This window comes from Phacochoerus africanus, chromosome 13 (assembly GCF_016906955.1).
Source record: "Phacochoerus africanus isolate WHEZ1 chromosome 13, ROS_Pafr_v1, whole genome shotgun sequence".
Taxonomy (NCBI): Eukaryota; Metazoa; Chordata; class Mammalia; order Artiodactyla; family Suidae; genus Phacochoerus; species Phacochoerus africanus.
The window spans coordinates 23,892,301-24,180,658 of record NC_062556.1 but is presented as its reverse complement, the minus strand read 5'-3'; the positions used below and the strand labels follow the sequence as shown (position 1 = coordinate 24,180,658).

Here is a 288,358-nt window from a genome sequence, read left to right as displayed (position 1 = left end):
AAGGTAATCTTTTTGGTTCTGCTTTAGTTAACCGGGATGGCTAGGAACCCGTTATACTGGAAAATTGCTGGATGTTTATGTATTCACTGATAAAACTTAAATTCCAACTATATTTTATTAAGAGCCTTCTAAAATTTACTATGCTTCTCTTCAGTCTTCCATATAGTATATTCATAATTTGAAATATTCTCCAGGGCTCAGCTTCATCATTCTAAGCCCCAGTTATGGTACTTTGCTATAATCCAGTGATGCTAGCCTCAGGAGCCGCTGGAATTTGCAAGCCATCTTGTCCCTAAACTCAATGCTCACCTGCAATTCACTCCTTTTTTTTTTTTTTTCTTTTTAGGGCCACATCCTTGGCACATGGAGGTTCCTAGGCTAAGGGTCCCATAGGAGCTACCACTGTCAGCCTATGCCACAGCTAAAGCAACGCCAGATGCGAGTCGCATCTTTGTCCTACCGGATCTGCCAGATCCTTAACTCACTGAGCAAGGCCAGGGATCAAACCCACAACCTCATGGTTCCTAGTTGGATTCGTTTCCACTGAGCCACAACTGGAACTCCTATAATTTACTCTTTTTCCTTATTTTGTTGTGATCTCCAACTTGGAATGTCTTCCTGCTCCTCCTGGTCTCTGGTCTCTTCTGTCACTGGTTCTGCGTCTTATGACCCATTCCTAATGCTCTGGCCCTATTCCACTTCCTTTGTCCATATCATTCCCATCTTAACCTTGCTCTCTCCCATTGTCTCCACTAATTCTACTTTCCCAGGACTTCTTGGAATGGGCACGCTCAGAGCTTAATTATAACTTTTGAGAATCTATGAGCGTATTCTTCTGCTCTGCTGACTCATCCATCTTATTATTCAATCTTTTTAACTTCATCTCTTCTTAGGTCCTCTTCTGAGTTTGCCATTGTTCTGGATGGTTGAGAGGTGCTGAATATATATCTAATGGTGGCCGTGTCACCCCTGGGATAACTTTCAAGCTGTTTCTGCTGTGATATCTCTCCACATAGGGGATGGTGGGCAGAGGTTAAGAAAGAATTCTAACCTCAAGCATCTGAGGGACTTGACATCCTCTGTCCTTGCCTTCCATCTCTGTGCTCAGCGAACTCCAGCCTGAATTTTTTGGGTGGGGCAGGATGAAGAGATATGGAAAATTAACATGTGCAACCGAAGTGTGTGATTCCTGAAGGGAATATTGAGCCGATGTATCTTTGAGCAGGACTCTGTGGTGCTCCTGGACACAAAAGCCTTTCTGTGTCTCCCCCTTGCCTTTAGGATTTAGGCCTCATCCAGCCTCCATGACCTCCCCTGAGTTCCAAACAGCAGGTTCAAAAACAGTTACTAATCTGGGAAGGGAGGAGCAGTGAAGAAACAATAGTGCAGCCTTGGGGCAGGGTCCTGGTTTCTCCTTGAGCAATATACATAACAGTATCTTTGAGTCCTTCTGCAGAACTAAAAGCCCCAACAAAGGAAAGATGTTAACCACTTGATGAAGCATTCTTCGTTTCAGAAAGAAGCGGGACCACCAGAACCAGTCCGGGGTCACCAAACACCAACTCTGAAGAAGAATGAAAACATGCATCTACCCTGATCCTTATCTGTGGCCCTATTTTCCACTCCCCAAAACTATAAGACAACCTCCTAATCTCTCCTAAAGGAGGGCACAGTCTTTAGGGCATTAGCTGATACGGCCTCCTTTGTCTGGCAAAGCAAAAAATCTATTTTTTTTTCTCCTTTGTGCAAAACTCTGTCTTTGCCTTTCTATTTGGCACCAGTAAAAAGAGGCCAAGTTTTGGCAACAGAAGTATAAAATACAGAAAGTATCCATACTAAATGAACAGAGAATGGAAACACTGAGAATCCAGAAAGTTCCTCAACAATTTGTACTGAGACAGAAACTAGGCAGAGCAAGATCCTTTTCTAATGACTGAGATATGTAAAAAAACACGCATGGAGTAGAACCTGGATGTTTCTGATTGCTCATCTTTCTGGTCACTATGATACCAGAAAGATGGTACCGGAATCCGGGTTCACATTCATGGCAGTCAAAGAATGAGCTCTGCGAACACACAGGCAGCAAGCAAGCAAAGTCTTTATTAAAGTAAAGCAAATGGCTCCCAGGACAGCTGGGAGCAGGGAGAAGAGCCTCCCTTTTTCTATTATCCTTCAGGGATTTTTATCTCTTAAAGGTGGTGAGGGGTACCAACGTGGGGTCCAGAAAGATGTGGTTTTCTCCCACTGGCCTTGTTTAATTACCTCTACCAGTCCTTGTCCAACAGAGCTTTTAGAGTTGGAAATATCCTGTTTAAGTTTTATGGTTTTTGTGTCCTTTTCTTTCCTTAGATTAAGTCACCATTCCTCTTCATTCCTTACTTCTCAGTTGAGGACTGGGCTAGAGATTCACATTTCCTACAGTTAAACAAAGCCTGTGGGGAATGTGCATTTCCTATAATAAAGCAAGGCCTGTGGAGGTGTTACTCCCTGGAGCCCTTAAGCCACAAAGGTTAATCAATACCCATATCAAAAGAATGTATCCAAGCCCATGCTCCTACACTAACTACCTGAGTTAATGTTCGGCCTCAATTATCCTTTTAAAAAAATAAATAAATAAAGCAGGGCCAATGAAGAAGGTATAGTATTTCTTGGATACTGAACACACACAAAAAAGGTCTTTTTTGTTTGTTACCATAATATTCTCCGTCCCTGCTCTCTATGTCCTTGAAAAGAAACAATGGAAACAACAAGGACTTAGGAGCCAGACAGAGCCAGCGTGACCTTAGCACCACCATCTGCTCTCTGAGTGATCTTAGGCATGTCACCTTAACAAAGTAAGCTCAACAAGGCGTTCCTAAAGTGCATCAGGTAAGATGCCTTTGAGGACTGAACCAGAGAAGGTGTACAGGACTGTACAGGACCTTGAGCTCCATGCCTGGCTCATGGTGGGAACTCAGAGAACACAGAGGCCCTCGCATCTCACTCCTCTTCACTTGCACATCATCTATGTCAGGGACCAGAACCTGGCGTCGAGCTCTTTACCTCCATCCTGTACCGACACTTACTCTCAAGAATGGAGCTATAGAAACCTTTCTTCACAACATGAAAATAATAGCCCAGGAGTTCCCATCATGGCTCAGCAATTAACGATCCTGACTAGGATCCATGAGGACACAGGTTCGATCCCTGGCCTCGCTCAGTGGATCAAGGATTGTGTTGCCATGAGCTGCGGTGTAGGTCGCAGACATGGCTCTGATCTGGCGTTGCTGTGGCTGTGGGATAGGTTGGCAGCTACAGCTGCAATTAGACCCCTAGCCTGGGAACTTCAATTTGCCACATATGTGGCCTTGAAAAGCAAAAAAAAAGAAAGGAAAAAAAAGAAAATAATACCCCTGTGAGAGTTCCTGCTGTGGCACAGGGGGTTAAGAACCTGACTGAAGTGGTTTGGGCCACTGAAGAGGCATGGGTTTGATCCCAGGCTAGTGCAGGGAGTTAAAGGATCTTATATTGCTGCAGCTGAGGCTCAGATTCAATCCCTGACCCAGGAACTTCCACATGCCGTGATTACGGTCATTAGATGATAATAATTACAATAATGATAGTCCAGTGAAAAAAGCAAGTACTAAGAGCTCAATTTTATGGAATGACTGAGGCCCAGATTCTTGGGGTGGCTTCTTTTGTAAACGTCACTTGTTAACAGCTTCTTTCCCTTGCTGTTAGTTTCAGAAGGAAATGGAACGAGGATGATTTGGGGGAGCAGTGAGGAATTTAGTTCGGATAGGCTGCCAAGTGTCTATGGGGACATAGGGAAATGTCAGATGGAGATGCTGACGGAGGCCATTTGGAAGAGGATCTGAAACGCTGGGCAGAGGAATTCGTTATAATTTAGTACTTGAGAAGGAGGCAGCCACGTGTGTAAGAAGGAGAGGGTGAGTCTGGAGCTGCACCGCAGGGCAGTTTCTTTCACTCTGACATGTGTACAATGGGGAGCTTTGGCCAACCCTAGCCTAAATGTTTCTGAAAGCTTGGAGCAGGAACAAACCAACAAGGACATGGTGGCTAGCTGGATGCAGAGGAACAAATAATACAATAGGGGCAGCTTCCACGTAAAAACAAAATATACCTGCAGCTTTGAAACCTTCTAGTGCTTCTGATCAGCCTCTTCAACCAAGCAGTGGACTTGGCACTGTGCAGAGCTCAGTGCTCTCCCTCTGGGCACGAGGTCTGGGATCCAGGGTGACTGGGGGCAGGGGCAGGGAGGAGGCAGTCATGGCATTCATTAATCTACTCTCAGATCAGGATCTAGGTCCTGACACTTCCTTCCTCCTGTGATTGTCTAAGGGTAGAACTGGAAGGAAGGAGCAGGAGGTGTCTGTGGCAAAAGGACAGACAAACCCTCACTGAGAAAAACCACACAGCAAACGTGAACATGCCTTGCACTGCTATTGATGCCGGAAAGATGGTACCAGAATCCAGGTTCTTGTTCACGGCAGTTGAAGAATGAACTCCGTGAACACCAGGCAGCAAGCAAGCAAAGTCTTTATTAAAGGAAAGCAGATAACTCCCAGGGTTGCTGGGAAGGGGGAGAAGTGCCCCCCTTCTCTATTGTCCTATAGGGGTTTTTATTCCTTAAAGTTGGGGGGGTACCAATGTGGGGTCCAGAGAGATGTAGTCTTCTCCCATTGGCCTTGTTCAGTTACCTATATCAGTCATTGTCCAACAGGGTCCTAGGGATGGAAATGTCCCATAAGTCTCATAGTTTCTTTGACCTTTTCCTCCTGTAAACTGAGTCACAGGGGGTTAGAGATTAATGTCCATCTGGGCGGAGGTACACTCCCCATAGTAAACAAGGCCTGTGGGGATGTTACTCCCTGGAGGCCTTAAGCCACAAATGTTAATCAATGGCCATATCGAAGAATGTATCGAAGGCCTTGGTCCTCCATTGACTATCTGAGTTAACAGTCCGCCTCACTATTCTCCAAAGGCAGGCTGGCCAGGGGATGAATAATGGTCTGGGCCCCTGGATGGGATGGAGAGGGTCTCAGCACCCAGTAGGGTGGCTTTCCCAGCAAGGGCCTACTCAGCAGCGCTGCTGTCTTAGGCATTTGGCCCACTTCTGCAAGGCAGGCCCTAAGCGTCTTATTATCCTTCTTTGAATCTTTTCCAGTACTTTGATGTCCTTGAAGTTAAAAAGCTAACAGCTGCACATAGTGCAGCATCCCACACAAAGCACCTTTAGAAATGTCTAGTTTCGCAGGAACACAGGCAAACCCAAATCTCTCTATTTGATTCTGTTTATGTTCCTTTCTTAGGACATGTCTTGGGCACATGACTGTATAAATAACTACTATTATCATCACCACCTCAGTTTTAAGAATTATAATAGCTATAAAGGTAGATTATAATCTTTTTGAGACAAGAAGCTTTTTTTTTCTTTTTGCTTTTTCATTTTTTAGGGCCAGAGGTACAGCATAATGGAAGTTTCCTCTAGCGAATGAGAACTGCAGCTGCTGCTGGCCTACAACGTAGCCACAGAAACACAGGATCTGAGGAGCATCTGTGACCTACACCACAGCCCACCGCGACACCAGATCCTTAACCCACTGAGCAAGGCCAGGGATCAGACCCGCATCCTCATGGATACTAGTCGGGTTCGTTTCTGCTAAGCCACGATGGGAATTCCCAGAAGTTCTCTTATCTAAAGTAAATTGTGAAAAAATTAATCTGCTTATTAAAAAGTATAAACAAAGCCAATAGTACTAAACCATTGACTCAAGGAGTTTTTTGTTGTTTTTTTTTTTCAATTTATCTTTTTGAGCCAGGGTCCTTTTTTGAGCATGCACAGATTCCACAGGGCATACGTGACATGCAGACCAGATGGTCCCTCCCCGGGACTGCTACTACAACAGCCCTCAAAGTACAGTGGTTGTAGGCAGCTGAAAAATTGGAGAGGGTGGCCATGTCTTTGAAAGGTAGACAGGTCAACATTTTTAATTTAGTAAGTCAATGTGATTTAGGTCCCCACTGAGCACAGCTTGTTCTATTACGGGACAAAGTTCTGGAATTTCTTGCTTCAGCTCGGCCACTACCGCAGAGGTAGCTACAAATATTAGTGAGATAAACCAAAGTCAGATCCTTCAAATTGGGACATCAAGTAGGTGCTGGAGAGTATCACAGGCAGTCCCTTGAGGACAGGGTTCATATCTACAGGAGTCCTGAATTTAATTTTTTAAACGACTTTCTTAAAAATATGACAAAAGGATACCAAAACAACAAGCATGCATTACTGATTGAAATATGTAATGCATCTAGAGATAAATTTACAGAAATATATATGCACACACATACATGTTTTCATGATCACGCCCGCATCTGTCGTATTCCCAATGATGATCAAACATTTCGGGGGAGAACATCTGACAGCCTTCCTCTAACTGCCTTTTGCTTCACAAAATTCTCCTCACACCTTTGTTCCAGCTATGATTCATTTTTCAGTTACCAAAGAGGTCACACTCTCTTTCCATCCCAAACCTGGCTTGAGCTGCTTCCATGACCTAGAATGCCTGCTCTGCCCTGACTCTTTCTTAACCAGGCTAACTCCTCCCATCTGGTGAGCTCTCGCGACTTCTTCCAGGAAGGCTTCTCCCTCTCTACCCCCACCTTTCTCTCCTCCCCCCCACCCCCAAAATCTACAGACTTGACTAGTACCTCACGCTACTTCTCCCATAGCTTTTAATTCCCTGCAGTGAAAAATTGGACTAATTCTCTGTCCCCCAACCCCCGCCCTGTAATCAACCAGGACCCTATGGGGCCTTCTCAGGACAGGCCCCCTCCCTCACCACATCCTCAGTTTGCCTCTTGTTTGTAGAAAAACTTTAGGCCTCCCTAGGCCTTCCCCAAGTGCCAAAGAATAATTTAACTGGAGAAGTGAAAATGCAGGGAATAAAAAAAAAAAACAGTCAAGCAAGACAAGATAATAATAGTTTAGCCACTAAACAGAGTCGAGGACTTTCAGGTCATCCTCATGGGCTACAGATAATATCTGAGCCATGTCCTTTGAGCTCTTTTACAGATACTGAAACCCCCACCAAGTGGAAGAAGGTAACTATATCCTGACGACACGCACACAGATCCCAGTCCTGCTGGAGCCAGAAGTGGGTCCATCCCAGTTACCTCATGACCGACCAGTCAGAAGGGATGTCCACGAGCTGATCACACACTCCACAGCCCGATTCCTCACTCTGTCTTTAAAAACCTTTCCCTGAAAGCCCCCAGGGAGTTTGAGTCTTTTGAGCACTAGCTACCCGGACTCCTTGCTTGGAGTCCTGCCATAAAGGCTGCACTTTCCTTCACCACAGCCTGGTGTCAGTAGATTGGCCTTATGGTGCACGGGCAACCAGACCCAAATTCGGGTCAGTAACACCACCCCGCCCCTGAGAGCATCAACTCCAACAGGAGAGAGCTGGTGTCTTTTTCACCATGTGCTCCCATTCTTCACCTGGTGTCTGGAAAAGTGGTAAATAAATACTGAGTGAATGTGTGAATGGAATGAATGAGTGAATGAATTCTTACTCTAACCATCTGGTGATGAGGAACTTCATACACTACCTCCAATTCCACTCCCACCCTGAAGTCTAGGCTTGAACTGTAGGCTGGTGGGTGGAAAATTGGGGATCCATGCTCTCTAGGCAACATGCAGCTACTTGACACAACCATCCACAGTCCACCTGGATGAGGAAAAACACCTCTGTGAGTAGTTTTTCTTTTCCTGGAGATTTTCATCACAGTTTGTGGCTCATTTTATCAAGTCCTGACACTTTGTGTGTGTGTGTGTGTGTGTGTGTGTGCTATGAGGTCTCAGTCTCTGTAACACAAACCTCTTTAATCATTAGTCTTTCTGGTGGAATTTGATAGGGGTCATATAAAATCCCTCTCTTCATCTGCTAATGGCAATTTATGGACACTTACTATGAGCAATATACATTGCAAAAGACTAGAAAACTCAGCCTCTGGTTATGATTCAGCACTATAATGCCATAGCTGGGAAACTAGACTGATAGTTTAATCAGTGGGATGTGATCCTTATTTGTGGTTGGCTGCCTCATCAATTTTCATTTGGGAGTTGAAATGGACTCTCAGGCAGATATGGCATTAATTATGGGGGAAATTGGTTGCAATATGCCTCGAGGTAAAACCCTTCTGATGGGAATCTGAGATTGAAAGCAAGCCAAATTATAAAAGGATGATTTACTGGAAAAGGCAAATGTATGCATTACCATCACCGCTTAGCAAAGAAAAAGGAGCTGATAAACCAGAAAGACTGTGGAATGACTGAAAAGTGAAAAAAATCCCTGGGTCTAACTCACTCAAAAAAGATTTATTCTTATGCTGAATGCATTATATTTCCCCAGATACATACGACATTTTCCAAGAGTGCACTTCAATTAAAAGGCAAGCGAGCATTAATAACCGTTGGCAGGGTCCCTATTTTCTTCTAGAGTGAAATATATTTTTACTAAGAACTGAACAGAGAGTATCTAGGGAACCAAAGTTAAAATTCGTTTTACCACTTATGGTATCTGCCGTGTATCAATTTTCTTCTTATAATATCACATGGGGTTTTTTAATCCTGACGATTTCAAACACCTTCTTAGAGAGTACCTTCTTTCTCCCATCTCCGAATGTTAGCAAAGTAAAATGTAGATGCAAAACAATCCTTGAATGACTATCCCCAGTTTAATATGAGAACACTAAGACACAGGGAGCTAGAATGAAATCAGTTTTCTTTAAAACCATATTCCTTTTCACTAGATATATAACAGCGAATTATTAAGAAAAATTCTGAGGATTAGTACCTCTTCCCTCCATGTCCTGAAGCAAAGAAGAGCAGCACAGTAATTTTTAGAGCTGGGACATGTTTCCGTCTACCCAGGAGTGAGCAGAAGAGGGGAGCCTGTGTGTTACAGGCAGTGCAGCAGAGTGGTTCGGGGCAGAGACGGAAGCCAGGCTATCAGCACCCAAATTCTGCCTCCGATTCTCACCAGCTGGCCGACTTGAGCCCTGGCCTCTAGGCCTCTGTCACTTCATCTATATGACTGGGATCACACACAAGAGTTTCTTACTATCTTAACAATTAAAAGCTGGGTCCCTTCTTTAAAGGGAGGAGTTGCAAGAACCCCTGAATTGGACAACACTGACATTTCTGAACCCCAGAGAAGGTTAAGAGTTCTGAGACCAAGGGTCGGGGTTGGGTTTGACAGGACTCCATCGAGCAGGGGGCGAGCGGGTAGTGCCCAGATGGGAGACTAAAGGACACATGAACTCTGCGCCTTGGTCAGTAGACCAGGGACCAAGAATTCTGTGGGCAGGTCTGCAGACATGGTGGGTATCTCTAAGTCAGCCTGGAGCTGAATGCCCACCATGTTGGTAGCTAAATACATTTTTATAGTGTGTTCCCTTTCCTCAACCAGAGCCTGGAAAATAGGTAAATAAGGGCTGAGTGAGATGGACCACTGCCCTAAGTGCTTGAAGTGTTGAAATAGAATGGAAAAAAAAAATTTTAATAGAATGTAGCATAGCAAGAAAAGGAGAGAGAAATAGGGAGGATAAGAGTGGGTCCGAAATATGGAGCGCAGATTGAAAACATGCCTACAAAATACCTGGCATTTCAAAAGAAGCAAAAAAAGGGGTTTGAAAGAGGCAAGAGATGAAGAAATATAGTGGGTGAGAACTTTCTAGAATTAATGAAAGCTATAGATCCTCAAGTTCAGGAAATATTACTAATCCTATACAGAATAGAAAAAAAGAAATCTATACCTAGACTCATCAGTTAGCATCAGATTATCAAAGACAAAGTAAACATTTAAAAAAGTAGCCGAGAGAAGACAAATCATCTACACAGGTGCAATGGTCCATCTGACAGCTGATCTCTCAACACCAAGAATGGAAACCAGAAGATAAAATGATAATGTCATCAAAATACAAAGAAAAAAAATCTGTCAGCCAAATAGGGTACCAGCTAAGCAAGTATTTTTTAAAAATCAAAATAAATTGGAGTTCCTGTCGTGGTGCAGCGGAAACAAATCCGACTAGGAACCATGAGGTTGTGGGTTCAATTCCTGGCTTCACTCAGTGGGTTAAGGATCCAGCATTGCGGTGAGCTGTGGTGTAGGTCAAAGATGCAGCTCGGATCTGGCACTGCTGTGGCTCTGGCGGAGGCTGGCGGCAATAGCTCCGATTAGACCCCTAGTCTGGAACCTCCATATGCTGCAGGTGTGGCCCTAAAAGGACAAGACAAAAAAGAAAAATCATTTCTAGACCCCCCAAAAAATTGAGAGAGAGAAAACTTACTATCCTAGACGAAAGGTCTCCTGTATAAAAGAAGTGTTGGCAGAATATCATGTATAACTGAATCTTAACAATCATTAATTATGTTAAATCATAAGAAAATGGCTAACAAAGGATTAAAAATTAAAATTAAGGATTGGAAAATAGTAAGTTTTAAGAGGAGAAACATCAGCTTGACTACCTCTGAAGATCCCCTATTATCATTTCATTGAGCTTGTACTATATGTAAAGTATAGCTTGGCAACTACTAACTGCTTTATGATATATTTTCCTCTCTAAGAATACTGCATACCTTTTCATCTGTTCAAGTCACCATTTTTATGTCCCTCAGGAGTCTTATAAAGTTTTCTTTTTATAGACATTGTACATTTCTTCTTGTGTTCATTCTAGGAAATTTATCTCATTATTACTATTTTAAATGGGATCTTCTATTATTATCTAACTGGCTTCTTCTGTATGTGTGTGTATATATATATATATAAATTATTTACACATATTAATTTTGTAGTAGTCATCTTCTTGAATTTTTTTTTCTGTCTTTTTAGGGGCACACCAGGCAGCATATGGAGGTTCCCAGGCTAGGGCTCGAATTGGAGCTGTAGCCACTGGCCTACACCACAGCCCAGCCACGCAGGATCCAGGCCACCTCTGTGACCTACACCACAGCTCATGGCAATGCTGGATCCTTAATCCACTGAGCAAGGCCAGGGATCGAACCTGCATCCTCATGGATGCTAGTCAGATTCGTTTCTGCTGAGCCACAATGGGAACTCTGAATTATCTTATTCTTAATAGTAGTTTTTCCATTGATCATTGGTATCACAGGTTCAAAAATAATGTCATGGGAGTTCCTGTTTCATGGCTCAGTGGGTCAAGAATCCAACACAGTCTCCATGAGGATATAGGTTGGATCCTTGGCCTCTCTCAGTAGGTGAAGGATACAGTGTTTCCACAAGCTTCAGGGTAGGTCACAGATGCTGCTCGGATCCAGGCTGCCATGACTGTGGCATAGGTCTGCAGCTGCAGCTCGGATTCCTGGTCTGGGAACCTCCATAAGCCGCAGGTGTGGTTGTTAAAAGAAAAAAATTATGTTATATGCAGAGATTTTACTTCCTCTTTTTCCATGTGTATTTCTCTTGCCTATTAACACCATCTAGTACATTAGTCTAAACAATGTTAAATAACACTGGTGTTAGTGGACATTCTCTTGTTTCTTTTTTTTAATTTAATTTTTATTTTTTTACAGAAAAAAATACATATATTTAAACACAATTACATTCACACAGATTATTATATCATGGATCTTAAGAAAGAGATTAAGTGACTCCCTCTGGAGAAGTGGAATGGAAAATATGCTGAGACAAATAGGAAATTTATTCTATACTTTATCCCATTTTGTATGGCTTGCGTCTTTGCTATTTAGTATTATCTATTACATTTCAATTTTTCTTTAAACATTAGCACTGTATTAAAATTGTGTATATCATGCAACTAAAATTTATAAGGAAGAAAGCCTTATATACCATTAAATATTTTATATAGCATAATAAAAAGAATAACTTAACTGGTAAGAATAACAAAAATAATGCACCCTCTGAAAATAAGTAAAATATAAAATGCATAAATTGGTTAAAAAGCAGTGTAACTACATAAATATGTCCTCAGAATTTGTTACATCTTATTGATTCTTCAATATAGGCATTACACCATTCTAGGGGATGTGATAAACAAGACACATTATGGACCTTATGTTGTACCACGGAGAGAAATGGTTATTAGTGATACAGTTGTAGAACTGTATTATTTAATTGTACCGTTGCCTTATTTAATTATAATTATCATAAATTCTTTGATGGGGAGGAAATCAGAATCAGATGTAAGAAGACTTCAGCATTCCAAGAATGATGTCAAATGACCCCCTTCATGGTGGATTATGCACGTATTTACTATGAGATATAGTTCTTCTCCAGAGATTCCTTGTTTGTGTATCAATTGTAGATTTTTGGTTTGCAGTTATTCTGAAGTTTTGATGTGAGAGTCTATATGTACATGAGATTGTTTTAAGTTGTTGTTCTCTTAATTGCAAGTTCATCTCCAGTGTCCTGCATTTGTAGCCACCTCTTCTCACGATTTCTGATTTTGGTGGTATAATTGTGCATGGATGATTTCGTATCTTTACTGTGTTTATACCTTTACTGGGGAGCCTTGTCATTTGTGGCATTTTTTTTGTTTGCTGTTGCTGTCTTGTCTTTTCTGCCTAGAGAAGTTCCTTTAGTATCTGTTGTAAGGCTGGCTCAGTGTTGCCGAATTCTCTCAACTTTTGCTTATCTGTGAAGGTTTTGCTTTCCCCTTCAAATCTGAATGAGAGCCTTGCTGGGTAGAGTAATCTTGGTTGGAGGTTTTTTCCTTTCATCACGTTAAGTATATCATGCATGCCACTCCCTTCTGGCCTGCAGAGTTTCTGCTGAAAAATCTGCCAATACCCTTATTGGGGTTCCCTTGTATGCTACTTGTTTCTTTTCCCCAGCCGCTTTCAAGATTTTCTCTTTGTCTTTAATTTTGGTTAGTTTGATTAGTATGTGTCTCAGTGTATTCCTCCTTGGGGTTTATTTTATATGGTACGGGTTGTGCTTCCTGGATTTGAGTGAGTGGTTCCTTTCCCATGTTAGGGAAGTTTTTGGCTATTATCTCTTGGAATATTTTTTCTGTCTCCTTCTCTCTCTCTTCTCCTTCTGGCACCCCTATAATATGGATGTTGGTGCGTTTCACGTTGTCCCAGAGTTCTCTGAGACTCCCTTCATTTGTTTTCAATCTTTTTTCTGTTTTCTGTTCTGCATCCATAATTTCCACTAATCTGTCCTCCACCTCGCTTATTTGTTCTTCTGCATCCTGTATTCTGCTGTTAGCTGCTTCTAGGGAATTTTTTATTTCAGTTATTGTATTTTGCATCTCTTCTTGTTTAAGTTTGATATCTTGTATCTCTTTGGTCAGTGTTTTCCTGTAAGTTATCCATCTTTGCCTCCAGTTTATTTCCAGTGTCTTGCATCATCTTCAGCATCAACAGTCTAAAGTCATTTTCCTGGAGGCTAAGAATCTCCTCCTCGCTTAGCTGATTTTCTGGGGTTTCTCCTTTCTCCCTCATCGGAGTTATAGTTCTCTGTCTTTTCATTTTTGTAGGTTTTTGGTGTTGGTGGCCTTTTACAGATACTAGAGTTGTAGCCTCTCTTACTTCTGGTATCTGTCTGCCCCCCTTGTGGCTGAAGTCAGTATGGGGGCTTGCTGTAGGCTTCCTGATGGGAGGGGCTGATGCCTGCCCACTGGTAGGTGGAGCCGATTCTGATCCCTCTGGTGGGTGGGCTTAGTCTCTGGGTGGGATTAGAGGCAGCTGTGTGCTTGAGGGGTCTTTAGGTAGCCTGTTTCCTGAGGGGCGGGGCTGTGATCCCAGCTGGGTTGTTGTTTGCCCTGGGGCTTCTCAGCAGCTGACTGACAGGTGGGGCCAGATTGTCCCAAAATGGCCACCTCTAGAGAAAGCCACACTGCTGAATATTCCTGAGAGCTTTGCTCTCAATGTCCCTCCCTCACACCAAGCCATATTCACCCCAGTTTTCCCAGGATGTCCTCCAAGAACTGCAGTCAGGTTTGACCCAGATTCCTATGGAGACCTTGCTCTGCCCTGGGACCCAGTGCATGTGAAGGTCTGTGTGCGCCTTTTAAGAATGGGGTCTCCGTTTCCCCCAGTCCTGTGGAGCTCCTGAGCACAAGCCCCACTGGCCTTCAATGTCAGATTCTCCAAGGGCTCTTTCTCCCAGTGCCAGATCCCTGCACTAGGAGATCTGGCTCATAACTCTCACTCCTGTAGGTGAGTCTCTGTGAAGCAGTTAGTTTTCGGTCTGTGGAGCTTCCCACCCGGGTGGTATGGGGTTGTTTATATCGTGAAATTGCCCCTCCTACCTCTTGATGTGGCCTCCTCTTTTTCTTCTGGAGTAGGGTATATTTTTTAAGGTTTCTAGTCCATCTGGGTGTAGATTGCTCAGCCTTTAGTTGTGAATTTTGTTGTTTATAGGAGAAAAGTTGAGCTCCAGTCCTTTTATTCCACCATCTTAATCCTCTCTCTCTTGTTTCTGACTTTAATGGACATATTATTTCTACAGTTTGTCCACTCAGTATGATGATGTTTTTCAGATTGAGATGAGCATTTTTTATCACATTAAAGAAGAATCTACATATTTTTGTTTAACTTTTGAATATTTGTCAAACTTTATCAAATGTCTTTTTTAGTATCTATAAAAATTATTATATTTTTCCAATGTACAATTAGTAATATGATTAAATACATTATGATGTACTTTTTTATATCAAATCACCCAAATACATTTCACATAGTCATGGTGTAGTACCTTCTAAGGTATTGCTGGATTCTATTTAATTTCCATTTTATTTACGATAATCCTTTCAGTATTAAAATGAAAATCTGTACCTTTGTTTTTGCCCAACCTTTTTCAGTATTTGGCAACAATATTATATTCACTTCACAAACAAACAAAAAAGATCTTTGGAGAATTTTTTTTCTTTTTTTTACAGCCTTACCTGTGGCATATGGAAGTTCCTGGGCCAAAGGTCAAATCAGAACTGCAGCTGCCAGACTATCCCAGAGCCATAGCAACACCATTTCTGAGCCACATCTGCAACCTACACTGCAGTTTGGGGCAATACTGGATCTTTAACCCACGGAGTGAGACCAGGGATCAAACCTGCATCCTCTCAGACACTATGTCAGGTTCTTAACTCCCTGAGCCAAATGGGAACTCTTTTTTTTTTTTCATTCTTTCTTTCTTGGCCACCCTATGGCATACAGAGTTCCAGGCCAGGGATCAGATTCAAGCCACAGCTGCAACCTATGCCACTGTGGCAGCAATGCCAAATCCTTAACCCACTGTGCTGGGCCAGGGACTGAACCTGCATACCAGTGCTCCAAACACACCAAGGATCCCCTTGTGCCACAGTCAGTATTCTCAGAATTTTTTTTATTTCTATGTCCTGTAAATTTGAAATGTCATGGGGATTATCTTCAATGCCAGATAACATCTTTTTCTCTGAAGGAAGAACTTCCTATCTCTTCTTTTTCATGCCCCCAGCATCAACCCTGGAGTAGACAAAGGCAACTAAGTGGGGTGGAGTGAAGGGCATGCATGACGATTCAGCACAAAGTGCAAAATATAGAAACTGACATGCCCTCCTCCCGACTCTCCTTAGCTTTGCAGCCTAAAGCAGCAGTAATGAGTTGGGGGAGGGGAGACTCTCAAACGTTAAATGAAGTTCGGACTTTTTTTTTTTTTTTTGTCTTTTTTCGCTATTTCTTTGGGCCGCTCCTGCGGCATATGGAGGTTCCCAGCCTAGGGGTTGAATCGGAGCTGTAGCCACCGGCCTAGGCCAGAGCCACGGCAACGCGGGATCCCAGCCGCGTCTGCAACCTACACCACAGCTCATGGCAACGCCGGATCGTTAACCCACTGAGCAAGGGCAGGGACCGAACCCGAAACCTCATGGTTCCTAGTCGGATTTGTTAACCACTGCGCCATGACGGGAACTCCTTTTTTTTTTTTTTCCTTGTCTTTTTTAGTTCGGACTTTTTATTATGAAAACGGGCTATACCTTAAACTGCTGAACTGAGATGATTATTATGACTTGAAGTGATTGAGGACTTTCGATAATCTAAGAGTTACTGGAAAAATCTGTGAGACAAATTAGCACAGTGAGTTGAAGGGTCACAGGAAGAAACAAAGTTATTTTATGTTGACACCCCGTGGAGGCCATCTTTTGCTGGGCGGCAGTAACATGCACCTAGGACACTCTAAAGAGTGATGACTAAAAGCAGCCCAGGCAGCTTAAAGGAGTCCAAAAATGAAAAAAATAAAAATTTCAGCTTCCTCACAGTGACTATCCAACACAGGGCTCTTTCCCCCATTTCCATTTAAAATTGTTTAATCCTACCTAGAAGAGACTCCTCCATTTCAGAAAGATTTTGGGCCAATACTACATCATCTCTCTCAGAACAGACGACCATCTAGGCTCCCAGGAGACAGAGAGAAATGGCTGGTAGAGAGAACATGTTGGTCAAAGTGATGTCACCATATGATCTACGAGTGAAGACATCCTTCCTAGAGAGGCACGATGTAAAAGCAAAATAGCTTGGCTCCTTCTTCCAGGGCTCGCTGATATTTATAATTCAGCTACATCTCCTGAGGAGTAACCATAACCACCAAGCAATAATTCTCTCATCATTTCAATTACTAAGGAGGAGACATTTGATAATTCAATATCTACAGGATCCAGGAGAGTCAGCAGCGCTAAATTTTTTAACAGAGCAACTATGCTAACAAAAGCATTGGCACGAGTTGGCATGGCTGTTGGGGGGAGGACGCTTAATCTATTTTGCAACATTTCAAATTTTTATTATTCATGCACTCCTTCGCATGCTCACTTCCCACACCTTCTTCCTTCAATGTGCAATATTTAAAGAGCATTCCTTCAAGTGCATGTGAAGAGAGGTGTGGACTACTTTATGATGATATATTCTAAACTTCCATAAATGGTATTGGCCGTATGGTTCATTCCACTCTTTTTGTTTTTTAGCTTTTCCTTTACCCAAAAGGAACCGTTATCTTCATGTCTGCTCTATCAAATCGCTGCATCGTAATCCACAGTGAGGGTCTATCACACCCACAGTGACAAACAACAATGTTTTGCCCCTTCCCTGCTCAAAACCTTTCGAGAACTTTCCAACCCAAATCTTTATACCAAAGACCCCTAAGATCTCTGTCATCCAACAGCCTGTTCCTCTTTAGCATGATCTTCTACCACAGTCCCCTTATTCATCCTCTCCAACCACTCTGGACCCCTGGCTGCTCCTCAAAGCCTCTGCTCTTTTTTTTTTTTTTGTCTTTTTGTCTTTTTAGGGCCGCACATGTGGCATATGGAGGTTCCCAGGCTAGGAGTCCAATCAGAGCTACAGGTGCCGGCCTACACCAGAGCCACGGGAAGCAGGACCGGAGCCACATCTGTGACCTACACCACAGCCACAGCAATGCCAGATCCTTAACCCACTGAGCAAGGCCAGGGATCGAACCCATGTCCTCACGGATGCTAGTCGGGTTTGTTCACCACTGAGTCATGACAGGTACTCCAAAGTCTCCGCTCCTCTTGTTCCCTCTGCCTTGAATATTCTTCTCGTAGATTCTGATGAAGCTAATGCTCTTGCTTACCTCCTTCAGGTGTTTGCTCAAATATTACCTTCTCAAAAAGGCCTTACCTGAACACCCTATTTAAAATTCCTACTCTCAGGGTTCCCATAGCAGCTCAGTGGTAATGAACCCAACAAGATCCATGAGGATTCCAGTAAGATCCCTGGCCTCACTCAGTGGGTTAAGGATCTGGCAGTTGCTGCAAGCTTCAGCATAGGTCACAGATGCAGCTCGGATCCCACAATGCTGTGGCTGTGGTGTAGGCAGGCAACTGCAGCTCTGATTTGACCCCTAGCCTAGAAACTTCCATATGCCACAGGTGTGGCCCTAAAAAGAAAAAAAAGAGTGCCCACCCCTTAGGTTTGGAATAACTAATAATGAGATAATCATGTTAAATGCTTAGCACAGTTCTTAACATACAACAAATACTTAAATAATGTTAACCATTATTATTCAATGGAATACTATGCAACCATTAAAAGCATGAAGCTAATTTATGTATGTGGACACACCAAGATTGATCATAGATGTTAAAGAAAAAAAGATACCCTGAAACAAATATTATAGTATGACCTTACTTATGTGTTTTTTAAAAATCCCTGTATGTGTTATGTGTGTGTAGATTTAAAAAATATGCATGAAATCAAACCAGACTTCTATAAATGGTTGCTTATAATGAAAGTGATTTGCCAGACAAATTTCATTCAAAAAGATACAGGTACCATATATTCATTGCAGCACTATTCACAATAGCCAAGACATGGAAACAACCTAAACACCCATTGACAGATGAATGGACTAAGAAGATGTGGTATGTACACACAGTGGAATATTGCTCAGCCTCAAAAAAGAACAAAATAATGCCACCTGCAGCAAGATGGATGCAACTAGAGATTCTCATACTAAATGAAGTAAGTCAGAAAGAAAAAGACAAATACCATATGATATCACTTATATGTGGAATCTAAGTCACAGATGACCCTATCTACATGAACAGAAACAGACTCTCAGAGGTGGAGAGCAGACTGGTGGCTGCCAAGGAAGAGGGGGAGGGAGTAGGAATGGACTGGGAGTTTGGGGTTGGTAAATGAAAACTGTTACATTTAGAATGGATAAGAAATGAAGAATGGACAGAAATTGCTGTGTAGCACAGGGAACTATGTCCAATCACCTGGTAGAATATGATGGAAGATAATATGAGAAAAAATAAGTGGGGGTTACTTTGCTGTATAGTAGAAATTGACAGAACACTGTAAATCAACTATAACAAAAACATTTAAAAAAATAAAGTGATATGGATGTCTGTGAAAGGCACTTTCAAGGGGGCAAACATTTCTACATTGTTTGTATTGTGTGATTGAATTATTTACAGTGGATACCAATTTATTCAGAGTTTTTGGTGTGCGACACTTAAAAAATGGGGTGAAAGATTCCTTCTCAGCCTTCCTGCTGAGAAGATTGTCTAGTAAAGTATGATTTTAAAGGTGTTAGAAAGGATCTCTAGCCTTTGTCAAAGTGTATTTATCTTTTAAAATTAATTCCCCTGTTGAGAAGCAAATATTTAAGTTCCTTTCTATAATTTGTATTTTTCCCAAGTCTAAAATCAGGTTGTGAGAGCAAAGAATAGGCTTTTTCAAACTATATTCCTTATCCCCCTCCTACCCAAGATTCTGAAACACTCTCTTAGAAAGCATGCCCCTTTGTTTCTCTTCCTAAAATGTTGTCTAGAAACTTAAATCAGTCCTAATGTCTCATTTTCACCTCAATGTCACAAATGCCCAATCAATAAGAGCAGCACAGCTCTGCTGTGACTATCTCTTTTCCTATTGACAATGAATAAGCCTCCCCTGTTCTGAGAATTTGAGTCTTTTCCATTCTTCTCATTGCTCATGTTCAATCCATTTTTTATTTATTTTTTGGTCTTTTGTCTTTTTAGGGCTGCACCCATGGCATATGGAAGTTACCAGGCTAGGGGTCGAATCGGAGCTACAGCTGCCAGCCTACACCACAGCCACAGCCACGCAGGATCTGAGCCACGTCTGTGACCTACACCACAGCTTACGGCGACGCTGGATCCTTAACCCACTGAGTGAGGCCAGGGATCAAACCCACAACCTCATGGTTCCTAGTTGGATTTGTTTCTGCTGTGCCACGACGGGAACTCCTCAATCCATTTTTAATCATCAGAAAGTCAACATAAGTTTGTTGAGAACTTACCAGGCACAGACCTTGGGGCTGTAAAGACACAGTAAGCAACCTTTGTTGAGGTGCTCAGTCTAGTAGGGAAGAGATGTGTCAGCAAGCAACACTTTTCTGCAAAGTGTTAGGGAAACACAGAAGAACAGCCAGTCTTCCCCAGTAATATCTCTTGTATTCACTCCTTCTGCTACCTCTTATCTAAGTCCCTCCCATGCAACTGTTCCCTAACTCTTCTCTCTATTTTCAATATCTCCCATTCCAGCCACCTCTCTTAAGGTACCCAAAGGAATCTTCTCAGGTCATGATTTTCAGTTCACTCCATGATTTTACATGATTTTACTTTACTGCAATGCTCGAAAAATCTTATTAGTTTCTCATTACCAACACTGCAACATACAAAATCCATTACTCTGTCAAGGGTAGTCCACAGCATATTCTCAATAAGTAGCTGATGAATGAATGAATGAATCACTCTAGACTGAACCTCCCCATCCAGACTTTTATTTCACAATCATGTGGCTCTAATAATACTACTTTATCCACATGGATAGTGTATAAATCCTGTCCCCAAAGCACATCAGCACATTCCTGCCTCTGTCCCTCGCTAGTACCACTCTTTCTGTCTCTAGGAAGCCCTTTCCAAATCCCTCCTAACTGCCAACACTCACAAGTTCAGCTCTGGACCAACCTCTTCAGTGGAGTCTTCCCCCAATACCAAGCCTCTTCCAAAACTCCTTGCATGAGCTCTTCATTTGCTGCTTTGGAATATGCTACTGGGAATTGTTATCTTTTGATAAATATGCCCTGTCTCTCCAAATAGGATCCCTATAATTTATCAGCTTCTCTAAAACTGGAACTACAATTGTTAGCTCTCATATAGTAATTACTTAGAGCGCCGGAACAATACATTTGGAAGAGAAGACAACATTTATTCCCAATAGGTGCAAATGACACATCCCCACGTCTCCCTCCACTGCAGACTGAACAAGGGATCGGACAGGAAATCACGAGGCAGCAGCCCTCACGAGCATGATAATGAATTGGGAACACACTGATCAACATCTTCTTTCCCATCAGCACGACAGAATTACAAATCTATTTTCAGGGCCAGCTCCATCAAACCCACCAGCTGTCACGGGGCATTTCATCATTTATTTTGTTTGACTATTAAATATTCAGGCATGTTTCAATTGGGAAGTGGGAGGAAAAGACTAAAGTCCTCCTGGGCTCTGTGCTAAACTGAAAAGCATCTCCCTGATACAATTCTCAGCGACCTTAAGCTTAGGAGAAGTGTTAAAGCAGCAAAATCCACGTTTTTAACTCATTCCACAACATCGTCATCTATTTCACTCCACAGGGCATAGCAATGACCTGTTGAACTTGTAACAACAAAGCAAGTGAGAAGGGTCAGACCCACAAGCAAGTAGAGCTTCCCCAACGCCACCACCATGCAGATGCGAAGCCTTCCCTGGCCGCCTCCACACCCACCCTGCAGCCCAGCGCCCTCGGCTCATCCCAGGAGGACATCCATTGTCACTTTATGTGCCTGTGCACCCTAAATGGAACAGATCAGGAATGGAATTCCTCAGGATCCAGGCTTTTTTTTTTTCCCCTTACAATCTCTGTCCCCAGAAGAGTGTCTAGCAAAGAGCAGGCCTGTAATATGTGAACTGAACAGAAACAAATGACTTTTTATGTTTTTCTACTTCAAGCTATCCTAACCCCATTTCAGAAAACAGGGTGCACACTGCACCTGGCCACAGGATGCACATTAGCAATATTAGTCTAAACAGAATTTTGAAGAGCTCTTATCAACTACTGCATAGCATATTAGTAAAGCATTTTTGCATACCTTATTGAATTAATCTTCACAGTAACCTGTGAGTTAGGCATTATTATTCCCATTTTACAAGCGAAATAACTGGGGCTAAAATAAATCCGGTGTCGTAGGCCAAATAATATTATAATATTATAATGATATTATATTATTATATATTATTACTAATATATATTATAATATTAAGTCCTAATCCTTGGAACCCATACATGTTACCTTATAAGGAAAAAGGATCTTTGCAGGGATCATTAAATTAAGGATTTTGAGATTGATTATACTGGGTTATCCAGTGACCCCTAAATGTAATCACAAGGGTCCTCGTAACAGGAAAGCAGAGGGAGATTTCACATGAGCACACACACACCCACACACCCACACACACAGAGACACACGTGTGCGCGCGAGCACACACACACACACGAGGAAGCATGTGACCAGAGAGACAGAGATTACAGTGACGAAGCCATAAGCCAAGAAATACCAGCAGCCATCAGAAGCCAAAAGGGCAAGGAACAGATAATTCCTTAGAGTTCCCAGGGGAGTCCAGTCCTGTTGACGCCTTGATGTGGAGCCAGTGGAACTGATTCTGGACGTTTAGCCTGCAGAACTTTAGAAGAATAAATTTTGGTTGCTTTCAACCACAGAGCCTATGGTATGCTGTTACAGCACAAGAAACATACATATTGAATAACTGGCCTAAAGTCAAATAATAGTAAGAGGTTCGGCCAAGACTCAAATCAAGGGCCTCTACTTTAAAGCCCAAAGCTGTTTCCCTGTATCACTTGTCAGGGATGCTCAGAACATGACCCCATCTCAGACTACAACCAGGAGCTTGAGGAAGCATCATTAGATTTTCAGCCCTCCAGTGTGGTAAGAGTGGTTGACTTCTTTATGTGGAACATTTCTTTATATGGCTTGCATATTGAAATACACATACACATACACACACTTTCAATACTCACAACCTTAGGAATTAGATGCAATTGTTATACCCATTCCAAATGAAAAACACGAAGGTACAGAGAGGAGGGTAAATAACTTACCCAAGGTTATTTGCATATCTAATAATAAATTGGGCAGAATGATATTTTTGAAGTTTTAATTGTGTTCATTCCTCTTCCCATATCAACTCTGCCCCTCCCCAGAATTTCTTTGACTGTTCCACAAGGTGTCTCTCCTGACTCAAGCAGGGCGCTATGAATCACCTGCTGCCTTAGACGGGAGTATGAAAGCAGAGGAATAATGCCATTCGCAGCAACCATGGACGGAATGAGAGATGATCCTACTAAGTAAAGTAAGGCAAAAAGAGAAAGACAAATACCATATGACATCACTTATATGTCGACTCTACAATGACACAAATGAACCTACCTATGAAACAGAAACAGACTCACAGATACGAAGGAGAGACTTGTGGTTGCCAAGGAGGAGGGGAGGCAGGGGAAGAAGGGATGAGTGTGAAGTTAGGAGATGCAAACTAGTAAACACAGGATGGGTAAGCAGCAGGGTCTTCCTGTACAGCATGGAGAACTAGATTCAATATCCGAAGAGGGACCATGATAGAAAAGAATATAAAAAAGAATATATAGGAGTTCCCGTCGTGGCTCAGTGGTTAACAAATCCGACTAGGAACCATGAGGTTGTGGGTTCGATCCCTGGCCTTGCTCAATGGGTTAAGGATCTGGCGTTGCTGTGAACTGTGGTGTAGTTTGCAGACGCGGCTCAGATCCTGCGTTGCTGTGGCTGTGGTGTAGGCTGGCGGCTACAGCTCCGGTAGACCCCTAGCCTGGGAACCTCCATATGCCATGGGAGCAGCCCTAGAAAAGGCAAAAAGACAAAAAAGAAAAAAAAAAGAATATACATATATATGTATAACTGAATCATTGTGCTGTACATCAGAAATAATACAACATTGTAAATCAACTACATCTAAATAAATAGAGGGGAAAAAAAAAGAAGCAAAGGAGAGAGGAAAATGGAGTCAAATATTTTTGTCCTGTTTGACAAGCTGAAGTGCAGGTACCCAATAATACAAATTTGGAAAAATAGAGGATCTTTGGTCTCCTATGTCATTCAGTCCAAGAAACAATTTCACAGCTGGGAAGGAGTGAGGAGAGACTAGGGATGGGAACGGAGGACGATCGAGGGTCCTTTGCTCCCTGGGAGCTTGGCAGAGCCAGCCCTCAGGCCAAGCAGTCTGGGTGCTCCCCACGGGCTGCCGAGCAGCAGTTAAACTAGTTTGACATTTTCTCCGTTCCCTTAAGCCCATCTCACGTGGACAGCCACCTCCTCTCCCCTTCTTTCGATGGCTTGGGTCACTCACAACAGGTAACCACAAACACCTGGAAAGGCTGGGGCCCTGACATCTGGAAGGAGAGGGCAATGGGGTAGGGAGAGCCCAAGGACCAAAGCCAAGCGCTCTGTGCTCTCCCCTGAAATTCCCCGACTCCTCTCACTCCTGCCCCCTCCATTATGGCAATCAGCAGCCAATCCATCAAACTAAGAGTGTGTCCATCACACACCAGAGGCTATGGAAGAACCCGACCCAGTGGGGGTCCTCTGTGGGGAATCTGTCACAGAAAGTGATGCTGATTTGTGGACAGCATCTTCTATTTCTCCGAAGTACCCTGAGATTTTGATATCCAGTGTGTTATTTAATCATACATCACACTGTGGGGCTTCTAACATCACATTACAGCTACTTCTCTTACACCTCATCCCTCTCTGACAAATGATTCATTAGAAAACAAATCACAGGCAGGGAGCAATGCGTGCGTTTAGCCTCCCTTCCATTTACTCTGCCAATGACAAGGGTCCCTTCCACTTAACCCAGCGCCAGGCCTGGCAACACCTAAGAGCTGGAAAGGGCAAAGCACCAATTATAGTACATAAGGTTTGGTCTGCTGGGTGAGGCAGCAACAGCAAGGCTGACCTTTTAGACTTATGCTAACGTGTAGGTCACCAGGGCCTACTTAGTCAAAGACCTTTTCTGAACCATCTCAAAGAATTAACAATATCTCCTACCATAAGTAAACTCAGGTATTTTTTTTTTCCCAATCTACAAAGCCAAGACTCAAAGCATTTATATATTTATTTCTAAAATGTTAAAAAAAATGTAATGGAGATATTTAAGAGACAAAAAAAAAGGTAAATGGCATAACACTTTAGAGAGGGAAAACACTGAGAAACCAATAGAGAGATATAGATACAGATAGATATGTTTATATTTATATATGTTTATGCTTATATTTATATGTATATATAAATGTGTGTGTGTGTATATATACATATATATATATGCACACACATAACTGAGCCCTCTATTTGGCTGGTATGGCATCGTGTTTACAATATATTCTTTTACTTATCACCATTCCACAAATATATTAGCCAGTTTTCTATTGTATAATATATGCTCAACCCCAGACCAGGTACGAAGGAGAATAAAATTTGAGTCAATGACTTTCTAGAAGGAACTCGTTCTCACTCTAATATAAGCCTAAGGGGAATGTGCTCTGCCACAGTCATGGGTTCTCATTAGATATTCCTGGAATACTAGATCATTCTGGCTCACAGCCAAGGCCCCTAAAAGGACCCAGCTCTGCCCTTTGGGATAGCACAGCTTACACCGGGAATCACTGAGTTAATCTGTAGGAATGTCCTTGAGAAGAAACCTTGAGCAGCAAAGAGCAATGTCCATCTTGACGTTACTACTCTGCCACTCTCACCATGTGAATGTTCTTGCTCCTTCTCTTTAAAACCCTCCCAGCAAGCTTTGAAGAAGCTCCTTCTACAGTCCTCTGGGTGAATCACTCTTATAACACTTATCATTATTTAATATTTACTAAGCGTCCATACCATACGAGATCAGGCAGCTGCTTGACGTGTATATTTTTGGCAGCAATGTTCCAAGTGTCTTTAGTCATTGCCAGTGTTCTTCTAGAATTGGAAATACCACAGAGGAAATGTGTACTTGACCTGAACTCTTGAGTGTCGATTCTTTTAAGTAAGTGTAAACAGAGCAGAAACCTTCCATCAGAAGCTTTTGCAAAAGGGAGGCCAAGAAAGAACATGAGCAGCAGATGGGGCTTGAGAGCCATGAATGAAAAACCCGGGATGCGTCAACTCTGTAAATCATTATTGACTGAGCTCCATGCCGTCTTAATGACTTTTACTACCTCTTGGTTCCCATTCGAAGTGCATATTAAAGCAAGCAACACTGCAAAGACCAGAGGGGCTAGAATAGTAAACTACCCGTAGCTTAGTAATCGTTATGCATTAATTATTCAGGAGCTGGAGCTACTCTTTGCAAACATTAAAACCAGCGACAGCAAAGAAATATGCCTTCCGTTTGGAGGATGGGAAAGAGTAGTGCTATTTGGGGTTGATGCTGGCATGATATTTAGCAGAGAATGACAGGTTTAGTAGATAAATAACGTGATGTAGTATCATGCAAACTGTTAGCAATGTATTGGAAGGCTCAAGTATTCCCTGGAGGGCATTTACATTGGATTTGCTATGATTGCAATATCTGCACAGTGATGCATTACGTGTTTTATTCTCTTTATTATATGTTTTCATTACTTGGTGTGTTAGGATGCAATAAAGAAAGCTGAAGCAATAAAGGCTGATTGATAATAATAATTCTGCAAAGATGCAACTTCCTTTCTAAAGCAGTTCCAGAATCAGAAGAACCAACAGCATCCAATCGTCTGTCCCTTTGTTAAGATTTTATCCTTCTTTCCGATAAAGGAATGGTAATTGGTTTGGAAACAGCTTTGGTGACAGCTGGCCTTGTGTGGTAGAGGAGGAGGAAGGTAGGGGAGACTGTTCCATTTGGATGCTAAATCTCACATGCGGTTCAATTCTCCACTTCTCTCTTCGCTTTCAGATTCTACAAATTAAATATCAGATGTCCTTTTTGAAAAAACAAAGAATTTTTCAGTAATCTGTACTGTTGCATTCTCTCACTCTGTCATAGCTTAGCCTACATTTTAAAGTTTGTTTCAACCTCTTCCCAAGGGATTCTCTTTAGTAACTCTAAAACTGGAATCACTCGAGTCAGGAACTTAACAGCTGTGAGTGCTGAGAGAGAAGAATTTCCACCTAAGCTTACAAGAGCTTCAGAGACTCAGATATGGAAGAGCACGTGAGATGAACTGGTGAAGGGATAGGTAAGGTGCAGATCTTTCACAGTGGTTTTGTTTAAGGGATACAGTTTATTTGTGGGCATCTAAGGAAGTGATCAGACTGGAAATTCAGAGACTAGTATTTGGGATGTTGGAAAAACAGAATGAAAAGGACTTTGGAGACCTAGGGGAGTGGTAGTGTTGCTCAGCTGGAAGAAATACAACACAGAGTCAGAGCCAAGAGCATCCTCACGCTTCTACGCCGAACACAGAATGACTCCCACCCGGTCACAATGGCATTACCCTCAGTTCCCCGAGCGTTTGCAGCTCTGAAGTTACAGAGAGAGAGCACCTAGTCCTGGTCTTTGGAGATCAGGGAGCCCATCAGCCTTGGACTGATGGGTGAGGCATAGCCTAAATGTCTCCAAAAGTGACACACATCAAGCAGCTGCATGGCACACAGAAGCAAGGTTGACGGCACCTGGGAGGCCCCTCCCAGGACTTTCCAGAAACACTCAGGGAAAATTCCACAGGAAATGGAGGGCCTGTATTATGACAGAATGGGCATGAGTCAGTGAAATTTGGGTTATAAACATTAAGTGGCTTTATCTGTACCCACAAAGAGATGAGGCTTTGGGGAAACAGGTTATATATGAAGTAAAGGGAAAATTACATTTCTGATTGCAAAAGGCAGGCAATCACTCCCAGGATATGATTTTCTAAAAGGCCTAAGCAATATAAACAACCCACAGTTAACCACACTCATGGAAGAGAGCAACGGTAAAGTCACGTCAGGCCAGGGAGCCCTTACATGCAAGGACGTCAATGCGGAGGATGACAGCAAGGACAGGAATCCCTAGGGATCACATTCAACCTAGGAAAGCACCTATAGAATACTGGTCCCCAAAAATCAAAGAAAAAGCTTGTTAAAGTGCAGACTGCAGGGCCCCAGACCCCAGAGGTCCTGATTCGGTCCCCTCAGATATTTCACAAGCTTCCCTCCCAATGCAATCTTCACAGACGTGGTCTTCAAACCACTCTTGGATAAACACCATGATGGGAGCATCTGTCAAGGCCATAGGGTCTGCCTCGCCAACCTAGAGGCTATACCCCTGTCAACAGAATCACACAGACTGTTTGCAGCAGAGAGAGAATCCCGGGTAAGGCAGAGAGTAAAGTGAAGAAGACAGCATGGAATGCTGTGAGCAGACACAGGGTCAGAAACAGAGAGCCAAAATACAGCAGTGGAAACGAATCTGACTAGGAAACATGAGGTTGCGGGTTTGACCCCTGGCCTCGCTCAGTGGATTAAGGATCAGGCATTGCCGTGAGCTGTGGTGTAGGTTGCACACCCGACTCAGATCTGGCGTCGCTGTGGCTGTGATGTAGGCTGGCAGCGACAGCTCCGATTGGACCCCTAGCCTGGGAACCTCCATATGCCGCAGGTGCAGCCCCAATAAGACAGAAAAGAAAAGAAAAGAAAAAAGAAAAGAAAAGAAAAAAGAAGAGAAAAGGAAAGAAGAGAGGAAGCCGAGAGAAGCAGAGAGAAGAATGAAGTGTGGGACAGGGCCACAGACAGACAAGGTTGTATGTAGGTCACAAGTCTTACGTGGTGCCCTTGGCCCAGTGGCACAGCACCTCATGTTGGGCTGGGCAGTGATAGAAAACTCGAAGATAACTATATTTGATCATTTTGAATGTTTTCATAAGTCACTGCATGTGGTAGGCATGTTTGTAGGGACGCCAAATTAATTTAAGTACATTTCTCTTAACTAGTAGATTTTGTTGTTGAGCTATAGGTGTTAGTTTGCAGGTCTGGTTTCTGAGAAGCTCTTTATTTCCTCGAAGATGTTAATCTTCAGAAATTATTTTGGGAGGCAATGTGGTATGTGACAGAAAAGGCATGTGCTTTGGGGGCAGAAAGATGGGAATTCTAATTCAGCAGACACAGCCACAAACTGGGTAACACTGAGCAGGTTATCGGATCTCTTGGGGCATTAGTTGTCTGTTCTATAAAATGGCAATGCTGATACTTAGCTTTGTATAGATTAAATAAAACAAAACATATAAAATAAAATACAGTTGTGAGGCATTCTCACAGTTCTTGGGATTTAACAGACACTGAATAAATGGCTACTGGTACTGTTGTTACTAGACTAGTCTAGAGCCTTGAATAGCTCCTTCTAAAATTATGGTTAGCAGATTATTACACTTTTCCAAATTTTAAGTAAAAACTGAACTTTTTAAAAATAATACTTTAGCATAAACATTTACTTGTGTTTCCAACGGTTATATTAAAATGGGATAAATGATAAATATGAGTTTTATAGAAATGTTAACACTTGAGGAAAGTTCTTCTTTTTTCACATGTTTAAACTAATCCGGGTCTGATTTAGGCAGAATATGTTCTTTATACTGGCAATCTCCGATTTACATACACCTGTTTTCGGTGCACCCCCTAGATCCAGATGACTTGAAAACAGCAGGCCCAGAGAGACCACCTTCGGGTTGTAGAAACTCCCTGTCTCCTTGCTGTTATTTACTACTGGTCCTCTTCATCTTCTCCATTATTTACTTAAATCTAAGACCCACGAACAGCAAGTCCATTCTTTTTCCACCCAAGAACTAATCAGAAGCAAGGTAGGAAATGACGAAAGCATGATAGTAAACCTGAGGGGCGGGGGCAGTTAATCCCTGTGCAGTTGCTCTTTGAGGGTTTTCACTGTATTGCAACGTGTTGTTTATGGATTACTAGACTGTAATTGGTAAATTCCATAAAATAATGAATTTATCATGTGCTTTGAAAGCACAGAGGAAGGAGCAACTATAGGAAGTAGGTTTGATATAGCTTTAAAGACAAAGTGATATTTAATCTGGATCTTGAGATTACAGAGGTAGAAAAGAGAGTTAAGAGCATATGTAAAGAAAGGAATAGCAAATACTAGGTAAGCGGGTGCACGCGTACGTGCGTGTGCGTGCGTGCGTGTGTGTGTGTGTGTGTGTGTGTGTTTGTGTTTGAAGGTGGTGATGTAAGATCAAAATGGCTGGTTGGGATTGGACTGGGAATAGCTTTTAGTCCAAGCTACAGAATTAGCACTTTTTCTTTAAGATTCAAATGGCTTAAACAAATTCTTCCAATGGCAATGTGTGTATAAACTGTACAGAACAAAAAGAGAAGTGAGGAGACAGTTAAAAGCCTACTGCAAAATCCTCTGACTATTAATACGTCTCAGAGACCTCCCCATCTTTCCATAATAATACAAAGTAGAGGTGATCCTACAACAGAAACAAAACAACATTAACAATCAGCATCCTGTTTTGGTAACTTAGATTATCAGTGAATCAGAGTGAAATTCAGCCTTTGTTTATGCCCAAATTTCATTTAAGATCTAGAGCTGAAGATTCTGCTTGTTTAAAAGGCATTTCACTTTTAAAATAAGTACATTTCACTTTTAAATGGGTTTTTCAGCTTACTCTATCAAAGATGTTATTCATCTAGACCTACAAAACTAGGACTCTGAAGCCAGCGCCAATGTGATTCTTACCATATGTTCAAGTTACTTAGAGCTCTTATCAGAAACTCCACATCACCATGAAGGGGTTACAATTTGGACAAGGGGACATAACACGGGGTCCACAAAGCTGCTTATGGTCCTTAGGTCAAAAGAAGAATGACTACCTTGAAATTTCATAGAATCCACAAAGAAAATCAGACTGTTTGCATTTATACATTCTTTGATTCCCCCCAAATAATTGCAATTGCCCCCTACTCCTTAATCACACTCACTCTATAGTTACAAAAAATTAACAACCAAAGTTTCATTTAACCATACCTTGCTTGCCCTCATATACCAAAACTAGCTTCAGTAACCCTGAGAAAATTCTCAAGAAATTCTTGCCAAGTGGAGTTCCCGTCGTGGTGCAGTGGTTAACGAATACGACTAGGAACCATGAGGTTGTGGGTTCGGTCCCTGCCCTTGCTCAGTGGGTTAAGGATCTGGCATTGCCTCGAGCTGTGGTGTAGGTTGCAGATGCAGCTCGGATCCCGAGTTGCTGTGGATGTGGTGTAGGCCGGCAGCTACAGCTCCGATTAGACCCCTAGCCTGGGAACCCCCATATGCCGTGGGAGCGGCCCAAAGAAATAGCAAAAAGACAAAAAAAAAAAGAAATTCTTGCCAAGTGAATTATTAAACAATAAAACAGACCCCTGAAATAGAGATAAATTTTATACTTTGATCTCTTTTGTGAATCACTGAAATCGACAGGCACATAGGACTTCTCATGGTTGGATATGTTCAATAATATTTTTCACATCTCTCTACTTAAATGAGAAAACTGACAAAATTACTGCCCACTTCTGTTCCAAATTATGGTTTTATGAAACTTTCATTTCATCATGGGTGAAATACCATGATAACAAAAAAAAGACTGTGTTTAAATGCCCCTTATACTACAGCAAACATCATTACCTTCTGATAAGTAAATTCCATTGAAGAAACAAGAACAACATAAAAAGTTGTTTACTTTCAAAACCCTATTCAACCCTTTGTTAAAGACAATAAAAATTCTGATCTCAACATACCTTATAGCTCCTCCTGGAAGTTCTCTTCCTCCTTTGATCTTTTCCATCATCTTCAGTTCTACCACAGACGACAAAACCTCCGTATCCTAAAGACAAGATAGTAGTATGAAAGGACAATGGACTTGGACTCCAATCCAGAAGACCTTGGTTCAAATCTGGTCTTTGCCACATAATAGCGTTGTGACCTAAAGCCAAACAACCACTCTGGCCCAGTTTCCTTGGATAAAAATGAAGGTAAAAATAACCTACTTCCTAAGAGTGTGTGTATCTGGGTATTAACATGTGTATAATAAGCATCTTGATGACTTCCAGTTACCTTAGGGGGAAAAGCTCAAACTTATTGCACAAAAGGAGTCTGGTTAACAAAAATTAAAAAGAAGATGGAAGAAGTAGATCCAAATGTTATGTAAATAGACTCCACCGCCCAAGACAAAGAATGTCAAATCACATATTTTTTTAAATAATTACATGAAAAACAAAACTTACAAAAGAAATATCTAAAGAAAAAAGCCATGGAATGATTAAAAGTATAGAAAAATTAAATATTAAGCATGTACTAACCAAAAGAAATATGGTATAATCAAAACAATATCAGACAAAAATAAGCTTTAAGGGGAAATCATTACATTAATAAGGGGCTTTTACATATGAATAAAAGTTAATTCTCCAGAAAGATGTAAGAATTCTAAACCCATATGCACACAATACCTTCAAATATGAATGACCAAAAGTTTTAGAATGAAAAGAAAAAGCTGATAAATCAACCATCATAGTGAAATATTTTAACACACCTCTCAGAAATTTAGGGATCAAGCAAGCAAATATTAAGCCTACAGACTATATGAAGAACAAATAACCCATATATTAACATATATTTATAGAACATAGAGAACAAACATTATATTGAAGTATGTATGGACCATCTATAAAAACTGACCATATAAGTCTCACTATATTTCAGAGAATCCTATCATAATCTGCATTCTCTGATCTCTATAATCAATGATAGAAAGATTTTTACAAAGCCCACGTCTTTGGAAAGTTAAAAAATACACTTCTAAATAATTCATGGATCAATGGAGAAATCATCCTAAAAATTTAGAACAATAACAAAAACACTACATAATAATGTTTACTATTATACACAGCAAAATTTGCAAAATTCTGTTAGGTTTTTATCTTTTTTATTTCTGTCTTTTTGCCTTTGCTAGGGCTGCACCCACGGCATATGGAGGTTTCCAGGCCAGGGGCTGAATCAGAGCTATAGCCACTGGCCCACCTCACAGCCACAGCAACGCGAGATCTGAGCCACATCTGCAACCCACACCACAGCTCACAGCAATGCCGGATCCTTAACCCACTGAGCAAGGCCAGGGATCAAACCCGAAACCTCATGGTTCCTAGTCGGATTGGTTAACCACTGAGCCACGACGGGAACTCCCAAGAATACTGTTAGGTTTTTATGGCAGCTTTATTCACAGTTTGCCAAAACCTGGAAGCAACCAAGACATTCTTCAGCAGGTAAATGGACAAATAAACTGTGGTACATCCAGACACTAGAATATGTTTTGGCACTAAAAAGAAATCAAGCCATTGAGAGACATGAAGGCGTCTTGAATGCATATTACTAAATGGATGCAGCCAATCTGAAAAGGCTATATACGATGTGATCCCAACTCTATGATATTCTGACAAAAGCAAAACTGTGGACACGGTAAAAAGATCCGTTGTTGCCAGGGGTGGCAAGGAGGGAAGTGTGGAGAGATAACGGCAGATTAAAGAGGATTTTCGGGGCAGTGAAAATACTATGTATGATACCGTGGTAATGGACACATGTATGTATTATACATTGGTTCAAACCCACAGAACGTTCACCCAAGAGTGAACCCTACTGGAAACTATGGACTTGGAGTGCTAGCGATGCATCAATGTAGATTTATCACAAATGTACCCATCTGGAGGCGGATGTTGACAATGTGCAGGGATGGGGGGGTAGGTAATATAGGGCAATCTCTGTATCTTTTTTTCAATTTTCCTGGGAACCTAAAAGCAAATAAAGGTTTCCTACTGATGTTTTTTTTAAAGTCATGGTTTCACTAATCATGGCATAAGACTGGATTTTTGTCACAGAAAGGAAAGTTGTCTCTCTTATCAAAATAGAGATGTGATGAGAAGAATCAGTTGTATGAACTTGGATAAGCCACTTACTCTCTCTAATCCTCTGTTCTCTACTACTTAAAATGAGGGTAGTAAGTCATAAAATTTAATTATGTTCACACCTCATGCATTTTTCTTAGTTGGAGCCTAGTAAAGTGAGCCAAATTCAATTAAATGAAGGTGAAGTTGTCGCCAGCACACACAAGACCAGAGTCATCCAAACATCATGTTGGGTTGGCCCTTTAGGTTCAGGGTCTTAAGGCAAGGTTCCTTGTACTCTGGGACACACGGTACACAAACACCGTGGCTAGATTCGTTCTGTGTCAAGATCAGCCACTATCAAATGCCTCTGCATGTTCAGAAAAGCTGGTTCTCCGTAAAGAATCTTTCAGAGCCTTGTAACCCAGTCTTTGAAATCTGCCCACCCCCAGTGCTCAGTGCAAAAGCTCCATCCCCACCACCACTTCCTTAGGGGAGACCAGCTCATAGGAACTTCCAGACCAAATGAGAATCTAGCCTATCATGAAACATTTCCAAGACAAAGAGTCTTCGTGATCATATATGAACAAACAACAATAACAAAAAAGGGAGGGGAGGGGAACAGAATCAAAAAGAAAATACATGAGAAATATGGTTTACACATACACAGAAAAACCATTTGGGATTTAGTCACCTTCTGGGCTGCAAAGGCTATTTCTGAATTGAGTGCTTCCTCTGATGATTATCAGAGGCAGATAGTATGTCTTCTATTCTGCATATGCCAAGGGCAATGTCAGTACTCGAAAATAAGAAAGAAAAATGATGATTAAAAACGTGAGGCTAACACTCCATGCAACCCTTTGCTAGCTTCTGCTTTTGAAAGTCTAAACCGCAGGCTGAACCATATGGTTCCACACACCTTGCTGACTAGTGGCTCCTCTCTTGGGAAATGACTCAATCAGGCATTTGTCTTTCTGGGGACAGCTGAGTTTTCTAAAAGGCCCTCTGTCCTCACAAGCCTACACACTTTTTGTTGAAGGGAAATCTTGTGAAAAGCAGAACATCCAAGAGTCATTAATAGTCACACTCATAAGCTTTCATACTTACCCACAACCTTCCAAGCAGGCCTCCCTGTGGTTATTGAATTTTTCCTCTTGCTGAGATTTCCCAGCATGCTCTGGGATTATCAAGCAAAGCTAAATATTAAGAGGAAAATCTTGAAAATCCTTCAGTGCCCGGGGAGGAATCAAATCAGACGTGCCTTCCACTCTGGCAACGACCAGCTGAGCTACAAACACTGACCCAGCCCACGCTGAGAAGACTCATCATAAACAGAAATCCATAATGTTGCTGGAATACAGTGTAGACTCAAAGTAGGGGAAATGAAGTATATAAAACAGTGGGAAAGTTTGCAGAAATAGCAGTTAATATTTATTTCAGGAGTTCATCTGGACATGGCAGTTCTGAAATGTTTTTCCCTCATCATATCTTTCTGCCCTCAAGGCTTTATATTGGATAAGATTCTGAGTTCCTTAATCACAGCAGCTCTGAACCATGTCTCAATTTGCAACTAAATGTAACTTTTGCCAAAGTGCGCGCTAGACTCAGAAATCAGTGGACATTAAAAATGAAAAAGAAAAGAAAAAAAAGCTGGCCTAGAGACAAAAACATGGAAGCCCATATTCCTGGTCAAATGAGTTTTATTATGCCACATTTTAGTGTCTTCTTTATGTATTCTACTTGGTTGCTCAGATTGTGAAAATTACAAAATAAAAATTAAGTGGCTGTGGAAGACCTGACTTGTCAGTTTTTCCACCTGGCATTTCTTTCTCTCACAGCATTAACTCTGACTCAAGGAGAGGATTCATGAAATATGGAAAGCCACCTGTCTCATCTAGTGAAATGGGAAGGGTAGCGGGTTGGAAGTAAGGGGCCTGGTTTCTAAACCCATGTCTGATACTTTATGCTCTGTGTCCTTCAGCAAGTCCCTGTAACTCCCCGGGCTTTACCTGTGTGTAAGCTTTTACATGAAATATCACTCTCAGTAAAAAAAGGAAAAAAAAATCTATTAAGACGGTTGTTGTCCCCAAAGGAGAATCTCTGCACATGAGGGGCTTGTCTGCCAAATACCCAAGTCTGATTAATCTGAAGAAAAAAATAAAAAATAATAATTAAAAAAAATATATATAAATAAATATGTATTTAAAGATACTGAAAAAAATCTGAATAACTAGAGCCTGCCTAATAAAAATGGTGTTTATGAAAAGAGCTGCTAGTTCAGCTCAAAACTCAATCACACAAGCGCTGTTTATTGTACTTTTCTATGTAACAGAAGGACTTTATTTGTACTCCCCATATCATCTCATAGACTGTTAAAAAGACATGTACACCCAAAAATCAAGATTTAATAAAACTGGGAGTCCCTGTCATGGCTCGGTGAACAGTAAAGTACCTGACTAGTATCCATGAGGATGCAGGTTCGATTCCTGTACGCGCTCAGTGAATTAAGGATCCTGGCATTGCCGTGAGCTGTGGTGAAGGTCGCAGAAGCGGCTCAGATCTGGCGTTGCTGTGGCTGTAGTATAGGCCAGCAGCTACTGCTCTGATTCGACCCTTAGCTTGGAAACCTCTGTATGCCATGGGTGCAGCTGTAAAAAAGACAAAAAAAAATTAATAAAATTAATAATTCTGCTGCTTCGTCAAGGTCATTCCTAAGTGAAACTTTTTGTTTTGTTTTCTGCCAGTGCATGCCGATGAAGAATAAAACCTCTACTCCTGCAGTTGGAGGTTCTGTCTTGATTTGTGCTAAGACGTCAGCAGTTTTTCCTACTACTGCTTTTGTACTATCACTATAAATGTCAACACAGTGAAAAAAGCAAAACTGAGAACACTTTTGACCCCACAGACTCCCTGGAAGAGTCTCAGGGATCACCAGGCATTCAGAAACAATGCTTTGATAATCACTGTGTTAGTATGCGAACATACAGATGGGCTGGTAACACGGGTGGCTTCTGGAGAGAGGGCAGAAACAAGAGAGAACAAAGGGACATTTATTTTATAAAATACAAAGTTTCATCATACATGAAATAACTAGTCATCTAGCTCTATAGCATAGATATTATGTGTTTTTCCCTTGGTATTATAATCAACTTTGTTTAAAATTAGAGTATACTAGGAGTTCCCATCGTGGCGCAGGGGAAACGAATCTGAGTGGGAACCATGAGGTTGTGGGTGTGATCCCTGGCCTCACTCAGTGGGTTAAGGATCTGGCATTGTTGTGAGCTGTGGTGTAGGTTGCAGATGTGGCTCGGATCCTGTGTTGCTGTGGCTGTGGTGTAGGTCGGCAGCTGCAGCTCCCTAGCCTGGGAACCTCCATGTGCTGCAGGTGCAGCCCTAAAAAAAAAAAAAAAAAAAAAAATTCAAATAAATAAATGAAATTAGAGTATACTAGCTAATAAAAGTATATTGACCTAAGTATTAGTTTCTAGGGGCTGATGTAATAAATGACCACTTCCACTAATTTCAAAACAACAGCAATGTATTCTCTCACAGTGCTGGAGTCTAGAAGTCTGAAATCAAGGTGCAAGCAGAGCCACGTATCCTCTGCAAGCTCTAGAGAAAGGTTCTTCCTTGCCTCTTCCCGGCTTCTGGCAGCTCCAAACACCCCTTGGGGTCCAGGCATTCAGAGAATCAAGACAGAACCTCCAACTGCAGTAGTAGAGGTTTTATTCTTCAGTCCAATCTCTGCCTCCATCTACACATGATGCTCTCTCTGTGCGCCTGTCTGTGCATCACCTTCTCTCATAAGAACACCAATCATTAGACTTGAGGCCCACCCTAACCCAATATGACTATGTCTTCATCTTAACTTGACTGCCTTTGCAAAGTCTCTGTTTCCAAATAAAATCACATCCCTAGATACCGGGGCTTAGGACTTGAGCATAATTTGGGGGGAGACACACAACTGTGTTCCTTAAACCCACGATATTACATAATGATAATGAACAAACAACAATTCATGCTCCTCACATGCTTATGATCTGCAAAGAGTTGGAAATACTGAGCAACAAGTTTTTTGAGACAAGTTGATTGAGATAAAATTAATAGGCATAAATTGCATATATTTACAGTGTACAATTTGATAAGGTTGGATATATGAATATAGTTGTCCCTCCGTATCTGCAGAAGATTGGTTCTAAGACCTCCATGGATAACAAAATCCAGAGATGCTCAATTCCCTTATATAAAATGGGGTAGTATTTGTATATAACCTCTCTTGTGTACCTTAAATTATCTCTATATTATGTGTAATACCTAATATAGTATAAATGCTATGTAAATAATTTTAAATACAATAAAGCACTATGTAAATAATTGCTAAAGGGTCAAAAATTCAAGTTTTGCTGTTTGGTACATTCTTGAATTTTTTTTCCTGAATATTTTTGATCTGCTGTTGGCTAAATTTACTAATATAGAATCTGCAGATATGGAGGACAGACTCCACACCCATGAAACTATTTTCATAATCAAATAAACATATCCATCACCCCCAAATTTTCCACATGCTCCCTTGTAATGTGTCTTTCTTGCCCCTTTCCACCCTCACTCATATCTCCAGGCAACCATGGATCTGCTTTCTGTCACTATGACTAGTCCACAGGTTTTAGAATTTATATAATGGAATTATACAATATGGACTCTTTCTTGTCTAGCTTCTTTTGCTGAGTATAATTATTTTATGATTCATCCATGCTATCACATGTATCAGTGACTCCTTCCTTTTAAGTGTTAAATAGTATTCCATTGTATAGATGTACCACAATTTGTGTATCTATTAGTGGTAATATGTGTTGTTTCCAGATTTGACTATTACAAAGAAAGGAAGAACTTTTAAATCTTCCAAATGCAAGGAACTCACATTTATAATATGCTGTACCTTTTATTTGCTCATGAATCTAACAAAATATGTGTGCTATAAAACTACGCTCTTGTGGTTTCTAAGAAGACTGGATTCCACTGGTATAAATTATGGGCAGCCTTTTGGAAAAAAAGCTACATGACAAATTGAGAGCCAAAAAAAATAATTATTTTCTACTCATTAATCCCATTCTTAGGAATTTAGCCTAAAGAATTAATTTAAAAAAAAGAAAAGGTAGGCTGGTGATGACATTTTCTATAGATCTCTCTAGTAAGACTTTGGAAGCAATCTAAATTTATGATAAGGACAGAAACAACATGACAGAGTGCTTCAGATAAAATGTCAGCTCAAAAAAGCATAATATGACATTATGTCTAGGTTATGGCTACAATGATATACAACTCAGATACATTTGTGGATGAAGGAACTCAAATATCAATGTGTTATTGTTACGGAATTATGAATGAGATTTCTTTTACCGTTTTGTTTTGTCATAAAATTATATAATAATAAACATCTAAAGGAAACAGCTGACGGCTCTCTAAAGTCACTAAACCCATAGGCTTCTTCTTAATGATATGCAAAAGATGTCTGTATCCATCTGACCCATCCTTTATCATCCATGAGATAAATTACGGTGTTGTCAGAGGCCCAGTCTGAACTACCCCATGCACAGAACTACACTTTAAACAGACCCTAGAGGCTGGTATCAGAAAGTCTTCTTGCTCCCACTGTGGTGCAATGGGTTAATGATTCAACTTGTCTCTGTGGGGGCACCAGTTTGATCCCCAGCCTGGCAAAGTGGTTTAAGGATCTGGTGTTGCTGCAGCTGTAGGTCGTGGGTCTAGTTCAAATTCATCCCTGGCCCAAGAACTTCCACATGCCATGGAGGTGGCTGAAAAAAGAAGTTGTTTCTACTCTGGGAATCTTCTTTCAACTCAAAAGTATAGACATATAAGTGAAGGTTTCTCAAAAAAACTAAAAATAGAGCTACCATATAACCCAACAATTTCACTCCTGGTTATATACCTGAAAAAAAAAAAGTAATTCAAAAAGATACATGCAGTCCCAATGCTCATAGAAGCATTATTTACATTTGCCAAAGTATGGAAGCAAACCAAATGTCTATCAGCAGATGAATGGATAAAGAAGATGTGATATATGGAATAGAATATTACTCAGCCTTTAAAAAAGAATGAAATTTTGCCATTTTCAGAAACACGGATGGAGTTGGAGGGCATTGTGCTAAGTGAAATAAGTCAGACAGAGAAAGATAAATATTGTACTATATCGCTTACATATAAAATCTAAAAAATACAACAAATTAATGAATAAAACAAAAAAGAAGTAGACTCATAGATAGAGAGAACAAACTAGTGGTTACCAGCAGGGAAGGGCAAGATAGGGGTAGGGGGGAAAAGGGGTTATTATGGGATCATATGAAATCCTATGTGTGAAAACCTTGAAGAGTATAAAGGACTGTAGAATTTAAAGAATGTTTCATTCAATAAAAATAAAATTTAAAAAGTACATAGGTATAATGAAAAAAATGGAAAATATCAAGTTTTGATGAAGTCTCACACATCACGGGTGTTTGACTTGGTCCAACCACTTTGGAAAACAATTTGGTATTATCTAACAAAGCAAAGCATACTGTATGAACTCTACCCATAAATTCCCCTTCTAGGGGTAGACGCAACAGCAATGCACATGTATGTTCAGCAAAGGCATGAACTAGAATATTGACAGCAACATTATTTTAATAGCCCTCAACTGGAAACTACCCAAATGCTCATCGGTAGAAGATAGATGCATAAACTGTAGTAGAGACACATAATAGAGTCCCATACAACAATTAGAATGAATGATCTAAAATTATAAATATTCATATGGTTGAATCTCACAAATGTTGAGAGAACTAAGCCAGATGCAAAAGAGTTTATGCTGTCCTATTCCATTTACATAAATACCAAACCAGGCAAAAGTAATCTATACTTTTAGGGATCAGGATAATAGTTGTCCTTGGAAGTAGAAAGGGAGATATTGAAAGGAACATAACAAGGCTTCTGGTGTGCTCATAATGAACTATTTATTGACCCGAAAGCTGATGACATGAGTGTGTTCAGTCTGTATAATTTGATAAGCTATGTGTGTTTTTCTGTTATGTATATTATACTACAATAAAAGTTTTTTGTAAAGTCGATAAGCATTATCAAAAGCTTTAAGAGTGTTACCAAGAGCCTTCTTTTTATGTAGATACTGAAAAGAGGGCCAGTTGGCAGAGTTAGCACAGTGCTGTGAATTTACAATGAACTAGAAAGTCAGGGTTATATAGCATGGTGCATCTGGGGAACTTTGTAACCAGCCAGGAATGGTTATTGCTAGTCACAGAGCCGAAAGCTCTCAATAAATTTTGTTTCCTCCATTGCACACTGTCTGATGATTGGCAAAGAAATAAAATATAGATTCAAGAAAGCCAGAATGCCCTCTGCAAGAATAAAATGCACTGCCAATATGGCACACAGCTGCACTTCCATCCAAAGTTGTATGAAGCTGACGAGAGGTCCAAGCTGCTTCATGACTTGGAGAGCTAGTGTGCATCCCTTTGCCAGAAGCACAGTTAGAAAAAAAAACAAACAGAAAATATGTTTCCACTAAGATCCCTGAGGGAAGGAAGAAAAATTCTTCTCCCACCAAGGGAGGAAAGGAGAAAAGGCTATCGGCTTCTCATCTTATTAAAAATCAGCTCCAGGAAGCAGCAGAGAAATTCTCTATTTACCTGAAGAAGTGTAATTCTCCTTCAGTCCTCACACAATGCCAAGAACTGTTTGGTTATCAGAGTTTCTACGAAGAATTTCAGCTCTCCTAGTATTGGTTTTCAATCTTATAATTTCTATTAATAACACAAGGACAGTAGCAAGTTTCTTGAACAGTTTTCGCATGTCTTCTATATAAGACTTCTGGATGGCTTTGCATTTGAAAGGCAGAACCTGGCAAAACTGAAGGAAAAGTGAATGCCAGCAATGGAGAATGGTTAAATATATCATGGTACGTCATGCACTATTATAGAGCCAAAGCCATTAAAAAAAAAAAAGAGTAAATTAACTTCCAGAACAAAGATCATGGCCTATAAATATCATTTCCCACTAAAAGGGAGTATTTCCTTGGAGAAATGACTCAACTGAGAACTGGTGTAGAAAATGCACTAAGTCTCATACATCTTATTTGTCAGAAAGCACTGAATACACCAGGAATTACTGGGGTTTTATTAAAAGAAGACAAAAGGAGAAAATCTGAGAAGCCTTCATTGGCCAAGGATGGAAACATTTGGACACTGAATAGAATAATAGTTTCGATGAACTAATACATAGGTATGAAAATCTGTGAGTCCTAAAATGTAACTGACCACCACTGGGGGATGTTAAAGCACCAACTCATTTTTGAGAAAACTGACAAATAAAAGGAAAGAATCAAGCCTTTATTCTTCCTCTCCTATATAAACGGCTTTTCAGGATTACCACTGACTGACAAGGGAGAGTTCTTCATAACAAATAAAGGCAGAAAAATATTAATAGATTTAGAAATCCTTTTGCAACTCTGAGTAAAAAACCGGATGTAACTAATGTTCAATTGTGAATGCAAAAACCACTGGGAAAGGCTAATGGGGAAATTTATATTGGGGGAAAGAAACTGAACTCACCCAAACCCATTGATCAATTTCAATGTCACTTAAAATGGACCAACCCACATTCTATTCTTCTCCATGTCCAGGCAAGAGGAAGCGCACAGCACCAGCTATTAAGTATTCTTGCTAAAAGAACTGAACTTGAATTAGTCTATTCTCTATACTCAACTAAGTACATAAAGGAAAGACAGGGTAGAAGAATGTGTTAAATAACACCATAAGGATACAATAAGCCAAATCTAAAAAGTGGGAAATTCTACAAGGAAGATAAACTGCTTTCTTCAATAACTGGGGCATTAAAGATGGAAGAGAGGGGAAACTATAGTAAATTTAAAAGAGATTCATAAGACATATAAGGAAAATGCAATGTCTAGCTTTTAATCCTCATTTAAATAAGCCAACCATAAAAAAAAAAAAAAAACTTTTTGGAAGCAATCAGGGATTTGAACATAAACTAAATACCAGATGATTTTAAAGAACTATTATAAACTTTAAGTGATAATGGTATTATGGTTATTTTTAAAAAACATTCCTATTGGTGATAAAACTAAAGTGTTTACTGGATAAAATAACTAACAAAGTCTAGGTTTGCTTAAAAATGTTCCAGCAAAACATAAACGAAAAAAATCTTTAAGTAGATGGAATAGATGAAATAAGATTAACAAAATGCCAACAGTTGTTGAAGCCAGCTGATGGACAATGGAGATTCATCATATTATTTTCTCCATCTTCCATATATGTCTTAAATTTTCCAATTTTAATTTAAAAATAATGAAAGAATAACCTAGAGCTCTGACAGCTGAGCTGAAGCATTCTATGATTTCTTTTTAAGGAAAAAAAAAAGTAAGATGATATAAAGTGAATATAAAAATAATAATATGAGAGAGTTCCCGTCGTGGCAGAGTGGAAACGAATTCAACTAAGAACCATGAGGTTGAGGGCTTGATCCCTGGCCTCACTCAGTGGGTTAAGGATCTGGTGTTGCTGTGAGCTGTGGTGTAGGTCTCAGACGCAGCTTGGATCTGGTGTTGCTGTGGCTGTAGCATAGGCCAGCAGTTACAGCACCAATTCAACCCCTAACTTGGGAACCTCCATATGCCGCAGGAGCGGCCCTAAAAAAAGGATAAAAAGACAATTAATTAATTAATTAATATGAACTGGAATTATTTCTTTAACACAATGACCTGTTTTTATAAAACATACGTATATGTACATATACACGCGTTTACACATGACTTTATAAACTGAGCACTGAGAATTATTTGGAAAGGCACATGCTAAGATCATATACATGGACCAGCTGGGAGTGGAGGCCAATATTGGTCAAGAAAGAACAGGTAAGGTGCAAACAAATAAAAAGTATTTCACTTAAAAAAAAAAAAAAGGCATTATACGGAGTTCCAGTCATGGCTCAGTGGTTGGCGAACCCGACTAGTAACCATGAGGTTACGGGTTCGATCCTTGGCCTTGCTCAGTCGGCTAAGGATCTGGTGTTTCTGTGGCTGTGGGGTAGGCTGGCAGCTACAGCTCCGATTAGACCTAGCCTGGGAACCTCCATGTACCATGGGTGCAGCCCTAAAAAGCCAAAAAAAAAGGCATGTGATATGACCCTATATATGGATTTATATGAAATGATACAAATGCATGTATGTCTATGTGTAAAAAGAAGATTGTTTTTAACTATTAAAAATATAGCAAAATCTGCTCACATTTCTGAAACCAGCTGTTTTCCTGGCACTAAAGCCCTGGCAGCTGCAACAAACCTCCACAAGTCTACATGTAAACAACGAAGCAAGCATAAACCAGGAGCTCATAGTAACAAGGTGCAAAGAGCTGAGGTGAGACAAATAGAGATGAGGTGTGGCCAGCTCTTTGGGAGGGGGGCTGGCTGAAAAATCAATGCTGCAAAAATGCACTGAAACACTCAACACTGGTGTAGTCATGGATGTCAAGGAAACAAAATGACATGTCAGCTGAGCATACAAAAGAGAATAAATATCTTCTTCAGAGCCCAAGTGTCAGGTAAAATCTGCACTAGCACCAGACTGTCATGGAGCAGAGGAACAGCACTGACCCAGGAATCAGAGGTCTGTGGTTTACTTACTTATTTTTTTTTGCTATTTTAGGGCCACACCTCTTCATGTGGAGGTTCCCAGGCTAGGGGTCAAATCGTAGCTATGCTACCAGCCTACACCACAGCCACAGCAACACCAAATCCCCAACCCACCAAGCGAGGCCAGGGATAGAACCCACAACCTCATGGATACCAGTCAGGTTTGTTAACCACTGAGCCACGATGGGAACTCCTGGTCTGTGGTTTATGCCTTACCTTGGCTTGCCCATATACCATCTACATGACCTTAAAAAAGAAAGTTGACCTCCTGGCCTCAATTTCTACACATTTTAATATGGCCATAAAAATAACACCTGATCACTTGCGATGATCAGGTAAGATAAAATACATCTACTTTTCAAAGTGCTTTAAAAACCTCTTTAAAGAATACTGCACATACAAAAATGATTACTGACCACCCTATACATACACAAGCACACATGCACACCTTTCTATTCAATATATATTCATATATAGAAATACATACCATTCACAGAAAGAAATGGTGTATATACATAAGTATACAGCTCTCCTCCCAAATTATAGATGAGAAAAACCAAGGCTTAAGGGCATTAAAAAGCTAATGATTGCATAGTAATTCATTACAATGCTTTTGTGATCTAGCAGAGATAGAGATTTTTAAAACAGTCTTATCCACAGCTGCTAAACATTATTTCTGACCTAGAGACAGGTCTATCATCCTTGACCTGGAAAACTTCTAAAACCAGGTCCTATGGGCTGAATTATGTCCCGCCCACATTCATGTGTTGAAGCCCTAACATCCAATGGGCTGGTATTTGGAGATGGAGCCTTTGGGAGGTAATAAGTTTAGACAGGCCATGAGCCCTCATGATGGGATTAGTGCCCTTAACAGAGGAGACACTGGAGAGCTTGCTCTCTGTCTCCTATGATGTTTAACCCACCCAGCCTACAGTATTTCTGTTACAGCCACCTAGACACCAGGTCAGGAGCCTCTACATCACGTCTTCACAATACCCTAACCTTCTACATTGTAATACTCATCCTATTGTATTGTTAGTGCCCCTTCTGGCTGTGTGAATTTGATTCCTTAAAACTTCCCTGTGTCTCTGATTCCTTTTCCCTAAAATGGGATAATAATGGAACCTATCTCATGGGACTTGCCCACATTTTAGTGTAATGATAAAGTGATTTAACACACTACCTCACCTAGAATAGTATCTGGCATGTAGTAAACATTAATAAGCATGAGAAGTTGTTTTGGTAGCTGTGGGGTTTGTTGTCATGTGACTACCTGGACTAAATTATAAACTCCCTAAGGCAACCTGAATGTCCCCAAGAATAAATACAGTGACATGGCCCAAAAATAAATATTTGGTAAATGAACCACTAGATGATGAGAAAGGAGAAAGGGATTGGGCAAGATGGGAAATACTTTCTGGAAGTACATATTGCATCTATAAATAGAAACAAAAGCAATTTCTCAGAGATTTTAAGCAGAAATTTATAAGTTGCAATTTAATTGATTCAACACACAGCCAAAAAGATGAGGAAAGAATACTATAATATTCTTGGAACAACTGTCTTGTGCATAATAAAATATCCACCATAGAATTGTCGGGGGTGTGCTCCATCCTAAAACCCATTAAAGCTGCTGGAAAAAACATTGTATGGGTTTTGGTATTTCATTTAATTTTAATAAAATATTTTACTGGAGGAAAGTTTGGGAGTGTAATAGCAATGACGTATGTCTACTGCTTTAGGAGTCATTTCATTTCATTTCTGGACACCTGTGGAGATGAATATACTAAGCCCAGTGCCTGGGAATTTTGGTTTCTGGTTGTCCAAAAATGAAATGTCATGTACAAAAACTTATTTTTTATTGTTTAATATCTAACTGTCTGCCCAGCAAATCAGAATGACAAAAACAATAGCTATTTCAGGACAGGGCACCACATGCATTATAGAAAAATGCATCTCATTTGGAACTTCAGTCCTATTCTTAACAAAAGAGCTATGAAAATGTGAACTTTAAAATATTCCTTATTAGTTTCTGAACAAAGGTGACTATGATCCTTTAATCTGGTTTTGACGGAAATCATAAAACAAAGGTATGAATATACTGCACAGTTGCAGCCACACCATCTGCATAAACAATCCACATCTCTAGGCAAACCCGTTATGGCCTAAATAAGTCTAGAAGACAATGAGAGCAGTAAGTTAGACTTAAAAGAAGATGTTGTTCTGTAGCTCAAGGAAATCAGAGCAGACAGAGAGGCTGTTCATTCTATTACCAGGACCACAGTTGACAATTTTTCAACCTTTCTCAAAATAACAGAGTATAATTTCCACCTTGGCCTAAATTGTCTGAAGAAATTTAGTATTGCCCTGCTCCTTGAAAGTCCAAATAAGTTGCTCAATTGGACAATTTAGTCTCCCCAAAATAAGGAGAGAAGAAAATCCTTTCCTGGTCCACTCTTGGCTACCGGCAAGATGAAGCTTCTTAGAGGTTTCTAACATAACTGGGTGTGTTGCACAAACTAACATAACTGGGTGTGTTGGAACAAACCATCCCTGTCAGAACCTCCCACACCAATTCCTATGGAAAAGGAGGAAAGAATCAATATTCATGAACTCCTTCTCTACATTTGTTTGGGAAGGTTTGGTCATGTTGGAGAGAGAGTCAACAAAGTTTATTCTTCTCCTTTGGAAATTCACAGTGACCGTCACTGGAGATTCCATGCATCAAACTTCCCAACTGACAGAGCAAGAGGTAAGAAGCTAATTAAATAAAGTTTGGAACATGCTACTTAATTCCTCATGAAAAGGCCCTCCCTCATTTTGTGTATTTTTGCTCAGTGTCAGTACCTTGCAACTGTGACTCTGCCACATCGGTGACTGCTTCGAAAGATGCACTACTGTCTTTTTTCTAAGGACTCTACACTCTCCCTGCATACCACCATCTAGCCATATGGCTTTAAATATTATCTGCATGCTGATAATACCCATCCCTGTCTTCTGCTCGAGTTCCAGACTTTCATAGGCAATGACCCACTTGGTGCGTCCATTAGGAGGAAGAACAGAAATCACAAACATAAGCCTTTTAAAAACAGAACTCCTGATTTTTCATCCCATACCTATTTCTCTCACAGGCATCTGCTCACTTGCTCAATCCCCAGACCTAGGATTCATCCATGATTATTTCTTTCCTTCTCTATCAGCAACCCCTATCAGACTGGCCTCCAAAAATAAATAACGAACAAGTAAAAACTTAAATGAATTTTAATCAACATAGTAATTAGTGTCATGCAAACTATGGTTGATATGAGAGGAAGGAGTGGGGTCCTACTTTCATAGGGTTGTTAGGGAAAGCCTTTTTAGGAAGGCTGGATGTCCAGATGGAGATGTCCATTCCTTGTAGAAGCAACAATGACTCAAGGGAAAAAAATGTGGCTACTTTGAATGAAGGAGGAAGTATCAGGAGCTCTGGCTGCAAAGGGAGATGTGAGCCAACTCACATAGGACATTTTAAGCCAAAATAAGGAGTTTGGAGTCTATTTATCCAGGTGCAATAGCAAGTCATCAGCAGGAAGAGACAAGATCTAAGTTATTTTTAGATCACTGAAGATCCTCAAGCAACATGGACTGAACTCATTTCCACTACTATCACTACCACACACAGATACTACTGATCCAACTAAAAAACACATAAGGATGCTGGGTAAAAGCATAGAGCAATAATAGAGAATCCATAATCAACTCTGAAGAAAGAAGGAAGGGAGGGGGGGAGAGAAAGAAGGAAAGAAGAAGAGAGTAGGAAGAAGAAAAAACCTTAAGAAATCAAGATAAAAACAGAACTCAAAACCTGAGTGCTAAATCTAACAACTGTTGAGAGAGAAGCTCAAGATGGCATGAGTATCAATATCAGCCCTGGATGCTAAGGTTGGGGGCTTTACTGTGCATATAAGAAAAGGAGATATGGCCCAGGGACAGTGTGAGACAGGAATCTGAAAATAAGAATCCTGAATGGAACAAAGTTCCTGAAAGGATTTCCATCTGGATAAAGAGGACTAGAAAAACTCTACCATCAGCTCAAGGAAGGGAAAACAAAGCTTGTAAATTTCTGAGAATCTGAATGGGAAAAAATAAATCTTTCTTAAAATTGAAATCCCACACCAGAAATGGCATCAGAAGTTACAATGCCCAGGGAATATAATAAACTCAATCCAAGAGGATATCATAAAAATTCTCTATTACTGTGCACCCCTGAAGCCCAAGCAAAAGCAAATGCAAAACTGAGCCACAAAGGAGTGCATGACTTACATGGCAAACAGCCCCAGTTTAACAGGAGCTCACAATAAAAAATTACAAACTATACAAGAAATTAAACCATTTGAAGGAAAATAGCAGACACAACCATTAGCAGATTTAACACCATATGCCCTAGAGGAGTCAACAAAATCTAAAAGAAATGATAAGATAAGAATGGAAACTAAAATGAAAGAGCTGGACACTAGGAAAAAAGAAGAGACAAGTTGAGAACAAAACCAACACACATATTGCTCTAAACATTAAGAAAAAATTGCTTATTCCAAAACAATCTTAAGAAAGAAGAACAAGGCTGAAAGCCTCACACTTCCTGACTTCAGAACATAGTCCAAGGCTATAGCAGTCAAAACAGTATGGTTCATGGCATAAAGACAGACATACAAATCAATGGAATAGAACAGCTCAGGAGTTCCTGTCATGGCGCAGTGGTTAACAAATTTGACTAGGAACCATGAGGTTGCAGGTTTGATCCCTGCCCTTGCTCAGTGGGTTAATGATCTGGCATTGCCGTGAGCTGTGGTGTAGGTTGCAGACGCGACTCGGATCCCGCACTGCTGCGGCTCTGGTGTTGCTGTGGCTCTGGTGTAGGCCAGTGGCCACAGCTCTGATTAGACCCCTAGCCTGGGAACCTCCATATGCCACAGGAGTGGTCCTAGAAAAGGCAAAAAGACAAAAAAAAAAAAAAAAGCTCAGAAATAAACTCATGCATACACAGTCAAATGATCTTTGACAAGAGTGCTAAGACTATGCAATGGGGAAAGGATGGTCTCTTCAACAAATGTGCTGGAAAAACTAGATATCCACATGCAAAAGAATGGACTTGGACACTTATTCTAGACATACACAAAATTAAGTTCAAAATGGATTAAAGATTTAAATGCAAGACTTGAAACTGTAACACTCCTAGAATAAAACATAGGGAAGTTTCATAACATTGGTCTTGGCAATGATTTCTTGGCTATAGTAACAAAAGGAAAAACAGACAAATGGGACTACATAACTAAAAAGTTTTTCTGCAGCAAGAGACACTATTGACAGAGTAAAAAAAAAAAATCCACAGAATTAGAGAAAATATTTGTAAACCATGTATCTGATAAGGAGTTAATATCTGAAATGTAAGAACTCCTACAAGTCAATAGCAAAAAAAAAAAAAATTTAATGGGCAAAGGACGTGAATAGATATTTCTCCAAAAAAGACAAATATACATAAATAGCCACATGAAAAGATTCTCAACATCACTGATCATCAGGGAAATGCAAATCAAAACTACAATGCAACAGCACCTCACACCTGTTCAGATGACCACTCTCAAAAAACAAAACAAAACAAAAATAACAAGCATTGGTGAAAATGTAGAGAAATTGGAATCTTGTGTACTGTTGGAGGGAACATAAATTAGTGCAGCCACTATGGAAAACAGAACGGAATTTTCTCAAAAAATTAAAAACATGTTAGAGCACATCAATGAATTTGGCAAAGTCGCAGGATAAAAAATTAATACACAGAAATCAACTACATTTCTATATACTAACAATGAAAGATCAGAAAGAGAAATTAGGGAAGCAATCCCATTTAGCATCGCATCCAAGAGAATAAAATATCTAGGAGTGGAGTTCCCGTTGTGGTGCAGTGGTTAACGAATACGACTAGGAACCATGAGGTTGCGGGTTCGGTCCCTGCCCTTGCTCAGTGGGTTAATGATCCGGCGTTGCCATGAGCTGTGGTGTAGGTTGCAGACGCGGCTCAGATCCCGCGTTGCTGTGGCTCTGGTGTAGGCCGGTGGCTACAGCTTCGATTCGACCCCTAGCCTGGGAACCTCCATATGCCGCGGAAGCGGCCCAAAGAAATAGCAAAAAGACAAAAAAAAAAAAAATACCTAGGAGTAAACCTACCTAGAGAGACAAAAGACCTATACTCTGAAAACTATAAGACACTGATGAAAGAAATAAAAGATGACACAAATAGATGGAAAGACATACTATGCTCCTGGACTGGAAGAGTCAATACTATCAAAATGATTATACTACCCAAGGCAAGCTACAGATTCAATGCAATCCCTATCAAATTACCAAGGATGTTTCTCACAGAACTTGAACAAAATATTAAAGTTTGTTTGGAAGCACAAAAGACCCAGAATAGCCAAAGACATCCTGACAAAGAAAAATGGAGCTGGAGGAGTCAGGCTCCCTGAATTCAAACTATACTACAAAGCAACAGTCATCAGAACCATATGGTACTGGCACAAAGACAGAAATATATAGTGGAACAGGATAGAAAGCCCAGAATCAAACCCATGCACCCACAGTCAACTAATATATGACAAAGGAGGCAAGAATATTCAATGGAGAAAAGACAGCCTGTTCAATAAGTGGTGCTGGGAAAACTGGACAGCCACATGGAAAAGAATGAAATTAGAACACTCCCTAACTCCATACACAAAAATAAACTCAAAATGGATTAAAGACCTAGATATAAGACCAGATACTATAAAACTCTTAGAGGAAAACACAGGCCAAACACTCTCTGACATAAATGATAATACCACCTCAAATCCACCTCCTAGAGTAATGACAGTAAAAACAAAAATAAACAAATGGGACTTAGTTAAACTTAAAAGTTTCTGCACAGCAAAGGAAACCCTAAACAAAACGAAAAGACAACCCACAGAATGGGAGGAAATATTTGCAAATGAATGGACTGACACGGGATTAATCTCCAAAATTTATAAACACCTCCTACAGCTCAATACCAAAATAAAAAACAACCCCATCGAAAAATGGGCAGAAGATCTAAACAGACAATTCTCCAAAGAAGACATATGGATGGCCAAAAAACACATGAAAAGATGTTCTATATCACTCATCATTAGGGAAATGCAAATCAAAACCACTCTGAGGTACCACCTTACACCGGCCAGAATGGTCATCATCAAAAAGTCTACAGACAATAAGTGCTGGAGAGAGTGTAGAGAAAAGGGAACCCTATTACACTGTTGGTGGGAATGTAAATTGGTGCAACCCCTGTGGAAAACAGTATGGAGATTCCTCAGAAAACTAAAAATAGAACTCCCATTTGATCCAGCAATCCCACTCCTGGGCATCTATCCAGAGAAAACCATGACTCAAGAAGACACATGTACTCCAACGTTCACTGCAGCATTATTTGCAACAGCCAAGACATGGAAAAAACCTAAATGTCCATCAACAGAGGAGTGGATCAAGAAGATGTGGTCCACATATACAATGGAATATTACTCAGCCATTAAAAGGAATGAAATACCAACATTTTTAGCAACGTGGATGGACCTAGAAATTATCATTCTAAGTGAAGTCAGTCAGACACTGAGACACCAACATCAAATGCTATCACTGACATGTGGAATCTGAAAAAAGGACACAATGAACTTCTTTGCAGAGCAGATACTGACTCAGACTTCGAAAAACTTACAGTTTCCAAAGGAGACAGTTTGCAGGGTAGGGGGATGCACTGGGGGTATGGGATGGAAATACTATAAAACTGGACGGAAAAAGTATAAAATTGTGACGATCATTGTACAACTATAAATGTAATAAATTCATTGAGTAATTTAAAAAATTAAAAATAGAACTATCATATGATCAAGCAACCCCACTTCAGGGTATTTATCCATAAAAAAATGAAATCAGGATCTCAATCTGCACTCCCATGGTCACAACAGCATTACTCACAATAGCCTAGAGGTGGAAACAACCTAAGCATCCAGGGACAAATGAATGGATTAAAAAAATTTGGTATATGCATACAATGGATTATTATTCAGCCTTTAAAAAGAAAGAAATTCTGTGCTACAACATGGATGAACTTTGAGGACATAATCTAGGTAAAATAAGCCAGTTAACAAGAAAGGCAAATAACGTGTGAATCCAATGTAGTCAAACTCATGGAAGCAAAAGGTAGTCAAATTCATGGGGGCAGAAAGTAGGATGGTGCTTGCCAGTGGATGTAGGAAAGGATAAATGGGGAGTTCCTGTTCAGTGGGTATAGAGTTTCAGTCTATGAAAAAGCTGATGAAAGATGAAAAACTTCTAGAGATCTACAGTATATTATTATGCATATAACTAACAATACCATGCTATATACTTAAAAATGTGCTAGGAGACTAGAATTCATGTTACGTGCTTTTTAAGCTCAATAAAAATATTCGGGACACATCTAAATTTGAATAAACTATTTTATATCCAAAAAAATTATTCATTAAATATTTTAACCTCAATGAATAGGCCATAGCAGATGAGAACCAGCTCAAGATAAAATTAGTAAACTCCAAATACATTTGAGGAAATTACACAAAATGCAGCACAAACACAGAGGAAGATATAATTTGTAGGAGGGAATAAGAAACATGAAGATGAGAAGAAAAGGATCAACATACATCCAATAGGATTACAAGAAGAGAAGATGGTGAGAAAGCAATATCTAGGTCTAACCCCAGGACTTTATTCTCCTGGACATAAAGTTTGGTCTGAAGGTGAGCCTATTTCCAAACAAGTACAAAGAGAATATTTTTTCCAGTACATATACGACGTTGGGGGGTGGAAGAACTTTTTACTGGGTTGCAAGATACCATGTCAAGAGCAGGGTACTGTGCTTGGGTGGTGGATTCAGGAGAGGAAAAACTCAAAAAACAGAAGCACACACTTCTGAGCACCCACTGTGAAACCGCCACCTTTCTAGGCAGGGGGAATAAGATGAGTAAGACCCGATCCACGGAGAACCAGAGCATGAGGGTCTGAAAGGAACCTGGAGGCAGCCTCCTGATGTCTCCTGCAGAGCTCCTTCAGCTGTGTCTTCCTTCCACACAATTCTAGAGCACTGCATGCCAGACATGACAATGATGGAGAGTGAAACAAAGGTATTTTAACCTCCTCTCGACCCTGGCTTGAGTTTATAATGAATTGAAATGCACCGGCCTCCCTCCAGTAGCCAGAGTCACTCTCGCAGTGCTCTTTTGCCAGAAGCATCTCATTTGGAACAGCCTGGGCTCCCTGGGCTCTTTATAAGGATTGGTGGGGATGAGTTTCGCTTTTTTATGATTGTTGTGAAAAATCCTTTGCTCACAGCCTAAGGGAGGGTGAGGCCATGTACAGAGTAGGAGCCAAGTCACACTGGAAACTGCAGCTATAGGACCCTGAATGGCAGTGGGGTCTGCTGAGTGATCAGGATGGGACGGCTGATACAATGAATCAGGGACTGCTGAATATGAAAGAAGACATGGCAAAATAAAACAAAGTACAGCCATTCTACACGCTAGACGGAACGGATTCAATAATCCACTAAAATCCTTTTGCATTTGAGTAAAACCCAAGTGAAAATTCAAGTAAGTCAGCTCAAAAGATTTCTGGATCAGAAATACATTATTCATAGGGTGACTTTTTTTTTTTTTTATCTGTGTCAAGTTTATCTCTTCGAGCATTTGTTCAGGATTTTTTTTAACAAAGTATTATTATTATTATTTGCATTAAAGCTAGCCAATGCTTGGTAGACTTCCTATGCAACACTGTAATGTGCCTCTCAGAACCTCCATCAGAACTGAAAGATCGTTCTCCCGGCTGCCAGGAGGGCTACCGGCAGAGCCCCAGAGACCATGGCCACACCGCTTTGCCAGGGCCACACCCACGCCCAGGGACTGGTTCATGTGCAAGTATAAAGGTCTGGCTGGCCTCCTTGACCAACTTCAGAGCTCCCCACAGGGCTGGCCTGTGTTGAGGCTGCCTCACAAGCCAGCTTCTTCTTCTGCCCAATCCTCCTCTTTTTTCCCTTCCAGAGCCGTGACCCCAATAAATTCTACACAACAGGCTCCATCTCAGTGGCCACAGTCTCTGGCAATTGCCACTGGGTGCTTTCACTTTCTATCATGGACTTGTCCAGGAGTATATGAGACACAGATAGTGTGTTCTCACTGGTGAGGTCTCCAGTCAAAGGATGACCTATCTCACTTTCCGCAGTCTTACTTAGCCACAACATGTGGAGGACAAGGTGATGCCCAGAAGCCTCTTCAAAGAAGAGGCTGCAACCCAGCTGTGGGCAGTGCAGTGAACAAGACAACGTCTAACTGTCAGCTTCTTTAGTGTCTGCCTCAGCTGCAGAAAGTAGCCCCGCCAAACACCATGCCCTTCCAGGACGGCCCCTGTAAGTGTGTAAAAGTCCAGCTACTTGGACCCAAAGTGGGACAATTCTCATGGGCCACACTTGCTCCAGAACTCCCAGCCAGGTTAGCCAAGGCTTCGTCAAGCCTGCATCACAGCTGGACAACTCCCTCTGCCTGGTCCTGCTCCTCCCTCTTCCTTTCATGGGTGTGCATCTGAAATAAATATCTCGAATCCCAAACTTCATCTCAGCATCTGCTTCTGGATAATTCAACCCGAAACACACCTTAAGACCTCTCTTTCCAGGATAACTTTTGGGGTGCTCACTTAACAAAGAAAGCATGTTAGGAAACTAGTGCCTAGGAACAGCTCCTTCCCATCTGAGAAATGGGGAAAGATTTGGTGTTGCTGCCTTCACTGGCCCCTTGGGATACCAGACAGTTGTGGAGTGACTCTTGTCTTTTGTTTTTTAATTTTTTGAATCAAAGCACCATTGATTTACAATGTTGTGCTAATTTCTACTGTACAACAAAGTGACTCTTATTATTTTTTTTTTTTTTAGGGCCGCACCTATGGTATATGGAAGTTCCCAGGCTAGGGGTTGAATCCGAGCTACAGCTACCAGCCACAGCCACAGTCACAGCAATGCAGGATCGGAGCCACCTCTGCAACCTACACCACAGCTCACGGTAACTCCAGATCCTTAACTCACTGAGTGAAGCCAGGGACTGAAGCCACATCCTCATGGATACTACTCGGATTCCTTTCTCCTGAGGCACAAGGGGAACTCCCAAATAAAGTGACTCTTGTGCTAATTGGTGCTATACAACAAAATGACTCACAATGACATTCTTTTTATACTCTTTTCCATCATGGTCTATCCCAGGAGACTGGATATAGTTCCCTGTGCTATACAGTAGGACCTCATTGCTTATCCATTCTAAATGGAATAGTTTTCATCTACTAACCCCAAACTCCCCATCCATCCCACTCCCTCATCTCTGGCAATCACAAGTCTGTTCTCTACCTTTTCTTAATTTAAGAGATGCCTGCTGTCAGCAAGCCACCATTTGTGCAATCAATGGAAAACAAGTCTAGGTGTATGTAGAATATTTATGGGCAATAAAGACTGAGCAGTCCTCCATCACATAGAATATAAAAAGGAATAAAAATGCTCCTGCTACAGTGGTTTAACATTAATAATGATTTGCCATATGAATCTACAACTAGTATATCATTATTTGCTCACACTTTTAAAATTTGCAACAAATACTTTGGCATTAATAGGCACAAAAAATGAAAGGGATTATTTAATGAAAAATCAAATACTCCATGAGAAATTTGACCTATAAATTCCAAAATGTTTATCAATACTGACCATCCACCATGAGGCCCATATGATATCCCCGATCCTACAGAAATCAAAAGACACAAACATGCTAGAGCATCAATATCAACTCCCAAAGACTGTGCCCAAAGAGAATGACCCAATACATACAGTTGTGGAAAGTAGGCAGCAAAGCAAGACGTTTCATTTAGATCAAATAACTGCTCCTCTCAATTAATCTTATTCTAAAAATGAATTTTATTCCATTCTTCTCGTGCACATATTAAAAGTAAAGATAGTTGTTAATGCACTGGCGCTAATGCAGAAAAATGTTTCAAACAATTAAATGATGCTACTTTTATCTAAGACACTGAATTGAGAAATGACTATTCTCAACAATGATTTAATCTGCTAAAAATTCAATTCATGGTACCAAAGTAAAGCACTGGGAATTTCATCCTGTTGAAGGTAAAACATCTGACATTACTGGAGGGAGATGTCATCATAAAGTCAAGTGAATCAGTACTACTGTAAATTCGGTGTTTAAAAAGTTCAAGCTAAGGTTATCCTTGCAAAATTCATAAATAAAATTATCCTTGCCTAATAATATAAATACAGTTTTGATGGAGCACAGTGCCATGGTAAAACCACGTTCTTTCTAAAGAAATTTATGGAGTACAAATGTGCTTGAAATTAGTTGTGGTGCAACATAATTTGTACTTCCACTCAAGTTATCAAAATAGTAGCAGTAGCTCTAAGAATTTATAAATGTTGGACTTCCCATCATGGCTCGGTGGTTAACAAACCTGACTAGTATCCATGAGGATGCAGGTTCAATTCCTGGCCTTGCTCAATGGGTTAAGGATGCCCACGACTGTGAGCTGTGGTGTAGGTTGCAGACACAGCTCAGATCCCAAGTTGTTGTGCTTGTGGCATGGGCCAGCAGCTACAGTTCTGATTCAACTCCTAGCCTGGGAACCTCCATATGCCATGGGTGTGGCCCTAAAAAGACAAAAGACCAAAAAAAAAAAAGAATTTATAAATATTACATATACACAGTTAGAATAACTGAACTACACATTTTTTTGTGAAAAATTCGATTTTGAAAACAAAGCAATATGTGTTTTTCTCTCTAGGTGTCCTAAAATGGTGCTAGACTCTTTATAAATGAGCCTTCTACATTTAGGCCATATTTTTCCATACTAGTTTTGGAAAAATTTTTATCAACATTTTCAATGCATAGATGATCAAAAAGCTTCAGTCTTTCAGACTTTCAGAAAATCAAGACTATCGGTAACAAGGTATAAAAAACAGCAAGACACTAAAATTTGCCCCCAAAAAAGCAAGAAAGGAGCTGAACAAATTAAATGGTGACAACTAGAATGATGTGCAAAATTTAACTTTTAAATTCTATAATTGCACTTTGGGAACTGTACCAGACTAGGGTAAAATTGAGAACTAAACTTTGCAAAATATAAACTCAGCAAAATAGAGAAATTTGACAAGCTCTTCCTTGTAAAAATAGTTTTTGAAGGGCTCCCATGGTGGCTCAGCAGAAATATATCTGACTAATATTCACAAAGATTCAGGGTTTGATCCCTGGCCTTGCTCAGTGTGTTAAGGATCTGGTGTTGCCGTGAGCTATGGTGTAGGTCACAGACTCGGCTTGGATCTGGCGTGGCTGCGGCTGTGGCTGTGGCGTAGGCCAGCGGCTACAGCTCTGATTAGACCCCTAGCCTGGGAACCTCCAATATGCCCTGGGTGTGGCCCTAAAAAGACAAAAAAATAAAAATAGTTTTGAAGAAAGGCATTCTGAATGGCGGCAAAAAGTACCCTTGTGGAGTTCCCGTCTTGGCTCAGAGGAAACGAATCTGACTAGCATCCATGAGGACGCAGGATCGATCCCTGGCTTCGCTCAGTGGGTTAAGGATCTGGCGTTTCTATGGCTGTGGTGTAGGCCAGCAGCTACAGCTGCGATTCAACACCTAGCCTGGGAACTTCCATATGCCGTGGGTGCGGCCCTAAAGAGACAAAAAAACTAAAAAAAAAAAAAAAAAAGTACCCTTGAAAATACATGAGAACTGAAAATACCATCCCCTTAGAATTTGTTTGGATCCTATTAAGTACGCCGGAGAGATGACTCTCCAACATAACATGATCTACAGAGAAGGTCAATTAGAGGTTCATTTCAAATGTAACAGCCATAAAACGCAACTTTAAAGAAAACGTCAGGTAATTTCCTTTAAAAATTTAACACAGCAAGCCCACATTGCAGGAGACACATTCTTCAGAAAACTACAGTAGCATGGTATTCGAGATAGAAGTGTTTTCAGAAACTAATTAAAAGGGGTGCATAATTATTCTGAAGTGTTTAATGTTTACTTTGTAATATAAAGTAGTTTTAAATGTTTACTTTGATGTCGAACGATCCCGGGGGTGACGTCGTCCTCTCCCTGAGGCCGGGCCCCGGCTGCCCCAGACGAGGGACCCACACACACGGAGATGGGGGCGCTCTTCCCGATCGGCCCCGCTGGCCCCTCTGCTCCCGCGGGTGGTATGTTGAAGGCCGGCTGACACATCAGACCCCTTCGTAGGCCCCATCCTCGTCTCCTGCCTCCGGCCTCCTGCCTCACGCTGTGGGCAGGTGAGGTCCTGGGAGCAGCAAGCGCACTCTCGCCTCGCTGCCTCAGCGTGGGTCTCGCGAGAATCCCTCTCGGAGGTTGGGGGGAAGGGGGTGGGGAGAAGGCGTCCTGTGCTTGAGTGCTTCTAGCCGGGCCCTGGGCGGTGCCCCTCCTGGAGTGCTTGGGGTCTTCCTTCAGCTACAGGAGGCCAAGTAGTGGCTTCGTTTCCCTTTCCCAGCGAGCCCTTGGGGTCCCCACTGTGGTGGTATGTGTCCCCGTGAGCACCTCTCAAGGCGGGGTAAAGAGGGAAGGGCTGTCGTGGTCATCCTCACTGGGTTCCATGGGGAACTGACCTTGGCTCAGCGAACACGGTGAATTCCGCCTTTGCAGGAGTTGCTGGGGGGGTCTGGGAGATATCGTGATGGGCAGAGCAAACTAGCCATGCAAAGCGGGCCGTTGGGCTTTTCAGAAGAGACTCTTCATGAGGCCACAGGATAAACTAGTATGTATAGGATGGATAAATGACACGGTCCTACTGTATAACACAGGGAGCAATAGTCACTGTCCTATGATAAACCATAATGGGAAAGAACATTTCTTTTCTTTTCTTAACAGCTGCACCTGCTGCACGTGGAAGTTGCCAGGCTAGGGGTTCAGTTGGAGCTGCCAGTCTATGCCACAGCCACCACAATGCGGATCTTTAACCCACTGAGCGAGGCCAGGGATGGAACCCACATCCTCATGGATACCGGTCAGATTTTTAACCCACTGAGCCACAACTGGAACTCCAGAAAAGAATATTTTTAAAGAGTGTATGTGTTGTGTTTGTGTAACTGAATCAGTTTGCTCTATAGCAGAAATTAACACATGGTAGACAAACTATACTTCCATTAAATATTAAATAAAGTTTACTTTGATGTACACAGATATATGTTGTTATACATTTTAGGGGAAACTTTATTTTTGAAATAGTCCTTTTATGGGCCCACCAATATAGTAAAACTAATTTGTTAAATGAATATTTTCAAAAAATGTACAGTTTATTTGTTTGTGCCTTCTTTCACTCTCAAAAGTGTCCTGGTTTGAACGATAATGTCTATGCTCATTCTAATTATAGGCTCATCTGGCTTACAAGAAAATGAATGTTCTCCAGTTTCCCTTTTTAGATCTTCTTCTAGGATCAAAGTTCCCAAGATTGGAAGGGCTCTCAAATAAAAGCTGATTAACTCTCTTCCCTAAAATTTTCAGTGTGCATAAGGATTTCTTAGGAAGCTTGTTATAATGCAGATTCCCAGCCCCTGCTCTCAAAGTTCAGGATGGGGCCCTGGAATCTGTATTTCCCCCATGGATCACTCCTCCCTGCCCTTGACATACACACACTCTCCAAGAGATTCCTGGAGACCCAACCCACACTGTGAGAAATATACCCGGACAATTCTCAAATCAACTTCTAGAAGCTTTCCCTGTTCTGAAGTTGAAATCTCCATCACTGAAGTCCCACCTACCAGTAATACCAGCCACAAAGAAGACAAATGGAGCTCTCTTCCCCATGATAGATCTTCAAATATGGGCGATACAAGTGTCATCCATTTCCAGAGTTTTCTCTTCTCCAACCCATTGACAAGTTACTTCAACTCTTCTTCAAAACATAATACACACACACATTCATTTAGGATTATTGAGAATAAAAATTTTTCTTACAAATAAAGTTTAGGGTGATACTGTTCAGAAATAATGTGTGTGAAAAGGCTAAATATTTTAGCTCATGGTAAACTCCATAGGAGTCAATGGTATTACTCAAGAAGAAGGAAAAAGAGCAGGAGGATGGGATAGGAAAAAGAAAGAGACAAGAACTAGAAAACAATGAAAATAAAAAATCCCTACTTCTGGCTGCTGGTATCTAATTAAATGGTATGTGATTACTTAGATTCCTGCAATATACTCCTGTGTTTCCATAGTCTTTGATCTAATATTTCCCACTTCATGGAATGCCAGCTCCATTCCTCCCCTAAAGCAACCAGCTAATTTCAAAATTATCATCTTTCAAGATTCAGCTCAACCATCACATCCTCAAGCACCCCTAGAATTAATTCCTCTTTTCTTTGTGTACCCCCCGTTCCCATAGAGTCTTACATTTAAACGTCATCATCAGTTGACACATCTCTTAATAGCAATTGTACCTTCAAGTATGCCATTTAATTTTTTGGATACTATGTTTATGACCAGTTGTCTATCTCTCCTCTAATATAAGCTTCACAAGGGCGGGACTTATCTCTGGTACCTGGAAGAGCATCCAGCACATATGTGTTGAACATGCAATTAACAAAATGCTTATCTTTTCCCTTAATTGACTAGAAGTACCTAAGGGCAAGCTCCGTGTCAAATTTACCCTCCTAGACAAAACCACATAGGGTGCACTCAGCAAGTGTTTGTGGAAAGAGAAAAGAAAAAAGGGAAAAAGGAATGGATGATTTGACAATTATAAAATGACCATATTATAAGTTCCTGTTGTGATGCAGCAGAAACAAATCCACCTAGTATCCATGAGGACACATGTTCAAATCCCTGGCCTCACTCAGTGGGTCAGGGATCCAGTGTTGCCATGAGCTAAGGTGTAGGTTGCAGAGGCAGCTCGGATCCTCTGTTGCTGAGGCTGTGGTGTAGGTCGGCAGCTACAGCTCCGATTCAACCCCTAGCCTAAGAACTTCCATATGCCCCAGGTAGCACCCCAAAAAGCAAAACAAAATAAAATTTAAATTTAAAAAAACGACCGTAATGAGCTTAGAATGGCATTAAAGAAAGGGATCAAAAACTAGACAAGCTGAGCCTAGCAAAAGGGTTCTTGAATATCTATAAAACATCTCTGCACATGCATGTAATTATGCATCAGATAAGGGTTGAACTAGATCTCTAGGGCCCTTTCCAAATCTAGATTCTATACTCTCCAAGTGGTAGAATTTACTTATCTCTGCAATTGGCCTGCTTTTCCCGCTTCTCTACCATCAGAGCTCTCCCTGCTTGGGCGAGTAAACTTATTTGCACATTTTTCTCAGAACTCTGCACTGTAATTCCTTTAGAGCCAAAAACTTGAGCTCATTTACAGCCACTGCACGCTCTCAAAAAATCTCTTCATCCATCTTGGGCTTCAATTTCTCTTAACAATATTCATTCTACTCTATTCAGCCTGAAGACGGCTCCCTCCTCGACAGGAAAGGCAGGAGTGAACTGGAGGACAGGAATTCTGTTTTCTCTGCTTCTCGTTCAACACCACTCCAAGGAGTTCCCGTTGTGGCTCAGCGGTAATGAACCCCCGACTAGGATCCCACGAGGACTTGGTTTTGATCCTTGGCCCTGCTCAGTGGGTTAAGGATCCGGAGTTGCTGTGAGCTGTGGTGTAGGTCACAGACATGGCTCAGATCATGCGTGGATGTGGCTGTGGCTGTGGTGTAGACCAGCAGCTATAGCTCTGATTGGACCCCTAGCCTGGGAACCTCCATATGCCAAGGGTGCGGCCCTAAAAAGCAAAAAAAAAAAAAAAAAAGAAAGACTGTTTCTCTTCTAATTCTGATTTTCCCCCTCCTTCCACACTGAGCAATAGCCATTTTCAGTTCCCTAACTCCTCTCTCTCTCTTTCTCCCTCCTCCCTTCCCCCCTACCCCCCCCCCCGCCCCGCCGCATCTCCCACACACTTTTCCCACAACTACTTCCTTGCTGTGTGGTTGACTTTTCCCTGCCCTCAACCCTCTACCAACCACCATCATACTTATTCCTCATCTATGAAAATCGTACTCCTCCATCAACTCTATTCATTTACCAAATATTCACTGAATCTCTATTATGTGCGAGGCACCATTCAAGCATCAGCAATACAGCATTGAGCAAGACAGTCTCTGAGCTCACTGAGTTTAAATCTATAGTCTTTATTATTACTATTTTTTTTGTCTTTTTGCCATTTCTTGGGCCGCTCCTGCAGCATATGGAGGTTCCCAGGCTAGGGGTAGAATCAGAACTGTAGCCACCGGCCTACGCCAGAGCCACAGCAACGAGGAATCCGAGCCGCGTCTGCAACCTACACCACAGCTCACGGCAACGCCGGATCGTTAACCCACTGAGCAAGGGCAGGGACCGAACCCGCAACCTCATGGTTCCTAGTCGGATTCGTTAACCACTGCGCCACGACGGGAACTCCTAAGTCTATAGTCTTTAAATCGCTTTATTGACCATACCAGGGCTCCCCTTCCTCTGAGATACCACATATTTTGTCTTTGCGGTCACATCACCATCAACAGGTTCACCCAGGCTAGAAATATGTTCTTGGTGGGGGTGCGGGGTGGGGGGATAGTACTAGCTCCACATCCTCTTACTCCACCATCTCGATCTCCCTTTAACTGAAGACCCAGGCTAAAAATATGAAACTCATCTCCGATTTGTCTCTCTCCATCTCCATTCAGTCACTCACAGAGTCTTGTTTTTCTGCATCCTAAGAATTCCACATGTGTGTTCGGTTCGACATCTCTACTCGGCGCCCTGGCTTAGGACGCTTCTCTTGGGTCGCTTGGATCGATGCAGTCACCTCTGACTGGTTGCTCTGCCTCTGGTCTCGCCTCCCTCAAATCTATCATCCATGAGAAGGTTCATGGTTTATTTAACACAAAAATCTAATCAGGTCCGTCCCCTGCTCATAACCCTTCAAAAGCCCAAGCTGCTTGTAAGAGATGTCTTACATCTCTTGCCTCATTGTTTGCCTAGTTCCTATCTCGTGTTTTCTAAGTCACTTGTGGGTGTGTGTGTCCCTGACTGCAAGTTTTTTCATGGCTGGTTTGTACATCTTTGCAGCCTCCAGGCACAGGCTGGCATATAGTTGGCCCTTCATCAATTTTGAACAAGACTGGGTTTCTGCTATTGTTTTGCATTTAAATGCAGGTCTTGAGTTTTCACGGGCCTGTGACTTGCTTCTTCAACCTTACAGAGCCTTTCTTTGGTCGTCATCAGGACTACTTTAAAATGGTCCTGCTTCTGGGAATGTTGAAGAATGGCATTTCCCATTTATTTATTTATTTATTTAGTCTTTTTGCCATTTTCTCAGGCCGCTTCCCGTGGCATATGGAGATTCCCAGGCTCGGGGTCTAATCAGAGCTGTAGCCGCCGGCCTACACCACAGCCACAGCAATGCGGGATCTAAGCCGCGTCTGCCACCTACACCACAGCTCACAGCAACGCCAGATCCTTAACCCACTGAGAAGGCCAGGGATCAAACCCACAACCTCATGGTTCCTAGTCGGATTCGTTAACCACTGCGCCACGATGGGAACTCCTCCCACAGCCTCTAAATTTGGGGATCGCCATATGATTTGTTCAGGCCAATAAAATACGAACAATAATAGTGAAACTGAGAGTACTATTGGCCTGACCCTAGCCAGAACATGAACTGGGACTTGAACCCAAGTGCTGGGGCTTGAACCCGGCCTAAACCCAGATTGGGACTTAAACCCACAGTTTTAAGTTAGAATCCCTCACCCTGCATCTGGACTCACTGAGGTTCAGGTTTTTCATGTCTCCACGCAGAAGGAATTCAGCGAGAGATGAAGTGATGGGTAAGAAATAGATTTATTAGGATAGGATGCTTGTGAGAGGTGCAAGCGGGCAGGCAAGGAGCCTCTGCCCCGAGGATCCAATGGGCTATGGTTTTATCCTCCAAGTGGAGTGGGAGTCGGGAGAGACCCACCTCTTCTTTCACTAGCTCCTCCTTGGTATCTGGCCAGGTGTGTATTCAAATCAGCAGAAGTTCGGTCCTCAAACTCCTGGGCTTGGTCTGAACCTGAATGCAGCCCTCATCCCATCCCCCACCCAATGACCTGAGGCAATTCTCCCACCTCCGCAAGCCAAGCAAGGCTGCCTTGTTCTGATGGCTTTTTTGAGCAATTTATTAACTTGCAATGATCTCCCAACATCCCCTAGAGTTCCCTCTTTTTTTTTTTTTTTAATCTTTTGAGGGCCACACCCACAGCATATGGAGGTTCCCAGGCTAGGGGTCTAATCAGAGCTGTTGCCGCTGGCCTACGTCTGGCCTACGTCACAGCCACAGCAACGCCAGATCCGAGCCAGGTCTGTGACCTACACCACAGCTCACGGCAACGCCAGATCCTTAACCCACTGAGCGAGGCCAGGGATCGAACCTGCAACCTCATGGTTCCTAGTCAGATTCGTTTCCACTGCGCCACGACGGGAACTCCTAGATTTCCCTCTTAAGATCCTTTACTGAGACTTCTACAACTACCTGTGCCTACTCCATCCCTATCACTAGCATGCACCATCTCCTGGGAAGGCATTAAGTACCCAGTGCAAGATCCTGCCTTGTCCCTTCTCTTCCACTCACACTAGGGGAAGCACATGAGGAGATGGAGGCTTCATCAGCCAGGGTCCCGCCCTGTGCTGGAAGCATAGCATAAGCAAGAAACAAATATTACCCATCCACTGAGATGTGGGGATTTACTGTGGTCGTATAACCTTGTCCATCCCGATGACTCAGTTTCCTGAGGACAGGAATAGCACCCCTTATCTTTGTGTCTCCATGGTGCCATATTCAAAACAGACTAGAAATATATATCATACTTAAGTTTTGATTCCTGGAGTTCCGGTCCTGGCTCAGTGGTAACAAACCTGACTAGTGTCCATGAAAATGTGGGTTCGGTCCCTGGCCTCCCTCAGTGGGTGGAGGATCCAGCCCTTGCCGTGAGCTGTGGTGTAGGTAGCAGATGTGGCTCGGATCCCACTTTGTTGTGGCTGTGATGTAGGAGAGCAGCTACAACTCCAATTCAACCCCTATCCTGGGAATTTCCACATACGGCAGGTGCAGCCCTAAAAAGAAAAAAAAAAATGATTCCTGATTGTTCCAAGGTCACAGTGTCCCATTTCAAATATTCCTCTCTCTCCTGTTCCTGCCATCTCATCACTAAAGCACGCTTTCTGCTCCATGTGGGCACAAGTCCAGTTTCTAAAAATATAAAAACTAAAATTTCTAACCTGTTGATCCAGGGTGGGTCATCATGTAACATTTTATAGAGACTAAGATGTCAACCCTTGGATGACTGGGAACGGTTCCTGCAGCTCAGCTGTGGCAGTGCTTTTCGGGGAGAGAGAGAAGGCAGGGGAGAAAGGAGGCTTTGAGCACCAGCGGGCAGCCCTGAGGGGCCAAGCAAAGGGATTGTAATAATCGGCTTACGACGGGATGTGAGTGTCATGGCACAGGGCTCCCTGTATCCTCTGCCCCAGCAGATGGCACAATGACATGGTCATAAATGTCATAAAATTTTTCCTCCATTCGCCTTTATATGCCTTTAAAACCCCTTACAGGAGTTCCTGTGGTGGCGCAGTGGTTAACAAATCCGACTAGGAACCATGAGGTTTCGGGTTCGATCCCTGGCCTTGCTCAGTGTGTTAAGGATCTGGCGTTGCTGTGGCTCTGGCGTAGGCTGGCGGCTACAGCTCTGATTAGACCCCTAGCCTGGGACCCTCCATATGCCACGGGAGTGGCCCTAGAAAAGGCAAAAAGGCAAAAATAAATAAATAAATAAATAAATAAAACCCCTTACATTTGAGCATGATTCTGTGAGGGGAAAAAAAAAATCCTCTTTCTAGGATCCCTTTTAAACCACCACTGTTAAACAATGGACGATTCAAAAAGAAAAGGGTTCCAACACAGAGTCTCTACCCAAAAGAAATGCCTAACGTACTTATTCTCTCTGTGATCCTTACGGTAACTTGAAAGGCATATTTTTTTCTTCCTCATGTCAATGTGTTATACATCCCACTCGATCTTATTTCATACACATTGGCACAGAGCTACCGACTATATGCATTTGTTCATAGACTTAAAAAAAATCCACAGGAGTTCACGTCGTGGCTCAGTGGTTGACGAATCTGACCAGGAACCATGAGGTTGAAGGTTCGATCCCTGGCCTCACTCAGTGGGTTAAGGATCCAGCATTGCCATGAGCTGTGGTGTAGGTCACAGACGCGGCTCGGATTCCGAGTTGCCGTGGCTGTGGTGTAGGCTGGTGGCTACAGCTCTGATTAGGCCCCTAGCCTGGAAACCTCCATTTGCCATGGGAGCGGCTCTAGAAAGGGCAAAAAGACAAAAAAAAAAAAAAAAAAAATCTGCAGCCTTCTTACTATTTTCTTTACCTATTAAAGGTTCTAACACCACGCCTGTTACCTCCTCCTGCATCCACATCTCCAAACATGCCCTTTCATAGGAAAAGGTCCAGCTAATCACAGCCCATCTGTTGAATACTCTGAAAGTTAAAATTAAGCCTGTAGGCACTGGCTCTAGGATTTATGTTTCCTTAGGTCAATTATAAAATTTTCAGCTAGAGTTATGAAAACTTTGAATTTTAAAAGTTGAAAACTCTGAAGTTTTCATTTTTGTAAATGCCGAGCGTTTCATTTTGGAGGGAGATAGTTCCCTACAGTGTCATTTCCTAAAAATCCTTTCTGAAGTCTTGTCTAAATCTTCAAGCTAAAAATAAACTTAGAGAATTTCTCTGATGTTCAACAAAATCAATCTACAGCGGGAACCTACATTTTTGCCCATAACTACACCCAGGAGAAGTCCTTCATTTTCCTTCTTTTTTTTTTTTTTTTTGGCTTTTTAGAGCTGCACCTGTGGGTATGGAAGTTCCTAGGCTAGGGGTCAAATTGTAGCTGTACCTGCCGGCCTACGCAACAGCAACTCAGAAACCAAACTGTGTCGTGCCCTGACCTGCACCGACAGCTCGTGGCAACACCAGATTTCCCACCCACTGATCGAGGCCAGAGAACAAATCCAAATCCTCACGGATACTAGTGGAGTTTGTAACCACTGAGCCACAAGGGGAACACCCTGTTCATTTTCTTATGGTGGGTCACTGGGTGACTCGTGGCCTTGCACCTTTAAAAATCTATCAAAGGGGAGTTCTCGTCATGGCCCAGTGGTTAACGAATACGACTAGGAACCATGAGGTTGCCGGTTCAGTCCCTGCCCTTGCTCAGTGGGTTAACGCTCCGGCGTTGCCATGAGCTGTGGTGTAGGTTGCAGACGCGGCTCAGATCCCGCGTTGCTGTGGCTCTGGTGTAGGCCAGTGGCTACGGCTCCGATTTGACCCCTAGCCTGGGAACCTGCATATGCCACGGGAGCGGCCCAAGAAACAGCAAAAAGACAAAAAAAAAAAAAACAAAAACAAAACAAAACACAGTAAAAATCTATCAAAGGAGTTCCCATTGTGGCTCAGTGGATTATGAGCCCAACAGGGTATCCACGAGGATGCGACAAAAATCTAGCAACATAGTACCAGGATGAAAACACAAAGGAAAAAGACTGATAGATCCCTACAGACAAATATTTAAACCCCAATAGTAAATTAAATAATACTGTATTAAGATATATAAAAATTAGAATATTTGCAACGAGATATCTCAACACAGAGAGATCTTTTACAAATCAACTATTCATACACAGTAGGTTGAAGACGTGGTCAAATCTGGTGTTGCTGTGGCTGTGGCTGTGGCTGACAGCTACAGCTCCAATTAGACCCCTAGCTTGGGAACCTCCATATGCCGTGGGTGTGGCCCTAAAAAAACAAAAGACCAAAAAAAAATCACTTACTGCAAAAAAAAACCCCAAAAAACAAATCAACTACACACACACACACACACACACACACACACACACACACACACACACACACACACAAGAAAATAAAGAATGATCAGTAGACCTGTGGGGGAAAAAAGGATTAAGCTCTCCAAATGACATTTTTTACTCAGGATATAAGCAAAGATTTTTTTCTTTTTTTTCTTTTCTTTTTTTTTGATCTTTTCAGGGCTGCACCCATGGGATATAAAGTTCCCAGACTAGGGGTTGAATCATCGGTCTAGCTGCCAGCCTACACCACGGCCACAGCACCACCAGATCCAAGCTGTGTCTGGGATCTATACCACAGCTCACCACAACGCCAGATCCCCAGCCCACTGAGCGAGGCCAGGGATCGAACCTGCAACCTCATGGTTCCTAATTGGATTTGTTTCCACTGTGCCACGACAGTGGAAATCTTTTTTTTTAATCAGTAATGGGAGGGTATAGAGCATACTTCTAGTGGCAACAATTATCGATGTCAACTTTTAGGAAAGTAGTTTAACTACATATATCTACATGTATTAAAATCCCTATAAATGTGGAATTCTCTTAAACCACCAGTTCCAATTTGTCTACATCCCAAGCATTAGACAAGCATCTAAAGGATTTTTAATGCGGGGATTTTGATAGATATACAGATAACAAAGATATGGAAGGATGCACACCAAAATATTAAGCAGTGATTAGCTACAAATAAAACCTAGAAAAAAAATCACTAGGTTTTTTCCCCCTTTTCATTACCCATCTGTATGTCTAAAGTTTCTGTAACAAATGCTTATTAATTTTATAACAATGTGTGTAATTTTTATTCTCTTTTTCAGAAAACGTACTTTAAAAGCATAGAAGGGCAACTGGAACTTTGGGATTCCTCTCCAGGTTTACACACAAATTCCAATCCAGAGCAGATTAAATGTGAAAAGCAAAATTGTAGGGTCCCTTACGCAGCAACTCTGCTTCTTTTCTCGTTACTTCCACGTACATAGAGAATCGTCTAAGGAAGATGTTTACAACCCCATACATGTTCTAGATAATTCCGGCCATAAGTCATAATTTTCCATACCTGCACAATGTTGTTGGTTTTTCTGTTGTGGATTTTTTTTTTTTTTTTTTTTGGCCAAGGAAGTTCTCAGGCCAGGGATTGAACTCAATCTGCAACAGTGACAACACCAGATCATTAACTGCTAAGCCACCAGCAGCTTTCTATTTTGGGGGGGGGGGAGGGCTGCACCCACGGCATCTGGAAGTTCGCAGGCTAGGGGTCAGATTGGAGCTACAGCTGCTGACTTACACCACAGCCACAGCAATGTGGGATCTAAGCCATGTCTGTGACCTACACCAAAGCTTGTGGCAACACTGGATCCTTAACCCACTGACCAAGGCCAGAGATGGAACCCGAATCCTAATGGTTGTTAGTCCAGGTTCAATACTGCTGAGCCACAATGGGAATTCCTATTTTTTTGTTTTATTTTGTTTTAAATGAGACCAGATACCTGAACAATATCTTTGAGAATGCAGGCTATATCAGGCAGCAGAAGAGAAACTGACATATTTTTCCTGAAAGTCCCCAAAGTAAGAAGCCTCTATTTCCCCTACATGGCCTTCTGGTTACACATTGGAAAATAGCAAGCAAGGAATGCCAAGTCTAGATACAAAACCCAGAACATGTCTGTGGACGGTGAGGTAGCCAGGCTGGCAGGTGTAGGGCAGAAAGGGCTGCAGGCCCCAGCAGTAAAATGCCTGGGACCTTTGCACATTTGTAATCCGTTTGGCGCTGCTTTCAACCCAGGCTGAGGGATTTCATCTTCCCCACATGAAGCAATGACAACGATTTCAAACAGACCAAACATTTTATATTAGCGTCCACACCGCAATGCAGGTTCAGCTGGCAAAAGAGAGAAAAACCGAGTGTCTGCATTACACACGCCAGAGAACCTAGCTGAGCACGAGGTACTCTCAGCCACTACCATCCAATGCGGCTCTTTCTACACCACATCTTTGCCCCACTTCTGTGAACCACCCCCTGCCCCCCAGCCCCCGCCAAGTCTCAGCCCACGAAAATGAAAATCCCCATGTTCCCCTAAGTACACATTTGGAAAGTTACTTTCTTTTTCTTTCTTTCTTTTCTTTTCTTTTCTTTTTTTTTTTTTGCTTTTTAGGGCTGCACCCATGGCATATGGAGGTTCCCAGGCTAGGGGTTGAATCAGCTGTAGCCGCCAGCTTACACCACAGCCACAGCCACATCAGATCCGAGCTGTGTCTGTGACCTACACCACAGCTCATAGCAATACCAGATCCTTAACCCACCGAGGGAGGCCAGGGATCGAACCCACAACCTCATGGTTCATAGTTGGATTCATTTCCACTGCACCATGACGGGAACTCCTAGAAAGTTACTTGCAACAGAGCAATTGGGAAGATCTCTTAATGCTGCAAAGTATTATTAGTTGTCTACCTGCAAAACTTATCTATTCTTCCAACTTTCATCCTAAGATTAAAGGCAATGCTGCAAACACTTCTCTTATAATGTGAGGAGAAGGAGGGAGCCAGAGCATACAGTGGGGAAAACCAATATTCTCATACTAGGATCTATAAACTGGTTCAAGGTCATGAAAGTCGAACAGGAAAGCCTACTGACTGAGTAATAGGAAATAGTTTACACAGAGCAAAGACAAGCTTCTAAAATATCTACAAACCACACGTGGTCTCTACAATGACATCCCGCTGATTTTTTTTTTTTTTTTTGTCTTTTTGCTATTTCTTTGGGCCGCTCCCGCGGCATATGGAGGTTCCCAGGCTAGGGGTCGAATCAGAGCTGTAGCCACTGGCCTACGCCAGAGCCACAGCAACTCGGGATCTGAGCCGCGTCTGCAACCTACACCACAGCTCACGGCAACGCCGGATCGTTAACCCACCGAGCAAGGGCAGGGACCGAACCCGCAACCTCATGGTTCCTAGTCGGATTCGTTAACCACTGCGCCACGACGGGAATTCCTCCACTGATTTGTTATGGCCTTTCAGAAAATGAACTGCGCCACTCTGAAAAACCAGAGGAAGAGTCTTAGTAAGTCAATCAAGACCGAAGCCAAACCCGATAGTGATCACAGTACTGCATTTGATTTCTATGGATTGTAAGGGAGCAGATTAAAAAATAATAACAATAAGATCCCTGAAGAGAGAAACACTCAAGAGCTTTGCGATAAGAACCAACACATACCATTTACATAGAAAATGTTCACATTTTATTTATAAGTTTGTTTAAGAGCATATAAAAGATTTCTTTCCTTTCGCTTGCTCACCTTGGTGCCTTGCATGCAAATCTACTGAAGCCAAAGCTACTCCTGCACCCACCCCCCGCCCCCCACAACCTGATCTGAGAATCAGGTAAGAATTGGCTGTTCAGAGAGACAGGCATGCAGCGCCCACAGCTCCCAGGAACCTGAAAGCACCCAAAGTTTCCCCCCCTTTCCATCTTACTAATAGGGCTGTAATTAGCCTTCCAGTAAGAGGTGAAACCAATTAGAAAAATAACATAACATTTCACTGGCAGTAGAGATTAAATATGAGTTCTGCAATCAGTTCCTGCAAACACGCGTAACGAATGACAGGGAGAAACCAGCCACCCCCAGATGCTCAACAGTGAAGTCAAGGTAAAAACAGTGAGGCTGAACAAAGCTGCCTGAAGAAAAAGCATCTCATGCAGTTTTTCAAGGTCACTTGACAAAGGCCAGATGGACTCAAATATTTCTCATCTATCCTGGAAGAAAAAGAAAACAAAAAAATTAGTACCAGCAACCAAATAACATTCAGAGCCTCTGTAAGTCCAAAATGACGTTCCTGCAAAGAACACCCTCAGGGCACCACTAATTTTTTTAATGATTTCAAGTCGCAGGGAAATGTGTACGTTTCAAGTTCCACTGCCTTTGATCCAGAAGACGGTCTGGTCTCTGTCAACAAAGGAATGGCTTATTGAGTGACAGCTCATCAGCTGTGTTCTGAGAGAGAGGCTAACAAGGGTCACAAGGAATAGTGTTCACAAACATTGTCACCCACCTCCATGGTTATGGCAAGTGTGGGCCAGAGCAATTTAAATGGAAATGTGCGGGGTAGAGGTGTGCTGAATTCTACAGTAGGAAGGTGATGGCTAAGCGGAACCTGAGAAAAGGAGCGAGGCTAAATGAGTCCCTGCCTCCCCCAGCGCCTCCCCCCACCCCCACGTGCCAAGGGTCATGTCATTTCCATCAAGCCTCCCAGACTGCCGAGCCAAGGTACCCAAGATTCAGGTTACTGCTGCTCTAACATCCTTGGAATCTAAAACCTCAGACTGCCTATGGGTCATGGCAAGTGCTTAACTGCCCTGAAGACACAGGAGTCAGAGTTTCCATAGCCTCTCAAAGGGTCTCACTTACTAATAGCAGAGAAGCGATCATGTGAAGTAATTTTTTTGTCATGTTTTAATCAAAGAATTGTTGATTTACAATGTTGTGTTAATTTCTGCTGGACAGCAAAGTGATTCAGTTATATGTATATAAATATATATATACATGCACACACATACACCATACACATATATACAGTTATACAGTCTTTTTTTTTTTTTTGGCTTTTTAGGGCTGCACCCATGGCACATGGAGGTTCTCAGGCTAGGGGTCAAGTCAGAGCTGTAGCTGCCGGCCTACACTACAGCCACAGCAATGCACAATCTGAGCCATGTCTGAAACATATACCACAGCTCACAGCAACACCAGATCCTTAACCCACTGAGCAAGGCCAGGGATCAAACCCATGTCCTCATGGATACTAGCTGGGTTCGTTATCGCTGCACTATGATGGCAACTCCCCCTAGTTCAACTTTATATAGTCTATTTTCTCCTGGAATTCAAAGTCTTCCTCTTTATAAGCTTTAATCTACCTGGAATTGGTTTTTTTATGATTTTGCATGGGTACCCAATTGTCCCAACTGCATTTGTTGAAGAGGCTATTTATGCCCAAGAGTGTGCCCTGCCCTCTGTCATACAATGACATTCCAAATTCCAACATTGCTCTGCCTGTGCCAATTCTATACCGTATTTAATATTTGAGTGCCATATATACGTCTTTATCTTTAGGAGTAAATTGGCTATTCTTGGTTCTTTGCTCTGATTAGAATTGAAATAAATCAATAGATTATTTGAGAGCTCATTCCTATCCATTGACAAGATATAGCTCCATTAATTTGTGTATTCCTTAAGGGCTTCCTATAAAATTGTGTGTGTGTGTGTATATATACATGTACACACACACACACACACATATATTTAAAGGTAATGTACATCTTTGGTTTTACCCTTTTATTCAATTTTTTTGTTTACTCTCAAGGAACAGAGACAAAGAAAAAACAAAGCCAATTACCACTTTGGACTTGGATATGCCTGTCTTTCTTTTTGTCCATGCGGAACCTAATCAGATAGGCAGAGCTCACTTACATAAGACCTACCAGTAGTCAGCAGTGAGCCAGACTCCCAAATCCTCGTTTCCCTAATAGCAGCCCAGGAAGGATTCATTTACTCATCCCATCATCTTCCCTCCCATCCCAGGTATTTTTCTCTATACATGTACCTTTTAAGTTGGGGGAGTTTTTAAGTAGAGGAGAAAATACACAGGAGGTTTCCAAGTCCTGTCCGAAATCTGTGTTTCCATCACATTTCACAATTTAAAAATGCTATAAACGTGGATAATGTCTTAAATTCACAATACCCAATTTCCCACAGGACTCCTATATTCTTGTAAGTCAACAATTTTTCAATCGTCACTCAAGATGCCAAGATAGGAGTTCCCACTGTGGCACAGCAGAAGCAAATCCGACTAGGAACAATGAGGTTGAGGGTTCAATCCCTGGCCTCGCTCAGTGGGTTAAGGATCCGGCGTTGCCATGAGCTGTGGTGTAGGTCAAGACGTGGCTCAGATCTGGAGTTGCTGTGGCTCTGGCGTAGGCCGGTGGCAGCAGCTCCGATTCAACCCTTAGCCTAGGAACCTCCATATGCAGCGAGTGCAGCCCTAAAAAGACAAAAAGATCAAAAAAAAAAAAAAAGCAAAGATACAAAGATATGTTGTGATTCCTTCCTCTCTCTTGTAAATTGTCCCCGTATTGAATGCCATAGCAATACACGTGAGCATATGTTACAATAAATAGACACAGCCAAAATGCATTTTCTACAAATGTGCCTGTATTCAATTACCATATATATATATGTTTGTGAAATCTATCCATAAGTTTTAACTACCAGATGTATTCCAAGGAAACATGCAGATAAGATTCCTTGTAGATTGTCTTCTCAAAAAATGACCTTTTGGGACGTTCGTGTTGTGGCATAGTGGGTTAAGAACCTGACTAGTATCCATGAGGATATGGATTCAATCCTTGGCCTCAATCAATGGGTTAAGGATGGATCTGTCATTGCCACAAGCTGTGGCACAGGTCACAGAGGCAGCTTGGATCCCGCGTTGCCCCTAGCCTGGGAACTGCCATATGCCACGTGTGCAGCCCCAAAAAACACCAAAAAAAAAAAAAAAGAATACACCAATACAATGAGTCATATAAGTTTTTGGTTTCCTAGTGTGTATAAAAGTTATGCTTACACTGTACTGTAGTCTATTAAGTGCATAATAGCACAATGTCTAAAAAAATATATTTACCATAATTAAAAATAATTATTGCTAAAAAAAAAAAAAAGAAGAAGAAGCTCTTTTGTCCTTAGGGGTGATCTTCTCTAGAGTTTCCAGGACAGCAAGCACTTGATTATGTTGTTGTATTTTACCAGTTTAAAGATTTCTATCGGTTCCATTTTTTTTTCAGTAGATACATAGACAGTTGGGTTTCCATGAACTTATAAAACCCACTGCAGTTGGCTTTGATTCTGTACACATTGCCCACCACACAACCCCCTACATTCCAAAGCTTTGGTTCTGTTTCAATAATATATGTTACACACAGAACACATAATACACATATTACAGAACAGCGGCAAGGTTTTCTTCGCAGAAATCTGTAAGGGTGTTTCATTTTCCAAAAGCGCCTTTTGCTGTAGGGTTTTTTTTTTTTTTTTAAATCATTTCATAGTGAAAAATTAAACACTGCTTCCTAGTTGAGGTGCTAGTTTCACTGAATATATTACGAGAGAAGGTTTATTATTTTTATAACCATATTTCACCGAAAATCTTCCTTAAAAAAAAAAAAAACGCTCATTTGTTTTTGTTGTAAGTCTGGGCAAAGGGTGATTAAAAAAAAAAAACAAAAGCCTTAGAGTCTAAGCCATCACACAGCAACCAAAGGGCAGGTGTCATTTTTTATTGGGATTGGCATTGGCCGGTGCTGAAATAAGGACTTTATCCATCTCTCAGAAGCTATTGTGGAATTTACAGTAATCACCCTGGCTGACTGCCTATCACACAGCTCAACAGCACAGCAAAAAAAATAATGTCTGGGGACAAGGCCACAACATATTTTTAAAATTCTCATTGTTTTTCTTCTTCCACTTTGAAAGTTTTTTTTTTTTTTTTTGAGGAAAAAAATAAATAAAACTCACCCAGCTGTTACCACTATTCATATTCCAATAGCCTCCAAAGTGCTGGAGGCCACCTGGTTGACTTTCGCCTTGGAGTCGGTCCAGGAAGGCATTATTTACCCTTTAAAACAATGAAAAATGTGTGTAAGTGGAAAGCTTGCTGCTGGGCTAAAAGATTTCTGAGAACCTAATGTGCTGAATGAACAGACAGTGGGGACTGCTAGCCCTGTTTAGCTCAGAAGAAATCTACAGAAACTTCTTTTCACAAGAACCACATGACATGCTGTGAGAGGTCCTTTGCGGGAGCTGGTGCCATTCCAGGCTCAGGCTAAAGGGGGCATAAATTATTCTTTTTTTTTTCCTGAACCCTCGGCATATGGAAGTTCCCAGGCTGGCTCTCAAATCAGAGCTGCAGCTGCTGGCCTACACCACAGCCACAGTGACACGGGATCCGAGCCACATCTGCAACCTACACCACAGCTCTGCAAGATCCCTAACCCACTGAGCGAGGCCAGGGATCGAACCCGTGTCCTCATGGCTACTAGTCGGGTTCATTACCACTGAGCTATGACAGGAACTCCCAGGGGCATAAATTCTTCAGTTTCACTTATCCACTTCTACCAGTTCTGCCAACTGCCATGGTCACCCACTCAACTGCAGCCCTAAGCACCATGCCAGGCATGAACCCAGAGGCTGAGAAAAGATGGCTGCTTCAGCAAGAATGCAAATATGAAGAGAACCCCCAAATCGCTCTATGGTGCTCTTATTACAGGACCGATGTCCCTCCCATTGACCTTGGACCCCACTGCCAGTCTGGCTAAAGTAAATCCCGAGTTCCTATTGTGGCTCAGTGGTAATGAACCTGATTAGGATCCATGAGGATGCGAGTTCAATCCCTGGCCTTGCTCAGTGGGCTAAGGATCCGGTGTTGCCATGAGCTGTGGTGTAGGTCACAGATGCAGCTTGGATCCCTGCGTTGCCGTGGCTGTAGTGTTGGCCGGCAGCTGCAGCTCCAATTGGACCCCTAGCCTAGGAACTTCCATACGCCATGGGTGCAGCCCTAAAAAAGAAAAAGAAAAAAAAAAAGGAGGGGATATCTGATTGAATGCTTCACCGTCCCCCCATCTTAATGTGACTGGCTCTTATTCTTGGATGTCACCTCTTCGTTGAGGCATTATCACCTCCCGTCTTTCCCTAACATCACCCTGTGACGTGGTCCTCATGGTACTTACACTGTCTGAAAGTACCTTGCTGTTCAATTGTTGGCTTCCCATTCTTCCCTCCAGATTGCAAATTCCAGGCAATCAGCAACCTTCTCTGCCTTATTTAGGCCTATGCCCAGTGCCTAGAACAAAGCCCGGACACAGTGTGCCCCGATACGTAAGAGGGGTACTTGGTCCCCTCAGCAGCTTGCTCCCGTGACTGCAGCTGCAGCATGAAACCACCCAGGGTGGTGCGTGCGTTTCATTGTCCACTGCTTTCAGTTCATTCAAACACTCAAAGACGGATGACATGTCATGTACACAGGTGATGGGATTCCATTTTGAGCACATTAGTAAGAGGACAGCATAAGGAGCAGGTCAACTAGAGATTATGGATGATAAAGAGATGACTTTTTCAATTTCTATCAAGAATTCAAATTGAAGGGTGGGAAGTACCAGCTTATATTTTTGTTTACTAGTGTTAGAAATTATGTACATTCCACTGCAGTCAAGCTGGTGCTCTGGATTTTCTTTTCTTTTCTTTTCTTTTCTTTTTTTTTTTTGTCTTTTTAGGGCTGCACTCACAGCATATGTAAGTTTCTAGGCTAGGGGTCCAGTTTGAGCTGTAACTGCTGGCCTACACCACAGCCACAGCAACGCCAGATCCAAGCCACATCTGCAACCTACACTACAGCTCTCGGCAATGACAGATCCTTAACCCACTGATGAGGCCAAGGATGGAACTTGCATCCTCATGGATCCTAGTCAGATTCATTTCTGCTGAGCCACGACAGGAACGCCTGGATTTTCTTCTCAGCATTAACTGGGATAAAAACTATTGTTCATGGCTGGTTCAAGTTTCGATCCATCCACCCAGTTCATCCCAATTTCCAGCTTGCAGCCCAGATCCTTTCAAGTCTCTGATCCCCAGTGCCCTGTCTTTTCCCTCTGGAGTCTCAACTTTCTTCTCTTACTCAAAAAAGTTAGGCTGGATCAGGTTCAGATGCAATCAGGTTCAATCATTACAGGATTCATTGGAAAGCTTGTGATCCACCAGCTTCTATTATAAAACTCAGGGCTGCTGGGTTTTGCCATTTGAACTTTCAGGCAGTGGAAAACACACCGCCTTCTTGACTCCAGTGAAATTATGTCCCTGGAGAAAGCCCAGGTTCCCACTACAGAATTTGTGTGTTGCCCTCGGCAGGAACGGAGACAGCTCTTTCACTCAAGAAGAGACGACTAAAGGAGTATTTTCAATGATACGATGGAAAAGCTCACGGTAAACTTCAAAGAGCAGTACAAACATAAGCTTTTTTCCAAAACTGATGGAGAGCATAAAATATGGTTCAAGACTTGATCTGCTGTTTCAGAACTGGTTACTGACTTTATTAGCCACAGAGATTTCCTCCTGGATTAAATTTGGATCTACATTTAACTAGAATCAATAGAAAGAATATAAGGTGTGGGAAATAAATGGTGCCACCAATATTTAGGTATTCAGCATTAAGGAGATCAAAGAATGAGGTCAAGTTTCCTCTAACAAAAAAGTAATCTTTTCCACCTCTAGTTAAACAGTGCATTTTTATTGGGTGCCCACTGACAATTGATTTCTTAGCAATGGGGCCTATTAATGTGACCTATCACTATCTTTAAAATGCTTAAAGCTTTATAATCCAATTAATCTTCAGCAATCCAGAGAAATAACTGGCTACTATTAACCAGTTTTATAGAAATACAATATGAGGTTTTGTTTTGTTTTGCCACACCACACAGCTCAGAGCAATGCCAGATCCTTAACCCACTAAGCAAGGCCAGGGATCGAACCTGTATCCTCATGGATGCTAGTCAGATTCATTTTCTGCTGAGCCACGATGGGAACTCCAACATAAAACAACTTTAATGGTAGTTCTTGTCTAAGTTTTTACATTCAAGTATGAGTATCTTACCATCTATACTAGTGCAATTGTTCTAAAGTAGTCTACAAATGGTAAAAGAGGATTAATCTGCTTTGTCCCGGGGGAGGAAAATTGAGTATAACCTAAATAAACACACAGCTTGAAAGCTGATTCCACTTTCTAGTGTCAATTTACATCACCAATTCAGAAAATCTGGACAGTGTGTGTGTATATATGTGTGTACCCGTGTGTGCATGTATGTGTGTTGTCAGTTGGCATCCTCACACACACCACACCAATGACATAAAGATTAAAAAGCTAATATAGAGGAGTTCCCATCGTGGCACAGCGGAAACGAATCCAACAAGGAACCATGAGGTTGCAGGTTTGATCCCTGGCCTCGCTCAGTGGGCTGGGGATCCGACGTTGCCAGGAGCTGTGGTGTAGGTTGCAGACTCGGCTCAGATCTGGCGTTGCTGTGGCTGTGGGGTAGGCTGGCAGCTGTAGCTCCGATTTGACCCCTAGCCTGGGAACCTCCATGTGCCATGGGTGCAGCCCTAAAAATACAAACAAACAAAAAAAGGTAATATAGATTCCAAAACTGTATTCTGTATTGCTATAGTGTTTTCCTAAAACACAGCAAAAATTTTATAGGTAATTATTTTAATCAAGGATGCTTATTTTATTAGCCATTTATACCTTCTGCGTTCAGCCTGGTGGGTTTTAATTCTTTCTTCCTCCTGTTGCTGTCGTTTAAATTCCAGTAATTCACTCTAGGAACAATAAAAGTTGTGAAATATGGTTTTCAACGAACATGGCTGTACAAAAGACACCCAAATCAATTACATATTTAACCTTAGCTGGTGCGATATTTCATCTTTGAAACTTTTACTTAAGGACTATTTCCATGGGAAATTATTTTCTTATATAACTGGGTAGCAAAAATAATTGTGCCTTAGTCAAATAATAACATCAAATAATAACATCGTGAGTGTAAAACTGTGAGATTAGAAAGCCAATGTGCAAGTTCAAGATATTAGACAATGAGCACAACATACACAGAGGAAAACACAAGGTGAGCCAAACTCACCTGTGCCTCACAAAGAAAAACAAATCCGTTTCCTTAAGGAATGTTACGCAATACCCTATTTCTTGGTCATTTCTCTAGCTTCTCTTTCCCAACAAACGTGTGGCTACTTACAAATAAAGATTGGACTCAATTCTGTAGTGTGATGCTATTAGAGGAATATTTTCCACCCTGGAGAATAATCACTCACCCATCACGGACTAGTTACTCTGACACTAGAAGAAGAAATAGGAGCAGAACTCTGGAATGCCTGGAGGGGATCCTTTGCTTCTAGTAGGAGATGGTGTTACGACAACGACACCTCTAGCTTCTGACATTCTGATTATCTTGAAAGAGACAACTTCACTTCCACCCTTAGTTACTGTGCTTCCAGTATTAACCTGAAGAACTACAGGCCAGAGACTCGCTGATGCTCAACTGCCTATGCCTTGGGCCAGACCACATCATAACCTCATGGCAAAGACAGAAAAAGGCAGAAAGAAGAGCTATCAGGCCCCGTGTCATAAGTCAGTGCCTGAATCAGAGCAGCATTCTGGGAGAGAAAATGCTGTCACATCTTGATAAGCACATACCAACATATTTATTTTTTAACCCCTAAACTTCCTGGATAAGAAGTATCAAATAGGAGTTCCTGTTGTGGCTCAGTGGTAAGGAACCTGACTAGTATCCATGAGGACACAGGTTCAATCTCTGGCCTCGCTCAGGGGGCTAAGGATCCGGCATTGCTACGAGCTATGGTATAAGTTGCAGACACAACTTGGATCCACGTTGCTGTGGCTGTGGTGTAGGCCAGCAGCTATAGCTCTGATTTCACCCCTAGCCTGGGAACCTCCATATGATGCAGGTGCGGCCCTAAAAAGACAACAAAAAAAGTATACAGTAAATTCAAAGTTCAGACTGATATTTTCTTCTTTTAATTTTATTCGAAGTCCTTCCAACATTCTACATTCTCCAAAATAAAAAGATTGGTTTCTTATACTGTGGTCATTCAAATTGTCACTCATTAATCCCTAAAGCACACTGTTTAAGTCTAATTTCTATCTAGCACCAATAGCAAGGAGAAAATTAGAGAGTTTTCTAAATAAATGAATAACATTCATTCAACCGTTCTTCCTATGTATTAAACACTTAGATGCCAAGCTTTGTGCTAGAGACTCCTTTTCCCACCATGGCATACAATCTTTCCTTTTAATTTTTGTCATTTTAATATATGTGCATAGTAAGTCCACTAAGCCTAGTACTACTTATACTAGGCTTAGACTAAAATAAAAGAAGCTCCATTCCTCAGTCCTCATCAGAACAATCGCTTTCAATTCCTTTTTTTTTTTTTTTTTTTTTTTTTTTTTTGCTTTTTAGTGCCATACCTGCGGCATATGGAGGTTCCCAGGCTAGGGGCTGAATTGGAGCTGCAGCTGCCGGCCCACACCACAGCCACAGCAATGCCAGGACCTGAGCTGCGTCTTTGACCTATACTACAGCTCATGGCAATGCCAGATCCTTAACCCACTGAGTCAGGCCAGGAATTGAACCCACATCCTCATGCATCCTAGTTGAGTTCGTTAACCGCTGAGCCATGAAGGGAACTCCTATCTTCTTCTTCAAAGCATGAGTATTTTTCTATTTCTTCATTTTAACAAATAAATGTATTCTTTTGGCTTCCTACCATGGAGAAGATGTACATCTCTAATATATTTCTACGACTACCTCCACCCCACCCCAACTCGAGCTTCCCTTCCTGGTACACCACCATCCTTATCCCTCAGCCTTACAACTTTTTTTTTTTTTTTTTTGACTTTCAGTGTGGTGGGGGAAGGACTCTAGGGGTCTTACAGCTTCTCGTTTAGATTTCCAAGCCATCCTCTTTTCAACCTTAACCTTCAGAGGTATCAGGTGCTTCTAACCTCAAGCCTGTATGGGGACCATTTCAACCCTTGAGTCCAACCACTTCTTGCAAATTGAGTTCTGCCTTTTCCTGCTCTAGTGTACAGCTTCCAAAATTGAGGGGAGTTTTTGTTTGGTTTTGTTGGGTGTTGTTTCTTTTGCGGCAGTCTCCTGGTCTGTTCTTCTGTTCTATGTCCTGGCTTCTTATGCCTTTTCCAAAAGTCATTTCCTTTGTTGTCTTTTTAGTGGGATTCAGGGAGATTGGGGCTAGAGATAAGCAAATGAGATGTTTAGAAAGTGCCGTGGATGAGATTCTGCTGTATAGCACCGGGAAGGAACTCTATCTAGTCGCTTATGATGGAACATGATGGAGGATAATATGAGAAAAAGAATGTATATATATTATAGATATGTGTTGACTGGGTCACTTTGCTGTACAGTAGAGAGTTACAGAACACAATAAACCAACATAATGGAAAAAAATAAAAATCATTAAAAAATTCAAAAAAAAAAAAAAAAGTGTGCTGTTTAACCGGAAGACCTCAACATTTTCAAACAAGAACTATACCAGAATTCTGTTACTTCATCCTCACAACAATTCTTAAAGGTAGGCAGGTAAATAAAATGCTATTTGATGAATGAATGGAGAGGCATTATTATGCTTGTTTTATAGATGAGGAAACAGAGGATCAAAGACTCAGGGTAAGTATTTTGTCAAGCACCCCATGGCTCTTCAAGACCAAAACAAAGACTAGAGCTTAGATTTTTTGTTCCTCATCTTCTGCAAAGCTGCACCCAAACTACTCAGCTAAGATCAAGGGCCACTTGTCAGTAGTTAATCATACTCAAGTATAAACAGCCATATCTAGAACTCTCAGGCCCATTTACACTCAAAAGTTCTAGCAGAACCCATCTAATCTAAGTTCAAACTGAAATCGCTCTTGTCAAAGGATGATAATCCTTCCCACATGCATTAACCTATTTCTTCGAGGGGCAACTTCTAATATCAGCCTAAGTGTAATAACATGAACTGTCAACAAACTAAACTCATCAGCTCTAGACATGAGACAAAGAATTTTTAAAAAACTAAAACATACATTTGGGAGTTCCCTGGTGGTCTAGTGGTTAGGACTTGACACTTTCACCTCTGTGGCCTGGGTTTCATCCCTGGTTTGGGAACTGAGATTCCATGACAAGCCCGTTGTGGTCAAAAAAATTTTTTAATTAAAAAATTTTTAGGAGTTCCCATCATGGTTCATCAGAAGCAAACCTAACTAGTATCCATGAGGATGTGGGTTCGATCCCTGGCCTTACTCAGTGGGCTAAGAATCTGGCATTGCTGTAAGCTGTGGTGTAGGTCACGGACTTGGTTCAGATCCAATTTGACCCCTAGCCTGAGAACTTCCATATGCTGCGGGTGTGGCCCTAAAAAGACAAAATAAATAAATAAGATACACATATATTTTGCATGTTTATATATGCCAATTATTACATATTTCTTTAAAATAATTTTAAGATCATTTTTTTCAGCCTTGGCAAAAATGACCCTGAAATTTATCTGGAAAAAAATAAATACACTATCACAGCAATAAAAAAATCCTGAAAAAAAGAAATGAGGGAGAACAGGCACCACTAAACATTAAAAACAGGTCCTGAAACTGCAACAGTTAAAACAATTTGATTGACTCCAGGAAAAGACCTACAATGTGGAAACCATAGCTTACATAAGCTGTTCTGCTCAACTCTTGCAGGAGAGACAGTTCAATGAATGATGATGGACCTGCCAACTAACGTGAGAAAAATTAGAATAAGATCCCTTATTTTTACATCAAAATAAATTTTATAGAGCCCTAGGACTTGAACCTAAAAGATGGAACCATAGACGTTTCCAAAAGAGGCATGGGTAAGTTTATTTATAAACTTGGATAAGAAAGGTCCAGAAATCATAAAGCAAAAGGATGGATAAATCTGGCTGCCTGGAAATTCAAAGCTTCAATTGTGAAAAAAACTTAAAAAATAAAAAAACCCTTAAGAAAATGTTTATGACACACATAGGCTAGTTCAATGATTCCTCCTTTCATTCATGCACAAATTTCTGAGTGCTTCTTATGAGGCAGGCTTTGCCCCTCCAGCCTCTCTCAAAAGATACATCTAAAGATACAAAAGTCTGCATTTGATAATGCCTTAATCACTGGGTCTACAATTAATGCTGACTGTTTTAGATTGTAAGCTCCTGGAGAGCAGTATTGATGTGTCGTAGGACAGTTTTAACAGTGTCATGTGCAAAAGAACAAATAAAATATTTTGATTTTGTGGGGGGGAAAAAAAAAAGACATGAGGCAGGCTTGAAGCTACATGATGGGGATGAGATAGATGAAATCACTGCGCCTTAAGAGCTTATATTTTTGAAAAAATGAAGCCCATGGAGAAGCAAGAAAAGTATCTGCCGATAATCCTATGCAGAGGATTAAACACGCTGTTGTGAGGCTCAGGAGCTCATTCCTGTTTTAGATGGAGACTCAGAGAAGGCCTGAGGAAGTAGCTGTAAGAACTTATATAAACCAGTAAGGAAAACACAGCCACCCAACAGCAAAAAGGTCAAGCCTAGGAGGAGGAAGTTGGCAGATAAACCAGGCTGCCTGTAAATTAAAAAGTCATCTGCTTCATGCATAATCAAAGAAACATAAATCAAAACAATAAGAGAAAATTTTTTCTTCTACCATATTGACAAAAACTAGAAAAGTTGGATGGAGAATCAGGCATATTCTAGCACTTTGGGGGCGTGTCTAAGATGGCAAAAACTAGTTTTTGGAGAGCAATTCAGCAATAACCCTCAGCATGCAAAGTGTATACATCCCTTGCAGAAACGCTCAAAGATAGGGGTATCAGGAGAGTCACATTTCTATTACGGAAACAGTCGAAGTTCAAGAGAACATCTTCATGCACATTACCAAGGAACTGGCACAAGGTAGACCCTCCACAAAACAGTGCTATGCAATAGTCACAGACAAAAAGGTAGTTGTGGGGCACGGACTGTGTTGAGATCGCCAAGATGCATTAAATGATAAAAATTAGGTTCAGAGCAGTTTTCTTGGGACTATTCCATGTAAATTAAAAAGATACACATATATCCATTTCAACTTTTTTTTTTTCTTTTTCAGTCACGCTCACAATATTGGAAGTTCCCGTGCCAGGTGCGGAACCCAAGCCACAGCAGTGACAATGCCAGGTCCTTAACCCACTGAGCCATAGAGGAACTCCCCACTTCCACTTTTATATGCTGGTGTATATTCATATTTTTAAACATTTTTATGGTAAAACATACTAAAATGCTAACTGATTATCACTAGAGATAAAAGCATGGAGGAGAAGTGGGCAGAGGAATGATAATTTAATATCACAAATAGGGCTTGTTTTTTTAACTTTTGAACCATGTGGATATATTAGTTCCTCATACTAATCTGAGCAGGGGGCCACTGCTGTTTCTTGATGCTTTCCTTTATTTAAAAATCCCAATGAAAATATATTTTCTTTTCTTTTCTTTTCTTTTTAAGGGCTGCACCTATGGCACATGGAAGTTCCCAGGCTAGGGATTCAATCAGATCTACAGCTGCCAGCCTACACAACAGCCACAGCAATGCCAGATCCAAGTTGCAACGGTGACCTGCACCCCAGCTTGTGGCAATGCTGGCTCCTTAACCCACTGAGTGAGGTCAGGGATCAAACCCACATCCTTATGGATACGAGTTGGGTTCTTCACCCACTAAGCCATACCAGGAACGCCAAGGACATATACTTTTGAATATGTAAAGATGTAAAACAGAAAAAACACTATGTCATGAAGCCAAGAAGAGTCAGGGAGAGAAAAAAAAAAGAGAACAAAAAAGAGGAGTTACCTTGTGGCTCAGTGGGTTAAGGATCTGGCATTGTCACTGCTATGACTCTGGTTACTGCAGTGGTGCAGGTTTGATCCCCAGCCTGAGAACTTCTGCATACCACAGGCACCACCAAAAAGCCAAAAAACAAACCAACAAAAAAGCACAGTAAGAGAAGGACACCAGCATCCTATTACAGAGACAAGGATGGAGGAGAGGAGAAAGCACAGAGCAGGAGGGAAGCAGGGGCGGGAGCTGACGGGGCATCATCATGCAGGAACATTGCCCCAGATGGTAGGCGGGAAAGCTTAGGTCCACTGCACACTGGCTTATTATTCCATACCCAGCAAACGGTATTTAGTAAGGCGAGGTTGGTTTTCCTTTGGTGCCACGAAAGATAATTTCGACTAATTAATTTGTTCTGCTGAACGGACAGCCGCTGTGGATGCATCTTCAGGCTTTATAAGCATATTCCTGGTTCACTTACATGCTTCCCACACAGACGTGCAATACCTCACTGGACAGGTACAAAATCAGTTGTTCTTGTTCGAGCACTGGGCTTTGGCTATTAAGAAAATCAAAACACTCTAAGCCGGAGGGACGTGACCACACAGCCTCTGAGACAATGTCAAGCCTTGTCTTACTCAACACAAATTTGGGGTTCATCCACCATTTTCCAGACACCTGGATGCAGGCTGAAGTTACGGATGTAAAAAAAGATACAGCTCCACCCTGAAGGAATCACAGCAGAATGAGGGAGACAGACCCAGACACAACTGTGATACGAAGCAGAAAGAAATGCGTTGCTGAACACGGTTCAAGCAACGTGACGTGGGAATTTGAAGGAAGGGACGCCAGCGAAGAGGGACGAGGAACAAATGTTCCTGCATGTTGTTCGACATTTTAAGTGCATCCATGAAGGATTCCCCGAGGAAAGAGTGTGTGTCTTCTCATTGCTCTACACGCGTGCCTGCATCCAGACAGAGCTCCATACAGAGAAGTACTTAAGTCCTTCGATAAACAACATAACGGAGTTCCCGCTGTGGTGCAATGGGATCTGTGGCATCTTGGGAGCGCTGGGAAGCAGAGTCCATCCCTGCCTGGCTTAGTGGGTTGAGTATCCGGCATTGTTATGGCTGCAGCTCAGGGTGCAACTGCAGCTCAGATCTGATCCCTGGCCTGGGAACTCCACGTGCTATAGGGCAGGAAGGATGGCAGGAAAGGAAGGAGGAAAGAAGAGTCAAACGTTTATATATATATAGAGAGAGAGAGTCATCTAGGAGATGCCAAGAGCAGAACTCCTGTAAATATCAGCCAAAGGTGTTTAGTAAATGAGGATAACACTGCAAAAGGTGCCACTATCTGTGCCCACCCCGGCCAGAACTACTTTCGTTGGGGGAAGGGCTGCCAAGGATCCGTGCTGGAGCCCAAGCTCACAGTAAGAAGCAAAGGGGGTCACCAGTTCCTGCTCAAGGTTATGGAAATCACTTCTCTGTGTTGCAATTTATCAGAGGGTCAACTCTACAACAAACAGGTGTGTGCAAGGCTGGATGCTTGGGAAAACCGATGCGTTCAGAGTTAAAGGCACGCTCCAAAGCAAGGCTGGAGTAATTGGAGACCAGGATAGGGTCATTTTTAAATCATGCTCAAATTCCAGCGGGACCTATTCTGACACGGTTCAGCTTGACTACTTTATATAAACATTAAAGTGCTGTCACCCGGGCAGGACATCCTTCTCCCAGGAGAGAATGATGGTCTCTCAACTCAGGAAGAGGAAAAAGAGAAGCAAGGGAGTTGATGCAATTAAGTCCAAGCACCTCTACCTTTGAACTTTTTTTACTTAAAAAAATTTTTTTGTTATACTTGATTTAAAATGTTCTGCCAATTTCTGCTGTACAGCAAAGCGACCCAGTGATACATTGATATACATTCCTATTCCCACATTATCCTCCAACATGTTCCATCCCAAGTGATTAGATCTGGTTCCCTGTGCTATACAGCAGGATTTCATTGCTAATCCGTTCCAAATGCAATAGTTTGCATCTACTGATGTTTTTAATTTTTTTTTATTTTTTAAGATTTTTATTTTTTCTACTATAGTTGATTTACAATGTTCTGTCAATTTCTGTTTTATAGCAAAGTGACCCAGTCATACATACTTATATATATGTATTATATATATATATACATGCTTTTTCTCACATTATCCTCCATTGTGTTCAGTTTTTTTAAGATTTTTATTTTTTCTATTATAGTTAATTTACAATATTCTGTCCATTTCTGTTGTACAGCAAAGTGACCTAGTCATACACACATATATGTGTGTGTGTGTGTATATATATATCATATATATATATACACACATTCTTTTTCTCACATTAACCTGCATCATGCTCCATCATAAGTGACTAGATACAGTTCCCTGTGCTATACAGCAGGACCTCATTCTTATCCACTCCAAATGCAATAGTTTGCACCTACTGAATGTTTTTTAATTCAGAAGAGAGTTTGGTGGCAGGGGACAGTTTAGAGGCACTTTGGTTCTGCATCTCTCCATGGTAATACCTTTGCCCAGAAGGTCAAAGATAGCTTTGGCTATTAGAAAAAGTGGAAACGACCTCAAAATATTAAGACCAAACAAATCCACAAAAGTAAATCCTCATGGGTTTATAGTAGGAAAGTCAAAAGTAGCATTAACAATGTTATAATTATTATTATATATAAAAATTATTCTAACTTCCCCTTACTAGGTATTGTTATATGTATCATTTTAATATAAAGAAGTGGACTTTCAAATACCATATGGTATCACTTATGTGCAGAATCTACAATATGGCACAGATGAACCTATCTACAGAACAGAAACAGACTAACAGACCTGGAGAACAGACTTGCCAAAGGGAAGGGGGAAGGAGTGGGATGGACGGGGAGTCTGGGGTTAGGAGATGCAAACTATTCCATTTAGAACGGATAAGCCATGAGGTCCTACTGTGCAGTACAGGCAACTATGTCTAGTCTCTTGGGATAGATGAGAATGGAAGATGGGTATGAGAAAAGGTATATACATATATATAGGACTGGGTCACTTTGCTGTACAGCAGGAATTGACAGAACATTGTAAATCAATGATAATTTTTTAAAAAATAATAAAGTGGACTTTCAGTTACAGAAGTCCTTGAATCACACAGCTCTCTATCTCCCACCCAGAAATACTTTCTCTCAAATTTCTCCTAACTTTTAAAGTTTTTTTTTCTCATAAAATTTACTTAAACATCACGGAAAACACAGGAAGTACAGAAACTATGAAGGAAAACATAGTGATTGCTCTTAAAAAAACTCTCCACCCAGGGAGTTCCTGTCGTGGCTCAGTGGTTAACGAATCCAACTAGGAACCATGAGTTTGTGGGTTCGATCGCTGGCCTTGCTCAGTGGGTTAAGGATCCGGAGTTGCCATGAGCTGTGGTGTAGGTCGTAGATGCAGCTCGGATCCCATCTTGCTGTGGCTGTGGTGTAGGCCAGCAGCTACAGCTCCGACTGGACCCCTAGCCTGGGAACCTCCATATGCCAAGGGAGCGGCCCAAGAAATGGCGGGAAAAAAAAAACAAACAAAAAAAAACTGTCCACCCAGAGATAAGCTCCTTTAACATATCAGCATGTTTCTTTCACTTACATACATACATAGATTATAAGTGCTTATCACCAGGTTTAACATGTGCCAGGCATTAGGATAACCTCTCCATGGGCTTTCTCTCCTGTCACCTTAGAACCAATGTCAGGGGGGAAAAAATAACATCACTACCACTAGAACAGATGACGTTTAAAGAGATGAAGTTGGAAGTTCCCATCGTGGCTCAGCAGTAACAAGCCTGAATAGTATCTATGAGGATTCGGGTTCAATCGCTGGCCTCGCTCAGTGGGTTAAGGATCTGGCCTTGCCAGGATCTGTGGTGTAGGTCTCAGCAGTGGCTCAGATCCTGCGTTGCTGCAGCTGTGGTGTAGACCTGCAGCTGCAGTTCCGATTCCACCCTTAGCCTGGGAATTTCCATGTGCTGCAGGTGCGGGTCTAAAGAGATGAAGTCTTTTTGCACAAAGTACAATCAGAAAGGAGGCAGGCTTCAAACCTCACCCAGACTCTATTTTAAAATCTTTGTTAATTTTCACATAGGTGAGGACAGGAATGGATGCACGGTGTTCCCAACTTCAAAATCTCCAAATCTTCTATCACTGACCAACTTGTTGAAACAAACAATCTTAGACATAACATGTTGTGTGCATCTCTGGTTATTTCCTTAGCCTAGATGTATGTCTTTTAGATCGAATACTTTCATAGATCGGAAACTCTTCAGAACTGAATATTGTCAGAAAGCCCTTCAGGGGTCCCCTCTCACAGCAGCAGTACAAGGGAGTCTAGTATTTTTTAATAGCGAACAGTGTAAGCTCTCCTTGCCCCAGCAAACACACAAATTATTATCTGTATTTTTCTAAAGCTTTTTGTTTAATCTTGAGATTATTCTCCCAGTTGAAGTGTAGAAGTAGTTTTTTCAAGTTACCTCAAATTCCATTGAAATTTTGATTGTAATGGCATCCAACTCAAAAATTAATTTGGATAGAACCGTAGTTATTGCAGTATTGAATTTTACTACTCAGGGTATCAGCCATCTCAACTTTATTCAAATGAACATTCATGGATCACAGGAAAATTCTCACATTTCCTGGGGTTTGGTTTTGTTTTTAGAGCTTGAACAATTTTTTACATAGTTGCTTTTGGATGAGATCTTTTGATCCTATATTTTCTAATTAATTTTTTGCTAATATTTGAGGAAGCTGATGATTCTTATGTTTTATAACCAACTCCTATTTAACTCCAGTTGCTCTAATCATTTTTTTGGTTGATTTTGTTAGGTTGTACAGGCAGATTGCTCTCATCTGAAAATAACAATTTTACTTATTTCCAATAATTAGATAAGCTACTTTTTTTTTTTTTTTTGGTCTTTCTTTAGGGCAGCACTCATGCCATATGTAGGTTCCCAGACTAGGGGTTGAATTGGAGCTGAAGCTGCCAGCCTACAGCACAGCCACAGCAACTCGGGATCCAAGCCACATCTTCTACCTACACCACCGCTCACAACAATGCCCGATCCTTAGGCCACTGAGCAAGGCCAGGGATCAAACCTGCATCTTCATGGATACTAGTCGGGTTCGTTACCCACTGAGCCACTACGGGAACTCCTGGATAAGCTCTTTTTTTTTGTTTTTGTCTTATCAAGCTGGTTAAAACAATTCCTAAACTTTGTTCCATGCGATATTGAAGGTTTTCATCAAATAACACAGAGAAGCACTAGGTTAGAATTTCTAGAACACTGGTTGGTGGTAGGAGTTGCAGATATCCTCCTGCTATTCTAATACTTCCCCCCCTGAGATAAATGTTGGGTTTTGGTTTGGAAGACTATATATATATGTTAGGAAGTCTATATATATGTTAGGATACATTTTTTCTTTCTAGTTCACCACAGTTTTTTAAAGTTGACAAATTTTAACCTATCAATGCCTATTTTTTGCATTAAGAGGTAGGTAATTTTTTTCCCTCTCATGACCTATTACATGGCAGTGATAAGATATCAAAAGTTATAATGTAACTAGTCATCTTTGCATTCCTAGAATTAATCTTACTTTGTCTTGGTAAATTATTTAAGAGAAAAAAAAATCCCACTAGCTAGAATTTTCTTTCCGATGTAAATCTCTATAAATCTGTGTGTGTGTGTGTGTGTGTGTGGTGGGAGGTGTCCCTTTACCAGGTTGTGACAACATGGAGATGATCATTAAATAATATTAATTCTACATTATTTAATTGGAGTTCCCTGGTGGCTCAGTGGGTTAAGGATCTGGCATTGTCATTGCTGTGGATTGAGTCTGATCTCTGGCCCCGGGGCTTCTGCTGCTGCAAGTGCAGCTAAATTATGTAAATAAACAAACAAACAAACAAACAAATAAATAACTTCATTGTTTTCCTTGCTCTGAAAGAATTTGGAGAACATAGGAGAAAAATCTGTTCCTTGAAAATTCTAATGAACTTGCCTGTAAATTTATCCAAGTTTAGCTTATTAAGGGGAAGCAATTCTCAGTAAACTTTAGAAATCCCTTGCATTTTCACTTGTCTTTATTTTAATTCTTTGAGTCACTTTGGAGTTTTACATTTTCTTATAAAACCATTCACTTAATCCACATATTCAATTCATTAGCATAGCATTATCTATAGTAATAAAAACTTAATCTTTTCTACAACCACGGTTCTAGCCTCTCATTTCTAATGTTGTGTATTTGCATTTTTACTAATCTTCCCTTAATTAGACTTACCAGAGATCTGTTCATTTTGTTGACCTTATCAAAGAACAAGCTGTTAAGATTTTTTATAACAGCTGTTTCTTGAAGTTTTGTTATTAATTTCTGCTCTTATCTTAATTACTTCCTTCCATATCATTTATTGTTCTTGTTTTACATTCTTGGGTTGGATACTTAGTTTGTTTCTGTTTTGAGTACTGATTGGATTTTTTTTTTTTTTTTTTGGTCCTTTTAGGGCTGCAGGTGCGGCAGATGGAAGTTCCAAGTTCCCAGGCTAGGGGTCAAAATGGAACTGCAGCTGCAGGCCTATGCCATAGGCACAGCAACACCAGATCCGAGCCGCATCTGAGACCTACATCACAGCTCACAGCAATGCTGGATCCTTAACCCCCTGAGTGGGGCCAGGGATTGAACCTCATGGATACTAATCAGGTTCTTTACCACTGAGCCACAGCAGGAACTCCTTGATTGGATTTCAAGTTAGGATTTTTCTTTCTCTGACTACCATGTCTCTGGAGACAGCTTGGCATGCGTTCCCCATAAAGTGCTCTCACCAGAATTTCTAATGTATCCTATAATAATTTTCTCTGTTGTCCAGTAATTTAAGTATGTTTTCATCTGGGGGGTTATTTTTACTTTCCAAATGGCTACATAAAATCAATAACCAGGAGTTCCCTGGTGGCCTAGTGGTTAAGAATCTGGCATTGTCACTACCATGGCTTGAGTCACTGTTATGGCGAGGATCTGATTCCTGGCCCAGCAACTTCCACTTGCAGCAGGCATAGCCAAAAAAAAAAAAAAAATCAATAACTATGCAAAGTCAGTAAGTGCACCTCAGGCTATCAGAAAAAAAGCTGAATTCCTGGAAAGTAGAAAGGAGGTAAAATAAATGATATGGAGAAACTAGTGTGCAGAATAAACTGGAGTGGAGGTAGCTGGGCTCCTGAAGGAGCTCTAGGAAGCGGTCATAAAGATGACTAGTTGGGGAATGGCATGGAGTCTACTAGCTTGGCAGTGAGCTCTCCTGCTCCCACACCTGTATAGGCAGCAGCTGGCACTGATATGGCCCCCTGGGCAACAGTGAATGGAGGATGGGTGTCTTAGCTCAGAGAAACAGGACAATGTCACAGTACCTGCTGACTCTAGGAGAACAAGAAGTTGTCACATGCAAAAGACAGCATCCTGTATGCCTCCCTCAGCCATGTCGCCAACGAAACATGACGAGATGCCAAGAATCATTGAACATTTGAGAAAGAAAACTAGATAAGGAGTTCCTGCTATGGCACAGTGGCTTAAGGACCCAGTGTTGCTGCAGCTGTGGCCTAAGTCACACTGCGGTTGGGATTTGATCCCTGGCCTGGGAACTTCCACATGCTGCCTGTAGTAGAAGAAGAAGGAGAAGGAAGAGGAAAGGGTGGAGGAGGAAGAGGCGGAGGAGATGTAGAAGAAAACTAGACGAGATAAAACTTACAAGGGACACTCAGTTTTTGAGTCGCCCCAATTCAACCACTGACATCAAGCAACAGACAAGACAGTCTTACTCTGCTCTGTCCAAATCCCTGACCCATTTAATCCATGAACTTATTAATTTTTAAGCAGTCAAATTTTGGGATAGTTATGCAGCAATAGTAATGTAAACAACAGGGCATCTGCAAAAATTGGGATGCACTGGACCTGATATTAGTCTCATCTTCTTATGTAAAAGAATAAGTTGATGGAGGTCCCATCGTGGCTCAGTGGTTAACGAATCCCACTAGGAACCATGAGGTTGAGGGTTCGATCCCTGGCCTTGCTCAGTGGATTAAGGATCCCGCGTTGCCGTGAGCTGTAGTGTAGGTTGCAGATGCAGCTCGGATCCCGTGTTGCTGTGGCTCTGGCGTAGGCTGGCGGCTACAGCTCCGATTGGACCCCTAGCCTGGGAACCTCCATATGCCGCGGGAGTGGCCCAAGAAATAGCAAAAAGACAAAAAAAAAAGTGGATGCATTTTTGCCTTTTTATTTTGACCTATATATACAAGCTGTGAAACATAAGACCTTCAATTCAAAATTTGATATATATATACCTAAAGTAAATGACTTAATAAATGCTTCTTGAAAAAAAAAAACCTTAAAAGGCAAAGAAACAATACTGTCAAAATAGTAAGTAGCAAATGTTCATTGTTTATATAGTTATCGTAGAAGAAGCGATCAGAAAGAATATTGTACTTAGAAAGCAGAACATGGCCATGGAAACGTCAGTCAGCAATTTTGGTAAATAAACAAATTTGACGGGTGGGCCGAGAACAGAACCTTATGAAATAACTTACTGAGCAGGATGCTCTAGCTAAAGGTTTCTCCCAGAATGCAATGAAAAAGGCCAAAGCGACAGGAAGGAGAAAAAAAAACAATTAAGAGAGATAGAGAACAGATCTAGAATTTCCAAAAGCCACTTGATACGTACACCAGAAATGGAGAGAAGAGACAAAATATAGCGGAAGAAACACGCAAGGAAAATAGGAATTTCCTTGAACTGGAGTGAGACTTATATTTGGAGCTTAAATAGGCCCACAAAAGGTCATACAAAATTAAAAACAAATCCACTGTGAATTTCTTATGATAGAGAAGAAAGGAGAGAAGAAAGGAAAAGTAAATAAATGCAACAGAAAATTCAGAGTCATGAACATAAAGAAAACAGCTAAAAAGTAAATTATGTAGCAAGAATATATACAAATACACTAGTAATCACAATAAAAGAGACTATGAAATTGAGAGAAAGATCAGCCATTTTTGTAACTAGAAATCTAATTTAAGCCAAGTGACACAGAGAGGTTAAAATTAAGTGACAAAAATTATCACATAAATTCTAACAAAAAAGGATGGCATAAAAAAATTAGAATCAGACAAAAAAAAAAGACCTATAAACAGTGAGCTTAAAATTATCAAATGGGAAGAATTGCATACTTCATATTGATAAAAATATGCTGAAAGGCGGGTCTTCTCATAAGTCTCATTGGTTGGAAATACTTCCCACGTCAGTGGCCAAACCAATCACAGTCAAGGAGAATAAAATCCCCATGATCAGTTAGACCATTTGTGAATGGATGGCTGGACGGATTTCTTCTGACTTCTCTGAAACATAGGCCATGCTAAGTAGGCTGAACACATGAAGGATTTTTAGGAGAGAAGTAGGTAATCAACAATATTTGATACAGCCCTCTGAAGTTATCAGAACACACAATTTTTTCTGTAGCATTAATTACTACCAGGTGATTGATCACTATGAAGCAAAAGTACAATGTTTTATTTCTTTGTCTCTCTCTTTTTTTTCCTCAAGTTTTTAGGGCCACACCCATGGCATATGGAAGTTCCCAGGCTAGGGGTCAAATGGGAGCTGCAGCTGTCGGCCTACACCACAGCCACAGCAACATGGGATCCAAGCCACACCTGTGACCTACACCACAGTTCACGGCAATGCCGGATCCTTAACCCACTGAGCAAGGCCAGGGATCGAACCCCCATCCTAATGGATACTAGTTGGGATTTTTACCACTGAGCCACATGGGAACTCCCTTCTTTCTCTCTTTTTAATTGTTCATTTCCTCCATGAAAAAGTAAACTTTAGGAGAGCAGGGACCCTGTCTATCCTTTTCCTAATTAAAGTTCCAGGGTCTTGCAGAAGCCTCAATACATAGTAGGAGCTCAGTACATGTTTGTTGGCAGGATGGATGGATGGATGGGAAGGATGAATACTGGGATAGATTACTCTGAGATAGATCAACCAGAATAACACACTTTTTAAAAAAGAGCCAGAAAAGCTTTAAATGGTGTTAAATAATGTCACAGAGTCACAGGGACACAGGGGTTGCAAAAAGACCAATGAATTGAATGTTCAGAAGGGAGTTAATCTCTAGAGATTTTACCTTTGTCCACTAAGGACAAAGTGAGCAATAAAGATGTGATTACAGTAAGATTACCTTTGTCTTTTTTTTTTTTTAATTTGGTAGAAGCAGAAAAGGTGATGGCTTTGAGGAGAGCATTAGCAAGGAAGGAGTTGGTTGGGTTCTTTATTTTACAACAGCAAGAGTCAGTATATTTGTTGACACAAAAAAGTAGTAGTCAGGAGTTCCCGCCATGGTGTGGTGGGTTAAAGGATCCAGCATTGCTGCAGGTCCGGCATGGCTCAGAGTCAATCCCTGACCAGGGAACTTTTGTGTGCCATGAGTGCAGCCACGGGGAAAAAACAAAAATCAACAAACAAAAAAGCAGTCATCAATGGAGAAGAAATGGGGAAGTATGGGGAGAAACTGAATTATAAATAAATTTCTAGAAGATGGAACTGAGTCAAATGTAACATATTGAGAAGTTAAATTGAAAAAAGAACCTACTGTCCCCAGAGACCAGAATAAGGGAAGAATATGAAAGTCAGAGGCATAGAGAGCAAGGTCAATGTGCTGCCACCTCAACTGAACTAGAGGATCTACTCTCTGATTATCCACAGCAGGTGTTCATAAATATTTGTTGAATGAATGGAATGAACAAACACATGAACAGACACCAGGATGCCAATGTATTGCTTTCTGTATCTTCCTCCTATAAACCCGAGTCTTCGTGTCTTCTTAAACGTCATTCTTTTTTTTTAACCTTTTATTATTTTTTTCTACTGTACAGCACAGTGACCCAGTTACACATACATGTATACATTCTTTTTTCTCACATTGCATGTTCCATCATAAGTGACTAGACAGAGTTCCCAGTGCTACACAGCAGGAGCCCATTGGGAAACAGACTCTGCCAAATGCCTCAGCTGGACATTTTCTAACGACAACAGAATGAACAAAAAGGAAGAGAAGCAAAAATACGGCAAATAGCCTTATGTATTCTACGGTTATTGAAATCCCTAGTAATGGAATTATCTATACACGCTAGTTATTCATTTTACTGAAAGCTTCTGTAAGTAAAGGGAAATAATTTATGTAAAAGAAAGACATGCTTAATCAATAACCAGAAAATATGTATGTATCAATATTTGTCTAACTCCAGAAGAAAAACAAGATGAAAGAACAAAAAGCCTAATTTTCCCTGTTTAAAATAACTGCTCAACCTGAAAATTAAATTCCTGATCTGATTTTCTAACCTACTGAGCATTCTCTTTGTAAAATATTCTACTTTTAATGGTTTGCACGTTCTAAATATATACACTAAACTTTGTAAAACACTATTTGAAATGTGCTAGAAGTTATTTTGAAATAAATCATATCTACACTGATCTCACAACATTCTTCCCAGTATCTAAGTACCTCAAGATACAGAACAAAAGTTCTCAGAAACAGATGAACACTTTCATATTATTTGACAGACATTACAGATGCTAGATTTAGCATCTCCTTGCTAATTACTAGAATCTTACTATAACATTGCTTATTCAATCGATCATGGATTTTAATATGTGGCCTTTGTCAAGAGAAAAAAGATTTATTTATTTATTTATTGGCCGAGCCCACAGCATGCAGAAATTCCTGGGCCAGGAATCGAACCCACACAACAGCAGTGACAATGCCAAATCCTTAACCCACTGAGCCACCAGGGAACTCCCAGGGTTTTTTTCTTAAATTCCAAGGGATGAAAATATTTCGTGGTTTCTTAATTGCTCAGAGAGTAGCTTAATAACTAAATTTGGAACTTGCATTATCGCTTTCAACAATTTAATTACTACCGACTATGCACAAAACAGCTCAGTGGCACAATCACTGATATTGTATGCTGGATGCAACTATGAAAGAGTAAGAGGGTGAGCACTGTCGGGAGGAGGGTAGCACCCAAAAGGGTCAAATTACAGCAACAACCATTAGTATGCATTTCATAATATGATTTCCACACACCTTGCGCTAAGTTACCTTGTGCGGCAAAGATATAATTAAACCAAATCAAGAAAATTAGACTGGGTTGTTGGTTGTTGCCCATTGTTTAATTGAAGAAAAAGATTTAAGGGATAACCTGGAAGAAATAACAGGATATATCAACTACCGATGGAGCAAGAAAGAGGTTGGAAAATAAAAATGATGGAGAAGATATTGGTCTCCCCGTAGCTGAATACTTTATCAGTGCATTTTTAAAGGAGCTGGAATGAGGTGGCCCCTTGGAGGCATCTCCCATCCTCCTCATCACTCCCATCCCTGGTTGAAGAGCCTCTAGCACCACTGAGCCTACACAGCAGAGGCAGGTATGTCCATCAAGTCACAACACTGTGTGCAGTTACCATGCCAGAAATTTCATATTCTAATAAGGATTATCCTGTAAGCGCTTTTCTTCGGAGGCTCTGCATTCATTTTATGGAGTTCTACTGCTTGTTTTATTTGGAATTTTATATTTTATTTGGGATGCCTCACTTATTTGTGTATGTGTAGAGTTCCTTATGCTACATTACATATGCTGGGCATGGGTTTTTTTGTTTTTTGTTTTTTTTTTTTCTGTTTTTGGCCGCACCTGCAGCATATAGAAATTCCTGGGTCAGGGACTGAATCTGAGCCACAGCTGTGACCTGCTCCACAGCTGTGGCAACACTGGATCCTTAACCCACTGAGTCACAGCGGGAACCCCTATGTGTATGTTTAGATTGACATTTATTTAAGCTAGTTTCATGATTTTGTACGCCTGCTTTGTTTGGTATGGTAGTTGTTAGACACTATTTGCAATATCCTATATCTTTGGTTTAGAAAATAGCAGTGCCATTGGTTATGTCTTGTAGATCAGAAGTTACCAAGTGTTCTATCATCTTCTCCGTGAAATGCTGGCACCAACTACAGCAGACACACCGTAGCTTCCCATGAGCCTAAGTGTCACGTGAGTTTTGACCAGAAGGAGCCACCACACCATCATACTCTTAAAACATATTCACCTCTCGCCATTTTTTTGCTTTTTCGGGACTGCACTGCGGCATATGGAAGTTCCCAGGCTAGGGGTCGAATCAGAGCTACAGCTCCCAGCCTACACCACCACCACAGCAATGCAGGATCCAAGCCTTGTCTGTGACCTACACCACAGCTCAGGGCGACACCAGATCCCCAACCCACTGAGCAAAGCCAGGGATGGAATCTATGTCCTCATGGACACTAGTCGGATTTGTTTCTGCTGCACCTTGATGGGAACTCCCACACCATCATATGCTTAAAACATACTCCCCTCTCACCATTTTTTTGTGTGTTTTTTAGGGCCGCACCCATGGTATACAGAAGTTCCCAGGCTAGGGGTCCAATCTGAGCTAGAGCTGCCAGCCTACACCGCAGCCACAGCAACACTGGGTCCCTGACTCACTCAGCGAGGCCAGGATCGAACCCACATCCTCATGGATACGAGTCCGATTCCCTTCCACTGCACCACAACAGAACTCTCACCTCTCACCATTTTTAACGCCTATGTTAATTTTTTCATGATTTTCATGGGTATAAAGATGGCCGTTCAGAAACCCTTCAGAATTACCTAGTACCACAAGCAGATAATTAGCCATGACCAAGAGGGTCTTTGAATACCTTCTGATGTTGTTCTTCCTTCATCTTTTGCAATTTTTGATTTTCTTCTTCCTTTCGAGAATCCATATATGCCCGGCTTCTGGCCTGTAAGGGTAAAACGGGAAAATATCACGGAATGAAAGCACCACCACAACCTCCTGGCCTCCCCTGGGTCTGGTTTGAACAACTCAACCGCGGTACTAAGCATAGAGCAAGCTCTGCCCATACACAGGCTTCCCAGTGATTCATGCACGTGTCTGAGGACGCCTCTTGGGAGCTTCACAAAGAAGGCGAGTATGAGCTCAAGCATCCGGCACATTTTAGAGGATGATCTAGGAGTTCCCGTCGTGGCTCAGTGGTTAATGAAGCCAACCAGGAACCATGAGGGTTTGGGTTCGATCCCTGGCCTTGCTCAGTGGGTTAAGGATGCGGTGTTGCCATGAGCTGTGGTGTAGGTCGCAGACTCGGCTTGGATCCCACGTTGCTGTGGCTCTGGCATAGGCTGGTGGCTACACCTCCGATTGGACCCCTAGCCTGGGAACCTCCATGTGCTGCAGGAGCGGCCCTAGAAAAAGCAAAAAGACAAAAAAAAAAGAAAAAAAATCTAAATGTTTGTTTAATTAAGCTGTAGAAATTTCCCCTCAGAGATAATCAACATAGTTTATTCTTCCTAGAGAGGTGGATTGGAACTAGAAGAACGTGAAACATCTTTTTCTAGAATATGCCAACTAGCTGATGATTCTCAGAGGCAGGCAACAGCGACACTGACTTGAGGAGCGCAGACAGGGCTGGGGCCCAGGAACTCCCTCCCCTGAAACAGCTTGTCCGCCGCGGACTGCTACCCGGTCATCCGATAGTCGAATTTCTCTCTGAGTCTTTGTGTCGCTAATCTGTACCTGAACTTCACGTCTGTTCCTGGGAGGGGAAAACAAAGCCTGTTCAGGGGCCCAGGAGTCATCATTTCTGGCTGAACTAGGCCCTCAAGGGGGCAACTCAGAAGATCCAGGAGACACGCTACAGTGGCCTTCAGCCCCGGTGACCTTGTGTGTCAAGGTCGCCGTCACAGGCGCGGAAACCACATGTGCTGGAATTGACGAGATTCCCAGTATTCCATCAGTTCATTTGTCATACACATTCTCTCCCTCGCAATGATGTGCAGCCTACCCTCTGCCACCCTCTGCCACCCTCGAGCCTGAGAAGCCACTGCGTGGGAAACTCCATTGTCCTCATAAAACTTCCAGCAGCATCATGGCAGCAGGCGACATATTTCAGGCCTAGTGCTTTGGACTAATCATCCATAAAGTTACATAGTCTGCTCCCCACCCCTGCTCCCTGTCTTAACATTTTTCTCAAGCCCTTCTTCATTCATTCCCCCGTTTCTGTCACTATAAAACCCATATTGCATCAAATAATAAGAAGCACTTGCCAGAAAGAGAGGCTTTCAGAACTGCATCATCTATAGCACTATTAATTAGAAGAGGGGAGCTCCAGATGCATTCGGGAAGCCCGAATATATCCTGTTAGAGTAGCCACACTTATCCTAGGACTTTGTCTTACCCACGGCCGGAACACAAGGGGACTCTGATCAGGTATAAAGGGTGGGGAGTCACTCTCCAGTGACCCTCTCTTTTTATCCTAGAGAAGGCTAGTGTTCATCACAGATATTCCATATGAGATCTAAAAGTGGGGAAAGGGGCCAGGGATACCTTTTTTTTTTCTTTCTTTTCTTTTCTTTTCTTCTTTTTTTTTTGTCTTTTTAAGGCCACACCTGCAGCATATGGACGTTCCCCAGCTAAGAGTCACATTGGAGCTGCAGCTGCCAGTCCACACCACAGCCACAGCCACGCCAGATCTGAGCCGCATCTGTGACCTACACCCTAGCTCAAGGCAACACTGGATCCTTAACCCACTGAGCAAGGCCAGGGATCAAACCTGCAACCTTAGAGGTACTAGTTGGCTTCCTAACTGGCTGAGCCACAACAGGAACTCCAGGAGGAGTTTTCTATTCAGAGGACTCCAAGGAGGAGTAAGAGATTTAAAGCAGATGCGATGACTGGAGCGAGGAATCTATTTATGCACTTTCCTTTTAAATGTGACCACTTTGGGAGTTCCCACTGTGGGAGTTCCCACTGTGGCTCAGCAGAAACAAACTGTATCCATGAAGATGTGGGTTCGAACCCTGGCCTCGCTCAGTGGGTTAAGGATCCGATGTTGCCATGAGCTGTGGTGTGGGTCAGAGATGCAGCTCGGATCTGGTATCGCTGTGGCTGTGGTACAGGCCAGCAGCAGCAGCTCCGATTTGACCCCTAGTCTGGGAACTTCCGTATGCTGCAGGTGTGGCCTTAATAAAAATAAATAAATAAAATAAAAATAAATGCCACTACTTTATTGCTCTTTTATCAGAATATGGGTCCCTGATTTTCCACTCAGAAAAAAAAAAAATGCTTAGACCCCAGAAAGTGTCAATTAAAAGGCCACCAAAACTGGGAAGTCACATGACATCTTAACTAGCAAGACAAAAATAGGGGAAAAAAACTTCTGATCACTACTTTTCTAATTTTTTTTTTTGGTCTTTTGTCTTTTTAGGGCCACACCCGTGGCATATGGAGGTTCCCAGGCTAGGGGTCTAGTCGGAGCTACAGCTGCCAGCCTACACCACAGCCACAGCAATACCAGATCCAAGCTGTGTCTGCAACCTACCCTACAGCTCATGGCAACAGTGGATCCTTAACCCACTGAGTGAAGCCAGGGATCGAACCCACAACCTTACGGTTCCCAGTCAGGTTGTTTCCACTGCACCATGACAGGAACTCCTGATGACTACTTTTCTTAGTTTGACATCCCAGAGATTTCTATGTCACTGTATTCACATACTTTTTTTCTATATAAAATATTGACATAATGTATTAATACTGCATTTTTTGGTACTCAACTAAAATAGACAGTTTTGGTTACCCTCCCCCACAAGTTACATTTAGCATACATTCATCCAATAAGCAGTATCTCAGTCTCCCACACACAAGCACTGTGGGCAGACATGACCCCAGACCTCAGGTGCTTATGGCCTGGTGTGGAAGTCAGACAAAAAGATGAATGAGATTAATGACCACAGTAGAGCATGGGAGGTACTGCGATAGAGGATGCAAAAAAGAAGCATATTTGGGAGTTCCCATCATGGTACATCAGAAACAAATCCCACTAGGAACCATAAGGTTGCAGGTTCGATCCCTGGTCTTGCTCAGTGGGTTAAGGATCCGGCGTTGCTGTGGTGTAGGTTGCAGACGCAGCTCAGATCCTGTGTTGCTGTGGCTCTGGTGTAGGCCAGTGGCTACAGCTCCAACTAGACCCCTAACCTGGGAACCTCCATATGTCATGGGTGTGGCCCTAAAAAGACAAAAGACCAAAAAAAAAAAGGCATTTGATTAAAAGACACCTTCTCTAAGTGGATGAAACTAGGTTGTGTGTGTTTTGTTTTGTTTTGTCTTTTTAGGGCCGAACCCGCAGCATATAGAAGTTCCCAAGCTAGGGGTTGAATTGGAGCTACAGATGCCAACCTATACCACAGCCACAGCCACAGTGGATCCAAGCAGCACCTTTGACCTACACCACAGCTCACGGCAATACTTGATCCTTAACCCACTGAGCGAGGCCAGGGATTGAACCCATGTCTTCATGGATACCGGTCAGGTTTGTTACTGCTGAGCCACCACAGGGATTCCTAGGTTGTGTTTTAAAGAGTGGGAGTCAGATTAATCAGGGGGCAGGGCACTGAGTGAGTAAATGAAAGATGGCCTTGTGTTGGTTGGCTTGGGCTGTCACAACAAAGAACCACAGACTGGCTGCCCTAAACAGAAAGGCACTGCCTCACAGTCACAGGAAGCTCAAAGTCCAACATCAAGGTGTCTGCAAGGGTGGCTTCTTCTGAGGACTGTGAGGGAAGGATCTAGAACTCTCTCCTTGGCTAACAGATGGCCATCTTCTCCCTGTGTCTCTTCGCATCCCCTCTGCATGTCTGTTCTTATGTCCAAACTCCCCCTTTCCACAAGGACACCTTTCCTGCTGGATTGGAGCCCACGCCAATGACCTCATTTTAACGTGATGACCTCGGTAAAGGCCCAGTCTCCAGATAAGGTCACAGTCTGAGGTAATGGATGTCAACATAGGAATTTTTGTGTGTGTGGGGGGCACAATTCAACCCCTGACAAGCCCAAAGTTCTCATTTCAAGAAGGTGGAATGAGGAGTTCCCTGGTGGCTCCATGGGTTAAGGATCCAATGTGCTCACTGCTGTGGTGCATATTCAGTCCCGGGCCAGGGAACTCCAAGTGCCGCGGACGCACCCCCAAGAAACAAAACCAAAATCAAGAGGCTGGAGGGCCTGTGTTTTTGCTCCACTGTTCTCTCAAAAATTACCCTCAGCAGAGGAGGAAATGAAACACATACAAACTCTAGCTTCAAAACCCAAGAGTTATCTGTATCCCCAGACAAAACTCTATGAAGATAAATAGATGAAGAAACGGTAAGTGGCTAGAAGGGGAAAGAACAATGTAAAGACTAGGCAGGAGGGGACAAAGCACCCCCAAGAAGGCAGCTTTCGTCACAGAATCACGGGACGGCCCAGAAACGGATGGAGCAGTTACTGGGAAAAACAGGTGGATGAAAGCAAGGTGCCGACACTGCTCCCACCCTGAAAACTCAGGTGTAATTCTCCCGGGCCTGATAGGAAATCAAAAGTTTATTCTCTGGATCAACGGAATCAGACAGGCTTAGTACAGAAGGCAGTGGTGGTCAGATCCCGGGCTGAGAACGAAAGGATTGTATAAAACCCTGCATACTAAGCGGTGAGCCTCTAAGCCCCCTTCTTTGAAGTTTTCTTCTGCTCCTTGCACTGTTTCCTCAGAGAGGGAGCAAGTGATATTTTATCCATGAAACAAGAACAGGTTGCTATTTCGTAAAAGGAACAGAGAAAAAGCGAGTGCTTAGAAATGAAAACCATCTCTCCTGCCCCTGCAAAAAGACACACCAATGAAAGATTTAGAAGTCGAGTGAAATATTTAGAAGTCAAGAAAATACATGCGATCCTGTTGTGGCTCAGCAGGTTAAGACTCCAAAGTAGTCTCTATGAGGGTGTGGGTTCAATCCCCGCCCTTCACTCAGTAGGTTAAGGATGCCATAAGCTATGGCATAGGTCCCAGATGCAGCTTGGATCCGGTGTTGCTGTGGCTGCGGTGTAGGCTGGCAGCTGCAGCTCTGATTCAATCCCTCGCCTGGGAACTTCCATATGCCGCATGGTATGGCCATAAGAAGAAAAAAGGAGAAATGAAAATGTGTGAGATAGTAGAAAAAAAATTATGTCTATTTTATGTTTTATATATATTTAATAGACTATTAAATATATATATATATATATACTGCCCCAAGTTCCTGGCACAGAGCTACTAAAACCTTTGCAATTTCCTAAATGGTAATAGCCTAGCCTTAGGAGCATCTCTTGTTCTAATATTTGGCCTTTGACCTCATCCCTGACAGAGGGTTCCTAAAACCCTTGTAACTTCCTAGATGATTAGAGCACAAGGAGCATCTTTTGTTCTACTGAGACAACTTGTGTGAACTCCTGAATGGGGACTGGTTACCAGGAAGACCAAGTCATAATTAGAAGTTTAGAATTTTCTTGGAGTTCCCTGGTGGCTCAGTGGGTTAAGGATCTGACATTGTCACTGCAACAGCTTGGGTCACTGCTGTGGCAAGGGTTTGATTCCTGGCCCAGGAAGTTCCTGTTCTTGGCTACACATACCATGGGCATAGCCAAAAAAAAAAAAAGTTTAGAATTTTCAGTCTCAAACCCCCATCCTCTAGAGAGTGAAAGGGACTGGAAATGGAGTTAATAATTCATCATGCCTATATATCCAGACAAAACTTTCACTGAATAAGTCACATGCACCCCTATGTTCATTGTAGCACTAATCACAGTACCCAAGACATGGAAACAACCTAAATGTCCATCAGCAGATGAACAGATTAAGAAGATGTTGTACACATACACAATGGAATACTACTCAGCCATAAAAAAGAACAAAATAATACCATTTGCAGCAACATGGATGGAACTAAAGACTCTCATATTAAGTGAAGAAAGTCAGAAAGAGAAAACCAAATACCACATGATATCACTTATATCTGGAATCTAATATAGGCCACAAATGAACCAATCTACAGAGAAGAAACAAATTCATGGACTTAGAGAACAGACTTGTGGTTGCCAAGGGGGAGGGGGAAGGAGTGGGATGGACTGGGAGTTTGGGGTTAGTAGATGCAAAATATTAACATTTGGAGTGGATTAGCCATGAGATCCTACTGTCTAGCACAGGGAACTATATCTAGTCCCTTGTGATGGAACATGAGGGAGGATAATGTGAGAAAAAAAATGTGTGTGTGTGTGTGTGTATATATATATAACTGGGCGACTTTGCTGTGCAGCAGAAATTGACAGAACATTGTAAATCAACTCTAATAGAAAAAATAAAAATCTTTAAAAAAATTGCTCATGCCTATATGAGGAAGTCTCCATAAAAATCCCAGAGGTACAGGGATTCAGGAAACTCTCAGGTAGGTGAATATATCCATCCACTGGGAGGCTGGACACACCCCTACTCCACCCCAAGGACAGAAGTTCCTGCCCTAGGGACCCTCCCTGACCTCATCGTCTATAAACCTTCCTCTGGCTCTTCATCTGTGGCTTTATCATATCCTTTAATAAACTGGTGAACATAAGTAAGCCTAGAGCAGCATGAGGGCTGTGAGTGGCTCCAGCAAATTAATCAAACCCAAAGTTCGGGTTGTGGGAACGTTTGATGTGTGGCCAAGTTGGACAGAAGCTGTGAGTACCGTGGGGACCTGCCACTTGCGGTGGCAGGCTGAAGTGGGGAGCAGTCTTGTGGGACTGAGCCCTGAACCTGTAGGATCTGTTATTATCTCCAGGTAACTAGTGTCACAATCGGGTTGACTTGTGAGATACAGGGCTGATGGTGCAGAACTGCTTGCTGGGGAAAACCGGACATCCCTCCCCTCCCCAACCCCCCAGTCTGGTGTCAGAGGCGTTATGGATGGTCGTGGTATGGGGGTAAAAGAGACACTCAGGAAGGGAGGGAAGGATTGAGTTTGTTTTGTGTGTGTGTGTGTGTGTGTGTGTGTGTGTGTGTGTGTTTAGGGCCACACCCATGGCACATGGAGGTTCCCAGACTAGGGGTCAAATCGGACCTGTAGCCACTGGCCTACACCACAGCCACAGCAACTCTGAGCCATGACTGAGACCTACACCATGGCTCATGGTAATGCTGGATCTTTAACCCATTGAGCAAGGCCAGGAATTGAACCTGCGTCCTCATGGATATTAGTCAGATTCGTTTCCACTGAGCCAAGTTTTTTTTTTTTTTTTCTAATTCCAAACACCAGGAAATAGTGGAAGGGTGGAGGGGGGGTGGGGAGGAATGGTCAAAGATAAATTAGAGGGGGAAAAAAATGTTTTAACGAAAGAAGATAAACCAAGGTAGCCTAGGATTTGAATAATAATAATCTCATCAAGAGACAATGAAGGGAAATAAATCAAAGAAATACAAGAAAATAATCTAAAACTAGAGATAAGTTTCAAGAGTGAAAATGAATAAAAATGACCCTCAGGCTAAGGCACATCATTATGAAATTACAGAATAGCAGAAAAAAAAAGAGATTAAAATATTTCCATGAAGCAAAGCCCCACCCCCATAAGAACTGAAATTCAGATGGCCTTGGATTTCTCAGGAACAGTAACTCAGAGTTAAAAGGGAAATGCTTTCAAAATGCTGAAGGAAAATTATTTGCCATTTGGGATATTTACCAGAAAATTGCAAGCTAAGTGTGAGGGCTGAAGACAGAGAGTTTCAAACATGCAAGGACCTGAACATTACAGCTTTTCTTAGGAAGCTCCTAAATAATATGTTCCCCCAAACAAAGAAATAAAGCAAGAAGAAGAAGGAGAAGAAAAGGGAGTTCCCATTGTGGCTCAACGGTAATGAACCCGACTAGGATCCATGAGGACATGGGTTCAATCCCTGGCTTTGTTCAGTGAGTTAAGGATCCAGCATTGCTATGAGCTGTGGTGTAGGTCCCAGAGGCAGCTTGGATCCCGCATTGCTGGGGTTGTGGTGCAGGCTGGCAACTGCAGCTCTGATTCAACCCCTAGCCTGGAAACTTCCATATGCTAAGAGTGTGGCCCTAAAAAACAAAAAAAAAAAAAAAAAAAGGAGGAATGAGACCCAGAAATCAGGGAAGCCATCCCAGGAAAGCAGTAAAAGCCATTCCCCAGGTGACATTAAAGCACTGACTCTCATCCTTGGCTGCACAGTGCAATTGCCTGGGGAGCCTTAAAAGCCTGCAGCCCAGGCCAGAAGGCAGCACAACCTTTGGAGGTTAAGACCTGGGCATCAGTGAATTTTAAAGCCTCCCAGGTGACCCCAATGACCAGATGAGGGCAGAAAAGCAGAGCCTGGGAACCATTATTGTACACCTGGAACTATCCGATGCTAATGACTGGAGAAGGTACTTTGATGCTGCTCCTTTGGCTTCCACACCCCCACGCAGTGTAGAGAACTCTCTCCACCCACGAGCAAGTGAACACTGTATATGCTCCTTTGGTCTGAGGTTCTCTTATGTGATACCTACAAGAATTTTCTTCTCTTTTTCATGGACATCTTTACACAGTATTTATTAAATTCTCAACTGTCACGGCAGATCCACACTTAAATAAGTGTAAGAATAATTGTTTTTCAGGAAAGGTGCCTTATGTAGTAAACATTTGAATTTTTTCAACTCAAAACCTTGCAGCGCCTCATCCTCCAGGAATGCGCTCACAATATGTTCGCCTTCTGTGCATTGACCACAGTTAAGGCAAACCGCAGGTGTCTTTTTTAACTTCACAGAAGTGTAACATACATATTTGATTTTCCTAAAGACTGAAAAAAATGGCTCTGCAGTGCATCCTCTGAGGACTTCCATGCATATGGATTAGACAGTATGAGAAGAATACAATATGGGTAAAAAGTCAGAGATATTGAACCACCACAAATTATTAATAGTTTGGTGTCAAGTGGGAGCAGCTGTTGAATGCGGTTCCTAAAGGACCGTCCTGGGTCCAGTCGTGCTCCACATTTTCTATTAATAGCTCTGAGGATCTTATGGCAGAGGCACTAATCAATCCGCAGAAAATGCAGCTCTGGGAGATATTACTAATGCCTTGGATGACGAGATTAAAATTCCATGATGATTTTGTTAAATTGAAGAAACGAGCCAAAATCAATAGAGCAAGCACACAAGTGTTCAACCACAGGTTTCAAGAAGCCCTCAGACAGAAATCAAGACCAGCCGGCATCCAAACCCCCAGGTGGTAAAGTTACCCAACTCCTGCTTCCCCCTCCCCTCCCCCGCCACGAAAAGGTTATCAAGACAGATGTGCAGGAAGAAGTCTATACGGGATCTAACGCATCTACCTACAGCTTCTCAACTCCTTTCTCCAGTACGCTGCAATGAGGGGAGAGAGAAGATGGATTTGATAGGACTTTTGGAGCCCACACTAGCAAATCTGGACTTTGGAACACTGCCTTAGAAGCAGAAAAAAAAAAAAAAATAAGGGGCACTTAGAGGTTTGTAGATAAGAACAGAATAACCTTTTTCCAAGGAATGTCATAATGTCTTCCTGACATTTTAAAACATGGGCATCAAAGAGAAAGGGGGCTGGAGGGAGATGATGAATAGGTGTCTCTAACAACCTCTCATTTATCTGCCCAAACTCTGAAAGGCCAAGGCTTTTAAAAACTTAAACAGAAAAAAAAAAAAGGAGTTCCCACTGTGGCACAGTGAGTTAAGAACCTGACTGCAGGAGTTCTCATGGTGGCTAAGCAGATTATGAACCTGACTAGTATCCATGAGGACGTGGGTTTGATCCCTGGCTTTGCTCAGTGGGGTAAGGATCCAGCGTTGCCGTGAGCTGTGGTGTAATTCGAAGATGCAGCTCGGATCCTGCATTGCTTATGGCTGTAGCATAGACTGGTAGCTGCAGCTCTGATTCAATTCCTATGTGGGAACTTCCATATGCTGCAGGTGTAGCCCTAAAAAAAAAAAAAAGAATCTGACTGCAGAGGTTTGGGTCGCTGCAGAGGCGCTGGTCTGATTCCCAGTGCAGCACAGTGGGTTAAAGGATCTGCCATTGCTGCACCTGTGGCGTAGGCTGCAGCTACAGCTCACATTTGATCCTTGGCCTGGAAACTTCCATAAGCCATGGTGGGGCCAAAAGAAAAATGTAAACGGATCTTTTTTTTCCACAATAACCCCTTCCCATCAGAATGAAATTTACTTTCTTGCCCCCAGTTCCAATAACCAAGCCCTGCCAATTTCACCTCCTCGCAGTTCTCGGACTTGCGCTCTGACCTCCATCCCCCCACCCACCACTCTACCCAAGTCTTCATCAGTCCTCACGTAGGTTAACCAGGAAGCCTCTTAGAGGCCTCTTGGTTCCTTTAGAACTACACTCTGTATGGTTTACCAGTGTTACCCAATAAAATGCACATCTGACCTTGAAACTTCTCTAAAACTTTTCAGCATCTTCAGTACTCACTGAATGAGGTTCAGGTTCTCCCGTGTAGCATATAAATGTCTGCGAGGTTTTCTACCAGGAGGATCACCAGCTCCCCATGCGGGGCATCTCGGATGTTTCAACGTCTGGGGGATGCTTCCAGCATCTTGAGCCCTAGAGCAAAGATGCTCCACATGCTGCAGTGCCCAAGGCGGTCCATGCAAGGAACCATCCCGCCCAAAGGGCCACAGTTGAGAACGCTCCTCATGGCTCCTGACTTCTTCTCCAGCCTTCTAGCTCAACCTTCTAGACGGCAGCTACACAAAACTCATCCCTGACACACGCCCATGCTTTTTCTTGCCATCAGACCTTAATTCATTTTTTTTTTTTTTCGTCTTTGGTCTACTTAGGGCCATACCTGTGGCTTAGGGACATTCCCAGCTAGGGGTCCGATCGGAGCTGCAGCTGCTGGCCTACGCCACAGCCACAGCAACGTGGGATCAGAGCTGCATCTGTGACCTACACCACAGCTCATGGCAACGCTGGATCCTTAACCCACTGAGCGAGGCCACAGATCAAACCTGTGTCCTCATGGATACTGGTTGGGTTCGTTAACCACTGAGCCATGATGGGAACTCCCAGACCTTAATTCTCGCTTCTGTGTGATAATTAATTTCTGACACCTGGGATGACTCTCTTATGACTCATCTTTTTTATAGCATTTTTTTATTATTCAATTGCATTTATAGTTGTACAACGATCTTCACAACCCAATTTTATAGCATTTCCATCCCAAACCCCCAGCGCATCCCCCTACCCTGCAACCTGTCTCCTTTGGAAACCATAAGTTTTTCAAAGTCTGTGAGTCAATATCTGTTCTGCAACGAAGTTCATTGTGTCCTTTTTTTAGATTCCACATGTAAGTGACAGCATTTGATGTTGGTGTCTCACTGTCTGACTGACTTCACTCAGCATGATCATTTCTAGGTCCATCCCTGTTGCTGCAAATGCCATTATTTCATTCCTTTAAATGGCTGAGTAATATTCCATTGTGTATAGGTACCACATCTTCTTTACCCACTCCTCTGTCGCTGGACATTTAGGGTGTTTCCATATCTTGGCTATTGCATAGACTGATGCACTTGCGGCATATGGGAGTTCCCCTGCTAGGGGTCAAATCAGAGCTGAAGCTGCCGACCTACACCACAGCCACAGCAATGTGGGATCTGAGACATGTCTGTGACCCACACCATAGCTCATGGCAATGTTAGATCCTTAACCCACTGAGGCCAGAAATCAAACCTGCATCCTTATGGATACTAGTCGGATTTGTTGCTGCTGAGCCACAATGGGAACTCCTCTCTGGACTTAATCTTCATTCATTAATCACCTCTTTATTTTTAGTTTTTTGTCTTTTTAGGGCCACACCTGTGGCATATGGAAGTTCCCAGCCTAGGGGTCTAATTGGAGCTGTAGCCTCCAGCCTACGCCAGAGCCACAGCAACGCAGAATCCAAGCCGCTTCTGTGACCTACACCACAGCTCATGGCAACGTCGGATCCTTAACCCACTGAGCGAGGCCAGGGATCGAACCCGCAACCTCGTGGTTCCTCGTTGGATTCGTTAACCACTGAGCCATGATGGGAACTCCATTAATCACCTCTTTAAAAAGCGTCAGATGGCACACTATGAAACACGCCACTTACCCAAGCTGAAGACTGTGAGTCACCAAGAGCCTCTGGACAGGTACTTCTGGGTGGCAACTCTGTGCTGATTCTTCTCAAGAACTCAGTAGTTTTGCTAGCAGGAACACAAATAGGTGTTAGTGCCTTGAGCAAAGTAGAAATATCATTTTTTTTTTTTAGCCTACCCACGGCATGTGGAAGTTCCTGACCCAGGGATCAAACCCACACCACCAGATCCTTAACCCGCTGTGCCACCAGGGAACTCCCAGAACTACCATTTTTTTGTGTGTGTGCCATTAGATACTAGCCTAGACTTTCATGGAGCTGTAGCTAAAAGTGTCTTCGGTAGAACAAAAGGTGAGCTGGCAAACATGGTAGACCAGGAAATCAAAACAAAATACTACTGAGAGACTGCATTTCATAATTGGAAAGACATAAAACCACGTTTGCAGAATGTGAACCTGTGATTTTATTTTTTTCGGCTTCATGCACTTCGACATGGAGATAAATGCCCTCTGAGATTCCACAGTATGGGGCCCTAATTTCCTGTCTGAGCGATTAAACCTTGAAACACAAGACTTCACTGTAGGGCTGGGAACCATTCCTCCCCTAGAGCACCTCACTCTGCACTGCTGTCACTTTAGCCCTTCACCCTCCAGGGGTCTCTCCCCTCGTCATCTTACTGGCCTCAGGGCTTCACGGCACTCAGGATGCACAGAGATGCTAGTCCAGGAACTCATAATCAGTTACAGGTCACGGGCTCCTTTGGAATATTTTTTTGTCTTTTGTCCTTTTAAGGGCCAAACCGCAGCACATGGAGGTTCCCAGGCTGGGGGGTCCAATCAGAGCTGTTGCCGCCGGCCTCCACCACAGCCACAGCAACGCCAGGTCCGAGCTGCGTCTGTGACCTACACCACAGCTCACGGAAACACCGGGTCCTTACCCCACTGAGCGAGGCCAGGGATCGAACCCGTAACCTCGTGGTTCCTAGTCGGATTTGTTAACCACTGAGCCACAATGGGAACTCCTCTTTTGGAATTCTGAATGCATGCGTGTGCGCACATACAGACACACACATCTTTGCATTTGACTTGTACCTTCCATGGACGGTAAGAAGTGCTGCCAATTTTGGTCTGTATTTCTGGCATCTCCTTTAGCCCAGAGGTTGTGAAATAGCTGGACATGTCCTCTGTTTATTTTATTATTGCAGCTGCACCTACATACGCCGCAGCTCACAGTAACACCAGACCCTTAACCCACTGAGCGAGGCCAGGGATTGAACACATATCCTCATGAACACTATGTTGGGTCCTTAACCCCCTAAACCACAGCAGGAACTCCTTCTCCTCAGTTTTAATAAGTCCTTTGTTTTTCCCTTAAAAATCCCATCCACTACCCCTATTTCTCCTCTCACATACGTCAAGCAGAGAATACTGTTTTTCCCTTGTCCTCACTTTAATGACTGCCCCATTCTGCCTCCTGTTGATGGATTTGGTTTGTTTTTGTTTTTTGCTTTTTAGGGTCACACCTGCAGCATATATAAGTTCCCAGGCTAGGGGTCAAATCGGAGCTACAGCTGCCAGTCTACGCCACAGCCACAGTAAGGTGGGATCTGAGTTCCATCTGCAACCTATTCCACAGCTCACAGCAATGATGCATCCTTAGCCCACTGAGTGAGGCCAGGGATGGAACCTGCATCCTCATGATACTAGTTGGATTTGTTATTGCTGAGCCACAATGGTAACTCCCCATTGATGAATTTCTATTCTTTGGTCCTTTCCCCATGTAATTTGTGGGATTCGGATCCCGTTACTCCATATTCACAATCAAATGGCTCAGCATGGCCTGATTTATGCTGCACCAGACAACTGCAGCCGCCTCCTTCTGCCTCCTTCCTTCTGCCATCTCTCTGCTGCCTCCTAATACTTTAGGGCTGCTGCTAAGATCTGATTTATCAAGCGCTTAGGGCATGGGCGTCAAAGGAAATGGAAATAGTCTGGTAAAAATAAATGGTATCCAGTGGGGGGGGGGATCAAAACAAGGAATTGGAAATTAAACAGAGATGCCAACATCACTCCAAATCGTGACTTAGGTAGAACACGGCATTTGAACGAGGTCAGGAGCGGGAGCTGGGGGAGGAAGAGCTAAAAGTTAAGCGCCGTACATAACCCCAGAAACACAAGGCTTCGGCAGCTGAGGCAAGCAGCCTCTCCATTTGTCTAGGATTGCTTATCTTGCCCAGAATAGACAAGGAGACTAATGAAGTCTCAGAGGCTGGAAGCTGCCCCATGGTCTGGGGCTCTCTGAAGCCATCAGTCAAAAATGTGAAAAGAAGAAAGTTGCCAGAAGTTTGGATGCAATTTCTGCATCTCCTTAGCTGAGAGCAGACGGTGGGAGAAAGCAGTGGGAAAGAACGAAGTGGAATAAGAAGCACCCATGAGGAGCAAGTCAGGAGCTTCAGACCAAGGAGACTGGCAGCCCTGTATTGTGCTCTGAGGGCAATTACCTGGCAATGCCAAGCACGAAGTTGGCTGGGTAGCTAACCAGCATCCATGGCTCTTGTGCCAAGGATCGGGGCCCCATTTACACCACAAAATCAAATCTTTTTTTTTTTTTTTGGTCTTTTGTCTTTTGAGGGCCACCCTTGTGGCATATGGAGGTTCCCAGACTAGGGGTCAAGCAGAGCTGTAGCTGCCGGCCTACACCACAGCCACAGCAATGCAGGATCTGAGCCATATCTGTGACCTACAGCAACGCCGGATCCTTAACCCACTGAGTGAGGCCACGGATGGAAGCCGCAACCTCATGGTTCCTAGTCAGGTTAGTTAATCACTGAGCCACAATGGGAACTCCCAAGTCAAATTTTAATGGCAGGGCCCTAAGACTGTCAGGAAAGGAGTTCCCGCTGTGGCTCAGTGGAAACAAACCTTACTCGTATCATGAGGATGCAGGTTGATCCCTGGCCTTGCTCAGTGGGTTAAGGATCCGATGTTGCCATGAGCTGTGGTGTAGGTTGCAGGTGAGGCTCGGATCCTGCATTGCTATGGCTGTAGCACAGACCAGCAGCTGCAGCCCCAATTTGAACCCTATGCCCATCAGCCTGTGAAAAATGTGATTAACGACATAATCAAGATAAGTTCCAAACTACCATACTGACATTTTTCTGCTATCAGAGTGGTGGTTTCCACAGATTGGCTGAATTGGACGGGGACCTCTGTAGGTAATTACAGTAATGTTTAATAAAAATAAAACATAGAACCTCCTTGGAGTTCCTGTTGTGGCTCAGTAATGACAAACCCGACTAGTATCCATGAGAATGCAGATTCCATCCCTCAGTGGGTTAAGGATCTGGCTTCCTTAACTGTGGGCTGCCATTCTACTTGGTCCGAAGCTCCTGTGTCAGGCTGCGATGTAGGTCACAGACACCGCTGGGATCCGGCGTTGCTGTGGCTATGGTGTAGCCCAGCAGCTCGGATTTGACCCCTAGCCTGGGAACTTCCATGTGCCGTGGGTGCGGCCCTAAAAAGAAAAAGCATATATACAGAAGCTCCTTGAGGGGCAAGAGGAAGACCACCCCCCCCCCCGCCACCGCAGAGAGGAAATGCAACTAGACTAAGACAACCAGACTAGACTAAGACCCCTGGACTCTAGCACTGAGTCATCTTTTGGCCGGGGTTCCTTCTTTGTCATCACTGTGACTATGCCACCTACTCAGGCAGGTCACCCTCTCCCACTTTATCACTCTGACCCAGACATAGTTACAGGCCCCTATCCTTTATGCTCCATAGAACAACTGAGAATGAACCACCAATAGTAGACAAGGTTTGAAATTTAGTGAACTCACGTCCAACTCATGATCTTTATGCATCCTTTCTGTGTTTTCTTAGGGTTATGCCTATGGCTTATTCTGAAAGGTCTCTTCTGGTCTACGGCCATACCATCCTGAACGCACCCCATCTCATCTGAAAGGTCTCTTCTGTCGCGTCACCTTGACCTAACTCAGTTGTAGCAGAGACTGCTAAATATCCATCAGAATGGAAGTTCTCCTCCTCCAGTGACACAACCGGACTACATTTCCTAGCCTGCCTTGCAGCTAAGGTTGGTCACGTGGTTGTGTTCTGACCAATGGAACAAGGGAGGAAGTGACGCACACTCCTTCCAGGATAACGAATCATAATCCTCCTGTGCATGTGCCTCTATACATTTTCCTCCTCCTTCTGGCTGTCTGGAATAGAGGCAAGAGCAGCACAAACTTGGAAGTTACATACCAAAGGTGGTAGAGTTGCTAATAGTTCGGGGTCCTGGATATCTTGAGAGGAGGGGGTCTCCTCTCAAACCCATTCACTCATTTTTCACATTAGGAAAAAATAGCACTGCTTAAGCTATTCTTTTTCTTTTTATAAATTTTTTGGGGGTACACCTGTGTTATATGGAAGTTCCCAGGCTAGAGGTTGAATTGGAGCTACAGCTGCCAGGCTACGGCACAGCCACAGCCACAGCCACAGCCATGCCAGATCTGAGCCTCTTCAGTGACTACACCACAGCTCATGGCAAGGCCGGATCCTTAAGCCACTGAGCAGGGCCAGGGATCGAACCTGAATCCTCATGGATACTAGTCAGGTTTGTTACCACTGAGACATGATAGGAATTCCTCAAGCTATTTCTTATTTTGAGGTCTGTTGATTACAGCATTTAGCCAATCCTAACAATACAACATAAAGTAATATATACAAGAGAATCATCTCTCAATTTAGGTGATCAATTCCACAAGCACCTAAGAAGAGGCCAAGAAGAGCTGAGGAAGAGTAGAAAAATAGAATAACTTAAGGATTAAGCTGGGCATCTCAACTATTTCAAAACCTTAGTTGGGGGTGGGGAGAAGGTGGGAAAGGGGAGGAACCCACTCATCTTTAAGCTGTCTTACTGTCATATCTAGGAGCTGCCTAGGCCCAGAGTATAAAAGTGATACATAATAAATGTATAACTGGCTCACTTTGCTATATAGCAGAAATCGATGGAACACTGTAAATCAACTATAATTTAAAAATTATTTTAAAAAGTGATACATGCACCCCTAAGTTCACAGTAGCACTATTTGCAATAGCTAAAACATGAAAACAACCTAAATGTCCATCGACAGGTGAATGGATAAAGAAGATGTGGTGCATATACACAATGGAATACTACTCAGCCATAAAAAAGAATAAAATGGTGTCATTTGCAGCAACATGGATGGGACTAGAGATCATCAGACTGAGCAAAGTCAGTCAGAAAGAAAGGCAAATATCATAGGCTATCACTTACATGTGGAATCTAAAATATGACACAAATCAACACATCTACAAAATAAAAACAGAGTCACAGGCATAGAGCACAGACTTGTGGTTGCCACGGGATAGGCTGGAGGATTGGCAGTTCGGGGTTAGCAAAGAATCTATTATTTATAGGATGGAGAAACAAGGTCCTACTGGATGACACAGGGAACAATATTCAATATCCTGTGATAAACCATTATGGAAAAGAATACGAAAAAGAAAGAATATATATGTGTAACTGAGTCACTTTGCTGTACAGCAGAAATTAGCACAACATTGTGAATCAACTGTATTTCAATAAATTTTTTAAAATGAATACTCATTTATCTCAGTACTGCTAGGATCTTGCCTAGTTTGAGGACAGGTGAGAGTTTGGAAGGAGATGCTGCAGTGTGAGAGTCAGAGAAGGAGAAGGATCTGGCTGGTGATACTGCAATATGATGGAATATTAATCTGTTAATAGAGATTCATCCATCAAAATGCTGACCTTTTTGAAAGGATAAAATATATAGGAAAGGCCACAGAGAGTGAAATGTGTGCCCGTTGGCTCATTTAAATAGGCCAAAAACGCAAAGACAATTCCTATAAGGCTTTTCTTTTTAATATTTAGAAAAGACATTGGAATGGTCAAGGGAGAATCAGTTTACATAAAAAGCAAATTTACGGTTACCATGGGGAAAAGGCTGGGGGAGGAATAAACTGGGAATAGGGGATTAACAGAGGCACAGTCCCATCTATAAAAGAGACAAACAACAAAGATTTTTTTAAAGAATCAGTTTAAAAATATTTACTTAGGGAGTTCCTATTGTGGCGCAGGAGAAACAAATCTAACCAGTATCCACGAGGATGCGAGTTCGATCCCTGACCTCACTCAGTGGGTTAAGGATCTGGCATTGCCATGAGCTGTGAGGTAGGTCGAAGATGCGGCTCTCAACCCACGTGGCTGTGGCTGTGGCTGTGGCGTCGGCCGGCAGCTGTAGCTCTGATTCAAGCCCTAGCCTGGGAACCTCCATATGCCGCAGGTGTGGCCCTAAAAACAAAAAAGAAAAAAAATTTTTTTTTTCACTTAGACCTGTAGGAGCTCATGAGTCTGGCGCCCGCCACCCATCCCACCCCACGGCTACAAAGTACTCGCACCTTCCTCTACCTGGTCCCCCGCATCCGCCAACTCTGCACTATGACAGGACACATTAAGAAAACGCTCATAAAAATGTCCAACTAGGGAGTTCCCGTCATGGCACAGTGGTTAAGGAATTCGACTAGGAACCACGAAGTTGTGGGTTCGATCCCTGGCCTCGCTCAGTGGGTTAAGGATCCGGCGTTGCCGTGAGCTGTGGTGTAGGTCGCAGACGCGGCTCGGATCCCGTGTTGCTGTAGGCCAGTGGCTACAGCTCCAATTCGACCCCTAGCCTGGGAACCTCCATATGCCGTGGGAGTGGCCCTAGAAAAAGTCAAACTACCAATTTTAAAGGAAAGAGTCCCTCGCTGAAAAAAATGCCAGTGAAAAAAATCTCTCCCCGGTACTTTTTGTTTTGCTGGGAGCGGATGGGGCAGTTTCACCATCTCTTGCCAACTGCCAGCGGACACACAAAGTGGGAGGCAGAGAAGCGTGACTCTATGATAAACCACTACACAGGTCGCTGTGCAGGAGACCAGAGAGGGTAAAGAGGCTTGCGACAAACCACAGAAAGATCTTCCCGGTAAAGGGGTCTGAGGCCACTCAGGTCCAGGTCTTTGCTGCCTCATGGGGCCACAGGCCACCATGGCTGGATGTCCTTGTTTTTATAGGTATAACCAAAATGCAAAACACGTTTACTGGGAAACAGCCTGATAATGAACTTGTTCATGATCACACAGCTAGTTACTGTCAAAGCCAAGATCAGGCCCAGGCAGCCAGGCTCTAGGGTCCACGCTTTTAGTCATTGAACTGGGTCCCTTCTCCAGAACCATATCTAGGAGTTCCCATCGTGGCTCAGTGGTTGACTCTGAGGTTGCGGGTTTGATCCCTGGCCTTGCACAGTGGGTTAGGATCCGGTGTTGCCGTGAGCTGTGGTGTAGGTCGCAGACGTGGCTCAGATCTGGACGTGCTGTGGCTGTGGCTCTGAATTGGACCCCTAGCCTGGGAACCTCCATATGCTGCCGGTGTGGCCCTAAAAAGGAAAAAATAAAAGAATTGATATTGATATATTTATAACTGATTCACTTTGCTGTACACCTGAAACTAATGCAATGCTATCAGCCAACTAAATTCCAATACAATTTTTAAAAAATAATTGGTATAGTTGGAGTTCCTGTAATTGCTCAGCAGTTAACGAATCTGACTAGCATCTATAAGGACGCAGGTTCAATCCCTGGCCTTGCTCAGTGGGTTAAGGATCTGGCATTGGTGTGGTATAGGTGGCAGACGCAGCTGGGATCCCAAGTTGCTGTGGCTGTGATGTAGGCTGGCAGCTACAGCTATAGCTCCGATTGGACCCCTAGCCTGGGAACCTCCATATGCTGCAGGTGTGGGCCTACAAACAAAATAATAGTAATAATAAAAATAAAAAGAGAAACTCGCCCATTACAGTTAGTGTTTACTAAGGGATGGCTTGGCAAACACCCTTCTAGGTTCCACAGAACACTTTCCAGGATGCCAACAGGAAGACCTGGGTGGGGCTGGCACCGTGAAAGTCATCTGGAAGTCACCTGAGAGTGCTTCCTGGAAGTTACTGGACGTAAGACCTGGACCTTTTCACGCAACACGTCTGCAGTGGGAGCCAGGAGTCTGTGTTTCTTTAAAGCACCGTGGTGATCTTGAGAACCGCTACAGTAGTAAAGATGGATCTTAAATATGCATGATTATCCTAGGGCCGCATGGTTCTGGCTTATGAATAATTCATGTTCCATCACACATTTGGAAACAAAACCCAGTGGGTCTTAGGAAACTTCTGCATAAGAACTACCCAACGATGCATTCTTCCCGTATTTCTCAAAGCCTCACAAACCTGAACTTTGCTGCCACGTGCTTTAGGAGAGCAAATAAAGGCATATAATCACTCCTACCTTCACACATGAAGTCACGCAAGCAACAGGCATTGGCTGCATCTTTTCTTTTTTTCACCCTGTGCTGTGTCAGAAACGCACTGCCTAATTTACCCATTTCCCCCATGTACTTTCAACAGTTCTTGCTGCTCCTTTATCGAATCTTTAATGATTTTTTCTTTTCTTTTTAAGGCCACACCCACGGCATACAGAAGCACCAGGCTAGGGGTCGAATCCGAGCTGCAGCTGCCAGCCTACACCACAGCCAGAGCAACTCGGGATCTGAGCCACATCTGCAACCTGCACCACAACTCACCACAACACTGGATCCTTAACACACTGAGCGAGGCCAGGGATTGAACTTGTGCCCTCATGGATACTGGTCAGATTCATTTCTGCTGAGCCACGATGGGAACTCCCCAATGCTTTAACTTTTAATTATAGCAGTAATTGCTTTGTGTGGAGCAATAGAGGTGATAGGACAATTGGAACAGGTATTATTTTGCCTGAGATGGTTTTACATAACTGGATGTGAACAAAAGACATTTACACATCTCTTAGCACACACAGAACCTACTGACATAACAGGATGAAAGAAATGTGCTAGAGCCATCTCATATACAAGATCCATGCAAATGCTCTCAAGACTGAGGGGTTTGAAACAAAGGCATAGGTGGTAACGTTGAAAGAGCTAAACCTGGTCCTTAATCATGGTAATCAAACTACCCCATGCACTTGCATGTAACTTTTAAATTTTTAATTCTTTTTGTTTCTTTTTATGGCTGCACTTGTGGCATACAGAATTTCCAGGGCTAGGCATCAAATTAGAGCTAGAGCTTCTGGCCTAAGCTACAGCCATAGCAGCACCATAGCAATACCACCAGATCCGAGCTGCATCTGTGACCTATGCCGTGAGCCACAGCTCATGGCAATGCAGGATCCTTAACCCACGGATTGAGGCCAGGGATCAAACCTGCATCCTCACAGACACTGTCAGGTTCTTAACCCGCTAAGCCACAAGGGAGACTCCTACTATTTTAATGAAAACATTTTTTTGTTTTTTTTTTGTTTGTTTTCTTTTTGGCTTTTTAGAGCTGCACCTGAAGCATGTGGAGGTTCCCAGGCTAGGGGTTAAATCTGAGCTGCAGCTGCTAGCCTACACCACAGCCACAGCCACAGCCACGCGGGATCCAAGCAGCGTCTGCCACCTACATCAATGCAATGCCAGATCATTAACCCACTGAGGGAAGCCAGGAATCAGACCTGAATCCTCATGGATACTAGTTGGGTTTGTTAACCACTGAGCCACATCGGGAACTCCAATGAAAACATTTTTATTGAGGTATAACTGATATGTAACATTGTATTAGTTTCAGATGTATAACACAATGGTTCAATATAGGTCTATATATAGAGACATAATCACCACCCTAAGTCCATGATGTTTTTCATGACGTATTTTCCTGAAATCTCTGTGAAAACTATTTTCTTTTTTTTGTTGTTGTTGTTGTTGGTTTTGTTTGTTTGTTTGTTTTTGCTTTTTAGGGATGTACCCATGGCATATGGAGGTTCCTACACCACAGCCACAGCAACACAGGATCCAAGCTGCATCTGCGACCTACCCCATAGCTCACAGCAACACCGGATCCTTAACCCGCTGAGCAGAGGCCAGGGATCGAACCCGCAACCTCCCGGCTCCCAGTCAGAATCGTTTTCTCTGCGCCACAATGAGAACTCCAACTATTTTCTAATTTCTTTTCTTTTTTCACCCTGTGCTACTCAGAAACGCACTGCCTAGTTTACACATTTCCCCCATGTATTTTCAACATTTCTTGCCCCTCGTTTAACAATCTTTAATGCTTTAATTACCACAGGAGTACACGACTATAAGTCAGAAAATAAGAATAGAGAATAGAAATAGGAAAGTGTAAAGAACAGCAAGAAAACATCCTGCTTTAACATTGCTGTCAACCTTCCCGCCTCCTCAGAGAAAAATACCATGACTTGTCAGGTGGAGATCCTTCCAGACTGTTTTCTATTAGTTGACAAATACCTATTTGGGATGATGAATGGTATTTTACTTGGGAATTTGGGCAGGGATAATTAAGGCAAGGCAGAGACTTTCAGCTATTCTCCAAAATGTGTGTCTCAACTTGTAGGACACATAGCTAGATGACACTTCCCAGCCTCCTTTGCGGTTAGATAGGACCATGTATGTATCTGAGTTCTGGCTGGTGGAATGCTAGCACAAGTGTGGGCCAGCTTTGAAGAGATACACATCAATAACATCTGACATGATTCTCTTTTTATTTCCCCCCCGCCCATGGGTCACACCCACAGCATGTGGTAATTCCCGGGCCAGGGATCGAACCCTTGCCACAGCAACCACCCAGACAGCTGCAGGGCCAACACCAAATCCTGGACCCATTGTGCCATAAGCGAACTCCCTCTCACATGATTCTTCCTGTTCTTTCTTCCTGTCTGATGGCAGCATCTAAATTGAGCCAGGAAGTTTGATCCCTAGAACTAATGGTACTAGGTTCCCACGCTGAGGATACTTCAGTGAAACTACTTTGTAAATTAGGCACCCATCAACTTTTATCTTTTACCAATTATTAATTACATCCTGAGAAACAGAGACGCTGTCCCTGACATCCAGGTGCTAGCCTGGCACTCACAGCTAAGCCTTGGTGTTCTCCTGTTGAAAGTAATTTCATGCAATACCAGTATCAGAGGAGGTCACCTTATGATGGTGACAGATCAGGAAGAAAGAAGACCACACCATAACATGTCTGAACAAAGAAAAATGCATGACGTCTGTCGAGACCACAAAAGTGATCAAACACCCCAATATTTTGGCCAACAGAAGTAACTGCGACTTCTTTATCAATTACAGTATCAGTCTCACTCTGATTTCCCCTTTGATTTTTCCTTGAAGTGTGGTTGATTTATAATGTGTTAATTTCTGCTGTACAACAAAGTGGTTTAGCTATATGCACACACACATGCATACACACATTCTTTTAAAATATATTCTTTTCCACTATGGTTTATCCCAGGGCATTGATTACAGGTCTCTGTCCTATACGGTAGGACTTTGTTGATTATCCCGTGCATAAATAATAGCTTACATCTGCTCACCCCAACCTCCCACTCCATCCCTTTTCCAAACCCCTCCCCCTTGGCAATCACAAGTCTGTTCTCCTTGTGCATGAGTCTGCCTCTGTTTCATAAGTAGGTTCGTTGGTGTCATATTTTAGATTCTACATGTAAGTAGTGATATCGTATGGTATCTGTCTTTCCCTTTCTGGCTTACTTCACTCAGTATGAGAATCTCCAGAAGAATTCATGTTGCTGTGGATAGCATGAAGACCTCCGATCCCCAAATCATAAGTACCCCTGCCTCCTGATAACAGCCAACCCAGAACAAAGCCCTGCTTCCTCAAACCCTCCCCACAAATCACCGGACACCAGCCCAAACCCCATCAGTCCTTTCTGACATCTCCCCGCCTTGTGGAGCCAGTGAGCTTAGAATTCACGTTATAAGCAATGGGAAATGATCAAGGCTTTTGGAGTGGGATAAGGGCGCAACTAAAGTTGTGCTTGAGAAAATGAAATCTGACAAAGCTGTTAAGACAATCAAGAAAAGATGGGGCGTTCCCGTGATGGCACAGCAGAAACAAATCCAACAAGGAACCACGAGGTTGTGGGTTTGATCCCTGGCCTCGCTCAGGGGGTTAAGGATCTGGCGTTGCCGTGAGCTGTGGTGTAGGTCACAGACATGGCTTGGATCCTGTGTTGCTGTGGCTGTGATGCAGGCCGGCATCTGTAGCTCCAATTCGACCCCTAGCCTGGGAACCTCCATATGCCATGGGTACGGCCCTAAAAACAAAAAAAAAAACAAAACAAAAAAAAGAGAGAGAGAGACTGTTGGCAAAGATTGTAAGAAAGCCATTCCAGTAGCTCAGGGAATGACAGGAGACAGAAGCTATAATGCAAGTGGCATGTGATAAATACCTAGATGAAGGGGGTGGCAATGGGAAGGAAAATGAGTTAACGTCCGCTAGGACACCTGTAGGAGGAATTGAGTGGGTAGAAATTTTGGTACAGTCTTAAACCATCCATATCATTTCACATTCAGGAGGCAGGGATGTTCTCAGATTTCTCATCAACTATTCAGTCTTCTTCTGAACAAAATCGGGGCCTTTGGTATCTATAAGTTCACTTCATAAGCATAAGATAGAAAATTATGAATAGGATGACTTTCGGTTGACCTTACTTGGCTTATAAAATGTGAGGTTGGATTTAAGTCTACCATATGGATAAGGGACCCATTTGGCCCTTAAGTGCCTTTTGAAAGCTCCCACAAAGGGCATTAGAAGTTTCGTGAGCCTATTAGAAGACAAACTTGGAACCTAAGCCTGCATATTCAGCAGACCTGCCTGGATCCTCAGCTCAAAGAAACTAAAATAGATGAAGATATGCCTCCTAGGAACTAATCACCCTCTCATTCACAGGGAAATAAAATAGATGCATGGTTCTAGCGGCGGAAATGAAGAAAACTTCCCAACATGACCGTGGACCAGCTGAGCCTGGGGAGGCGCTTGGCTGTTTAGGAATAAGAAGGTCCTGTAGTGGAATGAGCTTGGTTCCAAGAGCTTTTCCAAGTAGAGTTTTAAGAATGGAGACCCTTCTTCCGTAGAAACATCAGACTCTGTGAGCCTACGAGTAGAGTCCAGCCAGGAGAGCTTCCACAAGTCCATGTACCCTAGTAAGCCTAATTGTGGTTCTAATCCAGGCTTGGTTAGTGGAATTAATGAATGACATCCAGGAAAGAGGATGCCACTCAGGTATGAGGAAAATCAGAGAAGGCAGACCTTCTTTTTTTTTTTTTTTTTTTTTTTGGTTTTTAGGGCCGTACCCATGGCATATGGAGGTTCCCAGGCTAGGGGTCGTGTCAGAGCTGTAGCCACCAGCCTACACCAGAGCCACTGCAACACAGGATCCGAGCTGTGTCTGCAACCTACACCACAGCTCACAGCAAAGCCGGATCTTTAACCCACTGAGCAAGGCCAGGGATCGAACCTGCAACCTCGTGGTTCCTAGTCGGATTTGTTAACCACTGCACCACGACGGGAACTCCAAGGCAGACCTTCTTTGTCAGTTTTTCTTTTGCCTCCTTCAGGCAAAATTTAGATCTCGGTTGGAAGAAAAAGAAGTCAATTTTGCCCAAGGCTTTCTCTAGGAACTGAACTAACCTATAGTTGTCTCCACAGGTCCCCTATGTGGCTACAATGCTTATCACCCCACTCTAGCCAGACAGTCCTCAACTTCAAAGGACATCACACCTCTAAATTACCTCTTTCCCCTAGCCCCCCAAATCTCAACACCAAGATCTGGCTGCCCTGCTCCCTGCGTGAATTTAGATGACTCACCCCTTCAGCTGTAAAATGAAGATGACATATCTCTAATAGGGTTGATCTAAAAATGAAATGAAACGACATATGTAATATATCTAATACTGCTGATACTCCACAGGTTTTTTTGTTTTTTGGGGTTTTTTTTTGTTTTTGTTTTTGTTTTTTTTGTCTTTTTTTATTTTTAGGGCTGCACCCGAGGCATATGGAAGTTCCCAGGCTAGGGGTCCAACCAGAACTGAAGCCGCTGGCCCACACCACAGCCACAGCAATGTTGGATCCGAGCGGTGTCTGCAACCTACACTACAGCTCATGGCAACGCCGGATCCTTAACCCACTGAGCAGGGCCAGGGATGGAACCCTTGTCCTCATGGATACCAGTCAGGCTTGTTAACCGCTGAGCCACGACGGGAATTCCTCCACAGGTTCTCAATAACAGAGAAGCTTATATGCTGATTTCAGCTTATTTGCTCATTTTACTTTGTATTTTTTTCAAACTATACAAGTGCATAATCTCTTACATTAAATGGTTATTAGATATGAACTAAAAGTGTAAATCTGAAAATATACCCAATCCTTATCTCTACAGCAAATCCTTAATACCTGCACCAAAAGGCATTTTACTGCCCCCCTCATATCTTACCCCAGACCCTAAAACTAATTAAACAAGCTGGAAATTCAAGCTGTCTCTATATCTATCCAAAAACCATGTGGCTAGAAAGATGACTATAACTCAAATTATCATTTAAATTTAAAATGCTGGAGTTCCCGTCGTGGCGCAGTGGTTAACGAATCCGACTAGGAACCATGAGATTGTGGGTTCGATCCCTGCCCTTGCTCAGTGGGTTAACGATCCGGTGTTGCCGTGAGCTGTGGTGTAGGTTGCAGACGCGGCTCGGATCCCGCGTTGCTGTGGCTCTGGCGTAGGCCGGTGGCTACAGCTCCGATTCGACCCCTAGCCTGGGAACCTCCATATGCCGCGGGAGCGGCCCAAAGAAATAGCAAAAAGACCAAAAAAATAAATAAGTAAATAAATAAATTTAAAATGCTGAAATTGAAATAATCTAAATTATCTAAATTTAAATAATTTAAATACTCTTTTTGATTATAAGAAAACACATCCACCCAATGGTTTATGAACTGTTACTTCAAATCCTCAGAATCTCCCAGTAATATTGACTAATAAAAAAGGCCATCCTGAATGACAGAAAAAGAGGGGGAAAAAATGTCATCCTGAAAAATCACATTTGACTTTTTATAATTAGTAAAGAATGATGGAGTAAAATACCAGTGAAAACAACACCCAGGTTAGAAGCCTATTTCTACCCTTCACTTTCATGCTCAAAAAGCCTAGCATTGGAGTTCTCATGGAGGCTCAGCAAGTTAAGAACCCAACCAGTATGCACGAGGATGCAGGTTTGATCCCTGACCTCACTAAGTGGGTTAAGGATATAGTGTTGCCACGAGCCGCCGTGTAGGTCCCAGTTGCAGCTCAGATCTGGCATTGCTGTGGCTGTGGTGTAGGCCGGCAGCTTCAGCTCTGATTCAACCCCTGGCTGGCAACTTCCAAGTGTAGAGGTGCGGCTGTAAAAAGAAAAAAGAAAAAAAAAAAAAAGAATCCTAGCATTAACCCTATGTTGTGAAATTGGGGAGTCTGTTTGCAGCCAGAGAAGCAGACGTAATGCACCATTAATCTGGTTTTTCTTAGCCACCAACTGAAATAATCCCAGTCAGGAGATCCCTTCGTGGCTCAGCAGTTAAGGAACACAACTAGGATCCATGGAAACGCAGGTTCGATCCCGGGCCTCCCTCAGTGGGTTAAGGATCTGGTGTTGATGTGAGATGTGGTGTAGGTTGCAGACATGGCTCACATCCCATGTTGCTGTGGCTGTAGTGTAGGCTGGCAGCTGTAGCTCCCATTCGACCCCTAGCCTGGGAACTTCCATGTGCCGCAGGTGTGGCCCTAAAAAGCAGGAAAAAAAAAAAAAAGAAGACAAAGAAATAGTCACAGTCATTCGATTTTTAAGGAAAAGTCAGTACTGCAGGAGTACATTCCAGAGGTCTTTTCATAAAAACCATCCCGAGTGCTCCATCTGTACATGCAATCTGCCTATGTATTTCCAGCCAGCTTGCATGGGCAGATTAATGTGTACAATTAGGAGGCAACCTCACAGGCATTCAATAAACTGCCTTCATTATTACACTCAGGAGAGTCCCTTTGGATGTCAATAAAAGCCTGGTTTTCTGCCTGTTAGCTAAATAATTGACAACACTAAAAATAATCAGAAGCAAATGAACGAAGTCAGGAACATGGTGGTAAGAAAGCACATTAAGATTCTTACGGTGGTGCCCTCCGATGCTAGCCTGAGCTTTTTCTCCAGCAATGTGGATTTACAGGCTGCTCGAGTCCATGGCTGCCCTTCTCCACAGGGGAAAAAAAACAAACAAAACAAAAACAAAGAACACCATTCCTGGTCAGCTATTTGAACCACATAGCACAGGAGGCCGAAACTCGTAAAGATATGAGGTCTTGAAAGAATTTCTTATTTGTGTTTCTATTTTGTGATCCTCAGGTTGACAGCTTCGGGAGAATCTCCTTTTTGGGGGGTTGGAGGGGGAATGAAACGGGGAACAGCCTGGTTGGTCTAAAGACAGCTTTGTGCTGTTAAAATTCTAACAGCTCTCCTACACAATTTCTCCACCATCAATTGATTCTAAGAAGATAGGATAAAGGACTGTTAGACTCCAAAGGATCCGTCTTTTCCTAGACATTTCTCTCCTGGTTCTAGCTATATAACAGTCATTTATTTCAAAAGCTGTGGGTCTTTTCATTTCAAAACGGGTTCAAAACAAAATAGACTTAAAACACGCCCCCCCCCCCCCGACCATGGACTTCTTCTTGTGTTGTGTTCCTCCATAGGCTTTAAAAATCAATTTGAGATACTTCCCACTTTTGGCCAACTTCTCTTTTTCCTAGTGAAGTGGGACTTTTACGATAAGCAGAAGAAAGAGTAAGAGAGAAACGTGCGTGTAATTGAATTTGGCTCTGCTGATGGTGTGTAAGGCAGCTGATGGTAAAATTCTTTTTTCTTTACAGAAGAAGGGTGATCTCTAGTATTTAGTAAAACACAAACTCAAGAAGCTGGAGGACTTGGAAAGAAAGGGTTGATGACATAATCTCCCACGTTCTTTAAAACTCAAGAATTTCTCGGAGTTCCCCTTGTGGTGCAGTGGTTAATGAATCCGACTAGGAACCACGAGGTTGCAGGTTCGATCCCTGGCCTTGCTCAGTGGGTTAAGGATCCACTGTTGCCGTGAACTGTGGTGTAGGTTGCAGACGAGGCTCGGATCCCATGTTGCTATGGCTGTGGTGTAGGCTGCTGGCTACAGCTCTGATTCGACCGCTAGCCTGGGACCCTCCATATGCCGTGGGAGCAGCCCTAGAAAAGGCAAAAAGACCAAAAGAAAAAAAAGAAAAAAAAAAGAATTTCTCATCCTTCTCCTTATTATGCTTAGTTTTCTTTTTACAGCCGCACCTGTGGCATATGGAAATTCCTGGGCTAGGGACTGAATTGGAGCTGCAGCTGAAGCCTACACCACAGTCACAGCCACACCAAATCCAAGCGGCATCTGCAACCTACACCACAGCTTGCAGCAACCCCGGATCCTTAACCCACCAAGCAAGGCCAGGGATCAAACTCGCATCCTCACACTGTGTTGGGTTCTTAGCCTGCTGAGCCACAGTGGGAATGCCACACATTAAGTTTGAAGCTCTTCAGATAATGGACTTGTTCAACTTCCCAGGCCTGTACCTAAGACCTCTCATTGGTAAGCAGGTCTTCCTTTTTCCAGGTAAAACAAGGATGCTGCAGGATAAATACATCTGTTCTTACTGGGTTTCCAAGCTACAGCTGCTGCCATGGCAGCTCCTTCAACTCCTCTGATTGGCCTATAAATCAACTCTCATACATTCTCTACCAATGAAGAGAGGGGTGTGGCAATAATATATTAACCCTTAATCCACTGCCTCCCTCCTTCCATCTCTAAGATGGCTAACTTTTCCCAGTATTTAGCTTCCCACCAGCCCCCTCACCCACATGCCTACTTCAGAATAAAAGTGGGGAAAGACAGGCTATGGATTCTATGACTCAAATGCTGACAATACCTACTTTAACTTAAAAAAGATAACGTCTTTCATTCGCATGCCCCCCCCCCCCAGTCCCCATCCATCTTCCACTCTTTTCCTGGCTTGGGTGGCAGAGGCCAAGTATCTAATTTACGAAGGGGCCAAGTGAAGCCCTGAGAAAACTTTTTTTTTCCATTCCAACCTTGGAGTCTTAAAGCAAGGAGGAGCTGCTTACGACAGAGGCAGGATCATTTCAGTACAATGAGAAAACCAGAGGATGCTGTACGCAGAGAAGGAACCGAATTTAGGGTGTCACGTATGCTCACTCCAACATCAGGATGATCTCAAATTCTGCAAATGAGGTATAATGATAGGACTAGATAAGAGGAGGCAGGCAGAACAATCCACCTGAAAATGGGAGGCCCACTGCTAGTTCTGGTGAGACCTGAAATCGCTCTGCTGTCTCTAGGAAATGTGTGGTCTGATTCCATGCAATAAGGATCTCAGTAAGGAGTTTCAAGTGTCCCCAAAATTCAATCCCCTTATGCTGTTAACACAAGACATTTCATTTAATCCTTACAAATGGCCTGTGGGAGAGATACTACTAACCCCATTTAAAACAAACACATGAAAACAAGTGAGGTTTAAAGAAGTTTAGTAGTTTGGAGTTCCCGTCATGGCGCAGTGGTTAACGAATCCAACTAAGAAGCATGAGGTTGTGGGTTCGATCCCTGGCCTTGCTCAGTGGGCGAAGGATCCAGTGTTGCCGTGAGCTGTGGTGTGGGTTGCAGACTTGGCTTGGATCCCGCGTTGCTGTGGCTCTGGTGTAGGCCGGCGGCCACAGCTCCAATTAGACCCTTTGCCTGGGAACCTCCACACACCGCGGGAGCGGCCCTAGAAAAGACCAAAAAAAAAAAAAGAAGTTTTAGTAGTTTGTCCAAGGTCACAGCTGGAGAATGGAGCTAGGACTTTGAACCCTGATCTTCTTGGTTTTAATTCTACCACATTTGGAATTAATCTAGGGCCAGAAATACGGTTTTTTGGTTTTGTCTGTTGTTTTAAGTAGTGTGTAAATAACCTAGCTACTTAGAGCTAGAAGACAAACTTATCTTTAAAGTTTATATAATGGGAGAGTTCTAGCCGTGGTGCAGTGGAAAAGAATCCGACTAGGAACCATGAGGTTGCGGGTTCAATCCCTGGCCTCGCTCAGTGGGTTAAGGAGCTGACATTGCTATGAACTGTGGTGTAGGTCACAGATGCAGCTCATATCCCGCATTGCTGTGGCTGTGGTGTAGGCTGGCAGCTGTGGCTCTGATTAGACCCCTAGCCTGGGAACCTCCATATGCTGTGGGTGTGGCCCTGAAAAAAAAATAAAAAATAAAAAAAGATAAAGTTTATATGCTGGAGTAGATGATCTACATTATAAAGCCCACAGTGGTTGCCCTACACATGTCAACTACTGTTACTCAAGTCCTACCGGAAAAGGTACCATGATATATGACCGCTAATTGGGGTTCTGCTGATAATTATGAAATTATTTCTCAATTCTTCTTCTTCTCTTTTTTTTTTGCTGGGCCTGAGGCATACAAAGTTTCCAGGCCAGAGATCAAACCCATGTCACGGCAGCAACCTAACCTGCTGCAGTGGCAACACTGGACCTTTAACCCACTGTGTCACAAGAGAACTCCCTCTCAATTCTTGTTTATAAAAATGTGAGTTCTCAGTCCATTAGATAAATCCCCTAGTTAGTTTAGATTCTACTTGGGCACTTTTTTTTTTTTTTTTTTGCATTTTAGGGCCACACCTGCAGCATATGGAAGTTCCCAGGCTAAGGGTTGAATCAGAGCTACAGCTGCGGGCCTACACCACAGCTACAAAAACTCTGGATCCAAGCCACACCTGCAACCTACACCACAGCTCATGGCAACGCTGGATCCCTGACCCACTGCGTGAGGCCAGGGATCAAACCCACGTCCTCATGGATACAAGTTGGATGCATTTCTGCTGCACTACAATAGGAACTCCTTGCTTGGGTACTTTTTTTAAAATATTTTCCTTATATTGGTGGTTTAGAAGCCTACATAGTCAAAAAAATCAAACCTTCTAAGTTATTTAAAATGGGGAATTTCTTGGAGTTCCCTTGTGGCACAGTGGGTTAAGGATCCAGCATTGTCACTGCAGCAACAGGATCATTGCTGTGGCATGGGTATGAGCCCTGGTCCAGGAACTTCCACATTCTGGAGGCACGGCACAGCATACACACACAAAGAATGAAAAAAAAGGTCTCAAATTTAGCAGTATCCTTTCTAATCAGCTGACTACTAAAGAATACCCTGGCGAGTTTAGATGTCTCCACTCTTAGAACCCTCATTTCCTTAGTGATAGAGTCCAGTAACATATTGAGTGGCCAAGAGTGTAATACTAAGTGTTTTGAATAGTTACCATCACTTAGAATTTAAAAGCCCAATGGGACTTCCTGTTGTAGCTCAGGAGTAATGAACCCAATTAGGATCCACGAGGACACGGGTTTGATCCCTGGCCTCGCTCAGCAGGTTAAGGATCTGGTGTTGCCATGCGCTGTGGTGTAGGCCTGCAGCTGCAGCTCCAATTCGACCCCTAGCCTGGGAAATTCCATATGCAGGTGCGGTCTAAAAAAGACAAAAAAATAAAAATAAAAAACTAAAAGCACAATGGACAATAGGTCTAGAAAAGGTACAGGGTTCGGAAAACAGAAACTTACTATTGTCGATGCTCTCTAAAAGCTTCTCTTCTGAGCTCTTCTTGATGTCGTTTTTTCTCCTCTAGTTTATTGCTCTGAAATTGCAAGGATCAAAATGTAATCTATGGGGGAAGCTTTAAGCAGAATCCTGATGTTAAATCTACCCAGGGTCCAAAATCTTTAGGCTCGAGTGGCCTCAACAGTCCAATACGGTCGGTACCAAGCAGCGCTTCCAAGATGCTGCCCCTCTCATAACCCCTGGGCCCCACACTGAAAGCCAGGAGCCCCAAGTCCTTCCCATGACTCCCCTCTCCCACCTTGACTGGTATTATCACAGAATCAATATTTCACATCTTTATTCTTCGTTCAGATGATAGCAACATTTATATTTTAAGCAGGGTTTTCAAAACGTTCTATGGAAAACATGACATGGCCATGAAATCTTACTCAATTATCATACATGGTGAAATAGTTGATACAAAATTTCTATCTATACCCACAGTCCAATAAAGCATTCAAGAAAAGATGGCCAATGAGCCAATTCCACTCCCTTCTGACTTAGATGCTTAAAGCTTTTGAGACACTGAAGAACAACAACAACAAAAAAGCCATCGACTTGAATGGATGAGTCCTTCCTCTCTCTCTCTTAAATTAGCTGTTGGGAGAGTCTGGAGATAAAGGACTTCAAATTTGATATTATTCTCACTATGGCTCTGGCGTACATATTTTAATCCAAGTTAGTAGCCTATGAACACTTGCTTTTTTTTTCACTATGACACAACTGCCATTTTTTTTCTTTCTTTCTTTTTTTTTTTTTTTTTAACTTTTTAGGGCTGTACCTGAGGCATATGGAGGTTCCCAGGCTAGGGGTCGAATCAGGGCTGTAGCTGCCAGCCTGCGCCACAGCCACAGCCATGCCAGATCTGAGCCTCATCTGCCACCTACACCACAGCTCATGGCAACGCCAGATCCTTAACCCACTGAGCAAGGCCAGGGATCAAACCCACATCCTCATGAATATTAGTCGGGTTCGTTCACCACTGAGCCACAAAGGGAAGTCCCACAACTGTCATTTTTGAAAATTGAAAACTTAAAACAAGTAGACTTCCTAGACAATGAATGTCATGGGAAATTGACACAAGTTCCGCAAGACAGAGAGACAAAGTTTTTAATGAATCCAAGGGAGACAGGAAGCAGCTGGATTTGCTTTACTTAAAAAAAAAAAAAAATGGATTTGCCCAGAGCAGGAAGACCTGTGAACAGGGAATAATGGAAATCATCACTTTCAAAGCCTAACAAAGGTTTAGCTCCATCTTCCAAAGAGGGGGAGAAACTGTTCATATTGTTCATGTCCATGAACATTTTCCTTCACTCACTTGTCCCTTTTTGAAACGTTAAAATGGATGCTTTCAGTTTCAAAAAAAATAAAGGCAATTTCCTGCCATCAGAGAGAATCAATTATAATACAAGGCAATTGGATAACTAATGAGACACAATTCCAGGAAGCAAACTCCGAAAAGAATTGTAAAACCAAATAAACATGATTTCCATCTAGAAAAAACATACGGACTCATGAGACCAAAAATGGTCAATGGTGAAGAGTTCCCCAGTGCTCTGGGGGAAAAGAAGTGGGGGATGGGAAGGAAAAGGCAGCAAGTAAGCAAGCTGTCATACTGATGAAACCTAGGATTCGGAATGCTACTTAAAGAACAATGAGAAAGCCACACTAGCATCTAGAGATCAAGGATGGGTTCCTTCATCAAGATTAGAAATTGGAACATGGGTTTTGATATCTTCGCTCAAATTCAATTCATTGGAGTTCCCGTCATGGTGCAGCAGAGACGAATCCGACTAGGAACCATGAGGTTACGGGTTTGATCCCTGGCTTTGCTCAGGATCTGGCGTTGCCATGAGCTGTGGTATAGGTCGCAGACACCGCTCGGATCCGGTGTGGCTGTGGCTCTGGCGTAGGCTAGCAGCTGTAGCTCCAATTCGACCCCTAGCCTAGGAACCCCCATGTGCTGCAGGTGTGGCCCTAAAAAAAAAAAAAAAAAAGAATAATGAGAAAACCACACTAGCATCTAGAGATCAAGGCTGGATTCCTTCATCAAGATTAGAAATTGGAACATAGGTTTTGATGTCTTCACTAAAATTCAACTCATAAAAACATTTAGTTTAGAAGCTGAATTCTATCCCCAAAAATGTCTGTTTATCCCTCGAGAGTTCACAGAGAAGTATTCTGCAAAATCCTGGAGTATTTGAGTATTCGATACCTACTGATACAGTGGTTTTAGTATACTAATCCAAATACTTAGATTAAGTCAGAATATTTTTTTCCTTCCATTTGACAGTTAAGGAGTCACCCAACCATACTTACACATACATACACAAACACAGGAAGTAAAATATCCAAGAACATGAGGCCCAGAGGAAAAAATTGTGGAATTAGCTCTTGGTCCACCACTATTGAGTGACCTTAAGCAAATTATTTAATATCACTGGATCTCATTTATTCAGCAAACATTTATCAAATGCATATTATATGCCTGGTACTATGTTCTGTTAGAGACTGGGAATGAAGATATAACCAGAGCCGTGCTGGAGTTTCCGTCGTGGCGCAGTGGTTAACGAATCCAACTAGGAACCGTGAGGTTTCGGGTTTGATCCCTGGCCTCAGTCAGTGGGTTAAGGATCCGGCGTTGCTGTGAGCTGTGGTGTAGGTTGCAGATGTGGCTCGGATCCCGACTTGCTGTGGCTGTGGTGTAGGCCAGCAGCTGTAGCTCCAGTTGGACCCCTAGCCTGGGAACCTCCATATGCTGCAGGTGCAGCCCTAAAAAGCAAAAAAACAAAAGCAAAAAACAGAGCAGTGCCTATTGTGGAAATTTTCAGAAGCTAGCTGGGAACACAGGCAAGAAAGCCATCATGGCAGGGTGTAAAATATATTAGGGGATAGAGGTTTGCATATATTTAATATGAATACAAAGAAAAAGCACAGAAAATCAACGATAATTTTTTAAATTTTTTAAAAAAGAGGACTTCCCTTGTAGCACAGCGGGTTAAGGATCCGGCAACATTACGGCAGCAGCTTGGGATTGCTGCTGTGGCACAGGTTCGATCCCTGGCCAGGGAAACTTCTGCATGCAGTGGGCTCAGCAAAAAAAAAAAAAAAAAAGAAAGAAAAGACAATTTTAAGAAAAGGAAAAAGCACAGAAGTGTGCAGTTGGGAAATGTTTTCAACAGTTCCATAAACATTCACCCTGCGCCTTCTAAGTGGCAGGAACCATCGTGGACACAGGAGCCAAAACTTGAATAACTTTAGAAGGCTGGAGTCATGAATGAGCTGTGGGTTCGGAGTATACTCATCTTTATGGAGAGTGGGTTCAGAGCTTCCTTCAGATTTCCCCAGAGGCTGACGACTGAATGAAAGGAAAAGAACCTTGGATCCAAAGAGAAGTAGAGGAGTTCCCATCGTGGTGCAGTGGTTAACGATTCTGACTGGGAGCCATGGGGTTGTGGGTTCGATCCCTGGCCTTGTTCAGTGGGTTGGGCGTCCGGCGTTGCCAAGAGCTGTGGTGTAGGTTTCAGACACGGCTCGGATCCCATGTTGCTGTGGCTGTGGTGTAGGCCGGCAGCTACAGCTCTGATTGGACCCCTAGCCTGGGAATCCCCACGTGCCACAGGAGCGGCCCCAGAAAAGGCAAAAAGACAAGGAAAAAAAAACAAAAAAAAAAACAAAGAGAAGTAGAAGTTCTAGATGGAGACCAGTCTTGAGCAAGCGTTTTCCAGGAAGAGGAGAAGACGCTGAGAGCGAGGCTACTGCCCTCATTGTAAGGGTTTCTCACTGCCCGGGTCAGAAGGCTGAGCTAGAGCCAGCATTTAGCTCACCAAGCCTTGCATCCCAGCATAGGGTGCTCTGGCAGGGCCAAGATGTCTGTATTTCTCACAAAAGTACCATCTGCCACCTGTCTGAGCACCCATGGAACTGACTGCCTAGATGAAAAACCTGTTTCTAATTCACACAAAGGCAATGATGGGCTAGTAGTGGCCCTAGTTAGGAAAAGGGCATTCCTCTGGCTTAGAGGACTTTCAAAATAGGAGTTTTCTTATGGCCCAGGAGGGAAAGGAATCCAGCATTGTCACTGCTGTGGCTTGGGTTGCTACTGTGGCACTGGTTAAATCCCCCGCCCAGACACTTCTGCATGCTGCAGGCATGGCCAAAACGGGGGGAAAAAAGATTTTCAATATAGAAAAGCCTGAGAGGATATGCCAGTTCATCGAGTTCCTGCTGTGGTGAAATGGGATCAGTGGCATCTTGGGAGCGCTAGGAAATGGGTTCGATCCCCAGCCCCGCACAGTGGGTTAAGGATCTGGCATGGTCGCAGCTGCAGCTGAGGTCGCGACTGTGGCTCAGATCTGATCCCTGGCCCAGGACCTCACTATGCCGAGGGGTGGCCAAAGATGAAAGGAAAAAAAAGAAGAAACCCCAAGAAGCTCATGGATAAATTCAAAAGGGTCTGTAGTGAGCTGGGTGGGAGATAAGGTTGAGAAAGTAGGAAGGGGCAATTACAAAAGAATTTCTGTGCCAAGGAAAGACGTTTGGATGTCGTTAAGGCACTGACAAGCCCTTATGTTACTTTGAGCAGCTCAACCCTGAAAGCAACACAGAGGATAAACTACAGAAAAGGCCATACATATAAACACCAGTGGCGTGGCTCCCACAGTAATCCAGGCCATAAAGCATGAGTCTCACATTAAGGCAGTAGGGTCAGAGAAGGAATGACAAGCTGTAGAAAAATGTGGGAGATGGAAAAGAGGAAGGGAAAAAGAAATACTAGGAGGGCTATGGTGATATAGGATGAGTCAGAAAAGGGGGAAGAGTACAAGCTGACTACTATTTAAGAGCATCAGAATTAATGTGAGGTTTTGGGGGGTTTTTGTTTTTTTTTTTGTTTTTTGGTTTTTGGGTGTTTTTTGCTTTTTAGGGCCACAGGTGCGGCACCTGGAGGTTCCCAGGCTAGGGGTGGAATAGGAGCTGCAGCTGCCGGCCTACACCACAGCCACAGTAGCTCAGGATCCAAGCCAAGTCTTCGACCTACACCACAGCTCATGGCAACGCCGGATCCCCGACCCCCTGAGCGAGGCCAGGGATTGATCCCGCATCCTCATGGATATCAGCTGGGTTCCTTTCTGCTGTGGCACAATGGGAACTCCCTGGGGTCGGTTTTGAAACTCCTGGATTTGAGATATACTGTGGCATCTCTGGAAAGAAATGTCAAGCAAACAGTAAGCTACATGCTTCTGGGATTCAGGCGTTCCTGGTCTGGAGACATGGGTTTCTGAAAGCATCCGCACAAGCCATACCTCGATCCAGAGAAGTGGGAGTGAGGGGGCTTTCCGATAAGAACACGGTGGCTCAGGGAAAGGGGAGAAAATGAATGGCTAGGACCTGGACAGAACATCAGTTGCAGAAAAACAAGTGGAGGAAAAGGATCCAGAGGAAATCCAGAGGCAGAGAATTTGAAGCTCAGGGTATTTAATAAGCACAGTGTTATAAACAGTTTAAGGAGTTCCCGTTGTGGCACAGCAGAAACGAATCCGACCAGGAACCATGAGGTTGCAGGTTCAATTCCTGGCCGATTCAGTGGGTTAAGGATCTGATGTTGCCTTGAGCTGCGGTATAGGTTGCAGGTGGGGCTCAGATCTGGCTTTGCTGTGGCTGTGGTGTAGGCCAGCAGCTGTAGCTCCAATTGGACCCCTAGCCTGGGAACCTCCATATGCCTCGGGTGTAGCCCTAAAAAGCAAAAAAATAAAAAGTAAAATAGAAAATAAACAGTTTAAGTAAGGAACTGAAGCGTCTCAACTGGGTTTTTTAATTAAGAGCTGGTGATCTTGGCTAGATTAATACCAGTGAAGTACTAGAGACAGAAGTTAAACTCAGTCCACCAAGGAAACAAGTAAAGGTGAGGACTCAAAGGAGCTAAGTTACTGGAGTTTCCTGGTGGCTCAGCAGGTTAAGGATCCCATGTTGTCACAGCTGTGGCTTGCTCAGGTCACTCCTGTGGCTCAGGTTGGGTTCAATACCTGGCCCTTGAACTTCTGCATGCCATGGGCGTGGCCAAAAATAAAAACAAACAAAAAAGAAGTTTTTTGGTTCAGGTAATTGATAAGGAATCCGGCTACAGTCTGGCCTATGGTAACCCAAAGGGATAGTAAAAGCTTTCAAGAAGCTGAGCCATGATGATGGGGAGAGAGGAATTGAAAGCGAACCAAAATAGAGACACTTTGGGAGCTCCCGTCGTGGTGCAGCAGAAATGAATCCGACTAGGAACCATGAAGTTGCGGGTTCGAACCCTGGCCTCGCTCAGTGGGTGAAGGATCCAGCTTTGTGGTGTAGGTCACAGATATGGCTCGGATCCCGAGTTGCCGTGGCTGTGGTGTAGGTGGGTGGCTGTGGTGTAGGTGGGTGGCTACAGCTCCGATTGGACCCCTAGCCTGGGAACCTCCATATGCCGCAGATGCGGCCCTAAAAAGACAAAAGAAAAAAGAAAAAAATAGAGACACATGGCTTTTAAGATGAGAGGTTTGAGATTTGAGGATGGTTATTCCCCAGGAGAGAAAAACAAAGCCAATGAGAAAAAAGTCGAGAAAAAGAAGCTGAATTGATGGATGGAGTGGCAAACTTCCCAAGGAGACAGAGGGAAGATTCGATGGCACCGCAGGTGAGAGAATCCATCACAGCAACAAGGAAAAGCACTTTCTTATTCCTCCTGAGAAATGATGGGGGAAGAACAACCAAGAAAGAGTAAGGAAACAAACAAAAAACATAGGTACTTCCAGCCTGATGGTCTTTATTTACTAGAGAGGAGGGAGATGAGGGCATGTGTTTAAAAGAAAGAAAAGGATAAGCAGGAGGTGAAGGAAAGAAGACCTTGATAATTAGGGCACAGACTGCAAAGGAAAAATGCCTAAAATAGGGATTATTAAAGATCCAGCTAATAGGGAGGCCCAGCCATCCCGTGTGACAGAAAGAGCTAAGTGTGGAGTTTCTGCTGCGGCACAATGGGTTAAGAATCTGATTGCAGTGGCTCAGGGTGCTGCAGAGGTGGGGGTTTGCTGCAGTTGGTTAAGGATCCAGTGTTGCCACAACCATGGTGTAGGTCACAGCTGTGGCTCGGATTCAATCCCTGGCCCCGGGAACGTCCATATGCCTCAGGTGCAGCCAGAAAAAAAGAAAGAACTAGGTGTGTTTTTTTCCCCCAGCAACCTAGCTCCTGGGGGTTAGTGAAAATGAAATATGTAAATCAACCCATTTCATGTGTAAAATAAAAATCCTCTCTGCCTTCCACACAAGAAGTTGATATAATAGAGTCAAACGGGACAGTGTCAGGGCCCTTTTTTACATGTATAATTAATTAGGGGGCAGGACCCCCTTATTCAGTGCTTACTAGCGATACTCATTGTACTAAGGGATTTGCACCTATTGTAGCCTTGAAGCCCACCAGTCCCATTATTATAATATTGCACCCATTTTACAGATAAGGAAAGTAAAGCACAAAGAAACGAACTTATCCTTTTAATACTACACCTGCCTTGCAGAGATATCATTAACATCCCAACACTACGGAATTATTGGGGTCACTTAATGGGACCCTACTGCATTTCAACAACCAGAGGCTTAATGCCCATACCAGTTCATACACACACACACACACACACACACAAAATGGCATGATGTAGGAACCACATTTCTGAGAAATACTTGAAAGTTTTTAGAAATGGAAACTTTTCCAAGTTTATATAAATAATCCTAAAATAATTGTTGTATGTTGATGTTGAGTTTTATCCCTGAAATTGTTCTTAAGCCATCAGCCCTTGGTATACTATTTGTTTCCTAGAAATAAGAACAGGTGTGATTCCTTTAAAACACGTCTGAGTATGCACCTCTGCATCAAATAGGCACACCTTGTTTTCTACACTAGGAGAAAATGAGGCAGGTACCAAGCAGTTCCCACTTCGCCTTACAGCATTAAAACTAACTAATGATACTTTTCAGGGTCTGCATAAAACACCATGATCCCTCCTGCTCCACAGAATTTCATCAGCATTACGACTTTATAGTTGAGTGGAAAGAGCAAAGGAAGACTTAGTTTGCTACTCTGTTCTCTACCTGGTTTCCTGCCCTTTCTGCATTTTTCTTTTTCTTTTTTTTCTTTGTGCAGCCACAGCTGTGGCATATGGAAGTTCCTGGGCTAGGGGTCGATTCAGAACTGCAGCCACTGGCTTATGCCACAGCCACAGCAATGCCGGAACCGAGCCGCCTCTGTAATTTACAGCACAGCTTGCGGCAATGCCAGATCCTTCATCCATTGAGCAAGGCCAGGGATTGAACCTGCATCCTCACTATGGTGGCGTCTTAACCGGCTGAGCCACAAGAAGAACTCCTTTTTCTGAGCTTATGAGGACCTAAAAGATTGGGAGAATTATACAAAAGTCTTTATAAACCATATATCACTATAGAATATTACTTCAAACCTAAATAGATCAAAGGCAGAAAAAGAGAAATCCAAGAAGTAGGGAAGGTCTCTAACATGGAGTTGGGAGATTTTTATTTACATGATGAAAGTCTGAAAAAAATCAAATTATTACTTAATTCATCAACATGATTATGAGGGAAAAGCATGGTGGAGGTTTATTCCCACTGCACTAAATTCAAGTGCAAGGCTTGCTGTGAGGATTTATGAAAACTTGTCTACTATGCTGTAAGATCCAGTGGCAGAGAAAGTACTTGCATGTGTTATGCTGCTGTTTTATTTATTTAACGACTTTATTTCACCGATGCAGTAATATTTTAGGAATATTTTCTCTGCTTTATAGATTTCCAGGAAGAGACATTAATACATTATAAAACCACATGAGTTGTATTAGATTACTATTGCTGCTATAACAACCACAAACTTAGTGGCTTATAACTGCAGGTGAATCACTTCGTTGTACAGCAGAAATTAACACTGTAAATCAACGAGACTTGGAAAAAAATTTTTAAAGGAAAAAATAAATCAATAAACCAAAATCTGATGCTAAAAAAAGCCCCCACAAAATTATTAACAATCTTAGAGTTCCCGTCGTGGCGCAGTGGTTAACAAATCCGACTAGGAACCATGAGGTTGCTGGTTCGATCCCTGGCCTCGCTCAGTGGGTTAAGGATCCAGCGTTGCCGTGAGCTGTGGTGTAGATTGCAGACACGGCTTAGATCCCGAGTTGCTGTGGCTCTGGCCTAGGCTGGCGGCTACAGCTCCGATTCGACCCCTAGCCTGGGAACCTCCATATGCCGTGGGCGCAGCCCTAAAAAGACAAAAGCAAAAAATATATATATATATATTAACAATCTTACAGTGCTGCACCATGCTGTATAGTAGGGGAAAAAAATTGTATTTGGGAAATAACAATTTTAAAAATTAAAAAAAAAACAAAAAAGCAATCTTACAGTGCTAGAGTACTGATGTTGAGGATTCTAGTACCAAGAGCAGCTGTCCTGTCAACAAGGCAATATGAATTCCCTCCAAACACGACAGCAGCGTCTTCTCTCCACTCATACCATGAAAACTCTATTTCCAGAATCATATCGTTTATTTACCTGCTCTGCTATTCTAAGACGTCAGTCTTCCCCCTGGTCAGGGTAGAGGTTGGGGTACCACAGTTAGGGTTGTTGTAGCTCCCACCCATAGGTTGAGTCTCTTCTAGCCAATGGCCTTCCTCAACCTTCAAGCCAGCAGGGGCAGGCTGAACCTTTCCCCAGCTCCGTCTTTCAGGCTGTCCATCTTCTGCCTCCCTCTTCCAATGTAAGGACCCTTGGGATGACATTGGACCCACCTGAATAATGCAAGAGCCCTCCCTATTTGAAGGTGAAGTGGATTAGCAACTTTCATTCCACCTGCAAACTCAAGTCCCCTTTGCCAGGTAGCAGAACACAGTCCTAGATTCCAGGGATTCGAATATGGAGGGGCAGGGAAAGGGGCATTATTCTGCCTACCACGTGGGCTGTAATCTACTTTTAAATCAATAACCATCAGACACATAACAGGCCAGATAACTCCTAAAATCTTTGCCTCCCCTCCCTTAGCCCTCTGAGGCTTCGTTTGAAACGTGGGTGGTAGGAGAGAGGGAGGGAGGATTCCTTTCCTTTACGGCCAAGCTGTGTGCTGATAAATTAACCAGCTCTAGTGACGAAGGCGGGGATGGAGGTGGGGGTGGGGAGGGGCTTGATGTGCAGCATTTACTGATTTCTGTGATGAAAATACTCTCTCATGGTCCATCAACCAACATGAAGTCAACTAGCCCACAAAAATGTAACCATCTACTCTCACGAGCTGGTACAAGGAGGCCCCAGGACACCACTGGAAGATTCCATCATACCAATATACTCCAGTATAGGGAATACGAGTTTAGCAGGAGCATCCCAGCGCCCTCCGCAAAGTTCCCCGTGATCCATTGGATGAACTCTTCTTGGGTCCCATTGACATGATCAGATGCTGAAGACTGGCTGCCCTTCATATCTTTATGCTCATTAAGGATCAAAGAACAGGGAGTTCCTTGTGGCTCAGTAGGTTAAGAAGCTGACTAATATCCATGAGGTTGCGGGTTCGATCCCTGGCCTTGCTCAGTGGGTTAAGGATCCGGCATTGCTGTGACAGGGGTGTAGGTTGGCAGCGGCAGCTCTGACTCGACCCCAGCCTGAACACTTCCATATGCCATAGATGCGGCCCTAAAGAGAAGAAAAAAAAGGGGGGGGGGGAGTCAAAGACCATGCATATGTACCAGCAGGGAGTGTAGTTTACTCTCCCCTCCAGCACACACAGGTAGCGACCACTCAGAAAGAGACCCAGTGTTCCCGGGTGATGCCTCCTGGGACAGGACAAACTGAAGGGCAAGGGGAGTGAATACCAAGAGGCCAAGTTAGGGGCTTGCAGGTGGCAAGAGGCTGCCTGGATTCTGCTTGGCTCAGAGTTCCTGGGCAGCCGCCATTCGCCTGGGGAGGAGGGTGGTATTTTGCAAGCTGGTGTCCGTGTGTGTGTGCCGCGCATTTTTTAAGACTAAATGCTCCATTGGCACAGTCATTATCGCTTCCCTTGGCCATTTTCACACTGGCAATGTGACGCATGCCATTTCTAGATGGCTCATGTCCATTTTTCTTTTATGTGACACAACCTACTAAACGGGCTCACATTTAATATGAAAAGCCACAGATTTATATACAACAGGAAGCGCTAGGTCAGGGTGCCAGTGCAGGCCAATTAGCCAGAGAAATCCAGTCTGTGGCAGGACCAGGGTTGGTTCCTCCTTCTCTGGGAGGCAGTTTAGATTAATGCTCCTCAGCCCTATTGGTGCACCAGAACTGCCTGGGGAGCTTGTTCCAATGCGGATTCTGTCGACCTGCCTCCATTTGGATGGACCTGGAGATGATCACACCAAGTAAAGTCAAAGAGAAAAAGACAGAGTTCCCATTGTGGCTCAGCAGGAATGAAGCTGATGAGCATCCATGAGGATGTGGGTCTGATCCCTGGCCCTGTGGGTTAAGGATCTCACGTTGCTGTGGCTGTGGTGTAGGGCACAAACGTGGCTCCGATCCCATGTTGCTGTGGCTGATTCGACCCCTAGCCTGGGAACATCCATATGCCCAGGGTGTGGCCCTAGAAAGCAAAAAAAAAAAAAAAAAAGATGTCTGTGATTAATGCTCGCTGTACATCTATCTAGTGTTATGGTATAACTAGGAAAGGGGGAAAAGCTGCTTTTACTCAATTTGAAAGAAAACTGTTTCAGCCACAAACATTTATGAATAGTATACATAATTTGACCCATAAAGAAAGGTGCTCTAAATGACCCATAACCCAGCCAATTATGAGTATTAAATGACAGCCAATTACGAGTATAAATCACCTTTAGGATAAGAGTTTATACCACAATAATTCCTCAGGATCTGCAAGCCTCTTAACTTAGTAGTAACAATTTGATGCTTTTCTTAGCTCCACCTGAAATGCAGAAACACTACACTACAAAAAGGAAACGCCTCTACAAGCACGAGACCAAAGTCTGAACCTTCCTTTGAAGGAGAAAATGGGGCAGGGGGTTAAATGGAAAAGAGTGAGGAACAGAGAAGCAGAAAGAGAGAGAAAGGTTTTAAAAAGCTATCATGAGCATCTTTGCAAGGAAGGATAGTATCTGATGAATTGGAAATGAATTGGTGAATCAAATTTAGTAAACAAAGTTCCTGTGCTCTTTCTTTGAATACCTCCAGCATTTGTTACATTTCCTCATGTGTAGGTCCCATCTTAGCTCCACCCCCCAGAACCTACATTTCCACAGATGTAGCATCTCTACATTCACAGATGCTTGTAGCCTTGGGAGAAGAGGAGCTGGGGCTTATGGACCCATTTTACAGGAACAGTTCAGAGACAGAAAGGGGCCCATCCAAGGACACACAGCACAACAGAACACCTTTCTGGAAAGACAGTCTGCTCCCCAGCCAGGTAGAGCGCTCCTTGGGGGAAAAAAAGATATATCTTGCACGTTCCATAAGCCAGCATCTTTTAGCTTTATTAACTCTAATTGATTAAAAAATAGACACGTGCACCCGCATGTTCATTGCAGCACTATTCACAATAGCCAAGACATGGAAACAACCCACATGTCCATCGACAGATGATTGGATTCGGAAGATGTGGTATATATACACAATGGAATACTACTCAGCCATAAAAAAGAATGACATAATGCCATTTGCAGCAACATGGATGGAGCTAGAGAATCTCATACTGAGTGAAATGAGCCAGAAAGACAAAGACAAATACCATATGATATCACTTATAACTGGAATCTAATATCCAGCACAAATGAACATCTCCTTAGAAAAGAAAATCATGGACTTGGAGAAGAGACTTGTGGCTGCCTGATGGGAGGGGAAGGGAGTGGGAGGGATTGGGAGCTTGGGCTTATCAGACTCAACTTAGAATAGATTTACAAGGAGATCCTGCTGAATAGCATTGAGAACTTTGTCTAGATACTCATGTTGCAACAGAAGAAAGGGTGGGGGAAAAAATATAATTGTAATGTACACATGTAAGGATAACCTGACCCCCTTGCTGTACAGTGGGAAAATAAAATTTAAAAAAAAAAGAGAAAAAAAATCTATTGCTTTGTGAATAGGTTTAAATTTTGACTAACAATCTTCATAGAAAAAAAAAAAGAAAGAGGAAGATACAGATAGACAGTAGGAAAAAGAATTGTGTTTTCATGATTTATACCTGCAGCAGAAGTCATACTTGGTCATCACTACGAGGAATCAACCTCTTGCCTCCAAACTTCCAACATTTAAAATCTACTAAGCTTAATATAATTCAAAAAGATGCATGATCCCTATGTTTATAGCAGCACTATTCACAATGCCAAGACATGGAAACAACCCAAATGTCCATAGACAGATGAATGAATAAAGATGTGGTATACATATTCAATGGAATACTACTCAGCCATTAAAAAGGAATGAAATGATGTCATACAATGAGAGGTTCTCATACTAAGTGAAGTCAGGAGAAGGACAAATACCATATGATTATCACTTCCATGTAGAATCTAAAATATGGCACAAATGATCCTATCTACAAAACAGAAACAGACTCACAGACATAGAGAACAGACTTATAGTTGCCAAGGGGGATGAAGGAAGGAATGGGATGGATTGGGAGTTTGGGGTGAACAGATGCAAACTATTACATTTAGAGTATAGACAATAAGGTCCTACTGTATAACACAGGGAACTATATCCAATCTCCTGGGATAGACCATGATGGAAAATAATCTTTTAAAAAAGAGTATAAGAAAACCCCAAAAGCTGAACTTAAGACTTCATGGGAAATGGGAGCAGGAGGAGGGGGAGGGGACGGAAGAATACGACTTTCTCCCTTCTCTTGCAGATGAGCATTTTTAAGAGATTTTTTTCCCCAAGCCCCAGAAAGAGTATCAAAACTAAAAACATCACTTTGAGGTTTCAAATAGATCCTATCACTAATGCTAAAATGCAAAAGTATGCTTTTTCTTTTATCAGTGAGAGAGAGATGTTCACCTAGTTAAAACTCACCCAAGGGCAATTCCCTTCGTGGCTCAGTGGTTAATAAACCCGACTAGGAATCATGAGGATTTGGGTTCAATCCCTGGCCTCACTCAGTGGGTTAAGGATCCGGCCTTGCCGTGAGCTGTGGTGTAGGTTGCAGACGAGGCTTGGATCCCGCATTGTGGCTGTGGTGCAGGCCGGTGGCCAAAGCTCCAATTTGAGACCCCTAGCCTGGGAACCTCCATATGCCGCAGGTGCGGCCCTGAGAAAAAAAAAAAAAAGGGCAAAAAAATAATAATAAAAAAAAATAAAACGCACCCAGGAAAATTCAATACTGGGATATAAATATGACAGTGTACCACTGATGGCCATTGAGACGAACTACTGTGCCTTCTGGCCAAATATACAGCTGCTCCTTTGATCATTCGGCTGGGAGGGGAGATGGCGTGAAAAGAAACAACTCAAGTTCCGAGAGGAGATCAGTCAGCCTGGATTCAAATCCTATTTCTATTCACTGGCTGAGCCCTTGGGCAAGTTACCTAATCCTCTGTCAGTTTCTTCATTTGCACACTTGGGAAATGAGAATACTGTATAGGCTCTTGGGAGGACTAATTGCTTTGTACAGAAGCAGTGTCTAGGGGAGTTCCCATCATAGCGCAGTGGTTAACAAATCCGACTAGGAACTATGAAGTTGCAGGTTCGATCCCCGACCTCACCTCAGTGGGTTAAGGATCTGGCGTTGGCATGAGCTTCGGCGTAGGTTGCAGACACGGCTCAGATCCTGCATTGCTCTGGCTGTGGCATAGACTGGAGGCTACAGCTCCGATTAGACCCCTAGCCTGGGAACCTCCATATGCCATGGGTGCGGCCCTAAAACAAAAAAGAGAAATGACCATGCAACAACAACAACAACAAAAGAAACAGTGTCTAGGTGAGAAGCTGGGGCCTCAGAAGGGGGAGCCCACCATCCTTTCCGCTGTCTTACCTTCTCTCTCTGAATGACCTTCATTTTTTGGATTTCAGCTTCTTCAGCTTCCTTCTTGAGTCTTATCTGTTCTTCTCTTTTTAGCTAAATTGTATTGAGATTACAGAAGACAAAAAAAAAAAAAACAGTTACTATTTTTCAGTCTGAAGTTCTGGAACACAATATTATGATGAAAGGCAAATTACAGTCTTGTTTGTGCTATAGCTCACTTGATGATAGGTTGGTTCTTTAAGCTACTTAGATCACAGAGAACGGTCAGGCTCCAGCTTCTGCCCAGGAAATTTCTTTTTTTTTCTTTTTGTCTTTTCTGGCACCGCACCCAGAGCATATGGAGGTTCCCAGGCCAGGGGTCCAATCGGAGCTGTAGTTGCCGGCCTACACCACAGCCACAGCAATGTCAGATCCAAGCCGAGTCTGCGACCTACACCACAGCTCACGGCAACGCTGGATCCTTAACCCACTGAGCAAGGCCAGGGATCAAACCCGCAACCTCATGGTTCCTAGGCAGATTCGTTAACCATTGAGCCACGACAGGAACTCCTGGACATTTTTGTGTGTTTTTTTTCCCTTGGTCTATGTCTCTCTGTCTCTGCTGCCCCCAGCCCATCCCTACCACCAGCCCAGGTAGAGGGAAAGAAAGAGGAGATCATTTTTCTTGATTACTCACTTTTTTTTAACAACAGTTTACCGTAGGAGTTCCTGTCGTGGCTCAGCAGTTAGTGAACCCGACTAGCCATCCATGAGGACACAGTTTTGATCCCTGGCCTTGCTCATTGGGTTAAGGATCCAGCGTTTCCGTGAGCTATGGTGTAGGTCAAAGATGTGGCTTGGATCCCTCGTTGCTGTGGCTGTGGTGTAGGCTGACAGCTACAGCCCTGATTGGACCCCTAGCCTGGGAACCTCCATAGGCCGTGGGTGCAGCCCTAAAAAGACAAAAAGACCAAAAAAAAAAAAGTTTATTTAAAAAAAAAATGCTTGGAGTTCCCGTCATAGCGCAGTGGTTAACAAATCCGACTAGGAACCATGAGGTTGCGGGTTTGGTCCCTGCCCTTGCTCAGTGGGTTAACGATCCGGCGTTGCCGTGAGCTGTGGTGTAGGTTGCAGACGAGGCTCGGATCTAGTGTTGCTGTGGCTGTGGGGTAGGCAGGCAGCTACAGCTCTGATTCGACCCCTAGCCTGGGAACCTCCATATGCCGCAGGAGCGGCCCAAGAAATAGCAACAACAACAACAACAACAAAAAAGACAAAAAAAAATGCTGGCTTCTGAATTTTTTTGTACTATTTTCATGACGGGAATGTACTATTCCATGATTGGAATGAAGGAAACACATCCATGTTCTTGGAACCCAAATATTCAAAACATAGTAGAGTTAAACTAGGGGGGTAAATTCCCTTTATCAAGTGTCCTGCTGACTGATAAAGGGCTTGGGAAAAAATTCACCATATTCATCCCTTTATTTCTCACATCCTGATTTCCTTGAGTTTGAGACTTTCTTTTGCAATTGGTTTCAAGGTTCTATGCTTTGGGTAAAGTCTGTGTTATTTCACGGTTACTTTGAAAGTGCTGGTACTCTAATTTCTGGCCAAATGTAAGCTAAAAGAGATGGATTCTGACCTTTTTCTGGTATTTAGATTGTATCAGCTGGAGTTGTTGTCTCTGCCTGACTTCAGCCTCTGATTGGCTTCCACCTAAGGAGGAAAGAGTCACGAAGGTGAAATACGAATGTTAAGCTGAAATGTCAGCCATCAGTGACTAATTAAATACAGCATAAGCCTACCCTCTGAGTTCCTTTAACATTTTCCCACCCCTTCGGATAAGGACATAACTGAAACCAAGTCCTCCTAAAACAGAGCTCCTCTGCCGAGGTTATGATTAACCCCTCTCCCTAAAACATTAGTCCCTGTCTTGTCCAACCCCTGTTCGCAACTTGACGCATATCAAAGAAAAGGAGGAATTCCAACTAAGACTCTATGCGGACAGACCCTTGCCCCCCCCAGATCCTCTGCTTTAGCTCCTCTCTGAAGTTCTGACATAACAGCATCCGATGCACACTCCTGAGTTGTTTTACAGGTGCTAAAACCCCCACCAAGTGGAAGATGCTAAACCGCGTGATGCCACGAGCTCATAGCCTGAGGGAGCCCCAGGGTGGCTGGGACCCTGCCCTGTTATCTCACCATTAGAGATACATGCATAGGGCGATCACACACGCTACGACTCCCCTCCTTCATTCGGCCTTTAAAAATGCTTTGCTCAGAGTTCTCGTTGTGGCTCAGGGGATTAAGAAGCCGACTAATATCCATGAGGATGCGGGTTCTACAGTTGGCCTTGCTCAGTGGGCTAACAATACAGCACTGCTGTGAGCTGTGGTATGGGTCACAGACACAGCTCAGATCTGGAGTTGCTGTAGCTGTGGTGTAGTCTGATTCGACTCCTAGCCTGAGAAATTCCATAGCTGCAGGTGCGGCCCTAAAAAAGAGAAAAAAACAAATAAGAGAAAAAAATAAAAAGGATTGTCAATCCATACTATTAACTGTTCTCTCTTTAGGTATTCAAGAGGAAAATACGAATGTTAGATTATTCATCTGCTCTCTTAAACTATAATCATTGGGGGCCTTGCAGCTTGACAGTCATCTAAGAATTCCTGTTTAGGGATTTCCCAGTGTTTTTGCAAGCTTGGTATGCATATTTTAAAGATTCCTTTGAAATAATTCTCTGGTGCTTTGGTCCCTAAAAGAGTCAGTTCTCTGAAAGATTCACTGGCATAGAAGATGCAATAAAACAATTTGCATTCATCATAGTTTGTACAACTGAGCTGATAAAGATACCATAGAGATTTTTTTCTTCTGAATTCCAAAAAAATCTGCAATACCTATTTGGACTTGGGCCTTCAGAAAGAAATAGCGAGGGCGCTTGAAGATTTTTATTTTTTCCCCTTTTTTGGCCAAGGCACCCACAGCATGTGTAAGTTCCCAGGCCAGGGATCAAACCTGGGCCACAACGACCCAAACCCCTGCAGGGACCACACTGAATCCCTAACCACTGCACCACAAGGGAACTCCCATGAAGCTTTTATTTAATGTTACAGCCACTTCAGTATCTCCCAGAACCATTCCAAGATTTTATGGGATCAAGAAAGAGGGCAGCAGCTGAGAATTTTAAAAAATGGAGAAAGTTAGATGTCTAAGCATTAAAACAGTGTCATTTCAGTCATTAAGTTCAGTCCTAGGTGCTGGTCAAAACTCTGTAACCATTGGAGATTAAAGTTTCTTCCCTGCTTCTTTAAAACGCAGATATTCCCAGGAGTTCCTGTTGCGGCACAGGGGAAATGAATCCAGCTAGTCTCCATGAGGACCCGAGTTCGATCCCTGGCCTCACTCAGTGAGTTAAGGATCCAGCGTTGCCATAAGCTGTGGTGCAGGTCGAATATGCGGCTGGGATCTGGTGTGGCTGTGGCTGTGGTGTAGGCCGGCAGCTGACACTCTGATTCGACCCCTAGCCTAGGAACCTCCATACGCTGCAAGTGAGGCCCTAAAAAGGAAAACAAACATGCAAACAAATAAAACTCATCTCCAAGTACATTGTACAATCCTCTGCCACACTGTGACCTGGAGTCTGGCTCTTGACATCAGCATTCAATCCTGAGCCACTGCACCTGCCACCCTGCAGGACCCTCCGAGCAGAGCTCAGGGTGGTAACCAGGGGTGAGGCACTCTGTGTTCTAAGAAAACTGGTAGTTAGATATTTGTTGGAGAAGATTTTATGAGCCCACTTCCTGCATCGCCTCCTAACTAGAAAAGCATTAAAATCCTTCGTGGGCATGTCGGCTCCTCGTGACCAGTAGTAACCTTCACGAGACCAGGAGCAAACATGATAAAATGTGTGGATGCCTGCATGCACCTGTCCTTTCACCTTTGTCACCTATATCTTGACATCTCTGCTTTCCTCTCTGGGGCGGTATTTCAGAGCTGTTTCAAATACCTCAGAGCTGTTTCAAATACCCCGGGCTGTAGTTAAGGGGACAATACAAAGGATGTCACAGTCATCTGTCAGTGCAGCCACCTCCAAGGGTGAGCCTGAGCCCTGAGGGAACTCAGGAAGGAAACAAAGAATACCTGACACCTAGCAGCCATCAGATTGCAGCCGCTCCTAACAGCAAACCCTAAGGAAACTCAGGCTGTGAAAACACGGGACACTGGGGAGCTCCTGTGTGGCTCAGTGGTAATGAACCCAGCTGGTATCCATGAGGACGAGGTTTGATCCCTGGCCTCACTCAGTGGGTTGAGGATCCAGCGTTGCCATGAGCTGTGGTGTAGGCCAAAGATGTGGCTCGGATCTGGTGTGGCTGGGGCTGGGGCTGGGGCATAGGCCGGCGGCTACAGCTCCAGTTTCCGAGTCAACCCTAGCCTGGGAACTTCCATAGGCCATGGGTGTGGCACTTTAAAAAAAAAAAAAAGCAAAACACAGGATACTGGCCTGAGAGAGCTAAGAAGCAGAGCAAAGGAAAGATTTCAGAGAGCCTAGACCTCTGCATCTTCCCAAAGAAAAGCACTAAATTCCTAGACTTGATATATCTGGTTTTCTATAATCTTTTGTTCCTATTACCTGCCCTTTGTTGCAAAAAAAAAAACAAAAAAAAAAACTCCCATATATCCTGACACCCTCCCTCCCTGCCAGTCTCCTGGGAGCAGTTTTCTCAGGGTTACTTGAGATGCTGCCTCCCAGGCTTAAGTCCTAATTTTGCCCCCAATAAAACTTAACTCTCAACTTTTAGGTTGGGCTTTCTTTTTTTCTTTTTTTCTTTTTAGGGCCACACATGCAGCATATGGAAGTTCCCAGGCTTAGGGGTCGAATCAGAGCTGCAGCTGCCGGCCTACAACACAGCCACAGCCACGGCCACGCCAGATCCGAGCCATATCTGCAACCTACACAACAGCTCATGGCAACACTGGATCCCCGACCCACTGAGCAGCGCCAGGGATTGAACCCACATCTTCATGGATACCAGCTGGGTTCATTCCCCCTGGGCCACCACGGGAACTCCTAGGTTGTGCTCTTTCTTTAAATTGTATTATATTTATAGTTGTACAACCATCATCATGGTTGTGTATTTTTTTAAGCCAGCACCGCCTACCCTCTTCCCCCTTGACCGCCCCTAGATATATCATACAGCAGAAAGTGGCAATGAGACCCCTGCTCATTTCTGGTTAAGGCGCCTGGACAATAAGTACCAATATCTCCAAATGCCCCAGGCAAGTGCTTGGCTCCCTGAGCAGGATCTGCAAAAGGATAACTGAAAACCCATTTGGGGAGCCTTCAGCCTATCAAAGAGGTTAACTAGGTCCAAGGCAGATAGAAATTAGAGGAAGGATGTCTTTGTGAATTTCGTCCTCTCTTTGTTTGAAGAAGGAAGAGTCTTCTCGTCAACAAGAGCAGCAGAGGTTTCATGAAAATCAATAGCTCAATCTATGTCCCCAAGAGCCTGAGGGACCTAGTGGACCCGGGCTTAGCAAAGTCAGAGCTGACTTCCGTGTGGAATGATCCAAACCCCAGGCAGGGGCCGCCCAGACAACGGAGCACACTGCCAGGTACTCTCAGATCCAAAGGTCTCTCTTTGCAGATGAAAACACAGGGGACATTCCCTTGAGAGCTGCCCCTGTGTCCCCAGCGCACTCACTTCTTAGTGTTGGCATCTCCACTCAGTTTTTTTCTCCCTTTCCCACTGAACTGCCACAATTACTATGCATGTGACAGCACCAGTCAGGATGGGAGTCAAAACTGTGACAGGACATATGCAGCGCCCCAGGTAAGGTTTCTTCAGAGCTGATCATCTAAGAGGCTCTAAATTATTTGGCAATTAAGCCATCACTCTATTCCCACATAACTGTGGCATCATGCACTGGAAAATCAGAGACAGTATACCTGCACACTCAAGCGTTCTGACTTGATTGATTGATTGATTGATTGATTTTACGGCCACACCTGCCACATATGGACATTCCCCAAGCTAAGGCTTGAATTGGAGCTACAGCTGCTGGCCTACGTCACAGCCACAGCGACGCTGGATCTGAGCCGCATCTGTGACCTATGCTGCAACTTATGGCAACACCAGTTCCTTAACCCACTGAGCAAGGCCAGGGATCGAACCCACATCCTCATGGAGACTATGTCAGGTTCTTAACCCACTAAGCCATAACAGCAACTCCTTGAAAGTTTCGACTTTAAATGCATTCCCTTCCAAGCAGCATAGCGACCCAACCACCTATGCTGTACATTCAAAGACAGATGCAGGCAAGATGCTAACAGGATCCTTGGGTGGCCCCGCCCTCCTGCATCCAGGCAACTGGCTCGCTGGCTTACCTAACCGCCTGGGCTCCAGGTGAATGGGCTTTGCCCTCTGTTGCTCCTTCCACCTCTCCAGGTCCTCCAGCTCTTTCGCAGCCACTAAGCCAGGTGAAAAATAGCAAATCATCAATTATTAGAGTGTGAAAAGGAAACTGGCCCCTTGAAAAGAACCACCATCAGATGGACAATGACCTACATGCAACATGAGTGGGCAAAATATCCAGAAAAGCAAGGCATCACCCAGTCCTAACCCCTTGGGGTCACCCTAAGGCACTTTTTCTCCAAGAGTCTGCACAGAAGGCTCAAATGTGAAAACAGGGAGTTCCCATCGTAGCTCAGCAGAAACAAATCTGACTGGCATCCATGAGAACACAGGTTCGATCCCTGGCCTCGTTCAGTGGGTTAAGGATCCGGCATTGCCCTGAATTGTGGTGTAGGCCGCAGACACAGCTTGGATCCCCCGTTGCTGTGGCTGTGGTGTTGGCCGGCAGCTACGTTCTAATTCGACCCCTAGCCTGGGAACTTCCATGTGCCGCGGGGTGCAGCCCTAAAAAGACAAAAAATAAATTCGAAAACAACCTGAATTCCTACTAAATAAAGACGTTTAGTTTTCCCTCCCATTCTGGCATGTTTAAAAACCTATATCACACTGTAAATCAACTATACTTTAATAGAAAAAAAATTTTTTAACTCTGTATCATTTAATGTTAAGTTTAGAGAATATGTGCAAATCATTCATGTGTCAATACGAACTTTTCACACACAGTAAACACAGATCCCCATAGAACTCTGATGCCCGCATTCCCTGTATTGTAACTATTCCCCAAGCTTACAGTAAACCGCAAGGAATGAGGGCTCTCGGATTCCAGACACTTGGGACCAAGAGGCTAAGCTCACTGTCTTTGTATGTAAAGCAGAGCTTATTCACTGACTGGCAGCAGGGGGCGCCAGAGATACTATGCCGCTTCCCAGTAGACCTGATTATTTCAAACATCCATTTCCCATGTTTTCTTCATTATTAGAAGGGAAAAAAAAAAACCTTCTGAAGCATCTCAAAAATCCAGACTGCACGGAGGCTTAAATTCCTCTTAACTATTTAAATCAAAAGCTTGTGAAATGCCAGAATCTTTGGGATTCCATTGGTCAAAGGCAGGCAGTACCTAGTCACTATGTCTGCACCGCTGTGACTGTCAAATGCTGCCCAGCCCCAGATGGACCACACAGAGGACTTCCTGGCCAGTGGATGCCTTTAAAGAGCTGCTTTCCTGTTTTGCCTTTATGCCCATCAGTCATCACCAAATTAAATTTCTTCTCAAGGTTAGTAAAGGAGAGCACAGAATCTCAGTGCTAGCCCCACAGTTGGACTTGAACAAGCCTCAGAACTTCTCTGTGAACTAAATGGACTCTAGTTGTCCTTCCTCGTTTTTTTTTTTGTTTTTTTTGTTTTTGTTTTTGTTTTTGTTTTTTTCAAGGGCTGCACTCATAGCATATGGAAGTTCCCAGACTAGGGGTCTACTCAGAGCTATAGCCACCAGCCTATGCCATAGCCACAGCCCCCAGGATCTGAGCCACATCTGTGACCTACACCACAGCTCACAGCAATGCTGGTTCCTTAACCCACTGAGCAAGGCCAGGGATCAAATTCGCATCCTCATGGATACTAGTCAGGGTCCTTAACCACTGAGCCATGACGGGAACTCCCTCCTTCCAGATCTAAAGTATGATGCTGTAACTTTAAATGGCAGCATTTATATTTCTCTATAACTTCAATTAAGCATGTTATATACCCACTAGGTACAAGGAGCAAAAAATGAGTAAGACATAGCCCCTGCCCTCAAAGAGCTTATAATCTAGAGAAGGAATGTGAAGTCACAAATAAAAACAGCAGAAGATAGACTCTGATAGCTACAAAATTATGGGAGCACAGAGGCTAAAGAAAAATTCCATTGAGAAGGAATGGAGCCCAACATGGCTCAGTGGTTAACGAACCTGACTACCATCCATCAGGATGTGGGTTCACTCCCTGGTGGGGTTCAGTGGGTTAAGGATCTGGTGTTGCCATGAGCTGTGGTGTAGGTTGTAGATGTGGCTTGGATCTGGCGTTGCTGTGGCTGCCTTGTAGGCCTGCAGCTGCAGCTCTGATTCAATCCCTAGCCTGGGAACCTCCATGTGTGGTGGCTGCGGCCTTAAAAAGACAAAAAAAAAAAAAAAAAAGAGGAAGGAGGAGGAGGAGGAATGTGACAGATCCAGAAAGAGACAATTTATTTTATAATCTATTTCATATATCACTTGTCTGTTTCAAAAATGTTCATAGTCCTGTAAAAATATCTGCAGTCAGTCCAATTTTCCAGGAACTAGATCAGTCTATTGCCAATAGGCATGAAATTGTTTAAACCTAACAAAAACTTCAGATTTATAACTGGCCTGAGTTCTGCGAATTAACATAGAGAAACAAATTTAGAAGCATTAACAAAAGAATCATTCTAAAATGTATCATTAAAACCACTAAAGTTAAAACGGAAAAAAGAATGTGATCTGGTGAGTCTATAAACATTAGAAAAGAGAAATCCTGCAGGCCAAAGCCAATCAATTCCACTCTATAAGAAACAGAAATATTCTGAATGGTAGATAATACACGTACTCCGTTGCAGCTCGCTTCTTCGCTTTTCGCTTGGTGTTATCAAGGTATATGCGCCTGTGCTAGAATGAAGAGATAAAAAATAATTTATTACAAGAAATTATTCAGGCATATAAACCACTAGACATTGTTCCTGATAATATACAGTCGTTACGATGATTATCATCTGAAAGGTACTAACCATCCTCTAAAGACCAAAGTCTGTTCTCCAGGAGCTTACAATCCAATTGCCACAGTACAACAAATGCACACGGCCCAACGTGGAAGGATAAAGCAGGTAATAAAAAGAGTGACAAGTGCCTGCTTCTGGGGTTGGCTCTCGGTAAACTGTCTCTGTAGGGATCCATTGTTCCTCCAGGTGGCGCTCGTGCGCACATCCCTTTGCCTTGGCTTTAGATGGACATTCTCATCCTTGGGAGCCACAATGGGAGTACAGGCAACTCTAAGCATTCTTTGTTCCCACAAACTGGGAATCCGGGCCATTTGCAATGCAGTCACCTCCTCTTGATGGCCCATCTACGGGGCCCACTGGTGTTTTGGGGTTTTGACTTCCAGGCCTGGGTCCACTGGGCCCCTCATTTTCCTGGGGACACAGGTTGAGCATCATCAGGAGCTGAGACAAGCAAGGAGTCACTTCCATTCACTGCGGGGGTCAGGGAAGACCTTCATTTAAGCAAAAACATTCAACACTGAGATACAAGAAGCTTTGAAAATATTGTGAGATTTCGAGGGCAGAAACTGCCCCTGATTGATTTGTATGGGCCCAGCCGCTGGCACAAAGTCGCTGCTGGATGCATGTGGGCTGGATTGCAATGAAATGATGCCACAGATCCAGCCTTTGAGTCTCTGCTGGGGTGGCTCTTTTTGAGATGATGCATGTAGTCCCGCAAAAATATGAATACTTCATTGAGCAAAAATACAGCCCAGCAACAGACTGCGGCATACATGCGGATACAGTGTTAAGGGAAACATTACAGAGAAACACAATCACTTTATAAATGTAGGTCTTTAAAAAACAACAACAACTGGATACTCTTAAGAGTCTCTGTCCAACAGGGAATGTACAATTTCAAAGGACAAACTAGCCAGGATTGAATAGTAGAGGCCAAAAGTGCTGATTAGCAGAAGCCATTTCTTCCTTATCTCATTATTTTCCTAGCAGTGAGCCTTCAGCTAGCTTCAAACCAGGCTTTAATTTTAAACTCGTAAACGGGAGGTATGCAACCACCTTTGCATGCAAATGGGGCTGCTGGGTGCCCAATTACCTCACGTATGTCAGCAGACATTGCATGTGTAGCCTAGCACGGGTACAACGTTATGAATACAAAACTAGGGAGGCTGCTGCTGGAAATTAATCCCTTGTCCATTGCTTAGGCTTTGTTCACCCTAAGAAAGATTTTTCACTCCTCAAATGCCCACACCTTATAGAAGCTTGAGAGCTGCAATGCTGTGGCTAGTATCTGCAAACTGGAATAGGATGCAACAGTGAGCTAATCTGCAGAGCCTTAATGTTGAAACAGACAATACTTGGAGTTCCCATCATGGCTCAGTGGTTAACGAATCCGACTAGGAACCATGAGGTTGCAGGTTCCATCCCTGGCCTTGCTCAGTGGGTTAAGGATCCGGTATTGCCATGAGTTGTGGTGTAGTTTGCAGATGCAGCTCGGATCTGGCATGGCTGTGGCTGCGGTGTAGGCTGGCGGCTACAGCTCCGATTGGACCACTAGCCTGGGAACCTCCACACGCTGAGGGAATGGCCCTAGAAAAGGCAAAAAGACATAAAAAAAAAAATTTCAAGGGAGTTCCCGTCATGGCACAGCAGATATGAATCCGACTAGGAACCATGGCCTTGCTCAGTGGGTTAAGGAGCCGGTGTTGCTCTGAGCTGTGGTATAGGTCGCAGACGTGGCTCGGATCTGGCATTGCTGTGGCTGTGGTAGGCCGGTAGCTGTAGCCCCGACTGAATCCCTAGCCTGGGAATCTCCACAAGCTGCGGGTACAGTGCTAAAAAAATAAATAAATAGAAGAAGATGATGATACTAGATTTAAATGCCAACCATGAAATGACGACAGCATCCTCACTGTCCACTAACTTTGTCCACTGTCCACTAACTTATGCGGAGCTTCTCACCATAGCATAAATGTTACTCCACTGCACATCAGTCATTCTTTTTTTTTTTTTTTTGTCTTTCTGTTTTTACTAGGGCCGCACCCACGGCACATGGAGGTTCCCAGGCTAGGGGTCCAATCGGAGCTGTAGCCTACACCACAGCCACAGCAATGCTAGATCGGAGCCACGTCTGGGACCTACACCACAGCTCATGGCAATGCCAGATCCTTAACCCACTGAGCGAGGCCAGGGACCAAACGTGCAACCTCATGGTTCCTAGTCAGATTCGTTAACCACTGCGCCATGACGGGAACTCCGCACATCAGTCATTCTTAAACTCCAGCAGGCATCAGAATCACTTGATGGGTTTGTAAAGGGCAGAGTTTCTGATTGGGCAGGCAAGGGGGTGGTGGCCTGTTAACTTGCATTTCTAACAGTTCCCTGGTAAGGAGGATGTTCTTGATCTGGGGACCCCTCTTTGAGAACCACTGCTATGGATCAAGCTGTCTTCAAACATGTCCCGCATCCCCAGAAATTGAGAGATGAATGAATCATTGATAAAGACACAGAGGTTAAATCTATGCCAAAGATCAAGAGGTTAATTAAGTGATAGTGCTGAGACTCAAACCCAGCACTTTTCAAAGATGTTTGGCCTCGGAGTTCCGTCACGGCTCAGTGGTTAACGAATCTGACTAGGGACCATGAGGTTGCGGGTTCGACCCCTGGCCTTGCTCAGTGGGTGAAGGATCTGGCATTGCCGTGAGCTGCGGTGTAGCTTGCAGACCCGGCCCGGATCCCATGTTGCTGTGGCTGTGGTGTAGGCCGGCAGCTGTAGCTCCAATTAGACCCCTAGCCTGGGAACCTCCATATGCCACAGGAGCAGCTCTAGAAAAGGCAAAAAGACAAAAAAAAAAAAAAAAGTTGGGCCTCACCCATGGTATGTAGAAGTTCCCTGGGCCAGGGATCGAACCCACACCACAGTACCGACAACGCTGGATCCTTAACCACTAGGCCACTAGGGACTCGTAAACCCAGAACTTTTGACTTAGCCCAACTGGGTGTCTGGAGCTAACATTCAGCTCAATATACAAAGTATAAAATCTGACTCTTCTTAATGTCAGCCTCTTTTTTTTTTCTTTTTTCTTTTTAGGGCCGCACCTGCAACATACAGAAGTTCCCGGGCTAAGGGTCAAACTGGAGCTGCAGCTTCAGGCTTTTGCCACAGCCAAAGCCACGCCAGATCTGAGCCACACCTGTGATTGACACCACAGCTCACAGCAACACTGGATCCTCAACTCACTGAGCAGGGCCAGAATCAAACCCACATCCTCACGGAAACTACATCAGGTTCTTAACCTGCTGAGCCACAGTGGGAACTCCAACTTCAGCCTCTTGATAGACTTTCAAAGCACATCTACTTAACTGAGCACTGATTGTGTTAGGGGCTTATGAGGAGTGAGGGGAGATACCAAAAAGCAGACACCTGCCCCTTAAACATAAGAGCTTGTTCATTAGGAACAAGCCAGGAAACCGCTGGAACAGACCACGCAGATGCTGAAATAAGCCTCAAAGTGGGATGCTGGACGTGGTCAGAGACCCAAGGCAGAGGGGAGTCACTGAGACCTCAGAGGGGTAGAAACTCTCGGAGCAAGTTGAGGCTTAAAGGACAGGATCTGAAGTGGCCAAAAGGGTTTCTGTGCTAGGACTTTGCTGAGAGAAGCTTTGGAGAGACGTTTCCAAGTTCCATGATGAGTCTCTCTTATGAAAATTTCAGGAAAGAGGGAAAAAAATGTGTCAAAGTTTGTATTCTACAATCTGATTCTCTAATCTGATTAAGTTTCAGTGTGAGACCATCACTCTAGAATCTTTAGTCTTTGGAATAGCACTGTGCTCAATTGATGGCCAACATGGGTAGCCAACTGGTACCCAGACACAGTACAGAGCCATGAGAAAAAGGGAAGAATGATCTAGCCTTGAAATCAGAGGCTTTTAATTGAAAGCACTTAATATAACCCCAGGCTCAAGGACAGTGGTCCCAGGAATCAATGTTTTATGTTAGAGAATTCCTTAGCAACCTTCTTAGCAATATTTTGTTGGCTGAAAATGTCAAATGTGAAACATAATATCCAGAAGAAAGCATGGCCAAGGAATGGAGCTTCCGTGCCTCTTGCTTGCTATAGGAAGAAGAGCTTAAGTCTAAGGACTGGCTTTTGATTTTTTAATATCATGTGACAGAGTATAATGCCTGGCTAGATACAAAAAGTCATCCCTCTCTCTTAGCTTTTCCTTGACATGAATAACGAGTATAACTTGGTCGTGGTTTCAGCCAATTAGTTTCCACCCACAGCAAGGGCCTCTGCTGGGTTTTTTTTTTTTTTTTTAATTTTAATTTAATGTAATTTTATTTTAGGGCCAAAACAGCTGCATATGGAGGTTTCCAGGCAAGGGGTAGAATCGGAGCTGGAGCCACTGACCTATGCCGTAGCCAAGCCGTGCAGGATCCTCAACCCATTGAGTGAGGGCAGGGATCGAACTTGCAACCTCATGGGTACTAGTCGGATTTGTTTCCGCTGCACCACAGTGGGAACTCCAGGACCTCTGCTGTTTTAACCTCCATGTCATCCCTTTCAACAGCCCGCCTCTCCAAGCTGCTGCTGGAAACCAGCCCAACCTACCTATACTTAGTATTCTGGTCATTTCCCGATTAGGCAACATCCAAGCCACTGAAACAAATGTATATCTTTGAAAATAAGTTTCCTTAATTACCTCATTGAAATTTAATGAAATATCTCACTTTGCAAGATTAAGTTCACTTTCCAACAGCACACATCCATAGGATGTACTAAGGTATAATGTACAAAGAATAGCCTAAGACAAAGTGGTTTTCTGCACCATTAAAAAAAAATTATATATGTATATGAACAATATATCTAAGAAATCTTTTCTCTATGAGGCTCTCCTGAGCTACACAACTGCCTCTCGTGTACATTCTTTTTGTTGTTGTTGTTGTTGTTGCTATTTCTTGGGCCGCTCCCGCGGCATATGGAAGTTCCCAGGCTAGGGGTCGAATCGGAGCTGTAGCCACCGGCCTACGCCAGAGCCACAGCAACGCGGGATCCGAGCCGCATCTGCAACCTACACCACAGCTCACGGCAACGCCGGATCCTTAGCCCACTGAGCAAGGGCAGGGACCGAACCCGCAACCTCATGGTTCCTAGTCGGATTCGTTAACCACTGCGCCACGACGGGAACTCCTCGTGTACATTCTTACACAAGGTTTATAAGGTCTCACCAATAGGCACTCTATGAAAAAATGTTATGTTGAAGTTATGAAAAAATATCTTGGATGGCTAAAAGTGTTACATAAATATATCCCCTGGTGTGTACAAACTGCAGCAGATGTAATTTAAATTTCTAATTAGGAACAACACTGGTTTGACTGAAAAAGAAATGTAGTTAAGAGCAAAAATTCAGAAAGAGATTAAGTTATAAACAGATTATTTCAACAGGATAGTAGATCCATAAAGTCTACTGTTCTACCAAAAAAAAAAAAAAAATTGGTCTGAGGTTTTCATAGCTTAAGAAAATCTTATCCTTGGGTGAAACTGTAAAAAAGGAAAAATTTTGGTGAATCAAAGTTACTGGATAGAGATTTCGTTTCTAGATACTGGTTTTTTGTTTTTTTTTTTAATATGATCTTCAGTGTAGGGCTCTGAAGCTTACTGCTTTTAATTAACAAGAGTTAAAACTTATGAGGCATTCAGGCTTTCGAAGGCCTTTTAGGGAGTTCCCGTTGTGGTGTAGCAGAAACAAGGGAACCAACTAGGAACCATGAGGTTTGGGGTTTGATCCCTGGCCTCGCTCAATGGGTTAAGGATCCGGTGTTGCCGTGAGCTGGGGTGTAGGTTGCAGACATTGTCAGATCTGGCATTGCTGTGGCTGGGGTGTAAGCTGGCAGCTACAGTTCCAATCAGACCCCCAGCCTGGAAACCTCCATATGCCACAGGTGCGGCCCTAAAAAGTAAAAAAAAAAAAAAAGGTCCTTTTATATGTAGGCCATACTCCCAAGAAAAATAAAGAATGACAAAAGAAAAAAAAATTGGAGTTCCCCCTGAGGCACAACAGGATCAGCAGCTTCTTGGGACTGCTGGGACACAGGTTCGATCCCTGGCCTGGCACAGTGGGTTAAGGATCTGTTGTTGCCGCAGCTGCAGCTTAGGTCACAACTGTGGCTCAGATCTGATCTATATGCCGCAGGGCGGCCAAAAAAAAAAAAAAAAAAAAAACAGGATGACAAGATCAGGCTGAGTAAATCATCCTTGACCCCTAAGCCTGTCACACTGGCCTTGACCCAGAATTCCACATCTCTGCTATGGAAGGATGAAGAAATTCTCTTTGACCTCAACCTTCAGAGTTCAGGAATAGCCTACAGAGCTCAGGAATTGTCTACACACCTAAGAGGTTGATATGAAGCTGGTTATTTCTGTAACTAACTCACAGCTGCTGCTGGAGGCCTGAACAGACACCCAGAGGGAAAAGGTAAACAAGAGGCCACCAGGTCATCACGGCCTTTGTTCATAGGACACTTTTATGGAAAGGAAAAAGAGGTACTCATGTACACACGTGTGTGTGCACACACTCAGACACACACACACATATATCCCAGCATCCTCACTCATACAGGCCCAAGGCTCAGAGTTGGTAACTTTATGCAAATTAGGAAAAAAGTGCCCTTTCTGTCAGGCAGAGGAAACCCCACACTTGGGCACAGGATTTGGTATGCATTTCAGCTTCAAATTACTACCTTAGCCAGGCAAGTTTTTTCAGTTTGGTACAAACTGTATGTAACTGTACCATCATACATGGTAGACCTGAATGCTATTGTATTTTTTAACTTAAAACACATATACACATAAATGATCAAAGCCTTGAAAAAAGAAGAAGGATGCGCTCTAAAGAGATGCTAGGAGTTCCCTGGTGGCCTAGTGGTTAAGGGCTCAGCGTTATCACAGCTGCGGCTCGAGTTCGATCCCTGGCCCAGGAACTTCCACATGCCCAACATAAATGAATAAATAATAAAGATACTCTAAAGATCTCAAGATACAAAGAAATACATATGAAATACAATATTGCAGAGACTCACCATCCTTAAGAGGCCAAAAGACAGTGACAGGAGTAGAGACGGGGACCGATTGGTGAATATACTTGCAAAATGTTTTCGCCTGCTTCCTCAGTATAAGTAACTACCACGAATTCATATTTACAGAATATAGGGATGTCAGATCTGGGATGCGATCTGAGGCTACTTGCAAGCCAACCTTAGCCTAACAGTTAGGCTCTTACTGTTTCATGGATGCTGACAGAAGACATGAGATTCCTGGGCCAGAGACAAAGGACATTATCACTCATGGTACAGCATCTGGATCCGCATATTTACATCTGTGTCCTCAGACTCCCAGTCAACCTGATGGATGCTGCACACAGTGTGTTTGCACTGCAGCCAAGAAACACGGAACTGAAGAATCCACCATTTTTATAGCACCTTTTAAGCGATCCTGGTCTTTGTCCTGGGGAGGACGTACTTCATCTCTCAAGGTTCCCAGCTATATAACTACCCTGAGAAATAGTCCAGATTAAAGAGTGATCAGATATGCAGTCCTGGAGTTCCCGCTGTGGCTCAGTGGAATGGATCTGACTAGCACCCAGGAGGAGGCAGGCTCCATGGCTGGCCTTGCTCATGGATCTGGCATTGCTGTGGCTGTGGTGTAGGCCAGTGGCTATGGCTCTGCTTCAACCCCTGGCCTGGGAACCTCCATATGCCACTGGTTTGGCCCTAAAAAGACCAAAAAAAAAAAAAAATGGCAGAGGAGTTCCCACTGTGGCTGAGCAGATTAAGAATCTGACTAATATCTATGAAGATGCAGGTTCGATCGCCTGGCCTTACTCAGTGCGTTAAAGCATCTGGCATTGCCTCGAGCTGCAGTGTAGGTCGCAGACATGGGGCTGGCACTGCTGTGGCTGTGGTGTAGGCCAGCATCTGCAGCTCCAATTCGACCCCTAGCCTGGGAACCTCCATAGGCCGCAGGTGCGGCCCTACAAAGCCAAAAAGAAAAGAAAGGAAAGAAAAGAAATGGCAGAGTAGGAGTTCCCTTGTGGCACAGTGGATTAAGGATCTGGCATGGTCTCTGAAGTGCGTCAGGTTGCTGCTGTGGGGCAAGTTTGATCCCTGTCCTGGGAACGTCCATGTCATAGACACAGCCAAAAAACAAAAAACAAAAACCGCAGAGCAGAAAGAAGCAATCTGGTGCCCTGTGACCACAAAACCACCACACTAGTTGGAATCTATTGTCAAACTGCCTGGCTTTGAACCCTAATTGTTACTTCCTAACTATGACTTTGAGCAAATTAGTTTTTCTTTTCTTTCGCCTATAAAGTGGGGATAACAAATATCTATCTCTTAGAGTATAAAGAACTTAGAACAATGCTAGGAAAGAAGTGTTCTACTATGATCACCTATTTTTTTTTCACTCTATCAGCCCTAAACAACCTACCTTCAGACTTAGAGGAAAGAAACAAGTCCTTGATGCTTAAGATACCTATTTGGAGATATCCATCTTATTATACATAATTATTATAATTTGATGAAACATATTATGTATAAAACACTTATTTTATCACATGGAATAGAACCTAGCCCTGAAGCACTCATACATCTCTTTTTTTCATGCTGTGACCAAATCCCTTTGCTGCGTTTTCTTCTACAACAGATGGAATTTAGCTTTTCTTTCTTTTTTTTTTTTTTTTTTAGCTTTTTAGGGCATATGGAAGTTCCCAGGCTAGAGGTCAAGTTGGAGCTACAGCTGCTGACCTCTGCCACAGCCACAGCCACGCAGGATCTGAGCCCAGTCGGCGTCCTACACCATAGCTCACGGAAACGCCAGGCCCGTAACCCACCAAGTGAGGTCAGGGATCGAACCCGCAACCTCATGGATATTGGTGAGATTCATTTCCGCTGCACCACAACAGGAACTCCCGAATTCAGCTTTTCTAGTGGTCTTTTGCATTTCTGGTTCTGGCTCTCCCCTTTGACATCCATATCCTGGGCCCCAGGAGTAACAAGAACCAATGCATGAAAGAAAATGCAATGATAAATCATGTCTCATTGGAGTCTTGAAATGACCTGACGGGCTTTCCTGGGCTGCTGGCTTGCAGATGTTAGATAGTGGGACTTCTCAGCCTCCCTAATTTTGGGAGCCAATATCATATAATACATTTCTTCATACGTATAATCTATTGGTTCTTTCTAGAGAACCCCAATACACCAGGTAAATCATCACACCGAATTTACAAAATGCCTCACAAGCTAGATTTGAGGAAATTATGATTCCCGAGATGCTCAGGTTAAATGCTTTTAAAAAAGAGTACTTCATAGGAAATGTTACCCAAGATTCTTTTGTCAGAACAAGGGTTGTTTCCTTGTCCAACTAAATCATCAATCAATGTGTTAAGCAGTGTCGCCTATGTGAACAAGAGCAATCACATTTTAAAATAAGGATTAGAAAGAAAACACACCTTCTGCTGCTTGTCGCCTCCTATTGGCAATAAAAATCAAAGGACATAAAAGATTCTAAGACTTTGTACTGGGCATAGTCAAAAAGCATGACCTACACTTTAAAGATAAAGAGGTCCTCATATCAAAGGGTTTGAGGTGTTTATTTCTAAGGATCTGAACTGCAGGGGACGTCTCCTTTCTACATTATTTTTGTAATTTTACATTTTTCTTTTTCTTTTTCTTTTTTTTTTTTTTTTTTTTTTTTGAGGACTGCTCCTGCAACATATGGAAGTTCCCAGGCTAGGGGTCCAAACGGAGCTGCAGCTGCCACCCTACCCCACAGCCACAGCAACCCAGGATCCGAGCCACAGCTGTGACCTACACCACAGCTCACAGCAACGCCGGATCCTTAACCCACTGAGCGAGGCCGGGGATCAAACCCGCATCTTCATGGATATTAATAGGGTTCATTTCCACTGAGCCACAACAAGAACTCCTGAAATGTTTAGATGTTTCTAACAAGCAGATATGATGTTACTTTTAGGACCAGGAAAAAATATTCCAAGGACTTTCAAGTGAGAAAAGTTAAAATAAAGATTTCTTAAAGCAGGGGTTCAGATTTTTCTTACAAGACTAGGTAGCATAGGATTTCCGTGCTCACTGCTTTCACCATGAAACAAACACTGGGCAACAGCAGCCCTGGAGGTGTCATGAAGGGAAATGTCTTCCCTTTTTCTACAAAACTTTAATACACGGCTTTTTAAGTGTTCATTTTTTGCGGGGGGAGATTACAAACATTACAAAACAAAGGACCCACCATTGACTGATTCTCTGATATAGAACAGACCCTTCAAATACAGTCCTCTCCCTTTGAAGGTTTTTCCCTGGTAAGCTTTTGTTTCGAATTCAAATACATTCTGAATAGATGCAATTAACCTTAACAATATGTATAACCTTACAGCCCTCCACTGACTTTGAAGGAAGAAACCTTACTGGGTAATTGACCTAAGTCTCTTTCTTTCTCATTTCTGCCATGCTTCCACTGATTATTATAGGTATTATGTGTTTTCCAGCTTTCATCATCCTGTTGATGTATTGTTTCACTGTTTCCACTGTCAAAGACTTTTTGAGAAGTGCCCACTCACTTTTAATATTGCATTTGAACGAAAATGATTGCTCCCTAAGACTTGGCAGACTGCAAATGCAGGCCACCCTGAGGAGTGGAATCTGCGCCGAAAAGTTGGAAATTCATCCTAAATAAGACATCATTTCTCCCCTCCTGTATAAATAGGAAGGTATACTAGACCCAATTAAACAAAAATGACCTGTATTTCCATCCATTCAAAAACCTCTTCTGCCATACACAGAACTATGCTTTTCACACTACAGGTGGTAACGTGCTAAGGTATCATGAAATCAATGGATTAATTTTTTTCTTTATTTTTTTGTCCTTTCTATAGCCGCACCCTCGGCATATGGAGGTTCCCAGGCTAGGGGTCCAATCGGAGCTGTAGCTGATGGCCTACACCAGAGCCACAGAAATGCCAGATCCGAGCTGCATCTGTGACCTACACCACAGGTAATGGCAACGCCAGATCCTTAACCCACTGAGCGAGGCCAGGGATTGAACCCCCAACCTCACGGATTCATTTTAATGAATAAGACTAGGAAACGGTAGGGAGTTGCTGTTGTGGCTCAGCAAAAAAAGAACCTGACTTGGATCCATGAAGACACAAGTTCCATCCCTAGCTTCTTTCAGTGGGTTAAGGATCCAGCATTGCCATGAGCTGTGGTGTAGGTCACAGATGTGGCTCAGATCCCAAGTTGCGTGGCTGTGGTGTAGGACAGCAGCTGTAGCTCCGATTGGACCCCTAGCCTGGGAACTGCCCTATGCCACAGGTGCAGCCCTAAAAAAGCAAAAAGCAAAAAAACAAAAAACAAAAAAAACAAAAACAATAGGAAAATGTCAAAGTGCCTCACGTATAGAAAGGGTGAGAATTGCTTTGTGACATTTTTCAGTTATGCCTAAACTCACCTACACCCGTACATGGACTAAGTCATGAATGTCAAAAGAATTGCTACCTTTAGGCTGCGGCCAGAAACCTGAAAGATCCCTGGAAGGCGGTGTGTTGTTTAGGTTGCTCAGGAACAGTGACAGTGAGAAAACGGATCCAATGCAAACCCACCAGGCTGTCATGTAAGAAAAGCAGCAAAGAAAAAATCTGCACAGAAATTTTCCTCCTGCCAAGGACTTCTCTATCCCAGCTGTAAATAAATGTCACATTACTGTTTCTGTAGGAACACTCTTCTTTAGCCTATAGAAATTCTCTGTCCTATTTCCTTTTACTTTTTTTTTTTTTTTCTGGTGGCACCTACAGCATGCACAAGTTCCTGGGCCAGAGACTGAACCCATGTCACAGCAGCAACTCAAGCCACCGCAGTGACAACACTAGATCTTTACCCTAGTGAGCCACCAGGGAACTCCGAAATTCTTTTTTGTTTTGCTTTGTTTTGTTTTTATGGCCACTCCCACAACATATGCAGGGTTCCCAGGCCAGGGGTCCAATCCGAGCTGTGGCTGCTGGCTTACACCACAGCCACAGCAAACCAGATCCAAGTCATGTCTTCAACCTACACCACAGCTCACAGTAACGCTGGATCCTTAACCCACTGAGCAAGGCCAGGGATCAAACCCAAGTCCTTACGGTTACTAGTCAGATTCATTTCCGCTGAGCCCGGACAGAAATTCCCAAAATTCTATTTTCTTGATGTGAAAATATGACCACGAATAGGAAATTCATGAGCTGCCCCATCACACCCTCCTACAGCTCCATCGTGTTCAGGATCCAGACTTTGGCAGATAAACTCAGGCGTGAGTCCTGGTTCTATGACTGAAAAAACAAGGACACCGTAAGAAATCATTGACTCTTTCAAGACTCAGTTTCTTCAGCCATAAAGGAGCAAAGTGCTCATGGTGAAGAGCAAAACGAATGACATGACGTGAATAGCACAAAGTCTAACTCATGGTTATAAGTTCAAGACATTAATAGGTCAAGCCATTGAGTGTTATTTTGGTTTTAGTCCCTTGGAGTACCCAGTTTATTTTTTATTTTATTTTATTTTATTTTATTTTTTGGTCTTTTTGCCTTTTCTAGGGCCACACCCGCGGCATATGGAGGTTCCCACGCTAGCGGTCGAATCGGAGCTGTAGCCGCCAGCCTACGTCACAGCAACGTGGGATCCGAGCCGCATCTGCAACCTACACCACAGCTCACGGCAACGCCGGATCCTTAACCCACTGAGCGAGGCCTGCGATCGAACCCTCAACCTCCTGGTTCCTAGTCGGATTCGTCAACCACTGTGCCACAACGGGAATTCCGGAGTACCCAGTTTAATTATTCCAGATCACAACTGACTGCCTTTCTGCTACCACGGTGTTGTCGTGCTGTGTCACATTTCTCAAATAAATCAAATAGGCACAGTTCCACTGATGAGTTTGGTAGTAGCATCCGGTAATCATTGAGACACCTACGCAGCTCAGTGAGTCACGTAATTATCACTGCGTTAACTATGATCTGTTGTGTTACCAACTTTCTGAAGGCTTTATGAGCCTTGCCTGGAGATTGAGTTAAGGCATTTCCTAATGAATAGCTATCTATATTGGGCCATCAAGAAGAGGACTCATTAGAATCAATCATAGATTTTTCTCTTCCTATGTACCATTATTTCAGAGCACTAAAAGGAGCTCCAGCATTAGTCAGTGCTCCCTCTCCAGGGAGAAGTAATAGCCAGATGCTTTCATGCCATTGACCATCTATAGGCAAAAGCTTGTTTTCTCACAGTCATCCGAAGAGATAGACGAGAAACCTGGGGCATTGCAGTGAAGACGAAAGAGGAAAAGCACTTCCTATAGGCTCTCCTAAGTTTGGACAAACTTGCGCTTAATTTAAGACTATTTTACGTGGCTGGTTCAGATTCAAATGAACTGAGTCAAGAACAGAAGCGTTTGATGGTCTTAGACATAAATTATACTTCAGGATTCAGAGGATACTCAATAATTATTAGTGATCTTTGGAATGGATAAGTCATGAGATCCGGCTGTTTAGCGCAGGGAACGATATCTAATAACTTGGGATGGAACATGATGGAGGATAATGTGAAAAAATAATGTATATAAATGTCTAACTGGGTCACTTTGCTCTATAGCAGAAATTGACAGAACACTGCAAATCACCTATAATTTAAAAAATTAAAAATAAATAAATTCTCCCAAGTCAAAAAAAAAAATAGTGATTTTTCTGGCCGCACCCATGGCATGTAGATGTTCCTTGACCAGGGCTCAAACCCATGCCACGGTAGCAACTTGAGCCGCTGCAGTGACAACGCTGGCTCCTTAACCTGCTGCACCACAAGGGAACTCCTAAATAGCGATTTTTTTAAAACACAGAATACTATAGCTTAATGACGATGCTATCATACATCCATATCTCATCTTATATTTACAAAATGTTTATTACTAATGTAACAGTGTTCTTTAAGAGAGAAACATCAGGTTACCAGCCATTAATTAGTAGCCTTACCAAGCCATTCTTTATTAACCCTTCACTCACCCTTGAGGGTTTAAGGAAAAAAAGTATTAGTTACCAGGGTTGACATCTCCCCTGGAACACAACAAGCTGGGAAAAGTACTAAAGTTAAGAGTAAGGAAACCAGGGAATGCCCCCTGAGCCTCAAGGAGGAACCAAGAAAAAGAAGTGGGTTTCCCCAGGACCCAGAGCGCTCCAACCGCACTGGTGTCTAAGCGACTGGGGTCAGGGATATGATGTATCTTAAAAGCTGTGTCAGTTTGGGTCCTCCAAGAAGCAGACATCAAGACAAGATAAGACCTGCAAGAGACTGACTGGGAGGAAGGCTTGTGAAGAATAAAAGACAAGCGAGCAGGTGTCGGCAGAGAAAGCCTGGAGGCCAGGAGCGGGTCTGATACCTGGGAAAGGAGAGCGGGAAGGAGGATGGAGTAGGAAGAGGCTCTGGCTGGTATACAATTCTGAGAAATTCTTGGGCAGGTCAATGGGGAGTCTTCTGGCAAAAGCTGCCCCATAGAGGAGTCCAACATGGCCCCAGAATGGACTGGCGCTACTACCTTGAGATGCTCAAGACACCGGCCGAGAAGGACAGAGAATAAATGTGCCCACAGTGCAAGAGTGCAGTGGATTCGACGGCATGGCAGCGGGAGCTGTCAGATGACTATGCTCCCCAGAGCAAGTTCTTTTGAAGATCTGAATAGCAGGATTGCCTCGGTGCCATGGAGGGTACTTAAACTCCTGCAGATCGTAATACAGTACAAATAGTTAATCTCTGTCCCTAGTTCCGAGCACACAGCTCCTCAACATCTTTGGAATGCCAAGTAATACCAATGTCATTTTTTGCTTTTCTTTTTAGGGCTGCACCTGTGGCACACAGAAGTTCCCAGGCTAGGGGTCGAATCGGAGTCGCAACTGCCGGCCACAGCCATGCAAGATCCATGCCACCTCTGTGACCTATGATGCAGCTTGTAGCAACACCAAATCCTTAATCTACTGAGCGAGGCCATGGATTGAACCTGCATCCTCACAGACACTATGTCGGGTTCTTACCCAGCTGAGCCACGACAGAAAGGCTCCCTTTGTCACCATGTAAATTATATGCAAATGAGATGGTTCCTGGTTGGGGCCCCTAGAGAGCTTCAGGATAGGAGCTATTTCCCATCAGAAACCAACACTGTGGTTAGAACTTTCATGCACACCCTGCCTCTACCTCTGGGGAGGGGAGAGAGGCTGGAGATGGAGTTCAGTCTCCAGTGGCCAGTGATTTAATCAATTGTGCCTACGCAGTGAAGCCTAAATCAAAACTCTCTCCAAACAAACAAGGTTTTAGGAGCTTCTAGACTAGTAACTACACCAAGATGCTAGGAGGGTGACCCACCCAGAAAGGGTAGGGCAGTTCTGTGCAATACCCCTCCCCTTCCCACATCTTCATTTGGCTGTTCCATAGTTGCATCTTTTATAAGAAAACTGTAAGTATGAAGTATAATGGTTTCCATGAGTTCCAGGGGTCTGACAAATTGTCAAACTTGGACATGGAGGAAGGTCATGAGAACCCCATATGGGTTCTTACAGAATCTTGAGTAGATTTCCCTGTGTTCTACAGGAGCGAAATTAAAATTAAAATATGAGAATAACTACTCAACCAAAGACAAGTCCTTTTGAAGCTTATGGTCCAATTGACGGGGCAGAGAGTTATCAGATAATTATGTGACTAACACTTTATATTCACTGCATGGGAAAGCCAGGGCTTGAGCTAGTCTTGGCAGCTGGAAAAGTGTTCCCAACAGGTGATGTTTGATTTTGGTTTGGTTTTGTCTTTTTTTGGCAGAGGGGAGGGTTGCACCTGCAGCACATGGAAGTACCCAGGCTAGGGGTTGAATCGGAGCTTGGATATGGAGGGAGGTCATGAGAACCTCCAGATTTGTAGTTAGAAATGTGGGTAGCCTAGGGCCCCATTTGTGCCTCACTTCCAAAGTGGGGGCAGACCTGTAGGACCAAGTCCTTAACTCGCAGGATATGCATCAACTTTGTGTCAGAAATGAATCGAATTATAGATAACTGGTGTTGGAACAATGTATTTGTCAGAAAAAACAAACAAGCCCAAAACCATAAATCCTAATTCATAGGTCGTAGTTCAAACATAACCTGTTGGGGAGTTCCCATGTGGTGCAATGGAAATGAATCTGACTAGTATCCATGAGGACACTGGTTGGGTCCCTCGCCTCGCTCAGTGGGTTAAGGATCCAGTGTTGCTGTGAGCTGTGGTGTAGGTCACAGACATGGCTCGGATCTTGCATTGCTGGCTGTGACATGAGCTGGCAGCTACAGCTCCGATTGAACCCCTTGCCTAGGAACCTCCATGTGCCACAGATACAGCCCTAAAAGAAAAAAAAAAAAATACCAATACAAAACCAAAATCAAACATCACCTGTTGGGAACACTTTTCCAGCTGCCAAGACTAGCTCAAGCCCTGGCTTTCCCATGCAGTGAATATAAAGTGTTAGTCACATAATTATCTGATAACTCTCTGCCCCGTCAATTGGACCATAAGCTTCAAAAGGACTTGTCTTTGGTTGAGTAGTTCTTTGTTCCTATATTTTAATTTTCCTCCTGTAGAACACAGGGAAATCTACTCAGGATTCTGTAATAACCTATATGGGAAAAAGGAATGGATATATGCATAGGTATAACTGATTCAACTTGCCTATACACTTGAAACGAACACAACATTGTAAATCAACTATACTCCAAAAAATTTTAAAAAAAGACCACTTCTATGGTTATTGACAAGTATCTGAACAAAGTGAATTCTGCCTCTATTACTGTCATAGGCAAGCGCCTTTTGCTTAGAACTGAGTAAAGCGAAGTTAAGTTTCCTTCCAGAAAAACCCATGCCTTAATCTTATAGTAATCTAGATTTGAGGGGTAGGGTAAAGGATTACTTTGGATCAGAAGTTTGTGTGAACTTTTTTTCTCTTTAAATCTGTATAAATAGCTTACACTATTTAGGGATAAGATAAAATCGCCAAGTGGAAATAATTAGGAAAGTCAATAATTATTAGTAAACGCTTGCAATTACTTAAGTAGAGTCAAGACCTCAGCTTTGCCTTAGAGTTTATTAGAAGTCCTCAGGAATCATTTTAATAGATTGCTTTAAAGTCTCTTTATATTTATATGTAAGTCAGTGTTTTAAATCAGTGTGTTCTTACAAGGCATAAACACTGCAGGGTGACAGCATAATACTTGGTCAATAAACATCTGTCAAATGAATTCAAAGCTATCAGCACCCAACATTTACTGGATATTTACTTTCTGCCAGGCATGAAGTTATGTTTTACACATCTGTGTATATGTGCACGTGCGTGTGCACATACACAAACACACACAGACCTTAAGAGGTTGGTCTTATCTAATTTAAGAATCAGGACGCTGAGGGAAAAAGTAGCTAAGCACCTTGAAGTTCAGAGAGCAAGTAATGGCAGAATCAGAACATGAACTTGGCATCAAAGCCCATGCTCTTTGACTCACACGGACTCTTCCCTAAAGAATAAGAGGAAGGACACCCACGAAACGAAGTCGAAGGTCAACCCTTTATCATACAAAGAAGCTCCTATTGAAAGTGAACAAATGAAGAAGTTTCACTATTATGCACCCAACTCTATCCTTCCTTTTTCTTAATTTTCCATCAGAAAAGATTAATTTCTCTCCAAAAAAAAATGAATTAAATCTTCATGACTTTTTTACATCAGTTTTACTGAGATGTTATTTACCATTCAACCACTGTCCTTGGCTTCCCAATTCCATTAAAGGAGACAAACGAGAATAAACAGTAGTAGAGTTCCTGTCGTGGCTCAGTGGAAATGAATCCGACTAGGAACCATGAGGTTGCGGGTTCAATCCCTGGCCTTGTTCATTGGGTTAAGGATCTGGTGTTGCCGTGAGTTGTGGTGTAGATTGCAGACGTGGCTCACATCCCGTGTTGCTGTGGCTCTGGTATAGACAAGCGGCTATAGCTCCAATTCGACCCCTAGCCTGGGAACCTCCATATGCTGAGGGTTCGGCCCTAAAAAGACAAAAAAAGAAAAAGAATAAACAGTAGATATAAGTGACTGATGGAGATTTAAGAAGAATTCAGACTGATCTTCACAGGATATTACATGTTAAATACCTAAAAGGAAACGTATCATAATGTTCTGCTTACTGCAACTGGTTCAAAAGAAAATAAAAGTTCTATGAAAATGAACTGAACTCTCCCACGCACTCTCTCATGATCTTTTGACAAATCTTAGAAATCACAAATAAGCATACGATGAGGTCTTCAGATACTGAGGCCTGGAAAATGAATGAGAAAACTGTCCCTTTCTGAGTAATTTGGTCCAGCAAGATTCTGGGATAATGTACAAGCAAATAAGAAAAGAGGAGTTCCCTGGTGGCCTAGCAGTTAAGGATCCAGCATTGTCACTGCTGTGGCGCGGGTGGGACCCCTGACCTAGGAACATCTGTATGCTGCAGGTGCAGCCAAAAAAGAGAAAGAAAAGAAAGAAAACAGATAGTTGCAACTGCTAAGGTTCATGCGCTTGCAATTAAATGACTATATCTGAGCAGATGCTTTGTAATAGAAAAAAGGGCACGTGGAGTTTGTGTATCATCAACATGAAACTATACTTCTGTGACCTCCGTTACATCAAAAGTTACAGTTTTTAGAGATGTAGATTACTTGAAATTAACCAGCTTCGACTAAGACCAGTTACCTCTTGCTGAGGAGGAGAGAAATGCATCAATCTCTCATTGAAATCACCCTTATCATCCACCCCATCTAAGGGTAACCCTAAACGGAACACTATTAAAAGCCTGGTACTTAAGAATTATTTCAGGAGTTCCCATCAGGGCTCAGCATTTAACAAACCCACAAACCCGACTAGTATCCATGAGGATGCAGGTTCAATCCCTGGCCTCGCTCAGTGGGTTAAGGATCCAGCGTTGCCATGAGCTGTGGTGTAGGTCGAAGATGTGGCTCAGATCCCACGTTGCTGTGGCCCTGGCATAGGCCAGCAGCTACAGCTCCCATTTGACCTCTAGCCTGGGAACCTCCATATGCCGCAAATGCAGCCCTAAAAAGACAAAACAAAACAAAAAAAAAAGAATTCTTTCCAACATTAAAGGATGTAAGAAAATCTGTTCATTGGTCATAAGGTTATATATTGTTCCTTAGCAACCAGCATTTTGTCTTTCAGGGGACTAGAAGTCAGTGCAAAAGGGGAAATGAAAATGAATCTAGAAAGTTCCAATTCACAGAGGCAGCACTTCAAAAGCAGCAATATCTTTACCAACCATATTGTTGCATTAAAACAGCTCAGTCCATGGGTGGGAAAGAAAGACTCACTGACACTTTACATAATAAATGTATCCAGGATGGCAACTGTACCAAAGACCCCTGAACTAAAGACCAAGAATAAATGCTACCTACCTGTTCCTGTGTAGAGCACTTGTCAACGCCAGCGACAAGAAACACTGCAGCCACTCCCATCCTCTCTGGTCCTAAGAAGCTACCTTAAAATGGGAATTTCGTTGGGATGCAGACTCCTAGGAGCAGCATTTGCATATTCTACCCCATAACCTATACCCTCTTCACCGGTAACGTGACATCTGATGTGAAGATACTATTTGGGGCGGGTTTTTTTTTTTTTTTTTTTGTCTTTTGACCTTTTAGGGCTGCACCCATGGCATATGGAGGTTTGCAGGCTAGGGGTCGAATCGGAGTTGTAGCCACCGGCTTGCACCAGAGCCACAGCAACTCCGGATCTGAGCCTCATCTGTGACCTACACCACAGCTCATGGCAACGCCTGATCCTTAACCCACTGAGCAAGGCCAGGGATCGAACCCGCAACCTCATGGTTCCTAGTCGGAGTCATTAACCACTGAGCCATAATGGGAACTCCTTTTTTTTTTTAAAATATAATATGATGATCATTGTACACCTATAAATGTAATTCACTGAGTAATAAAAAAATCAAAAATAACAATTAAAAAAAAGAAAGGAAAAAGAATATGTCCATACTAGTTAAGAGCATGTGTTCTGGAGACATCGGGAAAATGAGTAAGAAGCCTAGGCGTTTACTACACACCCAGTTTTTCGGTCCTGCAGCTAGTGACAAGAATCAGGAAGGTCGTGTTCTTGAAAGGAGGGGCGGGGGGGAGGCTCGGATGTTGAGCAAAGGACCCCGGACTGGCACACTCAATTTATAAGCTAATTCATAGATGCTACAGTTCGGACCAAGGAGGCTTCATTTTCTCAAGAGACCCCGTAAATAAATGAACCATTGTGGTTCAAACTCCAATGAGCTGGGAAGTACCTATGGGTCGGTTGGGGGGGCTGAGCTCCCCCCCCCCCCACAGGACAGGTGGTTAAATACTTACAACCTCGGGCGCTCGTGCTCCGGGCTCTCCCGCGAAGGACTCTCGGCAGCCGCCTCCAAACCCTGCCCGGCGCCCTGCGGCGGGCCCAGCTCCCTCCGCCGCCCAGGGGGGTCCCGGTCAGGGAGGGAGGCAGCGGGGGCTCGGACCCCCGAGCCCAGCACCGCACTGCGAGGGTACATGGTTCAGAGCCCGCGGCGCCCGGGCTGCCGCCGCCGCTGGAGGGATGCTGGAGGCGCCTGGACGCTTCGCGGGTCTGGAGATGCGATTCCCAAGTTGGAGAGGCGATTCCGAAGTTTGGCGGAAGCTGTTTGAACAGCTGAGTTTCGATTTCTCGCTACTTGCGGCGGGCGGGCGGCGCCACCCGCCCGGACCTCCCCTGCCCTGTTCCTGTCGGGCGCCCTCTATCCTGACCTCAGCCCGCAGCTCCCGCCGCAGTGAGGCGCCCGGCCCGGTGTGTGGAGTGGAGGTGGGCCCCCAGCTACAGGTGAGTTCGATCAAGGCCTCACAACCTCCCTAAAAGCTTATAAAGTTGTTTTATGGTTTACAAGGTTTGATCTGAGATCAGTCCCGGACCCTTTGAGGAGTAGCCTCAAGGTGACTAAAACCCGGAAAGACACTTTAGGGAGAGTTTACCAGCTCCCCCTAATGTGACGTTCCTGCTGGATACTGAGCTGTGAGCAATGTATTAACCTTCAGATGCCAGCGATTAGGTGAATAATTAAAAGCATTTGAACAAAATTTGGCCGTTGAACAGTCATGAGGGCTGTTTGGTTTTTTACCATGTACTTTCAAGGTAAAGGACATGGAAAGTGAAATCAAAACGCGAAAGAAAAAGCGCAAGTGGAGAAGCAAGCCGAGGGGAAGGCAGAGATGATTCCCCCCCGCAGCCTCGCTAAGGGATTCATCGGACATTCGCGAAATATTTATCCATTGCCTGCTGCGTGCAAGAAGATATTGGGCAATAATTCAACCAATTATTGGTATGGGGAAGAGTTTAAAATACGAATGTAGGACTTCCTGTGGTGGCTCAGCAGGTTAAGCACCTGACCAGTATCTATGGGGATGCGGGTACATCCCTGGCCTTGCTCACTGGGTTTAGGATCCCGCTGTTGCCACCCGCTGCGTGGTGGGTTGCCAATGCAACTGGGAGACGGCATTGCTGTGGCTGTGGCTTGGGCTTCAGCTGCAGCTCCCATTCGACCTCCAGCCTGGGAACTTCCATATGGTGCACATGTGGCTGGTAAAAAAAAAATATATATATATATATATATATATATGTATATATACACACACACACACACACATGGATATATGGATTTGTAAGACCTGTAGGTCTGGGAAGATGATTCTGATGTCTGCTGGGTTCGTGACCACTGTCATCAGGCTGGCTGTACAAAGATGAACAAGGCTCTTCCCACATGTAGCCTGTATTCTAAGAGACCCGTAAACACACGTTAATGCCACCATGGGAAATAACAAGAGTGGGAGTTCCCGTTGTGGTGCCCTGGAAACAAATCCGACGTGTATCCATGAGGATTCCATCCTTGGCCTTGCTCCGTGGGTTGGGGACCTGGTGTTTCCATGAGCTGTGGCTGCAGCAGAGGCTGGCAGCTACAGCTCCGATTCGACCCCTGGCACGGGACCTTCCATGTGCTGGAAAGTGTGGCCCTAAAAAGAAAAAGAAAAAAAAAAGGTCTGTGTAAGGCTAGGGAATGTTCAGGGGAAACTAGGGATTAGCCCTCTGAATCTTCTAAAGACAAGGGACATTTGAGAATGAGCTGCAAAAGACAAAGAGTTCGCCAGGAAGAAGGAGGCACAAAGATGGAGGCTTAAAAAAAAAAAAAAAAAAAAGGAAAAATGTATGTATATGTATGACTGGGTCACGTTGCTGTGCAGCAGAAATGGACACACAACATTGTAAGTCAAGTACACTTAAAAAAAAAAAAAAAAAAAAAACGGAGGCTTTGGCTTACACTGACCACACCGTGTAAATCCTCGGGGCAGAAGGGCTGGAGCACCCCAGCCTCTAGTTGGCCAGCCACTTAAGAGCTCCATTGTTGTGCTTATATGACCTGTGCTTAGAAAAGAAAAACAAATACTTGGGGGTTTTTTTTATTTATTTTTTGCTTCTTAGGGCCGCCCTTGCAACATATGGAAATTCCCAGGCTAGGGGTCATATTTGAGCTATAGCTGTCTGCCACAGCAATGCAGAGTCCAAGCTGAGTCTGACTTACCCCACAGCTCAGGGCAGCGCTGGATCCTTAATCCACTGATTGAGGCCAGGGATCGAACCCTCAACCTCACGGTTCCTAGTCAGATTCGTTTCCGCTGCATCACGATGGGAACTCGGATAAATACCTGTTGGATAGCTAATGAAAGAATGAAATTCAAGGGTGTCCAGGGTGTGAAGGAGGACAGGCTGGAGAAGAAGGGCCTTGTTAGGAAGTGAAGTCAGGGCTTCTCTGCCCAGGTGCGGAGGTTGGAGCTCTGTCAAGGAGCCCATGGTTCTCAAACTTCAGAACCCCTTGAAAAACAGACTTCAGGGCCCTGACCCTCGTGTTTCTGATTAATTAGGTCTGGGGTGGGAGTGATGTATTGTGAGGAATAAAAAGATAATCCGGGAGTTCCCGTCATGGCGCAGTGGTTAACAAATCCGACTAGGAACCATGAGGTGGCGGGTTCGGTCCCTGCCCTTGCTCAGTGGGTTAACGATCCGGCGTTGCCGTGAGCTGTGGTGTAGGTCACAGACGCGGCTCGGATCCCCCGTTGCTGTGGCTCTGGCGTAGGCCGGTGGCTACAGCTCCAATTAGACCCCTAGCCTGGGAACCTCCATATGCCGCGGGAGCGGCCCAAGAAATAGCAACAACAACAAAAGACAAAAGACCAAAAAAATAAAAATAAAAAATAAAAAAATAGAAAAAAAAAAAAAGATAATCCACATCACAGTGATTCTCACGTGGAGTTGATTTTGCCTCCAGCAGGCATTTGGCAATGCCTGGAGACAATTTTTATCCTGAAGCCTGGAAAGGGCTGGAGGTGGGGCTACTGGCATCTAATGGAGGCCGGAGATGACCACCCCATGTAGGTAATAATCCTGCCCCAAACATCAGTAGATAAAGTTAAAAAACCAACAAACAAACAAAAAAAACCCTGATCTAGAGAGTTCCCGCTGTGGCTCAGCAGTTAAGAACCTGATAAATATCCATGAGAATGCAGGTTCAGTCCCTGGCCCTGCTCAGTGGGTTAAGGATCCAGCGTTGCCATGAGCTGCGGTGTAGGTCACAGATGTGGCTCGGATCCTGCGTTGCTGTGGCTGTGGTGTAGGCAGCAGCTGTAGCTCCGATTCAACCCCTAGCCTGGGAACTTCCATATATGCAGGTGTGGCCCTAAAAAAGCAGAAACAAACACAAACAAACAAACAAAAAACCACCCTAATATTATGCCTAATTTAGCTGTTTTATGGTGACATTAAGGTTTAGGTCTGTCAGTGGGTAGGTGGCCCAGCCAGCTGTCACTTATTCAGAGGAAGACAAAAGCATCTGATTTGAGAGCTGTTGGGTTTGGAGGTAACTGCAGGGTGAGAAATGCAAAGAGTGGATCTGAGCGGTCTTTCTGGAGGTGATCTTCAAAATCTTTTCCACCGAGAAAATACCATAGAAACCTTTGTTTCAGAGGAGAAAACAGTTGTTTGGGTGGTTGGGTTAAATTGAAAGTTTGAGTAAGGAAAAACCCAAAGTAGGGGAAAACCAGTTCTGTTAATGTTAATGCAGCTAGCAATAGTGATACCCATTTCAGGAACACCCTTAATTGACCATCTTTTTTTTTTTTTTTTGGTCTTTTTGTCTTTTTAGGGCTGCACCCAGGGCAAATGGAGGTTCCCAGGCTAGGGGTCTAATCAGAGCTGTAGCGAGCCTACACTGCAGCCACAGCAACACCAGATCCAAGCCACATCAGTGACCTACACCACAGCTCACAGAAACACCGGATCCTTAACCCACTGAGCAAGGCCAGGGATTGAACCCACAACCTCATGGTTCCTAGTCAGATTTGTTAACCACTGAGCCATGACAGGAACTCTTAGTGGACCACCTTTATTTTATAACACAGCCATGTAACACACTCAAGGCTCAGATCTGGCGTGGCTGTGGCTGTGGTGTAGGCCAGCGGCTGCAGCTCCGATTAGACCCCTAGCCTGGGAACCTCTATATGCCCTGGGTGGGACCCTGAAAAAAAAAAAAGTGATTTATTCTTGCAATAAACATCTAAAAACTTCTTCAGTCATCTGCCTGCTTGTCACCCACACTCTCACCTTCTGTGTATGTATTTGCTTTATTACTTATTATTTTTTAGGGCCACACCCGCAGCACATTGAGGTTCCCAGGCTAGGGGATCTAATCGGAGCTACAGCTGCTGCCTGTGACACAGCCACAGCAACTCGGGATCTGAGCCATGTCTGCAACCTACACCACAGCTCACGGCAACGCCGTATCCTTAACCCACTGAGCGAGGCCAGGGATCGAATCTGCATCCTCATGGATGCTAGTCAGATTCCTTTCCACTGAGCCACAACGGGAACTTGCCTGTATGTTTTAAGGGGCCTGGGAAGCACCTGAAATCTAGAGAGATTGTTAAACTGCCTGAAATTTGGCCAACTAGAGATTTGTTTAGGAAATGGTTTTCTTTTCAAATATAACTGTCTCTGGGAAATAATCATTTATTCATTTCTTTAGGTAAGGGAGTTTCATCTGAGCAAAAGATATTTTGGTGGGGGAGGAGGCAAACTGAGTGACAAGAGGAATGTTCCAAAAGATGGGCCAGGGAAAATGCTATAAAATGAGACGTTGTTGGGAAATGGCAATTCAGGGCTCAGAGAGCAATTTCAGCTAGCCCAATTGTTGCTAAGATAAGATTACATCAAAAAGAACTTTCACCAGTTTGGTCTAATGCTAACATATCCGAGTGTGTCTTTATTTTCTGAAGAAATAGATGAAGATACATATCTGATTTTTATTTTTCATTATTCATTTATTTATTTTTTGGTCTTTTGTCTTTTGAGGGCCGTACCTGCGGCATATGGAGGTCCATATCCCAGGCTAGGGGTCCTATCGGAGCTACAACTGCTGGTCTACGCCGCAGCCACAGCATCGTGGGGATCCCTGGGGGTCACAGACAGGGATCCAAGCCCTGTCTGTGACCTACACCACAACTCATGGCAACGCTGGATCCTTAACCCACTGAGCGAGGCCAGGGATTGAACCTGCAACTTCATGGTTACTAGGCGGGTTCGTTAACCACGAAGCCACAAGGGGAATGCCTTGTATCTGATTTTTAAGTTGATTGCCTTAGATTATTCCTTCATGAATGTGAGTACATGTATGTAAATAGAGATGCAGAGACTCAGCTTTTCCTTGTCACCAGTGTCTCAGTGAAAATGGTCTCTGAAAATTCTAAAAAGTCATGTTTCCTTAAATTTGATTCTGCAGTGGAAAGTTAGATTAATCCAAAAGATTTGAGACAGCAGTTACTTTTTTTGTTTGTTTGTTTTTAAGGGCCATACCTGAGACCTATAGAACTTCCCAGGCTAGGGGTTGAATCAGAGCTACAGCCACTGGCCTATGCCACAGTCACAGCAACACCAGATCCAAGCCGCATCTGTGACCTACACCACAGCTCATGGCAACGCCGGATCTTTAACCCACTGAGCAAGGCCAGGGATCAAAACTGCGTCCTCAGGGATGCTAGTCAGATTGTTCCCAATGAGCCACAACAGGAACTCTGAGACAGCAGTTACTAAGAAGCTATGTAATACTTGACACTTCCTCATTTTAGGGGTGTGTGTGTGTGTGTGTGTGTGTGTGTGTGTGTGTGTGTGAGCATATTTGTGTCATGACAGTTTCATATTCATTAGAAATAATTCACATTTATAACACTAACTCCTGGAATGCTACAGTAATAAATCACCTTAAGTTCATGCAAGAAATATTTACTGAATGATAAGCATGTGCCATCCACTCTGACCCAGAAGCTATAGCGGGAAACAGACAGAACCTTGTTATTCTAGCTCCACGTTTCAGATTATCTAACTACCACCTTATTTTAGGAAACAGAAACTTAGAGAGGGAAAGTCAGTATTATGTAACAAATTACTGGCAGAACAAAAACTTGAAATTTAGGTCTTCTGGGTCCACGTTTAGCTTTTTCCATTTTGGAAGATGATTGTGACAAAACACATTTCTTGACAAAATTCAGGATATGAAACTCTTCTCAATTACTATAATTTTCCCAATGAGCAGCGTGTATCCGTTTCCAAAACAGTTATGTCAAAGTTTCTAAATCTATCGGCATTAGCATTAATAAAAACCTTAATACTCCAACATGCATCCCTGTAATTACACGATCAAATGAGCTATACAATGATGGGACTTTCTACAACATGTCAAAACTTCGTGAACAGCACACATGCTAATTTGGGTTCAAATCCCTTTTCTTTAACAATGTTAAAATAGCGTTATAGTAGGAGTCCCCGTCGTGGCGCAGTGGTTAACGAATCCGACTAGCAACCATGAGGTTGCGGGTTCGATCCCTGGCCTTGCTCAGTGGGTCAAGGATCCGGTGTGCCGTGAACTGTGGTGTAGGTTGCAGACGAGGCTTGGATCCCGAGTTGCTGTGGCTCTAGCATAGGCCAGCGGCTGCAGCTCCGATTAGACCCCTAGCCTGGGAACCTCCATATGCTGCAGGAGCGGCCCAAGAAATGGCAAAAAGACAGGGACTCAAGCCACTGCAGTGACAATGCCGGATTTGTTTGTTCAAACAAATTCAACCCTATGGAGTAGGCAGTTGCTTCCATTTCTGGGTCCTCACACTTGCAGTCACAAGACTTCTTCTGGCTGCAGGGAGACAGGAATCTCCCCTAACTTTGGAAAAACTTCTGAAGATTCCATCCATGGCTTGGGGGAGAGATTTCCCTGCCTTGTTTCTTTAGCTGTGATGAATGAATCAAACAGAAACTCTCAGGAGTTCCTGTCATGGCTCAGCAGTTAACAAACCTGACTAGCACCCATGAGGATGTGAGTTTGATCCCTGGTCTCACTCAGTGGGTTAAGGATCCGGCGTTGCTGTGGCTCTGGTGTCGAGCAGCAGCTATAGCTTTGATTAGACTCCTAACCTGGAAACCTCCCTATGCCAGGGGTGCTGCCCTAAAAAGACAAAAGATTAAAAAAAAATTTTTTTAAGACAAAAAAAATTTAAAAATTAAAAAATAAATAGAACCCCTCCAGAGCACTGTCTGCTTTTTCCCCAGCTCCCTCACCTTTTCCAAAAGTACCCCCTCTTAGGGAACTTCTAATAGTTCTGATGTTTTAACTCTTTGGTGAGGCTTCACAGCCCTTTGTAAATATCACCAGGTCAGAAAGAGAATGTGTGGTCCTTGGGGGGGTGGGGCGGGGGAGGTGACAAAAGACCTGACCTTGAGAACTGGCAGAGCCATTTCAGAGTTTTGTGACTTCAGGCAACCACTAAAACTCTCTGAACTTTGGTTGCTTCATTTGTAAGACGGAAATATTCATCATAGTAATACCACCTGTCCAATCTACCTTTAGGGGGTTGTGAGGGGGCCAAATGAGATAACATATGTGAAAGTGGCTCATAAATTGCATCTTGATCCCATATAAGTGGAAGTTATTTTTTTTCGAGCTGTCAATGCGAGAGCTTTGTTTTCTAATATACTTAAATTTGTCCTCAAAGAGTTCGTAACTTCAGTTCCAGCAGCTCTTGGCTTTCACTTGCTAAAACATTACAGAGCTATATCCTTAGTGTGTTTTATCTTGAAGTCCCTTTGAGAATAGAAATAAAGCCATATATAGTTTTGCCTACCAACACATAAATGCCTGGCCCAGAAGTCCAGTCCCCAGTGAAACTGGAACTCTCTTGGCCTAACTAGAAGGCACTGAGCACTCCGTAGACATTTGGTGACACTGCTCTGTCCCTAATACCTTCTGGAAGCTGACAAGAGTTTCATTTTAATGGATAAAACCTAGAGGTCTCCTATTGGATTTGATTTAGAAAAGAGTCATATTAGAAATTCCCTGAGTTCCCTTTGTGCCTCAGTGGTAATGAACTCCACTAGTATCCATGAGGACACGGGGTTTGATCCCTGGCCTTGCTCAGTGGGTAAAGGATCCGACGTTGCTGTGAGCTATGGTGTAGGTCACAGACATGGCTCAGATCCTGCATTGCTGTGGCTGTGGTGTAGGCCGGCAGCTACAGTTCCGATTTGACCCCTAGCCTGGGAAAAGCCTTTTTTTTTTTTTTTTTTTAATGGCTGTGCTTGTGGCATATGGAAGTTCCCAGGCCAGGGATTGAACCTGAGCCACAGCTTTGACATAGGCCACAGTGGAACCCAGATCTTTTAATCCACTGCACCAAGCCAGGATCCAATTTGGCTTTTACAGTGCCCCAGGCCACTGCAGTTTGATTCTTAACCCGCTGTACCACAGCAGGAACTCCAAGAAAAGAAATCTTGTACTGATAGGAATCAGGCTGAGAAGACCATAGGCCTGGGCTACCACCTTTCATGGAAGAGGTAAAGCGACTCAAAGGATAGATGGGATGAGAATTGTACACAAAGAATTAAAGGTGCTATCAAGTTTTTTGGCCTTAGTAGCTAGAAGGATGCCATTGCCATCCACCAAGTTGGGACATAAGCTCACTTTTGGACATGGTACATTTTAAAAGCCTGTTAGAGGAGTTCCCGTCGTGGCTCAGTGGTTAACGAATCCGACTAGGAACCATAAGGTTTGATCCCTGCCCTTGCTCAGTGGGTTAAGGATCCGGCATTGCCGTGAGCTGTGGTGTAGGTCACAGATGCGGCTTGGATCCCACGTTCCTGTGGCTGTGGTGTAGGCCGGCGGCTACAGCTCCGATTCAACCCCTAGCCTGGGAACCTCCATATGCCAAGGGAGCGGCCCTAGAAAAGGCAAAAAGACAAAATAAAATAAAATAAAAGCCTGTTAGATAGTCAAGTTGAGTAAATTGTTGAAGTCCAAGTGTAGATTCAAGAGAAATGTCCAGACTGAAGACATCAGTTTGTAACTCATCAGCATACAGAATGACTTTATTTCATTGAAAAGAAATTTATTAGCAGGAATTCCCATTATGGCTCAGTGGTAACCAATCCTACTAGTATCTATGAGGATATGCGTTTGATCCCTGGCCTCGCTCAGTGGGTAAATGATCCCGCTTTGCCCTGAGCTGTGATGTGGGTCACAGATGGGGTTTGAATCCTGCATTGCTGAGGCTGGGGTGTAGGCTGACAGCTGTAGCGCCAATTTGACCCCTAGCCTGACCCACCCCTTATGCTGTGGGTGCCACCCAAAACAGAAAAAAAAAATTAAAGTACAGTTGATTTACAGTGTTGTGCCAATTTGTGCTATACAGCAAAGTGACTCAGTTATACATACATACATTTTTTTTTTTAATATTCTTTTCCATAAGGGCCTCTCCCAGGAGATTGGGTATAATTTCATGTGCTATACAGTAGGACCTTATTGTCTGTCCTTTCCTTTTTTTTTTTTTAAGACATTTTATTTTATTTTATTTTATTTTTTTTGTCTTTTGTCTTTTGTTGTTGTTGTTGTTGTTGCTATTTCTTGGGCCGCTCCCAGGGCATATGGAGGTTCCCAGGCTAGGGGTCCAATCGGAGCTGTAGCCACCGGCCTACGCCAGAGCCACAGCAACGCGGGATCCGAGCCACGTCTGCAACCTACACCACAGCTCACGGCAACGCCAGATCGTTAACCCACTGAGCAAGGGCAGGGACCGAACCCGCAACCTCATGGTTCCCAGTCGGATTCGTTAACCACTGCGCCACGACGGGAACTCCAAGACATTTTATTTTTTTAATTTAATTTTTTTTTTTGTCTTTTTGCCTTTTCTAGGGCTGCTCCCACAGCATATGGAGGTTCCCAGGCTAGGGATCTAATTGGAGCTGTAGCTGCCGGCCTACACCAGAGCCACAGCAACTCCGGATCCAAGCCGAGTCTTTGACCTACACCACAACTCACGGCAATGCCGGATCCTTAACCCACTCAGCAAGGCCAGGGATCGAACCTGCAACCTCATGGTTCCTAGTCAGATTCGTTAACCACTGAGCCACAACAGGAACTCCTGTCTGTCCTTTCTAAATGTAACTCTTTGTATTTATGATCCCCAAACTCCAAGTCCATCCCTCTCCCTCTTCTTCCCCATCTACAGTGAATTTAAAATGATTCGATCAGATTACCTACGCAGTAGGTTTACATAGAAAAGAGCATTTGGATGGTCCCTCCACCAGCTTTAAATTATAGAAGCAATGGTATAAATTTTAAAAATGTTACAGGAGTTCCCGTCGTGGCGCAGTGGTTAACGAATCCGACTAGGAACCATGAGGTTGCCGGTTCGGTCCCTGCCCTTGCTCAGTGGGTTAAGGATCTGGAGTTGCCATGAGCTGTGGTGTAGGTTGCAGACGCGGCTTGGATCCCGCCCTGCTGTGGCTCTGGCGTAGGCCGGTGGCTACAGCTCCGATTCGACCCCTGGCCTGGGAACCTCCAGATGCTGCAGAAGCGGCCCAAAGAAATAGCAAAAAGACAAAAAAAAAATTAAAAAATAAAAATAAAAATGTTATAATTTTTTGGATCAAGATTTGGTAATCTTGGAGTTCCCGTCGTGGCTCAGTGGTAACAAACCTGACTAGTATCCATGAGGACATGGGGTTTGATCCCTGGCCTTGCTCAGTGGGTTAAACAATCTGGCGTTGCCATGAGCTGTGGTGTAGGTCACAGACGCGGCTCAGATCTGGCATTGCCGTGGCTGTGGTGTAGGCTGGCAGCTGCAGCTCTGATTCAACCCCTAGCCTGGGAACTTCCATGTGCTTCAGGTGTGGCCCTAAAAAGACCAAAAAAAAAAAAATATATATATATATATTAGAATTTCTCCTAACTATAGAAGAAGAGGAGAAAAGATATCAAAGGAGAACTAGACTTTTCTCCCTGCTCACTCCAGGCCCCAGGCTGGTCTCTGTGGGTACCGAGGGATGAATGCTAGTGAACCAGGGCACTGCTCCAGTGGTGTGGGCTCAACACTGACATGTGGAAACAAGCAGACACATCTGAACCTCCAAATCCCAAATCCAACCAGAAACATAGTAATAGACAAGGCAGGGAAGCTGTTAGCTAGGAACTGGTAAACCAGCTCTTTATCCTCTAGCTCCCTGGGTCCCAGGGTTGGCTGTACTTTGAAATCACTGAGGCTTGGGTCTCCTTCCCCTCCCCTCCAAGAAGTCTGGCTTAACTGGTCAGGGGTACAACCCAAACAGAGTGAGTTGAATGTACAGCCAAGGTTGGGAATCAGAGGTGCAGGTGCAGAACCTGCCAGCTAATAAGTCATTGTTCTCAGCACCTTTATTTTATTTTACTTTTATTATTGCTTTTTAGGACCACACCTGCGGCATGTAGAAGTTCCCAAGCTAGGGGTCCAATTGGAGCTACAGCTGCCAGCCTACACCACAGCCACAGCAACACCAGATCCAAGCCGCATCTGTGACCTACACTACAGCTAGCTCATGGCAATGTCAGATCTTCACCAATGAGCAAGGCCAGGGATTGAACCTGCATCTTCACAGATATTCGTCAGGTTTGTTTCCACTGAGCCACAACGGGAACTCCTATTTTATTATTTTATTGATTTATTCTTTGGTGGTGTCCATGCCTTGTGCAGGTTCTGGGGCCAGGGATGGAACCCACACCATGGCCGTAACCCGAGTCCCAGCAGTGACAATGCTGGATCCTTAACCACTAGACCACCAGGGAACTCCTCTCAGCACCTTTAGGAGCAGTTCTTGGTTTTCTTTCTGTCCGAAAAGACATTAGAGAGAAGTCACTATACTGTAATAGACCGATGGCTTAGAAGGCTGACAAATAGATAACATATAGGGAGATTTGAACCTTTATTTTAAATTGCTTCTAGTAGGTGATTTCTTAGAACATTCGGCTGAGACCACAAGGCTGGAGGCAATGACAGTTTGGGCTTTGGGCTTTTTTTTTTTTCTTCTTTTTTTGTAGCTTGTGATGGAGTAGGTGCTATAGAACATAGCAGGAGAATCATCAGCTGGTCTGTGAGGGAAAGAATAATGAAATATGTATACAGAAGGCACTAAAACAGAGGCTGTGGTAGTGAATTTAATACCCACCACCTTTCAGGAGAATGTGGGAAGAGTAAGGATATAAAAATTCTTTATTGGGAGCTCCCGTCGTGGCTCAGTGGTTAATGAATCCGACTCGGGACCATGAGGTTGCAGGTTCGATCCCTCGCCTCGCTCAGTGGGGTAAGGATCTGGCGTTGCCCTGATCTGTGGTGTAGATCGCAGATGGGACTCGGATCTAGTGTTGCTGTGGCTGTGGTGTAGGCTGGCGGCTATGGCTCTGATTCAACCCCTAGCCTGGGAACCTCCAAATGCCGCGGGAGCGGCCCAAGAAATGGCAAAAAGACAAAAAATAATAAAATAAAATAAAATAAAAATTCTTTACTGTTGTTAAGAAATGTCTAACTGTTTAGACAGGGCTTTTGGAATTCCCTCCAAATACATATCTGGTGGGTCTGTCTGTCAGAGGACAGGATCATTTGGACCCTGGGCAGCTGACCCCGAAAGGACACGCTGTTCTTTTGGCTGGAGGACAAGGACTTCACATCAAGGAGACGGGTTTTGTGGCACCATGTTGTGAAAAATAAAAGTATTTTGAAGAGCAAATGCGCATCACCCCCTCGTCCCTTTTGCTTGCAAGAAAAAGCCATAAATTATCATGCCTGCAATGTGGGACGGACAAGTAAAATGCTGGAAAAGTAGCACAGTTTGCACAAGGCCCGTAGGTAATAAAGGTTTGGGGGCTCGATGCAGGTTGAAACAATCCAACAGACCTTGTCTCAAAACCTCGCGCGCTCATGCGGAATCTGGCCACGAAAACAAAGTGAAGACCCAAACAAAACACAGTATTTTCTATTTCCTCACTGTGTGTGTCAGCAGTGCTTTTTCTGAGGCAAAAGACCTTGGGTCATCCTGCTCTTTTTCTCTTTTAGGGTGTATTTAGTCCAAGAAGCACATGCTTCTGGTTGATGAAATGCTATGATTGGGTGTTCAATCCCTGGGAAAATAAATGAAGCAATCAAATGTATCCTGTTATAAATAGTAATAGATAGATTAGCTCTCCCTTTCCAGCCACAAGCTGTGCTTCAGACCAGATGGGGAATTCTGGCCAGAATGCTAAGCTGTATTCTAAAGAGATGACTGACACCAGAATGTGGGAGCATTTTCAACCAGAAAGTTATCCATATGGTCTCTTCTTCTTAAAGGGACATGACCTTCAGCGAATTCCTCTGCTGAACCGGTTTCCTTTCTGTAAAACCTCTCCGTTTGCTTTTACATGATTTTAGGTCCAGATGTGATCATTCCACTCTGGAAATCAGAAAGTGTTTTGGGGAGTTCCCGGGGTGGCTCTGTGGGTTGAGAACCCGACATTGTGTCTGTGAGGATGCAGGTTCAATCCCTGGTCTCGCTCAGTGGGTTAAGGATCTAGTGTTGCCCCAAGATTCGGCTCGGATTCAGTGTTGCCATGGCTGTGGCAGAGGCCTCAGCTACAGCTCTTATTCGACCTCTAGCCCAGGAACTTCCATACTAGAGAAAAAGAGGTATTCTTGGTTTTTTGGTTTTTTGGTTTGTTTCTGGCTAAGCCTGAGGCTTGTAGAAGTTCCCGGGCCAGGTATTGAACCCACGCCATAGTAGCAACCTGAGCCACAGCAGTAACGCCAGATCCTTAACCCACTGAGGCACCAGGGAACTCCTCAGAAAGTGTTTTTGTATAGTTATTATTTAAGTTAAAAATAGCATGCCAGATAATCTGGATTTTCACATAGTAATTTTTTTTTTTTTTAAAGGGCTGCACCCACAGCATATGGAGGTTCCCAGACTAGGGGTTTAATCGGAGCTGTAGCAGCCGGCCTACACCACAGCCACGGCAGCTCCAGATCTGCAACCTACACCACAGCTCACGGCAACGCCAGATCCTTAATCCACTGCTCAAGGCCAGGGATCGAACCCACAACCTCAGGGTTCCTAGTCGGATTCGTTTCTGCTGCTCCACAACAGGAACTCCTTCACATAGTATTTTAACAGTGAGATGGTAACTCACAGGTCATGTAAATGTGCTCTACAGGAGGATTGAAAAGAGATGTATGCAGAAAAATGACACATTTTTCTTATATGTACATTGCAATGCATTTTCACCTATTTGGTTGCTCTTTTAGAATATTTAAGTCTAAGAGTTCCCGTCATGGCGCAGAGGAAATGAATCCAACTAGGAACCATGAGGTTGTGGGCTCAAGCCCTGGCCTCGCTCAGTGTATTAAGATCTGGCATTGCCGTGCGCTGCGGTATAGGTTGAAAATTCGGCTTGGATCTAGTGTTGCTGTGGCTGTGGTGTAGGCCCGCAGCTGCAGCTCCAATTGGACCCCTAGCCTGGCAACCTCCATACGCTGCAGGTATGGCAGTAAAAAGCAAATAATAATAATAATAATATTCAGGTCTAGCAAACCATACATATGAGATGCTGGTGTTAATAGCAAGCAAACAAAAGGTTGGTTTCCTAGGGCTGCCAATAACAGAACGGCAGAGTGGGTTCCCTCTGGGGATTCGGAGCGAGACTCTGTTCCATGCTTGTCATCTAGCTTGTGGTGTTTGTTGAGAATCCTTGGCATCACGTGGCTTATAGCTGCCTCACTCCAGTCTCTGCCTCTGCCATCAGGTGGTCTTCTACCTTGTGTGTCTCTGTGTCCCCATGTCTCCTTCTCCCTATAAGGTCACTGGTCATTATAGCCAAGGTCCGCCATAACCCAATATGACCTCAACCTAACCCAATTACATCATCTGCAAAGGCCCCATTTCCAAATAATGTCACAGTCACCAGCATAGTTTTAGGTCTTCAACATATCTCTTGGGGAGGACACAATTCAAACCACAATACGGTTTTCTAAAGGGTTTCTTGGCTGAAACATTTAAGGGTTATTTGTAGACAACACAGCCTCTGCTATTCCTAAATACTTCAGTGCCCATGTTCTAAAAATAAAGAAGCACTTCTACATAACCACAGTGTACTCATAAAAATCAAGAAATGTGGAGTTCCCAATGTGGCTCAGTGGGTTAAGAACCTGACATAGTGTCCACGAGTATGCAGGTTTGATCCCTGGCCTTGCTCAGTGAGTTAAGGATCTCATTGCTGCAAGCTGCATCATAGGTCAAAGATGTGGTATAGGCCTCAGCTGCAGCTCCCTCTGATTCAACATGTAGCTTGGAAACTTCCATATGCTGCAGGTGTGGCTATAAAAAGAAAACAAAAAAACAAAAAACAAAGAGGAGTTCCTGTCATGGCTCAGCAGTTAATGAATCTGACTAGTATCCATGAGGATGTGGGTTCGATCCCTGGCCTCACTCAGTGGGTTAAGGATTGGGCATTGCCATGAGCTGCTGTGTAGGTTGCAGACGTGGCTCAGATCCTGTGTGACTATGCCTGTGGCTGTGGGGTGTAGGCCGGCAGCTACAGCTCTGATTTGACCCCTCGTCTGGGGAAATCTCCATATGCCACTAGTGTGGCCCTAAAAAGCAAAAAGAAAAAAGAAAGAAATCAAAAAAATTAACATTAATACATACTACCATGTAAGCCACAAGATTTCATTCAGATTTTGCTAGTTGTCCCCCAGCATCATTTATAACAAAACAGACAAACAAAAAGCCACATTAGTCTCTTTTCCCTTGTTGTCCTTATCCAGGATCCAGTCTAACCAGTTAGTTGCCCCATCTCTGATCTCTCTCAAGCTGGAAATGTTCCCAATTTTTTCTTATCCCCAAGGACCTTGACATTTTCTGAAGAGTACAGGCCAGTAACTTTGCAGTGTTCCTTGTTTGAGAGCTCCTCGAGAATTAAATAAAAACTATGCATTTTGGCAAGAATACCACAGCAGAGATGCTCTGTTTTTCTCAGTGCGTCATGTTAGGAAATATATGATGGTAGTTTGTCCTGTTATTGGCAATGCTGACTATTATTACTTGGTTAAGATGGTACATGCTGGGTTTCTCTGCTGTATAGCTAATGAAAAAATAATAAAGTCATTGGTATGCAATTTGGGGGGAAACACTTTGAGGCTTATGTAAATACCCTATTTCTCATCAAGCTAAGCTTTTACCCACTGGTCTAGCATCCACTGATGTTTTTGGCCTGAATCATTTATGATTGCAAAATAGTCATTTCTTTTTTTTTTCTTTCTTTTTTTTTTTTTTTTTTGTTGTTGTTGTTGCTATTTCTTGGGCCGCTCCCAGGGCATATGGAGGTTCCCAGGCTAGGGATCCAATCGGAGCTGTAGCCTCCGGCCTACGCCAGAGCCACAGCAACGCGGGATCCGAGCCGCGTCTGCAACCTACACCACAGCTCATGGCAACGCCGGATCGTTAACCCACTGAGCAAGGGCAGGGACCGAACCCGCCACCTCATGGTTCCTAGTCGGATTCGTGAACCACTGCGCCATGACGGGAACTCCCAAAATAGTCATTTCTAACACCATCATTCCTTCAACATTTCTTAGGCGACCATCTGCCTTTTAATTGTTTGTTTTTTAGGGCCACACCTGCAGCATATGAAGGTTCCCAGGCTAGGGATCAAATTGGAACTGTAGCCACCAGTCTACACTACAGCTACAGCAATGCGGGCTTCCGAGCCTCCTCTGTGACCTACACCACAGCTCACAGCAATGCCGGATCCTTAACTTACTGAGGGAGGCCAGGGATCGGACCTGCATCCTCATGGATGCTAGTCAGGTTCATTACCCACTGAGCCACAATGGGAACTCCGACAATCTGCTTTAAAGATGTGCTTTCTATTTTATCCTATGTATTCATTTATACTAATAGGAACTCATGAATATTTATTCATTCAATGAGTTATAAGCCATTACTAGCATGTATTTTGATTGTCATATTTGACCAGCGAGAGCCCCATTCAAGCTAGTGCCTCTATGCTTTTGACATGTTCCCGTCATTTTTTGAGCACTGCCTTTCTGGTACAAGATGTTTCAGGCTTACCTCATACCTTTCCTTCTGAGAATTTACTCATTTCTGTTTCTTTTTTTTGGTCTCTTTGCTATTTCTTGGGCCGCTCCTGCAGCATATGGAGGTTCCCAGGCTAGGGGTCTAATCGGAGCTGGAGCCGCCGGCCTACACCAGAGCCACAGCAATGCGGGATCCGAGCCGTGTCTGCAGCCTACACCACAGCTCACGGCAACGCCAGATCCTTAACCCACTGAGCAAGGGCAGGGACCGAACCCGCAACCTCATGGTTCCCAGTCAGATTCGTTAACCACTGCACCACGACGGGAACTCCCTCATTTCTGTTTCTTTCAGAGGGGAATGGGATTTAGAAACCAATTTTGGGTGCATGGTGTGCCCACTTTTACTGAGGTGATGCTTCTAGACTCTTTCAGAAGACAGATAGGAAATAATGTATATATACATACACACATCCATATTCTATATCTGTTGACATTTATTATCTCATTCATAAATAGATAGCATTGTTTTTTGTTTTCATTTTTGTTTGTTTGCTTTTTATGGCTGCACCTGCAGCATATGGCAGTTCCCAGGCTAGGCTAGGGGTGGAATTGGAGCTACAGCTGCCTCACAGCTCATGGCTACAGATATGTCACAGCTCACAGCAACAACAGATCCTTAACCTGCTGAGCGAGGCCAGGGATCAAACGCGCATCCTCATGGATCTTAGTCAGGTGTGTTAACCTCTGAGCCACAAAGGGAACTCCGATAGTATTGTTGAAATAAATTTCTAGATCCGAGATGGAGCTGCTCCTGCATGGAGTTTCATGTCAGTAAACCAAATTTTTTTTTTTTAGTAAACCAAATCTTAGATAACGTTTATGACTCTGTAAATGCTCTGCTTCATCAGAAATAGAGTTTATTCGGTCAGTCAATCCCCAAACATCAAGCCAACTTAGCTCTATTAATAGCTGAATTTTTATTTTGCTTAACATTCTTCTTCATAATATGATAGACTCTCTTACCCAGTTTTGAGATTTTCCTTTTTTTTTTTAAACGCCTGTTGGTAAGGAAGAAATTTCCCTCTACCCTTCTAGTTTCTTCTGGCTGGTCTAAGAATTAAGTTGCCATGAAACAGGAGTTCCCGTCATGGTGCAGCGGAAACGAATCTGACTAGGAACCATGAGGTGGTGGGTTCAATCCCTGGCCTTGCTCAGTGGGTTAAGGATCTGGTGTTGCCATGAGCTGTGGTGTAGGTTGCAGTTGCTGTGGCTCTGGCATAGGCAGGCAGCTATGGCTCCCATTACACCCCTAGCCTGGGAACCTCCATGTGCCAAAAGTGGGGCCCTAAAAAGCCAAAAGACAAAAAAAAAGTTGCAATGAAACAGATTAACAGGGGGAAATCAAATAGTTTAATAACATGAACAAGGGAGACATCCAGAAAATTTGTTTAACTTGTCAAAAAGTTCCCACCTTAAATATCGTCTTCAGCTGAAGACAAAGGAGGATGTAGAAGAGTTTATGAGGCAGTGGGTTAAAGATCCAGCGTTGTCACTGCTGTGGTTCTGGTCACTGCTTTGGCTCTTATTGCTGCTGTGGCAAGAGTTTGATCCCTGGCGCAGGAACTTCTACATGCTGCAGGCGAGGCCCAAAACAAAACAAAACAAAAATGGAGATTTCCCTTGCAAATGTAAATGTCTCTTACAAGAGGGTACCACCTACCTGGTTTTCAGAGTTTTTCCCTTGTCTACTTTTCCTTTTTTTCTTTTTTAGGGCCACGCCTGCAGCATATGGAAGTTCCCAGGCTAGGGGTCAAATCCAGAGCTGCAGCTGCAGGACTACGCCACAGCCACACCACCACCAGATCTGAGCCGCAGGGGTGACCTAAGCTGTAGCTTGCAGCAATATTGGATTCTTAACCCTCTGAGCAAGGGCAGGGATCTAACCTACATCCTCAGGGACACTAGTCGGATTCTTAACCCCTTGAACCACAATAGGCACTCCTTCCCTTGTCTGCTTTTTCTTAGAAAATAACTGGCTTAAAATAATTAATATGCCAAAGAGACATATTGTTGGAATGGCAAATTCTACTCCCCTACAAGCCCATGTGCTTCTTAGTATAACAGAAAAGCTACCCCTGTGTGTTTCTCCTGCTCTACTCACACATAAAAGTGGAGAGGTTTTTGGTCAACAAAAGATGATCTAGGGCGTTCCCATTGTGGCTCAGCAGGTTATGAACCCAACTAATATCCATGAGGATGTGGGTTCCACTTCTGGCCTCCCTCAGTGGGTAAAGGATCCAGTGTTGCTATGAGCTGTGGTGTAGGTCACAGAGGAGGCTCGGATCTGGCGTTGTTCTGGCTGCGGTATAGGCCGCAGGTGCAGCTCTGATTCAATCCCTGGCCTAGGAACCTCCATATGCCACAAGTGCAGCTGTAAAAGGCAAACAAACAAACAAACAAAGAGAGAATCTAAGAAAGAAAATGAAAAATTTTACTCAAGCCAACCTGAGGATTGTAACCCAGGAAACAGTCTTTTCAGAAAGTTCTGAGGACTTTTCCACCTGTTAGAGGTCAAAACAGACATATGAGTTTTTGAGACAAAGAGGTCGAATGACATATTATTGAGTTTACACAATCCAGATCTACAGAAGCAAAGTGAGTAGTGGGTTGGATCCTCGTGGCGCTTTACAAGATTAAGAAGGAAGGTTATCTCCTAAAGAGCTGTGACCCTTGATGAGATTAAGAAGGAATGTTATCTCCTAAAGAAGTCTGGTTAATTAGATGCACCAGACACACTAGGAATTGCCTCTGTGGTGCAGTGGGTTCATGATCTTTTTTTTTTTTTTTTTTTGCTTTTTAGGGCAGCACTCGTGGCATATGGAGATGTTCCCAGGCTAGGGGTTGAACTGGAGCTGTAGCTGCTGTCCTATGCCACAGCCACAGCAACACAGGATCCAAACCCCGTCTGCGACCTACACCACAGCTCACGACAACACTGGATCCTTAACCCACTGAGTAAGGCCAGGAATCAAACCTACATCCTCATGGATGCTAGTCAGATTCGTTAACTGCTGAGCCACGACAGGAACTCCAGTGCATGACCTTAATAATCCAGCTTGTCTGGCTGGTCTCTGTAGTGGCATAGGTATGATCCCTGGTCTGGTGCAGTGGGTTAAGGAACTGATGTTGCCACAGCTGTGGCACAGGTCACAGTTTTGGCTCAGATTTTATCCCAAAGTACTTCCATATGCCCTGATGTGTGGCAAACAAGCAAATAAACAAAAACACTAAACAAAGATACAGATGAAGAGATAATAGGGTGAGGTCTGAAAGACTTTCCAGTGTAGGTGCTTCTGTGCCCTTGGAACTGGGCTGGGGCAGTGGGGGGGGGGAGAGAAGGGGGGGTGGAGGGCGAGGTAGGCACCACCCTCCAGGCGTGTGGTTGAACCTGGAAACTCACCAAATCTCCTCCTTTAGGAATTTTGTTTTGTTTTTCTTTTTAGGGCTGAAACTGCTGCATGTGGAAGGTTTGATGACCAATCTCCCACATCCTTTAAAACTCCAAGAATCTCTCATCCATCCTTCACTGTCTCGCGTTTATTTTATTTTACTTTATTTTTATTTGTATGGACACACTCACGACATATGGAAGTTACCGGGCTAGGGATTGAATCAGAGCTGCTGCTGCTGGCCTACACCACAGCCACAGCAACTTGAGATCCAAGCCACATCTTCGACTATACCCCAGATCACAGCAATGCAAGATCCTTAACCCACTGAGTGAGGCCAGGATCGAACCCACCTCCTCATAGATACTAATCTACTAGTCGGGTTCTTAACCCACTGAGCCACCACGGAACTCTAGGAGCTTTATAGAGCTTAATCTGCAGCCTGCCCCCTTCTCTTTCCCAGAGGTTTAGGGGGTGGGGCTTAAAATCTTAACCTTCTAATCACTTGGACAATGCCCATCCAAAGGCTACCCAGGGGCTCCAATGTAAATCATCTAACTTAGCTTTAATTTAGCTGGGCTCAGAAGGAGCCCCTTAAGGATAATACAAGCCACTCTGAGCTGGAAATTCCAAGTGTTTTGGGAGCTTTGTGCTAAGAACCAGGGACAAAGACCACATATAACCCTTGTTGGAGTTCTGTTGTGGTTCATCAGTAATGAACCCAACTAGTACCCATGAGGACACAGGTTTGCTCCCTGGCCTTGCTCCGTGGGTTAAGGATCCGGCGATGCTCTGAGCTGTGGTGTAGATCCCAGACGCAGCTCAGATCCCTTGTTGCTGTGCTGTGGTGTAGGCCAGCAGCTGTAGCTCTGATTTGACCCCTAGCCTGGGAAGTTCCGTATGCTGCAGGTGCAGCCCTAAAAAGACAAAAAAACTCCCAAACCAAAAAATCCTTATTATATATACCACAATGAGGCACAGATCTTCCAAACACTTCTCCTCCTTTTGGGATGGAGACCAGGGAGGGGCTGGATTGTACAACACAGCAAATTTCAATTATAATAAACAGGTGATGCGCAGAACTTGTTTTGCAGTCTCGTGGAAAAAGACCTCCTCGCCCAACTATCAATTTGGCTGCGAGACAAGGACAAAATAATTATATATTCACCTCACTCTTTCAATAAAGGCCAAAAGAGCTTTCTCTTTCTTTCCATTTCAAATTTGTTTTGTCTTGTACCACATGTGGGTTAATTAGATAAAACCATGTCGTATGCCAGATTCAATCAGCCTGAAAATCATCAGAAAACCAGGTTTGGAGCGTTGTTTATGATGTTTTGGCTCAGCTAGACAAACACACAAAATGTAAATTGGATCCATACAAGTACTGGTGCCAGGTTTTCTTTCATGGGATTATCTCTAGCTGGCACCTGGGCAGCAGCTGTCGCTTCTGGGTGACCATCAGAGAAACCCATGCGATGTTAACACCGGTGTCCACGATTTGACAGTGGACGCCTCCATGAAGGGGACTTATTTGACTGCCTTTGATTTAGGCCAAACCCGGCTTTCCAGCAATTGGCAGTCAGTCAACTGAAAATACATGTTGACGTTAACAAGTGAAAACAGGCTTTTTTTGGGGGGGGGTGTCTTTTTTTTCTTTTTTCTTTTTCTTTTTTTTTTTTTTTTGGCTTTTAGGGCTGTACCCGCTGCATATGGAGGTTCCCAAGCTAGGGGTCCAATTGGAGCTACGGCTGCCGGCCTACACCACAGCCACAGCAACACCGGATCCTTAACCCACTGAGCAAGGGCAGGGACCGAACCCGCAACCTCATGGTTCCTAGTCGGATTCGTTAACCACTGCGCCACGACGGGAACTCCTCTTAAGTCTTTTTGACACTAATTTTTTTTATTATTTTTATTTTTATTTATTTTATTTTATTTTATTTTATTTACTTTTTAGGGCTGCATCTGCGGCATATGGAAGTTCCCAGGCTATGGATCAAATCAGATCTGCCGCTGCTGGTCTACACCACAGCCACAACAATGCAGGATCTGAATGGCACCTGAGACCTACACCACAGCTCACAACAACACAGGATCCCTGACCCATTGAGTGAGGTCAGGGATCAAACCCATATCCTCGTGATACTAGTCAGATTGGTTTCCACTGCGCCACAATGGGAACTCCAATGCTCACATTTTAAAATACAAAATTAGGATTTCCCGTCATGGCGCAGTGGTTAACGAATCCGACTAGGAACCATGAGGTTTCAGGGTCGATCCCTGGCCTTGCTCAGTGGTTTAAGGATCGGGCATTGCCATGAGCTATGGCGTAGGTTGCAGACTCGGCTCGGATCTCACGTTGCTGTGGCTTTGGGTAGGCTGGTGGCTACAGCTCCAATTTGACCCCTAGCCTGGGAATCTCCATATGCCACAGGCAGTGGCCCTAGAAAAGGCAAAAAGACAAAAAAATAAAAATAAAAAATAAAACAAAAACAAAAACAAAATTAGGAGTTCCCATTGTGGCTCAGTGGTTAACAAATCTGACTAGGAACCATGAGGTTGCAGGTTGATCCCTGGCCTTGCTCAGTGGGTTAAGGATCCGGCATGGCTGTGGCTGTGGTATAGGCCGGCAGCTGTAGCTCTGATTCGACACCTAGCCTGGGAACCTCCATATGCCGAGGGAGTGGCCCAAAAATGGCCAAAAGGCCAAAAAAAAAGAAAGAAAGCTGTTCTATATCTGGCTTTTGTCCAGTTATCACTCCACCCTTAACCATCTTCATTGTCTTCTTAGTGCTTTAAGTTTAGCCAAACCAAGTGACTTGCTCTGCCGTCTCTATCCCTTCCCCCAAGCCTGCCTCATTCTTATCAAATTTATTGTCCATCGTTTTTTTTTCTCTTTATGGCTGTACCCTCGGCACATGGAGGCTCCCAGGCTAGGGGTCCAATTAGAGCTACGGCTGCTGGCCTACACCACAGCCACAGCAACACCGGATCCTTAACCCACTGATCAAGGCCAGGGGTTGAACCCGCAACCTCATGGTTCCTAGTCGGATTCATTTCCACTGCACCACAATGGGAACTCCTCAATCCAGCAAATTTATATTCACCTTTTCATGGTCAGCGTGAGCACTAGCTCCTCTGACTCCTGCCCTGGTCTTTTCTGGTCACCTCTCCTTTGTGTCCACTGCACTTTGTAATACAGCAGAGCCCTCTTTTCTGGCCAGAACTGCATAGTGGTTGGTGGTTCATTGAAAAACTAATCAAATCTGGGATCATAACAGCAATGATACATTTCTTATTTTTTAAACATCATTTATAAATCATTGTTTCTCAACTTTTTCACTTATTTCCCTTAATGACCTTTTTGAGACTTCTTTTCTTTTCTTTCTTTTTTTTTTTGTCTTTTGTCCTTTTAGGGACGCACCACGGCACATGGAGGTTCCCAGGCTAGGGGATCTAATCAGAGCTGTTGCTGCCAGCCTACATCACAGCCACAGCAATGCCAGATCCGAGCTGTGTCTGCAGCCTACACCACAGCTGGCAGGAATGCTGGATCTCTAACCCACCAAGCGAGTCCAGGGATCAAACCTGCAACCTCATGGTTCCTAGTCAGATTTGTTTCCACTGCGCCACGACAGGAACTCCGAGACTTCTTTTCTAATAACACCCTCTCCCCGCTGAGAAGTTTTAATACAACAGACATACACCGCATCCACTATATCTATTCATATTCTCTATGTTTATCTGCGGGGCCAAAGTCTGTTATTTGGGTGCGGGCTCTCTGATTCAGTCCTGCCTCCGATTTCTTCCTTGTTTTCTTTTGTGTGTGTGTGTATGTATGTGTGTGTCTTTTTAGGGCCACACCTGAGGCATATGAAAGTTCCCAGCCTAGGGGTGGAATCAGACAGAGCTGCAGCTGTGGGCCTACCCCATAGCCACAGCACCACCAGATCTGCAACCTACATTGCAGCTCACTGCAATGCTGGATCCTTTAACTGACTAAGCGAGGTCAGGGATCGAACCCGCAGCCCGTGGATACTAGTCGTATTCTTAACCCTGCTGAGCCACAACGGTAACTCCTGATTTCTTCCACGTGGCTCATCTATCCTCAGTGATGACTAGCTTGGGTTTGTGAAAGAGGAAACAACACATCATCCAGCATTGTCACTGTGGTAGCTTGGATCGTGGCTGTGGTGTGGCAGCTTGGATCCCTGCCCTGGGAACTTCCACATGCTGAGGGTGTGGCCTAAAGAAATAAATAAATGCATGCAAACTGAGTATAGAAACACACTCAATTTTTGAGTCTCTTACGCCTGTATGGCTGTCACTTGATGGTTTTTTTTTTTTTTCTTCCAGAAAACACGTTTACCTGTACACTCCAGAGGTGGCCCTGGAAGTCACAGTTCAAAGGCCCCTTCATTCAGTGAACCCCCAGCTCTGGGCTGCCCCAAGCTGGGCAACCAGCTTGAGAAGTGTGGCACCAAGGGCAGGTGGAGAGGGAGTGTGGAGACGAAGGGTCAGAGCTGGTGCAAGGTCAAAGTCATGATGCTGATAAGTGGGGGGCTGCCAGCCCCTAGGGCCAAGACCATTGGACAGACTCAGAGGTGGGATGAACCCCCAATGAAGATTCAGGTTACTTAAGGAGCAGGGGTAGGAGGAGGGTGCAAACGCCCCCCCCCCAAGTCTAGAGGCCCCCCATGGCTCCAAGTATCCTCAGGGTAGGTTGCAGATGCAGCTCGGATCTGGTGGTGCTGTGGCTGTGGGATAGGCCCACAGCTGAAGCTCTGATTCCACCCCTAGGCTGGGAACTTTCATATACCTAAGGTGTGGCCCTAAAAAGACACACACAAAAAAAGAAAAAAGAAAAAGGAAGAAATCAGAGGCAAGCTGTTAGGTCCACTAGCCATGTGGCAAGAGGCAAGATCCATAAATTAAATGATTTTGGTGGAGTTATGGATGGACAGAGGCCTGGTGAAGGTGTTGTGGCCAGCTGGGTGATGGGGCTACTAGGTCCTCCTGGGCAGGTGAGCGAACGCAATCGGCCCAGTGGGAGAACACCGCCTTCTCAGTGATGAATTGGTGGGCTCTGACACTCGTCCAGCGGGCCCTTCTGGAAGGAGTGGTAAGGCCCGGAGGGGTGACTCTTCTCCCCACAGTCACTGTCACTGACCGTTTCTTACAGGAGGCTCTCCTGGCACAGTTCCAGGGTGAGAATCAAGCTGAACCAACCGGTGCTGAAGAAAGAGCCTGAGGGCCTCTGGTTCGCTCCAGTCTCACCCTGGAAGACCTGGTCTCAGCCGGCCATCGTGCGCTAAGGGGAGGCAGGACACCTGCAGGCCCGGGTACATGCTGAGCTGCTGCAGTGCGTGGTAGGTGCGGCCAGCGCGCGGTCCATGTGCGTCCCGTGTCCCCACACCTCCTAGAGTGGAGAGCGTGTCCCAGGCCTGCTGGAAGTAGGGCTCCTTGTTAGGGGCTGCCTGGGGGCTCCTTGTTAAAATGGCTCTTTATGCTGACCCATGAGACTGACCGCCTTGCTCAAGCGACACCCTGATTTCCCCGCTGGTGTCTACTTTCCCAAGACTACGAGACCCCCCACCCCCACCCCGCCCCCGGGGACACCACACACCTCCAGCTTTCTCAGGAGTAGGAGACCACCTTACCATGACACTCCTCCGACTTTCTCATGACTACATGACCACCAGAGTTCAACTGCAAGCGAAAGATAAACTCCCCCCACCCCCAGGGAATCCAAGTTCCAATCCGCAGGGTATAAGGCGGCCCCGCGAGAAGGGCGGTGGCGGGGGGGAGGTGGGGGGAGGGCTGGCTCTTCTCAAGGGTCAGTCACCCTCTCTCTTTCCCTTCTAATAAATTTTCTTCTTTTTGCCTGAACACCCAGCTCCTCTTTTTCTCTGTGCTGGTCTTACGCTAGTAGTGCAGCAGCGCATGCGCCCTCGGGTGGAAGATGACCGCCGGGTGCTGCACCGGCCCACGTCTGTCTCCAAGGCCACAGTGGGTGCCTGGCTCACGCACCGCACACACTCAACGCCACGGATCTTGGCGCCCAGTCCCAAGCGCAGCATCAAGCGGGAGCAGGACACCTCTGCGCAGCGCAGGCCTCTTCGACCAGCAGCTTCCCATCTGGCAGCTGCTGTATCCACTAAAGTGCAGGGGCCCCTTTACAGTGGGCCTAGAGTTGATGGAGACGAGAGGGGATCCAGGCAGAGGGCCAGGCAGAAGGCTGGAGGCCCAGTAGCACAGCAGGATGAAGCCCAAGGAGGAGAGGATGGTGAGTAGGAGTGGACCAGGAGACCTCATGCTGTCACTGCTGCTTAGCTGGAGGATGGCTGTTGCCTCCAGGGATCAGGCTGGGAGCCCAGGACCTGGAGAGCAAGTTGGGATGGGCGGGTTGCTCCCAATCGGCTTGCTGCTCAGAGCTCCAGGGCTTGAGAGCTGCACCTGCTGGGTTGGAAGCAGGAGCTCTAGGGCAGAGGCAAGTCTGACGCTGCAGCTTCTGGAGGCTGTGTTTTTTTTTTTTTTTTTTAACTTGTTTTTATTAAGTCTCTCCAAAGTATTTATGTTCTGTAAAAACTCCTTTCCTGGAGTTCCTGTCGTGGTGCAGCAGAAACAAATCTGACTATGAACCATGAGGTTTCAGGTTCAATCCCTGGCCTCACTCAGTGGGTTCAGGATCTGGTGTTGCCATGAGCTGTGGTGTAGGTTGCAAATGTGGCTTGGATCTGGCATTGCTGTGGCTGTGGCTGTAGCCAGCAGCTGTGGCTCCGAACTGCAGGTGCTGGCTTGTGCCACACCAGATCCTAGCTGTGTCTGGGATCTACACTGCAGCTTGTGGTAACGATAGATCCTTTAACCTACGGAGGAAGGCTAGGGATCAAACCTGTATCCTCATGGATGCTAGCTGGGTTCTTAACCCGCTAAGCCACAACAGGAACTCCCAAGTCTTACCCATTTTCTTTATTGACCATCTCAATGGCTCCATCTCCACCAACTCTTCCCTGATGACTCTGGTTAAAAAATGGCCATTCCTTCCTATAAACGCGATTAAATTTTGGCAGTAGCTCTCTTCATAAATGCACTGTAAAACTTGTTTCTATATTTTTTTCATTTTACACTTACAACTTCCCTAAGTCAGAATGTTGGACAAATGTGACTCTCCTTCCCCAGATTTGGAGCAGTCAGTGGGCATGTTCAGGAACACAAGCCTAGAAAATGAAAGAACATGCACCAGAACTCACATCTCTTCTATCCTCCTAGACCCTTCTTCTTTATAATCCTGGTTGGGTTCATTACCGCTAAGCCACAATGGGAACTCCCAAAGTTTATTATTATAGATACAGTATAACATGGGGGAGAACACACAGAGAAGTAGTGTATTTGAGATTTCAAGACAGTAATATGAGGGAGTTCCCTTCCTGGCTCAGCGATTAATGAACCCCACTAGGATCCATTGAGGATGCAGGTTCGATCCCTGGCCTTGCTCAGTGGCTTAAGGATCTGGCATTGTCATGAGCTGTGGTGTAGGTCGCAGATTCGGCTTGGATCCTGCATTGCTATGGCTGTGGTATAGGCTGGCAGCTGTAGCTCCCATTCAACCCTTAGTCTGGGTGCTTCCAAATGCCGCAGATGTGGCCCTAAAAAAGAAAAAAAAAAAAGACGATAATATGCACCCAAAAAAGGAGTGCAGGTGGGGGCATCCTCCTGAATGAGTAGCAAGACAGAGAGGTGATTTAAATCCCTTATAAAGGACAGTTCTTCTGGGTCTTTGCTTTCCTTTGGCCAGTTATCTTGTTTTATTTCTTGCACCTGACCTGACTCAGGGCCCTCCCCAATATACATGGTCATCTTTTGGCCAAGATGGTTTCCAGAGCAAGGGTTCTGGGACGGTGTCAGGACTTGTTACGACCTGGCACTCCCTCCCTTTTTGACTCCTAGGAGTCTTTCTGCACATGTGTAGTTGGGGAGGTCCCCTTGACCCCAGGAGTGATTAATGTGGTTATCTTTTTCAATCCAGCAGAGCTCAGCTCCTGCCATTAACTTTCTCCCTAAGCTGTCAAAGAGAAACAAGGCCCAATTGACTTAGCCTAACAAGTCCCAGCTGTTGTCAGCCCAGGGGCCCATCTATCTCCTATCTCAATATGGCAGGAAGGGGTAGGGGTGAACAAATTGCTGTTTCTATTGCCCTCAAGGATGGGAGAGTTGTATTGAACAGAAGTATGATCAGTAGTTTGGGTGGGAAAAAAGGTCTGGTGTAAGCAACGGAACATCAGGGAACTTCCAGCAGGGCACTGGGTCTCTCCTGGTGGGTCATCTGATGAGGTCAACATCAGGTCTAATATCAGACTATAGGGCTTAAACCATGGCTCTCAAGTCAGGATGCAAAGAGGGAGCCAGGTCCCCCCATGCATTGTTCCAGGAGTCTCAACGTTGGCTTTAGGCCTGGGACTCTGAAACAAAATCCTCTTCTCATGGCCCTCAGCTTGGACTCTGACCCTTGGCTTTGATGAGTTAAGTTGGCCTTCGCCTGGGTAAGAACTAGATTCCCTGGGCGGCCCCGCCCCCCGCCCCGCCCCCGCCCCCCGCCCCGCCCCCGCCCCCCGCCCCGCCCCCGCCCCCGCCCCGCCCCCGCCCCCCGCCCCGCCCCCGCCCCGCCCCCGCCCTCCGCCCCGCCCCCGCCCTCCGCCCCGCCCCCGCCCTCCGCCCCGCCCCCGCCCTCCGCCCACGCGGAAGGAGCCTCAGAGGTAAAACCCGCGAACGGACCCGCCCTAAGTAGTTTGTCCCTGCAGCCGCCTCGTAGGCAGCGCGGCGCTCGGGTCTCCGCCCCCCGCCCCAACCTGGCCGCAGCGGCATGGCTGGCCACGGCGGCGTCTTACCTGCCGGCGAGGCCCTGCGCTACGCCGAGTACTCGCCGCCCCCAGCGAAGCGGTCGGACACGGACATCGACCGGGGACTGGTGAGTCTGCTGGCGCTCCCGCCGTCCTCCCGCTCCAAGCCGCGCGAGCCTACCCGCTATCGGCCCCCTCGTCCCTGCTTCACTCTTGTGCACCCCGAACCCTCCAAACGGGGTCACCCCGGTGTTCATTCACCACCTTTGTCCCACCCATCATTCATTCAGCGTTGTTGCTGCTCTGTGCCCGGCGTTGACGAGTAGGCGTCTTCAGAGAATCTCTGGTCCCTCAGGGAGCTTCCACTCTAGTTGAGGAGCCAGACCAGGCAACAGGCAATTGCAGATAACGTGGGATAGGCGTTGTAGGATGGATATTCCCATAGCGTAGGAGGAGACCTCACTCAGTCCAGTCTTAACGGGCTGGGGGGTGAGGTCAGGGGAGGCTTCTTGAGAAAAGCGATGTCCTTCTGGATATAAAGCTAAGATTTCGCAGTAAATTCGGCGAAGAAGAAAAAGTGTTTCAGATACCAGCAGTAGTATCTGCAACGTCGTAGACCTACCTGATACATAGCAGGGGGTTTATTCACCCTGAAATGTAGAGCTGGGAAAATGTCCGGAAGAAACAGTGCGAGGCACATAATGCATTTTTAGGTTTTCTGTTGTAATATTAAAAAAGTGGAAAAGAGGGAGTTCCCATCATAGCTTAGTGGGTTAAGAACCTGGCACGGGTCTCTTAGAATGGGTTTGATCCTCGGCCTCACTCACTGGGTTAAGGATTCAGCCTGCTTGCTGTGTAGGTGGCAGATTCTGATCTGGTGTGTCCTTGGTTAGGGCAGCTGCAGGTCCGGTTGGACTCCAGCCCAGAAGCTTCCATATGCCACAGGTGCAGCTCTAAAAAGAAAAAAGAAAAAAAAAGTGGAAAATAGGCGGATTTAATTTTTAAATTTTTTTTTTTTTTTTTTTGCTTTTTAGCGCTGCATATGGAAGTTCCCAGACTAGGGGTGGAAGAGAGCCTGCCTATGCCACAACCTTGCAGTCTGTGACCTATATAGTAGCTCACCGCAAGGCCAGATCCTTAATCCGCTGAGTGAAGCCAGGAATTGAAACTTTGTCCTCATGGATGCTAGTCGGGTTTGTTTCCTCAGAGCCACTATGGGATATTCCCTTAGTAGTGTAGTTTTATTTAACTTGATAGGTTCATAGTATTATTTTGACATGAAACCAATATAAAGATCATTAATGAGAAATTTTATTTTTTTGTTGGTACTAAGCCTTTGAAATCCAGTGTGTGTTTTATACTAACTGCACATCTCAGTTCGGCCTACACACATTTCAAGTGCTCAGTTGGCATTTCAAGTGCTCAGTCAGTGGCTACCCTGCTGATCAGTGCTGTTCCCAGAGATAAACACAGGAGCCACCTGGTAAACCACATCACTGGGTTGCGATATCCTGAGGGCAGTGGTACCGTTTTTGATGAGCTTTAATTTAAGCACAAGAGTGAGGAGGCATTGGGCGTTGTAAAGTTCTCTCAGGCTATGTGTAAGAAGAATGGATTAGTTGGATAACGTCTTGGAACAGGCTCTTTTATCCCTTTTCTATGCCATAATCTGTGCTGATCCAGCCCACACTGATGATAAAAGTCTTGCTTTTATTTATTTTATATTTTCATGGCCACACCTGCAGCATATGGAGGTTTGAGGGCCAGGGATGGAATCCGAGCCACAGCTGTAGCAATGCCAGATCCTTGACCCACTGCTCTGGGGATCCAACCATGCCTCTGCATCAACCTGTGCTACTGCAGCTGGGTTCTTAAACCTGCTTTGACACATCGGGAACTCCAGATTTGTCTTGATTTTAGATACACCACACTAATTGTCCATACCATTTGTTGAGTAGTCATACACTGTCTTGTGACATCTTTTATATTGACTTGTCATTTTCCTCCTTTTTTCTCTTTCCTAAGATCAGAGACTGGGTATTTAAGCACTCAGTTTGTAAGCACTCCGTTATCCTTACTTGATTAACTGGTAAATTTCTGGAGCAGAGTCAGGTAGACTGGAAAGGTTTTGATTTTGGAGAGATAGCAGTGAGTGATGGCTTGAAGTGAGATCTTAATTCCCTGCTCAGGAATTGAAGCTGGGCAGCCTGGGTGAAAGCCAGGAATCCTAACTACTAGACCAGCTGGAAGGCTAGAGGCTAAAAAGCAGAGTTGCCGCGATTCTTGCCCCTTTTGAAAGCAAGAACAGGTGTAAAGTTTATCATTATAGTCACAGTACAACATGTGGGAGAGCACTCGGAGAAGTTTATTTCAGACAGAAACCAAGCAGTAGTACACATGCAGAACAGGCGTGCGGGTGAGAGTGCCCTCCTGAATGAGGAATGCACCAGAGAGGTGATTGATTGGTTTTCATATGTATATGGGTCCCTTTGTAAGATTTAAAAAAATTATTCAGTGCACTTTACTGTATTTATAGCTGTAAAACCATCATCACTAACCAAATTTTAGAACATTTCCATTCCAAACAACCGATCTACCCTTCCCACCCTCTGTAAGGGTTTTTATTTGTCTTTTTAGGGCCACACCTGCAGCTTATGGAGGTTCCCAGGCTAGGGGTCAAATCAGAGCTACAGCTGCCAGCCACAGCCACGCCAGATCCAAGCCAAGTCTGCAACCTATACTGAAGCTCATGGTAACGCTATATCCTCAGCCCCTTGAGGGAGGCCAGGGATCGAACCCGAAACCTCATGGTTACTCATCGGGTTCGTTTTCCCTTTTCCACAGTGGAAGCTCCTGCACCTGTGCTAGTTTTAAGATTGGTTTTGAAATTTGTGAATTTGTTTCTGTTTTATAAATAAATTCTTTTTTCTTTCTTTTTTTTTTTTTCCACTTTTTAGGGCCTCACTTGCAGCATATGGAGGTTCCCAGGCTAGGGGTCCAATCAGAGTTACAGTTGCCGGCCTACACCATAGCCACAGCAGCATCAGATCTGAGCTGCATTTGCGACCTATCACAGTTCCCGGCAGCGCCAGATCCTTAACCCACTGAAGAGGCCAGGGATCAAACGTGCAACCTCATAGTTCCTGGTATGGGAACTCCTATAAATAAGTTCTTTTGTATCATTTTATTTTTTTTACTAGATTCCACATCTAAATGATACCATATATTTGTCCTTCTGACTACTTAGCATGATCTCTAGGTCCATCCATGATGCTGAAAGTGACATTATTTCATTCTTTTTTTATGGCATTGTATATATGTACCAAATCTTGTTTATCCATTCTTCGGGCAATGAACATTCCTTTGCATATATCTGGAGAAAACCAGAATTTGAAAAGGTACGTGCACCCCCGTGTTTATTGCAGCGCTATTTACAATAGACAAGACATGGAGGTGGCCAGAGAGGTGATTTAGATCACTTATGTAGGATAGTTCTTCCAAGTCTTGGTTTTCCTTTGGCCAGTTATCTTGTTTTATTTCTCACACCTGACAAACCCAGGGCCCTCCCTGAGAAGTGAGGGCATCTTTTGGCCAAGATGGATTCCAGAGCAAGGGCTTTTGGGGTGGCTAGCAGGGCTTAAGGCTGGTGTGCCCTCCCTTACTGACACAGGAGTCTTTCTGCACGTGTGAAGTCCAGAGGTCTCCTTGAGCCCACGCGTGGTTGATGTGGTCATCTTTTTACTCCAGCAGAGCTCAGCTCCTGCCATTAACTGTCTCCTTGAAGTCTCAAAGCAAGGCCCAGTTTACTCAGCCTAACAAGTGCCAGCTGTTCTCAACCCAGGGGCCCACCTACCTCAGTTTCAGAAAGCCATGTGCTTTCATTCAACAGACATTTTTTTGAGCACTGCTAGGTACCAGCCAGGTATCATCCTTGGAATAAGTAAATGAACCAAACAGGTAAAAGTTTGAAGTAGCAAACTCACTGAGCTCCTGCTGAGTCTGACTCATTTCTTGCCACAAACCTGTGAGGGAGATGCATTTCAGCCGTCAGTTAAATGAGAAGACTTAGAAAGTGGTAACTCACCCAGGGTTATTCTCCTGGTAATTGGCAGACATAGGCATCCTAAACCTAACACTCTTTCCACTATGACTTGCTGATGTCTTAGAAATAAGCCTTTGTGTTTGTTTTGTTTTGTTTTTCATTATTTAACTTTTAAAAATTGAAGCATACTTGGGAGTTCCCGTCATGGCGCAGCTGAAATGAATCCGACTAGGAACCATGAGGTTGCAGGTTCTATCCATGGCCTCGTTCAGTGGGTTAAGGATCTGGTGTTGCTGTGGTGTGGATCGCAGACGAGGCTCAGATCTTATGTGGTTGTGGTATAGGCTGGCAGCTGTAGCTTCCATTGGACTCCTAACCTGGGAACCTCCATAGGCTGTGGGTGCGGCCCTAAAAAGCGGGGGAAAAAAAAGTTAAAGTATGGTTGGTTTACAGTGTAGTTTCAGGTGTCAGCAAAGTGATTCAGTTAACATATGTATCATATGTATGTATAATTGAACATATAAATACATAACATGAATCTATATACACAAATATGTAAGATAGTATATCCTTTTTCAAATTCTTTTCCTTTGTACATTATTACAAAATAATTGAGTATAGTTCGTAGAAATAAGGCTTTCTGGTTGTAGTGTTCAGTGTGTGATGTAAACCTGATAAGAAATTAGGTAGAACTCATCGCTTTATCGAGAGTTGTAAAAATCTCAGTACTAGACTGATTCGCAAGGAAATCGAAGCCCTGTAGTATTTTGAAGATGTGAAAAAAAAATTTTTTTTTTCTTTTCTAGGGCCACACCCGCAGCATATGGAGGTTCCCATCAGAGCTACATCCATCGGCCTACACCACAGCCACATGGGATCTGCGCTGAGTCTGTGACCTACACCACAGCTTGCGGCACCGCCGGATCCTTAACCCACTGAGTGAAGCCAGGGGTCGAACCTGCAACCTCATGGTTCCTAGTCGGATTTGTTAACCACTGAGCCACGACAGGAACTCCAAAACAATTTTCCATCTGTAGGTTCTTTTCTTTGGAAAAGGGAGTATATGGAGTTAAAGCTGTCAGCTCTGGAATGTCTTCAGTAGTCCAGGCACCTGAAGGAAAAGTGTAAGTCAGTGTTTTCTAAACCTGTCCAGCCCAGTGCCCCCTTTTAGAACAAATATTAAAGTCTCCCTAAAGATTTATAAACACTTGGAGTTCCTGTCGTGGCTCAGTGGAAATGCATCCATGAGGATGCAGGTTCGATCCCTGGCCTTCCTTAGTGTGTTAAGGACCCGACGTTTCTGTGTGCTCTGGTGTAGGTTGCAGACTCCGCTTGGATCCTGTGGTTGTGGTATAGGCAGCAGCTACAGCTCTGTTTCGACCCCTGCCTGGGGACCTCCATATGCCACGGGTATGGCCCTAAAAAAAGACAAAAAGAAAAAAAAAGATTTAAGATACTTAAAAATACCATAAACATTTCTAAAAATCAGTGTTCTGCTCTAATTGAAGCATAAAGGTGAAATAAGTATTTTATTAGAAAATAACACAGCTGCTATTTAAGTATGTGAGTGCTCAGGCATGATGACATTGGAAGGCAGAATGAAGTCCTGATGAGTAGCTGGCCGACTGCACCAGCGCAAAGATACCGCTGTGAGTGTGATGGCTACAAATGCAGGCGGGTTTCAGATGTATTACATTAGCAGTTCAAATACCATTAGGGTCATTGTCATCCACAAAGTTTTCCCAAGTTGTGAACAATTTTTTTGTAAACTTTGAATAGGACAGAGCGGACTCTTCATTTTTTTTCAGCGGTTTTTTTTTTATTACTCAATGAATTTTATTACATTTATATTTGTACAACAATCATCACAACCCAGTTTATAGCGTTTCCATCCCAAATGCTCAGCACATCCCCATACCCCTTAACCTGTCTTATTTGAATTTGACTTCATTTCACATGATGAAAATGTAAATTTTCCACCTCTGGGAAATTCAGCCTTCACTAAAATGGTGTGAAAATGATATGCTTTACATATGATAAAGTCTTAGGCTAAGATGGTCATACACAGGCTCTTCACCTACTCACTGTGCAGCAGTCTTTTCAGGTCATGAGGGATACAGACAGTCTTTTGCCTCACAGTGTGTCCTATACATTTTAGGACTTCTAGGATCAGTGGACCCCATCCACCCAATACCCTTGCTCTTATCCAGCCGATTGTGACAACCTACAAGATCCTCGCCAAGTTCCAAAATGCGCCTCCGAGACTTACTGGGAATCATTGGTCCAGGCAGTGACCAAAGATGAAATAGAAGATAGGAGAGTTGAGTTCCCATGGTGACTCAGTCGAACGAACCTGACGAGCGTCGATGAGACTCGGGTTCGATCCCTGGCCTCGCTCAGTGGGTTAAGGATCTGGCATTACTGTGAGCTGTGGTGTAGGTCTCAGATGCAGCTTGGATCTGGTGTGGCTGTGGCATAGGCCAGTAGCTGCAGCTCTGATTAGACCCCTAGCCCAGAAATTTCAATGTGCCATGGTTGCCGCCCTTAAAAAAAAAAAAAAAAAGAAAGAAAAAGAAAAAAAGAGAATTGATAATGACTTTGAGGGAACTTGAAGTACTGAAAGTGATATCAAGTTGACAGAGGGAGTGTTAGGAAACAACAGATTTCCCTAGGTAGGAAACCTATTTGCTAATCTTTTTGAAAATAGAAAATAAAATGTCAAGGAATTGAAATTTTTCATACTGCTTTGTAAAAGATGCAATTTAAAATTTTTGGAATGTGTATCTGCAGTTGTAGATGATAAATGACTTTCTTGGGTAGGCCTTCCTTTAGGAACAAAGAATTCATGTTCATTAGCCCGTTTGGGAGATTAAAAAGATAAAAATAGAGGCAAAAATACCTGTCTAGTACTTTGAAGAAAATACTTTCCTGTAATTAATTGTTTAATTAGAGGTCATGGTCAGACTTTGCTTTAGCAAAGCTGGTCACTGTGGAAAAGTAGAAAAGAAACTTTTAAGAGGAGAATATTAACTTTTTTTTTTTTTGTCTTTCATCTTTTTAGGGTCGCACTCAGGGCATATGGAGGTTCCCAGGCTAGGGGTCTAATCAGAGCTGTAGCCGCTGGCCTACGCCAGAGCCACAGCCACACCAAATTCGAGCTGCGTCTGTGACCTACACCACAGCTCATGGCAACGCTGGATCCTTAACCCACTGAGACCAGGGTTCAAACGCGCAACCTCATGGTTCCTAGTCAGATTTGTTTCCACTGTGCCACAATGGGAACTCCGAATATTAACAAATTTTAAAGCGATTTGAACAAAACTCAGTTTGCATCACTTGGTAGCCATTTAGTTTTCAGTTTTTTCCTGAAAACTATGACTCCCAGTATTGTTACAGTAGTGTAATATATAGGAAAATTAGCATGTGTTTCATTGTAAGCAAACCTAATACAAAACCCATCAAACGTGTAAATTATCAAATGCTTGTTCATTACCATCAACTGCTTATTTATTGCCAAAAAGAGAGACCACTTTTTTCAATTGCAATTTGAGTTTAGAATATTTGAAGCTTCCCTTTGACGAAATCACATGGATTATGTATTGTGTACCCATATTTTTAACTTTGCCCTCTGCTTTCCTCACTGGTCCTTTTCACTGCAAAACAGTATTCTTATCACTGTATCATCAGAGGATGCTAAATGTAAGCTCCATGAATAAGGACTTTTGCTGTCTGTGTATTTCCAGCATCTGTAATGATGCCTGATTTGTGGTAAGCATTCCAAAAAGAAGTTGAGTAAGTAAATGTTACTTTGGAATGAGATGGAATCAGAATGGAGTTAATAACAGTTTTCATTTGTCTACTTAAATGAGTCCTACGAATGAAAATACAAAATTCAGCTTACCCAAAAGGTAGCTCATGGAGTTCCCGTTGTGTCTTAGTGGATTAAGAACCCAGCTAATCTGTGAGGATGTAGGTTCGATCCCTGGCCGCCTCAGTGGGTTAAGGATCTGGTGTTGCCACAAGCTGTTGTAGGTCACAGATGCGGCTTGGATCTGGCATTGCTGTGGCTGTGGTGTAGGCTAGCAGCTCTGATTGAAAGAAAAAAAAAAAAAAAGCTCATTATATCCTTTTCCCATATGGAGTGATTCTCGCCTATCCCTTTTTTTTTTTTTTTTTTTTCCTTCCCAGGGCCACATCCATAGCATATGGAGGCTCCCAGGCTAGGGGTCAAATGGGAATTATAGCTGCCAGCCTATGCCACAGCCGAAGCAATGCCAGATCCAAGCCGGGTGTGTGAATGGCAGTGCCAGATCCTTAACCCCCGAAGCAAGGCCAGGGATTGAACCTGCATCCTCATGGATACTAGTCAGATAACGTTTCCGCTGAGTCAAACAGGAACTCCTCCGTGCCCTGTCTTGGATAATGCTGTCATCAACTCCACTTTCTCCTTTACCTCCAGCATTCAGTCCATCAAGGCCCTTTCCTATAATTTCTCTCTCTCCCTTCCCACCATTTCTCTGTTAGTCTTGACCTTCTCTCCCCTGGCCCATAGCCTTGAAAAACAGATCTCTGTGCTTCTGGTACTTTGCCGCGCTTTTTAAACTTCACACTGTCATCAGTTATTGCTCTCTACTGCAGACCTAATTATGGTACTGTAAGTTTGTTTTTAATTTGCCGTGTTCCTTTTTGTAAACTTAACATGGTCTCAACTTCCCGTGGTAATTGTAGAAGTTGTATGAATAGACCATTATGGTGTCTAGGGTTCATGAACGGACCCCCAAACGACCTTTTTACCCAGTCTCGCTTTGCATCCTTTTCACTGCACCTTGGGCTGTGATTTTGCTTACTATACGTTTCTCCTCTGTCTGAAATTCTTGGCCTGGCAAACTCCTGTTCATTTTTTAAGCTTACTGATGTGAAGCTTTGCCTGACTCGAGCTCCCTTTCTCTAGTAGAATAAAACTGTTGCATTCTAAGTACTTTCTTAGAAAGTCATACAGGTTTTTATTAAATTATTTCTTAAAATCAGTTGTTGATATTTGTGTAAAGCAACTAGGTTGTGAGGTCTGGAGGGCAAGAACTTCTTTGCTTCTGTGATTGTTACTGCAATTGGCATATGGTAGTCATTTAATTGTTAAATGAACAGCTCTTAACTTTTATTACTGTTGAGTGACTTAATAAACATGGATGTTCGGTTCAACATATTGATGCATACATTCTTTTTCTATAGGATTTCTCCTTTTTTTGTTAGTCTCTGAAGGAGAACAAGAGTCTGGGTCTTGGGTCTGTCTTGCTCACTGCTCTATTTAGCACAGTGCTTCATATGTTAAATGCTAAATGAATGTTTGTGTATTTGTAGATAAATGCTACATAAATGTTTTGAGTGACTAGTCTCCATCTTTCCTTTCGCCATCACAACTACCTTTTTGAGGCAGAATAATTTTTCTTTTCCTTAATTCACTCTGGTACCACTATTGTCTAACGTAAATGTCGAAGTCTCAAGATAGAAGTTTTAGCATTTTATAATACTTTCAGGCAGTTTATATTTATCTAGAAGGTTATTTACTGCTTATGCTGTTTTGGAAGAACAGAAAGCCTTAGGGAATTTATAAACAGTTTTGATACTTTTTTTTCCCCAGCAGCAGCTATGATGGAGTGCTCTGTTTTCCCAGTTCTCAGAAATTCTTTGATGCATGATAGTGGAACATTTAAAGTACTTTTCTGTATTTTTTTTTTTTTCCTGTTAGGTATTTGAAAGTAGGTGATAGTAACAGATAACTGACTTGGTCTACTTGTTGATTTGCTGGCATTATTTGAATAGTGCATCTTCTCCTTTTTGGAACATATCTTTTAAACTAAACTTAGATATTCTTTATAGGCAAGGACCAAGTTTTAAGGATACTTGTTCTCTCAGTTCTTAATTTGGTACCAGGCACATGGTTACTGCACCATAAATTTCCCCTGGATGATTAAATTAACAAATGAATGAAACAACTAGGTGGGAGAAAAATAGAGGATTAGAGGATAAGTTTTATGGAATGAGGAACTGACAGCCTTAAGGAATAAAAAAAAAAGGCTAAGATAAATGAGATTCTCTGGTTTCTTTTAATGGTAAAAAGAGGCATAAAATGTAAGCATGTAATAAGTATTAGCTATAGTCAGAGTACACAGAATACTCTGACTTTTGATGCGCAGTTCTAAAATTTGGTAATGTTATTGCTTAATGCCTTTGATAACAGTTTGCAACTCTGCTTTTAAAGTTTGTCAGTTCAGTTAAGCTTAGTAGATTTTTTTTTGATAACACCCAGTAACGGAAGCTATATTCAAAGTGTCTGTGGGGAGGAGATGAAGGAGCCAGGATTGCCACCCTCAAGAATAGAGGGCAGTGAACTTCTTTTTTTGTCAAGGGCTTAGTTGTGTGTTTTGTTTTGTTAAGGGCCACACCTTCAGAGTGTGGAAGTTCTCAGGCTAGGGGTTAAATCGGAGCTGCAGTTGCCGGCCTACACCACAGCAACGCTGGATCTTTAACCCACTGAGTGAGGCCAGGGGTGCAACCTGCATCCTCATGGATACTAGCTGGGTGTGTAACTGCTGAGCCTCAATGGGGACTTACTCCCTACTAAGTAGTAGTTTAGATGTGCGGACTCTTGATGGCCCCCATCACACTAGCAACCTGCTGTTGTGAAACAGAAGCTGCCCGTAGACCTACTGCTTAGCTGTGATGATGTTAAAAGTTTTTGAACTTTGTGTAGTGTGTACACTATTTCTAAATGTAATCTGTGGCTTTTGTGAAGAATTTTAACTAGAAGTTTTAAGTGCCATAAATTGCTACCTAATTTGGAATTATTTCCATTTGGGGTAGCCCATTTCATTCTTTCATTCTAGAAAACTTGTGATATTTGCCTGTTTAGAAACAGTTTAGAATTGTTGACTTAAAGCATTCTCATTTTTAAGTGTCAGCAGTTATTTCCAGCACTAGGTTTATTGTCACTGTTTTATCAACATGATAAGGTTTTCATAATCGTAGAGGGTTGTTTCAGCTGCTTGCAGTATAAAATCACCTGTGGCCAGTACAAAAACTGGTGGAGCATGTGAGATCTCAAGATTTTTCTTTTCTTTTTTTTAATGCCTGGTGCCATATGGAGTTCCCGGGATAAGGATCAGATCTGAGCTGCCACTTGTGACCCAAGCTGCAGTTGTGGCAGCTCAGAATCCTTAACCCACTCTTCCGGGTTGGGGATCAAACCTGAGTCCCAGCGCTTCCAGGATGCCGCCAGTCCCGTTGTGCCACAGTGGGAACTCCGAGATTTTTCTTTTTTCTTTTTGCCGCGTCTGTGGCATGCAGAAGTTTCTGGGCCATGGGGTTGATGGAGTTCTCCAGAGCCACAGCAGTGATGGTCCTAGATCCCAACCAGCTGAGCCACAAAGGAACTCCAGGATTTTTCTTTGTTAATAACCTTTATTTTTCTTTTCTGGTTTTGTTTGCCCTCAAACAGTGCTTCCCAATCTTTTCAGCCATTTATAAGGTGAAAATTTTCATACCTGTCTCCTATCCCTGTAACGTTAGTAATTTTTTTTTTTTTTTTGTCTTTTTAGGGCCATACCTGTGGCATATGGAAGGTTCCAGGCTAGGGGTCGAATCGGAGCTGCAGCTGCCAGCCTACACCACAGCCACAACAACGTAGGATCCAAGCTGCGTCTGCAACCTATACCACAGCTCACGGCAGTGCCAGATCCTTAACCCACTGAGAGAGGCCAGGGAGCAAACCCGCATCTTCCTGGATACTATTTGGGTTCATTACCACTAGTAATACTTTTTTAAATCATTGAATATATAAAAATAAGGTAAAAATCGAATGATAGGCATTAATGTATTGAGTTCATGATATGCAAACAAATAGAGAAGAAATGAACTAACATTTAGTGAATGTGCGCTGTGTACCAGGCACTATGTTATATTTTCCCTCTTCTCAAAATAACTGAAGTTAGATGTTACTTTTCACCATTTTGCATATATGATAACTGAGGATCAAAGAGGTTAATTAACTGTCTCAAGGTCATACAGCTAGTAAGTTGGCAGGACTACAATATGAAACCAATTTTGACTCCAAAAGGTCCTTGGCTTTTTTACTGTACCGTTTTGCTGGCTTCTGTATCATTTAGATATCAAAAATGGATGAAATTCAACTCTGAGATGTGATGTATAGCCTTAGTTTTGTGGTAATTTTCAGAGTCTTCAAAAGTTTTAAGGTATGTTTAAAAATTCTTAAACTTCAAAGCAGAGTTAATTTCACCTAAACTCAAAAGGGACGAAAAGAATACTGTGCAGTGAAATTTAAGCTGTAAGTATTGCTACTCGAAGAAATTATGGCTTTAAAGTTGAAGAGGCTAGGGAGGAAAAGTAGCTTTCAGAAAATGGGGTGATTTCCCACGCCAGAAGAATAAGCAGAAACAAAATGTTGCAGGTTTGCCAAGAGAGAGTTTAAAGGGGTACTTGCCAGGGACTTCAAAGTCAGTGTAGTCAAAGCTTGAAAGAGTACACGATGAATGGAGGAGGGTAGCAGCTAGAGACCCAGCAATATGATTTTTATGATCAGGATGCAACATTAAGTGCAAGGATTAAAAGGGAGATAGCAAAGGTGAGGTGTATTTGTTTTTCTTTTTTTGTCATTTCGGGGCCACTCCTGTGGCTAGGGGTCGAATTGGAGCTGTAGCCACTGGCCTACGCCAGAGCCACAGCAATATGGGATCTGAGCCTCGTCTGCAACCTACACCACAGCTCATGGCAACGCCAGATCCTTAACCCACTGAGCGAGGCCAGGGATCGAACCTGCAACCTCATGGTTCCTAGTCGGATTCGTTGACCCCTGAGCCACAACGGGAACTCCTGTTTTTATTTTCTGACATAAGTTATTCAACCCTTTTAACTGCTGGCATCCTTCCCAAGATTTTTATGTTCTAATCATCTTTATTTTTTTCCTTGTTTTAAAAGAAACAAGTGTAGGGGTTCTCATTGTGGCTCAGCGGTTATGAACCCGACTAATATCTATGAGCGTGTGGGTTCAATCCCTGGCCTCTCTCGGTGGGTTCGGGATCATGTGACTTTTCAGAACCTCAGTGTCTTCCTCTGTAAAATGGAGGAAGTGGAGTGGGTGTCAGCTGGATGTTTTCTCTCATTTCTTGGAGCTCTAGGAATGCCAGTGCGACACTGGACATCTTGAAGAAACTCTAGAAAAAGGAAACCTCTTTTTTGTGTAAAGTGTAATGTCTCTGTTCCTAGAATGATGTATGTCCCTTTTCTTGCACCTTTCAGAGGTCAAATAGAAATGGGACATTTCCGAAAAGAGACAACAGATAAATGAATTGGATGGAGGGAGTGTGTGATTGTGTGAGGAGGAGAGAAGGGAAGGCTCATTTGAAGATAGGCTAAAATAGCCTAGAACTTAATTCAGGAATACTGGAGAATTTTTTTTTTAATTTTTTTAATTTTTATTATTTTTTTTTTTGGCTTTTTAGGGCCACACCCTTGGCATATGGAGGTTCCCAGGCCTAGGGGTCGAATCAGAGCTACTGCTGCCAGCCTGTGCCACAGCCACAGCCACAGATTCCGCATTAGCCATGTAGCCATGATCTGAGCCAAGTCTGCGACCTACATCACAGCTCACGGCAATGCCGGACCCTTAACCCACTGAGTGGGGCCAGGGATCGAACCCGCAACCTCGTGGTTACTGGTCGGAATCATTTCCGCTGCGCCACAATGGGAACTCCAGGAATACTGTACGAGTCTTAAATCAGGAAGTTACTGGGCAAAAATAATTTAATAAAAAGTCATTATAGTAATAAAATGATAAAGGGTCTCTGTTGGGTTAAAAAAAGTCCCTTACCTTCAAATTTTAGAAAGTACAGCTAAGGATGCTCTTTAAATTTGAAAGAGATAAATTAGGGCCAGTGGACTAAATAGCAGTGATGAACAAGTTACAGAAACTAACTCCTAGAACTAAATGAACCTTGAAGTGCCCAGAAGCCCAAGCTTTTGAGAGGAGATATATCTGAAGCTTCAGGCCAAAGAACACGCCTCAGAAGTTTCCTTGATAGACTTGACACGTCTCACATGAAGAGCCGCAGAGCATGGATGCAGAGCTCTTGTTTGTTCTCCCTAACAAGTATCTTACAAACACTGAAGTCATCTTTTGGTATCATTGTGGTTTAATTTTCTAATTAGAATTTGGCTTTGAAAATCTTGCCCTTGGCCTTTCTGCTTTGGGTTTTTTATTTTGAGATGATTGTATATATCACGTGTGTGTGTATACATTTTTTTTTTTTTTCTCCTTTTTTGGCCACCCCTTGACACAGGAGTTCCCAGGCCGGGATCAGATCCGAGCCACAGTTGCAATCTATGCCATAGCTGCGGCAATGCCTGATCCTTTAACCCACTGTGTGGGGCCAGGGATCAAACCTGCATCTTGGCGCTACAGAGATGCCACCAACCCCGTCGTGCCACAAGGGGAGCTCCTCCATATTGTGAAATAGATGGAAGTTGACCTTATGTTTTACAAGTGGTCTGGCCTAATCTGCGTTTGAAATATTCCACACGTTACTGGTCTGATCTGTATTTAGCATATTCTGTAGGTGATCTCTGCCCTCCATGCATGCATATATTCAATTGCAGTGACTGAAGGTCACGGTGAGTTAAAGGCAGAATCTGAATCAGAATTCAGGTTTCCCAGATTGTAACCTTTGTTCTCTCTTGTATCCTCCCTTTTCCCCCTCAGTCTAAACTTGACCCTGTCCTTCAGTTTTATTCGAACTCTTCTCAGAAGTCCTCTGTGACCCAGAAGGAGAGTACTTAGCAACTGACCATCTGTCTAGCTAACCGTCTGTCCATCCACTCATTTATCCATCCAATCAGTTAACTACAAACTTTCATTTAACCTGTACTATATTCTGGAATTAAAAGGTGCATAGGAGTTCCCATCATGGCTCAGTGGTTATTTAACAAATCTGACTAGGGACCATGAGGTTTCGGGTTCGATCCCTGGCCTTGCTCAGTGGGTTAAGGATCTGGTGTTGCCGTGAGCTGTGGTGTAGGTTGCAGACGCAGCTCGGATCCCGCATGGCTGTGGCTCTGGTGTAGGCCGGCGGCTACAGCTCCGATTCGACCCCTAGCCTGGGAACCTCCATATGCCGCAGGAGCAGCCCAAGAAATGGCAAAAAGACAAAAAAATAAATAAAAGGTACATAACGTCTTCTCCTTGATCTCGTGAGGCTCACAGTTCAGTGAAGGAGATAAGTTAGGAAATTGTGGTCTGAGATTACAATAGAGAAATATACTGGTAGAGAGGTGGGAGTATTTGAATAGGGGAGAGGGTACCTTTGGCATGGATTTCTTTCATATTTGGAAGTTTACTTGATCCTGTTGCCTACCTAGAGTAGTTCTGTTTTTCTTTGCTACTTAGTATCTGAGAGGCCATATTTACCAGACATCCTTCTGTTCTGTATTTACCAGACATCCTTCTGTGTTAGGGCTTGGGGTCAGTAATATTGTCTTTACGGGAAGGGTGTTGAAGCAGATGGGCAGGGATTAGTGTTAGCTGAATGAGTAGTAGAGCTTATTTTGAGAAGTATCCTTGTCTGGACATAGGGTAGGGTCCATCTTATAGGGGAAATATTTGCAGCCTCCAATCTGCTGAAATAACCTTGCAGCCTCTTAGCACTGACTTAGTTGTCATAGAGATAGGAGAATGGAATCTTCTGCTCAGGTTAAACCTGGTGTAAAGTGAAAGTTTTTACAAATGTTTAAAATTTTTCAATTAACTGGAGTTCCCTGGCGGTATAGCAGTTAAGGATCCAGCGTTGTCACTGCTATGGCTCGGATTCCATCCCTGGCCCTGGGAATTTCCACAGGCCAAAAAAAATTTCAGTTGCTGTGTTATTGTAATTGTATACACTTTAATGAGAGTTTTTAGCGAGTATATCTTTGTTTCACATTTGACTGACTAGTGTATTAGCACTAGTAAAATCTGTGCACTAGATTATTCTCAGGACATTGGTTATCTTGGTGTCATGGTGTAGAGCAGTGGATCTTAACTCCAATGTCTACACTTTGATGAGGTAACATGAGGAGAGAAGATACAACCTCGTGCCTTTTGCAAATTGCACAGAGCACATCCTTTCTGTGGTTCATAATTTGATTTAAAATGTAGGCCCAAGAGTTGGGTGTGTTAATGTGTCAACTTTTGAGTCATGAACAGATAGAATTACCATCCCATTTACTATCCCAAGAAATATTTTTGGCCAAAAAATCTAGTAGGTTCTAAAAATTTATGGAGAAATAAAATATAAAAGCAAGCTAGTAAGTTTTTGAGGACTTGAAGGTTTAGCTTTGAGATTGTTAGTCCGTTTGTAATCTTTGTGACTTCATCCTATTCATCTATAACTCAACTCCTAGTACAGTGCCTGGTTTGTAGTAGGCACCCAGATTAATTTATTTTATTTATTTATTTTTTGCTTTTTTTTTTTTTTGCTTTTTAGGGCTGCACCACAGCATATGGAGGTTCCCAAGCCAGGGGTTGAATTGGAGCTGCAGCTGCCAGCCTACACCATAGCCACAACAACGCCAGAACCAAGCATCTGCGACCTACACCACAGCCTGTGGCATTGCTGGATCCCTGACCCACTGAGCGAGGCTAGGGATTGAACCCATATCCTCAGGCATACTAGTCGGATTCGTTTCCATTTTGCCACAATGGGAACTCCCCAGATTATATGTTTAAGTGTTGAATTAGTGAATAATGAATGAGTCAAGGGAATATGCCTAAAAGCATTCTTTTCTGATCCTGAAACACAGCAGAAATCTGTATCAACCAGGGTTCTCCCGAGAGAAGCAGAACTAAGTGGTATATATTATTTATCTCTTTATTTCCAGGAATTGGCTTATGCAGTCGTGCGGGCTGGCAAGTCTAAAATTTGTAGGGCAGGCCTGCAGGCTGGCAGCTTTCAGACAGCAGCTAATTCTTGAGGCAGAATTTCTGCTTCCTCAGGGAAATCTCACTTTTCTTCTTAAGGTTTTTCAAATGATTGGATGAGGGCCACCCGTATTATCAAAGAAACTCCTTAAAGTCAGCTGGTTAAGATGTTAGCCACATGTGCAAAATACATACACAGCGACACCTGTGGGTATTCATAGACTGCCACACTGGTGTTTAATTGACTTGTCTTAGGCAGACGGACACAAAATGAACCATCACAGTATCCTTGGGTTTAGGAACTTGAAGCCAAGTGTGCAGCCTGATTTGGCAAACCCATCACGAGCCCAAGGGCTCCTAGTCTTTCCAGGGTGACCAGGACTGGGCTGGTATTGGGACAGGCCTTTCTGACTAGTCACATTTAAAGTGAACAAAGAGGAGTTCCCGTTGTGGCACAGGGGAAACAAATCCGAATAGGAACCGTGAGGTTGTGGGTTTGATCTCTGGCCTCGCTCAGTGGGTTAAGGACCCGGACTGCTGTGAGCTGTGGTGTAGGTTGCAGATGCGGCTCAGATCTGGCATGGCTGTGGCTGTGGCATAGGCCAGCAGCTGTAGTTCTGATTCAACCCCTAGCCTGGGAACCTCCATATGCCCCTAAAAAAGAAAAAAAAAAAATGAACAAAGAAAGCTGCTTATGTTATTAGAGACAAGGTTTGTATCAATGGATCACTGAATAAATGCAGAATAGTGCTTAAAAAGATTACTAAAACCATCAGTTATAGCAAGGATTTAAATTTGGGAAATTTTTATTCATCGTATTGGAGAGCGGAGAAATGCTCATTTGGCCTGAGCCTGAGAGTTCTGTTTCTTACTCTGTTTGTTTTTGTTTTATTGTTTTGGTTTGTTTTTGTTTAGTCCTTTTATTTCCTCTCTAGTCGTGGTGTAGAAATTAATGCTTGCCTGTGGTTTAAAATAAAGTGAGTTTAAAGTCGAATAAATAAGATACAGTTAATACTGCTTTTTCTTTTTATTAAATTTAAAAATTTCACTTTGATAAGGAATTGGTGTTTTGGGAGAAGTTCAAGTGTATTTGTTTTTGGCAATGGAACCGTAATGGTAAGGACCAGGTAGATGAATGCCCATTGGTCTGATTTAGATGGGAAAACCTGTGAAATTCATGCCAGCTTAAAGATCTTAGGGAAAGATAATTGTAAAATTTCCTAATGTCATTTTATCATGTCTGACACTTTCTGGAATATAAATTCCCTTCCTCTCCTCCTCCTGATCTGCATGTGGAATACCTCTCTCACCAAATTCTGATTTGCCAGCAGTCTTTCTTGTTTCTTCCCTTTTTTCCCCTTTCCACTTGGCTGTTGTTTAAATTCAGAGAGCTTGCTTTGTAGAAATTGAGCCAAATAATAAGGCGGCATAAAACACTGAGTTCAGCAGATAGTGATTTGCTTGCGATTAACCCTTGAGAATTGAACCACTGCAAGATAACAAGGAAAGCATGTATTTTGAGACAACCTGCTCATTCTCCTTTTCCTTGAGCAGATGAGACCTCTTCTTCTCCCTTTGTTAGGAATTCATGTACAGCTTTGCTTAGGTTTTATTTATCATGCTCAGAGTGGCATGTTTTTAGAAAGACAGGTGCAAAGGAAAGCATATGACAGCCCTTTCCTCTGCCCTGGTTCTTCTCTCAGACTTCCCCCAGCAAAAGGCCACTCCTTTCTTCCACGTGTTCAGGACAATAACCTTGACATCCTCACCGCTCCCCAACCCCCCCCCCCCCCCAGCTTTATTGAGGTCGATGGTTGACAAACAAAAATTGCGTATGTTAGGTGTACAACATGATGAGTTGATAGACATATGCATTGTGAAATGATTACCATAATAAGCTAGTTAATGCATCTGTCGCCTCACATTGTTACCTTCTGTGTGTGTGTGTGTGTACACACTTACATCTACACTCTCAGCAGCTTTCAAGTGTACAGCTTTCAAGTTCATCCAATGACTGAAAGTTTCACCCATATGACCCCATGTCTCCCACTCCAGCCTCTGTCAACCACTGTTCTGGTCTCTGCCTCCATGACTTTGACTTTTTGAGATTCCATGTATATGTGAGACTGTGCAATATTTGTCTTTCTTTGTCTGCCTTACTCACTTTGTGTAATGTCCTCCAGGTTCATCCATGATGTCACAAATGCTAGAACTTCTTTCTCTCTATGGGTGAATAATATTCCATTGTACATATGCACCACATTTTCTTCAGCCATTCATCTTCTTCTCTTTTATACCTGACGTCCAGTCTCTCAAATCTTGTCGGCTTTATCTTCAGGATAGATCCAGAATCCGACCGCTTTGCCCCAACTCCATCTCTAATCACTTTCATCCAAGCTACCATTGTCTCTTTCCTGGATTATTTTATTGACTTCTAACTCATTTCTGTTCCTCTGGCTTTGGCATGTTAATTCTCAACATGACAACGAATCATTCTAGAAGTGTAAACAAGACATTCTTAGGCCTCTCAAAACAGACCTGTCTCATAGTGCTCGGAGAAAAGCTAAAGTCCTTAGGCTGAGCCCTAAGGCCTGATGTGATCTGCTCTGCGTGCTACTTCTCTGACCTCATTTTCTATCCCTTTTCCCCTCCTCGCACTTTCTGCTCTGCACGCAGTCCTCCAGAGGGTTCCTCAGCCCCAGCAGGCATGTCCCCCTGCCTTAGGACCTTCAAACGTGTTCCCTCTGCCATAGAGGTTTTTTTTTTCTTGGATGTCGACATCCTCAATCCCCCGCCACCGCCCCCCCCCCCCCCCCCCCCCGCCAAGTCACCTTTATGGTGACGCTTCTCCTCACTCTAAATTTGTCGCTTTCACCATATAAACACACACCTGATTCTGTACCTGCTAGATTTTCTCCATAGCACATATCACTTTCTGTTGTATAGTTTTCTGATAGCTATTATTGATTGTCTATCTCACACACTAAAATCTAGCTTCACAAATCTAAATGCATTTCCAGGACTTAGAATTGAGATTGGCTCATGGCGAGCGCTTGGCTCAGTAATTTTTGAAATACTCAGATGAGAGAGAGCCTCCAGATGGCTGCTTGGGGAAAAAAATGCCTGACTTTTTTTTGTTGGGAGTTCTATTATTTTTCTTTGTTTATGAATTCAGTTACTCCTTGGAGTTGCTGTTGTGGCTCAGCAGTTAACAAACCAGACTAGTATCCAAGAGGTTGTGGGGTCAATCCCTGGATGCCGTGAGCTGTGGTGTAGGTCACAGATGTGGCTCAGAATCCCGAGTTGCTTGTGGCTGTGGTGTAGGCCCGCAGCTGCAGCTCAGAATCCATCCCTAGCCTAGGAACTTCCATATGCCATGGATGTGGCCTTAAAAAGACACACACAAAAAAACCAAAAACCCAAAAAACCAATTCAGTTACTCCTTCATGTTTTTCTGCATGGCTCTGTGAATTATATTCATTTTACTTTTGTAATAGAATTTACCTGACTTGGGCCCCTAACTTCATTTTCTTTGTCTTCTGTGAGACTTTTAGATATATTAACCGGGTCCAGGATATTTTGAGACATGATTATGTGTTAATTTCTTAATAAAATTTGACTGTCATTTTCCATTATGTTTCCCATTTCAGTCATAATTCCATTTACTAGCAGAATGGAACACAAATAATACAGTATTCAGCCTTGCAGTACCCAAATAGTAAAAAGTTCTAAAAGGCACTTGGATGGTGGGGATACTGCTTACGATCTTTTTCATCCTATTACACACTAGCATTTGAAAACCTACTAGGTACTTGGTTAGGGAAATCCACGGAGGTGAGCATGCCCTACCTCCAGAAGCCCACATTTTATGAGGGGTGTGAAATAGGTAAACCATTAGTAAATAATGTGCTATGTGGAACTGCCGGGTACCATGGGGTCCCTAAAACGTTTTGCCTCAGTGAGGAGAAGGTCGGCACAAGCTTCACTTGGAGATGCCCTCAAAGCTATTGGTTGAGGAATAAGCAGGACTTTTCCAGGAGGACAGAGCAGCGAAGAACAGAAAGGAGTAAGAGTAAAGATGCGAGAGGGAAGCAAGGACTAACAGGAGTTCCTGTCGTGGTTCAGCAGTAACGACCAGTCTCCATGAGGACGAGGGTTCGATCCAGCATTGCTGTGGCTGTGGTGTAGGCCAGCATACAGCTCCTAGTAGACCCCTAGCCTGGAAACTGCCACATGCTGCACGTGTAGCCCTAAAAGAAAAATAAAAAAGGGACGAACCGACGTCTGCCATGTTGACACAGTGTGCTGGTAATGTCTGGTAATCTCGTCTGAGAAAGCATTGTGCGCATCCTATGAAGTAAGTATTCATGGTCCCATTTTGTAGGTGAGGAAACGGGCCTAGAGAGATCAGCTTAGGGTCACAGATTTGGTAAATGTTGAGTTGAAACTGGAGCCTCCAGGCCTGATTAAGTTTGAAGCCCAGGGAGTGTAGATGTCAGAGGTGAAAGCTTGGAAGATGGGGCAGTTCCTGCCGCTTCACGGATAAAAAGCATGAAGGCTTCAGAAAGAGGTGCAGGTTTAGAACCGTAAGGGCAGAGAGGAGCGGGATGGTCTGAACTGAGGGTGAAGATGATGATGATCAGCTGATTGGAAAACACAGCCGACACCAGAAACCTTAATACTGTAATGGTGCTGTTTAGAGCGGGCGTCTCCAGCCAGCTTTCGCAGTCTCGCAGTCTCGGCAAAGGACTTGCTGTGGTACCTCCCCAAACAATTAGAAACCAATCAATGATTTCATTGGGAATTTACTGTTGGTTGGTTTCTGCAGTGCTAGTATGCATATGCTTGGACATTTTATTTAATTTATTGATTTATTTTTTGTCTTTTTGCCTCTTCTAGGGCTGCTCCCTCAGCACATGGAGGTTCCCAGGCTAGGGGTCGAATCAGAGCTGTAGCCGCTGGCCTACGCCAGAGCCACAGCCACGCGGGATCCGAGCCGCATCTGCAACCTACACCATGGCAACACTGGATCCTTAACCCACTGAGCAAGGCCGGGGGTCAAACCCGCAACCTCCTGGTTCTTAGTCGCATTCGTTAACCCCTGAGCCACGACGGGAACTCCTGCTTGGATATTTTAAAATCTAAAATATTCATGAGAGAATGCAGGGAAGACTGCTTTTTGGCATTTTTGATAAATCTGAAGTCAGGAATTTTAAAAACTTAAGGCCATTGGTCAGTCATTTTTTTTGAACACATAAATTTGTTATATGCATACATCTCATCTTTGTTTTCCATGGTGATTTTGGTGAGATTGTTAAAACATGAATTTCCAAGTTGGGTGAAAATAGAATTTTTCTGTTTTCTTTATGTAGACCGCTTTGCCCAGATAGTGGTCTGGACGAGTTGTAGAATAATTAGTTGGTAGAATTTTTAACTGATTTGTAACAGATTTAGTTTTTAGGTAGACATGTGCATATTTTTATAGAAAGATCAACTTGTTCTAAGTATGTGCTAGCATAATTTTTTAAAAATTCAATGAATTTTATTATATTTGTGGTTGTACAACCATCATCACAAGCTGATTTTAGAACATTTCCATCCCAAACCCCCAGTCCACTTCCCCCCCCCCCCCCCACACACAACTTGTCTCCTTTGGTAACCAGAGTCTGTGAGTCTGTTCCTGTTCTGCAAATAAGTTCATTTTATCCTTTTTTTTAGATTCCTAGTTAAGTGATAGAATATGATGTTTATGCCCCACTCTCTAACTTTGCTTAGTATGGTAATTTCAGGTCCATCCATGTTGCTGCAAATGCCATTGTTTCATTCTTTTCTACGGCTGAGTAATATTCCATTGCATATATGTACCATATTTTCTTTACCCACTCCTCTGTCAGTGGACATTTAGGCTGCTTCCAGGTCGTGGCTGTTGTATATAGTGCTGCAGTGAACATTGGGATACATGCATCTTTTCAAGCCTTGGTTTTCTTCAGATAGATGCCCAGGAGTGGGATTGTGCTAGCATAATTTTATATATAAAAAAAAAATGTATCTAAGAATTTATTTACATTTTCTGCCAGCCTAGAAAATGTTAGCTAGTTTTCTAACCCATCTGAATCTTCAAAGAAAAATGTTTTAAAACTAAAATGTGCTGAAGGCAGCCTTGTGGATATTTAAAATGACAGCAACAACAGAACACATCTTACATGGCCTCCACATTTACCATCTACTGGCTTCCACATGTGCATAGCACCTTTGGCCTTTTCCACTTAGGCCAGAGTACAGGTGTATGCATATCTCTATTAAATTCATACTGCCTATATTCTTTTGTGTGTGTGTGTGTCTTTTTGTCTTTTTGCCATTTCTTGGGCCGCTCCCGCGGCATATGGAGGTTCCCAGGCTAGGGGTTGAATCAGAGCCATACCGCCTGCCTACACCAGAGCCACAGCAACGCGAGATCCTTAACCCACTGAACGAGGCCAGGGATTGAACCCGCAACCTCATGGTTCCTAGTTGGATTCATTAACCACTGAGCCACGATGGGAACTCCATACTGCCTATTTTCTTTTATTTTCAGCACATGTTCTAATTTTCCTAAGTCAAAGATGGAGCAACTTCTCTCTAGTTTTTGTAAAATCACAGTCCTAACGTGCTGTCAGTCTAATTGTATAAGCAATTAGAGACGTTTAACCTGGTTATTGCCTAGTTGGTAGAAAATGACGGTACTTGCGGTACTAACACTATGTATGCCTCATTCTCCATTTTGCTTTTAAATTGTCTTTTCAATGTCATTTCTGTTCTGTTACTGGCAATTTAGTTTTAAAGCATCATTGTTTAAAAAACATTCAAAATAAAAATTGAAGCACATCATTGTGCTTGACACTAGATCAGATATGGTGTGGCGTATGTAAAAGAAATAAAATAGAATCTGTCAGCCTGAGGGTACAATACTGAAGTTTAAGTAAATGTGAAATAGCATAGTGATAAAGCATATGTCAAGTTTTTTTTCCACAGTAGTAAAATAGAGAAGGTATTGATGGAATTCTCCGATGTTTACATAGTTAGGCTAAATGAACCATGGGCTATATTTTTTTAAGCCCCAGAATGCTTAGATGTTATTTTACTTGAAAAAAATTAAGGTCAGATAAAGATACGGTCGAGAGTTCTGTGTCAGCTATTTCCTCACATTTCAGATGGACTCTCCTGTGCTTCTTGTTTTCCGTATTTGCAATTAGATACTCTTTTCTGTTTAGGTCATTCACATATATGGAGGGTTGGGGGAATTTATTGTTTTAGAGATCTCAAATTTGTTTCTGGAAAAAAAAAATACCAGTGACTTTTTAGTGAATGAAAAAACTGTTAGGGAATAGATAAATATATATTTTTCCCCCTAGGGAACAAATAATATTCTGAGCCAATTAAGGTTAAGGTCTAACTGAATTGCTTATATCTAACAATCTCAGTATTTCTAGAAAACTTTATGGGGAGGACCTTTATCTTTATTCTTATTTCCGAGTACAAAATTTAGTAGTGTAGGACGTATAATTTTTTTAAAACTTCAAGGTGAATTCAATTTCCAAATTAGGTATTTTTGTTATCAATTGTTTATACTCCAAAAGTATGAACTATTTTAATATTCATTGAAAATGCGATTAAAGAGAAATCAGATACAACCTCCCCTTCCAATAAGGAATTTTAATTCCAATAAGAAATGAGTTAAATACTTTGTCCATTCGGTCATTTATTAAACATTCTTATTTGCTTCACAGAGCTACCTAATTTGGGTTTGTTCTTGTTGTTTTTAAAGGTTGCAGGGGTTTTTGTGTTTTTCTATAAAGTCAGTCTTTTTGATTTTTAGGGCCTCACCCACAGCATATGTAGGTTCCCAGGCTAGGGGTCCAATCAGAGCTGCAACTGCCAGCCTACACCACAGCAATGCCAGATGTGAGCCTCGTCTGCGACCTATACCACAGCCCACAGCAACACCAGATCCTTAACCCACTGAGGGAGGCCAGGGATCGAACCCGCAACCTCATGGTTCCTTGTCAGTTTTGTTTTCACTGCACCATGATGGGGGAACTCCTATGAAGTTAGTCTTTAGAAACAAAGATTAATTCCAGCATTGGCATTATTTTTTCAATATTAAAAAAAATTTTCTTATAGTTGATCTACAATGTTCTGTCAACTTCTGTTGAGCATTATTTTTCTTACTGTGCTGTTGTTGACTGAATGAGAAATGAAATATGTGTGGTAGATCTTCGGATATGCTCTAGGAGCTCAGAGTAAATGAACCACCCTTTTTGATTTCAGTGAGCATTTATTTATTTATTTACAGAGGTTCTCATTTTGGGGCTTGTGAACTGAAGGGCTTCAGGGAAACCCATGGATTCCCTCAAATTATGTACAAAAAATTGTGTATATATTGGTGCTTTCTGGGGTGGTGATCCCTAGAGTTTATCAGATTTTCTTGAAGGCTTTTAATGTCTGGAAAACTTAGGAAATAGAAACAGCTCACCATGCGTTAGTGCAATAAATAGGGTAAAGGTAAAAATGAAGATCTTTGGGAGAACAGCATAAACACGGGAAACTAACCAGGTTCAGTGTCCTATAGAGGACCCATATGATAGGCTTTTGCCTTGTTGCGTGCTGCATCTCAGCCTCTCCTGTGTATAGTGATTGATGTATAGTAATGTTGCATGGGGTCCTGGTAATAGTGGTTGGTTTTTTGTTTTTTTGTTTTTTCCCTAGAGATTATCACACTAGGCAAAGTTAAGTCAGAAAGAGAACAACACATGCCATATGATATCACTTATATGTGGAATCTAAAATAGGACCCAAATGGATTTATCTACAAAACAGAAACAGACTCACAGACATAGAGAATAGACTTGTGGCTGCCAAGGGGATGGAGGAGGGTTGGATTGGGGGTTGGGATCAACAGGTGCAAACGATTGTATATAGGAAGGATAAGCAACAAAATCTGTTGCATCGCACAGGAAACCATGTTCAGTATCGTGTAATAAGCCGTAATGGATAAGACCAAAAAATTGGATGGTATTTTTGAAGATAGTTCAATAAAGGGACTATTTGCAGAGCTGTGGTCATGCTTTAAGGTAACCAAAAAGGGATGATGAGTCACTCAGGGGCTGGCAGCAGTGGGAAACTGTCACCCACCGAGGCAAAGATGCAAGGGGATGGGAGCTGTGCTCCAGAACCCGGTGAGGGTCATAGGGGTGGGAGAGGAGCCGCCCTCTCCACAAGAGCTGTGGCCACAGAGGAAACATGGAAGAGAATAAATTGTACCATTATTTCTCTCTCCTTCTGTTCTTTGCTTTTCTGCCGTTGCTTCCTGTTGGGAAAAACAGTCTCGGGTGTGCAGTCTGTCAACACCGCTTGGCCAGCTAAGAATGGGCCTTGGGCTTGGACCCCTCCTTATTACTAAGAGATGAGCTCACAAAGCCTTGGGGTTTGTGGGATTATCTTTCCCTATTTCAGGTTTGCTCTCAGTATTTCAGAATTCGAGGGATAGCATGGGGTAAAGAGGGAAGTGCTTGTGGGCTAGTTTCTCTTTGTCAACTAGCTGGCATCCACTAGCCATGAGAGACTGGTGCACACAACTGGCATTGCTCTTACTCTGTCCCTTCTATGTAAGTAAAGTGTTGTTCTGTCGAGTGCTTGACTGCTGTGATTTCCTCGGCAACCTTGATAGCAAGACATAATGGGCAGAACTGTTAACAGTTCTCCCCTGGGGCTGGTAACCAGTGCATGGTGTTGGGTTCAACACTTCCTCTCATTAGCAACCAGAAACCCGAAGCACGTGAGGATTGGATAATGTGGTCTTTGGAGAGGAGGGGAGGCAGAGGTACAGAGCCAGGCAGAGAAGGGTGGAAAATGAATCTGGGGGGACAAGTAGAGAATAATCATTAGAATGTTCAATACTTAGTTGTTGAAGTAAATTGAATTTTTAATAGTGAAACATAGTTGAGCCTTAGATATTGTTAAAGTGAAAATGGGCAAATGCCTAATGGTTTCATGTTTCTGACATAAATCCTTTGACATGAAAGTCTTTTTAGAACAGAAACGGACTCACAGACAAAACAGACCTGTGGTTGCCAAAGGGAAGGAGGAAGGAGTGGGATGAATTGGGAGTTTGGGGTTAGTGGACGTAAACTATTTCATTTAGAGTGATGAGCAATGAGGTCCTGCTGTACAGCACAGGGAACTATATGCAGTTTTCCTGGGATAGATCACAGTGGAATAGAAGAAAGGGAATCTTTATATATGTATGACTGGGTCACTTTGCTGTGCAGCAGAAATAGGCACAGCATTGTAAATCAACTATGCTTTAATAAAAAGTTTAGAGTACAAAAAAATCTTTACAATAAGGTAACTGTCTCTTTCATGTATATTTGAATTGTCTAAATAGTAAAAATTAAAAAGAACAGTGAAAATGATGTGATAACTACTAATCTATGAAAATGTGAAAGTAAAATAACTGTTCAAGAGTTTATATTTTCAAATACACATTTCTGAAAAAGTGAACGTTTGGATTACCTAGAGGAGACCAGTTCGTTTTCTGGGGCCTACCTCGAAAACAACTTTGAGTCTTCTTTTATCAGACTTAAGAGTTTGTGCAGCACTGTGATAGAAGGATGCTGCTTTTATATTGCTTACACTCATTAATAGCTGTCGTTAGTGATCATCCTAAAAGTGGGTCCGTTTACTGCCTGTTGACTCTGTGCCAAGCCTTTACATACGTTACTACGTACTATCCTCACAGTAACCCTAGAAATGCAGATAGTGTTGCTTGGAGTCTGATGCATCAGTGGACAGAACAAATTACACAAAGGCCAGAGATCTTTATATGCTAGTAGTAATATTTCTGCAGCATTTTGGTTTTGCGGTTATTTTTAGTATTCTCTAGGTACCCTTAGAGTTGAGCACTTTTTCATGTTTATTAGCCATTTAGATTTTTTTTCTGTGAAGTCCCTGAACTATTCTTTGGTCCATTTTCTTTAAGATTGCCTGTCTGCTTCTGATGAATGTGGAGGGATTCTCCACGTTTTTGGGTATGTTATTGTCTGCTGTGTGCTGCCAATGACTTCTCCCATTCTGTGGCTCGGATCTGGTGTTCCCATGGCTGTGGTATGGGCCAGCAGGTGCAGCTGTGATTTGACCGTCTAGCCTCAGGGACTTCTGTATGGTGTGGATGTAAAAAAGAAAAAAAAAGTGTTGATTTGGTTGCTATTTTCTGAAAACCAAAAATAATCGTAGTACCTATCTTAGAAAGACAGAATTTTATTTTTGTCTCATGTAAGTAGAGGCAGTCCAGGGTGCTGGCAGCTCTGTGATCATCCAGGATGCAGTCTTCCTTTCATCTCTTTCTTCTTCCTTCTTTATCCACCTGGCAGCTCCAGAATAACATCTACATTGCAGGAAAGAGGACTAGAAAAGACCCCCCATCCACTGAAGGATTTTTTTTTTTTTTGTCTTTTTGCTATTTCTTTGGGCCGCTCCTGCAGCATATGGAGGTTCCCAGGCTAGGGGTCAAATCGGAGCTGTAGCCACTGGCTTACGCCGGAGCCACAGCAACGCGGGATCCGAGCCGCGTCTGCAACCTACACCACAGCTCACGGCAACGCCGGATCTTTAACCCACTGAGCAAGGGCAGGGACCGAACCCGCAACCTCATGGTTCCTAGTCGGATTCGTTAACCACTGCGCCACGACGGGAACTCCTGAAGGATTTTTTTTAGAAGCTGCACACACCACTCTGCTTATACCCTATGAGCAAACACTTAGTAAATGTAGCCCTACCTAAGTCAACCAGAGGCTTGGAAACACACATCTGGCTAAAAATAGGAGTTTTTGATCCAGTAGAGAAGAAAGGGAGAAAGGATCTTGGGGGCAGCCATTGATCTTTACTACATAAAATCTTTTTCTGTTGTGATTTAAGTGTTTTCCCAAGGTAATTACAGAGAAAAGCATAAAATAATACGGAGTATGTAACCAATTTAAAATTTATCAGGTTGCACTCATAACTTTAGATTCTGAATTGTTATTTTTAAACTTCTACATTCTAGGAAGGTAGAAATAAAGTAGCTCTTAAGTTATTCATCACTTTTGCTAATTTTTGGCAGTTTGACTTCTTTTCTAAACATAGATACAGTGTTCTATCAGATTTTTAAAATATAGCATCATATACATAAAGGCAGAGGGAAATATTCGCCTTTTATCTTTTATAGAGGAGAAATGCGGTTAAACCCACTGTTAAAAATAGTCTATAAAAAAATGTTTTAGCAGTAGGTAACAAAAGCTCTTGGTTAGAAGGAATTCAGGCATATGGAAATTAAATGAAATCCAGAATTATTTTAGTTCACTGAAAATTAGCTGATATAAGTGTTCAGCAGATATAATCTCATAGACACTGCCGATTTTTAAAAATTCTACACAGCAGAGCTTAAGGAAAATGTAGTATTTAACATAATTATCCTCATTATTTAAAATGATTTACTTAAGTATCCCAGTGTATAACACTATAAGTGATAATCATTTTTTCCTCCACAGGCAAGAAGTTTGATAGCTGTAGGGCTGGGTATTGCAGCTCTTGGATTTGCAGGTAAGATACATAAAGGATACGTATCAATAAATGTTGCAGGAGAAATACTTCCAAGTAGATTCCGAAGTGATTCATGAGGACCGTTAGTATTCTGAGGCTTTGGTTTTTAAGATATACGTTCCCATTTTCCACAACATTTATAGTCAGTGAACATTTATTTCTCTGTGCAGCGAGATCTAGATGAACTTTGTAGTGAAGGAAATTAACGATACAAAAGCGAGGAAAACCAGCCCCAGTGATAGTTGGTCTTTGTGACATTTTTTTAGTTTGAGCTATGGTGTACTATTAAAACATAGAATCTTTAATACGAAGCAATATAAGTGATGTGGAGCTCTTTTATTCTCCTGTATTTTTTTTTCTTGCAGATAAGAGTACACATTTTCTGAGCTGTCAGCTCTTTCTGATGAGCATAGTTGCCTATAGTGTATTGATTACTTCATTTTTAATACATTGGTGTAATTTCCTTAACAAATTTAGGAGAATTTCTTTTATTACCCAAATCACCTTTTTATAAAGAACAGTTATAAAGATTTAAAGTATAATTGCTATCTCTTCATCATTAATTTATAGTTTTAAATTGCATAGCTAGTCTCTAATTAAATGTTAGAGAGCATTTTCTTGTTGGTAAAGTATTTCCATTTTTCATTTAGCATTTGTGTCTCTTAAGTTCCATGAATTGAAAACAAAAAAAAAGTTCCATGAATTTGATCTTATTAATTAGATCTTCTTTTAGGTGGAGCTACATTGTGGTAATGTGGCCTTTAGGAAGATCCAAGAGAAAAATGAGATAGGAAGGATTTTATTTTGTTTCATATGGTATTTAATTCCCCACAACTCTCATGTATTTTTATTTTTAACTTTTTTTGTCTTTTGTCTTTTTAGGGCCGCACCCATGGCATATGGAGGTTCCCAGGCTAGGGGTCTATTTGGAGCTGTTGCTGCCAGCCTACACGACAGCCACAGCAAAGCCAGATGGGAGCTGTGTCTGCGACTTAACACCACAGCTCAAGGCAACGCCAGGTCCTCAACCCACTGAGAGAGGCCAGGGATCGTCGAACCCGAAACCTCATGGTTCTTAGTCGGATTCGTTTCCACTGCGCCACGACGGGAACTCCCACACAACTCTCATTTAAAGCATCCTACCAATAAAAACTCTAAAATCAGGAACGTCAGTGGTTCAGATTCTCTTGGTGCTCATACCGCTGGGTCTTCTGTCGCATGATATAACTATGGTTGGCTGCTTTCTGAACTTTGAAGAGAAGAGTATCATGTCTGAAAAGGAATTCTGACAAACTTGCCCATAAACACAAAACAATTTTCGTATTAATTGCTGTAGGAGAATAGGCATAGTTATTTCAAATTCGAATGTAAGGTTTTTATTTGAAATTAGGGAAAGATGCACTTTTGCCAAGGTCGTCTTTCTACAATGAGAATTGGCCCATGTATTCTGTATATACTACACTATTGCCAAATTCACTTCACTAACTAGAGTACTAAATAACAGGTAGATGTCTTTCAGGGTCATATACACCTGGATAATAGAATTTCAGAGAAGAACCCCTATACTGTTGGAACTAGGTCTTCTCCTGTAGGATTAACATAAATGTCCACATGTCACGACTTGAAGCCTTTAACTGCTTTTTTATATAGAGACTGACTGGTTTTTAAGGAGTTTTGAGATAAAATATTTAAAAGCTCTGATTTATACTATTGTAGAATCAAATCGAAGTTGATGTCCATATAGAGGTTTAGATGAGTTAGGATTTCAGCTTCATTTAATTTTACTTTAATTTCTCCCTGACGTCCAGAGCTTTTTATCTCCTCCTTAGATTGGCTACTTCATGTCTTCCTATTTGTAGCATCCTGAGTTTTTTTGTTTGTTTGTTTGTTTTTTGGTTTTTAGGGCTGCGCCTGTGGCATATGGAGGGTCCCAGGCTAGGGATCTAATTGAAGCTACAGCTGCAGGCCTACGCCACAGCAACTCAAGATCCAAGCCGTATCTGCGATCTACACCACAGCTCACTGAGTGAGGCCAGGGATTGAACCTGCAACCTCATAGTTCCTAGTCGGATTCGTTTCCACTGTGCCACAACAGGACCTCCTAGACAGGAAACTTCTTATAAAAGATCTATGTAGTTGAATTTTCCCAGTAGCAATCTTGATTTACAAATCATGTTATGGTTGGAAATTGAGTTGAAGGGCAGAGGTTTTCGAAGTTCACTGGTTTTCTAGCAAAGCTCTGGGAAAAGAGAGACTAGTGTTAGTAGACATGTTCTGATTAAGGTGCAAAAAAAAGGTAAATAAGCCAGATAATATTTTATCTTTGCCCTGAAAACAGTGTAGGACTTGTGTTGCTGTTGATACTTAGTTGTCCAGACTCGAGAGTTTTGATTTTTAGGATGCCAAAGAAAGGAAAGCACTAAAATAAGTTTTTAGGAGTGTAGTCATCCTCAGAAATTAAGAATAAACATTCTTTGTAAATATTACCTACATAACTGCCTCTTTTTTTTTTTTTTTTTTTAATGCCCTTTTAGGGTCACACCTGCAGCATATGGCGGTTCCCAGGCTAGGGCTCAAATCAGAGCTGCAGCTGCCAGCCTACGCCACAGCCACGCAGGATCCAGTCCTCATCTGTGACCTACACCACAGCTCGTGGCAATGCTGGATCCCTGACCCACTGAGCGAGGCCAGGGATCAAACTCGCATCCTCATGGATACTTGTCAGATTGTTTCTGCTGCGCCATGATGGAAACTCCCCATAATTGCTTTTTTACTTTAGCAATATCTCGATTAAAATCACTCTTGACTTGTTTCCTATATATTTCAACGTGATTATCATGTGAAAAGCAGTATAATTATTTTAGATTCATAAGTGACTTTATATGTAAAGGGACTTTAAAAGAGCACTAGACTGTTATTTTGTGGGTGTGTGACCTGTAACATCATATAAATGTAAGATTTTTTATACATAAAGGTTGAAATTTTCTTATTTTATAATTATGAACTAGAACAGAATAAATTCAATAGCCATGATAATTATATTAAAATGAAATCTGTCCTCGGCATTTAAATTGTATTAAAATGAAACCCGTCTTCCATTTAATGAACTAGAAATTTGGAAAAAATATAACTATCTTTCTGGTAGGTTTTGGAACGGTTGTTGAGGGAGTTCTCTTGTGGCACAGTGGGTTAAGGATTGGATGTGGTCACTGCAGAGGTTTCGGTCACTGCTGGGGTGTGGGTTTGATCTCTAGCCCAGGGACTGCCTCTTGCTGTGGGCAAGGCCAAAAAAAAAAGATGAAATAGTTACTAAAAAAACATAGAACGTAAACTATGAATAAATACTATAGTGAGCACCTTGTGGGTATTGCCTTTCATTATAGAAAATATATTTGATATTATTTCTGTTATTACTTAGGTCGCTATGCATTTCGGATCTGGAAACCTCTAGGACAAGTAATCACAGAAACCGCAAAGAAGATTTCAGCTCCTGTAAGTGAAAGAAGGCTTTCGTTCGTTAGAAAGCTAAGCTCATTTTGATTTTTATTTATATGCTGTCGCTGATAGTAATTCGGAAAAATGTTTTGGATTTTCCAGTGTATATGTTATTGGTGAGTTTATCTACTTCACAGATTTTAATTTCTTTTAAGTTTCTCGGTCACGTTGTTTTATATCTAACCATAGTCCCCCCCCCCTTTTTTTTTTTTTTTTTTTTTGCTGTTTAGAGCCACATCTGCAGCATATGGAAGTTCCCAGGGGTCAGATCAGAGCTGCAGCTTTTGGCCACAGCCACAGCAATTCGGGATCCGAGCCGTATCTGCGATCTACACCGCAGCAACACTGGATCCTTAACCCACTGAGCAAGGCCAGGGCTTGAACCCGTATCCTCGTGGATCCTAGTTGGGTTTGTAACCACTGAGCCATGAAGGGAACTCCTATGTCTAACCATATTCCTAATTTTGACTTCTAATTATTATATTCATTTTAGTAGTATTGTGTCAATTTTGAGGTAATTTATTTTCCTTGTTTCGTTAATATTCATTTGGGAATTGTCCTATACCAGGCATAGCTGGTGAACAAAACAGACATGGTCCCTGGCCTGATGGAGCTTACCTGAGAGTTTATTTCATCTTGACATTTGAAACTAGTCCTCTTGCATCACACCTGGCTATCTCAAACATGAGATTATAAGATTCCAACCTTGAAATCCTGTAGGGCTCATACATTCATCTACCAGCGTTACAGCTGCCCTGTCTGCTGAGCTGAATATAAGCGAAGAATGAATGATAGTAGGTATCTAAGAAGCTAGAGTGTGGTGAACTGTGGTTTGTGACCACTGGAGACCAGGCAGAGAAAACTCACTGAAGCAGTGCAACATAAACATTGATTTCTGGGAAACAGAAGGTCTGGGATAGATCAGCTTGGCTTGCAGCAGTTTGAGAATGAATGGCTTGTTTTAGTGAAGGGATTACAGGCTTGTGAGGCTTAGTTAGTAATGAGCAATGAACACACTTTCAAAGGATGACATGCTGACAGACAATTAAACTCAGGGTCAAAAGAACTGCAAGTGATTTTGTGGACCTATAAATGTCTGTTTGTGATTAGAAGGAGCATGTGTTTATTTTCTGTTTCCCGTTTTTTGTTTTTGTGTTTTGGGGGCCACACCCACAGCATGTGGAGGTTCCCAGGCTCAGGATAAAATTGGAGCTGTAGCTGCCAGCCTACACCACAGCTACAGCAATGCCAGATCCAAACCACATCTGCCAGCTACACTACAGCTCGAGGCAACACCGGATCTTTTAACCAACTGTGCAAGGACAGGGATTGAACCCATATCTTCCTGAATGCTAGTCAGGTTCAGTATCTCTTAGCCACGACAGGAACTCCTCTGTTTTCTTATTTGTATTTTCTTTGGCTAAAGTATTAATAGATACAGAGCATGCATTCATTAAATGTTCATTAAGTACCTACTACGTGTCAGACGTTATTGTGGGGAGTGGGATGTAGTCATGAACCAGACAAAGACACCACCCTCAGGAGCTTAGATTTTAGTGGAAACAATGAACACATATGTAAGATACATAATACGTAGAAGTGATGAATGTAAAAGTTTCATTTGCTTTAGAAAATGAGATCAGGGTAAGGGTTGGCTTCTTCGGCAGCAGAGAGGAATCTGTATCAGATGGGTCAAGGACGGTGCCTCTGAGAAGGGGGAGGGAGCAGGCCATGCGACTGTCTGAAGAAAGGGCTTTCTGGGCAGTGGAGCACTGCAGAAGTTCCAGGGTGGAAATGAGTTTAACAGCAAGCGCAACTCCAGTGGAGCATGAGGAAGGGATAGTAGTAGTTTGGGCCCAGATTAGTTACGTAGGGCCAAATAGACGATGATAAAGACTGTAGATGCTATTTTAAATTTGATGGTAAGCCTTGGGAAGGTGTTACGCGTGGGGGCAGTGATTTTCATTTTAGACTATCCCTCTGCCTGTGCTTAGTGTATGGACTAGAATGAACCAGAGGAGCAGCTATGAAACCTGTTAGGATATTGAGATGGTCCAGGATGATGGTGGCTTGAAATAGAGTTAGAGGAGTGGAAATGGTGACACAGTAGTTTAAATGAATGCCATTGGTGTCTTTCCATATGTTTACAAATGGAGAGAATTTCGGAAATCTTTGCTCTCCTGTGACGGTGATCTTTGGTATGTATATAAATAGAAGAGTCACATTTTGTAGAACTACGTTATTTAGCATTCTAAAGGAAAAGAGAACAAGCACGTGTGAGAAAAACTGCGCTGCTCTGTGGAGGCTCAGCAATAAAGTCGAGTGGTTTAAGAGGTTGTCATGGGTGTCCTGAACCCAGCCCCTGCATTTCTGAAGGAGAGGAAAATGATGCATGCCTCCTCCCCCTCCTTTTCACGGGCTTCAGGTTAGTACAAGTGGCTTTTGATAAATCCAGTCCCTTTCCCACGAAGTATTATGCTTGCAGTTTCCAGTGAAAACATCTTAGAATATCTTTATCATCATCATCATAACTATACTTCAGTAAAGACAAGAGTTGTGTTTTGGGGGGTTTGTTTTTTTTGTCTTTTTTTTTTTTTTTTTTTTTTTTTTTTTTAGGGCCGCACCCGCAGCATATGGAGATTCCCAGGCTAGGGGTCAGATCGGAGCTGTAGCTGCCAGCCTACAGCACAGCCACAGCAGCGCAGGATCCAAGCAGTGTCTGCAGCCTACACCACAGCTCACGGCAACGCCAGATCCTAAACCCACTGAGCAAGGCCAGGGATCTGCGGCCTCATGGGTGCTAGGCAGATTCATTTCCGCTGAGCCCCTACAGGAACTCCAAGATAAGAGTTTTTAAAATAATTCTTTAAATATTAATTGTTCCAGGGAAATAGAGGAATGAAATATACGAATACTAATGATTCCAAAAAGTCAAATTCACAAAGCACAGCGTTTATGGTGTTTCGATCTTGTGCGTATGTTCATTATTGAACTAAAGAGAGTTACCGACAAATAGGAACTGTGGTTGTGTATAAATCCCTGTCACTCAAAAGAGAATATTCGAGGCTCAAGTTCCTTTGGGTTCTCTTTTCATTTTTTCCTAAACTTCATGCGCCTCCTCTATACTTTGAACATCATCTTGTTCTTAACTTTCCTCTTTTTCTCTCACTTTTCCCCTCCCATTTTGTTGGAGTATTGCCTAGAATAATTTCTTTCCTATGGAATGCATGGATGGTAAATGTTTTAAATTCTGTTAAATAAACTCTCATGTTGTGGCTCAGTGGTAACGAACCCGACTCGTGTCCATGAGGATGCAGGTTCGATCCCTGGCCTCTGTTAGTGGGTTAAGGATCCAGGGTTGCCACGAGCTGTGGTGTAGGTCACAGACAGGGCTGGATTCTAAGTTGCTATGGCTGTGGCGTAGGCTGGTAGCTGCAGCTCCAGTTCGATCCCTAGCCTGGGAGCTTACATAGCCCTGGATGCAGCCCTAAAAAGTAAAGAAAAGAAAATATCTCCTTTGCTCTGTTACATTTAACTTGTGGCTCCTTGGAATCTGGTGGCACCAGTGTTAGAGGAGTACTACAGAAATCTCTCTCAGGCTGAACTTCCATGCCCACATTTGTGCTTTCCTGCATATTCTCGCCACATTTTTTGGTACTCAGACTCAGCCAGCGTTTCTGGTGTTTTTTATTCCTCTGTACATGGCATGTTTTGGTTTTTCTTGTGGTGTTTGTGCTTTGAGTTTTTAGTGTTGGATGATTTTTTTGTTTGTGTGCTTCTTGTTTAGCTCTGGAAACTTTGGGGGTGTTCTTTATTACTGATTTTCTGAAATTTCACAGGGATTTTTACCCTTGACTTAATGTGAAAATTGTCTATCATTTGTCTTGTAATACTCTACTATGTTTTTTCTTTAATTATTTCCTCTTTCCAGTGTCTCTCTCCTCTGCTCCTGAAACTCTGATAAGAGAGATGTTAAATCTTTGAACATTTTATCTTATTTTCTATCTCTTAATCATTTTGTTCTACTTCCCACAGTATTTCCAGAGGTTATTTTGCAGATCACTAGGTTGGCCTTCAGCAATGGCCCTTCTGTTGTTCAGCCCCTCCACTGCATTTTTTACATAAGCACTTTTTTAATATCAAAGAATTATTCTTGATCCTTTTTCATACAACTTATTCTTTTATGGATGTTATCCTAATATCTCTAAAGACACTAATTCAGATTTTGTCAGGTTCTCTTACATTTCTTGATTTATCTCCTTCCTATCGAGCCAACTGATGTTTGTTCATCTTGGTTCTGTTTTTTTCCCTCCATAATATTGGGTTTTTTCCAAATGTCTAAAGATCCTTGGTTGTTGATTTATGTTGAGGAGGACTCCGCTGAGTAATGAAAGTGGACTTTCTCATCAGTTTGTTAGGCTTGCTTCATTCAGCACTTTAATTGAGTGAGAGGATCAACATGGTTTGTGAGTATGTAGGTAGGTTTAATCAACAGTCATGTCCCTTCCAAAGCAAGGAGCCCAGAGGCAGTATTGGGACTCACAGAACCCAAGGGTGGTTGAGTACTATGTATATTTTACTCCTTGGCATAACTGTCCGCCTCTTCAGCCCTCAGCATTCTGAAATGTGATCTCCTGGTACTCCCCTTTGCTTCTCTTGGGACCTACCACTCACAATAAGATGCACCCCAGGCATTTCACTTGCTTATTAGCCTGAGGGCTGAAGTGACAGGTGGCTGAACCTTACCTCCTGTACTAATGGAATTGGGAATGGTCTCTCTCTGCTCTTCTGGTTTAATTAATTACCCTGATACCATGTTTTGTATTTGTTGACTCTGAACTTAGTGTGTTTTCTTCTTTCTTTCCTCTAGTGATTGGGCTGCTGCGATTTTTTTGTTTGCTGTGATTTGTGATGTGCTGTGTCTTACCTGCTTTCAATCTTTCAGAATTTCTTTAAACTTTCTGGTTTGCTGCTTGTCCCATTTCTTGTTTTCTAGGCCTATTATGGATTTTTCTTTTTTAAAATACCTCTTTCTCATTTCAAAGGCACTTTGGAATTCGGAAGATTTTTATTATTCAGTCTGCTGTTTTGAGCCTGTACCCTTTCCTTGATTTTTTTAAAGTTTTAATGTCTATTATTGATTCAGCTAATGTATAATTAACCCTGTTCCCCCCGCCGCTCGGGGAACAATACCCAAGTTATCTTCTTTTGAGACTTTTATTTTTCTATTTGCGAATTTGTCATTTTACTTGAATATAAGTTTTTAAAATTCGACTTATATTGTTTTATGTTAAGTGAAATTCATGGAAATAATGCTAATTAAAATCATCATTCTGTGGCTCTATAAATCAAATAGCTTATTGTACATAATTGAAGCTTATAGTTAATGGTGAGTGACTTTCTTCTCTTAAGACTGTGGAATGATGTATTTCTCTGGTTGTCTGGAGGGCTTTTATGTTTCAAGTTATTGATTGAGTAAATTAGCTAATGAAGACTTACATTTAACTTGGTTCTTTTCATATCTTCTTTGATAATATATAGTGATATAGTATTCTGTGTTAATTGTAGAAGGAAAATTAAATTGGTTTCTGTCATTATATACTTTATAAATAGAATAGTACAAAATAATAATTTGTAAGATTTGGGGTGTGTTTCAAACAGCAGAATAAATTCCACTGTTTCTGTCCTTGGAAATTCCATGAGAAATATATAACCATCTTCTCTGTCTGTTTAATGACATAGTTATTCCTTATTATAGTCCCACTTTTGTGAATCTAAACATTTCCTGACCCACCAGCATTGTCAGAAAGTGGTTCTGCACTGCTTTCTATCTGTGTATCTTTATGTAATACAACATTGGTATATTGTTTGTAAGCTTCAAAGGGCCTTTGAGTCAGTTATGCTCTATTGGAGAGTGGTAACAAAGGGACAGTGTTCTGCTTGCTCATGACACAGCTACTGATTTACAGAAAAATATATTAAAAACACAGCTACTAAGTTACAGAAAAATATATCAAAATACTGTGATAACAGTTTCTTTTTAAAATTATGTAATATAAAACCTAAATTCCATACGATTTTTAGAAGGCATGATTTTCTCTAAAGTAACATGAGCAATTTTGTTTTCTGTCTTCTTTTCTATAAAGCCCCCAAATATTAAGTGTCTGTCCTCAAAATGAGGACGTTCCTTTAGAAGGATTGTGATGATTGTCTAGGTTCAGATTGACTTACTTGTAAGCAGGTCAGTGTTTTGGGGTATGAGCCTTAACCAGGTGCTAGATTTTGTGTGTGTGGCGGCGGGGGGGGGGGCACATCTGCTGCATATGGAGGTTCCTGGGCTAGGGGTTGAATCTGAGTTGCATCTGTGACTTGCACTGCAGCTTGTGGCAACACCAGATCCTTAACCCCCTGAACGAGGCCAGGGATCGAACCCCCATCCTCATTGACACTGCTGTGGCTCAGGTTCTTAACCCACTGAGCCACAACAGGAACTCCAGGTGCTAGATTTTAAGTAACCTTTACTTAGTTTTCTTCTGCACCTAGGAAGAACTGAAAGTGAAAACTTGGCTTGGATGCGATACCTGCTTTTTAGGGTTAATGAGTCTTGTGAATATGGTGGAAACGAGTTCATAAAGCATCATCAGTTTGTTTATTGTGTGGAAAAGTTGAAATTTTGGAGCTCCCTAAGGTTGATACTGATAGAAATATTAGGGAGTAAGGTATATATCTAGTAAAAAATTTTGGTCCCCTGAGAGAAACCTTGAAACTAGCTGCTGTTCCTTCATACGTGTACTCTGGTTCGATTCTTTGAGTTTTTGCTGAATGCAGCGCTCAGTTCTCAGCTCTCTTCTGACTTGACCTGTCAGAAGCACTTGACACTATTTTTCACTTCTTCACTGTTGGCACCTGCTTTTCCTCCTGCTGCACCACTGAGCCCGTGCAGTTCCTTTGCGGATTCCTCTTCATTTCTGTGCCACTAAATGTTGCCATCTCTAAGGCTCAGGCTTTGGACTTTTCTCCACTCCCTCTCTAGGTGATCTCATTTAGTCTGATGGCTCAATGCCGTCTGGGTACTCATGACTCCCAAATGTTATCTCCAGGTCAGACTTTTCCTCCACTTAGATACTTAATAGACATTTGAAACTTAACATAACCAAAACCAATCTCCTGGTATCTGTTACCCACAACAAACAAATAACCACTCCTTCTCTAAGTCATTAATTGGCAATTTAGGCCAGAAACCTAGCAGTCATTTGTAGTTTAAGTTCTCTGGAAAGCAGAATGAGACAAAGATGAGCAAGCTGTTAGTTCATTAGGGAGTGCTCTTAGGATCAACAGCTCCAGAAGGCAAGAGAAGGAAAAGAAGGGAAGGATAATTGAGACTGAAGTACAACCTTAACACAGGCCTGAGGCAGCCCCCGAGGAGCTCTGACGCTCGGGTGGCTCATTGTGCTTGTCCCAAGTTGGGGTGCGAGGCCATGAAACTCAATGGCATCAACCTGGGAAATAAATATAAGAAGTGCAAGGACTGAGCTGCAGAGAACCGCAGCGTCATTCCCTAGAGACTGCCTGGGAAGGGGGCGGGAGCTCAGCCTTCTGCAGCCAAGTCAGTTGCTGGGGTTTGACAGCTGAGTGCTGTCTGCCTGCAGCAGCCCCAGTGTCTGAGGAGCAAGTGCCTCGCTTTGGAAGAAGGATCTGTGCAGCATATAACAGTGTGTACTGGAGTTCCCGTCATGGCGCAGTGGTTAATGAACCCAACTAGGAACCGTGAGGTTGTGGGTTTGATCCCTGGCCTCGCTCAGTGGGTTAAGGATTCAGCATTGCCAGTGAGCTACGGTGTAGGTCGCAGACACGGCTCGGATCCCGTGTTGCTGTGGCTGTGGTGTACGCCATCGGCTACAGCTCTGATTAGACCTCTAGCCTAGGAACCTCCATATGCCATGGGTGTGGCCCTAGAAAAGACTAAAAAAAACCAGTGTGTACTGCATCATCTTTGATTCCCTGCCTTTTCTTATAGCCCACATTCAGTCCAAGCAATTGTCATTTCTGCTTTCACAATTCATCCCAAATCGGAGGGTCTCACCTCCTCCTCTATTACCACATTGGTCTGTCCCACCTCCACCTCTTAGTTAGATTCCTTATATCCTCTTAACTGGTCTCTTGCCTCCACTTTCTTAGGATTTTGCTTTGTTTTCTGGCCACACCCGTGACATGTGGAAGTCCCAAGTCAGGGATCGCACCTGCACCACAGCAGTGGCAATGCTGGATCCTTAACCTGCTAAGGAATCAGGGAACTCCTGTACTTGTCTCTCTGTTTTCCATGCAGCAGTAATATAATCCTTTGACATTTTTAAAATTAAAGTATAGATGATTTACAATGTTAATGCTAGTTTCTGCTGTATAGCAAAGTGACCTAGTCATACACACACACACTCACACTTATATGGTCTTCTATCATGATCCATCCAGGAGAGTAGATAGAGTTCCCTGTTCTGTACAGTAGGACTGTGTTGTCTGTCCATTCTAAATACAGTAGTTTGCATCAACGTAACCCCAAACTCTCAGTCCATCGCACTCCCTCGCCCTTCCCCCTTGTCAGCCAGTACCACACTGTCTTGATTCTGTTCTCTGTCTGTGAGTCTTGTTCTGTTTTGCAGGTAGGTTCATTTGTGCCATATTTTAGATTGGACATATAAATGATAGCATACAGTATTTGTCTCTCTTTCTGATGTACTTGGTATGGGAACCTCTAGTTGCATCCATGTTGCTACAGATGGCATTATTGCATTGTTTTTTTAATGCTTCAGTAATACTCCGTTGTGTATATGTACACATCTTCTCAATCCATTCATCTGTTGATGGACATTTAGGTTGTTTCCTTGGCTATTGTGAATAGTGCTGCTGTGAAGGTACAGATACCTGTATCTTTTGGATTATAGTTTTTTCCAGACTTATGCCCAAGAGTGGAATTGCTAGATCATGTTAGTTGTATATTTAGTTTTCTGAGGAACTGCCATGCTATTTTCCATAGTGGATGCACCAATTTACATTCCCACCAACAGTGTAGGAGTGTTCCCTTTTCTCCATATACCTCTCTAGCATCTGTTACTTGTAGACTTAGGAATGATGGCCATTCATTGAAGTGTGAAGTGAAGTTGGTACCTCATTGTAGTTTTGATTTGCATTTTTCTAATAATTAGTGATGTTGAGCATTTTTTCATATGCCTGTTGGCCATCTGTATGTCTTGTTTTTTTGTTTTTTGTGTTTTTTTTGCCATTTCTTGGGCCGCTTCCACGGCATGTGGAGATTCCCAGGCTAGGGGTCGAATCGGAGCTGTAGTCGCCAGCCTACGCCAGAGCCACAGCACCGCGGGATCCGAGCCGCGTCTGCAACCTACACCACAGCTCACGGCAACGCGGGATCGTTAACCCACTGAGCAAGGCCAGGGATCGAACCTGCAACCTCATGGTTCCTAGTCGGATTCGTTAACCACTGCGCCACGACGGGAACTCCTGTATGTCTTGTTTGAAGAAATGTCTTTTAGGTCTTCTGCCTATTTTTCAATTGGGTTGTTTACATATATTTTGGAGAGTAAGCCCTTGTCAGTTGCATCATTTGCAACTATTTTCTTCCATCCCGTAGGTTGTCTTCATTTTTCTCATGGTTTCTTTTGCTGTGCAAAAGCTTGTAAGTTTGATTAGGTCTCATTTGTTTATTTTTGTTTCTATTTCTATTGCCTGGGAGACTGACCTAAGATAGTATTTGTACAGTTGATGTCAGAGAATGTCTTGCCTGTGTTCTCTTCTGGTAGTTTTATGGTGTCATGTCTTACGTTTAAGTCTTTAAGCCTGCTTTTGAGTTTATTTTTGTGTGTGGTGTGAGGGTGTGTTCTAGTTTCATTGATTCACATGCAGATGTCCAGTTTTCCAAGAACCACTTGCCAAAGAGACTGTCTTTTTCCCATTTTATATTCTTGCCTCCTTCACTGAAGATTAATTGACCGTGGGTGTCTGGATTTATTTCTGGGCTCTCTATTCTGTTCCATTGGTCCATTTGTCTGTTTTTGTACCAGTACCATACTGTCTTGTTTACTGTAGCTTTGCAGTATTGTCTGAAAGTCTAGGAGAGTTATTCCTCTTGCTTTTTTCCCCTCAGGATTGCTTTGGCAATTCTGGGTCTTTTATGGTTCCATATTAATTTTTGGATTATCAGTTCAAATTTCTGTGAAAAAAGGCATGGGTAATTTGATAAGCATCACATTAAATTGGTAGATTTTCTTTGGGTAGTGTGGTCGTTTTAGCAATATTAATTCTTCCAATCCAGGAGCATGGGATATCTTTCCATTTCTTTGAATCCTCTTTAATTTTCTTTTTTTTTCTCTTTAATTTTCTTGATTAATGTTTTATAGTTTTCAATGTATAATAAGTTTCACCTCCTCGATCAGGTTTATTCCTAGGTATTTTATTTTTTGGGGGTGCAATTTTAAAAAGTATTTTTTATATTCCTTTTCTAATATTTCATTGTTAGTATTCAGAAATGTAACTGATTTCTGAATATTAATCTTGTATCCTGCTACTTTGCTGAATTCATTGGGCAGTTGAAGTAGTTTTTGTGTGGAGTGCTTAGGGTTTTCTATATACATATAGTGATAATTTTACCTCTTCTAATTTAGATACCTTTTATTGCTTTTGTTTCTCTGATTGCTGTGGTTAGGACTTCCAATACCATGTTGAATAAAACTGGTGAGAGTGGGTATCCTTGTCTTGTTCCAGATTTTAGAGGGAAGGCTTTCAGCTTTTCTCTGTTGAGAATTACATTGGCTGAGGGTTTGTCATAAATGGCTTTTATTATGTTCAGATATGTTCCTTCTATACCCACTTTGCTAAGAGTTTTTTTTAATCACGAATGAATGTTGGCTTTTCTCAAATACTTTTTCTCCAGCTATTGAGATGATCATGTGGGTTTTGACTTTCGTTAATGTAGTGTATTACGTTGGTTTGCATCTGTTGAACTTTCCTTGTGAACTTGGGATGAATCCCACTTGGTTTTGGTGTATGTTCTTTTCATGTGTTGTTGGAATCAGTTGGCTAAAATTTTGTTGAGATCTTTGCATCGATATTCATCAAAGATATTGGCCTGTAATTTTCTTTTTTGGTAGTATCTTTGGTTTTTGTATGAAGGTGATGGTGGCTTCATAAAATGTCTCGGGGAGTGTTCCTTCGTCTTCAATATTTTGGCAAAGTTTAAGAAAGGTTGATATTAGTTGTTCTTTATAGCCATCTGGTCCTGGACTTTTGTTTGTAGGAATTTTTTTTTTTTTAATTACATGTTCAATTTCATTTTTAGTGATCAATCTGTTCAAATGATTTTTTTCTTTTTGATTCAGTTTTGGTGAGCTCTATGTTTCTAGAAATTTGTTCATTTTGTCTAGATTGTCAAATTTGTTGGCATGCAGTTATTCAGTGTTCTCTTACGGGGTTCTTTTTTTTTTTTTTTTGTATTTTTGCAGTATCCATTGAGACTTCTCCTTTTTCTTTTCTTATTTTATTTGGGTTCTCTCTCTCTTCTTGGTGAGTCTGGCCAGAGGTTTGTCACTTTTTATTTACCTTTTCAAACAACCAGCTCTTGGTTATATTGACTTATTCCTATTGTTCTTTTATCTTCATTTTATTGACTTCCTTTCTGATTGTTACTTCCTTCTGACTTTAGGTTTTGTTTGTTGTTCTTTCTCTAATTCTTTTAGGTGGTATATTGTTTATTCGAAATTTTTCTTGTTTTTGGAGGAAGTATCGCTATGAACTTCCCTCTAAGGACTGCTTTTGCAGTATCTCATGTGTTTCATGATCATTTGTCTTGAGGTATTTTTTTTTTTAATTTCCCTTTTGATTTCCCCATTAACCCACTGTTTTTTTTAGTAGCAGGTTATTTAGTCTCATTTTTTTCTCACTTCTTTTCCTGTAGTTGATTTCTAGTTTTATGCCATTGTGGTCAGAGAAGATGCTTGAAATCATTTCTGTTCTCTTAAATTTGTTGAGGTTAGCTTTGTGTCTCAGTATGTGGTCAGTCCTGGAGAATGTTCCATGTGCATTAGAAAAGAATGTGTATTCTGGGTTTTTTTTTTTTTTTTATGTAGTTTTCTGAAGTCTAATTGTTCTCTTGTGTCATTTAGGATCTCTGTTGCCTAACTTATTTTTCTGTCTAGAAGATCTGGCCATTGATGTGAGTGGGTTGTTAAAGTCTATTATTATTGTATCCCCATCAATTTCTCCTTTTATGTCCATTAGTATTTGTTTTAATGTATTTGGGTGCTCCTATATTAGGGGTGTATACATTGACGAATATAATATCCTCTTCTTGAATGGATCCTGTTATCTTTAAATACTGTCCTTGTTTATCTTTTTTCTTTTCTTTTTGCGGCTGCATCTGTGGCTTATGGAAGTTCCCTGGCTAGGAGTCTGATCAGAGCTTCAGCTGCCAGCCTACTCCATAGCCATAGCAATACTGGAGCCAAGCCACATCCGAAACCTATGCCGCAGCTTGCAGCAATGCTGGATCCTTAATGCACTGAGCAAGGCCAGGGATTGAACCTGTATTCTCGTGGACACTATGTAAGAATCTTAACCCTCTGAGTCACAGTGGGAATTCTTAGAAACTCCTTCTTTATCTTTCTCTATGGCCTTAGTTTTAAAGTCTGTCTGATACAAGTATTGTGACTCCTGCTTTCCTGTTATTTCTATTTGCATTAAATATCTTTTTCTGTCCCCTCACTTTGAATTTATATGTCCTTTGCCTGAAGTTGGGTCTCTTGTAGGTGACATATTATTGTAGACTTTTGGTTTTTTTATCCAGTGTACCACTCTGTGTCTTTTGATTGGAGCATTTAGTCCAGTGGCATTGGCATGTATTTATTGCCATTTTAAACCTTGTTTTCCAGTTGATTTTATGTTTCTCCTTTGTTCCTTCTTTTCCTTTTTTTTTTCTTCTTTGGTTAGGTGACTTTATTTTTATGCTTGTGTTCTCTTCTTTTTCGTTTTTGTGAATGTATTGTTTAGTTTTGATTTGTGGTTGCTCTGCTTTCAAGTACGTTAACCCCTTCCTATATCTGCTTGCTTCTAGACTGATAGTCATATAGGCTCAAGCACATTCTTTTTTTTTTTTTTTTTTTTTTTTAATTTTCCCACTGTACAGCAAGGGGGTCAGGTTATCCTTACATGTATACATTACAATTACATTTTTTCCCCCACCCTTTCTTCTGTTGCAACATGAGTATCTAGACAAAGTTCTCAATGTCAAGCACATTCTTAAAAAAAAGTCTAGATTTTCTTACTCTTCCTTCCCCACATTTTAAGATTTTGATGTCCTTTTGAACATATTCGTGTTTATCTTTGTGTTTATCTTTGCTTTTACAAATAGTCTTTTTTTTTTTTAATCTGTGCACTTATTTAAGTGATTACTTTCCAATTGTCACTTCCCCCATCCTGTATCTTGTTACCTCTTTCTTATTTAGAGGAGACCTTTCAGTATTTCTTTTAGGAGAGGTTTAGTATTCCTGTATTTTTTTTTTTTTTTTTTAGTTTGCCTGAAAAAATTCTTTTTCTCCTTCTATTTTAAATGATAATCTTGCTGGGTAGACTATTCTAGATTGCAGATTTTTCCCTTTTAGAACTTTGAATTTATCTTGTCATTCTCTTCTGGCCTCTATCAATTAATTCTATAGAGAAATCAGCTGATTGCCTTTTAGGGGGTTCTCTTATAATTAACTTTTTCTTTTTTTCTACATACTGCCTTTAGAATTTTCTACTTATCTTTAATTTTTGCTATTTCTGTTATGTTTTGGTGTAGGTCTGTTTGGGTTCAACTTGTTTGGGACCCTCCGTGCTCTCTGTATCTGAATATCTGTTTCCTTCTTTAGATTGGGAAGTTTTCAGCCATAATTTCTTCAAATGTGTTTTCAATCCCTTTTCTTTTTCTTCTCCTTCTGGGACCCCTATTATGTGTAAATTGGCCCTCTTTATATTATTCCATAGATCATGGCTTTCTGACTCCTATTCTGATTGGGAGATTTTGATTGTTTTATCTTCTGGGTCACTTTTTGTTCCTTTTCATTATCCATTCTGCTGTTCAATGTGTTTGACTCAGTTTTTGTCTCTGCAAATGAATTTTCTAAGTTTTCTCAGCTCCTGTAGCATAGTTCCTTTTTAAAGTGATCTGCATGCTGTTGATAGCTGCACTTAATTCTTCAGTATTTCCATTACCTCCTTTTTGAACTCAGCGTCTGTTAGACTGTGCAGGTCTGTTTCATTCTTTGCTTCTTCAGGGGAATTTCTCCTGCTCTTTTAACTGGAAATGATTCCTATGCTTCTTCATTTTTCTTATATTTTTTTCTGACTCCTTGAGTTTAAGGAAAACAGTTATCTGCTGTAGTCTGAGAGGGCTATTTAGAAGCAGTAGCATCCCTAGGTAGCTTGTGAGCCTGTGGATTGAGAACCACTTTTGGTTTGAATGCTTGCTGTCTCTTTCCTCAGTGTGTGCAGGCCGTTATCCCCATGATAGGGGGTGTGCAGGTGGATGGCCTGCCTGTGCTTCCAGGGAGGTGGGGGCAATGGGCGATGCCTGCAGGTGGCACCTGGTTGTGGTCCCTTGGCAGTGGCATTGATCCTCAGGGCAGCGGGGGCAGTGCCCAGGGTCCTTAGCAGCAGCAGCAGTGGAGTGCATTTGTTCTCATGGAGGTGGGTGCAACAGGTGGCACTCAGTTGCAGGGCCCTCTGTGCTTGTGGCCCTTGAGGTGACTGCGGCTGCAGGCAGTGCCTGGTCACTGGACCGCTAGTGGTGGTGGGCCATGCCCACCTCTGGAGTCCAACATGGCTATGGCAGTTTTCACCCGGCCCACATAGATGGCACGTGAGCAGAGAAAGAGCTTCCTGTCGTTGTCCACCCCCTCCCCTCACACTCCCAGACAGTGGCGCCCTCCTTCTCTTTCGGGCCCAGGCCTCTTCCCACTCTACCTTGGCTGTGGTGCTCTGCTCCCCAGTTCACTCAGGCTGTTTCTACACTGTCCCCTAGTCCTCTCCTGGACCTGGCCTCCAAAGCCCACGTTTCAGCACCCCAGCCCCTGCCCAGATGTCTCAAGCTGTGGTATGTGAGTCAGTGGTTCTGGTGGTCTGTGCAGCTCTCTCTCTGCTTTGCCCTCCTCAGACCAGCTGCTGCATTTTTCGCAGATCAGCCTTCGCGTAGGAGGAGGCCTTGAGGCTCCCTCTCTGTCCCCGTTAGGTGGCCTCCCAGGGTGTAGATTCCTTTCCTCTTTCACGGCTCCCTCTCAAGAGTGCTGGGCCCAGCCCGATTCCTTTTTTCTCTTCTTTCTCTCTCGCTTTTTTTTTTTTTTTTTTTCATTTTGTTCTACCCAGTTACTCGGAGGGTTTCTTGCCCTTTTTGCACGTCAGAGGTCTCTGTCAGCATGTAGTAGCTTTTCTGTGTGAATCTACATGTAAGTGGCGTCTTGGGTGTGTTCGTGGGAGAAGATGAGCCCCACTTCCTACTCCTCTGCCATCTTGATACTGCCTATCCTTTTAAAACCAAGTCAAACCTGTTACTCCAGTGCTCTGGCTGCTCCTACTGACTGAGAGAAATAGCTTCAGTCACTTGCCTTTCCCCGAGTCCATCCACAGCCTGCTCCTTGCTCAGGCCCCTCCAGCCGTGTCGGCCTTGCAGCCCCGTCTTGCTGTCTGATGTCCTGATGTCCTCCCCACCTTCACAGTTTCTCCTCTTCTTTCTCAGCCAGTCTAGTAGGTCAGACTGTCTGTTATCTCAGTAGTAAATGACTTGGTCAAGGTTATCCAATGACAGAGTTACTGTGCAGAGCTTAGGAAATGTGCAAGCCTTTTGTTTCTGCTGATCTTTCTCATTTCCTCGGTGTAGAAAAGTGAGTGTATTTGGAAGTGGAAAAGATTGTTAACATTTTTTAAGTATTCCTCTTGTTCATGATTTCTTGTAAAGGATTATTGTTGCGTGCTCCCCCTCCCCACCCACCTCACCAACAATTTCAGATTTATTTCTGGTAAAATGCATAACTCCTACTGAAGCAGTGTGATGGGATTGAGGTCATGCACCTCATACATGGAATTAATCATTTTTTGTTCTTTCTTTCCTGTGCAGACCTTTTCATCCTACTATAAAGGAGGATTTGAACAGAAAATGAGTAGGCGAGAAGCTAGTCTTATTTTGGGTGTAAGGTAGGTGTGTTCCATAAGTATTACTTTGTTCTGAGGCTAAGTTTGTGTTAAAAAGGAGAAAATGTGACAGGAAAATTATCCTTATATTTTAAATTATGAATATGAGGCAAAGGAGAAAATATCAAATTTTTAAATTTTAGAACTTCAAATCTGGAGTTCCCATTGTGGCTCAGTGGTAACGAGCCCAACTAGTATCCATGAGGATGCAGGTTTGATCCCTGGCCCTGCTCAGTGGATTAAGGATCTGACATTGCTGTGAGCTGCAGTGTACGTCTCACAGACGTGGCTTGGATCCCAAGTTGCTATGACACAGGCTGGAAGCTGTAGCTCCAATTCGACCCCTAGCCCGGGAACTTCCATATGCCACAGGTGTGGCCCTAAAAAAGGAAAAAATAAATAAATTAAAAGAAAAAGTAAAACCTCAAATTAAAAAAAAAAAAGGTAAAACTTAAATCTAGGAGAATATCCTACTCCCTCTAAGAAAATCAGGCATAGTTGTGATGTGCCTCTTTTTTTTTTTTTTTTTTTAAGAATACAGGGTAATTTTATTTTTGCTTAGAGTGTAAAACCAGTGTTCCTTAACAAGAAGCTGTTAAAATTGAATATTAAAGTTTCAGTGCAATTATCAAAATATGTCTTCTTGCATTATTTTTTGGGCCGCATGCACCCATTCAGAAGTTCCTAGAGTAGGGATCAAACCCATGCCACAGCAGAACCAGATCCTTAACCCACTGAGCTACGAGGTAACTCCAAAATATCCCTTATTCTCACACTGACTTTTTTCTGGTTCGGTTTTTATAATTTGAAATTTATTATATTTTCAGTTATAACATGGGATCCGTTTCAAAATTCTTTTCTAGTTCCATAATTTGACATGTAGCATATTTTATTATACTTATTTCCCCTTTGTATTCATTTATTGTCTAACTTTGCACAGCTTAGGAGAAAATTAATGACATTATGTGATTACTGTGAGATATCACTTAACACTTTAATTTAAAAATACATCCCTTACCCTAGATTTACCATTATCTGTATTTGTTTGCCTTATGTTCTCTTAAGAGCCACATATCTTTTGGGGGTTGGTTACGGTATGTTGCCTGCAACAAATCTTATGGTAATTTAGTCAAAATAACTAAGCAGAATAGATGGTAAAGTCCTATACTGATACAGTTTTTAAATATGTTATAGATTAGCAGATTTTTGTTCGTTTGTTTTTTAGGGCTGCACCCGTGGCATATGGAGAGTCCCAGGCTAGGAGTCGAATCAGAGCTACAGCTGCCAGCCTGTGCCACAGCACAGCACCTCAGGATCCAAGCCTCATCTGTGAACTATACCACAGCTCATGGCAACACCAGATCCTTAACCCACTGAGTGAGGCCAGGGATTGAACCTGCAACCTCATGGTTCCTGGTCGGTTTCGTTCCTGCTGCACCACAATGGGAACTCCAGATTAGCAGATTTTTAAGGCCACAACACTTTGCTATTTCTTATGCGACTGGTCAAGAAAAACAAAAAGGTGGGTGGGGAGGAAGAAGAGGTGAGCTCTCTCACTGAGAATAAATATGAAAAAGGAAACAGTTTTAAGCAGGGGAACCAAGTTAGGAAATTAGCTAAATTACTAACTATTCTTGGTCTTAATATTCAGATGGGCATTATTTTTCTTAACCATCTTTGAGCCCCCATATCATCGTATTCATCGGAAGTGTGAGTATGAAACATGTTTTAAACCAAAGACAAAGTTTTTGAGAATATCATTCAATATTATCCCAAGATACTCCAAGTTTGTTTTGTTTGGGCTGCATCTCTGGCATGTGGAAGTTACTGGGCCAGGGATTAAAGCCATGCCACAGCAGTGACCTGAGCTGCTGCAGTGACAGCACTGGCTCCTTAACCTGCTGTGCCATCAGGGAACTCCAGGGTACTTTTGTTTTTAGGAGAGAAATTAGGAGTTGACTTAAGACACATGGTTATAAAGCTGTATAAAATTTCACAAGGAAAATCAAGTGACTAACAGCACAGACTGATAGCAGGTGAATCTGAGTACGGATACCGGTTTTACCACTTAATTGGGTGACTTCAGTTTCATCATTTGTAAAACAGAGATAATAATACTCAGTTTTTACTGCATAGAGTTGTTCCAAAGATGAACACATGAAAGTTTTAGCATCAACATAACACTTAGTAACTACTCAATAAATACCAGCTAAGCAAATAGGTCCTCATCCTGATTCTGTCGCTGAGGCACTGGTTAAGTTACTTACAGCTTTTCTGCATGTCAGCTTCTTCATTTTCAATTCAGAATAACATTTTGCCTTGGTGGAATAATGTACAATATGAGTGGTACCTTTTTTATAAAAGTGCCTACCAAGGACGTTCCCTTGGGGCACAGCGGGTTAAGTAAGGATCCAGCGTTGCCACAGCTGTGGCTCAGGTCACAACTGCAGGGCAAGTTCAGTCCCTGGCCCGGGAACATCAACATGCTATTGCATGGCTAAAAAAAAAGAAAGGGTGTCTACCCAATAACAGGTATGCTGAATAAAGGTGGGCCCCTCTCTCTTCCCCATCTCTATCACGAATGCAGAAGCTAAATATTTGCCCTTAGTACATTAAATAGAAAGTTAAAACTTATTTGCTTTCCTCTAGCCCTTTCATTCAGCCAGGCAATGTTGATTTTGTGAAAATCCTTCAAGCTGTGAATACATTGCTGTGGTTCCATTTTCTGTGGTCAATGAATCCAAATGATTTAGACTATATGAGGAAGACAAAATGGAGCTGACTCTGTTGATACCCTATTTAAAAACAAACAAAAAAATTCTGTATACTACCAGATGACTCTGTATATTTTCACATATGGCATATAGCCTAAAATATTTTACTGAGCTGCCTAAGAAAATTGTTGTTAGACCTGGTATTTTCTGAAACGATGTACGCATTTGGGATTTTCAAGCTTTCTGTAAAACTTCTGTGGAAGTTTTAAACTATTATTCAGTAGACTAGCAGTAAAAAAAAAAAAAGAAAGAAAAGAAACCACACCCACTCCATTTGCTACAGGTTCAGGGAACACCAGTCTGTTCCACACACCCTGCTCCCCCTACTCCCAATCAGATGCTTTCCAGGGAGCAGTTTGAAATCCCTGATCCAGGCAAAATGGTATTTAAAGTTACATTTTCAGAGTTCCCACTGAGGTGCAGTGGGTTAAGAATCCCAAGTGTAGCGGCTTGGGTCTTCGTGGAGGTGCCTGTTTAATTCTAGGCCTCTAACAGTGGGTTAAAGGATCTATTGTTGCTACAGCGTAGGTTGCAACTATGTCTGTGGTGGGTTTTTTGTTTGTTTGTTTGTTTTTGCTTTTTAGGGCCGCACCAGAGGCATATGGAGGTTCCCAGGCTTGGGGTCCAATCCGAGCTATGCCACAGCCACAGCAATGCCGGATCCGAGCCACATCTGTGACCTACACCATAGCTCACCGCAATGCCAGATCCTTAACCCACTGAGCAAGGCCAGGGATTGAACCCGCATCCTCATGGTTCTTAGTCGGATTCGTTTCCAGTCTGCCACGATGGGAACTCCTTCAGCTACATCTTGAATTCAGTTCCTGGACTGGGAACTTCCATATGCCACAGGTGCAGACTTTTTAAAAAAAATTACATTTTCAATTCATGGTGAAATTTTCTATACTGAAGATATATTAAGCTACATTTATTTATTTTTATTTATTTATTTTTTTGTCTTTTTAGGGCCGCACCTGCAACACGTGGAAGTTCCCAGGCTAGGGGTTGAACTGGAACTGTAGGCTGTGGCCAGATCTGAGCTATATCTGCCATATCGGGTGCAGCTTGCAGTAATGCTGGATCCTTAATCCAGTGATCAAAGCCAGGGATCTAACCTGAATTCTCATGGATACTAGTCAGGTTCTTAATCTGATGAGCCACAACAGGAACTTAGATTTATTTATTGATTTATTGATTTATTTTTGTGGTCTTTTTAGGGCCCTGCCCGCAGCATATGGAGGTTCCCAGGCTAGAGTCAAATTAGAGCAGTAACTGCTGGCCACAGCCACAGCAGTGAGAGATCTGATCTATATTGCAGCCTGGACCACAGCTCATGGCGACACTGGATCCTTAACCCACTGAGCAAGGCCAGGGACAGAACTTGGATCCTCATGGATACTAGTCAAGTTCATTAACTGCTGAGCCACGGCAGGAACTCCTACATTTAATTTTTATATTTGTTTAAGAACTAGGATCCTCTCATTTTGTTTAATCTTTACAAGACCAGTCTTCAGGAGCTTATCTCCTATATTTCCATATAGGAGTTTTAAGGTTTTAGGTCTTACATGTAAGTCTTGAATCCATTTTGAGGTAATTTTGGTGTGTGGTCTAAGATAGGGGTCCAATTTCATGTCTTTGGGTATGACTGTTCAGATTTTCTATTCCTAATAAACACTTTTATCTTTCTCTGCATTGTATATTCTTTTCTCCTTTGTTGTAAATTAATTGACCATATATGCATGGCTTTATTTCTGGGCTCTGTGCTGTGCCATTAATCTGTGTGTCCATTTCTATGCCAGTACCATACTGTTTGATTACCAGAGCATTGAAATATAGTTTGAAATAAAGAAGTTTGATGTCTCCAGATTCTTCTACTTTCTCAAGATTGCTTTGGCTTTTCAAGATCGTTTGTGGTTCCGTACAAACTTTAAGGTTTTTTTGTTCTGTTCAATGAAAAATGCCATTGGAACGTTTATATAAGTTGCTTTGAAATTAAATCCATACATTGTTTTGGGTAGTATGGACATTTTTACAAAATTACTTCTTCCAACCCACAAGTGCAGAATATTTACATTTGTTTGTGTTTTTAGTTTATTTCATCAGTGTATTCCAATTTTCATTGTACAGGCCTTTCACCTCCTTGGTTGAATTTATTCCTGGGTATTTTATTCTTTTTGATGCAATTGTAAATGGGATTATTTTCTTGATTTCTCTTTCTGATAGTTTATTAGTATATAGAAACACAACAGGTTTTTATATATTGATTTTATATTCTATAATTTTTCTGAATTTATTGATTAGGCCTAACAGTTTTTTGGTGGAGTCTTTAGGGGTTTTTTAAATGTAATAATCACGTCCTCTATAGGTAATTACGGTTTTACTTCCTCCTTTCTGATTTGGATGCCTTTGTTTCTTTTTCTTGACTGATTGCTCTGACTGGGACTTCCAATGCTATGTTGAATAAAAGTGATGAGAGTGGGCACCTCTGCCTTGTTCTTGATATTAGAGGAAAAGATGTCAGCTTTTCATTGAAGATAATGTTAGCTGTTGGCTTTTCATATATGGTCTATTATGGTGAGGTCCCTTCCCTCTATACCAACTTGGTTGAAAGGTTTGTCATTAACAGATAATTGAATTTTGTCCAATGCTTCTATATCTCTTGATTTTTATCTTTCGTTTTGATATTGTGGTATATACCCCATTGATTTTTCCGATGTTAAGCCATCCTTGCATTCCTGGAATAAATCCCATTTGATCCTGGTATGTGATCCTTTTAAAATATTTTTGTATTCAGTTTGGTAGTATTTGAGTATTTTTGCATTTATGACCATCAAGTCTATTTGGTCTGTGTTTTTCTTTTCTTGTAATGTCCTTTTCTGGTTTTGGTCTCAGGATAATGCTGGCCTCATAAATGGAATAATTTGGAAGTGTTTCCTCCTCTTCTATTTTTTGAAAGAGTTTGAGGATTGGTATTAATTATTCTTTCTTCCCCCCACTTTTTTTTTTTGGCTGCCTCATGGTATGTGGAGTTCCTGGACCAAAGACCAGATCTGAGCTACAGCGTCGACCCACAATACCAGACCCCTTAACCCACTGTTTCAGGCCAAGAATCAAACCTGCAACCTGGCACTGCAGGTGCAGCTGATCCAGTTGAGCCACAGGGGGAACTCCCAATTGTTTAATGTTTGGTAGAATTTAGTGAAGACATCTGGTCTTGGACTTTTCGTTGTTGGGGGTTTTTTGATTAGTGATTCAATCTCATTAATAGTAATTGGTATATTTAGATTTTCTATTTCTTCACAATTTAGTCTTGATAGGTGTTTTGTTTTGTTTTCCTCTTAGGGATTTATCTGTTTCTTCTAGTTTGTCCATTTTATTAATATATAATACACTTCATGGTAGTCTTGTATTTCTGTGTATCAGTTATAATCTCTGCTTTTCCATTTCTTTTTTTTTTTTTTTGTCTTTCTTATTTTTAGGGTCGCACCCAAGGCATATGGAGGTTCCCAGGCTGGGGTCAAGTCGGAGCTGTAGCCACTGGCCTACACCATTGCCATAGCAACACCAGATCCGAGCTGTGTCTGCAACCTACACCACAGCTTATGGCAACACCAGATACTTAACCTACTGAGCAAGGTCAGGGATTGAACCCTCAACCTCATGGTTCCTAGTCGGATTTGCTTCCACTGAGCCACGGCGGGAACTCCTGAAATCTGTTTTTAAATATCTCTAAAAGTACCTGCTTTTAGCCACTAGAGTGGTTCATCCATACAAATTAAATTTTGAGTTTCACAGTAACCAATATATAGTTTGAGTCAGCTACTGTTATTTACATTTGAAGCCCAGAAAAGTTAAGTAGCTTAGATAAGCTGGTATAAATATTAAGTAGCCATACAAGGATTTTGTTGTTGATGGTGTTATTTTTTCCTTACCTGGAAAATTTCCTAAAGAGAATAATTTCCAGTACTGGATAAATGAGGCTTTACAGGAATAACTACGTTTATTTAACTTTCTCCTTTAATTTTGTTTAGAGCATAGGCTCCAATAGCCAAGCTTTTCCCATAGGTTACTCATAAAGCTAAATAAATTATGAGCTTGGAAGGGCTTTGAGAGTCTCTTGTTGAAAGATACTGGTAAAAACTAACTATTTACGGAGCATTTGCTACACATTAGGCACTGTCGTAGCACTTTGTCAGCATTAACTAATTGACATTAGCCTTAACTAATTCTTTCGTGAGGACTGTATTGTTCTTAGCCCCGTTTTACAATGAAAAAGCTGAAGCATAAAGAGGGTAAAGAATTTGACCACAGCTGTGGCATTCTACGTGGCGATCCTGGGATTAAGCTGCAGTCTGGTAGTTTTAGAGTTCAAACACCTGCTTATGTTCCCCCCCCCCCGCCCCCGCCCAATAGCTTGAAGCATAAATTTTCAAACTCAGAATGATAGGCTGCAGACTGTAATTCCTCTATCCTATATATTGTGTGTATTTTTTTCATTGAGAATAAGGACTCACTTTAAAAGGACTGAAGAAAAGAACATGCAGCATTGAATCAGTGATTTATTTTGATGGTTGGTAAAATAGAGTGACAAGCTGTAATTTCATATTTATCCACAAGATGGTGAAATTCTCATTAGTTTTTAATTTCTCAAAACTCATATAAACCGTTAATTTATAATCTGCATTTGACACTATTATAAGCACTTTAATTTCTTTTTACAGCCCATCTGCCGGCAAGGCTAAGATTAGAGCAGCTCACAGGAGAATCATGATTTTGAATCACCCAGATAAAGGTAGGTAAAATTCCTATTTTTCACAATATGTGGACCAAAATATGCTCTGAATTCCTTTCAGTCTACTTAAACACATTATAAATGATATATAGTTGAAATGGAAATTTATGTGTCATATGTGCTGTGATTTTTCTCCTAAATAAATTAGCCTTTAGATTGGAGTTCAGTGACCCACAGAAGTGATGGAGTTATAGTTATCAGCTTTCAAGAACTTAGTCACTGATTTTTGTGTATAAGCACCTAACCCTTGTTTGAGGCTCTTAGCATTTTTTTTTAATTTTATTTTTTTTTATTTTTTTTGGCTTTTTAGGGCCACACCCGCAGCATATGGAAGTTTCCAGGCTAGGGGTCCAATCAGAGCTACAGCTGCCGGCCTGCGCCACAGCCACAGCAACACAGGATCCGAGCTGCATCTGCGACCTACACCACAGCTCACAGCAACGCCAGATCCTTAACCCGCTGAGCCAGACCAGGGATCAAACTCTCGACCTCATGGTTCCTAGTTGGATTCGTTTCTGCTGTGCCACAACAGGAACTCCCGAGGCTCCTAGCATTTTAATGGAGAAAGAAAAAATCATGAATTGTGCACTCTTTGATTTTAGAAACTGATTTGGGCATCATGAGTTACATCGTGAATAACCTTACGCATAAAAGCACAAGATTTAGAGGAGGTTCTCTAAATCTCGGAATGTACTGTGTCGTAGATGATTCCGAATTTCTTAATTTTCTTCTGGAAGGCTCTGAGCCTGAGCCATTTGTTTTTAACTGACCAGATTTTTAATGTAAATTTATCTTACAGAAAGACAATTATTATAACTTTAACTACACTACAGCTGCTTGAGAGAGAAAGCCCATATGTTCGTTACTGTTTCTGCTCTAAAATAGCAGATGGTAGAAAGTTACCCTGTATTTCAGAAGTCACAAGTGGGGGGCGGAGAGTGAAAGGTTTCTTGGATTCTTCCTTATAGACTTTTAGTTTCTAATTATTTTGAAAAAAATTAAAAACAAATTTTGGATTCCTACCCATCCTCACTGACTCTAAAATAAGGCATTCTTTTTTAGCTTTCTCATTTAATGACTTACTATAAAAATGCTTTTCACTAAACCATCTCCTTTGGTTTTGAACTTGCTATTCTTTAGTGTGAATAAACAAGAGAATAAACTTTGAAAAGAGGTTTTGCTTAAAATTTCTAAACAGCTTCAATAGTGCTAAAAGAGCCATTCAACTAATTTACTTTGCATTATGGGCCTTCAGAGTAATTGACTCAGAAATGTGTCTGAATGCCTCCTCGAAGCCCTCTGTCTCCTCAACGTCTTCTGTCCCTTCCAGGTCAGGTGTATGCCCTTCTTTGATTGATGGCAGTGGGATCAAGCACTCACATCTTTCAGATGATTGACAAGTGTTGATTATGTCTGCTGGCAAGGAAGTGAGCTCTGAAATGTATCTAAAAGAAATGTATTTTTAGATACCTTTAGTAAAAAAAAAAAAAAAAGAAAACGTCTTTGTATCTTATGAGCGAGTTGATCTGTGCTGAGATTGTATGTTTATCCAAAGTGGGGTTGGTGGCTGCCCACTAGCATTCTCCAGTCTGGCCTTGGGTTGGTGGCAGAAAGCAAAGGAATGGACTCGGAAGCAGGAGGGGCAGCATTCTTCTTCTCAGGCCTCCGTCGTCTAGTGACCAGCATGGCCTTGAGCATTCCCTTAGCCTCTCCCAATGTCAACTTTATCCTCTACAAAATAAAGGGGTTTATTTTCAAAGATTTTTTTGGATATATGATAGAATGTAACATTTTATGTGGCTCTTCTGTTAATAAAGAACCTGTGCCTTGTATCTCTATTCAGATCAAGTTTTTAACTTAAGAAATATGCTCTCCCTCCCATCCCCGCTTTTTTTTTAAGGGCGGCCCCAGCAGCCTATGAAAGTTCCCAGGCTAGGGGTCACATCAGAGCTGCTGCTGCTGCTGGCCTACACCACAGCCACAGCCATGCAGGATCTGAGCCACACTTAGAAACTACACCGCCGCTTACGACAATGCAGGATCCTTGACCCACTGAGCAAGGCCAGGGATCTGCACCCACATGCTCATGGATATTAGTTGGGTTCTTAACCCACTGAGCCACAAAGAGAACTCCAAGAAATAAGCTTTCAATCAACAACCGTCAACAACAAATGTGTTGACAACAGTAGACATGAGGTCCATAGAATTACCCATTCACTCCAAATTTTAAAACATTTGGAGTTTCAGAGTTCACAGGCCTCTTAAAACCCATCCATATACTCATAGTTAAGAACTGATCTGGTAGAAAGTGTGGTGACTTAAGGACTAATTGCACTACTTGAGGGAAAAAAATCATGTATGATGGAGTTGGGAGACGATAGCTCATAAATCTGGAAATTGTCTCTTGAGAAGCAAGGTGGTTTTGTTTTGCTTCATGTTTAATGGGAACAAGATGGAATGGATCTTTTGGATTTTGGATTTTTAGTGGGAAGAAAGAGATGGAATGGATTTTTTTGTTATTGTTTATTTTCACTATGGATTGTACTTTCTGATTTCTAGCCTTATAGTAGTTATACTTAGCCCAGGGTATTCCTCACCTTCTACAATCTGTCTCTACAAGGAAATAATACATTTTAAACAAAAATGTCTGATTGTTCTCAGAGAAAAGCCAAGAATATTTGGGAAAGTATAAGAATGGGTAACTCTCAGTCTGGCCTCCTCTTTTTATAACTCTTCACCGTATTTGCTTTGGTCGAGGATTATATATAGGTAGTTGCAAAAAACTTGACTCCTCTACCCTTTGCTTCTGAAATTCACGAATATTCTTTCTCTCACCACTCCACCCCCAAGTGACTTTTCTGTTGGTTTTGCTAGCAGCTGGTAAAACAAAGCTAGGACTTGAAATGTGTGATCAGCTGTAATTTGTTACGTATTTCATTATCAACTTGTGCAAAGAAAGTGACACTAGAAAATTAGGTCTGGGACATGACTGGAAATAAATTTTTTGTAACTAGTTTTAAATGAGCATTCAGATGTGTTTTGGTAAAAAGTAAAATTTGCCTTTTTAATTTACTGAGATAAAAAGTTAATGCGGTAAAAATGTCTCCAGGTCTTTGATCTAATGCTTTTAGAATATCTTTTAGATTATACTCTTTTAAATTACTGGAGAAGATTAGTTGTTATGAAGTCAGCAGGTTGATATTAATGCCTGATGAATACAGAAAGGAAGACAGATGAAGTAAGTTTGAAAAACTATAGAACCTCAAATCTCTCAGAGACTGTCTAATCTAGTGCTTCTCAAAATTGGTTCATGCCAGGCTGGTTTATTACCTGTGTGACACAAATCAAAAACTTAAATCAGAAGTAAGCATTCAGAAATCTTTATAGTCATTTGACATTGTTGTGACATCCAAGTATAGAATACTGTTGTGTTTTGTAAAAGTATTAGCCTATCTCAGAGCAGAAAAAAAAATTTTAAGTGCTGCTTCACCATAGTTCGAGGACACTGATCTAATCAGTGCTTCCTCCTAAATCTTTCTGCACCATCCTGGAAACAATGCCCTGTTGGCTCTTAAAGATTTTTATTGATGGAGAGCTTCGTGTTTTCAGGGCAGCACACTGATAGGAAGTGGTAACTACTAGAAAGTTCCTTACATTTAGCTGAAAACTGCCTACTTTTGCTACTGAGAATCAGCAAAGAGATTTTCAGTCTTTTTTCTATGTATGTCCCCTTTCAATAAACATGCAATGCTCTCTATTAGTATTTAAATCAAAATTAACTTAAATATTGGGATGAAAAACAAGTAATTATACTGTTGAATGGGTTTTCCCTAATTACTCTTGTGTAGAAGAAGCTAAATTTGACAAGGAGTGCTGGTAATAATGTTACAGTTTATTATAATATATTACATTTAAAAGATGTATTATAAACATTTAGTAAAAGAAAGATATGATCCCTAAGAGTCAACATGGAATCACCAAGAAAAAACGACGCCTAATGAGTTTTTTTCCTTTTTTGATAGATGTACTAATATTATTTGTTTCAGAGGGCTCATCTTTTATTTCCCTTCATATCAACATTTTAATTAGGTTTAAGACTTTGTATTTGAGTTAATTATTTTTTGGTAAAAAGATAAATTTTTTCTTACATTAATTTTCCTTGATAAGTGATGTGATCTTTAAAAGTAAAGAACATGACTTATTTATCTTTATAAACTGTATGGTTGACATTTAAAAAATTCTTATTTTTTTTCCATGAGTGAATGAGTAAACAAATAGATAAAAAGGCATACAGATAAAATGTAGAGGTAAAATAGTATTGGGAGTGAAAATAAATATGATCATATCATGTCATATCAAAATTTTAAAAGACTTATTAGATTGAAATGATATGACCAGAAAGTATTCTTTTATCCATTCAGAACTCATTTATTTGGAGTTCCTTCATGGCTCAGTGGGTTTGAGATCTAGCATTGTCACTGCTGTGGCTCTGGTTCCAGATCAGGAACTTCCACATGCCAAGGGCACAGCAAAAGAAAAAAAAAAAAAAAGGAAGGAAGGGAAGAAAGGAAGAAAGTCATTTATTCAGCTTCTACAATGTCCCAGAACATTGTACTAAGAAATCTTGGGGCTTAAACTGTAAAACAAGATAACTAGATCCTTGTCCTCATGGAGCGTACATTCTAGTGGAAGGACAGACAAAAAACCAAAGCAAGCCTGTTTCAAGTTGTAGTAAGAGCAACAAAGGGTACAGTGGGCTGAGATTATAGAATACAGGAAAGAGGCACCCTTTATGTGGGTGATTGGGAAGGCCTCTGGAGCATGCTGAAGGGATGAAAAGAAGCTAGCCATCAGAGGAGTGGCTGGAAGCTGAAGGAACTAGCAAGTGTGTTCCTAGGAGGAAATTACTGTGCTTAAGGATTTGCAAGAAGACTAATGTGATAGGGAGAGGCAGCACGAGGTGAAGTGGTGCCTACATTTTAAAAACAGCTTTATCATCGTGAAACACTGTAGGACTGAATATTGGAACTTTATTCTAAATAGAGTGGAAAGTTACTGCTTAACCAGGTTTTAAGCAGCTGAGTGATGTAATTCCATTTACTTTCTAAGAGATCACTGTTCTTCTCAATCTCTATTTTTATGAGTTTACTTTGTACTGAAGTAGAATATACAGGTAGAAGAGTCCACAAATCATAAATAGGTGTCTAAATAAATTTTTACAAACGTACCCATGTACATAGCCCCCAGATGGAGAACTAAAAAATCGTCATGCCCCTGAAAGCTCCAATGACTCCTCCCAAGGTACCTCAACCCTAAAAAGAACCACTGCCTTGATTTATAATAGGTTAGCTTTGCCTCTTTGGAATGTATAGTTATTTGCATGTGTCTGCTTTTGTCAGCATTATCTTTGTGAGATTCATCTGTTTTGTAATGTGGAGCATCCGTTCATTCATTCTCTTTGCTCTGGCTAGGACTTCCATGTTGAATAGGGGTGGAGAGAGCGGACATCCTTGTCTTGTTCTTTAGGAGACTGCTGTGGGGTTCAGAACTCTCAATCCTGTGGGAGAGCCTCCGTGATATATTTTCCAATCTCTGGGTCACCCACCTGTTGGGTATGTCTGGGATTGCTTATATCATGAAAGTGCCCCTCTTTCTGTACCAATGTTTTTTTTTTGTTTTTTTGTTTTTTTTTCCCTTTGTATTTGGGTATAGAACATCTTTTTTGGTAGCTTCCAGTCTGTGTTGTTGATGGTTATTCAGCAATTAGTTGGAATTTTGGTATTTTTGTGAGAGGAGCTGAACTTGAGTCCTTCTACTCTGCAATCTTGAGTCTCACCCTGTTTTGTTTTGTTTGTTTGTTTTTCTACTTTTAAAATATACTTTATGAAAGCTTGTTGAGCAGTTTTAAGCAGGTTCCTGTATCGGTGCAAATGGTCAACTAGAAAGATCAATAAGTAGGAAGAGGTTAAATTTAAATTTAACAGAGATAAATGAAATGTTCTTTTAGGTCCCTAAAATCATTTGTATAAATATAGGACAGAGACTTGGGAGTATTTCACATGAAAAAGAGCCATGGGAATATATTTGATCTCAAAGCCCCTGAGATTCATCATTGTAAACATAAGCCAGTGCAGTCTTAAGCTGTATTAAAGGGCACATGGCATCTGTATAAGACTGACTATTACCACAGTCTTCTATACTTGTCATTCACTTATTCGCCTAATGTTTAATTACCCAGCTGTACTGAGCCAGACAGTTAGACCTTGTCCAGCACTTTGTGTCTTTTTCTGGCTGCCAGATCTTGGAGGACACTGGCAACTTAAGTAGTATTCAGAGGAAATGAAACAGGATGATGAAGAGCTGGCAGCAGTGCCCTTCAAGTGGTCACTCATTCATTCAACAAGTATTTATTAAATATTTAATACCAGCCACACAGTGTACTGGACACTGAACAAGATAGCCAAAGACCTTGCCTTCATGGAGCTTGTATTCCACTGGGAGAGACAGACTGTACAGAGGTAATTGGTACATTAAAAATGGCCACAGATCTTTATTTCAAAGTATTTTCTAGTTTCCCTTTTGATGTATTCTTTGACTTAATTGATTGTTCAAGAGTATGTTGTTTAGTTTCTACATACTTATTTTTCTAAATTTACCCTTGTTATTGATTTGTAATTATTTCATTCTGGTTGGAGAACATAATATGTTCTTTTTAATCTCTTTAATATATTGAGGGGTTTGTTTTATGGCCTAGTATCCTGGAAAATGTTCCATGCGCACTTGAGAAGAATGTATATTCTCTTGTTGGTTAGACTGTTCTGTAGATATCTGTTAGGTCCAGTTTGTTTTAAAAGTGCTGTTTGAGTCTTCTCTTTCCTGGCTGATCTCCTGTCTAGCTGTTCTATCCATTACTGAAAATGGTGCATTAATTCTTAGTATTGAAATAGCTGTTTCTCTCTTCATTTTTCTTAGTTTTTGTTTTATAAATTTTGATGCTCTGTCATTAGTTACGTATGTGTTTATAATTGTCGTTATCTCTAGTAACATTTTTAAAGTCTATTTTGTCTCATGAGTATAGCCACCTTACCTTTTCTGCGGTTGGTGTTTCATAATTTATCTTTTTCTATCCTTTTATTTTCTTTTCTTTTTTTTTTTTTTTTTTTTGCCATTTCTTGGGCTGCTCCCGCGGCATATGGAGGTTCCCAGGCTAGGGGTCGAATCGGAGCTGTAGCCGCTGGCCTGCACCAGAGCCACAGCAACACTAGATCCGAGCTGCATCTGCAGCCTACACCACAGCTCATGGCAGCACTGGATCCTTAACCCACTGAGCAATGGCAGGGATCAAACCCGCAACCTCATGGTTCCTAGTCGGATTTGTTAACCACTGCGCCACGACAGGAACTCCTCAATCTATTTGTATTTTAAAATCTAAATTCCGAAAAAAAAAAAAAAATCTAAATTCTGTCTCCTTATAGACAACATACATTATTTCCCCCCCTTGCCCCCCAGGCACACCTGCAGTTTGCAGAAGTTCTTGGCCAGGAATTGAGCCCATACCACATCAGTGATCTGAACATAGCAGTGACAATGCTGGGTTCTTAACTAATTGAGCCACTAGGGAACTCCTAGACAGCATACATTAAAACATTTTTAATATATTCTCACAACCTAAACATTGATTGGATTGTTTAATCCATTCACATATGATGTTATTATTAATGTAGTTGGATTTATGTCTGCTTTTTGTTTCTGTGTCTTGTGTCTTTTTTGCCCATCTATTATTCTTTCTTTTTGCTTTTTTTTTTTAGAGCCACATGTGTGCCATATGGAAGTTCCCAGGCTAGGGGTTGAATCAGACCTACGGCCACAGCAATGCCGGACCTGAGCCACATCTGAGACTTATACCACAGCTCACAGCAATGCCAGATCCTTAACCCACTAAGCATGGCCAGGGATTGAACCCACATCCTCATAGATACTAGTCAGGTTGGTTACCACTGAGCCACAACAGGAACTCCCCCATCTATTATTCTTTCTGTACTCCTTTCTTTTGCACTGAGTAAATATTTTCTAATTTAGTATTTTGATTTCATTAATTTTTTTCATTATTTTTGAGGGTTTTTTTAAGTGCTTGGATCTAGGGTTTACCATAAACAACTTTTAGAAAATTTTTTTCAGATACATAAATATACATGCATATACACATACACATGCATACTCTTTTCCATTATGGTTTTTCACAGGATATTGAATGTTCCCTCTGCTATACAGTAGGACTTTGTTGTTTATCCATGCTACATGTAATAATTTACATCTGCTAATTTCTTTTTTTTTTTTTTTTCTGTCTTTTGTCTTTTTAGGGCAGCACCCACAGCATGTGGAGGTTCCCAAGCTAGGGGTCTAATAGGAGCTGCTGCTGCCGGCCTACGCCAAAGGCACAGCAACGCCAGATCCGAGCCGCATCTGCAACCTACACCACAGTTCACGGCAACACCGGATCCTTAACGCACTGAGCGAGGCCAGGGATCAAACCGGCAACCTCATGGTTCCCAGTCGGATTTGTTTCTGCTGCGCCACAACAGGAACTCCTACATCTGCTTATTTCCAACTCGCAATTCTTCTCTCCCTCACCCCGCTACCCCCTTGGCAAGCACGAGTCTATTCTCTGTGAGTCTGTTCTTTGTTATATATGTATTTATTGGTCTTTTAAAATTTGATTTCGCATTGATTTTCCTGTGTATTTTTCTTTGTCTTTTTGTTGTTTGATGATTTTATGTATCATATTTTCAATTCCATGTGTAAGTGGTATTGCATGGTATGCGTTTCTCTTTCTGACTTATTTCACTTAGCATGCTAATCTCTTGGTCCATCCCTGTGGCAGCAAATGACATCATTTCATTCTCTTTTCTACCTCAGTAATATTCCATTGTGTATATATACTCCGCATCTTCTATATCCATTCATCTGTCAGTGGCCATCTAGGTTGTTTCCTTGTCTTGGCTCTTGTAAATAGTGATGCTGCGAACATAGGGAATGTGTGTATCTCTTCAAATTTTAGTTTTCTTTGGGTATGTGCTCCGGAGTGACATTGCTGGATTGTACTCCATTTTTAGTTTTTTGAGGAGACCCCCATACTGTTTGCCATAGTGGCTGCACCAGTTTACCTTCCCACCAACAGTGGAAGAAGGTTCTCTTTTCTCCACACCCTCTCTAGCATTTGTTCTTTTTAGACTTTTTCTTTTTTTAGGGCCTCACCTGCAGCATATGGAAGTTCCCAGGCTAGGGGTCGAATTGGAGCTGCAACTGCTGGCCTACACCACAGCCATAGCAACACTAGATCCGAGCTGCATCTGCGACCTACGCCACAGCTCACGGCAAAGCTGGATCCTTAACCCACTGAGAGAGGCCAGGGATTGAACCCACATCCTCATGGATCCTAGTCACATTTGTTAACTGCTGAGCCACAAAGGGAACTCTGGTAATTTTTGTTATATATGTATTTATTGGTCTTTTAAAATTTGATTTCCCATTGATTTTCCTGTGTATTTTTCTTTGTCTTTTTGTTGTTTGATGATTTTCTTTTGTATTATACTACATACATCTTAATTTATCAGAATCAGCTTCAGATTTGTATTACCTTAGTTCAAAATATATGTGTATAATTCCTGTATAGCTCTTCCCACTTCCTCCTTTTCCTTTTGCTCTTTAGGGCCGAACCCACAGCATATGGAGGTTCCCAGGCTAGGGGTCTAATTGGAGCTGCAGCTGCCGGCCTATACCACAGCCACAGCAGTGCAGGATCCAAGTGTATCTGTGACCTATACCACAGCTCACTGCAATGCCAGATCTTTAACCCATTGAGTGAGGCCAGGGATCCAACCGGCAACCTCATGGTTCCTAGTTGGATTCATTTATTTATGCTGCACCACAATGGGAACGCCTTCCTCCTTTTTATGACATTATTTTTGTGCATATAACATTGACTAATGTTACAAGCCTAGTAGTACATTGTTAGAATCATTATTTACCATCTGCTGTTACTTCTTTAATCCATAAAGCTTTACTCTATCCACTTCCATTATGCTCTTCCTGACAAGTGTATTTTGCTTATAGTATGTTTCTGTGTCATAGGCCCAGCAATACATTTTATGCATATTATTTTGTAGTTACCTTTTCAGTCGGTTAAGAGAAGAAAGAAAAAGTAAGCATTTTTATTGTCTTTTATAATTACATAGTTACATGTACCAGTCCTCTTAGTAGGTGTGGGTTCACATTACCGTCTGAGGTCACTTTCTTTCAGCCTGAAGAACTTCCTTTAGTGTTTCTTCTAAAGTGGGTATGTTAACAATACATTCTTTCAGTTTTTGTTTATCTAGGATAGTGTTTGTTTTGCCTTCATTTCTGAGTAACAGCTTTCCTGAGTATAGGACTCTTGTTTGACAGTTTTTTCTTTGAGGACTTTGGTTGTGTTATCCCACTGCTTTCTGGCCTCCATTGTGGCTGTTAAGTTATCTATTAATCTTATTGAGGGGGGTCCTTTATAAATGACAGGTTGTTTTTTTCTTTCTACCATTAAAAGATCAGCTGAGGCATATTTAAACCTTTAAGAGTTTGAGCAAAATTTTATTTGAATTGATGAGAAGCCCTCAATTGACAAGAGGTAGGGGAAGGACTTTCATAGAGAAGAGGCGGAATCAAAGCAAGGAAATTATTTGATTGGCCGAAGCTTTAGCGTTTGCTTCTAGTTGGTTGTTTGTGATTAATGGTCCTCAGGTTTTAATTACTTAACGTTGAGGGATTTATTGGCTTAGGTTTGGTTTGATTATATATATAATTTACTAAGGCATTAAAGCCACCTCAGTCTAATGGCTTCCTTATTTCATTAACTTGATGCTTCCCTCCATGTTTTGAAGAAGATTGCTTTTGAGTTTGTGTGTGTGTTTTAGATCTTTTAAAATCGATCCTACTTGGAGTATTTTGAACCTCTTGGATGTATAGGTTATTGTTGTTCAATAAGCTCGGGGAGTTTTTAGCCCCTGTGTTCTTCCTCGTCCCGCTACTCCCAGCACATCTGTGTTCGTGGGCGTGGGCTTTGTGATGTTCCACATCTCTCTAAGGCTCTGTTTGGGTTTTTTCCCTTCATTATTTTTTCTCTGTGGTCTTTGTCTTGCATAATCTCAACCACTCTAACTTCAAGTTCACTAGTTCTATCTTATGCCAGTTGAAATCTACTCTTGAGCTCCTGTAGTGATTTTTTTTAAATTCTTATTTTATAATACATTTTTATATGTACATATAAGACTTAACAAACATATATGATTCTTTTTTTTTTTTTTTTAAGGGCCACACTCATAGCACAAGGAGGTTTCCAGGCTGGGGTCGAATCAGAGCTACGGCTGCTGGCCTTTGCCACAGCCACTCAGGATCCAAGCTGGGTCACCTCATTTTAACCCTGGCTTGGCAAATAACTATAGTTTTTTGCGATTCGCTCTCTTTATTGAGCAGCTTCAGAGGATTGTGGCGCAGTGAAAACGAATCCGACTAGTAACCGTGAGGTTGTGGGTTTGATCCCTGACCTCTCCTGGTGGGTTAAGGATCCAGCGTTGCCATGAGCTGTGATGTAGGTCACAGATACGGCTTGGATCCTGTGTTGCTGTGGCTGTGGTGTTTGACCCCTAGCCTGGGAACCTCCATATGCCACAAGTGTGGCCCTAAAAAGCAAAAAAATAAATAAAAAGGATGGTAGGAAGAAACAAGTAATACAGCACCATGGTCTTGATCATAGGTTTGCTGAGCCCCAGTGATTTTTGGACAGTGTAAATTGGAGGTGTCATCAGACTTCATAGAAGTCAATATATCTCCAGTGATAGATTTTCAGTAAACCTTAAAAAGTTGAAATATACATTCATAAAAGTACATGGATCATAAGTATACAGCTCAATGAGTTGTCATAAAGTGGACCCATTTATGTAGCCATTACCTAGATTAAGAAATAAAACCATATAAAACTTTCTCCTGTATATTTGCAGTTTCTTCCCACTTCCCAAAGGTGACCACTATCCTGATTTTTGTTGCCATAAATTAGCTTTGCCTGTTTTTGAACTTCGCTTGAGTAGATTCATCTAGTGTGTAGTCTTTTCTCTTTATCTTTTCTCATTTTATTATCTTTGTGAGCCGTGAATGCTATAGCAATCCATTTTTATTGCTGTACAGTATTTCATGGTACGAATATCCTGCCATATGTCCCTTTTTTTTTTTTTTTTTTTCTTTCTTTTGAGTTTCTCTTTTTAACTGACTTTCGGGAACATCCTCTGGCTTTCTAGAGATGAATCATTCATATTACACGTATCTTTTCTCTGTGGCTTGCTTTTGCCTGTCTTTATTGATGCTCATTTATGAACAGAACTTATTAATACTAATATAGTTCAGTTATAGCTAAAACTTGCCCTTTTTAATAAGTGTTTTGTTTTGTTTAGGAAATTTTTGCCTGTCTCAAAGTCATGAAGTTAATTTCTGGAACCTTTATGGCCTTAACATAATTATGTCTGTAATAAACTAGAATGGGTTTTTTTAATATGATGTGAGATAAGGGTGAAGTTTTTCCGTTATTTTCTTGGAGAGATCCAAGCGATCCTGTATTACTATAAAGGGCATTTTCTCCCCTCAAGAATCTTTAGTGTTAACTTTGTTATAAATCACGTAACCAGTCATTTATGGAAATATTTCTCTATTTTCTACTTTTATTTCTATTTTTATTTTTATTTCTCTATTTTTTTATTTTTCTTTCTTTGGTTAATTTCTTTATGCTCATGCCAGTACTGTAACATTTTAATTGTATAGCTTTATAAAAGATCTTCATTTTTGGTAGAGAAAAAAAATTTCACATTTTTAATTTAAGATTCTTTAGCTATGCTTGCCCTTTACATTTTAAAATTAGGAATATCTTGCCAGTTTCCATGTGCACATGGACAATTCACACACAAACCTCCTGGGTTATGTTGGGATTGCTATGAATCTGTCAATCTGTTTGAAGAGAATTGACGTCTTTACAATAGTGATTTATCCTTTCATTTATTTAAGTCAGCTTTAATTTATTTCAGTAGCTTCATCAATTTGTTGTAGTTATATATGTAATTTGTTAAATTTCTTCTTAGGTATTGATTTTTCAAATGCTGTTACGTATTGTGTTGTTTTAAAAAGTGTATATTATATAGTTATTTCTAGGACATAAAAAGTTTTTGTGTATGTTGCTGTCATATCCAGGATCTTAATAAATTCAGTTATTCTGTGCTTTTTGTCTTTAGATCCTTTTGGATTTTGTGCATACTCAGTCATGTCGTTTATGAGGAATGACAGTTATTTCTTTAAAAATCCTTTTTTGGGGGAGGGGAGATGGAGGGGGACACTTACCACAGTAGCAAGGACCTCCGATAAAGTGTTAGGTAGAAGTGGTATTAGATAGACTTTCCTTGTTGCTGTTCTCAGAGCCAATGGTTTCAACATTTTGCTACTAATACTAAGTAAGATATTTGCTATATTGTGTTGACAACTCCTGTCACATAAGAGAAATTTCTATCTATTCATAGTTTAAAAGTTTTTATTGTGAATATGCATTTTCTGCAGTTGTTGAGATGATTATATAACATGTATCCTTCATTCTGTTAATGCGATGAATTACATTGATGAATTTTCTAATATTAAAGCCAGTCTTGGATTTCTGATATAAACCTGACTTGGTGAATTTAGCCTGACTTGATAATCCCGTATTTGTTTGGTTTTGCATCTATGTTCATCTCGTGATATTTTCATCAGGGTTTTTTTTTTTTTTTTTAATCGAAGATATGCTCCTGTCATAAAAAGAGTTTGAAAGGTTTCTTCTATTTTTTTGAGAAAAATTTACTGATACAGCTACCTGGCCAGACTTTATTTGTGGGGAGGTTTTTCAATTACAAATTCCGTTTCTCAAATAGTTATGATTCTTTTGAATTTTCCATTTCTTACTGTATCTAAACTGATAGTTTATCAGGATAAACTTTTTTTTGGCTTTTGGGGGCCATACTCGTGGCATATGGAGGTTCCCAGGCTATAGGGCCCAAATCGGAGCTGTGGCCGCCAGCCTACTCCACAGCTACAGCGACTCAGGATCCAAGCCACATCTTTGACTTATACCACAGCTCACAGCAACACTGGATCCTTATCCCTCTTGAGCAAGGGCAGGGATCGAACCTGCATCCTCATGCCTAGTTGGGTTCATTAACTGCTGAGCCATGAAGGGAACTCCAGTCAGATTCTTAACCCACTGCACCACAGTGGAAACTCAGCACCAGTTTTTTATTACTAGGTTCCGCAGATCCACACTAGTATGGTAAATGGCTATAATAATTTCTAGACATTTAATTTGTTTCTCAACCTATCTAATTGTGGTGCAGCAGCACTTGCATACCAGCACTAATCCATGCAACACAATTCAAGTAGCACTGCTTATTATGATTTGAGTCTTGGAAAGTTGTTGGACCTTGTTTTGTAGCCTAGCACATGGTCCACTTCAGTAAATGTTGCATGTGCCGTTGAAAAAAGAAGGTATATTCTGCACTTGTATGACGGAGAGTTTTATTTATTTAGATCAATATTGTTTATCATGTTATTTAACTTTTTGATATTATTATTAGTATTTCTTTTTGTCTAATTGTTCTGTGGATTAATGAGAAAGGTATATTAAATCTCTGATGATGGATTTTTATATTTTTTCCTCTAGTTCTGATCATATTCTCCTTATATATCTTAAAGCTATATTATTAGGTATATTCAAGTTTATTATTGCTTTGTCTTACTGGTAGATTAACCCCTTTTTTGGGCCACACTCACAGCATGGGGAAGTTCCCAGGCCAGGGATCAAACCTGAGCCACAGAAATGACAACACTAAGTCCTTAAGCAGTAGACCATCAGGGAACTTTCAGATTGACCCTTTTAACACTATAAAATTTCCCACTTTATCTCTAGAATTGCATTTTTTTTTTTCCCAAGGGTTGCACCTGTGGCATATGGAAGTTCCCAGGTTAAGGGTGGAATTGGAGTCGCAGCTGCTGGCCTACACCACAGCAACGCCAAATCTAAGCTGCGTCTGCAACCTACACAGCTCACAGCAGCACCAGATCCTTAACCCACTGAGTGAGACCAGAGATCGAACCTGCATCCTCATGAATACTAGTCAGGTTCTTAACCTGCTGAGCCACAGTGGGAGCTCCTAGTGTTGCATTTTGCCTTAAAATATAATTCATCTGATAATTAGCCTACCAGTGCCAACTTTATTTTCATTAGTGTATGTCTTTTTATATTCTTTTAAAACACTAGTCTCTTGGGAGTTCCCTGGTGGCCTAATGATTAGGACTTGGAGCTTTCATTGTTGCAACCCAGGTTCAGTCCCTGGTCTGGGAACTGAGATCCCATAGCAAAACTTTTTGCATGCTGTGTCCAAAAAAAAAAAAAAAGTAGTCTCTTGTAACCAACATATAGTTTGGTGGTGAATTTATTCATCAGCTATATTTAAATATAATTTACATATAATAAAATATAGGTTTAAATGCAGTCTGATGAAATTTGACACATGTATACAACCATGTCACCATTAACATAATGAAGGCATAGAACATTTCAAAATTCAAAAGGTTCCTCACCGCCCCCTCCCTTCTCATTGCCTGTCCCCACCCCAACTTGGACAGTCACCATTCTGCTTTCTGCCAATGTCAATAAGATGTGGTTTTGCTCATGTTGCATGTACGTGGAATTATATATCGCATGTCTTCTCTTGTGTCTGGTTTCTTTGAAAGGAAAAAAGCGGTGCAGAATGTTGGGCTCATCACAGTCCCTTTCCTTAGCTCCAGGATCCTGGTCCTAAACTAGGTGTCACTGGTCTAAAACGTGGTACTTCGTGGTAGGCAGAAGTAGCCCTCTGGTAGAGTTTAGTGAAAGTGTAAAAGTACCGAGATCAAGTGTGAGGGTGAGTATTGTGGTTAAAAGGAATCCAGGTGATTCCCCGAAGAAATTGGAACAGAATGGAAAGATTCAAACGTATATTGTTTCCATTAAATAAAGGATATGTATCCTCTATATTTTGTATAAGTCAGCATTTGGTGCCAGAAACTAGTAAGCAGGAGAATGTTTTAGCACAGGGAATTAATGGTTACAAATGGTTGGAAGGTCTAAAGAAGTCACTTTTAAACTTGGCTTCTGAGCTGCTCTGTCAGCGAAGCTACCCGTTGACTGCCTCATAGACCGCCCTCGGACAGCAGGCGGAAATCAAATCACAGTCGCTGCCACCACCACCCAGGATCTCACTTGCTAGCAGCAATCAGAAAGAGGCCCAGCAAGAAAGCCTTTCCCTCACCTCAGCCTTCCCTGTGTCACAAGATTGCCCCTCACTGATAGAGCCTAATTTGAGCCACACGCTACTTGAAGGGCATGTTTTCCAAGTTTTAGGAAGATGAGTTGAATGAGGGGCCAGCCCAAAGTTTCCGCCATGCACATAATTGAAAAGTCCGGTGTCCCTTTAACGAAAACAAGGTGAAGGGTAGTTCAGCATTATTCTGAATAAACAGTCAACTTTTTGCTCTGACATTGCCATCAGTAAATATAATGTTTAGTGAGACTCGCGTGCCTTTGATTTTTTTTTTTTTTTCTTTCTGTTAAATGTATTACGGTCAGTGATTTAAAGATCCAGAATGCATAGCATGATGGATATTAAGGGTTATGTTTGGGTTCAATTAATATTTTAGTATTTGTTGAGGATAAGCAGGATGCCTGGCATTACCTTAGTAACTAAATATTTAAACAGCTTATTACCAAGATTGATGTTATCTTGTTCTGAGACCATTTTCAAAGATAATCCTGAAATCAGTTAATTTCATAACCAAGTGCATTGGGAAACTTTCATTAGTTTCATTGGCAAATCCCGTATATTCAAGGATGCTCTGTGATACATGCCGTAAGTGTTTACAGCGATTCAGATCTTGACGTGAAAATGTCAGTGGTATCAGTGGTCAAGGGTAAAAAGCTGGAGCTTCTCCAGCCATGGCCCTTCTGTTTGTTGATCTGTTTCCCTGCTTTTCTTCTTTTATAAAGTGGGTGGTATGTATCAATAAAAGGCCTAGATATAGTCAGGACGATACACACACCAATGCTGTCAAGATGTTTTTCGGGTTTACGGTAAGCTACTGAGGTCTTAGGATATTTTCAACAGCTTTAGATCATTTGTACTCAAGGGGAGAATAAAAAACACAAAGACTAGCGAATTATAATACCATTGTTAGCTTGAGCGTTAAGCAGTGAAAGTGTTTGGGACTGGAAGTTAGAAGGCATATGATGCTTAAATAGCCTTAATGTGACAGTTTGGGGCCAATATTTTTGTATGTCACATAGATTGTTATTTATAATGATTCTGGATTTGAAATTCACCTCAATTTTCCTCTTGTTCTCTGCATTAGAAATAATTCATGGCGAGGAACTCTTTTAGAACTGACTTAATTTTATTTTAGAGCACAGTGAATCTGTAAATCTAGGACTGTACTCCATAAGTATTCTCATAGGACTATTTCTGAGAACAGGGAGCCTTTCCTTTAATATTTTTATTACCACTCATTTATTAGTTAATTCATCAGTGTCGGTAAATTCGATTTTTAGAACTGGGTAGTACAGAGGTGCCTTCTCTAACATCGGTGTCACTTTTGTGAAAATGTCAGGTTTGGACAGACTCTGAAAGATGCCTTGGATTGCTTTACCTCTTTCAGAAAGATAACTTCCTCCATACAGGAGTATTCTTCCCTTTAAAAAAAAGCCTCAGAGAAGGATTTTATTTTTTTCTTATTTTTTTATTTTTTTAAGGGCCGCATCCACGGCATATGGAGATTCCCAGGCTAGGGGTTCAATCAGAGCTACAGCTGCCACACGGATCCAAACCAAGTCTGCAGCCTCCACCACAGCTCAGGGTAATGCCGAATCCTTAACCCACTGAGTGAGGCCAGGGATCAAACCTGAAACCTCATGGTTCCTAGCCGGAGTTGTTTCCGCTGTGCCACGACGGGAACTCCAAAAGACCCTTATTTTATTTAACTCACCATCCACTTAATTTCAGAAAATTCTCTGGGCAAATATTTGAAAAGCAATGTCTGAGATCAGTGAAATGTTTGAGTGTGTTTTAAATTATTCCTGATCATAAGTCTTTGTTTTTTCTCAGAGGTTATCTTCGATTGCTGGGTGTCTGGAGTGCTTCACTGAACCAGTTTAATTTATGCTGTTGTGATTTCTAGTGAGCTTATAAAATGATTTGTCAGAGGATGAATGTGTGGGAAACTATCCGAGAAGTCTAATTAAGAGTGTTTTTCTTTATTTGAGACTTGAAAAAAATGTCACTAATGAGGTGCGTTTTAATCCATTTACTTTTCTTTGTCCTCTCAGGTGGATCTCCTTACTTAGCAACCAAAATTAATGAAGCAAAAGACTTACTAGAAGCAACCACCAAACACTGAGGATGCTCAGGGCCCCTCTGAAGGAGGAAAAGGGAGAACCTTATAAAAAATGTCCTGCAGGTTAATCTACACCATGGCCGTCATAATTTTCATACATGTACTGATGGCAATCCTTTATTCCACTACTAAGTTATATAATAATAAAAGATGAACAATCTTCTCTTTGTATTATCTTTCAAAGGAAACAGTTGAAAATCCTCACTGATCTTTCCCCGTTATTTTCTTCCTCTCTTTGATAATTTTGTTACGTTTTTAAGACACTTGTTCTGTGAGTCCTAAGTTTCTCCCACTCCTCCTCCCCCCTCCTTACCCACCATCGTCCCACCCTCACCCCCTCCCACCCATTAGAATCGGTGATATACTTAGGATGTATGAGCAACGAGAAGAAAGTTCTCGCTGCTTCTATCCATATATGCTCAGAGTGTCCCTTGTTTGCTCAAGAGGAATTTGGTACTCACTCTACATAAGGTAGCTGTAAATATTTTGAGATCAAACGCTGACTGCCACCCCATGGGGAAAGGATCTGGAACTTGATGGAATTCCCTAAAGGGTGTTTTGTAAAGTAGTGGTTAGGACTTAATTCTGCTCTCCCTAAGACCCTATAGCTGAAGCATGTGAACTTGGAGAGCTACTAAAATGATGAAAGGTTTACAGAACGAGCCCTGTGAGGAAAGCCTAAAAAGCACTGGGAGAAGTGTGAGAAATTCATTTTTAATTACAGCCTTCCGCGACTGTAGGTTTATTCAATTATTCTATAAATATGTATTGACCACCTGCAGTATGTGAGGCACCATAGGTGTCCGCAGGTGTTACAGGTGTGAACCAGTCCTGGGTCCTGACCCTGAGGGACTTTATATTTAGAGGAAAGATAAACCACTTGAGTACTGTGAGAGAGGCACAGATAATATGCTGTAGAAATCTGAAAGAAGCAAAGAATTTTAAACTGAGCTTCACAGGGGGCTTCATAGAATCAGTAGCACAGAGTTGGGCTTTAAAAAGAACAAGAGATAGGAGTTCCCATCGTGGCTCCGTGGTTAACGAATCCGACTAGGAACCATGAGGTTGCGGGTTCGATCCCACAGGATCTGAGCCACTTGCTCAGTGGGTTAAGGATCCAGCATTGCCGCGAGCTGTGGTGTAGGTCGCAGACGTGGCTCGGATACCGCGTTGCTGTGGCTCTGGTATAGGCCGGAGGCTACAACTCTGATTCAACCCCTAGCCTGGGAACCTCCATATGCCGCGGGAGTGGCCCAGGAAGTGGCAAAAAAGACAAAAAAAAAAAAAAAATGAGATAAACCATATGATTGGTGAGTCTGTAGTTTCCCCTGGGATCAGTCAGAAATAGCAGAAATAGGATATATTGTTTTGATTAGAGTGCAGGGATGAGAGAGGGGAGGGGCTGTCTCTGTAATTTACAGTGTGTTAAATTTTTCAAAACAACTTCTGGTCTTCATCATTTTACTATTGCAAAAGGGAGAAAATTGATCCAGAGGCAGAATACCAGCATTATTTTCTAGTACTCCTTTACAACCCTGGGTTCATCCCAGATAAAATGAGCTACTGCATCTCATCCATCTCAAAACACTTTCTGAATATTCTAGATGCATCTTTCCATTTGTGACATCCTGTAGTTAGGAAGTTCAGTGTTGGCAATGTTGCTTTATTAAGCTTAATTAATTTCTCTTTATGGGGAGTTCTCCTGTACACGGTCAGGTGATTAGTAACTCCCTGCCTGTACCTGTGAAAGGCCAGTGGCACCCCCTCAGTTGTGACAACCAAAAATGTCTGGAGACATTGCCAGATGTTCCTTGGACGTCACCATTGCCTCAGATGGAGAGCCACTGCTGTACATGTTCAGTGTGTTTTCTTTTCATACCTAAGATAATGGCCTGACTTAAAATTGATTGATTCTTAGAGTTACTAAAATAGGGTTCTTGATTTTGAGGGTTCTTTCTTGGCGGGGGCGGGGGGGACACCCACACCCATGGCATATGGAGGTTTCCAGGCTAGAGGTCCAATCTGAGCTGTGGCAACCAGCCTACGCCAGAGCCACACGGGATCTGAGCCACATCTGCAACCTACACCACAGCTCATGGCAATGCCAGATCCTTACCCACTGAGCGAGGTCAGGGATCAAACCCACGTCCTCATGGATACTAGTTGGGCCCATTAACAACTGAGCCACAGCAGGAACTCCCTCGTTCTTGCTTTAAAGTCCCCATGCATGTCCTGATTCTGTTGTGTTTTAGTGTGTTTCTTTTTCTGCTGTTACTGCTCAAATGTCCTCCTCATTCCCAGATCTCCCCATGCCCAGAGCCTAGGGATAGTTCAAGCCTGAGCTAAAATCCCTCCGTGCTTTTCTGGTGCTTCCAGCAAAAGTAGTATCGTGAATTGTTAGTTGTCTGAGAGCAGAAACCATCTCTCTCTTGGTCACCGCTACCTTGGCCCCCAGTAAATACTTACTGAATGAGCGAAGCACTTCCCATAGCACTTTATTCCTCACTTACGGTACCTTGTGAAACAATTCTTTGTGTAACATGACTTACTCTACAAAAATGCAAGAACCTTTAGAGCAGGAATCTTGGCATTTGTCTTTATAACCTCTCTTTAGTGTGGAGCATTTGGCACTAGACATCAGAAAGTTATAAGCACTAAAGAAATGTTTTCTGAACACTATGCTTCTAAAAATGTGACCACTGATTTTAGACTCAGCTATATTGGGGTGCCCTTTGGACATACCTGTTAATTTTCACATTTTCTGATTGATGCTGTGTTCATGAAAATGAAGCCTCATCATTAATGTAGGATTCCTTCCTTTTGTTGCTGTTTTTCGCTGAACATGTGCCTCAGGCAGGTCTGGTTTTGAATTCTATCCTCCTATCACATGATCCTGGGCAATTAGCCAGTAAGTCTGTATATAATTGCCTCATCTGTAAAATAGAGGAAAAAATAATCCTATCGAACAGGATTATTGTAGGGAATAAGATTGTATAAAGCATTTAGTCACATAGAAAAATCTCAAAAAATGTAATTATTGCTTCTTTCATTGTCCAATCTGTTAGAATACCTTGAAGTAAGGTTTGAGGTCTGTTCCAGTAATTGTTTATTTCACTCTTACTGTTTTTAGCTGCCTCTCGGCATATGGAGTTCCCGGGTCAGGGACCAGAACTGAGCCAAAGTTGCCAATTGGCTCCTGAACCCACTGTGCCAGCAGGGGATCGAACGTGCATCCCAGTGCTCCCAAGACGCCACAGATCCCATTGTGCCGTAGCGGGAACTCCTCATTCTCTTTACCCTTGAGTCTGCAGCTTGGGTAGTGCGTGATGGAGTCATCTCCATTCCACGCCGAGGCTGTTGGCGTGGAGGTAACCGGGGCTGTGGGCCTGGAGCCTTGGTGGTTCTGTTCTAGAGGTTTCTTCACAATGCAACTGTGGTCTGAGAGACCGGAAGCGGAAGCTGCAAATGCAACCTGGGTCTGAAAACTGGCGGTTTTCATGGAAAACTGTTTCATGGAGCCTGCCTAAATTCAAAGGGAGAGGACTGTTAAAGAATTAGTGGCGAAGTTTAACATGTGGCAGGGCAGGGTTTGAATTTTCTACCCCCTTAATCAAATCATTTGAGGCATTGCCCCTAAAAAGTTCTTCCAAGAGTGTAGAATTTAAGTTCAATTAGCTCGTGCAGTTTCAAATGATACAACTATTTTCATTAGATACTATTAATTCAGTCGTCAGTCTCTAAACGGCAGAATATTTATATACTTGGATAAAAAGCTACCCACCCTCAACTCCTTGTTATCTGTAAAAAGCTTATTTGAATGGTTACCTATCTTCAGTAAGAATTTGCTTTTACATATGTACTGCCATTGCATATTCTTCTTAATTAAGTTCTTTGTTGATATTGCGGTTTCTGTTTATTCTTACATTTTAGATGCAAGCTGAGGGAGCAGGAAGGACCTTTTAAAAACAAAGCAGTTCCTTCCCAGATTCCAGGGAAAGTGTAAGTCAAATGGACAGTTAATTAAAGGGGAGCACAGAATGCCGATTGCAGTATAGCCAATCTTGAGCATGAAGTCAAGAGTAGAGAGATTAGGAGTTCCTGTCGTGGCTCAGAGAAAACTAATCATCTGACTAGTATCCATGAGGACGCAGGTTCAATCCCTGGCCTCACTGAGTGGGTTAAGGATCTGGCCTTGTCCTGAGCTGTGGTGTAGGTCGAAGACTTGGCTCGGATCTGGCATTGCTGTGGCTGTGGCATAGGCGGGTGGCTACAGCTCTGATTTGACCCCTAGCCTGGAACCTCCATATGCCGCACGTGCAGCCCTAAAAAGCAAAAAAAAAAAAAAGTTACGTTAATTGTGGGAGGTTGTTTTATTTCGTTTTCAAACCATTTCCTGTGGTTTGAAATGTATTTTATTTAGCGAATATTAAACACTTATACTACGTCAGTAAAGATATAAAAGTTCATTTTCAAAATGTGTAGCGTGCTCGGAGTTCCTGTCATGGCACAGTGGAAACGAATCCGACTAGGAACCATGAGGTTGAGGGTTCAATCCCTGGCCTCACTCAGTGGGTCAAGGATCCAGCGTTGCCATGAGCTGTGGTGTAAGTCACAGATGTGGCTCAGATTTGGCATTGCTGTGGCTGTGGTGTAGGCTGGCAGCTGTAGCTCCTATTTGACCCCTAGCCTGGGAACCTCCATATGCCATGGGTGTGGCCTTGAAAAGCAAAAACAAACAAAAAAATCTGTAGAATGCTTTAAATAGCAAAAAAAAAAAAAGAATTTTTTTTGCCTTCTACTTTTGTTTTTTATTTTTACTTTTCTATTTTTTAGGACTGCACCAGTGGCCTATAGAAGTTCCCAGGCCAGGGGTTGAATCAGAGCCACAGCTGCTGACCTATGCCACAGCCACAGCAACACCAGATTCAAGCTGCCTCTGTGACCTACACCACAGCTCAAGGGAACACTGGATCCTTAACCCGCGGATCAAGTCCAGGGATCAAACCCATGTCCTCGTGGATATTCGTCAGGTTTGGTACCACTGAGCCCCAATGGGACCTCCAGCCTACTACTTTTAAATTAAGAAATGCTAAGAGTTGTATTGCTGGGTGTGCCTGTGGTTACCCAGCAGAGTCATAAGAAAAACCATATTTTATCCAAGTACAGAAATCTTTTGGTCATGGGGGACTTTGAAACAGAGCTCCTAGTGCTAAATCTTCAACTTGGCAATTAGCTTAAGGTAACTTAATGATATTTGTGGGTGAAGATGCATCAGCCAAACCCTTAATGTCATCAGCATGAAGTTTCTCTGACTCATACCCATTTAGGATGAGCTACAGAGGCAGCAGCGAGAAATGAAATATCCAAGGAAGCCAGCTCATTTCGCACAGTGGGAACCACGCCATCCACCGGACACCCTGCACCTCGCCCGGCACCTCCTGGACAAAGGCCTCTGGCTGGAAATTTGATGGCAGTGAGTAAATGTGTCAGCACTGAGCCTCTCTCCTAACGGAAAGGCAGCCCAAAGAGCATATCCTGTTAACACGAGGTCAGCATCATCTACTTGCCGAAAATATGCCATGAATTATGAGCCAAAATCTTATTGATGATGGAGTTAGACACATTAGGACATGAATATAATTTATTAGCTGGAAAAGCTGAGAAGATTCCCTGGGCTCTTTTTTTAGGTGGAATCTAAGTGATCTGGATCACTGCCCACCAGTGAAATTGCTGGGCATGGTAGACAAAGAAAATGTTCCTTCTAATGATTTTTATGAGCTGAGTAGCTATTGTTCCCAGCTGAGTGCTCTTTTCCTTTTTTTTTTATTGTTGCTGAGCAAAAGAATTTATAAAAAGCTTTTTCTTTTTTTTTTTTTTTTTGTTATTAAAAACCCTGCTCAATTGAAATGGAAGTTCATTAAGTACTGTTCATTTCTCTTCCTGTCGTAATAACCCTATCCCCCTCTGCTCTACTCAGCAGTGCCTAGCAGCACTGGTCAACATTTTACATCTGAACAGACTGTTATATAGATATAGATATGCAATCTCCACCATCAAGAGGGAGTTTAATTTCACATGGGCAGCATAGTCTGATCACTCAAGGCTAGATGTTGGCCATAAATTTCAAATTAGGACCTCAACTGAGAGGGGGGAAAATGCCCCTGGAAAATTAAGTCAGCCGCTAGAAGCATAATCCGATATCACGTTGAGATACCCGTTCCAATATTGACACCTAAGCTATACTGCAAGATGCCAGAGAATTAGAATCAGCCTATGTTCATAAATCCAAGAGATTTCTATAACAGAAATAGCTAATGCTTGTGAAGCATCCTGCCTACGTTATCTCAATTTTTCG

At 42.6% G+C, this 288,358-nt stretch overlaps 2 protein-coding genes across 17 annotated transcripts; one reads left to right on the top strand and one right to left on the bottom strand.

Moving 5' to 3' along the window:
• Positions 1 to 71,479: 71,479 nt before the first annotated feature.
• Positions 71,480 to 177,355, bottom strand: EPSTI1 (epithelial stromal interaction 1). 3 transcript variants are annotated; one of them, XM_047755645.1, is made up of 12 exons: positions 177,166 to 177,355; positions 165,157 to 165,159; positions 156,506 to 156,564; positions 153,880 to 153,963; positions 149,137 to 149,210; positions 147,522 to 147,605; positions 132,454 to 132,527; positions 111,853 to 111,946; positions 99,568 to 99,651; positions 79,580 to 79,653; positions 75,805 to 75,904; positions 71,480 to 71,996 (listed from the first exon to the last, which is right to left on the bottom strand). In XM_047755645.1, the coding sequence occupies exons 1-12, from the start codon at positions 177,342 to 177,344 to the stop codon at positions 71,988 to 71,990; spliced, it is 918 nt and encodes a 305-aa protein (XP_047611601.1). In that variant the 5' UTR covers positions 177,345 to 177,355; the 3' UTR covers positions 71,480 to 71,987. The 3 variants fall into 3 exon arrangements, with proteins under 3 accessions (XP_047611601.1, XP_047611602.1, XP_047611603.1); XM_047755646.1 differs by lacking the exon at positions 165,157 to 165,159; XM_047755647.1 differs by lacking the exons at positions 165,157 to 165,159; positions 177,166 to 177,355 and adding an exon at positions 156,684 to 157,347.
• A 33-nt stretch (positions 177,356 to 177,388) lies between these two features.
• Positions 177,389 to 287,864, top strand: DNAJC15 (DnaJ heat shock protein family (Hsp40) member C15). Of its 14 annotated transcripts, XR_007131366.1 has the most exons (11): positions 177,591 to 177,649; positions 202,918 to 203,104; positions 203,632 to 204,021; positions 206,230 to 206,278; positions 206,537 to 206,703; positions 239,615 to 239,688; positions 255,845 to 255,921; positions 263,414 to 263,484; positions 281,936 to 282,066; positions 285,934 to 286,002; positions 287,331 to 287,856. XR_007131366.1 is itself a non-coding variant. In XM_047755652.1 (9 exons), the coding sequence occupies exons 3-8, from the start codon at positions 203,679 to 203,681 to the stop codon at positions 263,461 to 263,463; spliced, it is 735 nt and encodes a 244-aa protein (XP_047611608.1). In that variant the 5' UTR covers positions 177,591 to 177,649; positions 202,918 to 203,104; positions 203,632 to 203,678; the 3' UTR covers positions 263,464 to 263,484; positions 287,331 to 287,864. The 14 variants fall into 14 exon arrangements, 9 of the variants coding, with proteins under 9 accessions (XP_047611608.1, XP_047611606.1, XP_047611604.1 ...); XR_007131368.1 differs by lacking the exons at positions 255,845 to 255,921; positions 281,936 to 282,066 and adding an exon at positions 236,145 to 236,196 and having other exon boundaries at positions 287,331 to 287,864; XR_007131367.1 differs by lacking the exon at positions 281,936 to 282,066 and having other exon boundaries at positions 287,331 to 287,863.
• The last annotated feature ends 494 nt before the right edge of the window (positions 287,865 to 288,358 follow it).

Excerpts from the sequence above, each read along its gene's own strand:
- EPSTI1 (XM_047755645.1), bottom strand. The coding sequence starts at position 177,344 with ATGTACCCTCGCAGTGCGGTGCTGGGCTCGGGGGTCCGAGCCCCCGCT. Across the intron at positions 147,606-149,136 it reads AATCTAAATACCAGAAAAAG|CTAAAAAGAGAAGAACAGAT; the intron begins GTCAGAATCCAT and ends AATACAATTTAG. Across the intron at positions 79,654-99,567 it reads AGGAAGAACAACATCAGAAG|AGTGAATTACTGGAATTTAA; the intron begins GTATTCAAAGAC and ends TATTGTTCCTAG.
- DNAJC15 (XM_047755648.1), top strand. The coding sequence starts at position 203,679 with ATGCGCCCTCGGGTGGAAGATGACCGCCGGGTGCTGCACCGGCCCACG. Across the intron at positions 206,279-206,536 it reads TTAAGTTGGCCTTCGCCTGG|CCGCCTCGTAGGCAGCGCGG; the intron begins GTAAGAACTAGA and ends TTGTCCCTGCAG. Across the intron at positions 206,704-239,614 it reads CGGACATCGACCGGGGACTG|GTCGCTATGCATTTCGGATC; the intron begins GTGAGTCTGCTG and ends GTTATTACTTAG.